This window comes from Trichosurus vulpecula, chromosome 2 (genome assembly GCF_011100635.1).
Source record: "Trichosurus vulpecula isolate mTriVul1 chromosome 2, mTriVul1.pri, whole genome shotgun sequence".
Lineage (NCBI taxonomy): Eukaryota > Metazoa > Chordata > Mammalia > Diprotodontia > Phalangeridae > Trichosurus > Trichosurus vulpecula.
The window spans coordinates 318125126-318413483 of NC_050574.1; the positions used below are offsets into that span (position 1 = coordinate 318125126).

General features: G+C 39.3%; 1 protein-coding gene across 1 annotated transcript; it reads right to left on the reverse strand.

Annotated features, from left to right (window-relative positions):
- Window positions 1–22529: 22529 nt before the first annotated feature.
- CLSTN2 (calsyntenin 2) lies at window positions 22530–239227 on the reverse strand. The gene is made up of 16 exons (XM_036744084.1): window positions 239224–239227; window positions 238193–238388; window positions 236531–236739; window positions 228866–229015; window positions 169466–169651; window positions 155810–156058; window positions 152673–152794; window positions 80382–80544; window positions 59201–59367; window positions 49049–49197; window positions 36894–37117; window positions 32764–32934; window positions 31482–31627; window positions 29315–29435; window positions 26517–26701; window positions 22530–23595 (listed from the first exon to the last, which is right to left on the reverse strand). The coding sequence occupies exons 1-16, from the start codon at window positions 239225–239227 to the stop codon at window positions 23398–23400; spliced, it is 2640 nt and encodes an 879-aa protein (XP_036599979.1). The 3' UTR covers window positions 22530–23397.
- Window positions 239228–288358: the final 49131 nt, after the last annotated feature.

Below are 288358 nucleotides of genomic sequence, written 5' to 3' on the forward strand. Positions count from 1 at the left end.
CAGTCATGCTTAAGAGGTAGGCATTTTGGAAGCAGAAAGGGATTTGTGCTAATGGATTTTTTCCCCTTGTGTATCTGAAACATTGCTTGGTTCTGTTGTTGGGTTTGTAATCATCATGATTTAACTAGGCCAGGGGCACCAGTCTCTCAATTCACATTAAACATTCCCCTGTTGCACAAAGGCTGTCATATTTTTGGGTATTTATTGTCTCTTTTTAGAGGCAAGGGGAAAAATAACTCTTGTACTTCATATGAAATAATAAAGTTCACGAAGTTTCTACACTGTCTCTTAAGACCAAGGTTAGCTCTCAGCAAAATTACGTCCAGGAAGCTTTTCTGTGACATCTTCAACCTTTCCCTTCTATTTCCCATCTTTTCCTCTACTTCTTAACCTTTCTTCTCTTATTCTCTGTCCAATGGGCTAAATGGATAATTAAGGTGTTAATGACTAATGATAGATTTCATTCAAGGAATCAACCATTCATATTAGGTATGATCAGGGGATTGGGTACCTCCCTTGGAGCTGAGAGTGTGTTAGTCCTGTGGGTAGAGATACATGCATAGACACTAAGACAGATGAGGATCAACTTGAACATCTGGTTCTTCTCTTTTGTCTTTAGGAAAAGAGCAGAGGATATGCCCTTCTGGACCCTTGAGGAATTCAATTTACATCAGCAAGCATTTATTTGACTTTTGTTTTTGTTCAGGAATTTTTCAGTTGTGTCCAACTCTTCATGACCCCATTTGCAGTTTTCTTGGCAGAGATACTGGAGTGGTTTGTCATTTCCTTCTCCAGCTCATTTTACAGATGAGAAAACTGAGGCAAACAGGGTTAAGTGACTTGCCCAGGGTCACGCAGCTAGTAAGTGTCTGAGGCCAGATTTGAACTAGGGAAGATGAGTCTTCCTGATTCCAGGCCCAGTACTCTATCCACTGCACCATCTAGCTTCCATTGCCTATTCTGTATTGGATACAATGCTAATTGTTATGATACTAAAACAAAAGGAAACTTACCCTCATGAGGCCTCAACCTCAAGAAGTGTACTTTCTTTTAGGAGAAAACAGCATATGCACAGATATGTATACAAAACATACAGAATTAATATCAAACAGCTCCTGATGTTCAGGGTCCATTATCTAGCTAGCTTGAGAGGAAGACTAGTATAGTGAACAGAGTGATGAATTTTGAATCAGAGGACTGGAGTATGAATCCTGATTTTGTCTCTTACTACTTGTGTGATCTTGGGCAATTCACTAATTTCAATAGATTTTCTTATTTGTTAAATGAGGGGATTTCCGTCAACCTACCCAGCTCTAAATCTATGATATATGCCTCTTCTTACTGAGTCTCCATTAACTTTCCCCTCTTCTATTCATGAAACCAAATGTCTCTTTCTATTAGGTCTTCCAGAGGGCAGCCATTTGTTCTGGCCTTAGTGAGGCCTCTAGAGGCAAATGGTTGTTATTTGTTCACTTAGGTCTGACTCTTTGTGACCCTCTGGACCACAGCACACCAATATTGTCCACAGGGTTTTTTTTGACAAAGATACTGTAGTGGTTTGCCATGTCCTTCTCCAGTGAATGGAGTCCAACAGAGTTAAGCACCGTGCCCAGGGTTCATACAGCTAGTAAGTATCTGAGGCTGGGTTTGAATTTAGGTCTTTTTGACTCCAGGTCCAATGCTCTATCCACTGAGCTATCTACTCTCAGAAGTTGTTAAGGGTTCTTTTGATCTATGTATGATAAAATGACAAAGTTCTTAGAGATTATTTAGTAAACTCCTTCATTTCATTGGTGAGAAAATGGAGGCTTAGAGAGATAAAGTGTTTTTTCCAAGGTCATACAGCAAGTTAGTCAAACATCTAAGATTATAACGTAGCTCTCCTGATTCTGATTCTAAGGGCTTTTCTGCACTAAAGCAGCAAACCAGCAATAGTACTAATACTCTCAGAAGCTGTCCTCCAACTATTTTTCTTTGCTCTGAGGCAAAGACACAGGTTCTCCTTGGCCAAGGGTGAATTCTTATGCTCACTTGGAGGTAAATCATCTCAAGAGATTGCCAAGCAGAACTCATCAGGTTCTCCTAGAAATAGCTAAACCTGTGTATTTAGGGGCCTTGGTAGTAACCCCAACTCCTTCTTCTTATGTTCCCTTATAGGGACAATGGCCATATTTTCCTAACTGAAAATTTGAACATGTGGTCTAACATAAAAACTTTTTTGCAAAACTTTACCCTAAAAAAATTCAGAATACATATGGTCACCCCACCAAGAGGGCACAGGTGTGTGCACAAAATGAGAGCCAGGGCAGGCTTGGATATACCAGAGATCCCCATGGGAATGCTCAAACTAGCTCTAAGAATGACTTCATCTTTCACATAGATTCATGAGTTGAGGTATTAAATATTTGGGACATGTTGTGCCAACTTTCTCCAAGGGTGACTGTTGCTGCATACTGTAGGGATTTGTTTTTACTAAATTTTTAAAAGCCATTTTCCAAGATGAGAAAGATATACCACTGTAATGCTTATTCCATTTTACTCCTAAGAATATTACTTTGGCACATGTTGGGGGTGTGTGTGAGGTATTGTTCGAAGGACAGTGGCCCAAAGTAGTCAAGGAAAAACCTATGGTCTAGGGGACTCAAAAATGTTCTCTCCCCTCTTTCCTTCCAATTAGAGATTTATATGATTTAGCAAGTTTCTCCTTTCAAATATAAATAGGGTTAAGTCTCTTTAATACTTCGGTGTGAATTACTTTAATCAGACAATAACATGATATACCTGGTATTTGATTGGATTGAGATGGAAGGAAGGGAGAGAATATCCATAGTGGGGTGGTGGTGTTAAACCCAGGTAGTTTGTGCTCTAAGACTATACTCCTGACTTCCTCTACCATGTGTTAGCTCTTCATCCTGAGGCTTCACTCCTGCCCTTTAATTCAAAATTTCAGAGTACCTTCCAGCCCTGAGGCCCCTCCCAGAACCTCCATTTTAAGGAGGGTATCCCAGGCCAGGCAGGTCTCTTTCCTCTCCAAGCTGGAGCTCCTTGCTCACCCGACTTTTTTGACCAGCACCAGGTATGTTTGTCTCTTCCCAACTCCTGCCCCTTCCAGATTCCCCCTTATGTGTCATCTTCCTCCATTTGAATGTAAACTTTGTGAGGGCAAGGTATGACTTTCTACTTTTTTTTGTATTCACAGCACTTTGCATTGTGTCAGCCATGTTGTAAGTGCTTAATAAATGCTCGGTTTTTGCTCTCCCCTGTTTTGTTGAGAAGGGATTTGGAAAACCAGAACTAACTAGGAGGAAGAGGCAAGAGGCTGGAGAGAAGCTCAGAAAGAGAGGTGGGGGTGGGAAAGTGCAAAATCTACAAACTTTTAAGATTTTACACAGGGCTCTAAAAGCAGTCAGCTGTGTTCTGAGAATTGCTGCCCTAGGATGCTGACTCCTTAGATGGCCTTCAGGGCCCTTTTGGAAGGCTGTACTATTCAGTTTCTCATGGCTCAGCTGAATAGTCCCATTCCATGATAATCTAGTTAAGCCTCTTCAGTCAACTATAGTATTCACAGGATTTCTACATTTTGCAGATCTTCACTATATGGACCCTTAAAATTGTGAGGATTTGCTGTATAAGTATGATTATAGTATGGTTATATGTGATACAAAGTTATATATGATAAAGTGTGATTATACTTTGGTTATCCACTAATTTTATCCACATAGTGCTTATTGACTGACTGACTTATTGACTTTATTATCCTTAGGACCAAAGAAAGCTGTGGCAAGTCAGTGCTGTGGAGGTGAGAGGCCATAAATCAGAAACTTTTCCTACACAGACAAGGGCCCTCATTTGATAAACTTATTATACTACCAATAGGAGCCTATAGAGAAATCCAGAGCTTTTTCCTCACATCTTCTAGTTTCTCAGAATGGTAAGAAAGCAGTCTACCTCTCTACCCAACTGAGTGCCAATGTTAAAATGACATCCTTGTGGATAAATAATTAGGGTCCTCAGCAACATGTTGAAAGTTGTTCAGATATGCTTAATGGCCCTTATGTTTGCTTCTCATTAATCACTTTAAATATATTGTTTGCATTAATAGCCCTGTAAATATTTTCCCATCCTTATTTGGAGAGATCTTGTGAAATCAGCAGCCCCTCTTGGGAAGTTGACTCAGGAAGACATTTGTATTTCTACACTGAAAAGTCATAGGTTAATAGTGAGTGAGGGGGATATAATTTGCGAAGACTTCACAGGATAAGAATATAGGGGCTATTCTCTTCTCATATTTCTGGAATGAGGAATGTCTAAAGGAGTAGGACAGGCTTGGAATTTATCTTGTAGTGACTTACCTAACTTCTGGAAAGTCATGGCCTCAACCTGTAGGTGCCCCTCCCTTCCCCATCTCTCAGTGCTAGCACAAGAATTTTTACCAAATAAGGAGATAATGGACTACCTGTGAGCTGTTTGTTCTCTGCTCCAGGAAGGTCTCCCTCTCCTTCTTCATTCCTTTTCTTTACCTTAGCCACAACATTACCACATCAGTAGCCAAATAAAGGAAGTATGTATGGATTGGCTCCATCTGGTTTCCTAGTTCCCTGTCTAGTTTTTCACACCTAGATTGTAAGCCTGCCTCCCAGGCAATGACGAGAAGGGATGGGGGCGGGGAGGGAATCTTTGCATTAGGGTATATTTACCGATGCATTTTCTTTGTACCTTGCCCTACTCTCTAGTGCAGTACTGAGAAGTGAAGTCCGCCTTGCAAGGTTGTATCCAATAAATTCACTTTGCTTCTACCTAGAGGCACCTCTCCCATTATTTGATTTTTCGTCCCACACAATAGCTGGTAGGGACCACGGAGATCATCAAATCCCACATCCTCATTTTGTAAATGAAGAAACTGAGTGTGCGATGAGTTTTGGGGTGTGTTGTATATTGAGGGACTTCTTTTTGGTCTGTAGGTAGCTTTTCATGTCCCTTATAACTCTGAAATTCTATGACTCTAAGACCTAGAGAATTTAAGTGACTTGCCTAATGTCATACAGGTGTTAAATTACAAGATCGAGAATTCAAACCTAAGGCCCCCAATTGAAATGAAGTACCTTTTGTATTTACAGGATAAATCATTTTTTCTTTTTACTTCCACCTGGACTTCTCACTCTGTTTCTTATTTTTGTTAAATATAGACAGTTGGGGCTAGTTCAGAAGCCCACCATGGATCAGTAGGAATCAGTTTCTAAGATGCCAATGGTCTATTTTCTCACTGTGTACCTCTCCGTATGAAGAAGTCTGTTTTTACATTTATGGATTTATGATGAGTGTACGCTTAATTTTGTTTAATGTATGTTGTGTCATAAAATAGTCTGGCTACTTAGCAAAAAAAAAGGCAGGTGGGTAAGCAATGTTGAGTCATGCACACAGATAATCTGAGTGGGTTCATTTAAAACAGCTGGAGCAGACACAGTACTGTCAGATGGGTACCCCAACATGTAATTCTTCTGAGTTGGAGGGCTTACCTTCTCCTCTCAGCCACCTTTTCTCGTTCAATCTTCCCTCCATGTGAATGAGTTGGGTTTAGGCTCCAAGGACGTGCTTACTTTGGTTGTTGCTGATAAAATTCTAGTGACTGAGATGTGAATGGTTTTACATGGCAACTAGAGAGAATGACATTGGAAGCAGGAGTGGGGTATCATAGGATCATAAGATCACAGGACTGAGAAAGGAACTTGCTGATAAAATCCAACTGTCTTATTTTCCAGTCAATCTGTAAATATCTATTAAGTGCCTATGGCACTGTGTTAAGCCCTGGTGATACAAAGAAAGGTAAAAGACAATCTTTACTTTCAAGGAGCTCATAGTCTAATGAGGGAGATGACATGCAAATATCCAGTTATAAGGTGCCTTGCCCAGGATCATATAGATAGAAACTGAGACCCAGAGAGACTAAATTAATACGCTCAAGGGGCCACAGATATTTAAGGTCCAGAGCTGGATTTTGGGTTCTTTGACTCTAAATTGAAAGATTTTTTCTACTGCATAGCAAGGACTGTTTTTGCCTTTCTTTGTATCCTTAACACTTAGCATAGTGCCTGGCACATAGTAAATACTTAATAAATGCTTGCCGACTGACTGATTGATTATACTGTTTTCTCGAATTTCTTTGTTTTACCTAGAACCAACTAGTAGTTGGTCCCATGGAAGTGGGGTATCAGACTGTAATGTGCAAAAGGTTATGAGAGTTGAAACAGGTTTTGGTTGCTTTATATGAAACTGAAATCTGTGCAAAGGACCTTCATGTATAGGAAATTCTTAATCAGGTTTAGGTTAGATTATATGGCCTCTAAGGCAGTCTCATTTTGAAATTCTATGGTTTACCTCTAACATTAGAAATACTCCATTTAAGGTACAGTGAGACTCTGTTCATGAATGTAACATACCTCAATTAGGGAAAACTTCTGGACTGGAGTCCCATAGAGAAATTTTTAGGCATAAAAGAGAGAAGATTTGGAGAAGAACATAAAACTCTTCTCAGAGCCCTTAAAATTGTACTGTGAAGTCAGGGCTGCCTAGCCTACATACATGTAAGCCAGTACTATTTCCCTGATAGTCCTGAAAGTCACTTGCAATCCCACCTCAACTCCACCAAACACCACAGCTCTGCCTGTTCCTTCTTTTTTCTTTTTTTAAAAACTTTTTTTTGGCAGGCAATTGGGGTTAAGTGACTTGCCCAAGGTCACACAGCTAGTACCTGTGTCAAGTGTCTGAGGCCGGATTTGCACTCAGGTCCTCCTGACTCCAGGGCCGGTGCTCTACTCACTGTGCCACCTAACTGCCCCACCCTTCTTTTTTCTTAACCATACTATATAAATAAATTTGTGAGGTCGCATGGCTCACAAGGTGGTCAGACATAGGTCAGTTGATAGAATCTTTCATCCTGTGCCACTGGAGTCCACCATGACAATATACACCCAGTTTAAACCAATCATCATCTCAGGGAATTTACCATCTCCCTTTCTGCCAGCTATTTCCCTCTTCCCTACCCTGAACTCATCAAGAAATACTGCTTGATGGATTGGCCAATAATGGGCTCTTCTCTCTTTCAGTAGGTGATAGTATGACAGAACTACTGCCACTTCCAAACATGGTTGTTGACAAGATAGTTACTCCAATGCAGAGGAAAAACAGAGTGTTTCTTATGTAGCATGATGTAAGGAATGGGAGGGAGAGGTGGAGGCCCCATCTTAACAAGCCTATTTGTAGGAGCTAAAATTCTGCCTCTGGTATCTTGCCTAATGAGTTCAGGCTTTCTCTTACTGCGTATGGATGATGCAGCTTCCATACAGTCAATAAATAGTCTACAGAATATTTAGCAGATATTCAATGAACCTGCATTAGATTACAAAATTATTTAAGCTTATAATCCTTGTTAATGCTAATGCCTTCCCTCTATCGATTATCTCCAATTTATTCTGTATATAGCTTGCTTGTACATAGTTGTTTCCACGGTATTTTCTTAATTAGATGGTACGTTCTTTGAGAGCAGGGACTGTCTTTTGCCTCTTTTTGAATTCCCAGCACTCAGCATAGTTCCTAGCACCCAGTAAGTGCTTGCTTATTGACTGACCTACTGATTATTCTCTCTCTTCAAGTTTACAAATTAATCGAAGAAAGATAAGATGCGTTTATAGTACTAGCTACCGTGTAGGAGCAATTTAGATCTTTCCCACCCATTAATAGGCCATGTGACCTGCTTACATCACAGGGAGCCTAAGTCACATGTGGTGGGAGGAGCTTCCTGACAGGAAAAGGAAGTTATGTCACAGGAAATGCAGAGAGGGAGGGAGCAGTTATGGCTGCTAATGGCTCCCATTGTGATAGTTAGAGCTGAACAGGCTGACTTAGCTGTACTGTGAGTTTGTTTTTGGGGAAGACCCCAGCAGGGGGTCGGAGAGGTTTTGGAATGGTGAAGCTCCATGTTGTGATATTGTATATTGAATGTTTTACTGCTCTGATAGATTGGATAAATGGCTTGTGGGATCTGGTTCTCTGTTGTCTGAATAAATGGTTTACTTCTTCTACCTCCTATGTGGAGAGTCTCGTTTACTTTGCCATACAGAACCACATAAGCATTTTGACAATTATCGTCTACATTGTTTATATTGCCTTTCTGATACATTATTAAATGCTAGGTTCTGAATGAGTGGTACGGGGGAGGGCAGAATCACTTTTGGCTTGGGTGATTTTTTTTAAAAAGGCATTCCAGAGGCAGTGATGTTTAAGCTAATCCTTGATGCTGGAAAGAATTTTGGTGGGAAAAGATGGGAAACTGAGGAAAGAACATTTCAGCCAGAAGGAACGTTATGAAAAATAGAATTAGAAGCAAGGAAAAGGCATGTTGGAGGAACAGCGAGCAGTTCAATTTGGCCAGCTCACAGATGTGAGGCTGGAAGCAAAGACTGGGGGCACATTGTTGATCTTTGAATCCCCAGGCTAAAGAGTCTGAACTTTCAGAAATAAGAGGAAGGCATTAAAAATTTTGGAAAGGGGGTGTGAAATGAATCTATCAGTGTCCTTACAGAATTGATTGGGAGAAAGAACCTGGAGGCTTGGAAACTGGTTAGGAGATTGACAAAAGTCTAGACACAGAGTGACAAGCACCTTTGTCCAGGGCTGGGTCTGACTCAGAGAAATCCCCTATTAGTTTGTGATAGATGTTGTAATGAAATGAGACACTTAACAATTCATAAAAAAGAAATTTATTTAGCCACAGAAGGAGAAGGGCAAATAACGAGGCTATATATTAAGGATACCCCAAGTTAATTCATTTGAGTTGTCTTTGAGTTGTCCAGTGTGGACCACCAGCCAAGCATCCCAGAGGACCTTGTACCTGTTTTGTGCTTGTGTGAATGGTAAGTGACCTAATATTGCTTGAGAGTTTAGTTCCCTGAGCCAATCAAATCTTGACAATGGTTTAAATAGTTTGGAGTGAAACAAAAACCAAAACTCACCAGACTAACTTTCAAGGGGAGGTGGTGGAGTTGAGGGAATTAAATCATTACTTATGCAGACTTGCACCACAGCCTAGAAATGAAGGAAAGGTTTAGACTAGTATCGGATTATTACATAGCTCTGCATATGGTCCTGAAGGAAGGGAACACAGATTTTAATAGGAAAAAGAGGCAATAGGGTGTTAGGAGTTTGGGAGGCACTGTCTTAAGTAAGTGCAGCCCTACATGGGGGAATCCCTGAGCATCTAGGGGCAGCATGAGGGTAGTAGGGCCACTAGATAAGAAAACATACAATTTATAAATATTGGAGGCGTAAGAAGGAATTGCTGCATCTGGGGAAAACTTAGTTTCTAGGTCTTTATTACCATGCCTAGACTTCTGTAGTTTGATAGGGGGATTAGGAGATAGTTGCGAGCTTCCTGCCCACCTTCCCCCTTGCGCCCCCTCCCCGCTCCCCCCCCCCCCAAGCAACCCCTCATCCTACCTGTGCCAGGACAGAGCTGTTCTCCGAGAGTCTGGCCAACCCTCCCATAAATGACTTAATTTCCCTGAGCTTTCCACTGGTGAGAATGATAATGGGGAAAAGTGGACCTTAAGACATTAGTCACAACAGGATAGGGTCAGCTGATAAAGTAGAAATTACCTTATTGTACACTACAGTTTGGGGTGGAGGACTAAAAGACACCGCAGTGTTGAGGGGAGGACTGCCTTAGGAAACAAATGAGTTTTGCACATTTCAGGGCCCTGGAGCAAAGCCTTAGTCTCCTCACTCTGTTAAATGGCTCTGAGGACCATCAGAATTTGGCTGGCAGATCAACACCAATCATCTAGGACTGAGTACCCCCTTTTCTTGGTCCCTAGTAAACACTGCTGTCCAGAGTCACTCTAAAGTGTAAAGTGAGCTAGGCCTAAGACAGAGCTGGATAATCCTCCTTCAGTGGGAACTTTCTTTTTAATGAGATTTGTGATGATCGTCACTCTCTTTCCCTCCCGGAATCCATGCAAACAGTATGCGTGAATGTATCTGACCAGGGAATTTGGTCTTGGGACAGATCCCAGAAATTCACACAAGATGAGAACAATCACTTTATTTTATACAATCATACAAGCAGTTAAATAAAAACTCCAGGACAAAAATCTTTATTGTGAAATTCCAAAATCATATTTATTGGCCAATTCACAGAAAGTGCCATAGTGACCACTAAAATGAATCTGTTGGTAAGACATTTACAGGCCAAAGCTGAAAATCGGGGCTATTTTGAAGAATCATGTGAAATTGCTAGAATCTCAACAATTGCAAATTAAGTGTGTTATTCAAACATGGATTGGTGTACAATATTTTAAAAGAAAAAAAAATCCCACCACACATAAAGTTGAATTTTCAATGCAAATATTCTGTGTCAATTTGGACTAGATAGGACGCTGAATAAAGCAGTGGGAAGTTAACAGGGTACAGGAAAGGGCAGGAATAGGAAAGAAGAGGGTGAATATAAGCATCTTATGTTTTACAGTCACTCTCCAATCAGGGTTACACTTTTTTAAAAAATCATATGACATTGTTTATTTCACCTGCTTCTTGGTACACATGAAATCAGATTAATTTATCCATAAATACATCTAGCACTTGTAACCTGACAGTCTTAGAATTGTTCTAAGTCTCACAGCCTCATATGAGTATATTTAGCAAAATGAACATCCTTCCTATGCTAAAGAGACTCCTTAAGACAGTTCAAGGGACTCAGAAGAGCCCTGTGTTATTCTTCATTCCTGACACACTTCCTGTCATCACAGATGGGGTGAGGAGGCTACCTAGAGATCATAAGGCCCCCACCTGGGACACTTCTGAAGAGAATTAAGTGCTATGGCTTAACTTGCAGTGAGTGAGAGGGACCAAAATTGAGTTATGAAAACCTAGGTACAAAGGTAACTTAAGTGTCTTTTCCAGCATGGAGTATGGGCCTTCTCAGCAAATATCTAAAACCATCTCTCCTCTTTTTACCTCAACGTCCTTCTAACATTTCATTTTCTACTCAATCCTGTAAGCATTTTATTAAGCACCTACAATTGTGCAAGGCACTGTGCTTGGTGATGGAGATACAAAAACAAAATGAATACCAACCTTCAAAGAGCTTATTTTCTACAAGTAGCTAAAAGGGGAAAAAACATAGTTTGTAGTTCTGGAGGGATGAGGAGAGAAAAAATTGGGGACAGGAGAAACTTCTGGGACCATCTGCATAACCTTAAGGAACACGTCATATTTTTTTAAAATATGGCTAAAATTCATAAAGCAAAGCAATTTTTCTCAGGCAAAGTCAGAGATGGTGCTTATTATAGGATGGGCTACCTAAAATGGAAGCTGGAAGTGATTATGGATTTTGTGTAGACATTTATGAGTTTCCAATTCACATGAGCCCTTTGACTACTCTCTATCAATTTACTTAATCCATCTAGCCAATCACGGCATTTGGATGGCTGAGCATTCTGTTGTCTATGTGACTTCACAAAAGAACTCTTTTCCCCTGTGTATGACACAGGGTCAGAAGGTTTCAGATGTTCTGCTCCCCTGTTATCTCATTAAAACTTTCGAGATCACTTCTACTCCAAGGATCTCTGAATATGTGGCACATTGGGTTGGGATATCAATTAATTATATACCTTCTTAATGAGGCCATATTATGTATAGCTTGTTCTAAAGTCCTCTTCTGATGCTTCATTGTGTTGTGGAGGTGACCCTGGGTTCTTGAAGCATATACCAAGTGGAGTGCAAGCTGCTGTAGGTCCCACAAAGCTGGAAAGGCTTCAAGAAACAGCTTAGGAATGAACCACATGTCCACTCTCTGAGAAACACCTAGCTCAGTTTGGTTAACCCTCCCCAAAGTGTTGACCCACCTGGTCATGAATGGCTTTGGTTGCTCTAAGAGGCATCACGGCATAAGGTATAGAGAGCTGGCCTTGGTATCTGGAAAAGCCTGGTTTCAAGCTCTTCCTTTGACATATGCTAGCTGTGCAAGCACTCAGTGCCCCAGGGAAGTCTCTATGGTTATAAGTTAAAGATAATTTGAATCAGTGGAGAGTGTTTCCACACTAGGAGCTCCCTGTGTGAACATCACAGGTTCAGACCAAACAAAATGAATAAACAAACCAACAACAAAGAAAAAAGCCTCATGAAAATCCCCTGTCAAGTGATTGTATCAGTGGAGGGAGTACAAATGCTAATTAAATCACAAATCTTTTGAACTATTGAAGTATTATGTGCAAAGACATTGCCAGATATTATAGAGAGGGAAACAGAGATTTGGAGTACATAGTCCCTCTCCTACAGTTTACAATATAGTTGGGACCATCCAAATCTTTCACACCCAACAGGTTGGCCTAATACATAAATAATCTACGTCTTCATAAACAAAGAGTTATTTATCACAACTCCATAGTTCACTCACCTCTGTTAGAGTTTCCATAATAATCCACTAATTAAACCCCCAGCACCAAAAAGCACAGCCAAAGCACTCTACTTTGTCATCAACCTATCATCTACTCTATCCTCAACCTAGTAACATTCATATAATCACCAATTTAACACTCAAACAGCTCTATGCTTACTGATTCCTCAGAAAGCCACTAATCTCTATGCTCGGCTTCATTTCTAAACCTACAGACTACTTTTCTTCATGGCTGAATCCAAGTCTATGTGTCATGTGGAAGTGACCCCATTTAGGCTGACTGGTCCAAAAACATTGGACGATGTCAGGCAATCACCTGGATTGCCAAACATCCTCTCCGGTTAAGGCTGAAACAGTTGTTCACTCAACTGTTTGCTAATGATTGACACCTGAAATGCTTGGTCTGATGCAACAGCCCACCCTATTATGGTTGAATAGATAGATTTCCCCCTCATATGGGGTCAGGTAGATACAGTTTTGAATTCAAATGTCCATTAATCATTAGCAATCCCACACCTCTGTAATCTTGACATCTAATACTCTACCTAAAGATGTGGCTTCCTAAGCCTTCTATTTCTCTCTTGTATCTTGTAAATTTAGTACTAACATCTGGGTCAATTTACCCATTCACATCCCTACCTACCCTCTTAACTTTCATTTTTATCTATCTTTTATATTTAATTTTTTCCTTTCCTCTTGCTTCAACTATTTTAGTTCTTTTTTTTTCTTCCTTTCAACTTGAAGGTTTAATAGCTGATAAATGAATATAAAACCTTTTTTAAGTCCCTCAGACTATATTCCCTGTTATAGGCTTCTGTAAATGTCCTAGCATTGAGGGTTTGGTTTTCAATGTCCAGTTGCTGATATAAGGAAGTCATTCTATAGTTACCAGGGCTAATGGGTTTTTGTTTTCCTCAAGGGGAAAGGAATGCACATTAAATTCATATACATGACATACCCAGGACAAGAAAAATGAGCATCTTGAGCAAATGCCCTAGGAATCCAGTTCACTGACAAATCCAAAACTAACCTTAGTCTTTCTGTTCACAATACTTAGTCACACAGACAAACTCTTCAGCTCTACAAATCTACCTACATTCCATGATTTTTAAACCCCAACTTATACAATATTTTCAGTTGTGAAAAAAAGGAAAAAGGCCATATTTTTTCATTTTTGCTCTTAGAGAAGTATTTATTACAGGGGAAGGAAGACATGCCTGACAAACAGGATGTCCAACTTCAGGCCTCAAGTGAGCAAGTTTCTTGGCCTCCCTTAGCTTTATTCCTTCATCTATAAAATAGGGATGGGGGTGGGGAGCAGGGAGGAAGTAAAGGATATATGCCATGATCTCTAAATCTAGCAATCTGCTGTAATTCTATGAAATAATGCCTGCAAGGAAGCATCTTAATTCTAAGATAAAGTGGGACAGGCATTTAAGCCAGCATGTTTCTGTTATCTATGATTAATATGAACTGTCTGCATTTCTACTTTTAGCATGCTCACTGTCCTTTTTTCATTTAGAAGATTTGGAATTATAATTCATCTTGATAAATCTCCTTTGCAGTAAATTTGATTATTAAAGGGGGAGGGCAAAGAGCAACTGAAAGGTCCTAGATTGTTAAAAAGGTATGGATTTCCTTCTCTCTGACAGGCAGGATGGCCCTATGTTCCCTGTAGAAACAAGAAAATAGGTCCCTCTTCATTTACGTTCCCATTTCCTTGGAATCCTCTCATTCCTCCTGTTGAGGAAGGGGACGGTCCTCCTGAGCCCATCCTACCCCACCACTCAACACATCCACAATGCTAACCCATGTTTCAACTGATTAGAGAGACTGCTGCCCTTCTGAAAGGACCCTTCATTCTCTCCCTTTGCACAGAAGGAAGCTGGCCTCAGATGTTTTTCAACCTCATAGTACACAGTGTATTGACAACAGAAGGTATGCAATGGCAAGTGGGTGAACTTTTAAGAAAATGGTGGATATGCTCAGACTATGAGCTCTAACTTGTGCTACACAAAATTGAAAAACTCACTTCAGGACACCGAACAATGGCTTTGTTGATTTAAAAATAAGATTAAGAACCAAGTACAAGCTAATGGAAGAGGTAGGGGTTATGGATCAAAAGTCCTGAATTTCATGTTTATCTAACTGACTTCTTTCATTTTGGAGTATTCTGCCTTCCCTACACACTATGGAGATGCTTTTTACTTATAACAGTGCTTTGATACTAGCAACATTATGAGAATTAACTTTAATGAGGGGTCCTTGGGGAGAGGGTTTTAAAAGAAATTTAAAATCACAGGCTACGTGTTAAAGTATTTTGACACTGAAATAGAATCTATTATGGATCTTTTTGTGAAGCAAGTATCACTCTTAATTTATCATATCTGTATATGAAAACCTGAACTTTTATACTCAATCAATTCCCACTTACATAGAATTCAAACATCTAGAGAGCTCCAACAGGTAGATTAGCTAAATTTTTTTCATAGTCCCATAAATAATATTCATAATAATGAGGCTAGGGCACTATAAGAACCTGAAGTGCCTTCTGAGTCAAGATGAAATTGTATGCAGCAGAATTTTAATGATCTCAATGTAGTTTATTGTATCTTACTTCTTTGAAAATCAGTTAATTCACATATGTTTTTGATGGAAATGTTCAGTGGACTTCAGACTACGTTCTTTCAGAAGGTCCTTCTTTACAATTATGCAGGCCAAATGCATGTTGCCAATGTCAGGTTTAGAAGGGGGCACTTGCATGTAATGATGATGATAATAACATTCTAGGAGATGATGATGTCTTTTAAGCTCATTAGTTATGGCAGAGAAGTTGCTTTCCCTTCACTTAGTACAGGTACAGAATTTTGATTCATGGGAAGGACCTGATGCACTGGGGCATTATTTGTCTCACTACCCTAGTGACTGCCTAATATGTTTCTGACACCATCAGGGCTACCATTTGTGAAACTGTGGTATTGGAAAAAATGAATCTTCAGCATCTCTTCTTCCTGTTTTCTTTGTCATCCCCTTCCTGTTCAAACATCCTCTTCCCTTCTTTCCTTGATGTCAACTTTTGATCTAATTACCAATAAGGCTAAATAGTTACCCCTTTGGGGAGGAGGTATTTACATTTTATAAGAGAGTAACCCTAAGTCAAAGGAATGGATTTCTGATTATGGAATTTCAGGCATCAGAGGGGAATAGTCGGGAGGGTTACCCATCCCTGAAATCATATAATTTTAGGTATAAAACCACCCTGGGACAGACTAAATGGACCTTGCAGTGTTTGATGTTTTTCCTCACTTGTAGTAACTACTGGAATGAATGAATGCCCTTCCAAAAGCACCCATTTATTCCCTGTCCAATTTGTTGTGTAAATTGTGACTCTGAATACCACAATGCCCATTACAAATGGCTGCCCAGGCAAGGCTCAATACACTGAATTAACAACTTCCTTAAATAAACTGCTGGAGGATTTTCTTTTCTTTCTTGGAACGTCTCTATCCTCAGTGATGTACAAAGGCTGGGTGGAATGAGCATTGAAGTAATTTTTTCTAATGATTCAGACTCTGCATTACAATTTAATTATTTTCTAATAAAGCTAGGCTTTAGCTGTTTGTTGCTCATAAACAAGGCTCAGAAGCATGAGCAGCCAAACTAAAGGCTTGGAGGGAACTGTTTCATTAGAGCCAATGCAGCATCAAAAGACCATCTCTTGCTATAAAGGGCTTTTTTTGGGGGGTGGGGGGAAGATGTGCTTGATGCTGTGCTTCAGCCACCCCCCAAATTTAAATGAGGGAAGCCTGGCATTAATGAATACCAATCCATGGAGCAAAGTGCTTGGTGTTGGGTACAGAGGATGTGCCACAGTTCAGAATCTTCTTACTGGGCAGGCCCTATTTATAGGCAAATAAATGTATATATAATTTAGTGAGTACTACACTTTGATTAGTACTGACAGGCTTTAGTTGTCTCCAAATGTTTTCACCATCTGCCTGTTAAGGCACCTGAAATTCCACCATTAGTACTGTTTGGATTTAGGCATCGGCTCCAAAAGGTCACTGTAAGAAAGGCAAAAATGATTCTTGAAAAAGAAAGAAAGACCCAAAAGTGAGACTGTGGAACAGGAAATGGTAGTATCTCCCTTCTTGTCTTACATAGTAATTATTAGTTTTATCGTATTATCTAATTATGCCCTTGAAAAGCACAGAGAACCAGGTCTCCGGGAGCTGAGATAGAGGGCAGACAAGCTACAACCGGGCTTAGGGAATGTAGAAAGTCTTTGATAGGGGGTGGGGAGACCAGAGTTGGGTGCCAGAGAAGGAGAAAAGGTATGTGGAAGATTCAAACTTTGCCTGCTTCATGATGTTGCCCAGGGTTCACCCTGCTCTGCTTCACTGATTGAACAGAAATGGTCCTGAGAGATGCCAAAGTACTGCCGCATCAGAGCTGGCTAGGCTTGCCCAGCCACCAATTTTCCCCAATCAACCAGAGGACATAAACTTTCTCCCGCTAGGTCTAGTTTTTCTCCATCATCTATCGCCTATTCTTAGAATAGATTGGATTCGTTATGAGAAACTCAACCTCCTGGGATATAGAGACCACCTAATGAGAGGTGATGGAAAGTGGCAATTTTTTCCCATTATTACTTCATAAAGGGTGTATATTTTTTGCTGTGCACACCTCCTCTTCTTTCTTCCCTTTCCCCCCATACATATATATGTGTATATATATATATATATACACACACATATGTGGATTTATTTATCCTCACACAGAACTAGTCTTGTAGACAATCTTATTTCTGAGATTCAAAACTGCAAAACAAGTGAAATGCATGCTTCAAGTACATCTACCTTTCATTTCTAGGTTTTTGTCTCCCTCCCTTTCAGGGCCTTCCAGCTTTCTTATCTTCTCTGGAGGTGACTAGGTGGTACAGTGGTTAAGATGCTGGGCCTACACGCAAATTTGGCCTTATATGTACTAGCTGTGGGACCCTGGGCAAAGTCACTTAACCTCTGTTTGCCTTAGTTTCTTCAACTGTCAAATGGGGATAATAACTACATGTAACTTGTTGAGAGGATCAAAATATTTATAAAGCATTTAGTATAGTTCTTGGCCGCTTTCTTCCCTTTCTTGATTAAAATCTTGTCTTCCAAAAAAGATCTTAAACTCATTCAGCTTTAGTTGTTAAAGGTATAACGCATCTTGGGCTGGAGGGGTGTGGAGTGGGGGGGAGGTCCTCTCATGGGGATATCCCCATGGAGAAGAGGGGATATTTTCTGAAGTCACAGGAGGACCTCTCCTCCTTCAACTACGCTTTGGGCACACATGCTAGACTCTAATATCAATGTCGTGGTGCCTGCCAATCAGAAGCAAATCCCAGAAGTACTCTGATGGCAATTTCAGGCTGAAATCCCATTAAAGTGCACCTGGAGTTTAGAGGACCATGAAAAGGGTCAGGGCTCCCTTTGGAAAAGCTAATTAGATTGAAATTTAACCAAGCATTCTTTACTGGAATGTTGGCTAGGAGACTTGGAAATGCTAATTGCATCTTTGACTTATGACAGAGGACTGGCTGGGAAGCCAAAAGCAGGTTGAATACCATGCCACAACTCCAATCTGTCCTGCTCCTAGGGAAGCTGTAGAATGCTGATGATGAAACAAGACCACTAAACATTAGCAAATAGCTAATTCCATCTGCTAATTGATCCTTCAAGATATGTGTTTAATTCTGTTGCAGCTGACCTTTTTCTCTTATCTTTGTCAGCCTAGAAAAGAGTCAAGACCAGGATCTGGGCCACTGCCCTCATATAGCTCTCTCCTTCCTTTTCAGCTGTTGCAAAATAAGGAGAATATTTAAAATAAAATTTATAAAGGTAAAACAAGTAAAGACATGGAAATGAGGGTGGTAGAGGAGATAGCCCAAGTTACATTATTTGTGTCCTTTCCCTCCAGCAAAGCTACTGGAAAATGACTATATGAAAATCAAACTGGGCCAGGAGCTTTATATCATCACCTTCAATAAATAAGTACAGTAGCAGTATCAGGGAGCACTGTACTACCCAATTCTTAGCCTGCTAGGGTATAAATCAGGAGGATTTGGAAATTTACCCAAAAGGTGTGACATTCCTCTCATCTGAAAATTATTTGTTTTCTGCTTGTGGATTCTCTTAAGTAAGTAGATCCTGTTCATCACTCCCACCTGTTTGGCTGATTTGAATAAATGCATATTTGAAAGTAAGGATTTTTTTTCTCCCCTTGCTGTTACTAATACTCTCTCAAGAAGCCAAGGAGGTTGCTAATTTTAAAGTCCACTGGGTAGCACTTTCCACTGATTATGTTGATATTGATTTAAACAGGCACAAGTCTTTAGAATCATTTTTAGAGCTCTACCATGAGCAGGGCTGAAATGAAAATAAGTCTGCACTAATGAATACTCCTACATGGAAATCGTTAAGGGCTCAGCAGTGTCTGGGGAGCTAGCTGGGCTTGGGTAGTTAATGCTGCAGCTCAATGGAAAGACGTCTTTCTGATCATTTGCTTCCCTGAATGCCAGTTTTTGCTCTTCTCACTGTGGAATGTTTGTCCTGGATTTGATTGGCTTCAATAAGAATTCATTCTGGAACTTGGTTTTAATCAAGTTCAAAGCGTACCACTTCTATACCTATTTTGAAGGGTGAAGGATAAACAATTCAACTTGCTTTATTCTGGCAAATGGAGTTTTTATGTCTTTGCACACACTGTTATGAACATCATCTTCATGACCTAGGTTTGAACCCCAGCTCTTCCTCTAGTTGTGTGACTTTGGGCCAGTCCCTATTCTCTGTTCTTTGATTTTCTCAGCTGTAAAATGAGGGAGCTGGATTACATGCTTATTGAGGTTCCTTTCATGTCTGGCATTCCCTCGTCTTTTATTCTTGGGGTGTGTATCTATGGAAAACTCGCAAACTAACTTCTTTCCAGTTAAATACTATTTTGACCATCTTAATGACTGACCAATCAATCTGATTACTGGACTAAAACAGCTGGAAACGCCAGATGGCATTTTTATTCTACTGCTTTTGGCTATAGACTTATGGTCTTGAATAAGTCTAGGCCATGTGAATGTAACGAATGGGGCAGGGTTTCACAAACCTTTTTTCCTTTCATTAAAAAAAGCCACAACAAATTTTGGTGGTATATGACATAAATAGTGCAAGTCATTGGATTTTAGAGCTGGGATTTGCTCCAGTACAATTTTAGTGAGCTAGATGTTAGTGCATGAATGGAAAACTGCTTGTTCAGAACACATGATGTTACTGGAGGGCCACTATTCATGTCATGAAACTTTTGGTGTATATGTGTATGTATGTGTACATATATATGTATATATGCATAACACACATATGTATAATATCTATACATAACTATGTATATATATATATATGTGTGTGTGTGTGTGTGTGTATATGTACAAACCTATACCTGAGTTGGGGAATCAAACTACTATCAGAAAAAAATAATAAAACAGTTTGAGCGGGCAGAAATCTAAAAATCATTTAGACTTACTGAGATCAGGGAAATGATTCCTTTGAGGAATTTGGATGAACATTACTGCAGAAGACATATCTATAGAGTTTGATTAAATCTACCAAAATGTGGTGGTTCTAGGCTTTTTGGACAGTTATAATGGCAGATTGTCTGATTGTATTAGTTGGGTGGTAGAAATATCCAGAGTAGTCTCATGTTCTGCTGATTTGGGAATGTATTAGTTATAGAATTTGGTTACTCAATCTAGTTTATTAGATGACAAAGAGCCAAAGAGGTACACTATAAAGAGGAAGTGTGAGATTGTGTCTACACACCTACAAATGTTCAGATGACGGGAAGAAAGTTGAGTTATTCATTTGTCTAGAGACTTAATCTACATGATAAGAATATGGCTCTTTGGAAACATCCAAGTGATTTTACTTTTCCCAGCATGTTTGATGGTATGTAGATTGCAAGGCCCTAATCAGACAATACATTACTCAGGGGCGGGAACTGTGGCTTCAATTCGTTTTGTATCTCTCCCTTTTTTTCCTCTTCCTGCCTCCCCTCTCCCACCCTTTCCACTGCCAATAGTACAGTATTGGGAAAATGATAAATGCTCACTGACTTAGCATGGTTGTAGCCTCTTCTGTAATTTTAAACAACAACAACAACAAAAAAACTTGGAGAGAGCACTTTCTGACCTGTTACCATTACTATCTCTTTACAAATGGGATCTATTTGCCCAATACCATACAAAATGATCCATCTTTGCTACTCCTGTAATGTGCCACTGTGACCTAATTTCCCCCCAATAACAGAAATATAAATATTTCAAAATGCTCATACATACTCATTCAACCATGAATAAGTAATATAACCATTGGAGACAACTGAAGGGCACCACAAAAACGTGCTCTCTGCAAACAAGAAATCACTGAGCAATGGAAAGAGGAAAAAAAGTCATTGTAAAAAATAAAATTGTACATGTTTTCAATCAAATTCTAATTCAGAAAGGGTTTTTAAAAATAAAGTTATTATTTATTCATTTTACTTGCTGGAAACTTCAGAATTCAGTTGTATTTGAATACATCTGTCTGCAAGTAATTCATTGGTAAGGATAGAATGACTTTTGCAATTCTCCCTTCCCCCGCCCCCATTGACTTCTTGCTAGAACAGATCTGAATATATAGTTATTTTACATTTTTCCAATAGACGGGTCTATTTCCAGTTAATGGAGATTGAAAACCAATCCTTCTGTTCTTCCAAAGGATTTTCTCTAGGAAGGGAAGGAAACAAGTAACACCTACTATGAGCCAGGTACCATATATTCAAGCACTTTTACAAATATTATCTCATCTGATCTAGGAGCTGTCAGTGGTGCCCAGTGAGATCTAGAAAGTGTGCTGTGATATAAAGAGAGCCAGGTAAGAGTCAGGAGATAGGAACTTTAGGTCTGGGTGACCTTGGGCAAGTCACCAATTTCCAAGTTTAATCTAATTTCCTGAATTGTAAAATGGCAGGAATATGGAAATACCATCTGATAATGGACATGAAAAGTGCTTTGCAAGATTTACGGTGCCATACTAGCATGGTGGTGGTGACCTTTTGTTTACAGACTTGTTCTGATAAACCTAAATTTTTGTAAGAAGCTCATAGAGATTCATTGTCAGGGGTCTTGGATCTAGAAGACCTTTGAAAAAATTTTTTTAAATTTAATTGTCCTTTAATTCAGGAAGAGTGTTGACACCATAACCAGGAAAGATCCTTGGCTAGTCCTTAAACCTAAACCTCAAAAGCTAATTCATCATTTTTCTCCCATACAGAGACTATCAGGAGATGTCTGTCTATAAGGACTAGAGGATTATGGGAAGCTTCACCTAAGATTGAGAACATAGTGGGGGAGTGAGGAAGGGAAAGAGAAAGCAGAAACTTAGTTGGAATGAACCAAAATTCAAGTTCTTAGGGAGTCTTCTAGGTTGTCAACCAGTGTTTCCACACCCACACTTGCTATTCTGTTGGTAACAAAAGATTCTAGACTAGTTACTATGGCAACAGTTGCTTCACTAGGTGTCTGTGATATGCTAGAGATCAAAAAGATTTCATTACATTAAAAAAAGAGGGAGAAAAAAACCCCAGACTTAGCAGGTTGTACTGATGTGTTTGCTTTCTTCCTAATGTTTGGAACTTTTTTGGGGGGCGATGGTGGGGAGGAACAAGCAGATGCTATTATCACCAATATGCTTCTAGTTTCTAGCTGTTATATTTCTAAGCTTTCATTTTTAATTTCAGGCATTTCAATCCATGTCCTAATATTCTTTGAGAAGCCCATTTATCAAAATAAAAGGCAGGAAGAAAGAGGGGATAAGGGGACTTGGGGACTGTGATACAAAGGAGAGTATGCTTACTAGGTCATGTTTTTCAAAATTCTGTGCCACCATTTAGCTGAAAAGATATGCCCAACCAACAGCAATCACATTTTATTGGCCACCTCCCTTACTGTTGTCCTCCCTATAAATCCTAGCTGTTGTTGTGTGTCCTGTAGCAGGCAAAATGAAATATTTTCCTTTGCCTGGATTTTGTTTTTATTCCCACCTTCCTTAAATTCTAGTCTGTAGAAACAGTGGTCTCGGCATCCATGGTTCCCAGCTGGGGTAGCATTATGCAGTCAGATTCTGTAGCAGTACAACTGTACAGATCTGAGAATGCTCATTGTAGGGTCTCACATCTATGGCTGGAGGTCAGTTCCACTGCTCGTGACCAACAATAAACAATGATAGGCCCTGGAGAGAAGGTGGTAGGTAATATTCCTTCTCCCTCCCCCTCCCCCCCAAATCCCTTTATAATAAGTGTATCTTGTCTCCTTAACAATATAATCTTGGGTTATGAAGTTCAACCAACCCTACTGCATATAACATTGACCTTTCAAAGAGGTAAGAAGAGGTAACCATGAGCATAATTTACCCACTGCCACTCACCCAGTCACAATGCTGGACTGTGATCAAAGTAGAATCTTTAGTCAGAAACACAGTGTAGTGATACCCAAGGGCAAGGGGGAGCATTTGACCTGGCAGAAATAAATAACATCAGAAGCGGAGAACCTTCCTATATGAAAAAATAGCAAAGGCAAAACTCTATGGATTGAATGACAGGAATTTGGTGAGCTCACAGGAAATGGAGAGAGGCATTTGGGGAGAAGAGATGGGCAAGCTAAGTCTAGAGATCTCACTTACAATGTGGGACTTATCTGGGTCATCTGTGCTTTCCTGGGTCTTCTCAGCCCCTAGGAGCAAAGGGTCAAGTTATTATAGGAAGCTGTGCTGAGCAAGGCTATCCAAATCCTGTCATCAAATTCATAGTCTCTGTATAACTGGACTCAGGAATACATTGTATTGGTGTTTACAAAAGGGATACACCTGGGACCATGGGCTAGTCTAGTAAGGGAGTGTTGAATCATCCCATTCCAGCTGGGCTTGCCTGGGACCATTCTGACCACTTCTGCCCTTGCCAATCTCTTCCTCCTCTTCTTCACTGTCATCTGAGTCATCACTGGAACTGTCTTCTTCTACTTCTTCCTCTTCCTCCTCCTCTTCCTCACTCTCCTCGTCCACATGACCTGGTTCTTCATATTTCTAGATGTCAATATATGGAAAAGGCACATTGAGAAACCTTTCTTTAGGAGCCTGAATTCACAGTGCTCAATAAAACCAATTTTTTTTGTCTTTATTAAAGGTTCTCCTACTGCAACACTCATGAAAATGCTTATGTAAACGAGTTTTCTGGAACTCTTTGCTCTTAATGCTAAAGACTCATGCCTTGAGAAATGTTTATCATTAGTGCTAAATGGTTGGCAATTGGTGAAAGGACATAGGCCATATTCTATGTAAAACAGCAGGGAAATTCTATGGTTTTCTGGTATTGATTTGAGTCAATGGGATGTTGGTGAAGTGTTGTCCTTGAAACACTGGGGGAAGGAATTCTATGGCAGTCCTACAAAAGTCATCATAATCATTTAATGAATCAATCTAAGAAAAGTTCCATTAATATAGCCTTAATTGCTGCAAAGGCTTCTTATTTTTTAACATTTCAAGAGCATTTATTGTTTGCAAGGAATTATGCATTCTATAAAAGTTGCAACAAATATTGGGGTTGCAATGAAACCTATTTATTTTTTGGGTTTTTTTGGCCCAGACTTATGACTTCATCCTTGTTAGAGAACTGCAGGTATGGAAACTCCTTCCACTGGTTCAAATCATCAGTTGTGTAATTTATAGTCTTAATGGATTTGCTTGGGCCAATGAGAAGTTGTGATATAGTGGTGACATATCAGAGACGTAGAGCTGAGGGCTTCTAGACTGCAAGGTTAGTACTCTCATCACCATACCATGGTGCCTCTCTTTGTTATTTACCCCTCAGAAATGCTGAAACAAATAGTTGACAATTTTGTACCCTCTTTCCAGATGGAAATATATACTAAAATTCATTGGGAGGCTATGACATCATTTGATAATACATAATATTAGACAGAAATACTACTTTTGGACAGGCACATGCACAGTGCTTTCTATTTTATCTTATGTACCTAGGGAACAAGAATGGCAAAAGTTCAATCTTCATTGTTATACCCTCATTTCCATGCCTTTCCTCTTCATCTCAATCATTGCTTCCCCTGCTTCTAGTTCCAAACCTCCAATTCACCCCCATTTCTGGTCCCCAACTAGTTAGCTATCACCTTTGGCTTTGGCTAGTTTAAAAGTGGTGCTTGCTCCAAAATGTGTTTGTATTGATTCGTGTGTTCCTTCCATATGGGCTATCCTCTCTGTTTTCTAAATCTTGCCCATTCTTCAAGGTTCAACTCAAAGAAAATTTTAAGAAACCTTCCCTCATTTTTCTGGCCCAAAGTGACCTTTCTCTTCTCTAACTCCTCCTATATCACTTAATTTCCTACTGTATACTGTAATCTAGCATCTGATTTTGTAAGGTCTTGTATTCTCTAAAAGTTTTGCCTGTTTTACTCTCCCTTCCCCCCAGATTAAGTTTCTTGGGGATGGGAAGGGAGGAATGGGGCTGGCAGGACCATGCTTTCTTCTGCTTTTACGTTGGTTTATAGTTATACGAACCTGGACACATTATATCTGCTCAACATGAATGTTGACTGTTATACTGGATAGCTAGTTTAGTGTGGCTGACAGATAGGGGCTTGTCCCAATGTGTCCTTTCTCTTTTCTATTGCTCCACAACTCTCCCCTTTTATCATCCCTTTGCTGACTTCCTAGTTACCCGACCATCTACCCAGGCTCCTCTCAAGTGTAGGCCCATATATATTGTCTGAAGAGAGTTCTTTCTGTCTGGGTTGAATCTCTTAGGGTTCTATGTAATCATTAAAATGAAGGTAGCTGATACTGATACTAGCTAGTGGGCTTTTTCAAGAGGTGGTACAGCAATTTCTTCCATGAGCGGGCAACCAGCTTAACTCTAGGTGATGTGATTAGCATTTGCTTGGGTTCTAACTTTCCTTTTATATTTTTATATTGACAAGGTTTATCTCCTCTGGGTACGTTTGCTTTCATAAATCCAGAAAGGCATAGGAATTGATGATGTGTGACTACGGAGGCTTCACAATGAAGATGGGGATTTGGCGTAGGGTACATGTAGATGTGTATAAAATGCTCACCAAATTTAGAAACTCAGTGCTTGCTGGCCAAAGAGCATAGACTTTTTGAAAGGCTTTAGGTAGAACAAGGAATAAGAGGATCATAGATTTAGAGGGATAGATTTAAAGGAATCTTGGAGTTCATTTAGTCCAACTGCCTCATTTTATAGATGAAGAAACTGATGGTCAGAGAAGTTGAGTTGTTTAAGGTCATATGGGTAGTAAGTAACAGATTTTTCCCCCAACAACTCCCATCCTCCAAAAAATAAATCCCTTAGAGGGCTCCTTATATCATAGATCAGGGCTGTCCAAAATGCGGCCCTCTGGCTGCATGCGGCCAGTGTGATTTATGCCGCAGCCTACAAGCGTAGAAACTTACATAAATTCTTTAGTAAACGAAGCCAAGCTACCGCAGAGCTCTCACTAAAATGGCAAATCAAAATATATTGTCTGTTTTTTTCAGTAAAAATCTAAGGTTGGACAGCCCTGTCACAGGTGATGTATCAAACCTCCTGTTAGAATATACTCTATCCTTGATAGCTCCCAAGTCTTTGGAGCAAGGCTCAGTCATTCATATACTCAACAAGACTTTCCTGAACAACTACTATGTTCCCAGCTCTGTATGCAAAAGAAGAAAATAGGCCTCTAGCCCTCAAGAAGTCAATATTTTGTTTGGTAACAAGACTAATATAAATAAAACAAATAGTAAACAAGCCAATGTATAAGATGATTTGTAATTAATTGGGCACTAAAGCCTCTAGTTCAAATTAGAAGTGCCAGCAGAATTCAAGGAGGACCCAGGGCTTGCACTGGCCCTTGGATAGGCGGGGTTTTGAAAGACTGAGAAGAAAGGGGAAGGGGATTCCAGGAGGGACTTTCCAGTTAAGGGATATGGTTTACCTCCATGGGATTGACAGTGATAGTAAGTGCAGAGTCATCCCAATCCATTTCACTTTCTTTGGTTGATTCACTCTCCTGTATGCAGTGCTGGTGTGCCGCTCGGATTCGGTACGCACCCATGGCTACAACAAACACCAGCATTCCAACACAGACGATTATGACCACTGTGGCAATGCTGGGAATGACTGAAAGGGGGAAAAGAGACACAAATGAATTGTGGACAGGGTTCTAGTAAGTTCTTGGTTACCTGGCATTGTAGGCATTTCTCAATGATAGCTGCTATGCATAATTATATAATGTTTGTATCATCTTTTATAATTTACAAAGTGATTTTTATCACATATATTATTTAATTCTCTCTATGAATTACACAGGTTAGGTCAGAGTGTCATAGGTTTTAGAGCTAGAAGGAACTTCAGAGATCCAACTAGGCCAACTCTTATTTTCTATGTGAAGAAACTGATGCACGCCCAGAGAGATGAGGCAAAATACCCAGAGTCACCCAGGTACTAAATACCAAAGTCAGCATTCAAACTCTTGTCCTAGGGTTCTAAATCTAGTACTTTTCCCATTATGCCAATATTCCCATGTTTTTAGATGAGGCACAGAGAAATGCTACTTGCTCAGTACCTCACAGCAAGTTGATCTAGGCCTTTATCTTGGATTCTCTGACTGGGATAGCTGCCTTCTGCATTACTATGTTTCTTCATTTTCTTATCCATGTTCAGGGGCAAACTTCCTAAAATTCTATTCCTTCCTAAGTCAGCATAATTATATGAAGTGTACATACCCAGTAAAATGTCGACTGCTTGAGGGCAGGGACTGTTAAATTTTTGTCTTTGCACACTATAGGGCCCAAGCACATAGACGCTTAATAAATGCTCTTCTATGATGAAGATGATGATGGTGGTGATGATGATGTTCATAGGCTTTAGAGCCAGACGGGCCTTGGAGATCATTTAGTCCAATTCCCTCATTTTGCAAAGGAGGAAATTGAGGCCCAAAGATGGAGAATTATTTATTCAAGATAATACAGGTGGTAGTAGCAGAAAGTGGATTCAAATCCAGATCTTTTCTGATTTTTGATACAGTGTTTGTTTTTTTTTTCCACTCATGACACTGTGATTATATTTTGTATTTATCCAGACATGAGAGCTATTAGCAGTTTTAAAGCTCACATTTATAAAGTACTTTTCAGGTTCTATAATGTCATCCACCCAGCAACTGATAGGGGAGGAAATATTTTTAAATTAGTGATGAAACTGAGGCTCAGAGGTGTGACTGCTTAATTAAGGTCACATAGCTATTAAGATGAGGTGGAGGGGCAGCTGGGTGGTGCAGTGAGTAGAGTACCAGCCCTGGAGTCAGGAAGACCTGTGTTCAAATCCGGCCTCAGACATTTGACACACTTACTAGCTGTGTGACCTTGGGCAAGTCACTTAACCCCAATTGCCCTGCCTTCTCCCTTAAAAAAAATAAAATAAGAAATTAAAAAAAATGAGGTGGAGACTTTTGACCCAGATCTTCTAATTGCAAGTGTAGTACTAGGGAGAAACTGAGGTATGGAGACTTTATTAAGCTTCTTGAAGTCACACATTGAAAGTAGAGTTAGTGGCAGAATAGAGATGAAAACTCCATTCTTTTGACCTCAATCACCAGGATCTTCTACTATTCTATGATGCTGACACAATTTATCATTTGAAATATAATGTGATTAATACATAACACAATATATAATAAGAGTGGCTTTTTGGCATAGTAGAGAAGCTGGCTTTGGAGTCATGATGATCTGAGATAGATATAGATATATACGCATGCACATATGTGTTTATATATAATGCATACATATACACACATATGTATGTATGTGTGTATATATACGTATACACACACACACGTATATGTTTATATCACTTTGGATATTTCCTAATTGTGTGTCTCTGAGTAAGGTCACTTAAGCTTTATGTATCTCACAACCTTGGAATTCCTAAGTCAGTGGAGGATTGACATCTTTATTGGCAAAGAGGCTTCTTGTCCTGGGAACTGCCTAAACTGACACCATTATAATGTTTTCAAGTTTGCTGATTGCTTTAGATTTGTTGTTTTAATTTGATCCTCATCACATTGCTATAAGTAGGTGTTATTCTTGTTTGCATTTTACAGGTGAGGAAACTGGAGCAGACTGAGGTTAAGAACTTGCCTAGAGTCACATAGCCTGTATGAAGTAGGATTTGAATTTGGGCTTTCCTGATTCAATGCAGAGTCTGTGAATTTATTACTGTTTAATACATCCTGACCACCTATGTAGCACCTCCTCCCTGTCGTCTGCATTTGGGCAAACATTTCAATTCTATCTGATCCATTTCTGAGGATAAGGGTTACACCTCTGAAATAAACACATTTTTAAAGAAAGCCAATTTATGTCTTTGGCTTTGGGTGGCTGCTTATATTCTAGGCAGGTCTTGTCAAAAGCTTTCCAGGACCCTTCTGTTTCTTTGGCAGTGGTCTTTTCCCTTAACAAGGCGGTAACTTGTGAGGCCCTGGGAAGTTAAATGATTTTATGGGGATTACACAGATAGTTACTAACAAAGCCAGGACACATGGAGGCATTTGACATTAAACAAAGCCATTGAAAAAGCTGGCTCTTCTAACTTCCTTTTTAACTCATTCACTTGCTTTCCTGAAGGGTGACCCTGGGAACTAGGAGTGATAGTAGGTTTGCCTGAGGGGAGGAGAAGATATCCTTGCTGGGGAGGCAGGGATGTCAAGATGAGGTGTACAGGTCCCAGAAGTCTTACCTGAATTACGCATGCTACTTATTTCAGGCTCTGAATGATGGATGGACTGGAGGAACTGAGGCTGCACAACCATGTCGTTGACGTGCTCTGTATCTGGGTTGATCTCATGCAGAACATTCACCTGGAAATATAAAGAAACAAGCTGGTTGTGCCTGTACCTTTAGCTAATGTGCTGGCCAGCTGCTGTGGTCTCCTTTACATGCAGATCTTCTTGGGACCAGGCAGTTCACGAAGGTGAAAAAAATTAAATTTTATTTGATATCTGTTGTTTTTATATCACTTTATTTTTGAATACAGGCCTCTCCTCTTCCCTAACAAAGAATAAAAGAGAAAGGGGGACAAAACAGTTCAGGAAAACTAACCAGCACGTCAACTGGAATATACGCAATTTTCCAAGACCACAATCCCTCAGCTCTGCAAATAAGAGGGAGGGAGGTATATTTTATCATCTCCTCTTTGGGGATGAGTATGGTCATTCTAATTACATAGCAATTAGTATTTTTGTTGTGTTCTTTCCTTATGTACTATTAGATTATTTTTTCCTTGTTCTACTTGTTTCTCTGCATCAGTTCATATAAGTCTGTCCATGCTTCTTTTATTTCTCTGTGTTTATTATTCCTTGTGGGGCAGGAATATTCCATTAGATTCATTTATCACAATTTATTTACCCCACTTGATAGGTATCTACTTTAGTTTTAGTTTATTGCTATTACAAAATGTTTTGCTGTTAACATTTTTTGTGTATTTGGGACCATTCTATTTTGTCTTTGATCTCTTTGGGGTATATGCCTAGTAGTGAGATTTGAATCTTTTTTTTTTAATTCTTTTTTCTTTTTTTTTGCAGGGAGGAAGGCAGGGCAATTAGGGTTAAGTGACTTGCCCAAGGTCACACAGCTGGTAAGTGTGTCAAGTGTCTGAGGCCAAATTTGAACTCAGGTCCTCCTGACTCCAGGACTGGTGCTCTACTCACTGCGCCACCTAGCTGCCATCTTAATCAGTACTTGTCAGAATGGAACTTGGAAACTTAGAAATGAAGTGGTTGCCCATTGACCACTTATGTGGTATGACTAAACAAAATCCATTATGTGAATGAAATGGAATATTATTGTGTTGTAAGAATCAATGATTGTGAGGAACTGAGAGAAATGTGGGAAGACCTGAATAAACAGATGCTGAGTGAGGTAAGTATTTAGAGTAGGCAGCCAGGAGAACAATATAGGTAATGACAAAGATAATGCAAACAGAAGCTATATGTATAGGTAATTGAAGTTTGATTAAGTATGATGGATGATCTTGGGCAAGGAAAACTAACTGATGATGAAATAAACTTATCTCAGTAGAGAGTTAGGGGACTATGTGAAATGTGACATAAGCTGTCCGATGTGGTTGCTGTTTATGTTGGTTTGACTTAAAATTTTTCTTATTAGGAAAGTAGAGTAAGGGAAGATGACTAGCATAAAAATAAAAGGGTTTGATTTTTTAAAAAGAAATTTTGGGGGTGGTGGTAGAATTAAAGGGGCGAACAGGATCATGATGAGGCAGAGCACAAGGCAAATGAACAGAGAACAAAGTGAGCTCCTGGGTCTCAAGTTATGCCCTAGTTCCTGTCATTGGGCTACTATGGCTACTATCAGTTTAACGCTCCTTTGATGTCAATACCTTGACATCCTCCTTTTTTTGGAGCATCCCCTAACGGTGGGCATTCTGGTTTGCTACATCTACGAAGGAGAAAGAGTATTTTCTCCTCCCTCCTGTTTCTCTTCACATTTCTCTTTTCACCACCCATGCAGATTTGTGTTTGTCCTGAATTTAGTGAAGGAGTATTAACTCTTAAGTGCTTTTGTGGTTCTGAGAGCAATTGTCACTCCAGTTTGTGAAAGTAATAGGCAAGTGACCAAGGAAAGAAGCTGGAGGGTCCATTTAGATCTCATGTCTCTTCTGTCTTTAACTAGATCTAACCTTTTTTTTTTTTTTGCAATTGAGTGAATAAGAACTTTAGAACTGTCCTTCAAGGTCATTTTTGCATCTCCTTTGTCTTTATCTCAGATTATTTTTCTTAAGGGGCCACAAAGAAGGAGAGAGGGGTAGCAGTTTCCTTTCAGGCTTATGTTAGGATCCCACTAGAGCCATGAATGTGTTTGTAAAATGAAACAATAGCAAGACTCACCTCTAAGTTAAATTCATTACTAGTATAACGTCCGTTGAGCTCGGAGCACTTGATCTGGAACTTTCGCTCATCCAGGCTGGCTGGGTGCCAGTTGCGATAGCGGACTTGGCGAAGGACCTGCTCATAGCTGGTCATTGTGCCCACACCTAGGTCAGGAAAGCCATATACTAGTCATTCTCAGGAGGGTGCCCTAAAGCCAACTTGTGGCCTATGCATTCAGTTCTCTGTATCTGCCAGGAGAGGGAATTCTGCTGGTGGAAGGGGTGAGGGGAGGAATATACATCAAATTAAGTTTAACTATTGAAATAAATTATTTCTTGAAAAGAGTTGGGTTCCAAAAACCCAACCAAATTGACCCATGACCTTTTATATATGGTGGGGATTCTAGGTAGGGTGGATTGGCTTACTGGTATTAATAATTCCTATAGTAAAAGAGTTTATAGGTGAAAGAAAATTCCTTACATCTAGGTTATCTAGATCATTGGTTCCCTCTTTTTTTGGTTCCACAAACCCCTTTCAATAAAAAAGTGTTGTGAATACCTAGGGTAATTTAATATACTATTCACAATATTATTTTTTTCTCCTTTCCCAAACTTCTTAAAAGTATTTTTATCCAATTTTCAACGTTCATTTTTGAAAGGTTTTGAGTTCCAAATTTTTCTCTTTTCCTCCCCCCAGTTCCCTCTCCTCTCCCCCAAAATGGCAAGCAATCTGATACAGCTCATACCTATGCAATCATGTAAAACATTTCCACATTAGCTTTGTACTCACAATATTCTTTTAGATTTATTCATTAAGTGCTTGCAGTAACTATAATGATAACAAATTTATAATGCTTTAAACATGCATATCCTTATTGTCAGAGAAGAAAAATGTATTTGTAACAGAATTAGGCAATTATTTACTGACTTAAGGAATTTTAGCATGAACCCCTTGGAATTGGAGGCGCAGGATCATAGTTACTGTTCTACCACTTACTGGGAGTTTGGGAACCACTAAATGGGAACCATTGATCTGGGTGATTCCCCTTGATATGAGAGGCCCAGGCTGGTCATTAAGACCTGGTGACCAAAACCATGAGTCAGAAATCAAGTACCCCCTCTGCTAATTGAGCCATGGCAGGGTGATGTGACAGCCTTGGTGGTCTTCTCTTTGATCTCTGACTAATCTATTTCATGAAGCTTATAATACTCAAGTCATGGCCCCTCCTTGCAGGAAAGCCATTGGCAACAAAGGGGTGGGGGAAACTTCCCCCTTACCACAGACAGAATAATTCCCTTACCATAGATAGAATAGCCTGATGTGGAGTTGGTGGCATCCAGATGTCTTTCCCGCAGCTCACCATAGTCTAGCTCTAGGCACTCCTGTCCAGGTTCAAGTTCTTCTCCCATCACCAAAATGTCACAGAAGTCCAGGTTGTGGAGCATTTCCTCTAAGAGCACATGCTTTGGGGCTATGGGAGGGGGGAAAAAGCAGATGCCTAAGGGTCAGCTGCGGAGCATGAGTGTGTAATATTGGAAAGAGTACTAGAGTTGGAGGCCCAGGATTATTAGAATTTTTGTTTTACTGCTTACTAGTCATCCCTCTATCTCTCTGAACTTTGGTTTACTTACCTACAAAATGGGGGTAATAATATTTGGATTGTCTATATCATAAAAGTCAACTGGAAATTATTAAGAGCCTATCATATGCCAGGCACTGTGCTAAGTGCTAGGGGTTACAAAGAGAAAGGGGAAAAAAAACCAACAACCAAAAATCCAACAACAAACAACCCTCTCCATTCTCCTCCTCACTTCTCCTCCCCCTCATCCCCCCAAAGTCCCCACTCACAAGGACCTCAAAGTCTAATGGGTGTAAACAGTGGGTGCAAATGTTAGAAACAAGATATACATGGGATAAATTGGGGGGACAATCTTGGAGGGAAAGCACTAAATTTAGAGACTTTTTTTGCAAAAGATGGGACTTTAGCTGAGACTAGAAGGAAGCCAGAAAGCATTGGTGGGGTGGGGGCAGGTTTCCAAGTAAGGAGACAAACAAGGAGAGAGGAAATGGAGTGTTACATACAAGGAAAAGCTGGGAAGCCAGCATCACTAGACTGCAGAGTACATGGAGGGCAGTAAGGAGTAAGAAGACTGGAAAGGTAAAAAGGGGCTAGGTGATGAAGGACTGTAAAAATCAGATGATTTTGTATTTGATCCTGAGAAAAGTAGGGAGCCATTGGAGTTTATACAATAGGGAGGTGACCTAGTCAGGCCTGTGCTTTAGGAAGATCCATTTGACAGATGAATGGAGGATGGATTGGAGTGGGGGAAGACATGGCAGGAAGACCTATCAGCAAGTTATTACAGTAGTTGGGGCCTGAGAAGAGAAGGGGTCCATTACAAGAGATATTAGGAAGGTAGAAACAGTAAGACTTGACAATGGTAAATCTTGAAAGTGCTACATAAATGTGACCTATCATTGTCATCATTGTTAGCCCCTGACACCATCACTGTGCTCCTCCTTTGTACATAGAGATGCTACTATCGTAGATCAGGGTTTCTTAACCTTTTTTGTATCAGACTCCTCTGGCAGTCTGAAGCGTATGGACTCTTCAGAGTAATTTTTTAAATGCATAAAATACATAGGGTTATAAAGAAAATCAATTATATTGAAATATAAGTAACAAAATGTGTTTTTAAAAGGTTCATATACCCCAGGTTACGAACTCTTATTATGATAGAATAGGAACTCTAGTCACGGAACCTTCTAGGATTCAGTTTCTCCCTCTGTAAAGGGGAAGGGTGAACCAAATTGCCTCTGAGGTCCCCGCCATCGCTAGATCTATGATCTCATGATACTAATTCCCTTCTCCCCCCAACCCACAAACCTCTGCTCTGGTCCAAATCCCAAACCCCAAACATTAGCATGACTGCTTTGTATTGATATATTGCCTCTTGAAAGTCCCCAGTAAACTGCAACTATGTTACTTAGGAGGAGAAATACATTAATACCAACATATTAGCATGGAAAACTGGGAGCAGAATTGTATGGAACCCTGTCCTGGCTTTAGGGTGTAATGTTATCATAGCTCTCCACAACTCTTCTCTTCTGCCTGCTCCCTGGCTTATTTTATGACTCAATTTTTCAAGAAAATGGTTGAATAGTTTTAAGAACCTATTAAACCTTGAAAAATGCCAGCCAGAGGGCAGTAGTTCTGGGGAAACACACACACACACACACACACACACACACGCACGCACGCACGCACGCACACACACTTCACCCCTTATCAAAGGCATTCAAGAACATATACGGAAGTATGAGCAACAAACATAATTGAAAATTGATCTTGAGAACCACTCTGCAAAGGGTTTTTATGGCTCTTCTTTCTTTCTAATGAAGGTCCAGGGAAGAGAAGGACAGCAGTTGGAGAGTGGGGACAAGGGAAAGCTCCTCAGTCTTGCACCGATTGGAGAGCCATAGGTTGAAAACATGAACCTACCTTCCTGTAGTAACTTTGATTTTCCCAGAGCCCATAAAGACTTCCTCAGAATAGTTCTCTGCAGTCTAGTCTTGGGAGCCTTGAGTGGCCAAGTCAGCATGTACTGAGCTGGTGGCTCCGGGTAATGGACCAAGGAAGACTGGCTTAATCAGTTCTTTTCCCAGTTTTGGTGATGGTGGTGGGTATTAGTTCTTTAAAATCCCTCTTGAATCTTGGCACGCACCTTTCTCATCCCTCCTCTACGCGCCCCTCCTCCCCCCAGGACATTTCAGTTTTATCTAATCTATTTATGGGGCCATGAGGATTGTACTTGTGGGAAGGCAATTTGAGTCTTTACCTCTAGATGAAATAATAAGGATGATGAATATAGTAACAGCAGCTAGCATTTATGCAGCACTTTTAAGGTTTGCAAAGGGGCTTATGTGGGTTAACTCATCTGATTCTCACAACAGCCTCTAAAAAGTAGAATTATTCTCTCCATCTTATAGATGAAGAAAATGAGGCCGGGTGACTTGCTCAGGCTCATGTAGCTAAGTAAGTGTCTGAGGCAGCATTTGAACTTGGTCTTCCTGACTCCAGGTCTAATACTTTGATCCATGGTGCCACCTGGCTGAGAAATTAACAATGAGATAGTTATAATCTCTCAGGGTAGGAAGGGACTTGATTGATTGTTTTGTCCAGCCTCCTTATTTTATTGATGAGAAAACTGAGGCCCATTGAAGACTCATCCAAGGCTTTATGGAGGAGTAAATTAAGCATGAGTAAAACCACGGCTAGGATCCATGTTTCTGACTAATAGGCTATCACTGACTTTGCCTTACTAACTCATGAAAGGTAGGGACAAACCCACTTGTCATTATTAATGTCTTACAATACAGGTGGGATGGCATTGAGGAAAGAGCACTGGCTTTGAAGTTCAAGGACCAGAGTTCAAATCCTGACTCTGTCACTTACTACCTCGTGATCTTTAGGCAGTCCTTTACCTTCCAAGGCCTCAGTTTCCTCATCTGTAAATTGAGAAGTTTGAATGAGTCTCGTCTAGCTCTAAAATCTTTCTACAAAGGTCCCATTTTTTTAAACTAACCAATTAAGTGACTTATTGGATCTGTAAACAATAGGACAATTCTGGAAATCACTAATTGCCCCTTCCTGCTGTGCCCATTAGCTGGTGCTAGAGCTTTAGGCTGACGTGTAAACCACATCTAGAGGGTATCTGTTATAGCTTCCAAAAGCTGAGGTCAAAGACTGTTTCTTGTTCTGGCTGACATTAACCACAAATGACCACAAGAGAGAAGAAAAGATCATACGGCATAATGCACATCGGCATATAACTCTGAAAAGGCACAATCTGAGACAGGTAACACAATTTATTTTTATGAGCTACAGAGTGTGCAAGGAGGGCTCGGGTTGCAATATTCTTCAGCCTTCGGGTAGCTGGGGTAGTTTAAGGCAACTGGTAATTAGGATTATTATAGAAGCAACCCTTCAGGGAATCCAGTCCACCCAAGCCTGCAGATCATTAGCAACCACTTTCCTGAAGGATGTATAGAGACTTGAAAGTTATTCTCCTTGAGAAACATAGTTGAGGACAGTTCTCAAATTAATGTTTTTTTTCTGCTATAAACTTGCACCACTGTAGAGGAAGGAAAAAAAGAAGAATTTTTCCTACAGGCATATACTTCAGCCTTCGGTGTTGCTAATATTGGTCCCTAGCTGAATAATTCAAAATACTTTATTCAGCTTTCACTGAACAACCCTACTGATAATGAAACTGGTGAAAATACGAACACTGAAAATTTCCCAATAGGTTGGAGTAATCCTGCTGAGTGAGACCTTCATTTTACTATATACATGTTAAAAAAATGTTTACACCTTGAAATACAGCCTCAGATGCTGTCTGGAAGGTAACAAAAACACTCCAAACTAACCTTGGTCTTCTTCCTTTGAGTCTCCTGGTGGCTCTGCTTTGGCAAGGGTGCTCACAATCTTGACATCAGGAAAGAGAGTCACCCCTCTAGCATTTTCAAACTGGGCAGCTGGCCTCACAAGGTGGTCTGTTCCACTAATGGTGATCCTAGGCTCTATGGCTTGCAGCACCATCACATAGGCATCTACATCTGGAACACTAATGCAGACATCTTCTCCAAAACATCTGGAAAAAACACAGGGCTCCTTCAGTGAATGGTATGGTTGGCAATTTACCAATTCAATCCAATTTGACAACATTTTTTAAGATTCCACTTACTATAAGCAGGACTATCAGCATTGGAGATAGGCAGATGAAAAATAACACAATTTCTGCCTTTGGGGGAGTACCTAACATCTAATAAGGTGATAAGATATGATCAAATACAGTTGAAATCTGTATTGATTAAGTGCCTACTATGTGCCAGGAACTATTCCAAAAACTTTAAAAATATTCTCTCATTTGGTCTTCATGACAACCTTGGAATGTAAGTGCCACTTACCAACTCTAGTCTCAGTGCTCCATCCACTGCACCACCTAGCTGTCTTAAGCATAATGCCTGTCACAAAGTAAGTGTTGTATTAAGGAGATATAGGAAGGTGGAGAGAGGCCCAGAACTTTACCCTGAAGGATATATATTTACTAAGCACCTACTTTGGGCCCTACCCAGTGTTAAGTGATGTGGATATTTCAAAAAACTTACCAGTCATGCTTTGTGCTCACCGGGGCTTCCTCTCTAGCTGAAGGGACAAGATATATACCATTCTACCCAACAAGACAGTCTATACACCCAATTTCTAACTTGGTAGGTTCAAAGGTCAGAAGTTAAGATAGCGTGCAGCCTAGGGACATGTCATAGATAAAGATCACTCATCTGGCAGTTTTCAACTTTTAAAAACATACCTGAGTGCTAGGAAGGAAGCAAAAATCATAAAAATAGCCAAAGCAAATATACTCTTTACTCAGAGTGGAACCCCTTTGACCTTCACTTAATTCAATTGAGCAACTATGTATTGAACCTAATATTCTAGATGCTGTGGGAAATACAAGGATGAATACTTTACATTTCTCTAGGATTTTAAAGTTGACCAAATATCTCCCTCACAACAACCCTGTGAAAGAAATAGTACAAGTCCTATTAGGACTACACAGGGAATGAATGTCAGAGCTGAGACTAGAACCCAGGTCTCTGTACTCAAGAAGCTTACAATCTAGTAAGTTAAGTAGTATAGAAACAGTATTGAGGGAGGAATAATAATATCTGGCATTGATATGGCACTTGAAAGTTTGCAAGATTATATTATCTAAGTTTCATAAAAAAGACATTTCTAGTCTAAACGCATATACTGTGGCCCAGGCACAGTGCAAAGTTCTGAGGATACAAAGAAAAAAAGTCCCTGATTCAGTCTAATGTTGTCTTAATGACAGCTATATGTAACTACAGTTATATTATCCCCTTTTTGTAGGAAGGAGAACTGCAGATACTTCAAATGACTTGTCCACAGTCACTAGGTCAGTAAGTGTCACATGTGAACCCAGGTGTTCTTGACCCAGATTCAGTAATGGCTCATGCTATAAGGCTATGGGGTGCTGCTAACCAGCTAGCTAAAACGAGGAGCAATTTGGATTCTCATTCTGGATGCATGTATGCCCACTCCCAGCTAACATTGATCCTTTTGTGGTCCCAGGTACACCTCACTACCTGTTGCTGACCTAACCACTCCCAGTGACTAGTGGGCTAGTATATGGATCATAATTGCAGGGATCAGAGAAAGTTTCATCGCAACTATGGCGATTGAGTTGGTCTATCAAGGATAAGTAAAGTTTAGAAAGGCATAGAAGTGAGGAGAGTACTTCAAACAGGGAGTGGCACAGCATAGTCAAAGGCATGACATTGGGAATGCACACGGCTTCTTTGGGAAATGGTGAATAAATAGTTCAGCTTGACCAGAACGTAGGGTAAGAAGAATAGGAAAAATAGGTCAGAACCATATTATGGAGGGCTTTGAATGCCAGACTAAAGAGTTTGAGCTTATTTAGTAGGGAAGATTCATAAGGAGGGTAGTTGCATAACGAATGATGAACTTTAGGAAGATTCCTCTGGCACCATGTTCAGAACGGACTAGAGATGAGAGATGAGAAGTGAGATCAGTTAGAAAGCTATTGTTATGAAAGCCTTACTCCGGGAAAGTAGGAAAGGAAAGGTGAGGACAAATGACAACTATTTTGGAAGTAAAATCAGCAGAATTTAGCAACTGACTAGATGTAAAGAGAGGAAGGGAACTGAAAGAGGATTCCCTGTTTTCTAGCTTTGGTTAATTAGGGAAGTCAGAGAAAAACTGATTTGGGGGTGACAAGGTAGAATTAATTCAGCTCTGGACATATTTGAGATGCTGGCAGGATAACCAGATGATAATTATCTAATTATCTCCAAGTTGGTTGTGAGTCTAGAGCCTGAATGATAAACTTGGGAATATTCCACTAGTGGGCAGTATATAGTTGAAGCTACAGAAGTGGTTGCCAGTGACCAGAATATTGTTAGAATAGAATGTTGTAGACAAACTGTTGTGTAGGTGGGAGATTTATTAGGTAGGAGGAGGAGGCTTAAACCAACAAAGAAAACATGAAGAGTGGTCAGAGAGATAGGAGGAAAAACTAGAAGCTTCTTTAATATCCCAGAAGCTAAGGGAAAAAAGTAATTTTATAAGAGAGGATGAGAAACATTTTAGAGAAGGTAAGGAGGATGAGACCTGAGAAAACAGACACACACACTTATACATATATATATCTACACATACACACATATATATATACATACATACATACATATACACACACATATATCTATATCTATATCTATATGAGACTTGGTAATTATGAGGTCATTGGTGACCTGCAAAAAAAACAATTTCAGGTAAGTGGAAAACCAGATTGCCAGGTGTTAAGGAATGAATGGGAAGTGAAGAAGTGGAGGCATATGAGTGTAGACAATCTTTTTGAGAAGACTCAGTGAAAACAGAAATATTGTATGGTAGCTCAAAAAAGGAAATGGGGTCTGGTGGAGAATTATTTATATTTTAGAGTAGAGGAAGTCTGAACTGTAAGGAGAGATTAAAGATGCCTAAGAGCAAATGACCGATAAAGACAGGTCCAAGAGGAAGTAGGAGGGAATGGGATCAAGGCCCAAGTGGAAAGGTGATTCTGGAAAGGAGGGGCAATCCTTCCTCTCTGAGACGGGAGGAGAGTAAGAGAGGATGGGTGAAAATATAAACATTTTGAGGTGGAGTGGAGCAAAGTTGAGAGAGCTCATGTTTCATTTTGCTCAGCAAAGTAGGCAGTGGACATGGCTTTTGAGAGTGAGTGGAAGTGGATGTAGAGTTGAAATTATTGAGGAAAGTGGTAACAGTTTGAAGTGTCCATTTCAGGGCATTTGCTGAGTAAATAAGAGATGACTAAAAGGGTCGTCGAACAGTAGTAAAGGTCCAACTAAAGTGAGCATGAATTTGTAGTGCTTTCGCAACACTTTTGAGCGATTCTTGGCAGTCTAGGGATGGTAGTGGAAAGAGCCTGTTGTTCCCTTTCTCCAAGGTTGGAAATTGGAAGGGCAGGTCACAAGCATGGTGGATGGCAGTGGCCTAGCAAAAGCGTCAGTGAAATGACTGTCTAGGCTGGATGAGGAGACCTGTGAAGCAACAAGGATCTTGAGGCAGTGGGAGAAAGGGTAGAACAGGGACAAAGAGCAGGGCAACGAGGAGTGAAGCGATGGGAGGCAGAGGATAAGAAGCTGGACACACTTCCTGTATGGACTTGGGCTTAACCTTTCTGAGGTTCAATTTCCTTATCTTATCTGTAAAATGAGAGTCTTGAACCAGATGGCCTCTATGGTCCCTTACAGCCCTGCCGTTTAAATGTTATGGGATGGGAATTTCAGAATCTTGAGAGCTTCAAGGGAATTGTGAATAGAATCCAAGGCATGGCTTATACTTTTGGAATAGAGATATAAATCACTGGTGTTAGGAAGGTCCAAGAACTGTGAAGCCATGCTGTTGAAACACTTGTCAAGATGAATAGTGTGCCTTATATAGAGTTCTAATAAAATTATTTTTAATAGTTTCAGGATAGCAAATTAGAAAGAGAAATGAAGATGGGAAGGACAACCTCCAAGCTGAGAAAGGGAGGAAAGAGAAATTTAAATTGACACAATTAGTAAAGCATTTGTTATTCTGAGGGCATTCAGTGTAGAGACAAACACTCTTCAGAAGCTCCTGAAAATATTGTATTTATATTTAGCACAGTGAAATAAAGGATGAGCATAAGGACTCCCATGAGTCATCAATAAGAATGTGATTTTTAGTATTTTCTATTAAAGGAGGCAGGGTTTAGCCTTTGATTATTTGGAAACTTCTGTTTCCTTGGTGTAATATAAATGGATGTTAATGCAATGGGAAGATCTTTCTCGCCTATTAACAACCTGCTTTGAACCTGAGTCACATGAGCCTGGGTCACAAGGGTTATGATGCCCTCTGGCAGAAGGGTATATATACTCTAAGGTTAGCATTTTGCTTTGGGGCTCACTCACTGGAAGAGCGTTCATGTGATTTAGCCAGATGAGACTCTGGGTAGCCATTAAGAAGTCCCTCCTTCCTCTTTGTAAAACCCAGATGTTGGTGCATCTCTCTCTGGTAACTATGTATGCATTGCTTTTGGTCAGACAATTGGAAGCCCTGTCTGTTGGTCTTTACTGTTTGTATTTGGTCTGTTTATATAATTTCTGCTTATAATTTCCATTTGTATTTTCTCTGGAGTTTAGGGTGCTGACTTTTCCCCTAAACTAAGGGAATGATATATATGTTTGATTAAAATAAGATTGTTGACACCTTTAAAGTTGCTTTCCTTTAGAAAAGCAGATCAAAGAACCTGTGCTAGCAGCCCTCCTGTGTGCTGGTGTTATTGGTCTTATACCCCCACAGCAGCTGCAAGTAGCATTGTTGTTACACTTAGCCAAAATATTGATATCTGGGCCTTAGTTCTAGCTTTGACGTTCTATGACTCTGTGGGGCTTCTCATTCCCAATGGTGTTGGCATTATTATATTTATAATCCTCTTTACACTGATATACTTAAATCACCTGAATCTCTCCATGGTTGCCTCTGGGTAATTCAAATGCCACCGTCTCCTTCCCCATTGCCATTTCTTTTTACTTTGATTAACCTGCAGTGTGGGCAGTTTTTCCTCTGATGTATATCAAAATCTTTCTAAGACCTCATTCTGTGCCTTAGTACTCTCTATGTCTTCTCTCTACCCCAACTCCACCAGAAATTCATGCCCATCTAAATATCTTTTCACCTGAAATGCCCCCATTTTATGGGATATTTCTTTTATTCTCAGCAGGCTGAGTTTCTGTGGTGCAGAATCCCATTTTGATAGATAGGGGCTCACAGATACTCCCTCTACAAGGGCTGAACTTTGATGACTATTTGTGGAGGGCTGCTCTAAGCTACTGAGTTCAAAGGAAAATTTATTACTAAAGCTATCAGAAGTGATTTACAGAGAACAGCCTGCCAGTAGAAACAGAAATATTCTTATATGATCAACATGCAACTCTTAAACATTTAATTAATGTTAAACTGAGTAATCAATGGCATGGTTAATTTAGTAGAAGGTAATTGTTATGAGCATTATTATTAGGTATGCAAATTGTTATCTAATAGGCTGGATAGAGCCGTCTTGCTAAATGAGACCCCAGAGCTAAACCATCCTTATTCACTGTGTGTTTTATTTCCCTTCAAGGATATCACAAGAGTGTTGTTTCTAGGTAGTACTGGTAGTTTATGAGGTTTAGAAATGTGCTCCTTTGTCTAACAATACACTGAGCCTGACTCTCCCCTGGCCAAGGGTAAGGACATACTCTGTTGTTCCTCAGCTGCTTCTCATATTCTCAGGTGAACTGAAACTGACAGCTACCAGGGTGAGCAGCTTGTCAAAAAGTTGTACTTCGGGTGGCTGAAAGTGTAAGCTTCTGAGGGGTTAGGGAATCACCATTCTGCTACTTCGAGAATGCCAGGGGAAAGTGGGACTACACAAAATCTACTGACTAATGTACCTTGATAGAAGAATATGTGCCTATGGGGGAAGCCTAATTCTCTCCTCACTCCTTATCTTGTAAATATTCAGAAGGCTCCCCTTTATTTCGAGAGAAAATCCTATCATAAGGATTGCTTGTTACTATAGTGGAAGGAGTGCTGGATTTGGAAGGGGATCTGAGTTAATATACCTCCTCTGCTACTTATCACTGGTGTGACCTTGGATAAGTCACTTAACCACTCCATACCTCAGTTTCCTATTCTGTAAAATGGGGCTGTTGTATTAGATGATTTCTATTATTTTCCCTTCCATTATAAATCCGTGATCCTCTGGAGAGGCTACATGAACCTAGCCTCTGAGTTTTTACTTAGAAGGAACTTAGTTGGAAGCCCTGTTGCACTGTCCACAATTCTCTTCAAAAAATAGGGTTTAGGACCCCTATAGGCATCTGAAGACAGAGGCCATTAATGCATGAAGTAAGAAGTACTTCCCTTCCTCTTCTAGCTGGGGCTCATCCACAACATTATATTTCACTGTTAGAACACAGGGTTGGCCTTTGGCAAAATCATGACCACTAAATCTTCCCTCTGTAGCCTCCCACATCTCACTCCATTCCTGGTGTGTCTACTTCCCCTTTTCAGGTTCTTATCTTTGGGTCCATTTTCAAGTAGCCTCTTAGCTACCTGTCATAGCTAGAAAAGCATCTTATGGACCAATAAGCTAATTCTCTGTTGCATGTGCATAAATAATAGTTTTGCTTTTTATCTAATTCACACAATTAAAAAACCAATTCAACAAACATTTAGTACCTGCTGTGGGCAAACCACTTTGCTAGGTACTAGGGATGCAGAGATGAAGAAGGACAGTCCCTTCCTTCAAGTAGTTAATCACGTAATTGGGAGGTATATAGGATATATAAAGAAATAAGCATGGCATAAGGTACATTGTGACAGGGGCAAAGAAGAAATCAATACAAAATTGATTTAGTAAAATTTTAGGAAGGAAGAGATCACTTTTAGCTGGGGGAAGAGGGGTCAGGGACAGTTTTATGTGGCATCTGCACTGTACCTTCAATAATGACAAAGAATTTAATAGGTACAGATGAGGAGAGAGCACATAGACGGCCTGTGTGAATAAACAAAGGGTGGTAGAATGGGGGGAAAATGGTCTGGGAAATATGTAAGTAACCTAGTCAGTCTAGAACAGACCTGCACAACTTGTAAACTTCTTCTGGCCACAGATAGAGTAGACTAGAGACAGACTGATGATGGTTGGTTGCCATGGGTCATGTGGCAAACAGTGGAGACCCTACATTTTTCACTGGTCACTGGAAATCCTTTGGTGGGCTGCTTGCAGACATTTGTTGTGCAGGCCTGGTCTAGAATATAGCGTATGCTAAGTGATATAATATGCAACAGGCTGGAATGGTAGGCTGAAACATCCTAGAAGGCTTTCAAAATTAGGCTAAAGAATTTGTGATTTATCCTAGAGGGGATGGGGAATCATAGGAAACTTTTGAGCAGGAGAATAATACAGCTAGTTTTAGTTGGGCAATGCTATTATTTCTTTCTTTCCTTCTTCCTCTTCCTCCTCCCCCCTTCTCTCCCTCTGTCCACATAGGGAGTTATATTCTAATATGTAGGTGCTCTGTCCAAAGAAATATAAATTTGATTGCTTATGCTTCTCAAAATATCTTGGGGTAGGGAGGGGGTAGATTTTTTCTTCCCTACTTATTTATTCTATCAATCCCCCCCCTCAAAAAAACCCCAAAAGACCTGGGACAATTAACCCTTTTGTCTCACGTCATCTTCATTTATGATTTCTTGGAATATAGCTCTGAAAAAACAAGCTTTGACGAAACTCATTGGGATTTGAATGGAGTTACCCAACCATGACTTTAAACCCAAATCACTCTGGCTCTCACTGATTGGCCAATAATGGGTCCTAGATCAAGTCTCACTTGTTCATTGTTTAGACTTGGTTGGCTCAGAGAGAACGTAAGTAGCAGTGGTTTCTATTCTGGCCAAAAACCCTGAGGGTCTTCCTCTCCCAGATTGATTCTTTTGAGAAGGCAAACTAGGCCGTATTTTGCCTCAATTCTTATCTAGCCTTTCATCACTGAGTGTATGTTGCCTCAGACAAACTGTCACCAGGGAAAGACCTTAGCTTGTAAAGGCCAAGGTCTCCCACTGTATCCAGGTGTCCTGGCCTACGTCTTGCCATTGAACTCCAAATGACTGTGGAGAAGAGAGTGAGGCTGATGACTTTACATATTTAAATTCAATTCACTCGCAAGTCAAGACATCACTCTCCTGATGTCATTGGTCCTCTTTGGGAATGAAGAGTAAACAACAATAACAACACAGCTAGACCTGTGCATTAGAACGATTTATTTTAGCAGCTGCCCAAAGGATAGTTGAAGAGGAAGGCTAGAGGCAAGGAGACCAGTTAGGAAACGTTATAATAGACTAGACAAGAGGCCCTTGAGGATAAGTCCATAGGATCATTGATATCAAGCTGGAAGGGTCTTTAAAAGTCACCTAGTTCAACCCCCTCATTTTGTAGATGAGAAAAGTTAAGATACAGAGGTGGGAATTGACTTGCTTGAGGTCATACAAATAGTGCTACACAGGGGGTAGAGCCAAGATGGAGGCTAGAAAGCAGGGACTAGCGTGAGCTCCCTGACGAGCCCCTCCAAAAACCTATACAAAATGGCTCTGAACCAATTCTAGAACTGCAGAACCCAGAAAATAGCAGAGGGAAGCAGGGCTCCAGCCCAGGACAGCCTGGATGGTCTCTGGGTGAGGTCTATCCCTCACAGAGCTGGGAGTGGAGCAGAGCCCAGCATTGGGGGCATGCACCAACCAGACCAGGAGCCGGGTGGAGCAGGCCCTAGAGCCCTGAATCAGTGAGCTGCAGCAGTTACCAGACTTCTCAACCCACAAACACCAAAGACAACAGAGAAGGTTAGTGGGAAAAGCTGCAGGAGTGGAAGGAGTTCGAGGTTTGGCTACCGCCCCAGGGGGCAGCGGAGGTGGGGCAGCTACAGAACTACAGCTGCAGTTGCTTCCAGCCCCAGGCCCACCTGGTAGGAGGAATTAAGTGGCGGATCAGAGCAGGAATGAAGAGCCTGCTGAAGATCTAAGCCCAGTCCGGGTTGGGGGTTTTTGGGGAAGGAGGAGTACTGGTGTGGCAGAGCTGGTGCATCCCCCCCAGGCTTGGAACATAGTTCTCTTAACTCTACAAACAGTCATACCCCACTGAAAAACTCAAGGGTCAAGTTAGTTGGCTGGGAATATGGCCAGGCAGCGAAAACACACCCAGATTCAGTCTCAGACTCTGGAATCTTTCTTTGGTGACAAAGAAGACCAAAACATACAGCCAGAAGAAGTCAACAAAGTCAAAGAGGCTACATCAAAAGGCTCCAAGAAAAGCATGAACTGGTCTCAGGCCATGGAAGAGCTCAAAAAGGATTTGGAAAAGCAAGTTAGAGAAGTAGAGGAAAAATTGGGAAGAGAAATGAGAAATATGCAAGAAAACCATGAAAAACAAGTCAATGACTTGCTAAAGGAGACTCAAAAAAATACTGAAAAATATACTGAAGAAAACAACACCTTAAAAAATAGACTAACTCAAATGGAAAAAGAGTTCCAAAAAGCCAATGAGGAGATGAATGCCTTGAAAGGCAGAATTAGCCAAATGGAAAAGGAGGTCCAAAACACCACTGAAGAAAATACTACCTTAAAAATTAGACTGGAGCAAATGATGAGAAATCAAGATATTATAAAACAGAACCAAAGGAATGAAAAAATGGAAGACAATGTGAAATATCTCATTGGAAAAACCACTGACCTGGAAAATAGATCCAGGAGAGATAATTTGAAAATTATTGGACTACCTGAAAGCCATGATCAAAAAAAGAGCCTAGATATTGTGTTTCAAGAAATTATCAAGGAAAACTGCCCTGATATTCTAGAGCCACAGGGCAAAATAGAAATTGAAATAATCCACCGATCACCTCCTCAAATAGATCCCAAAAAGAAATCTCCTAGGAATATTGTCGCCAAATTCCAGAGCTCCCAGATCAAGGAGAAAATATTGCAAGCAGCCAGAAAGAAACAATTGGAGTATTGTGGAAACACAATCAGAATAATCCAAGATCTAGCAGCTTCTACAATAAGAGATCGAAGGCCTTGGAATACAATATATATGTATATGTGAGTGTGTATGTATATATGTATGTGTATATATGTATATATATGTATATGTATGTGTATATATCTATATCTATATCTATCTATCTATCTATATATATATATCGAAGAGAGAGAGAGAGAGAGAGAGAGAGAGGGGGGGGGGCACAGGGTGAGTTGAAGATGAAGGGAAGATATCTAAAAGAAATAAAATGAAATTAAGGGATGAGAGAGGAATATGTTGCGAGAGGGAGATAGGGAGAGATAGAATGGGGTAAATTATCTCACATAAAAGTGGCAAGAAAAAGCAGTTCTGTAGGAAGAGAAGAGAAGGCAGGTGAGAGGGAATGAGTGAATCTTGCTCTCATCAAATTTGACCTGAGGAGGGAATACCATACATACTCATTTGGGTATCTTACACCACAGGAAAAAAGGAGGAAGAAGATAAAAAGGGGGGATGATAGAAGGGAGGGCAGATGGGGCTGGAGGTAATCAAAAACAAACACTTTCTAAAGGGGACAGGGCCAAGGGAGAAAATTCAATAAAGGGGGATAGGTTTGGAAGGAGCAAAATATAGTTAGTCTTTCATAACATGAGTATTGTGGAAGGGTTATACATAATGATACTCATGTGGCCTATGTTGAATTGCTTGACTTCTTAGGGAGGGTGGGTGGGAAGGCAAGAGGGGAGAGAATTTGGAACTCAAAGTTTTAAAAACAGATGTTCAAAAACAAAAGTTTTTGCCTGCAACTAGGAAATAAGATACACAGGCAATGGGGCATAGAAATTTATCTTGCCCTACAAGAAAGGAAGGGAAAAGGGGATGGGAGAGGAGTGGGGTGACAGAAGGGAGGGCTGACTGGGGAACAGGGCAACCAGAATATACGCCATCTTGGAGTGGGGGGGAGGGTAGAAATGGGGAGAAAATTTGTAATTCAAACTCTTGTGAAAATCAATGCTGAAAACTAAATAAAAAAAATTAAACTAAAAAAAAATAGTGTCACACAGTCTGTGACTCCTCCTTAGCCCTCATATCTTTAACAGCTCCAAAACAGGGGCCTAGTATCCAGTAGATATTCAATAAATATTTGCTGATTAAATGGTTGACATACTTTAATTCAATAAATATTTGTTAAATACTTACACTATGCTAAGCACAGGGGATACAAAAAGACTTGAAAGACAGTCCCCATGCCCTCAAGGAGCTTACAATCTGATGAGTGAGACAACATGCTAACGAATATATACTTATCCCTGCTAAGGTGTTAGATGGTAAGGTTTAACCTTCTGAGTTGTATTTACATCGGGATAAGGGACAGAGAAAATGATACACTTTTAAGTCTCCCAAGAAGTGGAGCTTTAATGGTGGAATTTCAGGTCAAACAAACTGCTACAGATCAGTGACAGAGGTAGTTTTGAGTAAGGGTACCTTCCCAGAGCTCTGTAAATTAGGTAACCCATACGTGGCTATCTATTTGGCTGTTTAGATTTAGAATGGAAACCATATTGCTATTAAAGCAGGCACAATTGACAAAATGAAGAACAGAACATCTTAAACAGTGAAACAAAAATCCTGAAAATTAAAATTAAATAATGAATTATTAAATATATTTATATAGGCCTCTTCAGATACTTAGAAAATTGGAGCAATCCCTTTCCTACAAATAGAAAAATGTGAATAACGCTGTAAGTATAGAAAAGTGAGCATTTGCTCAACGCTTAGTAGATGGTAGGGTTTTTTTTATCCTTAGGAATATTGTTTTCCCCCTTCCCAATCCCCATGGCAAGTACACTTTTTGCAGAAGGACAGACTTAATGTGTTTGATGGAGTTCAACTTACTGGACTTTTGATGACACCTTGAGCCTCCTGACTCCTGCGGTGGGGAATTGCCTGGAGTTGATGTAGGACACTTTCTGGAGAGCCTGATTTATATTCCCGATGTCTTCTCCTTCCATAACAAGAACTGACTGGGAAGGGTTGAAGTGATACTAGAGGAAATGTATATGATTAGTATAAGATAACAGGCACACAACACCTACCCAACCATAGTCAAAGAGATGTATCTTTGAGGAAAGGTCTCTGATATAACTCTTGAACCTAAATGTCTACAAAATGTCACGTACATAAATATAGTAATCTATTAATTATTTGCATGTGTGTTATCTACTCTCTGGATCTTGCCAGCAGAGCTTTAAAGCCACACTGGAATCTCTCTGCCACCTGGTAAACTAGTGCCATTTTCTCTTGGTATTCTTGCAGGGAAAATTTAAATATCAGATGTAGCCAAATGACAAGAAAAAAACCTATAAAATATCATAATGTATTTTGAAAATCCAATATTCATTGTTTTTGGAATATCCACTGCTCTGTGCTATCTGCTTTCTGTTAGCACAGGGAATTAAGTGCTGACCACGGCTTGCTGTTGGTTATTGATTTTTGTCACAATCCTTAGCTATAAATATTGCCAATAATAGTGTTATAGCAAATGTCAAGCATCAAGACTTCAAGGGATCTAAAGAAGTCATCAGGATAGGGATAGTGACTGAATTTGGGATTTCATTGGCTTAGGGAACTACCAGATGGGGAAAATTCCCTTTATCAATGCAGGCTGGCCATTTATCTTCTTAGAACATTTTATCATTTATCTGCCATTTATCATCTTCAAACACAGAGCTAGGGTCACACAGATGGTAGATGTTGGGCACAGGACTCAAACACAAGTGTTGGGGGTCAGCTGTCTCTTCTTTATGCCACATTGCCATATTCTGTCCATATTCTGTATTTTGTAATATTCTAATAATGGCTCACATTTATATAGCACTTCAAGGCTTATACAGTACTTAGTGCAAATACTCAAGGCTTAACTAAGAGGTTAAATGATTAAGTGTCAGATCCAGACTTAAAACCCAGAGCTCTTGATTAATATTTAATGTGCTTTTAAAAAATCTGATTTTCATTGATATATTTTGTCAAGCCTGCCTTCTGTCCTTGATTGTACTACTCTACTGTGTACCAGTCCTAATTCCTCACTGCCTTGGATGCCCAACCCCCATTGTGAGGTTTTCTGTCCTCACTCTAGGTCAAAATGATTATTCCTTTCCTCTGAGATCATTACAGCATTTCAGCATCAAGTTTGTACCACACAGTGTCTTGTGATTTCTTCTGTACTATCTTGACTGTACCTCTTACTGGATAATTTGTCTCCCTAACTTTTCTTTAAGACTGGGGTTAGAGATAATTTTTTAAAAAAAATTTACATTTCTCAACAGTCCCTAGCATAGTAAGCACTAAATAGATGCTGAATATATATTTGTTAAATGTAAGAATGAAAGTCTGAATTAGTGAGATATTTAAAATATTTTTTTAAATTAAATACATTTTTATTACTTTGAATGTAGTACTTTGAGGGAATCTGTGATCTCATTGATATAGGTACTTCCTCTGACCATGCAGATCACAACCTGTTGATACATACCTATCTCAGGTTCTTATCCATGTCCTTCCTTTTACTAATCCTTCATAAAGGTTCTATCCAACATATTGGACCCTTCCTCTATAGCTTTTGCTATTACATGAATACTAATGGACAAAGACTATTCTCTTGGTTATCACTTGTTCTTTCTATGTGATCAATTTGTCTTCCCCCTCCCCATTTCTCCATTGCTCTAATGACATATTTTATATTGCTTCTTCTAATAACTCTTCACTTATAATACATGGAAGCCTACCATACGCCTCTTCATGGCCCTTCCAGTGACTCTCAACTTTAATTCTTTGAAGACAGTGGTACTCCATGACTTGCAATCATTTGTCATTGAAGAACACATGGTGATATGAAGACCTTAGCAGTGTTAATGTATGGGGGACCCAGTATCTCTGGCTTAGCCATGTCCAGTCATTTCAGTCACATCTGACTCTTTTGGGTTTCTTGGCAAAGATACTGGAGTGGTTTGCTCTTTACTTCTCCAGCTCATTTTACAAATGAGGAAACTGAGGAAACAGAATTAAGTGACTTGCTTCCAAGATCACGTAGTTATTAAGTGTTCGAGATCAGATTTGAACTTAGGAAGATGTCTTCTTGATTCCAGTAAATTATTAGCAAGTTTTTTTTGTTGATATAAAGCCTATATCTACTGCTTTGTATATTCCACCAATTCCTCCTGGTTATGCCCACTGGAGCCAAGCAGAGTAAGTCTACTCTGTCTCTCACATGAGGGATTTCATGTGGATGCATGAGTAAACTTAATCTTTCAGAACTTTTTGAGATAAAACTATGGCTGTGAAATATTGCATGTGCTGTGCCATATAGCCAATAAGCTGGTTCATTTTGCCTGGTTACTCTTTTCAAAATTTTTGAATTTCAAAAAAACCTTTCAAGTACTTGGATATTTAATTGGTGTATTTTTTTCATTCTTTCCTTCCTCCTTCCTTTCTTCCTTTATTATTAATTGAATCCTTATTATGAACAAGGTATTGAATTAGGTACTATAAGTACTCCTAAGGACAGGTTCCTTTGTTTTCCAGGAGCCTATAATTCAGTTGAGATAATGGTATATACACAACTAGAAAAAAGTAAGCAGACTTTATACTGATTTTAAAGAAGAGAGATATCCCTTTCCTGGAGTGACAATGGAAGACTTTATGGAGGATATGGAACTGGATACAAACTGAAGAGAACATAGGGCAGTAGTTGGTTGGGGCATGAAGAAGGTTGGATTGAGATAGGTAAGGATAGCAGAGAAAGGTAGAGGAAGGGGAATAAACAAAGGACCAGAGTTGGGGGGGAGGTACAAGACATACTGAGGTCTTAGGATCATGGGATTCAGAGCAGGAAAGGGCCTTAGAGACCATCTAATGCACTTCCCCAACTCTCCCCCCACCATCTTCATCCTTCTTTCCCCAAGCCTAAGGTTACAGAGTTGGTATTTAAACCTAGGTCCTCTTAAATCCAGTGCTCTTTCAAGGTGATGGTGAATGGATTAGGGCTGAAACAAAGGGTTCATGTGAGAAAAAATTTGAAATGGATTACAGGAAAGGTAGATTAGTGGATCTTAAATATGGTTTGGACTTTTTTCCTAGAGGCAATAGGGAATTACTAAAGGTTTTGAGTAGAGGAATAATCTGATGAGAATGGTATTTTAGAAAGGCTTGTCTGTGAGACATGAAGGTCACATTATGAGGAGGTGGAAAGAAGACTAGAAACAGGAAAATCAGTTAGGAGACCATTATAGTCAACCAGGCTTGAGTTTGTGAGTACCTGGACTAGGGTAGGGTCCCTAGGAATGGAAAGGAAAGGACTAAAGAGTCAAGAGAAATATTGGATGGTGACAGAGGGTAGTTCTCGCCTGGGTGACTAGAATAATGGACATACTAATGGCAAAAATAGGAAAGTCAGGAGCTGAAACCTTTTGTGCATATTTCTCTCTCTCTCCCTCTCCCCCTTGGGGTGGGGGTAGGAAGGATGATTTCAATTTAAGATCCTGATGGGCCAAACCCATGAAATAACCAACAGACAGCTGGAAACGTAGGACTAAAAGCTTGAGACAGTCGGGGATTGGGGCTATAGCCTCAGGTATCCTCCAGGTGGAGGAAATAGCTGATGCAATAGGATATGTCCCCTTGCAATCCTGTTTTAACCATTAATTCACTTGGCAAACCCTCTTGTCGTAAGCAATACTTGCAAAGGTCAACTTCAGCTCAGTCCTGGGAAGGGGAAAATCATCATAAACCTCACAGATCTGGCACCTGAGTAAATGAAGTTTGCCCCAAGAAGGATCCCTAGAGGGGAGCAGTAAGGGACACAAAAAATGATCCTGTTAAAGCCTAGAGCTGATGATCCCACCAAACAGCAAAATGGACCCATGTGGGTGCCACAAGCAAATGCCCTGAAGAGGGCGGGGCAAAGGAACAAAGAGATTTTCTAGAGAGGAATGGATTGGCAACATATTTCACAGTAGCATGAATAGCATACCTTGTTAGCGAAAGCCTTCTAGCAAGAGAGAAGAGAACTAGCCAGGGAAGGCTGAGGATCCCTAGTTTACTTAGTAGCTCAGCTGCCAAATCATCTGGAGGGGCAGCTGTGGAAAACGAGGGAGGTTCTTACATGAATCATTTATATATTTTTTGAAGAAAAGAAAAAAAAACATGCACGGTGGATAAAAATAACATTAGCTTTAACTTTGCTCTCTCAATCTCACGGCAGAAATATGAAAATTAAGCCATAGTGAAGGCAAGAAAATCTCAGATTGCACCATCAGATATCAGGTGACATGGTAAAGCAGGTGGTATCTTGGCAGACAGGAGGAAGCAGCTTGAAGCAGGGGAGTCCTTAGGGGATGCGTGACAATAATCGCCACCTCGCTGTGTTTCTTGGTTTCCAGGAATATGATTTTTTTTTCTCACAGCCAATAAAGTAATATGCAAATTTTTGTTGGCTATGGGAAGCTGCTGAGGAGTTCTCCGATTGCTGTGTGGTTGGGACAGATGTTTCTGGACGTCAAGCAGGATGCATATGGATTACATCGCTGCCCAAGGTCAAGCATCCCTGGTGCCCCCTTTCACTGATGACTTGAAGTATCAGTCGGAGAGGCCTAGTGCTCTGCACACTGGTACCTACAGGAGTCTTCCATTTCCTTTGGTTTTCTTCCGTCACTCTGCCAAACCCACAGAATGGCAACAGATGAAGAGTGGCAACTAGAGAGGACCCTGTCGCTGTTGTCATTTCACTCTCCTAAGCCAGACCCTCAAGACATTAGTGCTTCTGGTCCCTTGCCTTGCACTGGGCTATTGGGAAAGTTACTTGCATAGATGAAATACCATGAAGCACAATTTCATACAGGTGCTTCCTTGTTGGGAGACAATAAGGTAACCCTGAGGGACAGCCTTGGAGACAGGAAAGCCTGGGTTCAAGTCTTACGTCTGAAACATGCTGGCTGTGCGGCCAGTTGTTTAACTTCTCAGGGCTTCAAGCAACTTTCTAGTCAGAGTGTGATAGTTCACATGTATGGACAAAAGGAGTTCCCATACTGACAGTTCCCCTACAAAGTAGAAATCACAGGTCTGAGTGCCCTTCCCCAATAAGAAGGGACTCATTTCTCTGGGTCTGCTAGGACTATGAGCTTGTATTCAACACAGAATGTGTTAAGAAAGCAAGAAGAGTTCCAAAAATCCCTATGGTGAATAAAAAAAGATTAAGGAATGTGTGGCAATATGCCAGGACACTAGGAAGGTGCCCCAGGATCAGATCGTAGTCCTTCAAACTATAGGCAAACCTTATTCATTTGGCCCATTTGAATGATCCATGAGTATGAAATATGGAATTATAGATTGCCTGAGCTTGTAGGGAGCAGGAGGATCACCTAATCCAACCCCTTCATTTGACAGGTATGTTTGACAAATTTGTATTTGACAGATGGGGAAACTGAGTCCAGAGATGTCAAATGACCTCCAGGGTACACAGCTAGTCATAGCAGGGCTGAGCCTAGAACCTAGCTCTCTTGACTCTATACACTAAATGTTATCAGCCCACAAATATTTCTCACCAGCTGGTCAAGAGCTATACTGTTGGAAAGAGCGAAGCAAATCAGTATTCAATGGATGAAAGTCAGTGTTTAACACTGGGTGTTGTGGCCCGTTTAGCTGGATAGCACATCATTTAGTAAATGATCTTCACTGAAACCCAGAATGAGGTTGGACTGATCTTAAGTTAAAAGAGAAGAAAAATTTGACCTGTCATCGGTACTCCATCAGGCAGCCAATAAACATTTATTAAATACCTACCACGTGCCAAGTACTCTGCTAAGGACTGGGGATACAAAAAAAGGTAAAAGACAGACTCTGCTCTCAGAGAACTCAGTCTAATGAGGGAGTCAACATGTAAACACCTGTACCAACAACTTATGTGCAGGATAAATTGGAAGTAAATCTTAAAGGGAAGGCATTATCACTATCATGGAGGATCAGGAAAAGCTTCCTGGGGAAGGTGAGCTTTTAGCTAGGACTTACAGCAAAGCCAGGAGGTAGAGATGAGGAGGGAGAGAATTCCAAGCCTGAAGAAACCAAGGGTTAGCTCAGCTAAAACACTTCAGAAAGTCAGTGCTGGACTGGATTTGACTTCATAGCTTCATTTGTCCCCCATTGTACATACGGCCGGATCACTACCTTGGAGTCATCTTTAGCATTTCGTGCTCCCTGTACACATATCCAATCATTTGCCAAGTTGTCAACTTTACCACCACCGTATCTCTTGAATGTCAACAGTCCTCCACTCAAAGAGCCACCTCCCCAGTTCAGGTCCTCATTACCCAACACCTGGACTATTTCAAAAATTTCCTGACTCACCTGCCTGCCTCAAGTGTTCCATTTGGCTTCCACATAGCTGCCGAAGCAATATTTCAAAAGTACAGCCCTGTCCACATTCTCCCCTTACTCAAAAAGGTCTTTGTTTGACTTTCAGAAACAAATAAAAACCCCTTGGTTTGGCATTTAAAGCCCTTTGTATAAACTATCTTTCCAGATTTACCATGCATTATGCCCCATCTCACACCCTGTCAGACAGTCAAGCCATTCTTCTTGCGTGACTTTCTTCATATGTGACATTCCATCTCTGCCTTATTAGCAGCAGCTAGGTAGTGCAGTGGATAGATTGTTGGGCTTAAAATCGGGAAGACTTGAGTTCAAACCCAGCCCCAGATACTTACTATCTTTGTGACCCTGGGTGAGTCACCTAACCATTGTTTGCCTTACTTTCCTTACTGTAAAATGGGGATAACAATAGCCCCTAATCTCCCAGGGTTGATTAAGTGAGATAATAATTGTAAAGTACCTGCTTCATAGTAAGTTCTATATAAATGTTAGCTATTATTATTTTGTGCTGGGAACGTACTTCCTCCTAACCTTCAACTCTTAGAGTCCCTTTGTTTCCTTTAAAGTTCAGATCAAGTGACGTTTCCTATACAAGGCCTTTCATGATTCCTTTCTCCCCACTTTTTCGTGTCGTTCTCCACCCCAAATATCTTGTATTTACTTTGTGTTTATATATTATGTAATGTGTGTGTGTTTGTGTGTGTGTATGTGTGTGTGTGTGACTACGTATACAATAATATCACCCAAAGAGAGCTATCAATCTAGTACATGTTGTCTTTCCTGAAAGAATGGAAGCCCCTTGAGGGCAGGGACCATCACATTTTCGTTTTTGGATCCCCGGTATCTTGCAAAGTTCCTGGCACATTTGTTGTTGTTCGGTCTGTGTCTGAAGCTGTGTCTGTCAGTTCATGACCCCCGTGGATTGTAGCCCCAATGCTATCCGTGGGGTTTTCTTTGCAAAGATACTGAAGTGGTTTGCCATTTCCTTCTCCAGTGGATTAGGGCACACAGAAGTTAAGTGACTTGCTTAAGACACAGCTATTAAGCGTCTGAGGCCCAGCTTTCTATCTACTGAGCCATCTAGCTGCCTCCTGAGCAAACAGAGGTTAAGTGACTTGCCTAGGGTCACATAGCTAGTAAGTGTCTGAGGCCAGATTTGAACTTGGGTCTTCCTGACTCCAGGCCTACCTCTCTATCCACTGAGTCATCTAGCTGCCCCTCCTCGTATGTTGATTGATCATACTTAGTACTAACATAGGCTACAACCTGAACTGGTACAAATACCTATGGATATAAATTATGGTATAAAGGAAGAAAATCCTAGACTAACATGCTAGACATTGATTCTTTATACCTCCCAGCCTGATTCAAACCCAGGACCTGACTTTAGATTCCATGGTCTTACCACTGCACTATACTCCCTCTCCATGTCATAGCAGAGGTCCTGATTAGAATAGCTGCTCCTGGCAGTGAGAAAATTTTCCAGAGGAAACTTTTCTCTCTTTTGTGAAAATTCACTACCTTCCAGCACCACACAATTACTACCTCTGGCCAGATGTGCTAATAGGAATACCAACCACCCCAAGTAGCCCCTTTCAGCCTTGTGAAAAGGCTGACGGATCCATGGTCCGTGATGGGTTGGAGACAGTGGGAGTGGAAGGGCCATTAACTTGCCTTCCCACCCTCGTCCCCCACCCCTACTTTCCACAAGTTTCCTATATCAATACCTCTTTGCCCTGATTCTGACAATTCCTGATTGTGCTCATCTTTCTTGATTTGTCTGATGTATTTGGCACTACTTCCTTCTGGATTCTCACCTCCCTGGGCTTTCATGATACTATCCACCCTTGGTTGTCCTCCTACAGTTTTAATCATTCCTTCCAAAGGAATTATTTATCACTCAGATCATGCCCCCAACTCTCCCAAGACTCTTCTAGGTCGCCTCCCCCACTCTCTTCTCTCTCTTTTTGTAACTTTGCCAGTCCCTATGGGGTGAATTATCATCTCTATGAAGATTACTCACATATCGTTGCATCTAGCCCCGTTATCTAGACCAGGGGTGGGGAACCTGCTGCCTCAAGGCCACATGTGGCCCTCTAGGTCCTCAAGTGTGGCCTTTTGACTGAATCCAAACTTCAAGTGATTTTGATTTGATCCCATGTCAAGTGAAGTTTTGATACAGTCAAAGGGCCACAACTGAGGACCTAGAGGGCCATAGGTTCCCCACCCTGATCTAGACTAATCCTCTTTACAATGTCTCTGTTACAGAAAGCTACGTGGAAACAGCAATTGTGTCTTATCTAGCACAGTGCTTTGCATAGAGCTGGTAAACCATTAGATTTATAGACTGTTAGAGACCATCTAGAAGTTCTAGGCTTTCATGTTGAAGAGTAGGGAAACTGAGACCTAGGAAGGAATCAGAGAATCTCAGAAGGAAGGACCTCAGTGATCATTTAATCCATCTCCTTTATTTTTACAAATGAGTAAACTGAGGTTCAGATTGGGGAAGCAAGTTGCCTGACAGTATAGAAGCAGAAAGGAACAGAGATATAGAATTTCAACCCGGTTCCCTTGACCCCAAATCCACGGCTCTTTCCATGGTACCACACTGCCTGGCCTCCATGGTATGCAGGGGGATGTTTATTTTCTCCTGCACCATGTATCAGTAGTGCCAGTTTGCTCTGTCTGGGATTTTGTACTTCCTAATATGGAATCCCTTGTGGAAAGTTTTCTTACTTTTGCATGTAATCTGCCTGCTTAATTAGACTTCTAGAGAACCAGCTGCTTGATGTTTCTCCTTACCTAGTTGGCAGGAAAGCTGAGAGTGAATAAAGAGGCTTTAGGCACGGGGATTGGAAAGTTCTTTGCCTAGATAACATATATGGAGCTTTGCACTATTGAGCAGAGCAACCATTCACAGCCTGGGGAGTAGAAGGCCTGGGCAAATAGAAAAAGGCACAGAAAGAAGAACGATGGTGGCTCTCTCTGGCCCCGATTCTCTGTCCTCGGATGACCCTGGACAGAGGAGAGCCTGTGCTCCGGCTAATGCCAGGATAGCCCATGGGCTACCCTGACACCACAGACTGGAGCCTTGTGTGGCTGGGCTGTTTTCCTTTCTGTTAGGCTTCTCTCTCAATGGAGGGAGCATCATGGATAGTGGGATCTTTACACAGCCTTGTTGTTTAGTGAGGGTGTTGAATCAGTGACTTCTTACAATTGGTAACACAAGGAACAACCCATACTTCCAGCCTTTATTGCATCCCAAATAACTGGTGTTCTTTTAAATGCTTCAGATTCTAATTAAGTCAGAGGCTGGCCCCACCCAGAAGCCATTGATAACTGGTCTGCTTTTGCACAAGGGACTGATGTGGACACTGAGTGTGTCTGATCTGGACATTTCCAGTGGCTATGGCGCCTCCCTTTCTAGGGTTCACCTCAGATGTCATGGGAACATTTGTCTCTGTGCTGTCACTGCTTCTCTGCTATGACACTTTATTTCCCTGGGATGTTATAGGAAATCACATAGCTTCTGGGAGCACACTTGCACTCTGTGTACTCTACCCAGTACACACCACTTCATAAATCAGTTCCAAAAGTTATCAAAAACGATGTCAGTTTATCCCTTACCTTTATTCCTTGGCCAAGACTCTCCAGGGAATTAATATCCAACCCTTCCTTGCAGGCCTGCAAGCAGGAAATCACTTTCTGACTCTCAATTTTTCCTGGGCGGATTGTGAGACTGGCCAGGCTGCCGTGGAAATACTGAGCAAACCGTGGTTTTGTGACTTCGCCTCCTACGAGAAAAGCAGCACAGGCCATTATCCACAGGGACATGAGGGGAAGGATTCATTTCAGTGCAATTTAATTCCAGCCAATTCAGCATTTGCCAAGCACCTGCTTTATTCAGAGCACCAGAATTCAGGTGCTGGGGAAGATACAAAGTTTTGAATGAGACATAGCCCTTGGACTGTGAGTCATGGAACTTTATAATGCAGTAGAAGGAGTAGGAAAGATACACAAATAACCATAGTAAATGTCTTATAGCAGAGGCATCAAAGACTTGATATTCAGTCTGCACCAGCAGATTAAAATGAAATTGGGAAATGTTTAACAAAATAAATAAAATTACAATTTGTCGTTTGTTTTGTCATTTTCAGTCACGTTGGACTCTTTGTCATCCCTTTTGGGATTTTCTTGGCAAAGATACTGGAGTGGTTTGCCATTTCCTTCTCCAGCTGATTTGGAAGATGAAGAAACTGAGGCAAACAGAGTTAAGTGACTTGCCCAGGGTCACACAGCTGTTTCCACTGTATCCCCCCCCCCCATTCCTCCCGCAAATGCGATACAACATCAATGATCTAAATTTGTAGTTTTCTGAGTCAATATGCAGCCTGCAGGGATCCATTTCCATTTGAATTTGACTCTACTGTCTTACAGGTTGGTGCAGTTGGTAGAATACTGGACTCGGAGTCAGGAGTCTTGGGTTTCATATCTCATCTCAGCTATTTACTAGCTGTATGACTGGGCAAGTCACAAATTCCCCGAGTTTCAGTTTGGTCGTTTGCAAATAGGGATGATAATAGCACTTACCTCACAGGGTTGTTGGAAGGATCAAATGAGATAATGTATGCAAAGTATTTTATAAATCTTAAAGTTACATAAATGCAGACTTTTAATATATGATCAACATCTTAAAGTGGTGCAAAGTGCTGGAAAGATCAATGGGCAGTGATAATTATCGACCGAAGGGATCAGGGAAGAGGTCGAGAGGAGATGGTGACATTGGAGTTGGGCATTAAAGGATTCCAGCAGGTTGGGGGGAAGTGAGGAAAAGAGGGGATTTCAAACAGAGAGGACAATATGACATAAGGCACGGCGTGTATGGCCGATTTGGCTCAAACGTAGAGAATGTGAATGAAAGGGGTTCAGGATAAGACTGGAAAGGTAGGGTGGTGCTAGATGGTGGAGAGTCTCGAAAGCCAGGCAGAGGGATTGGAACTTTCCTTAGGAACCACTGAAAGCTTTTAAGCCAGGTAATAAAATGACCTGATCTATATGCATAAGGAAAATCACTTTTTGGCAATGGAGGAGACAATGACATTGCACTGAAATTCATTCACTAATGCAAAAAGCTGGGGACTCAACTTCCCAGATGTTCACTGAGTGGCTAGAATCCTAACGAGGAGATGTTTTATGCATGCCAGTATGGTTGCACTCACTAGCCCGACTATATTTAAGGGTCTTGTCAAGCCTTTCCATTATAATAAACTCCTATTTTCAGGGGTGTGTAAATCAGAAACACAAATGTTCTCTGAGCTGAAAACTGCTTTAGAGGGGTGAGAGGACTTCACATTCCCCTTCCAGAATTAGCAGCCAAAAGGCATCAATTTAAACATCTGTGTTTTAATGAGATTAAAAAAGAGAGGGGAAGAAATAAAATGGCCACTTTTGGTGGCAAAAACCCATTATAAGGCAAATCAGACCCTACTCACTTCTTTGGCTTGAGTCCTGGAAACTGGACTTGCTTCAATGTGTTGCAGAAAGCTTACAGATTTTATTCTTTGGGATGATGAGTGGGTAATACTCCCAAACCCTGGGAAGCAGGTGTGTGAGAGGCTAGCTATTCTGCTTAGACCCCCAAAGAAATATTTTCCTACTAAAATGTTCCCAAATACAATGTCTTAACCAATCCTCAACAAGCACGGGAGGTAGGTAGGTAATGATTAATTTAGCCATTTAATAGATGGGGAAACTGAGGGTCGGGGAAGTTAAGAATTTACCTAAGGTCATATAGAAGAAGCAGGACTAGCTTCTAAGTCTCCTGGTTCTTTGCGTAGTGTTCTCCCTAGCATATATATAGGTAATAATCTGGGCTTATTGGACAGATCACTGAACTTAGGAAAACCTGAATTCAAAACCTGCCTCAGGCACTGACTGTCTTTTGTAACCCTGGGCAAGTCAACCTCTCTCAGCCTCAACTTTCTCATCTGTAAAATGGGAATCATAAAAAAGTTCCTATTTCGTAGGGCTGCTGTGAGGATTGAATATATGTAAAGCAATTTGAAAAATTTAAAGCACTATATAAATGTTATGACTAGTACTCAGAGTCATACTTTTCATTTTACTGTGGGTTGTCCGGGGATGTAATTCATCTGGATTCTTGATTGTATCTGTGAAATCATCTGTGTGGATGTTCCACCTCACCATGGCTCCCTTTCCTGAGTGATTCTCTTCTACTTCTACCGCACCTGGCTGTTTTGAACAAAGTTTCCTTATTCGTAAAATGCATTGCATGACCTCTAAGGTTTCTACTGGTCAGCTAGGTGGCACAGTGGATATTAGCCCAGACCTAGAGTCAGGAAAACTCATCTTCCTGAGTTCAGATCTGGCCTCAGACACTTACTAGCTGTGCGATGCTGGGCAAGTCACTTAACACTGTTTGCCTCACTTTCCTCATCTATAAAATGAACTGGAGGAGGAAATGGCAAACCACTCCAGTATCTTTGCCAAGAAAACTTCAAATGAGGTCACAAAGAATTGGACACAACTGAAAAAATGACTGAACAACAGTGAGGTTTCTATCAGCTCTAAACCTAAGATCCTATGATCTCGGGATCCTGTTAGAGTACTTTGTGCCATAAAGTAATATACAAATGTGAGTTTTTATTCTTTTTCCCAATTTATTAGTTTATTTTTAGTTTTCAACATTTACTTCCATAAGTTTTAAATTTTCTCCCCTCTCTCCTCCCTCTTCCCCAAGATGGCATGCAATCTGATATGGGTTCTACTTATACATTCCTATTAAACACTAAGTTTTTATTCTTGGACATCAGGGTTGGGGAAGGAAGAGTTAGAGAAATCCCTTCTGATTGGGTAAGATGCTACATGATAGAAACTGGAAGGTAAAGGGGGAATCAGTTTTGGGGGAGAAGATGGGGAGCTTAATTTGGGGCATATTGAATTTGAAGTCTTTGACGGCTATGATGTGTAAATGAGCTCCTACTCATTCTTGTACATCCAGCCAAGATCACCTGCGTGGATGTCAGTTTGGGACCCAAAGCAGCATCATCTGAAGGTGGTGGTGGGGTGATAAGACTTAGAGAAGTCTCCTTTCCCCTCTTTTTTTAGACTGGAGGCTTCAGAATAAAACTTGTTGGTTGCTGTCTATTAATGGGACTTTGTTCACTCCATGACCTCTACCAACATCCTCATCCAAGGATTCCATTCCATTCCTTTCCAATGAATTTGGTAAATTTCTCCTATGTGCTTAGGTCTTGTGTTAGATGACCATAACCTCTTCTCCTATTTGTCAGTTTGACTTCATGTGCTCCTTAGCACCTTCTATCAGTGTGTGCTCTATGAGATGGAATGGTTTGGTGGAAAGGCTGTAGAGACAGAATTTATGAAACCTGAGCTCTAGACCAGATGAGCTACTTTAAATTAGCTTTGGTTATTGGTAAAAATGTTACCTGCCCTACTTCTAGGGTTAGGATGAAGACCAAATAAAACAAAGGATGTGAAAATAAATAAAACCTAAAAATGGCATGGCACACAAACATTTATTTTTCACCTTAATGTGGATTAAATTTGATGTTATTTTGAGAATTTTGTGATACCCCTTAAGAAAGGTCACTGGGAGGAATTCAATCATTGCCCTATAGTTCCAGGTGTGCTCCATTCCAATTCGTTTGACAGCTAGTTCATCTTCAAGACTGGAAGCTATAACCAACAGATCACACAATATAATGATTTCCTTTGCTGCTTTCAAAACAAAATTCACAAGAAACTTATATACTGATTAAATAAATAGCCCATTTCTGGTGTGTTATAGGTTAGCAGCATTGACCTGTGAAATTAGCCTGATGTGCATGTATCATGACATTCCCCATACAGCTAATCACAGTATTATTTCAGCTCTGCAGATGAATGATTAAGGATTCAGCATGCTATAGTGGAAAGAATGCTGGGTTTGAGGTCAGACAGCCTGGGTTCAAATCTCAGCTCTGTCATTGCCAACCTCTGTGGCCTTGGGCAAGTCTAAATCTCATTTGTAAAATGAGAGGATTGGACTAGTGTACCATTAAGGTCATTTCTAGCTCTAAATCTGTGCTCCAATAAATGATTAAAAGCTACAGTAATAAACAATATTGAGGAGGCTTAACAGCTCCTGGGAGAGCACACCTTTAGGAAGGTGTGTGGATGTAGCGTTAACAGAATAGAACATTTGTTAGCCAGCCTTATTTAAAGGCAGAGTGTATGGCTGGCTAGATAGTGTGGTTTGAAGTTTTCTGCCTCTTTCCCCCACCATGCCCCAATTTCTCCTTCTCTTATACACCTGAAATTCTAGTATTAGTGTTCTGCCTTCCCATCCCATCCAGTCGTGCACTCAGGCCATCTTGCTATCTTCCTACCAAAGTTTGAGTGAGGCCCAGAGTCAGATCTTTCACAGAATCTCTTACTAAAATTAAACCTTTGAAGGTTTAAGCTTTACCCCATGACCTTTGGCTCCTTGACTCGTTCATGTTGTCTCTGTTGCCTTCCCCACTCTGGTTTTATTTTCCTTGATCTTTAATCTGCTACTTTAATATTTCACTTGGTACAGCCCTAGAATCCCTTAACACCCCATCACCTGTCATTCCTGATCAATGACTCCTGTTCCCTGGGTAACCCCTACTATCCGATTTTCTACACTTCTCTTCTACAGCTGCCAGGTTTTGATGGAGAAAGTCACAAATCAAGCAGATTTCACCCATTACAAATTCACAGGACTGTCTACTGTACTCTTATTGATTCCTTATCTCATTTCCCACAGCTGCTTCCAAACCTGTTATTCTCTCTTCTCCCCTACAACCCGCCACAGTTACATTGGATGACCTAGTTTCCTATTTCACTGAGAAGATTTAGGTCATTCAATATGAACTTCCTCAGCTTCCCCTCCTCTGTTCCTCAAATCTCCTCAGTATCAATCATTACCTTCTCTCTCCTTCCTGCCTGTCACTGAATGAGAGCTGCCCCTACTCAGTACAGTAGCTCGTTCCTTATCCGAGTCCTTGATTCCATTCTCTGATGACCTCTCCAGGATGCTGCTTCAGCACCGATCCCTTCTAGTATGCTCTGACTTTTTCTTCTCAACTCTCTCCTTTCCATCTAAAAAAGCCCTTCCTTGACCCATCTGGCTCATCGAGTTACTGTCTTATATCCATCCTTTCTTTTATCACTAAACTTTTGAAAAGTAGCTTATACCCAATGTCTTCTCTCCCTCCTTCCTCACTCTCTCCTCAAGTCTTAGCTTGGGCTTTTGCTCCAATTCCTCAGTGTGAGCTGCTCTCTAAAGTCAGCAATGACCTCTGAACCCTCCAAAGTAATCATTCCCTTTTTCAGCCTGTGTTCCCCTTGACCTGTCTTCAGCTTTTTAAAACTGTTGACTAATCTTTCTTGCTCTTTTTTTCTTTTGGCTTCAGTGGTACCACCCTCCCCTGAACTTTATCCTAGTTTTCTAATCACACCTCTATCTCTTTGGCTGGCTCCCTATTCTTTTCCTGATACTTACTGTGGATATTCCTAAGGATTTGTCCTTGGCTTTCTTCTCTTTTTTATTTCAACAGAACTTTTTATCTACTCTCACTGCTTCAACTACTATTCCTTTGCAGATGGGTACCATATCTCCATCTTGGGTATTTCTGACACCATAATCTCTTTATGATGGAAATCTTTTTTTAAACTCATTTTTCTAGCTTTCCATCCCCAAATTGGGACTTTTTTGTTAGAGCCAGGCCCTAAGCCATTCTGGAGGAAAAACTGTGGATCAGTATGGTTCTTTTCTTTATTATCTGGGGTCCTGGAGCTCTAGAGTGCTGTGTCCTTCAAAGATCATGAGAGTGGGCTAAGGTCAAGAGCTGCAGACTTTCAGGACCTTATGTAGTCTGATCTGTGGTGGGGTCTGATGCTTGTCCAGCTGGACTTTCTAGGTTCCATACTCGGGCTGTATGATTGCAGATATATTCCTGATTAGGTGTCCAGTAGAGAATTGCTGACTCCACCCTTTGTCTTCTAGCTGGAAAGTTCTGAAGATTCAGACCTTCAGCTCTGCTGCTCTAACACAGTTCTGAGTCTGAGAACTGAATCCTCAATCCCAGTCAGTCACTGAGGGTCATGGTGACAAAACTGCCAGCCTATCCTTGTTCCACAGTTTGTGCCCTGGATACCTGTTTGTGGATCAAAATTGTGATCTGTGGCCAGAAAAATGATTGTCTATATATTATACTTAATCAACAAATATTAAGCACCTACTATGTGCCAGGCACTGAGAACTGAGGATACAAAGAAAGGCAAAAGATAGTCCCTGCCCTTAAGGAGCTCACATAGCCCTTAAGGAGTCTAATGGGGAAGACAACATAAAAACAATTATGTACAAATGAGCTACATATAGGATAAATAGAAAATAATCAACAGAGGGAAAAATCTTGAAGCAAGAGAGATTTGGAAAGGCTTCCTATTGGATTTAAGCTAGAACTTGAAGACAGGGAAACTAGAAGGAGGCAATGAGGAGGGAAAGCATTCGTTCTCAGTGTGGGAGACAGCCAGTGAAAATGCCCAGAATTATGAGATTGAGCATCTTGTATGAGGAACAAGAAGGAGGCCAATGTTGCAGGGCATATATATATATATATATATATATATATATATATATATATATATATATCAGAGTTTAAGGTATAAGAAGACTAGAAAGGTGGGGGGAGGGGAGAGTTAGGTTATGAAAGGTTTTGAATGATAGGGGATTTTGTATTTTTTCTTGGAGGTGATATGGAGCCTTTGGGGTTTATTAAGTAGGGTGGTGATATACTTGGACCCGTGTTTCAGAAAAATTACTTTGGAAGATGAATTCAGGGTGGATGAACTATGGTAGGAAGGGACTTGTGGCAAGCTAAGCAACCAGCAGACTATTGCAATAGACCAGTCAAGAGGAGAGGAGGGCCTGTACCAAGATGGTGGCAGTATCACAGGAGAGAAGGGGATATATTCAAAAGATGTTACAAAAATGAAATTGATGGGCCTTGGCAGTAGATATAGGGAGTGAAAGATAGTGAGGAGTTGAGGATAGTTGATGGCCAGGGCACTGGGAGGATGGTAGTACCTTCAACAGTAAAAAGGAAAGTCAGGAAGAGGGGAAGGTTTTAGAAGGGGAAATAATTAGCTCAATTTTGAACGTGTTGAGTTGAAGATATCTATGGGACATTGAGTTTGAGATATCCAAGAAGCAGTTGAAGATGTAAGACTGGAGGCCAACAAAGAGGTTAGGTTTGGATAAATAGATCTGAGTATCATCATCGTATAGATAACAACTGAGTCCATGGGAGCTGATGAAATTCTCAAGTATATATTTGCTTGTATATTGCCTCCTCCTATTGGATAGTGAGATCCCTAATAAATAGAAGTCTGTATAGAAGGATTTTACATAGACAAGCACACATTTGTGTCTAATGGAAGCCAGCTCTAGGGCTGGAGAGGGAAGGAAAAAACAACAAAGAAAAGAAAGTTACATGATGACTTTATTATATATTTAAAAGGAATAGCAAGTTGTCCATAATAAATTTGCAGTTTTGTGTGCAATTATCTTTTTATGCTACTATGTTATGGAAATGTTTGTTTTATTTCTTAAATTCAGAATAAAATAAATTTTTAAAATATCTAGTTAGGTGCTAGAATTTCTTTAAAAAGATTATAAGCTTCTTGTTGGCAGGGACTGGTTTGCTTGGGGGGGGGTTTGCTTCTTTTTGTATCCTTAGCATTTAGCACACTGCCTGGAACATAGTAAGTGCTTAATAAATATTGATTGATTGATCCATCCTTCATAATACTGTTTGCTCTATTCCGGGATGTGTTGGTATATATTTAACAACAGGCTCTCCAAAAATATATGAATGACACTTTTAAGTTTAATCCTCATTCATCAGTTTCTTAAGTCTAGAAAGTAACAAAACAATAAATCAAGCCAATTGGTAGCATTTGCTGATTTTTCAAGGTGTAAATGCTCATATTGAAAATTTAACAACTGGATTTTATGAGCATACCCCTGACTCTATTGTACTGAACTGGTCTTTGCATGATGGACAGGAATTATAAGGCAAAAAAAGAGAAAACAATCTTTTTTGATGTTGTAATAAAATGATGTCCCCAAAGATTGGTGAGGTATGAAGGGATCTCATATGTCATCTGATTGTCTTCTGCTCCACCTCCAGCAAATAGCCACCTTGTCTCTTGAAGAATTCCAATAATGTAGAAGCTACTTTTCTACCAAGACAATGCATTGCACTTTTGGACAGCTTGAACTATTAAGGTTAAGGAGGTTTCCCTTCTACCATACTCAATAGGGGTTCAATAGGGCATTTATGAAGACCAAATGAGATCTATGGTGATCCCTAGAAATGGGAAGTTAGTTAATAAAGGGGGTAATTAGGAGACAAAGAGCTGAAATCAAAGCTCAGGAAAATACTGGCAGAAGAACACTGAGATTGGGAGTAAGAGAAATGACCTCTGTCATATGCGGGAGGAGACCGAAGAACTATAGAAGTGCCATTTTGTTTAAATGGATCCCTTCAGATCTCCTAAAGGGCATCATTATACTAGAGCATTTAAAGTAGCTTCTGCATGCAGAGGGACATGAAAAAAATTAAAGCTATGGTCTTTGTTAGAAGAGAAAAAACCAAAGAATCGTTAGGAGAAACATGACCAATTCCTGTTTATTCAGATGTGAGATCCATGTTATCTCTACCCTTTTTTCATGTCCTTCCCCTTACCTGGAATGCTCTACCCTTTCTTATGACAATATCTGACATTTATATTGTCCTTCAAAGTTTGCAAAGCACTTTACATACATTTTCTTTTTCATTTTATCATCACAACAAACTTGCTAAAGTACAAATTACAGGTGTTATTACCTCTATTTTTCAAAAATTGAGTGGTTAAGTGACTTGCCCAAGGTCATATGGTTAATAAGGATCAGAGAGTAGATTTGAAACTACATCTTCTGGATTCCAAATCAGCATTCTTTCTATTATCACCCTTTCCATCTATATCCTGTGCATCATTCCAGGACCTGGTCAAGTTTCTTCTTCTCTGTGAAATTTTCCTTGAGGATCCCCAGCCCATAATGATCTCTGTCTTTCTTCTCTGGACTCCTACAGCCTTTATCATTGCATATGTTCTTGTCTCATTATGTGTCTATCTCCCTTTACCAACAAAATTATAAGTTCCTTAAGGACCATGTTTTAAATTTTTTTAACATTGCTGTATTGCCTATAGTGCCTTTCAACAGTGCTAAGCCTGACATTTTGAGGAAATTTGCAGTACTAGAAAATCCAAAGAATTTAATAGAACAGGCATGTTAAACATGTGGCTACCTGCTGCCTGGACCAGATTAAAATGTAACTGGGACATATTTAACAAAATAAATAAAAAAATATAATAAAATACAGATAGTGTTAATGTGTAGTGTTGAGGTCAATACACAGCCCTCAGGGCTCCTTATGTATGGCTGAGTGGCCCCCATTTCTAATGGAGTTTGACAACATTGACATCACTCATGCTGGCCTATGGTCAGGTATCACTGGGCACAAAATTGACTGGGACTCAGAAGAACTGGTATGGGACTTGTCAATCTGTGCCCTTAAAGACATGGGGGTAATTTGTTCTGTTGCCATGAGTCCATTCTTTCTCCTATCTCAGATCCCCTGTCAACAGAAAGTGTCCATTCTCCTTTAGGAAATGGGAGATAAGACATAGCACAAAAGCCAGCATTTTCACTCTCTAGGAGTACCTGGTCCCAGTTCCTATAGCTACCTATGTGGCCATGACCTCTTTTGGAGGTGCTGAGTCAATGTAACATTAGAATACTATTGAGACACAACACCTTGATAGGGATACGGGTTTTGGTGATGGTGGTGATGGTGATGGTGGTGTGGTGGTGATGGTGATGGTGATGGTGATGGTGATGGTGGTGGTGGTGTGTGTGTGGTTGTGTTTGGTGTGTGTGTGTGTGTGGTGTGTGTGTGTGTGTAGTACTTTGATGGTTCAAGGCTTCCCGATAATGGGTCACAGTTAGGAAGACCAATTGTTTTTACTCACAGTTATGTTCTTGATTCATTTCCTGGCTTGGTGTCTGACCCTTAAGAGTCTATTCTGGGTGATAATGTAATACCTTTTGGATAATCTACAACCAATTGATGCTCTTAGCTAAATGCTTTCATTCAGCTGTCAGTTGTCCCAGAGAAATTTTTTTGTTCATAAGATGTAAAGACTTTTGGGCCAGAAACACAGCTCTGGAATGCACTCTATTCATTATTGACCCAGAGTTGGGAAATCAATTAAATTAGCATTTCTCACTAGGCAGTTGGGCATGTTATTTGGATTGTATGGGGCAGAAATGATGTAGGCTTAAAATAATGAAAGACACTAAAAATCTTTATTTTCAAAAAAAATTAGGGTATCTCTCTCTATATATATCAAACTGTTTATATTTTAAAAATTTAGAAATAAACATGGTCATGAATCATCTTCAGGGATTAACTAATTTTTTCACCAAAATATTTTCCAAATGTTCTAGTAGTAGTGTGTGTGTATGCACATGTGCATACACAGGCATATATATGTACATATACATATATACACAAATATATATTTTATATATATGCATATATATATTTGGGGTTTTTTTTGCATTATTGATTCCTAGGATCACATCAACCATTTTTTTGAGCACTCATAGTGTGCCCCTGCTTGTGGCAGACCAAGAAATTTGGATTTTATTAAATAATAGGGCACAATTAAAGAGTTTTGAGCAGAGGAGTCAAAACTATAAAAAACAGAAAGTGAGGACAGAGCAGTGGTGGTGGACTGAGAGAACACAGAGCAATAAAGAGACTGGAAATTATTTTAACGATGAAGAACAGAATTAGAAGAGAATTGTTTGTAATGAGAGAGGGAAATTTCAGAGATCAGGACAAAAGACATATAACAATATTGGCTAATGATGAGATCTCAGTTGCAACTGCCATTCTGCATTGTTGAGGTGGAGTGGAGACGAAAGTACTTGGTTTGAAGAAGTCAATTATGAGGGCAGGGTGTTGAAAGCAACATGGCCAAAGATAAAGGCAAAGGATAGAGCACAAAGGAAGACAGTGAGACAGCTACTATACTCCTTGAGAAAATAGAGAGAATGACACCACCTGGTAAACAAGGATCTGGAAAGGGCAGCATAGATGGATTCCACTAGGATGCAAGGAGTTCATTCATTCTCCCCTTGACTTAATGTGTATGTATGTGTAGGAGAGGAGGGAAGGAACAGAGAAAGGATGAGAAAAGGCACGGCCAACACTGCTGAATAGTGATCAGAAAAAAAGTCTTTAGGATTTTACCAGGTTTTTATGAGTGCCAGAAGATGGAAAAAGTACGGAAGAGATCCAAGGTGAATGGGAATTTCTTTACAATAGAGACAGGTTTCCAGAGGACAGAGGGCAAAAGGAGGGAAGAAATGGATTGGGACTTTGGAAGGACTAGGGCTAAGCAGGATAGGGAAAAGAATCATGAGTTGAGAAAGCAGGAGATAAGAAGTTCTGCTTCAACAGATGGTAATTGAATTACAGGGAGAATTAGGGGATCAAAAGGTAGGAACTTGTTAAGTAAAGGCCTAATTATAGAAAAGGTTAAGTGAGCCACAGGGATCTAATTAGATATCTGACTTGAAGGTGCCTTTGTCTCCCTATAGATCCCTCTTCAGTGGATTGGATGGGGGACAGGAGAATTGACAGTGTTGATGGCTGAGGAGCTAATATAGTAATGAAGGCCTTTAGTCCTGGGCAGAACAAAATAGTGCCAGGCATCTCATGCTTTCAATTTAACAAATGTTTATTAAGCACATGCCAGGTACTGAGAATAAAAAGGCCAAGACAGTCCTTGTCCTTAAGAAGCTTATGTATCAGTTTATAACATGAACACTAATAAGCAAAAATAAGGAATCTGGGATTGGAGAGAACATTACCAACTAGGGGAATCAGAGAAGGCTTCACAGAGGAGGTGGCTTTTGAGCTGAACCTTGATGGAAGAGGATTCTGCAAGGTGGCAATGAGGATGAAGTGCATCCTATGCATAGGGGATGGCTTGTGCGAACACAGAAGCAGCTGATGGGTCGTCTGGTTGAAAGCACAGCCTGCAGGCCAGTTTGGTAAGGCTACAGAGTATGTAGATTACAAAGTGAGAGCCTGCATTGTTGATAGGAAGACCTAAACAAGTCTCACCTCTGACACATATTAGTTGTGTGATGCTGGGCAAGTAACTGAGCCTCTCAGTATTTTAGGCAATTCTTTAAGATGATAAAATTCAGAGAAGATAAGGACCTGCCTTGGTAGAGGGAGTATTGTCTCTTGGGAGTCCCTTAAACCATTGAAATCAGTAGAGGTCCAGTCCCTACAGATTGTATAAAGGGGAGGGGGCAAGACTTTGTGTGAAATATGTGGCAATAAGTCACAAATGGAAGGTTTAAGAAGGTTACATTTATCTTAGCAGCAATAGGGAGTTGCTTAAGGTTTTCAAGTCTGGGGAGTGGAGGGTCAGATCTATGCCTTAAGAAGATGATGTTAGCTGGGTAGAGGATGAACTAGATAAGGCAGGTACTATAGAAATGGAAAACTATTATAAAAGTTCTGGTGAGAGGTGATGAGGGTATGAGCTAGGATAGTAGCTGTTTGAGGGGAGAAAAGGGGGAAGATGTGAGAAATGTTATAGAGATAGAATCTTAATAGGAGACTGGATATGGAGGGTGAGAGACAGGGAAAGGGGAAGGGAAGGGAACAAATATTAAGTATTAACAATCTGTCAGGCACTATGCTAAATGGTTACTGTTGTTTTTACAAACTTTATCTGATGTGATTCTCATAATAACCCTAGAAGGTAGATATTATCTCTGTTTTACAACTGAAGAAACCAAGGTAGACAAAAGTTAAGTCACCTGCTCAATGTCACACAGTTAGAAAGTGTCTGAGGCAGGATTTGAATTCAAGTCTTCCTGATTCCTAGGTGACTATAAGAATGGTAGTACTACTACAGAAACAGGTGGAATGATGGCTACTATTTTCAATCCAAATGCCTGGACTCAATAAAGATTGTCCCTAATGCCAACATAACTATAGATCAGAAATGTTCACATTCTTCAAAGTAGAGTTAGTGGTGAGATTTCATTGTAGCAGGAAGATTTCTGCCCCCTGCCCCCAAATACATATAGTGACAACCTCCCTATGTCGGCTTAGGTATTTATGTTGAGAAACAAATGGAAGTGTTTTCATGTTTTCTTCATTTCTATTTGATTTAAATAATATAGCAGGTTCCACCTGTAAATGGAATTTTCTTCTAATGAGCAGACTTTCATGGATAGCTGGGTACCATTTTTGTGCTGTTAAAGGATAGGGCAGTGTTAAAAAAATACACTGTCCTCCCATATTTATATAATAAAACAATGACATAATGAATAAGTAGTGTGGGAAGAGTATTAAATTTGGAATCAGAAGAACTGAGTTGGAATCCTGTCTCTGCCAGGATTACTGTCTGTATGACCTTGAACTTCATGTCTCTGAATATTAGTGTCCAAATCTGCAAAACAAGAGGGTTGGATCACATGATCTATATGGCCCTTCCTAGCTCTAAATCCTATGATCAGATGCCTAAACAACATATGTGACATGTGCTTATGAGCTGTCTCTGCATAACCATGTCCATCATGCTGTGGAGGAATGAAAGTTCTTCAGGACTAGTGGATATAGAGATTGCCAGGATGGTATACCCTATGGCAAAATGGTACAGTATGTGAGGTCAAAATGGCAGCCTTCTCATGCCCATCTCCATTCACTATCTCTCTTTATGTCTACCTTGTGATGTCCCTCCTGCCCTGACTCCAGGCACCAGATGTCCTCATTCTACCTTCCTGGATGCCAAAGGTCCCCTGCCCTGGCTGCCCCAGCAGTAGTATTCTATCAAAGTCTTAGCAGATGCCACAAAGCTTTGAGAGGAAAACAACATATGCATTACAGTCTCAAAGGAATGGGCTGATTTAACAGCTATGTCTAAAAGAACTTTCAATCTGATTTTTAAAGCAGTCATGCAAAATAGAGATTCCAAGACACCCACATGTCTGTCATATGGTAACTTACTCTTTCTAGAGTTGGTATTGAATATAGTCTCCTCAGAATAAATAACCACGAGAAACTCATAGCCAGACACATATAGAGGCAACCCAAAAGATCTCTTTGGTCAGGAGCTCCACAAACACAGATTTACTAGGCTGAAACAGTCTGATGGCATCTTCCTTCAATCAGGGCAATGGGCACAGTCTGAAAAGAAGACAGCTGTCTGAGTCTTGCCTAAGCTTAGGAATGGTAGGGTTGTCAAAGTAAATGATCCATTAAGGTCACTTTTTATTATCCTATGGCACCTGGAAAAATCCTTTCTTTAGCCAGCCTATCAGACATATATTTGATCAAAGATTCAAAAGTGAAGATTAGTACTTGAGAGTTGACCTAGGAATTCACAGAAATGGAATCAAGGTGAGACACCGTTGCGTAGTTGTAAATCCAGTCTTTGTGCTTTAGTAGCTGGATATAGCATGGTTCCGACAGATAGCTCTCAAAGTCTATCCTGTCCTATCCACTCCTTTTCCCCTTAATCCACTGCTGTCTCTTTCACTTTCCTTCCCTTTTTGTCTATCTCACTAAAATAGCAATGCCATGGAACCAGAATAGACCCTTTCTTATTTATTTTATTTTGTGGAATTTATATTTTTTTGTTTTTTAGAATGGATGAGAGTTTCTGTTTCTTTTTCTTAAAGAAAACCAACCCTATATTTACTCAACTTGCTTTTTTTCTTATAAAATCATTGAATAATAAGCCTGAAAGGGAGAAATGAAGTAATATACTTAAGGTCACTGGCTAGTAAAAGGCAAAGCTAAGAGATTTGAACTCAGGTCTTCGTACTTCTAGCCCAGTGCTATTTAGACTTTAAAGCTAATTTTTTTTCCTCCTAGGAGTCAGCCCCAAAAGAAAATAAAAGTTTCTCACATTTTGATCTAAAAGAAATGGTTTGGAACTCAACATAGAACCAAAGAATATTTGAGAAGGAAAGGACCTTGGAAGTCATTGGTAAATAGATGAGGCACAGATGGAAAGCCCATAGATTTGTTGTTTTGTTCATGATGGTGCCTAGAACATTCCTGGTAATCACTAAGTATCAAAATGATGGCAATGTTATTGGAAACAGGGGTTGGGGTTGCATTTTTTGGTATGAAGTATATCTTAAATGTAAATGAATTCTCTTATAGTTAATATATTATGCAACATAGGTAAGCTCTGCACTCAAAACATTCCTTAAGTATAAAGAAAGTTTCAATCTTTCTTTAATTACTGGGAAAATATCAACAGAAAATGGGAGAAAATGGGATCCTTTCAAAATTTTAGCTCTCAGATTAGCTAATAGGACACAGTAAGTAAATTAAAATGACATATTATTGTCTTGTAATATTGCTGGGGCAAATTCCCAGAAGAAGAAATTAACAAGTTGCTATTACATCATCCCTGATTCTCATTGGTCAAGTATAGACTCAATTCCCCACGCATGGGAGCAGCAACCTTGACTAGACACGTCACTGTGTTCTCAGTTTGGAAGGATATTTTAAATTAGAGCATCAACTTGCTCTTAGGCTAGAAATAGATGCAGGCTCAAGGAGAGTTTAGATAAATTTACGCATGTGTTGATCTCTAGACTACTAAGTGATTTTATCCTTGACTTTTGAGGGATAATGCCACAGGGAATAACTATATCCTCCCCAAAATGTTCCTTGGTGTCCACACCTGGGATAGGACAGTGAGCTGGTGGTATTATGTTGGGAAAAAGCATTTGCTGTTATTAGTATTTTTTTTCTTTTTTATTCTCTAAACATCCTTTTTGTATTTTTTAGCTCATTATTAGGTTCTAGAATTTGAGGCAGGAAGAGATCTTAAAGACCATCTAATTTTAAAAGAGAAGAAGTGACAGATTCAGGGTTAAGTTTTGACCTGGTAAGAGAGAAAAGACAAGGATCCAGGTCTTATGCTTTTTCACTATAATGCTTCTTTTTAAGGTGTTACAAAACAAAAAATATATTCCTGCAATATTGGCATTGACCGTCCCTCACTGCACCTACTCGCTTTTAGATTTGGCTTTGACTTGGAGTTAAGGTTGAGGTTAGGAAATTTGAATGGGTCTTAAAAAAAGGAGAGGGACTTGAGGTTTTTTTTTTCCTTAAAAAAAGAAGCCTCAGCCTTCAGGAAGGAGAGTTCCAAAAGTACTAAATACAGGGAAGTTGTTAATATAAGTAACATTTAGCAGGGTTTTATTTAATCCAGGATGAAAAATTGAGGCTTCACCCTTATTTCTGATACTTCATAGCCTTAGAACCATGAGCAGGTCACTTACCCTTTCTGAAACTAAGTTTCTTCATCTGCAAAATGGGAAAAGTAAAACCGTCACAGGATTTTTGTGAGGCTCAAGTGGGATAACACCTACAGATGCAAATCTTAGAATATATACATATATATGCCAGCAATTATTATGTATATTATTAATAATCTTGTTCTTTATGTTTTTAATGGAGTTTAGATAGAAGTGGTCCTGGGATAAGTTAATATCTTGCTACCATTCTTTTATGTTTAATGTTCTGCAGACTATTACACAGGTGAATAAAATATCTTCTTGATGTAGTTGCTAAAAGGTATTAGGATGTAAGGTCTTCTTCTGCAGACTTATTGAAAGCCTCCTAACTAACTACAATAGTAAACAAAATGATGGGAATGATTTGTATCTCATCTTGTTCCAGATGAGGTTGATCTTTTTTTTTTTTGGCTAGGTCTCTATATTTTGAAAGTTTTTTTTATTCCATGCAACTTGGGGATTATGATCCTTTGGTAGGTCAACATCTCTTAAAAATGTTGTTCTTTCTTGGTGTGACGGTGCACACCTATAATCCCTGCTATGGGAGAGTTATAGAGAGGCTAGTAGATTGCTTGAGCTCAGGATTTCTGAGTTGTAATAGGGCTGAACAAATTGAGTGTCCTCACTCAGTCTGGCACCAATATAGTAGCCCTTGGAAGTGGGTAGGGTGCCAAGAGAAGGAGTTAAATGGCCCAGGTCAGAAACAAAGCTGGTCAAAGCTCCAGTGCTGATCAGTAATGGGATTGGAACTGTGAGTGGCCTCTGCACTTCCAGCATGGGTGAGATATGAAGACCCAGTCTCAAAAACAAAATGAAATAACAGAAAACATTTTTACATTTTCAAGGACTGATACTATATCTGGATGATTATGGGCATCAGTTTGAACTAGGATAATTCTCTGGTTCCAGTATAGTTTTCTAATTGAGATCTCCAGGATATTTTGGGATCTGTATTTGTACTATGAATATTTATCACTTGTTCATGAAAGATTGCAAGTTTCTGATGCATAATTTTAGCCAATAGGCGACGTCTTCTGAGATATTTTTGGTAAGTGCTTAATTTTTACAGGCTGCAGTAATTTGTTCCATAGAATCTTCATTTATTTTTGGTTGCATACTCTGCATTATCATTAAGTCTAGGCTCTTTAAGAATATCTCTTTTGTAATTCCTGATGGTGTTTTCTTGTTCCTGAATTGCTATCATGCTATTGTTTAGTTGTTTTAGTCATGTCTGACTCTTTGTGACCCCATTTGGGGTTTTCTTGGCAAAGGTAACTGGAGTCGTTTGCGATTTCCTTCTCCAGCTCATTTTACAGAGGAGGAAACTAAGGCAAACAGGATTAAGTGACTTACCCAGGGTCACACAGGTAGTAAGTGTCTGAGGTCAGAGTTGATCTCAGGAAGAGGCATCTTCCTGATTCCAGTCCCAATCTATGTGGCATAGCCACTTGATGTTTCCTTGTGGATAAATTGTTGGCTGAGTTCATATAGATGTCACCTTTGGAGAGTCTTTGAATTCCACTCTCAAACATAGAAGAAATACATTGATAAGCTGAAGAGTACCCAGAGGAGGGCACCCAGTACAGTGAAAGGCCATAAGTCTATCTCATACGAGCACTACTTGAAAGAGATGGGCATATTGAACCTGGGGGGAGAGAAGACTTTGGGGACAACATGATAGCTATCTTCCAATATTTGAAAGTCTGTCCAGTGGAGGAGGGATTTGACATATTCTATTTTACCCCAGGGGCCAGAACCAGGAGCAATGGAAGGAAGTTGTTAAATGGCCAACTTAGACTTGATGTCAGGAAAAACTTGTGAATGATTAGAACTGTCCAAAAGTGGAGTGGGTGGTCTTGGTCAGGGATGGGGACTTCAGGTGGAGGCTGGGCAAACACTCGTGTATATTATAGTGGTTATTCCTTTCACATATTGGTTGGACTACATGGCCACTGAGACCCCTTCAAACACTCATGTGATCTCATCTCTTTCATAGACACTTTCTAGAGGGAAACCTCCCTTAGTTCAATAAATCTGATGGTAGGTACCTATTATCAGCCTTTACTGTTACTTAGTCAAGTGAGGTCTGCTTGTTCCAAAAATATTTCTATAGGTTTTTTTTACATATCTATTGTGTGTTCTGAGAACGTCTGTTAATTCTCTTCCCTCATCTAGATGATAATTCCTTTTATAGCTGCCTTAGGTGGAAGGGCCCGTGTTTCATTAATATTATACAGGAGACAGCACTTAATATCAATACAATTAATATTATATTGGAGAGAGTCATGTGGCACAGTGGATAGAGCTCTAGGCCTTGAATGAAGAAGACCTGAGTTCAAATCCAGCCTAAGACACATACTGTCTGTGTGACCTTGGGCAAGTCACTTAACCTCTGTTTGCCTCAGTTTCCTCAACTATAAAATGGGGATCATAGTAGCCCCTACTTCCTAAGGTTGTCATGCACATTAAATGAGATAATATTTGTAAAGTGCTTAGCCTGGTGTCTGGTATACAGTAGGTATTATATAAATGCCAGTTATCATCATTAGTATTATTACTGCAGGTTTTGTTAGGGTACTTTCCAAATCTGTTATGGCCCATTTAATGACCACCACTATTACTATTATTGCTATTGCAACCATGGCCATATCGGATAAATTGGTAGTTTAACACCTTTCTGTTTATAGAGTTAGTGATAACTACATGTATTATAAAATAAATATTTGTACATAGATACAAAGAGGCAAAATTCAAAGGAATAATTATACCTTTGGGCTCAACGATACTACAATTAGGTCTGTATCCCAAAGAGATCAAAGAAAAAGAAATAAAACCAATATTTACAAGAATATTTATAGTAGTTCTTTTTGTGGTGGCAAAGAATTGGACCCTGAGGTGGTAGATGGATGGCTGAAAAGTCATTTTAGATTATGTGTGTATGTGTGTACACACACACACACACACACACACGCACACACTATTGTCCTAAGAAATGGAGAAGGGGATGCTTTCAGACAAACTTGAGAAGACTTGTGTGAACAGATGCAAAGAAAAGTGAATAGAACCAGGAGAAAGAATTTATACAATAACAACAACATTGTAAAGACACACAACTTTGAAAGACTTAGGAACTTGGATCATCACAATGATCAACCATGATTTCAGAGGACTCATGATAAAACACACTACCCATCTCCTGAGAGAGAGGTGATGGACTCAGGGCAGACAGATTGAGACTGTTCTTTTCGGACATGACCAATGATTGAGTTTGGTTTACTTGACTTTGCTTGACTAAGTTTGTTTTTTCTTGGTTTTTCAGTGGGGGTGGAGTGGAAAGGAAAGAAGGAAGATTTTTAATGATTAAAACAATTTTTTAAAAATAATTCAAAGGAATAAGAAAAATTGGTGAAAATAGATGGAATCCAAGGAAAGACAAACAATCATAAGATTGAGGAACTTGACTTTAATTATATTGAGAAATTTCCTGTCATCATCAAGATACAGAAGGTTCTATTTTGTTTTCCTTTTTCACTCAATACTGTTCAGGAGACTGAGAACTGGGATAGGGGGAAGAGTAAGTTCTAGAAAACTCAAAAACATGAAAGCTTTTTAAATATAACAGTCACAAGTAGGACTTCTGCCTTTTTCTAAATAGTTTTTGAGGATCCCAAAAGAGAGAAATCACACCACTTATCTTAATTCATTCTGGTTTGAGTTTATATTTAAACAATTAATTAGAGCAGATTGCTATTTGTTGAAGAACTATTTTGAAATAATATTGCATAAAATAGAGTGGCAAAGTTAAAAACAATGCACATTTTGAAGTTTATAAGATGACTGTAAAACAATCTGCTATCTTCTCCAAAGAGGCATGGGGGAGGGTAAGGGAGAGGTAGGAAGGTGGCCATTTCATGGCATTCGTAGGAGAATCAGAAGCCTTTCTTTTTTCAATTTCCAGTTTGGAATTATCAGAGGGTAGGTAACAAGAAAAATCACTAGCAACATGCAGTCAATGGGTATAGTTCTTTTTGATCTAAAATCAACATCTGGCTCAACCCAGGCAATTTATTGTCTCAAAAGCTTACTGTCTGGATTAGTCTGTAGTTTCCATAATCTCTATTTCATCAGGAAAGGATTAGTAAAATTAACCAGGCCAATATCTACAATTTTTAATTACTCTCCTCTAAAAACTTCTTTTAATTCAACTTAGCATTCAGTGCCTACTGTTTGCCATTCCGCACAGGAATGGTCTGATATTTGGACTTTTAGGGTCCTTTTAGGTTTCAAGAGGGTTACCTTGCCAGCATGCGCCAACAGTGAGTTGCATGGCTATATGTGATGGGTGAATGGGCCAATCATTTGTCACGAGGTAAGGCTCATATGTCGTGCCATCCATGTATAAGGTGACCACAGGAAACTCCACATTGACGACGTAGTAATGCCACTCCTTGTCACAAATCTAAGCAATAACAAGAAAGAGAGAACTTTTTAAAATTGGATGTTCCCCATAATGATCAAATAGTTTCTTATTTCAGTTATGCAGGAAGACAGTTGCACCCAACCTAGGAGCTAAGGAAAACCATAAATACTTATGGAAATGATTTTTCTTTGTGTAGCTCTTTTATGTAGAACAGTGGTGTCAAACTCAAATAGAAACATACTAACCCATATATTAGCATTATCTATATTTATTGTATTTGTTTTGTTAAACATTTCCCAAATACATTTTAATCTGGTTCTCAGCCTGAGTGTTTGACACCTCTGAAGAACTCAGAGACCTCCACCCATGTTCTTTATCTGAACACTTCAGCTTTTATCCCAGGTGCTAACTCAGCAAGCCCTCTATCTCCTGAATTACATCTTCCAGGAAGACTTTCCTAAGTAATTTGTGGAGCAAATGATGCTTTTTTCTTCAGCATGCAACATTTCCAATGCCCTCTTCAGTCACTGTGAAATATCTTTACCCTTTGGCTTGTATAGAGCCTGAACAGAGATACATGTTATACCATATTATAGTTCCTTGCACGTTACATGTGCTCAACAAACTTTTTAATTTGTTGGAAGAATGAGTGATGCAAACATTTGATTCATTTGTTGACTATTTCTGTCCATAAAATTATTGGTTGTCTTGGATGGCTGTGAGGTTAGTTGAGACTCAATTTAGATAATGCCTAGCAGAGTGTCATGTTGGAAAAAAATTTTGTTTCATAAATGATTTTCATTACAGAGGAGATGGATAAGAATGAAAGAGGGGAAAGGGAAAAAGGTAGAAGAAAGGAGAATAAAAAGTAGAAGTGAAGAAGTATGAGAAGATAGATAAGAGGCAAGGACATTGAATTGACTAGATTTGGAACTGAAAGATTTGACTCTAAATCCTGGCTTGGTCACTTATTAGTCACATGATTTGGATATGTCATTTAGCCTCCCTAACTCTGGGTTTCCTTAAATAAGATAAATATCTGCTCTATGTATATTAAAGGTAGCTAGGTGGTGCAGGGATTAGAAAGCAGGGCCTGAAGTCAGGAAGACTTGAGTTCAAATCCAGTCTCAGATACACACTAGCTGTGTGACCCTGGGCAAAGCACTTAACCTGTTTGCTTCAGTTCACTCAACCATAAAATAGGGAGGATAATAGTATCTACTGAGAGGATAAAATGAGATAAATATTTATAAAATGCTTAGCACAGTTATTGGTACCTCATAGGCACTGAATAAATAAATATTGGTTTCTTTCCTTCTGTTTACTCATAGCATTGTTGTGAATATCAATATGGAAAGAATTTAACCTTTTTATATCATCCAGCTAATGCCCCATCTTGCTCTGTGACCCCCTCCCCAATCCCCTTTACTTTGACATCGGTATAGTATTTGTTACTCCTAGGTGGTGCAGAAGATAGAGCTCTGGACCTACAATCAGGAATGAGGTGGAGAAGTGCTTCAGTACCTTTGCCAAGAAATCCCCACATGGGGTCACAAAGAGTCAAACAAGACTGAAACAACTGAATATCATCACCGTCATCATCATCATCATCGTCATCATCATCATCATCATCTTCGTCATCATCATCATCATCAACCATAACATCATTGTGAATACTGGTGCCTCCTTTGGCTTCAGAAACATCACCACTTTCCCATTTCCTTTCTACCTCTCTAATCTTTCCTTTTTCTTTCACAGATTCATATCCCTATTTCCAACCCCTGAAGGTTGGTGTTCCCCAACATTCTGCACTCAACCCTGTTGTCTCCCTCCATTCTCTCCCTTTGTGATCTCAGCCATTTATGTTTGTTGAACTACCCCGTCATAATCTACCTCACAAGCATTATCTCACATTATACACCTCCATGTACTCTAGCGAAACCAGACAATTTGCTCTTCTTCCCTGTGTAGTTCTGCAGTTTCATGCTTTCTTGCTTTCGCTTGAGTTTTTCCTTTTGCCTGCAACCTCACTCCTCTCCTTATCCTGTTGGAACTCTACCTGGCCTCAACTGACACTTCTGCCATGAAGTCTTGCATATAGCAGGGTCTTAAAAGGGATTTTTTAATTATATTGAAACCTTCTTCTATCCCTGCCCCCATTTAATAATAATCCTTCTCTCCCCAGCATCAAATAGCACTTCATTCCTACCCTTTTAACCCCATATAATATATATACACATACGCACATGTATATATACATATGCATATATTATTTTGTATTACAGTATTTGTTCATGTGAGGAAATATGTATAAACAAGAAATATTTTGATTTTATGTTTTCAGCACTTAACACAGTGCTTCACACATATAAAGCATTCAATAAGTGCTTTGTCATTCATTCATATGTCATATCCTCTTTACTGGACTGTGAGTTTCTAAAGTGCAAAGGCCAGGTCTTCTTTAAACTTTGTGTCTCCCAAGAACCTAGCATTGTGCTCTGAATGTAATAAGGGCTTAATAAATGTTTATTTAAATGAAAAATGATAGGCTTCTACTGGAACCTTTGTGTTCCCCATCACTACCAATATTTTCTGAAGGTGTAAAGAAATTAGAATCATGAAAGAAAGTAAATTAATTGGAACCTGGATAAACAAACTTTAAAAATGGATGGGTTTATTTCAGCCCCATTTCTGGAGAAGGTATTTTTTGACTTATTGGGAGCTTAACTCTAGTAAGTTACTACTAGTCATACCCTATAAGGTTGCATATTTGCTTTCAAAGTAGAATGAAAAGAAATTCATAAGAAACAAACAGAGATATGGGATACAGCCCTGGAAAAAAGTATTTATATTCATTGAAGAATCTAGTGGGAAAGGTGAGTTTGTTTTCATTTGATTTAGATAAATACATATTAATATTCATTTTTACAAAAAAAATCCTTACTTTTGAAACTTAAGTCCTTGACCAGACATGTTGATGTAGTAATCTATGAAATGCCTTGGGATGCTCTAGACAACTTGATAAGAAGTTGTTGCTAAATGAGAGCATGGAAATATCATGGTATAGAGAGCAATAAAAAAAAAATACCAAAACAGTTTTCAGCAGAAAATCTGTAGCTATGAGGCCAATTTCTTTAATGTATTTGGTGGGTAGTTTGGTTTTCATATTAAAATGCATTTATACATATATATGTGTGTATAATATATGTATACATACGTTATATATATTATACATAACATATGTATATATAATATATATGTGTGTAGATATTGCCATGCATTCAATTGATATGCTCATAAAGTAATCCAAATCCATCAGCCTGTCTTCTATTACTCCCTGTTTGATAAGGGGCAGATTTCAGAGAAGTTCAGAATTGGAAAGAACTTTGGAGGCCATCTAATCAATCTATAACTGAACTATAACATCTGTAACAAATAGTCATTCAATCTTCACTTCAAAACCTCTAGTAAGGAGAGATCCTTAATCTCTCTAGTCCTCAGTTTCTTCTGGTATAAAATGAGGGGGTTAGACTAGATGAGTAGTAAGGTCTCTTTCTGCTTGACATCCTACTGTGTGATCTGCAACAATGGAAAAATCATTTCACCTTTGTGGCCATTAGTTTACCTTCTTTGTGAAATGAAAAATTAGGCTAGATAATCTCTAAATTCCCTTCTATGTTGGCCATTCTGTTCTCTAAATAAACTAAAAAAACTGAATGGATCATTTCAAGGTGGAGGCATAGTCTCTGGGGTCCAGTTTGTAGGATGGAGTGGCAATGGCATTAGCCTCAGAAGAGAGGAAAATGTTTTGGGTGATCAGATTAGCAAAGATGACAAAACCAGAAAATTACCAGTGTTGGGAAGGGGGTTTTGGACAACAAGATCACTAAGGAACTATAGGGAGCTGTGAATTCGTACAGCCATTCTGGAAATCATTTTGGACCTATGCCCCTAAAGTCATTAAACTGTGGATACTACTTCACCCAGCAATTCAGGAAGTAGGTCCATAGCCCAAAGAGATCAAAGAAAGTGAAAAAAAAACCCATTCATATAAAGATATTTATAGCAGCTTTTTTTTTTCATTCTAGCATCTTTTTTTTTTAAAAAAAAAAATACTCAGTTCCGCATGAACCTGAGTTCCAGATTTTCTTCCCCCCCGTCTCCTCCCTCCCCAATATGGCATGGAATCCAATATATCTTCTACATATAACTTCACATTGAACTTATTTACACAACAGTCAAGTTGTAAAGAAGAATTATTACCAATGGAATGAATCATGAGAAAGAAGAAACAAAACCGAAAAAAAAAAGCAAAAACAAAAACAAAAGAGAGGAAAAAAAACAAAAGAAAAGAAAAGGAGAACGAACAGTTTGCTTCAATTTGTATTCAGTCTCCATAGTTCTCTCTCTGGATGTAGATATCTCTCTCCCTCATGAGTACTTTGGAGTTGTCTTTGAACCTTGTATTGCTGAGGAGAGCTACCACAACTTGTTTAGCCATTCCCCAATTGAAGGGCATCGCCTTGATTTCCAAATCTTTGCTACTACAAAAAGAGTTGTATAGCAGCTCTTTTTCATAGCGATAAAGAATCACAAACTAAGGGGTTGCTAATCATTTGGGGAATGGCTGAATAAATTATGACATATGAATGTAATATAATATTATTTTGCCATAAGAAATGATAACAGGAATGATTTCAAAAAAACTAAGACTTGTATGAACTGATGTAGAATGAAGTGGGAACCAGGACAATAATTTACATAATAACAATAATATAAGGACAAACTACTATGAAAGTCTTAAGAATTCTAAACAATGGCCCAATTGACAAATGGCCAAAGGATATGAACAGGCAGTTTTCAGAGGAAGAAATTAAAGATATCTATAGGCATATGAAAAAATGCTCAAAATCACTACTGATTAGAGAAATGCAAATCAAAACAACTCTTAGGTACCACATCTCTCCTGTCAGATTGGCTAACATAACAAAACAGGAAAATGATAAGTGCTGGAGCAGATGTGGGAAAATTGGAATACTGTTACATTGCTGGTGGAGTTGTGAACTGATCCAGCCATTCTCAGAGCAATTTGGAACTATGCCCAAAGGGCTATAAAAATGTGCATACCCTTTGACCCAGCAATACCACTTCTAGGGCTGTATCACAAAGAGATCACACAAGTGGGAAAGGGACCTGTATGTATAAAAATATTTATAGCAGCTCTTTTTGTGGTAGCAAAAATTTGGAAATAAAGGGGACGCCCATAAATTAGGGAATGGCTAAACAAGTTGTGATATATGAATGTAATGGAATACTATTGTGCTATAAGAAATAGGGAAGATACGGACTTCATAATAACCTGGAAAGACCTACATGATATAATGCTGAGTGAGGGGAGCAGAACCAGGAGAAGGTTATACACAACCACAGATATATGGATTCTGTGATGACTAACCTTGATAGACTTAGCTCTCCTCAGTAACACAAGGTTTAAAGACAACTCCAAAGGACTCACGATGGAGAGAGCTATCTACATCCAGAGAAAGAACTATGGAGTCTGAATGCAGATTGAGGCAAACTATTTGCTCTCCTTTTTTTGTTTTTTTGGTTTTCTTTCTCTTTTGTTTTTGTTTTTTTGGTTTTGTTTCTTCTTTCTCATGATTCATTTCATTGGTCATAATTCTTCTTTACAACTTGACTATTATGTAAATAAGTTTAATGTGAAGTTATATAGGAGATATAGAAGATATATCGGATTCCATGCCACCTTGGGGAGGGTGCCGGGGAGGGGGGGAAGAAAATCTGGAACTCAAAATCATGCAGAACTGAGCATTGTAAACTAAAAATAAAAAATCTTAATTAAAAAAAAAGAATTCTGAGCGATGCAATAACCAACCACAATTCCAAAGGATGGATGATAAAGTAGGCTCTCCTCCTTCTGATAGAGAAGTGATGAACTCAAGATGAAGAATGAGACCTGTTTTTCTGGATGTGTCCAATATAGAAATTTGTTTTCTTCGACTACGTATCTTTGCTACGGGGTTTTTATATTTTCCTTTTTCTTTTCTAGTTGGGTAGGGGATATGAGAGGGAGGGAAAATAAATGTTGTTTATTAAAAATGAATTAAATTTTTTTAAAAAATGAAATGGCCAGGGAGGAGATAACAACTTATGGTCCTAAGGAGTGCAGAGCTGAGGGACATAGCACCTCCTAGGCACATCTCCGGTTGTTTGCTTCAGTGGGTGGGGTGGCATCAGCATCATATTCTGATCTTTTGAATGTGCTATAATGTACTGAGGATATTGAAAACAAACATTAGAAGTTCCTTAACTGTGGAAAGTTTAGTGGAAAAAGTTTGCAATTAGGAGACGAGTTCTATAGAGTTTTAGCATTGCCTCTGACTGGTTTTATTAAAAGTCACTGGCTTTCTCTGGACTTCATTTTCTTCCTCTGTAAACAGGGGACAATAAAACCCAGCCTACCTAGGAATAGTGGGAAGAACAAATGAGATGATAATGTAAAAATGCTTTATAAAGCGTTATGCAAATGCAACTCATTATTTATTGATATTAAATTGTAGGTGGTACAATGGATAGAGCGCTGGATTTGGAGTCAGGAAGACTAGAGTTTAAATCCAGCCTTAGATACTTGCTAGTTCTCTGACTTTTGGCAAATAACTTACCCAGTGCTATGCATATTCAACTCATTAGTTATTGATCTTATATTGCTGGTGATACAATGGATAGAGTGCTGGACTTGGAGTCAAGAAGACTTTAGTTCAAATTCAGCCTCAGATACTTACTAGTTCTCTGACCTTGGGCAAATCACTTAACTGCTGTCTGCCTCAGTTTCCTCAACTATAAAATGAGAATAATAATATTAACAGCCTCTACCTCACAGAGTTTTTGTGAGGAGAAAATAAGATATCTGAAAAGTGCTATGAAAATCTACAAGTTGACTATAAATTCTAGCTATTACTCTTACTAATAATTATTCATATTTTTAAAAAATATATAATGCTTATATAGAAAAGCTGTCCTAAGTCATCCTTGGGACATTAAAGACTAAAATGGAATGCATTTAGTCAATAAGAAAGAGGTACAACTTAGCTTCTATTTAGACCACAAAACAGATTTTCAATTAAATCATTTCTATTCTGTGAGCAGAGGAGACTGTTGGGGGTTGATTTTGTTTCAACTATCATTACAGCTGAACACTGAGTAATGGACTACTGGTGGGCTCATCCAGGACAGTTGTCAATCTGTCTGGTTATTTATATTGTTAGGGAACAGGGTCAGATCAGCCATTCAATTGGTTCATTTAATCAACCAACCAGTTTTCATTGAATGCCTCCTCTGTGCATTCCCTCATCGAGGTGCTTTGTTGGACACAATAAAAAAAGAAGACCCTATCCTTGCCCTTGAGGAGCATCCACCTGGTCTAGTTGCAGAGGCAAAATAAATACATATGAAAAAATTCCAGTCTTAGAATCACAGGATGCTGGAGCTGGGAGGGAGCATAGGGGATCACTAAATTCAACCTTTTCATTTCATAGATGAGGAAATTGAGGGCCAAAGAAGGTTAGTGCCCAAGGAAAAAACTAGTTTTTCAGTCAATTGACAAGGATTTATTAAGAGCTTCCTATGTGCCAAATGGGTAGCTAGGTGATGCAGTGGATAGAGTGCCAAGCCTGGAATCAGGAAGATTCATCTTCATGAGTTCAAATCTAGCCTCAGACACTTATTAGCTGTGTGGCCCTGGGCAAGTCACTTGACCCCGTTTACCTCAGTTCCTCATCTGTAAAATGACCTGGAGAAAGAAATGGCAAACCATTCCAGTATCCTTGCTAAGAAAACTCCAAAATGGAGTCATGAAGAGTTGGATACAACTGATATACCTGAACAACAACAAAATGTGCCAATCACTGTACTAAGCACTGGAGATTCAAAGAAAGACAAAAAAAAACCCAGACCTTGCTTTCAAGGAGCTTGTATTCTAATTGGTAAAACAACACATATGTAACTATATGGCAGAAAGGAACCCAAAGTAGCAGTTGGATGGACTGGGAAAGACCTACTGTAGAAGTTAGGTGTTTGAGCTAAGTCTTGAAGAAAGCCAGGGAAGTTAAGAGGTAGAAGTGAGAGAAGAGAGCCAGGTCTCCTGAATCCCAGTCCACTGTCTTTCAACTGCTATTGAAAACAGCTAGTATACTTCTATATTGCGATCAATCTGTGTTCTCTCTTGTGTAGATAATCCCTCCATAGATGGAGATAACTACCCATCAATGTCTTCTTGCCCATATCTTCCCATTATATCCTCCATAGAAGTCTACCTGATGCACTAGAGATCTTCCTCTGTCTGTGTCTTTTAATATTTCACAAGCATCTATTCAAGGAATCGTGTTTGATCCCTTGCTTATGCGCATAGGAGATGCTTTGCTGGAGAGGCTGCATTCAGATGTGACCTATAATACAGAATTGCTTGCAAAAGTCTGCTTGTTTCTTCCCTCATATTTTCATCAAAGATACCCTCAATATATACATAGACTACTCTTAATTTTTTTTGAGATGAGAAAGTAAACATATGGATGTCTTCTTAGTCATTTTTTGGGTAGGGGGAGAGACTAGACCTTCACTGGTTCCATAAGTTTGCAATGAGGAACTTCTACCAGTGCATTATGGTGCCTTTTCTAGAACTTACAGTTATAGAGAGTTGACTGGCTCACGAAGAGTTTGGGTCATTTGCCAAGGGTCAGAGGCTGGCCAGAGGCTGCTTACTTGACTCTGAGACCAGCTCTCTTTCTACTATATCAAGTTGTCTCTCTAGTTGACTTGCTTCAACAGTAATGCCACTGGAGAGATTTTCCATTCTTTAGAAATCTTCTCTTCAAGATATCTTGAAAACATATTATTGAATTCCTTTAAAACTGTGTTACATGCTGCATGGATTTTCTAGTACGTACCTGGCCAGGTGCTCCTGGCTGCAGGTCCAGGCCTCTATGTATAGCACTTTATACTTTACAAAGCACTTTTACATCTATCATCTCATTTGATCCTCATAGTATTTTATGAGCCTCCTAGGCTCCTTTACAGAGGAAGAAAGTGAGGATCAAGTAGGAAACCAAGGACATTTTGGAGAGGATATAGTCACCCTCTGTGGCATCATCCCTGAAGGACCAAGGATGAAATCCTTTAGTTGTCCATCAGGGATCAACACATTATGAATTTATCTAAATTCTCCCAGGGTTTCTATCTATTTCTAACCTAAAACAGCCAGTTAAAGCTCTAACTTAAAATTTCCTTCCAAACTGGGAACACAGCACTTATATTTTGGGCCAAGGGTGCTGTTCACACTTGTGGAGAATTAATTTTGGTTGACCAATTGGAATCAGGGACGATTTAATAGCAACTTATTATTTCCTCGCTTCTGGGAATTCGCTCAGCATTGTTACATGATAATAATATGCAAGTTTAATTAGTTTACTGTGTCCTGTTATCTAATCCAAGAGCTAAAATTTCAAAAGAGTCCCAAACTCAATTTTCTGTTGAAGTTTTTCCAGTAACTAAAGAAGATTGAAACTTCGATTACACTTAAATGTTTCAGGCACAGAGTAGGCTACTTAGCTGCCTCTTTCTCAGGAAAAGATCTGATGTCAATATCAATTGTGGAATAAAACACTTGATTCAGAGTTAGAAAACCTAGGTTCTAATACTGGATCTGACTTCTCTTTCTCATCTATAAAATAGTAATGGTGGTGCATAGACTACCACTTCAAAGGGCTACTGTGACTCATTGGGTCTGCCACTTAGTTCCTAGGTGTGTGACCTAGAATGGGCCAGTCATCCAACTTCTCAGAATCCTCATTTGCAAAATAGGGATGGCAATCTTTGCACTACTTCTGTCATGTTGCTGTTGTGAGGGAAATGTGTTATAGATCTTAAAATGCTATATAAATGTGAAGTACTAGCATGTAAATGTAAGCTGCTACTCTCCATCATTTCCATGTTGGTTTGAATTTCAGACCCCATTTTCTATCTCCTACTCATGTAAAATTTAAAATAATTTTTTTCCCAATAGAATCAAAGGCCTTGTCCCTCAGTAAGGAAAGTTTAGGAACCATGGAGAGCTTGGCAAGTGAGTTTTTTTTTTAAAACAATGCTCCTGAAATCACTCTCTGTAGCTGATACCTACTTGGCATACACATTCAGTTGGTCATGAGTCTTAGCATTTCTTCATGCTTATAATAGACATAAGACATAAGACTCAGACACTTAACTAAGTTTAAGATAATTCTTCAACTAGGATCCCGTGGAAGCCAAATGCTTACCACCTACCGAGAAGTACCTCAAAATTAATAAACTCTGAAAGTTCCAGAACTTAGTTCTAGATTTGTATCCAGGTTATGCTCCTTCTTCTCTGAGCCTGGTATTTACAGAGTAGTATACAACAACTTATCTATGCATGTCAATTGGCTTTTCTAGCTAGAATAAAATATTATTTCTCTCCCTTAGACAAATAATATCTATTTGCTGAGTATCAGTTCCTTATCCGTAAAATGAAGAGAATTGAGCTAGATGGCACCTCTGGTTGGTTCCAGATCTGACATTCAAGGGTTGTACTTATGACTTAGATGTCACAAGTGACAGTAATGGTACGATTTTCTTGGGGGGGGGGGCGGTGAAAAGCAGTGGGATGTGGAGTGAAATTGATTGAGTTTTGCATGAAGGTAATCTGAAGGTGAGGACATAAAAGCTCTCCCTGTGCCCTCCTTTGGATTAAATGCACAGTTATTCATGAATAGATAACACCATGAGAGAAGCTAAATGATCTTTTTTCTCTTTCATTTTGGAATAAGATATTTTTCTTAATGTTCTTTTTCATATTGTCCTGTCTCATGTATCAGAAAATTGCTCCTTCAGAAGCATATTAGCCTGATAAGACCTGATGAATATTTTAGTGAACCTTGCAAGGTAAGCAGGAAGGGGGCCAGTTGAATAACCCCATATCCTATTATGATTCATCAAATGGTTTGCTGCTACCATCTTTGACTCTTGGGGGAAGGATTTTCTACCTAGCCAATATATGCCACCTCAAATGACACTCTACCCCTGCCTGACATGAATCATGATATTCAAGTTCAGTCCTGGTAAGTTTGTTCCCCATATCAAGCATGTTTAATGCAAAGACATGTGTACCATCTAAACATTGGTGTTAATACCAGGGTCACAGGCCTGCTACATTTGCATTAAGAGTTCTGCAAACCTTTAATGAAATGAGACAAGGCATGATCTACCACAGCAGCATTATGTCATTTAAGGAAAAGGACACTTTTCCTGGGCACTAGGGAGGATAGACCAAAATAGTTCACAGGGAGCTAAAACTAGGCATGTCGTTTTATGCTAATGGACAAAATGGAGAGGAGTGAGCCAGATAATGGAATAGTTAGGTGGATTTGGAACTGGTTGAACAAATATCAGGAATATTCACAATGACTAAAATAATGTAAGTGAAAAGGATATTAAATGCAGCTGAAATCAGATTAACTGTATTGAAATCAGATTAATACAGATTAACTGTATTAATCTTGATCCCGAATTAAAAAAAAATCTATGGAAGATCCTTCTTTTCCTATGTGTTCTGTCTTTCCCAATCAGATTGTGAGCTCTTTGGGAGCAGGACTGTTTCACTATTCTGTTTGTATCCTGAGAACACAGCATAGTGCTTGTCATACAGTAAGTGCTTAATGAATGCTTTTCTGCTCTATTTCTCTCCGTGGAGAGGAGGGCGATAACCCATGAGAAATATCACATACACTGGCAGATGTGGCAGGAGCTTAATAAGTGTTTGTTGAAATGAATTATCTTTGAAGGAAGATGGTTTCATTAGCAATCTTATGTGCTATTTCAGAAATACATGTATGAAAACAGGTACCAGTGACCCAAAGGAGAAAACAGAAGGAAGGAGAAGCCCAAAGTTGCCTTTCGGGAAGGTCAGAAAGAGCAAAACTCTCTTCCATAACAAAAACTTAGGGAAAATAAAATTCAATCAACCTCAAACTGAGCAGCTTCTTGGAACTCTCTCAGTCCTGTACAGGGCACCATGGGAGAGCAAAAGAGAAAGAAAAGACTCAGTCCCTGCCCTTGCTGTTGTTCTTCCTTCATTCTCAAAGAGAACCAATGACATCATGAGGGAGATGTCTTGCCTTACAAGTGGATTGGATTCAAGTGAGGCAGAGCTGAGCAAAGTCATCAGCCTCACTCTCTCCTCTACAGTCATCAGAGTCCAGTCACAAGACATAGGTCAGGAGGTCTGGTGATGGCCCCAGATATATTGCTTGAACCTAAGGTCTTTCCCAGGTCTCAGTTTTTCTGAGGCAACACCCATTCAGCAGTTAAAGGCTAGGTGGGAATTGAGATAAAAAATAGACTACTTTGCCTTCACAAAAAGTCTCTGCCCAACACATATGATATCAATCTATCTATCTATCTATCTATCTATAGATCGTTTCTGTAATAAACTCTGTACTGACTATAAATAGAAAAAGTTTTGAGATAAAGAAGATAACCGTGGGTTGGAGACATGAAGGAAGGAGGAGGCAGGGCTTATGCTGGGCCTTGAAGCATACATATCATTCAAGTAAACAGCAGGAGGAAGGCAGGCATGTCAGGCAAAGGGACTAGAGTGAACCCGGTGTGACCAAGGGGCAGTAAAGAGTTAGGCATGTTTTTGATGGAGGGTGTGTATATGCAGTACTGGGAGATAAGGCTTAAAACTAAGAACCATATAGGGTATCTGAAAAGCTTGGTGCAATTTTAAAGCTTTAATAGCTAAAAAAAAAACCCGAATACATTTTGGTCAGGATTTCATAGTTCGAAGGAATCTCAACAAAGGCTCTCTGGTTCAATCCATGACTGAATAAAGAATCCCTTCTATATTATTTCCGACAAATGCTCATCCCATTTTACCTCTGGATGGCCCTGTTAGGAAGTTGTGTTTTTTTTTTCTGTGCATCAAATTAAATTTGTCTCTTTGCCACTTCTACTCATTGCTTCCCAGTTCTGTCTGCTATGGACAAGCAGAACACTTGTTATGGTAATTAGGGTGAGACTTTTTTTAAACTCTTTTCTCTTTTGGAATGCTGAGGTGATCAAATACCTTTGATGGGTTTTGCCTTTCAAATGTAATGGCAAGCAAAGGGGACTTTTTGTTGTCTTTGTTTTGGAGTGCTTCTCAGCACTAAGGAATCTTTGGTTGAATTGGGAGTCTTTGATGACCTGCTTATGTCAAGGGAAGGCCTAGTTCACTTGGGTTTGAGTCGCATGGTTGTGACACCCTTTGACCTTGAGTAAGCATTTAAGTCACTTGGGTTTGAGTCGCATGGTTGTGACACCCTTTGACCTTGAAGAAGTGTATATAAACTCAGAGGCATTTTGCCTTTGGGGGTACACTCATTGAAAGAGTGTTGGTGATGAGACTCTGAGTAGCCACTGAAGCAGCCTCCCTGGCTTTGAAAAACCCAGATATTGTTGCTTCTCTCTGTGGTAACTATGCATGTATTGCTATGGATAGATTGGTTTGTGTTATTTGCTCTGTTTATATAATTTCTGCTTATAATTTCTATTCGTTTTCTCTCTGAAGTTCAGGGTGCTGGCTTTTCCCCCTGAACTAAGTGAATGATATATGTATGTTTAATTAAAGTGAGATTGTTAACACCTTAAAGTTGCTTTCCTTAGAAAAGCAGATCAAAGAACCTGTGCTAGCAGCCCTTCTGTGTGCTGGTGTTATTGGCCTTATACCTCCACAGCAGCTACAAGCAACATCGCTGTTACAAAAGGTCTAGTCTCTGACAGCCATTGAAATACTTGATGGTCCCCCAAATTCTCCCCTTCTGCAAGTAAAAGATCCCCCAGATTATTTTTTCTCTTTTAAAAAAATTATTTTAAACTTAAGTGCACAATAAGAAAGAAAAAGAAGCATATTATAAACTTAAATACAAATAAGAAGAGAAAAAAATAGCATTGACATGTGTACAGCAAAATGTAAGAGAGGATTCAAAATATACAGCCCCCAGATTCTTTTAATGAGCTTTCATGGCATGGTCTCTAGGCCCTTAACTAGCTTGACCACTCCCCTCTAGACATGGTCCAGCTTATCACGCCAGGACCAAAGAATGTAGGACCCAGAACTAGACATAACATGTTAGATGTGATCTGGCCAGGGGAACAACTGCCTCCCTTCTTCTAGACTCTTGACCCCCTCCTGATACCTAAAATGCCTAAAATGGTTGTAGTGTCATGCTGGGATAAGTGATTTACATTTGATGTTTTGGACCTTTTGACAAATGGAACCATTTGGTACCTGGATACTCTAAGGGCATGTAATTCTCCAACCCCCTGGGTACCTGCCACAGATACTGTCTGACACAGACTGAAGCTCTCGTAAAACTTAAGGCTATGGCTGACACTCTGGGGTAGGGCCTCTCTGAGTGGTCCTTTCACTGCAGGTTTGGCCCCAGAGCCTTTGGGGCTGGGAGGTATCCTCTAGTTAGTGCTTCTTTGGCTTAGGTTTTGAGAAGAACAGGTCATCTGCAAGTCACAGGGAGGTACAGTAGTGGGGCATTTGAGGAGGTAGTAGCATACAATCTCCCCAAATAAAAACAGCAAGCTCCTGAGTAGTGAGAACAATGAACCCCACAAAGTGGCCTCATGTATTCAAATTCACGTATTTGAACTTATAATGATGTGAACTGTGGTGATTGGTTCCAGCCCAAGGGAAATAGGCAGCATGAATTCGAATAATGCGACTACTTCACAAGATCTGTTATTTGAGTTAATCTGGAAGCTCACTATATTCTCAGTCACTCAATCAAAAAGCAATTACTGAATGCATATTCTGTGCCATGGATTGTGTGAGGTACCAGGGCACTGTCCTGGAACCCAGAATTCTTATTCTTTCTGACTTCCGGCCAAAAGCTTAAGGAAAACTGATGAAAAAAGTGGTCATCTGGGTGTCCTTAACAAAGTATGGAGGATCCTAGCTTCTTTCCCAAACAACTCATGTTATAGAACAGTCAGCTCTCTGTCTCTGCCCCCTTACCTTCAAATTTCAAAGTTAGCTGCCAAAGGGGTCACTAATGCCCATAGCACCCATCTCATAGGGTTGTTGAGAGACACAAGATAGTATATAAAAAGCACTTTGCAATCTTGAAACTGCTATGTAAATGTCCTTTATTTCATTGTAATTTTTCACATTCCATGTAGCTCAGTCCTGGGGCAATTCACTGTCATCTTCTTATTCTTTCATGGTTAGTGTTTAATTGGATGAAAGTATTGGGATACAAGCTCATCTTCTGCTGATAGTTGGGACAACTCCAGGAGTAGAGAGAACAATGGGAATGTTAAGGGCTTCTCATTCCCAAATGGTTTCGCTTTATTCTCTTTCTCCTCCCAGCCTCTACATCAGCCCATTTCAGAGTCTCTCTTCTTTTTGGGCTTTGACTTCTGTATGAATAATATTTTTTATTCCAAATAGTTCAGTGTTTATGTGTACTTAGTATGACTACAGCTATTAATTTTTTAATTACTAATTAATTTTTTTGGAGTCAATATTATACCTGGAAGATTCTGGTTTTATCTTTAGTGATGGTCTAGTTCCGTAATTATTATCATTAGTCATTGTAGTAGTATTATCTCATTCCTCTCATTTTATTCAATGAAGTTAAGATATAAAGAGTCCTGGGACAAGTTCTATCCTGTTATCATTCTTTTGTGCTTAATATTCTACAGACTATTGGATAGGTAGATAGAATAACTGCTTTTGGTGATTGAGTAAGATAATTAGGAATGAGCTCATCTTTTCTTGTCTTACTGGAAGCATCTCTTAGATAACTCCAGGAGCATAGAGGAGATGATATATAATTTATTTTGTTCCCATGTACTTTGAATCCTCTCCATTCTTCCTAAATTCCTCCCTTTGTCTTTGGCTATAGCTGCTATGTCTACATTAGCTCATTAGTACTAATAAGAGTGGGACAGAGAATCAGGGCTCTGAACTTTTAGAGGAGAGAGATAGATCCCTGTGAGCTGAGATCCTTGGGTAAGGCTTCCCAAAGGCAGCTATACCTTTATTAGGGCAGGAATGAAAGGGGGCAAAAATGACGAGGGCTAGGAATTGGTATGAACAGAACCTAAGATAGGATGGAGGAATTATTTCCCTACATATAAACTCAATGAAGACCAATGCTGACTTTAACCTCATAGATGTACCTGTAGTCACAGTCTCTTCTTCAGATCAAAGAATCTTTGGAGGCATAGAAATGGAATGCTTAATTAGTATTTTATACACAGGGAGCCATACTCATTTAAAGACCCAGATTAGCCTCTGCTGTGACTGCAAGTACAAACAGTAATTGAAAAATGATAAACCTGAGAACCAGGAACAAAATAAATATGCTAGACATATAATTCAGCCAAGTGAGGAAGGATACTTGGGAAAGTGACATTTTAGAGGTTATAGAAGAACTTGAATTCCAGGGCTGTTTGTTTGTGAATAGATAGCTCAGATAAAACTTGGTCAAAAAAAAAGGAGGACTGTTTCATTCCCTTGAGAAGATCACCAAGGTCTTATCTCCCACTGGAGTTTCTTTTCCTCAAGTATATGGCTGAGTTAAAGGCCCTTTAATTTGGAGATTTGTAAACATAATTTTCTAGCTCTATGAATGCTTAGGAGGGGACCATCAGTGTCATTGGTGACATTGTTCAGGAGGAGGCATAAGGAAGAGAATTGAGGACCCTAAAGAGAAACCTATAAGCAGAGCTGGCATTATGGTGTGACCGTGCATACAATTTGGGGGAGGTGCTCCATTGTTTATCCTTGAATTTGTCCCAGGGTATGAAGATAAATTGAGAGATAATGTTTGAAAAGTGCTTCACAAACCTTAAAGTCCTAGATAAATCCTACTTATCACTAATCATTACTTTCGCTGTTTTATAGATATTCTATGATAAGACATATATGTAGCACCCTCAGCTACTTGTCTAGTGAAATCCCATAGAACAATGTGAATGGAAAGAAGTAGAAGTTTCTGAGATTCCATTCATGACATTTCCCACCACAGCCTTTTCTTCTTTATGTAAGGGAACTTTCCCAACAGGATCTTAGAAAGCTGGAGGTGGAAGGGATCTTAGAGATCACCTAACCCAACACTTTCATTTTATATTCAATCAAACTGAGAGGGGAAGTTAACTGCCTTACCTAAGGTCATCCAAGTAGTCAGCAGCAGAGGTGGGGTTTGAAACCAAGTTCTTTGACTTCAGAACCAATGTTCTTTCCCTTGTATCATGCCCATGCCTAGGAGTCCTACCCCAAACTCATCTTGCTATTTGAAATAATAGATCCTTTAGAATCATAAATGCATGTTGCATTTATGGTATGAACAAGAAGAAAAGACTTTGGTTCATTTCCAGCCAACCCTGCCCTTTATTTCTTAGGAGTTATCTCATTTATCTACCTTTCCAAAGCAACCCTTATAATCCTAGTTTTGTCCCACATGGTTTTATATCATGATGTTCCCCCTTAATTGTTAACAGGGTGCAAAAGTAAGCTTACTGTGGTCCCAGTCTGCCAAGTGGTGAAATATTTAATCACTAGGACTAAGATTAAGTCAGATTTATCGACTGTTCTGGAATTACAAGCTCCAAAAAGAGATTTTAAGAAAAGTTTTTCGAGAATGTTTCAGAGCTTTGTTAAAACTTTTCTTTACCAAAGCTTCAGTGAGGCCTGCTGTTAAAAGTGTGGTTGCAATAACATATAGTAATATGCCTTTCATCTTCTCTGGCTCTGGCATTCTGGGCTTTTTAAGTCAGCAACTACTTTCTGACCAGAGTCCCCATTAGCTGGGCTGTCAGAATTTCCTTTGCATTACACTTCTTTTTGACCACTTGAAATTAGGGTGCATACCAAGAGAGGAGAAAATGGACCTCTCTCAATTCATTTCTTTGCAAAGGTAAAGGACTATAAGTATAGAATACAGATACAGACACACACACACACACACACACACACACACACACACCCCTGCCAGTCTTGGTGGATGTGTTGTTTAGTTTTGCTTCTCTCTCTCTCTCTCTTTCTCTCTCTCTCTCCCCCCCTCTCCCTGTCTCCTTCCCTCCTTCCTTCATTCCCCCCCTCTTTCTCTCTCTTTATTCTTTGTTACAAAGGATGGCAGATTAAATGAGAGGTATGTATTTGGAAATTAAGATGGTGTTAAAACAAAAAAATATTAATAATTTTAAAAAATTCAATGGCACATAATATAAAGAAAATCCTAAACACTGGTAAATGGATTTTCATTTCTTTGGTGTGAGATTAAACATAAGTCTTATCTTTCTAATATTCTAAAAGTTTATCCCTGAGGCTGAAAGTCTTTCAAGGCATTTCCTGGTGTGTTTGGCTTTGCCTGTCTTATAAAACATATTCCTTGTTTCAGAGAGTCATCTTCGGTGGAGTTCACTTTTGTCCTACGTAACATTTTTCTTATACACTGCTAACCTAGTGTCAGAGGAAAAACAATCCTTTATATTCTGAGAACAAATTATATTATGAAGGGAAATCAAGAATTCCACAACTGCCTAGAGTTTTTTTTTAAATAGCCATTTAATTCAATTCATCAACCATTTATTAAGGACATGTCATGTGCAAAGCACTATACTAGTAACTGGATAAACAAACAAAGAAATAAAAATGGTTCCTGCCATCAGTGGGTTTACATTCTTTAGGAAGATAACATGTGCACAGATGAATACAGGGTGATTCAAGGAGGGGTGGCAGTACTAAGAATGGGAGAGAAAAGTTTCCCGCCTTTTCATAGGATTGTAAATCTAGAGCTGGAAGACCTTTGGAAGTCATTTAGTCCAACTCCCTCATTCATTTTATGTCTAAGGAAACTGAGGCACAGAGAGGTTGAGACTTTCAGAATCATGAAACAAATGATAGATCTGAAACTTGAACTTTGGTCCTCGGATTTGAGTCCAGTGCTCCCTCAACTCTTAACTAGGAATTCTGAGGCTTGGGGAAAATTCAGTTTGGGATGAGGAAACGGTCAGTGACCAAGATTTGAGCATCTTGAGCAAGGTTCAGAAAGTGTGAGGACAAGTGGAGAGGCAGGGAATTGGGAGGCTAGGGCCTTCAAAGAAGGAAGAGGTTGGGATGGAGAAGACTGTGATCCAGGTATTGAACCTATTGTGGCAAAGAATCTCTGCAAATGTGGGGAAGTAAGAGAATGAATTCTGAGTTTGACTAGAATGTGGAGTGCACATAGGAAAAAATCTAGAAAGGTCAGATTGTAGGGAGGACAAAGGAGGGGAGAAAAGGGTTAAAATGCTAGCCTGAGGCATTTGTACTTTGTTCTAAAGCCACTAGGGCTTTTTTGTTTTGTTTTGTTTTAGGGAGGGACAAGATCTGGCCCGTGACTTAGGAATTTTTTTTTCAAAAATGTATGGAAGGTTGATTGGTAGTGAGGAGAAATTAGAAACTGGGAGACACATCAGACAGTTGTAGCAGTAGTCCAGGCAAGAGGTAATGAATCTGGGGCAGCGAGGTGGTGCAGTGAATAGAGCACTGGCCCTGGAGTCAGGAGGACCTGAGTTCAAATTCAGCCTCAGACACTAGACACTTACTAGCTGTGTGACCTTGGGGAAGTCACTTAACCCCAATTGCCTTGCCTTTCCCCCTCAAAAAAAAAAAAGATGAGGTAATGAATCTGAACTCCTGCAATAGCTCATGCAAGTGGTGAAATGGTGGCATGTGCCAGAGATGTTGTGGAGGTAAATTAGAACTATCAGGTCGTTAAGATCTCTGCTGATGGAATAAAAGAAACTGCTGCCACTGGAAATGATTAGATGGAAGAGTCACAATGATAGTAGTTACTGGAAAATAGGGCATTGGGTTGGCAATCAAAATGGGCTCTTAGCACTCAGTTCAACCAAGTGCCCTTGAAGAGTTTGGCCTTTGTTTTCTTGATTAGATTGGGAGTCCTTGGTGACCTCCTTGCCTCAGGGGAGGGCCTAGTTTGCATGGGTTTGAGGGGCATGTTTGGGACATCAGAGGCTTTTAGACCACATACGTTTAAGTCTCATCTTCGTGATGATTTTGGGTCACATGGGTGAGTTGCATTTGTGACTCACCCTTGACCCTGAAAAAGATATAAAACCAGGGGTTGGCTTTCTCTTCTTTGGAGCTCTTACCCACAGCAGTGATGGCGCACGTGACTCTGGGCCAGCCCTTGTTATGAGCTCCTGGGCTGAACTTAGATGTTGGTAACTATGAATTGTATTTGGTCAGTCTGTCGATGTTTGTAATTTGTTTGTATTTGCTCTGAAGTTCAGGATGCTGGCTTTTTGCCCTGAACAAAGTGAATGGTATTTGTATGATGAATTAAAGTAAGCTTGTTAACCCCTTAATGTTGCTTTCCTTAGTAAAGCAGATCAAAAGAACTTGGGCTTTGGTAGTATTCTTTCACAGCTGCTAGCCAAATTGTTGAAACAGGCATGGAATCCTAACATCCCAATCTTGGAAGGGACATACTTGAAGCTATGGGAAGAAAGATTAGAAATAAAATTTTGGCATTTGGTACTATAGATTGTGCTAGAATTAGGATAGGAGGGGAAGTTGAAAAGTTAAAAATAGTTTGGTGATGGGCAGCAGAAAAAATCCAAGCTATCAATAGCCACATGAAAAATACTCAAAATAACTAATAATTAAAGAAATCAAAATCAACACAACTCTGATGTTCCACTTTACATCCCTCAGATTTACGAAATGGACAAAAAAGGAAAATGACAAATTGTGGATGGGGTGTGGTTACATTAATCCACTGTTGGCAGAGCTGGGAACTGGTCTCGTCATTCTGGAAAGTGATTTGGAATTATATCCAATAGGTTATAAAGCTGTGCATACTTTCTGACTCAGTGATACCATTGGTAGGTCTATACCCCAAAGAGATCAAAGAAAGGAAAAAGGAGTCACGTGTATAAAAGTACAAAAGCTAGGTAGTGCAGTGAATACAGTACTGGCCCTGAAGTGAGGAAGATTCATGCTTCTGAGTTCAAAGTGACTACAGGCAAGTCACTTAACCCTGTCTGCCTCAGTTCCTCATGTGTAAAATGAGCTGGAGAAGGAAATGGCAAAGGACTCGAGTATTTAAACCAAGAAAACCTCAAATAGGGCCATGAAGAGTTGGACACTACTGAAATGACTGAACAACCAAGTGCAAAAGTATATCAGCTGTATTTGTAGTGGCAAAGGATTGGAAACTGAGGGAGTGCCCGTTAATTAGAGAAAATCAGAGAAATCTAGGAAGACTTGTACAAACTGGTTCAGAGTGAAGTAAGCAGAACCAGGAAAATAATTTATATAATAATAACATATTGTAAAAATGAACAACTTTCAAAGATTTAGGAACTCTAATCATCACAGTGACCAACTGTGACTCCAGAGGGCTCATGATGAAATAGGTTACTCCTCCTGATAGAGAGGTAATAGAATCAGAGTGCAGATTGAGACATTATTTTTTTTAATGTGGCTAATAAAGGAAGTTGTTTTGTTGAGTATATATATTTGTAATAATTTTGTTTTTCTTTCTCAATGGGTGGGGGGAGAGGGAAGGGAAGTGGGAAATAGAGTAGGCAGATCTTTGTTTGATAAAAACATAATAACAATAAAAAAAATAGTCTGGTGGCAGTGGATCCAAAAGAAAACTTAGACATTAATAAAGAACTCTTTTTAGGGTGGCTTAAAGAACCAGCAATCAGAAGGTGTTGCATCAATCTCCAAGTCAGTATTAACAGAAGAAGAAACTGAAATTCTGGGGAAATGTGACACTCAATGGAGGTATTGTACATCAGAGGTGTCAAAATGCAGTAATGTTAATTTGTAGTTTTCTAAGTCAATATACATCCTGCAGGGATCCATGTCTATTTGAGTTTGACACCACTGTGGTACGTTATTATTTACCCCTCAGCCCCCATATTCTCACCAATCCCTATTTCAGCCTTGTCAGTTTTTGTTTCTAATTCATTTACTTGCCTCACACAGTATCCATTTGTGTATGTTTTTCCCTCTACATTTTTCTGAATTGGCTGACATCTGTCAGGGCCTTGGGGCAAAGAACCAGTGATACAATAGCATAGTTCACTTGTAAGGTTATAAGGTATCTGATACAGAGCTAGCTTCGTATTTTAATGGTACCAAACAATCTGTCTCAGGTTTTGCTATTTAGGACAAGCTATTTCAAAGATTATACATTCCTTGACAGAGTTTACTAGTTCCATCAAAGAGGAGCAAATTGATTCCTGCAAAGGACCTTGAAATGCAGGTGATGTGGAATGGGTGATGGCATACAAAACTTGTTATCGCAAAGCAAATTTTTAGGATGATAATTATAGGATTACAAAGCTATCACCCTTGTGAGGGAGATAGGACAAATAATATTATTCCTTTTTTACAGATGAGGAAACTGAGTCTCAGAAGCTAAGTAATTTGTCTATTTCACACAGCTAGTAAATGGTAGAATCAGAATTCAAACTCAGATCTATCTGGATTCCAAGTGTAGTACTCTGTCAACTATATCACATGACCTCACTTACTGAGCAGGGAACTGGGACCATACAACAGCTGAACACGGGCATGATTGCTAATGCTGGGACAGGTGTTACCAACCCTATGCCCTAGTTTTGACAAACATTCTTGATGCAATGTGTGCTCAATTCACTCACCAAACATTTATTAATTACCTTACATGCACAGATGTCTGTTCATTTTCCCCACCCACTTTTGGATCCAACTGACATCTTTTGAGAACTCAGGGTAAAGAACTCAGGGTAAAAAATCATAAGGTAAAGTACCTTATGCAGAGCCAACTAGCTTAATACTGTAACATCAATGACAGATTTTTGCCCACGTGGGTAAGGTACTGTGTTAGATGCTTGGGATATGAGGATAAGAAGTGACACCTGCCCCCAGAGTATTTATATGCTAATAGTAGAATGTTACTTCCCAGAAGGAGACCATAATCTGTAGGGATTTAAGGTTAATGATCACCACATGGCCATAGGATTACTAAAGAGCCCTTGCAATTCTAATAATTCGAATTGAGTTTGATAAATTCTTTCTGCACCCAATCTCATTCCTCCATCAGCGTCTCATCAATATATACAGGGCTGACTTTGTGGCATAGGGGAACACGACACTTGCATGCATCACTCTCCATTTGCACACTGGTTCCAGATTTATGGCAGCAGTGGGAATGGGAAGAGATCAGGAAAGGCCTCATGGTGCTTGGGCTGAGTTCTGAAGTGAAGGTGAGACAATTGATTAGGATTGAGTGGATCTGAGGAGGCAAGTATGTCTCTGTTCCTTGCAGCTGTAGACCTCAAAGGAAGGAATGGGGAACAATATTTCAACTAATGTATTCTAGAAAGAACCTGGACTCATGGCAATTGATTCATTCCTAGTAGTTCTAGTTTAGACTGTTCCACATGGAACCGCTTAAGAATAGGAAGCTGCGGGGGTGGAGCCAAGATGGCGGCTGGAAAGCAGGGACTAGCGTGAGCTCCCCACCAAGTCCCTCCAAAACCTATAAAAATGGCTCTGAACCAATTCTAGAACTGCAGAACCCATAGAACAGCAGAGGGAAGCAGAACTCTAGCCCAGGACAGCCTGGATGGTCTCTGGGTGAAGTCTATCCCACATGGAGATGGGAGCTGGGAGTGGAGCAGAGCCCAGCATGAGCGGCGAGGACCAACCAGACCAGGAGCTGGGCGGAGCAGGCCCTAGCACCCTGAATCAGTGAGCTGTGGCAGTTATCAGACTTCTCAACCCACAAACACCAAAGACAGCAGAGAAGGTTAGTGGGAAAAGTGGGAAGGAGATTGAAGTTCAGCCACTGCCCCCGGGGCAGCGGAGGTGGGGCAGCTACAGGTGCAGTTGCTTCCAGCCCCAGGCCCACCTGGTGGGAGAAATTAAGTGGCAGATCAGAGCAGGAGTGCATAGCCTGCTGAAGACCTAAGCCCAGTCTGGGTTGGGGGTTCTTGGGGAAGAAGCAGTGCTGGTATGGCAGAGCTGGCGCATCCCCCCAGGCTTGGAACATAGTTCTATTAACTCTACAAACAGTCATACCCCACTGAAAAACTCAAGGGTCAAGTTAGTTGGCTGGGAATATGGCCAGGCAGTAAAAACTCACCCAGATTCAGTCTCAGACTTTGGATTCTTTCTTTGGTGACAAAGAAGACCAAAACATACAGCCTAAAGAAGTCAACAAAGTGCAAGAGCCTACAACAAAAGCCTCCAAGAAAAACATGAACTGGTCCCAGGCCATGGAAGAGCTCAAAAAGGATTTGGAAAAGCAAGTTAGAGAAGTAGAGGAAAAATTGGGAAGTGAAATGAGAAGGATGCGAGAAAACCATGAAAAACAAGTCAATGACTTGCTAAAGGAGACCCAAAAAAATACTGAAAAATACACTGAAGTAAACAACACCTTAAAAAATAGACTAACTTAAATGGCAAAAGAGCTCCAAAAAGCCAGTGAGGAGAAGAATGCCTTGAAAGGCAGAATTAGCCAAATGGAAAAGGAGGTCCAATGGACCACTGAAGAAAATACTACCTTAAAAATTAGATTGGAGCAAGTGGAAGCTAGTGACTTTATGAGAAATCAGGATATTATAAAACAGAACCAAAGGAATGAAAAAGTGGAAGACAATGTGAAATATCTCATTGGAAAAACCACTGACCTGGAAAATAGATCCAGGAGAGATAATTTAAAAATTATTGGACTACCTGAAAGCCATGGTCAAAAAAAGAGCCTAGATATCATCTTTCAAGAAATTATCAAGGAGAACTGCCTGATATTCTAGAGCCACAGGGCAAAATAGAAATTGAAAGAATCCATCGATCGCCTCCTCAAATAGATCCCAAAAAGAAATCTCCTAGGAATATTGTCGCCAAATTCCAGAGCTCCCAGATCAAGGAGAAAATACTGCAAGCAGCCAGAAAGAAACAATTTGAGTATTGTGGAAACCCAATCAGAATAATCCAAGATCTGGCAGCTTCTACATTAAGAGATCGAAGGGCTTGGAATACAATATTCCGGAGGTCAATGGAGCTAGGATTAAAACCTAGAATCACCTACCCAGCAAAACTGAGTATCATGCTCCAAGGCAAAATATGGATTTTCAATAAAATAGAGGACTTTCAAGCTTTCTCAGTGAAAAGACCAGAGCTGAATAGAAAATTTGACTTTCAAACACAAGAATCAAGAGAAGCATGAAAAGGTAATCAAGAAAAAGAACAAGAAAAAGAAATTGCAAGGGACTTACTAAAGTTGAACTGTTTAGTTTACATTCCTACATGGAAAGATGACGTGTATGATTCATGAGACCTCAGTATTAGGGTAGCTGAAGGGAATATGCATAAATATATGTGTTTATGTGTATATATATATGTATATATATATACATATAAGTGAATGTGTATGTATGTATATACGTATGTGTATATATATATATATATATAAAGAGAGAGAAAGAGCAGACACAGGGTGAGTTGAAGATGAAGGGAAGATATCTAAAAGAAATAAAATCAAATTAAGAGATGAGAGAGGAATATATTGAGAGAGGGAGATAGGGAGAGATAGAATGGGGTGGATAATCTTGCATAAAGTTGGCAAGAGGAAGCAGTTCTGTGGGAGGAGAGGAGAGGGCAGGTGAGGGGGGAATGAGTGAATCTTGCTCTCATCAAATTTGGCCTGAGGAGGGAATACCATACATACTCAATTGGGGTATCTTACCCCACAGGAAAGAAGAGGGAAGAAGATAAAAAAGGGGGGGATGATGGAGGGGAGGACAGATGAGGGTGAAGGTAATCAAAAACAAACACTTTGGAAAGGGGACAGGGCCAAGGGAGAAAATTCAATAAAGGGGGATGGGTTGGGAAGGAGCAAAATATAGTTAGTCTTTCACAACATGAGTATTGTGGAAGGGTTATACATAATGATACACATGTGGCCTATGTTGAATTGCTTGACTTCTTAGGGAGGGTGGGTGGGAAGGGAAGAGGGGAGAGAATTTGGAACTCAAAGTTTTAAAAACAGATGTTCAAAAACAAAAAAAAAAGTTTTTGCATGCATACACAGGCAATGGGGCGTAGAAATTTATCTTGCCCTACAAGAAAGGAAGGGAAAAAGGGATGGGAGGGGAGTGGGGTGACAGAAGGGAGGGCTGATTGGGGAACAGGGCAACCAGAATATATGCCATTTTGGAGTGGGGGGGGAGGGTAGAAATGGGGAGAAAATTTGTAATTCAAACTCTTGTGAAAATCAATGCTGAAAACTAAATATGTTAAATAAATTAAAAAAAAAAAGAATAGGAAGCTGCAAGGGTTTTATCACACCAGCTCCAACTGGAACCTTGGGGCTGATTTCTCTTACTTTCTTTTCCTTACTAGGCACTCACTCAGCACTCTTCTCCCCACTCCTGCTTATGGCTAGCAGACCCCAACCTTCTTCTGGGCAGCTAGGTGGCACAGTGAATAGAGCACAGGGCCTGAAGTCGGGAAGACCTAAGTCTAAATCCAGCCTCATGCCGTTTATTAGCTATTTGACCTGGGGCAAGTCACTTAAGCTCTGTTTGCCTCAGTTTCCTAACTGCAAAATGGGGATAATAACATCACCTACCTCACAGGGTTGTGGTGAATATCAAATAGGATAAATTTTTAAGTACTTAACACAGTGACTGGTGCATAGTAAGTGCTTATTCCCTTCCTCTTTGTTTTCCTTCCCTCATCTCTGTCATTTAGAACCATCTGCCAAACTATTCCCCTTCCCAACCCCAAACTCTAAAATTGCCCTGTGCTCAAAGCCTCCTGACAGACTTGACCTCTCTCAATGCCTCACTCCTACTGACCTTTGCCTTTACCCTCATTATCCCTTCCCACTCCTGTTCTCTCAGTCCATCACTACTCTAGTCTGATTTTTCTCCCTTTGTAGTTTGGACCCTTTAGTCAACCCAGTAGTACTTAAGCTCCAGAAGGGCAGGGATTGTTTTGTTTTTGGCTTTGTGTCTGCAAAGTCCAGCATAGTCTGGCACATAGCAAGAGCTTAGTGTATGCTTGATGAAATGAACTAAATTTCAGTGGGATACTCTTTCGCACCCTGGAATCCCCTTGTGTACCCACTGCTCTTACTCTGCTAAACCTAAACCTTGGGTCACCCCCATCCTTTGCTTTTTTTACTCTAAGCCCTGAGCTGCTAATTTTTGCTGAAAGAAGTTCCAATACTATCCTAACTGGGTCTCTTATAAATTTATGCTATTTAAACTCAACCAGACCCTTATCATTGCACAGTGATCCCTTCAACTGCCATTTTTCCCCTCCTGAGGTGGAAAGGATAATGATTTTTTTTTTATATTCTGGATGCTTATCACAGTGCCTTGCACAGACCAGGCCCTTAATGAATGCTTTAATTGAACTGAATCTCTGTAGATGGTGCCAAATATATTGTGTTCTTTGGCCATGTTCTTGTTGGGGCTGGCCTGAGAGTGCTATGGACATGCTCTTTCGTGTCAGGAGATTCTAATGTTATCACCCATGCCATTATGCCACCACACACCCTCCTCCCTCCAAAAAAGGTTTTTTTCTTCTAGGTCATCTAATCCTAAATTACAGTGACCTCCATTTCTTGGTTCTGCTTCTGGTTCTCTGGACTTAGCCACCATATTTCAGCTGCCTTCATAAACTGAAATTTCCCCTAGTGCCTGTGCCCTTCTCACTCTGGAACATCCCTCTGTCTGTATGGCCCCCTCTCCCATTGGTGAGTTCCTCTTGGGCCTGCATTTTGAGGAGGGGCTTAGGTTGCCCATATTTCATCTTTCACTTGGCTCTCCCTTTAACTGTGTAGACTTTGCTTATATGCTGGTATCACCACCCCCCTTTTGGTTAATTGTCTTCCTTCTTTAGAATGTAAGCTCCTTGAGGACAGGAGCTATCTTTCTTTTTGCTTGTGTTTGCATCCTCAATAGCACTGTGCCTGGTACATAGTAAATGCATGTTAAATGTTGACTGACTCCATCTTCACTCAACTTCAGCCATACAAAGGGAGAATCACACCTTTCATTTGCCCATCACTCATAATTGTTTAACCACCATGGTCCAGAATAATGGAATTTTTCTCTGTGATCACAACCTCTTATCATGGGAGCTACAGAGTCAGAGCAGAGTTGGCAGGGACCTTAGAGGTCATCTAGTTCACTACTTCTTAGACCATTTAAGAAGTGCTGACAGGGTCTCGAGTGGAAAAAGTTTAAGAAGCCTTGAATTCTAGTTCAATCATCTCATTTTACAGATGAAGAAACTGAGGCATATAGAGCTTGACCGGCTAAGGTCATAAAGGCAGTAAATGACTGAGCCAGGTCCTGAACTCGAGTTGTCTGACTCCAAACCCATCATTCTTTCTACTGTACCATGCTATCCTGCAGTTCCTTCTTTCTCTTCACCCTTCTAAACCCCATTCCTTCCCCATCACCTTGAACTCCAGTTCCTCTCATCCTCCCTGTTGATTCATTTTATCACCCTTACTCTGTTCTCCACTTCCTTCCTTCATAGCTTTGGCCCTAAAGTCATCTAGTGCAATCATATCTGTGTGAGGTAAATAAAATGTGAAGACTTCACAAGGAAGATATGTATCTATCTATCTATCTATCTATCTATCTATCTATCTATCTATCTATATATATATATAGACACACACACACACACACACACACACATATATATATATACACTAAGAAGTGTTTAAAAATCAAGAAATAGGAACTTGAAAAAAAAAATTCTGAGGCCATGAGAGTCTGATGGCTCAGCCTCTGAGAAAGTTTACCCTGAAACTTTTTGTTCTTTCTTCTGGTTCTGGCTTAAAGGTTTGCTCAGTAAGAATAGGGTCACTGTGACCTGTTTTCCTTTACTGTAAAAGTACTGTAGAAGAATGGAGAGGGTGTCCCCCTCCCCTTATCCTATTCTCCTTCTTTAGATTTATAGATGTCACTTCAGTTGTAATCATTAACTAAGAGAATGGGAATTGGAGTTTCTGTGCCTCAATTTCCTGGTTCTTTGTCTAGCTTTCATGCTCAGATTGTAAGTCCACCTCCCAGTCAATGGTGAGAAGGGTCAGAGGTGGGTGGGAATTCTCTTGTGTTAGGTATAATTATGGGTGCCTAGCTCCTTGTAAAGCACCTCCCTAGCTGGATTTGTTCTAGTGGGGGATGCCCAATTCTGGAGAATTGAATAAAATTTATTTCTGTTCCCATCCTGAGATGGCTCCTTATTAACTTTTAATTGGTGAGGGTCTTTCATCCCACACATATCTTATGAGCTCCTTTTGAATTCCTTTTCCTTTTGTCCTATTGTCAGTACCCTTAATTTCTCTCTTTTTCTCCTTATGTTAACTTGCTACTTCCTCACTGCTTGCAAATATTCCTTCCCCTCCCCTAGTCTTTTAAAAATGCATTTCCTTGGCCCTGACAGTCCCTCAAGCTATGATCCTGTATCTCTTCCTTTCACAACCAAGCTCTTAGAAAGATTTGCCTGTACTCGCTTCCTCTATTTCCTCAAATCCCACTCAAGCCTCAGTCTAGTATTACAGCTTTGGATTCTATCACTAGACTAGACTGAATGTGTCCTTTCCAAGGTCACCAGCAACCTCCTACCTGTTCAATTCAATGGTCTTTTCCCAGTTCTCATCCTTCTTGACCTCTCTGCAACTTCCGAGACTGTCTGCTTCCTCTTTCCTCCTGTGGCTTCTATTACACTGCTCTCTCCTGGTTCTCCTACTTGTCTAACTTCTTACTCAGTTTCCCCTGACCACTAAGTATAGGAACCCAAGGCTCTGTCTTGGGTCCTTTCTCTCCTTCCCTCTCCCCTGTCTATACTCTCTTCTTCAGTGATCTCATCTGCCTCTCCGGGGTACCAGTATCTCTATGTAGATGACTACCGATTTTAAATAACAACAAAAAACTACAACTACCATTTAGCATTTCCGATGTGCCTGATACTTTGCTGAATGTTTTCCAATTATTATGTCATTTGATCCTCACAACAATGCTGGGAAGGAGGTGCTATTATTGTCCCCATTTTACACATGAGGAAACTAAGGCAAAGAGCTATTAAATGACTTACCCAGGGTCACACAGCCAGTAACTGTCTGAAGTTGTGTCTAAAGTCAGGTGTTCCTCACTCCAGGCCCCCTACTCTATCCATAGTACCACCTAAATCCAGACCTAATTACTCCCTTGAATCCTAGTTTCATGTTACTCATTGTCTACTGAATATCTTCACCTAAATAGGCATCTAAAACTCAATATATTCAAAATGGCACTCATATTTTTCTTCCAAATGCCACATTTCTATGGACAGAATTACCATTACTCACAGAACTACTAGTCATCCAGATTCACAACCTTGAAGTTATCCTTGACCCTTCACTATTTTTCAGTCTTATACCTAATTAGTTAGTATTTATTGATCCCACCTTCCAAATGTCTCTTCATTCTCTCTACTTACCCAGCCTCTAACTCAGTTCTTATAGACTCTTATCATTTCTCACCTGTGCTACAGCAATAACTTCCTAACTGATCTCTCCCTATGATGAGGGTACAGTCTCTGGGAACCCCCTTGAACCTGGAGAACAGTCTCTGGGAACCCCCTTGAACTCTCCTTGAGTCTTCCAACTGGATCTGGCCTTCCCCTAAGGCCATGGGCCTTGCATTATCATTAGGCCCAAATCTCTACCTAGCCTTGCCCTTTGTTGTCCAGCTACTTCCCACCTTTGATACTATGGATATCCATGGCTTCAGCTGCTTCCCACCCTTAATCCCATTCTCTTGGTTGCTGGAGTCTGACCTCATCCAGGTCCCATCCAGCTCCTCCTTAGACTCCTCCTCAAGTCCCTCCCTAAACCCCTCCTCTAGTCACCCCAGACCACCCCTCGATCCCTCCCACAATCTTTGTGTATATAGTCTCCATCTTGCCTCCATGAAGGTGCTCAGATTCAATCTAGCTCAGTAGATTGAATCTGGCCCACTTGTGAAAATAGGCATCACAAAGGGTGGGATTTCTTAAGACAACCCATTATGGCAAACCCTTTATAAACTTTGTCTTTTTCCTTGGCTGAGAAGGCTTGAGTCGAATTCTTTCAGCAGGACCCGGCGTGTAGGTATTTTGGAGTCTCGAGCACCCCTAGAAACATGGTTCCCTACCTATCATCATTTTTCCCTTTAACCTCATCACCTATACCGCCATCCCCAATCTACCCTCCAAACAAATGCAAAGTTGATACTCTTAAAACACAGCTCTAAGTAAGTCATTGATCCCACCCCACCCCCCTCCCACCCCTGCCTCTGTGCCATCAGCTCAAAAATCAAGGTCTTATTGCTTAAAATGCAAAATCTTCAATTTGACACTTAAATCACTTTGTCATTTAGCTTGCCCCTATATTTCCAGTCATTTAATATCTTTCTCTTTCCTAAATTCCTTGTTGCAGTCAAACTGGCCTTCTAGCTTTCCAGATGTTCCCCATATATGACACTGCATCTTCTGCGTCTGTCCTTTGGAACAAATGGTTCCCCGTGCCTGGAATGTTCTTCCTCCTCACCTCTTTGTCATAGAATCCCTAGCTTCCTTCAAAACTCAGCTCAGGTGTCACTTCCTACGTGAAGCCTTTCTTTATTCCCCAGTTATTACCCCTCTTTGTCTCTTGAATTTTCGGTGCTCAGAAATCGGCAAATGCTACAAATCAGAACTTTGTTTCTTGTTTTGATGATTGTTTAGACTTAAGAAAGTGATGGAAAAAGATGTTAATAATGAAGATTAAGCATAAAAGTGTGTTATGCATTTTTGGAGAGCCAACTGTTAAATATTTTATTAGCACACCCTGGGAGTACCTCTGGTAGAATTTGAATTCCTCAAAGACAGCAACTGTTTTGTTTTGTCTTTGTATACCAAGAACCCAGTACATGGCTTTGCATGCAGAAGATATTTAATAAATATTTGCTGAATTTAAGCCAGACAACAATTCCATAACATAGGTTCTGTAGACATGATCATCCCCTTTTATAGATGAGGAAACTGAGGTTCAGAGAGTTAAATTACTTGCCTATGGATACATAGTCAGTCATTGTCAAAGACAGTATTTCAACTTAGCTCTTGCTCTTCTGAGTTCAGCACTCTCTCTGCTATATTATGCTGAGGCCCAGAGAAGGCCAAGGATTCAGGCAGTCAAGGAGAGAAGTGGGATTAGTCTAGAACCTGCATTTCCTGACTCTTGGCCCAGTATTCTTTAGGACTTCTCTCTTTCCAGAATAAGAGATAGCTATGAGCACAGAAATTCTCTGTAGAGTATCATCCACTCCAGTATATTAAACAAATAGATTACACAGATAAAGTTAAATATTCAGTAAATGTATTTGAAGAAAATTAATTTTTCATCCTGCCTCTCAGAATACTGAGGCTGGCTGTCCATAAATAAAAATAGTTTCTTGCAAATAATCATGTGGGAATGGGCTCCTCCTCTCATAAAAACAAAGAAATCTCGATGGAGATCTTGAGAGAAACATAATTATAATTTAGTTGACATATCACATATCTCTGTGCCTGTATATAAACCTCCCCTGAATAATTCAAATAATAAATTCTTGCCCCCACCACCCCTCTGGAAAATTGAGCTACTTTTATGGAATTTGTTAAGTGTTTCCACTTCCAGAGACACGTGCCTGGAAACCATGCCACGCATTTTAAAAGACCCTGAAATCTCCGTGAGCTATTAGCTCTATAAATCCTCCTGCTGTGCTAACAGGCACAGCCTGAGCATATCTGTTTGTTCTCTTGTAGGGCAACTCCAAAGAGATGTTTGAATTTAATGCTGGATTTGGAAACTTTGTACGAAATAAGCTTACCAAATTGAGCTCACTTTCTAGGCATTTTGAAAATCCATACTTTAAATGAAAAGACTTTGATTGGCAATGGCCATAAACATCATATGACTGTTCTCTAGGAGATAAAACATTTGGACTACATCTGATTGCTTTGGGTCTTTTTTTTTTTTTTGCTTCTATTGGGATTTTATGGGATGAGGCCAACTTGTATTTTACCAGAACGTCAGGAAAGAACTAGTGAAAAGTTTTACTTTACTTGGAATACAAAGGCAATGGGATTAGGTATCTTGTTTGGATTATAAGCACATTACATTTGTGGGGATTTGGGGAAATCTTTTGGGATTTGCTTATAAAACATTACAATATCAGATCTCAACACTGGGCTATTAGGGAAAGGTGCCAGAGTGACTATTATAGCCTGGGCTCTTATCTGGAGAACTTGCCTCAAAAATTTGAAAACAAGAAGAAAGAACTCAAAGAAGGAATTTGAATATTTGTTTGAAACCTTTTTTTTTGAGATTTTTTTATTTTAAGTTTACAACACTCTGTTCCACAAGTTTTTGAGTTGCAAAATTTCTCTCCTTCCCTCTTCTCCCCCCACCCAAGATGGCATGTAATCTGATATATCCTCTACATATACCTTCGCATTAAACTTATTTACACAATAGTCAAGTTGTAAAGAAGAATTACGACCAATGCAATAAATCATGAGAAAGAAGAAAGAAAACCAAAAAAGAAGGAAAAAAAAAGAGAGAGCAAACAGTTTGCCTCAATCTGCATTCAGCCTCCATAGTTCTTTCTCTGGATGTAGATAGCTCTTTATGAGTCCTTTGGAGCTGTCTTTGAACCTTGTATTGCTGATTAGAGCCAAGTCTATCAAAGTTAGTCATCACAGAATCAATATGTCTGTGGTTGTGTACAATGTTCTCCTGGTTCTGTTTCCCTTACTCAGCATCATATCATGTAGGTCTTTCCAGGTTATTATGAAGTTCATATGTTCCCTATTTCTTATAGCACAATAGTGTTCCATCACATTCATATACCACAACTTGTTCAGCCATTCCCCAATGGATGGGCATCCCCTTGATTTCTAATTCTTAGCTACCACAAAAAGAGCTGCTATAAATATTTTTGTACCTACAGGTCCATTTCCCACTTGTGTGATCTCTTTGGGATACAGCCCTAGAAGTGGTATTGCTGGGTCAAAGGGTATGCACATTTTTATAGCCCTTTAGGCATAGTTCCAAATTGCTCCCCAGAGTGGCTGGATCCATTTTGAAAGCTTTCTTACAGGTGGATAGATACCCCTAATAATCCAGGTTATTGCAATGCCCACATTCTGATTGGTTTATCCGCGAATACTCACTGCACACCTACTATTTATCGATCTAGCTCTGGAAGAGACCTCAGTGGTCATCTAGGTCAATCTCCTAATTATATAAATGAGAAAATTGAAGCCCAAAGAAAGTAAATGACTTTCCCAGGGTCACAAAGGAGGTGAGTGAGTATGTGTGAGTCTGAGTGTGTGTAAATTAAACAGACATTTATTAATCATCTACTGAGAGGCAGCATGGTACAAGGGTACAGGAGAGAGAAAATCTGGATTTAAATCAAAGTTCTGCCACTTACTACCTGTGTGACATTGGGCAAATCATTTAACCTCTCTGAGCCTCAGGTTCTCCACCTGTAGAACAAGGGGTCTGGACTAGATGACTTCTGAGATCCATTCCAACTCTATGATCATATATCATATTAGGTGCTGGGGTAGAAAGATGAAAAACAACTTTCCTTCCCTTAAGGAGTGTATCATCTAATTGACACTAAGACATTTCTGCAAACTAGTATGATATAGGGTAGATCATGATCTGAACAAAAGAGAGGTCTATGCAAAGTCCTATGAGAAATTTTGGAAGGAGTTTGCTTTCAACTAAGGGGGGATTCTTCATTGTGAAAGTGGCACCGAGGCTGGGCCTCAGTGGGAAAGACATGGAGGGAATGCATGCTAGGATTAAGAGGACGACTTATACAAATACACAGTCAAAACCACCACCACAACAACAAAACCACAAGAGGAGATGGGGAGAAAAGCTACTCTAGTAATCTGATTTCATTAGAACATATATGTAGATGGAAAGATGATATTTGTAACTCATGAGACATTTCTCAATATTAGGGTAGTTGAAGGGAATATACATACACATATATATTATATATAGAGACAGAGGGCACAGGGTGAGTTGAATATGAAGGGATGATACCTAAAAAATAAAATTAAGGGGTGAGAGAGGAATATATTGGGAGAAGGAGAAAGGGAGAGCTAAAATGGGATAAATTATCTCACATAAAAGTGGCAAGAAAAAGCAGTTATAATGGAAGGGAAGAGGGGTCAGGTGAAGGGGAATAAATGAATCTTGCTCTCATGGGATTTGACTTAAGGAGGGAATAACACACTCAGTTTGGTATCTTACCCTACAGGAAAGTAGGGGGGAAGGGGATAAGGAGGGAGTGGGATGATAGAAGGGAGGGCAGATTTGGGGAGGAGGTAATCAAAAGCAAACACTTTTGAAAAGGGACAGCGTCAAGGGAGAAAATTGAATAAAGGGGGACAGGATAGGATGCAGGGAAATAATAGTTAGTCTTTCACAACATGACTATTATGGAAGTGTTTTGCATAATGATACATGTGTGGCCTATGTTGAATTGCTTGTCTTCTTGGGGAAGGAAGAGGGGAGAGAATTTGGAATTCAAAGTTCTAAAAACAAATGTTCGAAAAAAAGTTATTTTTACATGAAGTGGGAAATAAGATAAATAGGCAATGGGGTACAGAAATCTATCTTGTCCTACAAGAAAGTAAGGGGATGGGGAGGGGAGTGGGGTGACAGAAAGGAGGGCAGACTGGGAAAAGGGGCAATCAGAATATATGCCATCTTGGGGTGGGGGGATGTTAGAAATGGGGAGAAAATTTGTAACTCAAAATCTTATGGAAATCAATGTTGAAAACTAAAAATATTAAGTAATAAAAAATAAATTTTGAAAAAAAGAACATATATGCAGCATGTTGTAGCGGCAATTAGATTTGAAGATCTTTCCCACCCATTAATAGGCCATGTGACCTGCTGTCACAGGAAGCTTAAGACACATGTTGTAGGAGGAGCTTCCTGACAGGAAAAGGAAATTATGTCTCAGGAAATGCTAAGAGAGAGAAAGATGTTATGGCTACTAATCTCTGCTAATGGCTGCCCTTGTGATTGTTAGAACTGAACAAGCTGACTTAGCTGTACTGTGAGTTTGCTTTGGGGAAGACCCCAGCAGTGGGTCAGAGAGGTTTGGGGATGGCCAGGCTCCAGGTTGTTGTATTGTGATATGGTGTTTTAAGTTCCTTGCTGTTATGATGAAGTGGACTGATTGACTGTGGGAGCTGACCATTTGGTTATGGGATATGGTTCTCTGATGTCTGAATAGATGGTTTACTTCTTCTACCTTCTATGTGGAGAGTCTCATATACTTTGTGATACAGAACTACATAGGCATTTTGACAATTATCATCTATGTTGTTATTATCGCCTTATTGTTACACATGTAAAGAGAAGAAGAATGAAATAAGGCTGGAAATGTAGGTAGGAGTGAGATGGTGGAGGGAGCTAAACACTAGTCTGAGGCATTTGTAGAGAGAACCATTGAAGGCTATTGGATGGCAGCTGTGATATGGTGAGGCCTTTGCATTGGGGAGATTCTCTTAGCAGAACAACGGAGAGTCTGGGGAGAACAGTTAGGAGGCTTTTATTAGAGTCCAAGGACAAGTTTTTTTGTTTTTGTTTATTAAAGGCCTGAAATAGTGTGGTGATGGAAAGGAGGGGGATGAACACAAGAGATATTGTCAAGTTATATCAACAGGCCTTGGATATAGGGGTAAAAAAGAAGGAAAAGTCAAGATGACTCAGGTTTTGCACCTAAGTGATTGGGCAGATGGTGTCTTTAATAGGAATAAATGAAAAGCACATTCAATTTCAAAATTAAATAGCTTCTCAAGTTTTCAGGATAAAGAAAGAATAGCATGGAAATTTCTATCAATAACCAGACCTCTCCCTTTCCTGGTCATTTCTTTTGATTGTCACTTAATCATATCTTGCTTTGTGCTATTCTCTAATTATAATAGTTGACATTTATAAAGTATTTTGCTAGGCACTTTAGGTATTATCTCATTTGGTCTACAAAGAACCCTCCCTTGGCTCAAAGAAAAAAAAAATAAAAAAATCTGTGTTTGTTGGTGATGGTGAAATTCATAATAAAAAAGAAAAATTATAGATATGCTATCTATAGTTTATGAAAGGGACTTTTAAAGCTACTGATGCATAAAAATGCAGTCATGTAAAGCTGACCCACAGCGATTGCATCTGATATGTTGCTACATTTTAGGAGGTGGGGGTGAGGGGAGAAAACAAGCATTTATTAAGTGCCTACTACGTGCCAGGCACTGTGCTAAGCACTTACAAATATCTCATAACAACCCTGTGAGATGGGCACTATTGTTATCCCCGTCTTACAGTTGAGAAAATAGAGGCAAACAAAGGTTAAGTGACTTGTCTGGGGTCATATGACTAGTGAGTGTCTGAGTCTGAATTTGAACTCAGATCTTCTTGACTCCAGACCCAGCACTACATCCACCAGGTCTCCAAGCTGCCTCCCATAGTCCTCCACTTCTTTACTCAGAAGAGGGGAATGAACAAAACTCTTAGGCAGGAGGTTTGAGCATTTTTATACCTATTTCATTATTGGAATATTAGCACCCAGAGAGATGATATCAGTTTTCCCAAGGTCAAACAACCGTTAAGTGACAGAAGTGGGAGTTACCCACAGATTTTGTGATTTTTGGCCTGTTCTATGAGTGGTTGGTGCTCTTTGTGCTCTCTGATCTCTATAACCCTCCTGAAGGACCCTGCCTTTTCTAGGATACTTGTATTTTCATGGTACCTAACATAGGGCACCTAATAAAAGCTCAATATATATGTGCTGAATTGAATGGAATTAAAGTGATGACAAAAGCTGTGTCTTAAAATCACAAGGGAACTAGAAAACCCCACCACTGTACATCCTTGTAAGTCCTTTCTCTAGTGGGCTGGCAGAAGCAGGGGAAATTTCATGCTCAGACTTAAGACCACTTTAGAGGAGTTTATTATTATGCCTGAGGATAAAGAGGAGCTTACGGGTTTATCTGCAAAAGAGAGAAAGACAGAAATGGAAAGAGGGAAGGGAATGAGTTCTCACTTTCCAAGCAGTGACAGCATCAGGAATAAAAGCCATCAGGGTTCCTTTGCTGTGATGGTGTCGGGATTGTCCCCTGAGGATAGGCCCCGGTCTGAGGAATTTCTGTGATGAGGCCCTATAATTAAGCCTCTGGTACCACCCCATACACAGTGTTCAATCAATAAAATTTTTATGGAGGCAATCTCCTCATGAAATAGCACTGTAATGGAGTTAAAAAGAGACTTTAAAAAAATCAATGTACCCACTTGGGCAAGGAATTTGTCCTTGGAAGAAATCATGTTGGTTGTTAATTCCTCATTTAGGACAAAGAGATAAAATCATCATTCTGGCATTCAAGGTTCTTTATAAACTAGCCCCACCTTATTTATCTTATTTATCTTCTCCAACTCTCTGACACAGACTCTGTTCTAGCCACACCATTTTCTTCTGGGTCCTTAAATACCCTTCTTCTTCCTTGCTGCATTAGTGGAGGGAGTTTCCTTACTGGGAGTTCCCCTACAACAGAAGTATCAAACACTCAGCCTTAACAGGAGGCAAGAACCAGATTAAAATGTAATTGGGGAATATTTAACAAAATAAATAAAAATACAATAGAACATAAAGTTAATATGTGATTTTCTAAGTCAATATGTGGCTAACACAGATCTTTACGTACAGTTTAGTCCCCCCCCTTTCTATCTGAGTTTGACGCCATTTCCCTACACTAATAAAGTCAGTGTTGATGTCACCCCGATTCCCATCCCCCAACTACCCATTTTTCCTTAGGGATGCCTTGACAAAAGCAACTATGCATTAGTTGCTCCATTATGCTGTTCAAAGAAGGATTTAATTAGCTGTTATTTCAGGTAACTGTCTTTCCAGTACAAGGATATGCACATAGTAGGAGATCAATAATCATAAAAACAGAAAAGCTATTAGATCAGGTACATGCCTCAGAGATTCTCGGGCCTGCTGTTTAGCAAACTGAATTTGATCCTGGAACATTTTGAGGCTTGAAGTATGGACCTGATGGAACACAAATACTTTTCTTGAAGGTTTTGAGCCAGGCAATTAAGAAAAAGAGGGGAGTAATTAAGCCTATTTTCATACCTAAATTGTGAGAGCTAATAACCATATATATATATATATATATTCATAATTAATATTTTAGGTTATTTGGATATTTAGAAAAATTGCATCAATATTTTCTCACAGAATCCCTATTCACATCACATGGAACACCAGGGTTCCTAAGAAAACAATGCTGTACTTCATTTCACTTATTTTACAGATGATGAACTAAACTCCTGGGCCTCAGTTTCCTCATCTATAAAAATAGGGGGTTGGATTAGATGACCCCAATGATTCCAAAATTTATGATCCTATAATCCTGAGTAAACACAAGTAATTTGCCTCAAGGATACACAGCTAGTAAGTGCAGGAATCTGTACTTAATCCTAGGCTTTCAGAGAATTGTTTATTTTTAAAACTGTAACAATCTAAGATTATTTTGGAAGCTCTATGGAGAATGGATAGAAAGGGGAAAAGACTCTAAGCTGAAAGACTTCCTGGGAGTCTATGCAATATAATCCAAGTGATGAGGTTCTGAATTTGTGCCTTGAGAGCATAGATTCATTTTAACCTTACAGTATCCCTGGGATCTCCAGTTATTTACCCTCATTTGGTAGCTAAGGTAACGTAACTTTCCCCAAGTCTCAGTGCTCTGAACAGAGCCAGGACTAGAGCCCAGATGTCTTGACTGAAGGCCAGACTGCTTTCTTTAGCTCAAAATTGGCATGATGGGGAAAAAATGCAGGTAAAAGTAAGAAAAACATAGACATTCTGAACGTTTATTCCTTCTTATCTTTAAGAAGTATCATTATTTGGGAAACATGTCTTTATAGCCTGGTCCGTTGTTACCTATCAGGTCACTGATAAAGGTGTATGCATTAGCTTGGAAGTTTTTACAGAATTTCTCCCCTCCATTTAGGCATTGCCTGAGCTTTTAGAAGTATGATCTGCTGTCACATTTTAGATATAGTCTTTGATGTTAAAGGGAGGAGTGTAACGTCATATGATACAGAGAGCGAGAAGGAGGCATAATTGTGAAAAAGAGTGTTATTTTCCAGATCTGGCCTCCACTTACATTCCCCCCAGTGCTTTCATGCTGCCCCTGCTGACCAGAGCCTTCCTGGCATTACTCTATGTTGGCCCATCCTCCATAGGCACTATCTTAAAACTCTGTACTGTTCTTTCTCTTCCAATCCCACATCAAAACTTATTCTCCTCTGTCCCATCTCCTCAGGTCTATTCCCTGTGGGGGCCAATATCATAGAAGATTATAATTTTAAGGAAGATATTTTCCTTACAGATAGTAAGAGTCCAACCCCCTCTTTTGCAGGCCCAAGAGGACTTGCTGATGAGACTAGAACCCAGGTCTCCTGACTCCCAGTCCAAGGCACTACAACACAATGCTCCCTGACGAAGTATATTTCACTGTTCAGTGTTAATGGATTATGAAGCTGTAATGCATTACTTTTCTCATCTTAGCACAGATGCATTTTAATGAGATCTTTTCATACCTTAGCCTAATATATCAATTGATTCAAGAATCTGTATTTCATGCATGCTCCATCCACCAATTAGATTACAACTACTCTACAATTTATTATACAGTTTAAGAGTTTCCATGGCCTGAAAAAGCCATCATTTGGTGGCCAGTCTAGTGATGTGCTTCTCTAAACTTAGCTAGACTGTTCCTCAGATGATGGACATACAGTCTGTCACCAGCCTATCCTCGAAGCTCAACAGCTTAGTAAGATCTATCATAGCTTGGCTCCTATCTTTCCTCTTATTGTAGAAGCTAATACCATCCTTCCAGTCCCTCAGGCTCTCAACCCAGGAGTCATCCGATGTTCCTCATTGTCTCTCACCCCTCATATTCAAGCTGTTGCCAAGGCCTGTCTATCGCATCTTTGCAATATCTCTCCAATATGCCCTCTTCTCTCTTCTGACACTGCCACCAATCTAATGCAGGCCCTCATCACCTCACACCTCAATTCCTGCAGTAACTCACCATTGGGTCTGCTTCAGGTGTCTCCCTAATCCCATGCGTTCTCCATTCAGCTACTAAAATGATTTTCCTAAAATGCAAATCTCAGTGTGTCACACCCACTCCCCCCACTCAGTAAACTCCAGTGGCTTCCTATTACCTTCAGGAGCAAATACAAAATGCTCTGGTATTCAAAGTCCTTCATAACCTAACTCCCTCCTAACTTTCCAGTCTTCTTACACCTCACTCCCCAAAATGTACTTATCAATCCAGCAACACTGGTGTACAGGTTGTTTCATGAACAACACACTGATCTCTTGGCATTTTCTCTGGCTGTCCCCCATTCCTGGAATGTGCTCCTTCCTCTGCTCTAACTACTGACCTCCCAAGCTTCCTTTAAGTCCCAACTACAATCTCATCTTCAGAGAGCTCATAGATGGGACCACAATAGGTCCCTGTCCAAACTCCACTTGATGGCTGCTATTTTGGGCCCTCCTGGCTTAGAGTGAATGTCAATAGTTACTGATTGTCTTTGGAACAGCAACTCTGAGGGTCTTCCCCTCCTGGATTGATTTTTTTTCTTCTTTTTTCTAATTAAAGGGGCCATCCCTTAAGAGGCCTATTCACTGAGTGGGTGTTACCTCATTCTAAGTGAGTACATGTAAAGCCCTTAGCCTAAAAGGGCCAGGGTCTCCCTTTGCATCCTGGGTCATCTCCAGTCATCCTGATGAATATCAGGCCACTGGACCCAGATGGCTCTGGAGGAGAAAGTGAGGCTGGTGACCTTGCACAGCACTCCTTCACTCAAATCAAAGTCAACTGCAAGTCATATAATCATTTCCCTGATGATGGCAAGGTCCGCTTTGAAAATGAAGGACAAATACAACAAAATCTCACCTTCTATAGGAAGCCTTCCCCAACCTCTCTTAATTCCAGTGCTTCCCCTCTTTTAATTATTTCCTATTTATCCTGTATATAGCTTGCCTTTTATCTTCCCCATTAGATTTTTAGCTCCTTGAGGGCAGAGACTATCTTTTGCCTTTTTTTTTTGTATCCTCAGCGCAATCCTTGGCAATGTAGTGGTACTTAATAAATATTTGTTGAATTGAATACAACCCAGAGAACCTCTGTGACACATCAGGAAACTGTATGAGGGCTCTCACGAGCAGGTTTTAATTCAATAGAGTGACTGATAATAGAGCATTGGACGCTCACTATGGAAGGAAGAGTTCTTCCACAAAAGAAGATTTCCTTTTTTGGCAGTGAGTGAGATGGTGAAGTCCTCTCACAGAATATTTGATCTTGGCCTTTCTGTGAGCTGAGTGGACAGTGTGGCTCAGGGCTTCTGATTGACAGCTAGGCCTAAGTCTTGGGGGAATTACTAAGAAATCACCTGACCTATAGGAATCCGGAACTTAGAGAAGTCGGACCCACTTCCTCCCCACTACCACCTCAGCAGAAGCCTTGCCAAATAAGGATAAAAGTGTTCTTAAGAATTGTCATTGGTTCAATTAGCGTTTCCTTGTTCCTTGTACCTGGGTTAGAGTTCTTGTGAGACTGTGAGCCTGGACTCCAACAATGAGAGTAAGGCCAATGGTGATGTGGGGGGGTTGTTTACCTTAGGGTATAAAGCTCAAGTTCTGCCCTGTGGACCCTGCCTCTCCCTACCAATTTCCTATATGTTCGGAGACTGCCCTTAACCCATGGGATCATAGTAAAAATTACTTTCTGCTTTCTACTTGAGTAGCCTCTGAGTTTAATTTAATTTGGGGGGTTTAGTTTTTGTCCCATACAGCAGGGAGGTCTCTTTTTCCGCACAAGTCATTCCAAAAGCTTACTGCTTTGTAAGGTTGACCTAGTCTTAGAGTACCACCCCTATCATTTTTATTAGATGCAGACTATGAACAGACCAGGTAAAAACAGTACATAGAGTGTAGTGGATAGAGTGTTGGCCTGTGTTCAAATTCCACCTCGGATACTTATTAGCTGTTTTATCCTGTGCAAGTCACCTTAAGTTTTCTGGGCCTTAGTTTTTCAATGACTTGTATGTTTCCTTCCGTCTCTATATCTTTGATCTTGGAGCCAATCATTCTCTTTGGCTTCTGAATAACAACAATACCACAATTCTAACTGCCTCAGTATGTTAGAACAATGAGTCAGCCAGTCACAGGCAACCATCTGAAGGGTGAGTGCTTACCATTTAATGATGAGATCCAATCAAGCTAGATGCATACTGTGCAGTTAAAGAGATTAAGTAATTAAGGCCTAGTTCCCTTGCTTGGCTCTGGAATGGTGTTTTCTAATCAGTAGATGGAGCTGTGAGTTGCAATGTGAAAAGACAAACATTTCTTCACTTCTGGAGACAAAGTAGGTTAGGATACCATTTAGAGACCTACAATTCTCTTAAGGGCATGAAAACTGAGGCAGAGACATAAACAGTGTGTTCAGAGAATTATGAATTAATCTATCCATGCCTGCAATCTTTCCAAAGCAGGTTTTTCCCAGGAGATTTCTGCCATTGAGTAAGGATTTCTGAGGTGATCCTGTCCTTGAGTAATCTCAAGGTTTCCAAAACTAAAACCCAGCCACTGAAAACAAATACCTGTGAAAACACAATAACATTTCCTAAAGTTGATGACAGATTTTGTGAAATCTCTCAGATCTCTAGGATCTGGGTAAGCTGAATTCAAGTTAATCTCATCGTAGATGGAAAGGTACCATACTATAGTGGCTGAGAGTTGTATTAATCAGGGAAAGATTTATAGAAGAACTTTTATAAACCCATAACTGCTGGGCATTGTTGGAAATGTAATAGAATATCTAGAAACTTAGAATTTGGCTGAAGGGTTAAGACCAACATTCATGATTTCACATTTGTTTCCCTCCGGTTCCTACTTCTATCACTTGTTGGTTATTGTTCAGCCATGTCCATCTCTTCATGACCCCATGGAATATAGCTTGCTAATATTGTCCATGGTTTTTTGTTTGTTTGTTTTGTTTATTTTTGGCAAAGATGCCAGAGTGGTTTGCCATTTCCTTCTTCAGTAGACTAAGGCAAGCAGTAGCTAAGTGACTTGCCCAGGGTCACATAGCTAGCAAGTGTCTTAGGTCAAATTTGAATTCATGTCTTCCTGACTCCAGGCCCAGTGCTCTATCCACTGAGCCACCTAGCTGCCTCTATCATTCTAGCGAGGTGCTAATTATCATCCACCTGGATTATTGCACATAGATTCCTTACAGATCTTTCTACCTCCATTTTAGCCCCATTCAAATACATGCTTCACGGCACTGGCACATTGACCTGTTTTATGCACGGCTCTGGTCACATTACTCTTCTACTCAAAAATCTTTAGTGGCTCCCTAGTACCCAATCAGTAAAGTCCATGTTGCTCTTTGTGGCATTCAAGGCCCTCCATACTTTGAAACTACCCTCACTTTTTTTAACTGTATATTCCTCCTTTCCACCTTAGTATGAGGGAGGGGCTGTTTGATTAAGGGAGTCACTGATCAGTTAACCTGACAGGATTCCAAGGCATAGTCATTTGTTTGGGACATCTTTTACAAGAAGCCTTTTCCAATCTTCCTTAATTCTGGTGCCTTCCCTTTGCTAACAATTTCCTATTTATCCTGTATATTGCTTGCTTTGTTAATGTTTATTTGTATGTTGTCTTCCTCATTGGATTGTAAGCTTCTTAAGGGCAGGGTCCATCTCTTGCCATTTTTTGTATTGTTAGTGCTTAGCTCAGTGCCTAGCACATAGTAGGTGCTTAATAATTGTTTAATGATTGAGTGTCCCCATGGAGTATAGGCATACCCATTGATGCCTTGCTAATAAGATTCAGAGAGCTCCAAGATGATTGGGACTTAGGCAGACGAATTCTTGTTGAAGAAGCCTCTCTGCTCTGTGTTCTACAACATTGAAGAATGAGGTCAATACATGTTACTCTCCCCACCTCAAGGTAGAAAATTCTCTTGGATTTTGAGAAAGCAGAACATCATGCAGCAAAGAGTACCAACATGAGGGATGGTGGGTAGTGGCAGGTAGAACATGTGGTCGTATGCAGTTTTCTCTTCCCAGAAGCTGTCTGATTGCAATCTGTGGTAATAGCACATGGTAGAGGCTGACACATGCTTATATGTGGACTAAGAGGATCATTCATGAACAATGTTCATGAATTCCAACTCCTACATGAAAAAAGAAAGACTCTGAATTTCCTAAGGAGCATGATCTCAGAATTAAGCTAGAAAAGGTAGATTTTCTATACAGTGTCTCATTGGTCATCCCACATTCAAAAAAATCCCAAGTTCAAGAGTTCAGGGAATGGGCCGCCTGGAGGTGGGGCAGAATATCTTGATTCAATATACTATTTGGAAAAAGAGGATCAGTTACTTAGTTCTGGCCAGTGCTCTATTTGCAGTTCAAAGCCAGTGAGTTACCTGGACAGTGTAGATCTGATGGGAAGGGAATAACTTGTTTAGCAGTCCCAAAACAGGTTTGTTTTCCAGGGGGACTCAAAATCACATGGTGGAACTATAAGTCTTAGGAATACCCCGTGGGACTCTGGGAGTGAAAGCTGCATTAAATGTCAAAGCATTGAACCTATGGCAATACCAAGTTTATTTCCCTTCCAGAGGGAGCTAATGTGCCATTTGAGTTTCTTATCTGTATCCTGCATCTGTTCATGGGCTCCTGTGAGTCCTCTATGTCTTCTACATTGTCTGTGGAATGAAATAAAGGTTGTCCTCTACCCATATGCGTTGCCACCTTGAGTGCCTCTATGGGATCTGGGGAACCTGGTGAACCTAGACATAAGTTCTACCATGAATATATTAGAATATTTTCCTGGAGAAACTCCAGTCAGGGGACATGAACCAAAGAAAGAGGAAACGACATTTTGGCGTACATTCCCAGCATGGAACTCAGTTTGAATGAACAAATGTCTTTGTCCCCACAGAGTCTCATGGGGACCAAGGCCACAGGTTAAATCTTTTGGCTTTCTCTGGGATTATGCTCCCCCTCTGAAGAGGTTGTTTCATATCTCATTTTCTTCAAGATAGTTTTATTATGGTTAGTTGTTTCATTTACTTTTCTTTTTCTTTCCTAGCCTTTTTTGGGAGGTGGGGGAGATGGGGTTGCGACAGACATTTGCAAGCACCAAGGCAGAGAAGGAAACCTTTCATAATTTTGTTATTCCCTTCCTTGAGTACAAACTCCAAGAGGAGCAGGGCTATGTTATACCTCAACTTTTTACCTCTCCCAGTACCCAGCAAGAGTGTGCATTGTTGAGAAAGCCTGTAATGTATAAACAGAAAGAGACTATGTTTTGAGAACTTTGGATAACCAGTGTATGTTCACACTCTAGATCAGATGGGAGCAAACTATACCAACCTAGAGCTGAAGAATGGTTTTTATGTTTTTAAGTAAAGTTTCATTGTATTTAAAAATGAAAAACCATTCTTAGTTCACCAGCAACAGGATTTGGCTTCTGGGCAGTAGCTTCTCCAGCTCTGCTCTAGATAAGTTGGACTGATCTCTGCTCCACACACCCTCTATGTTTTTTGCTCATTCTTCCATATGCTTGGAATATCCTTTCCCCCCTTTTCATCTGCTGAAGCCATATCCATTCTTTATTTTTTGTTGTTCAGTCTTTTTTTTTATTTGTGTCTGACTCTTCTTCAACCCGTTTGGAGTTTTCTTGGCAAAGACACTGTAGTGGTTTGCCATTTCCTTCTCCAGCTCATTTGACAGATGAAGAAATTGAGGTAAACAGTGTTAAGTGACTTACCCATGGTCACAGAGCTACAAAGTGTTTGAGGCTGGATTTGAACTCAGGTCTTCCTGACTTCAGACTCAGCCCTTTTTCTACTATACCACCTAGCCACCCTCAATTCTTTATGCCCAACTTAAAAGCTACCTCTTCCAAGGAGCCTCTGCTGAACCTGTCAGTTGGGGGTGGGGCGGGGAAAGACTTTTCACTCTCAGATGTCACATGATACTCTGTTTCATAACTAATGTACTTTTCATGTGAAATCATATCTTTTCATGTTATATTAATGTCTCATCTTCCCTTAATAGAGTCTAAGTTCCTTGAGGGCAGGGACCATGTATCTGTCTCAGTGCCTAGAACAAGGCTCTGAACACAGTAGGAACTTATTAAATATTTGTTATCCTTACTGAAGCAATTAGAAAAGAATTAAATTGTGTATTATGGATCCTATGAGAAACAAGAGATCAGAATTCAGTCCAGTCAAGAGTAATTGCATCATAGATCCTTAGGTGCCATCTAGTCCAATCCTTTCATTTAACAGAAGAGAAAAACCAAGGTCTACAGATGTTATTAACAGAAGTAGGATTTGAACCCAGGCCCTCTGAATTCAGAGCAACTATCCACATTACCATGGGCAGGTGGGTCCCAAAGTGGATAGAGAGCTGAGCCTGGAGTTTGGAAGACCTATCTTAGTGAGTTCAAATCTGGTCTCACACACTAGCTTTGACCCCATTTGCCTCAGTTTCTTCATCTACAAATTGAGCTGGAGAAGGAAATGGCAAATCACTCCAGTATCTTTTCCAAGAAGACCCCAAATGGGGTCATGAAGAGTTTGGACATGACTGAAAAATGACTCAACAATAACAACAAAATCCACTTTGCCCTGTTATTTCAAAGAGAGAAGTAAAGGCTGAACTTCCCAGGATGACTTTCCCTGGAAGCCAAACCAGCAATTAAATCCTTCTGAGGATGATCTTTGGCTTCACACATCCCTGGGAATGAATCTCTACCTGATTCCTCTGTCCTATTCTCTTAGGGCCTTAATCTGGTCGGGGGAATCTGTCCTCTTCATGAAGATTAGGGCTGGCTAGCAAGAATCCTTTCCAGCCAGGGTTGTCTGCCTTCCATCATCTTTTTAAATTATCTATCTATCTATCTATCTATCTCTCTATTGATCTATTTTCTGATAACTGTATTTCATTATAATCGCTTTCCTTTGCAATCCTATGTATTTTATGCATTAAAAATCATTATTCTGAGAAGAGGTTCATAGGTTTCCCCAAACACAGGTGTCCACGACACATTCTGGAGAGAATCTTCTCACTCATCTTATTTTTGTTGTTTAACTTATGAGTAATTGATAAAATCCTCACTATATAAAAATTTCAAGCCAAGTCAGAGGTTAAAGGCCACTCCACAGAAGACTTGTGAGGTGTCTAGCAAATATTGGTGTGTGTATGAATGAATTTGTCATGTTGTCTTTTCTTCGCGACCACAGTCCCTAGCAATGGTGCATGACAGAAGAAGGCTTTGTAGTTCTGAAGCAAGAAAACAGCCCTTTGGCTGCATGGGGACAAATCTGTAATCCTAAATAATAACCCCAATTTGAATGTACAGCTTTATAAAGCTGCTTTGCTTTATTCCTTTGTTGCAGCCTGAAGTTCTCCTGCTGACTAAAATGAGATTTTTTTTCACCCCTCTAATCTGAATGGCAAATTACACTCATCCTTGTATGTCAGATAGCGCCCATGCAGTGGAAGGGAAAAAAATAAAGGACATAAAGCTAAACCAAGCCAGCAATCTTCTTGGAAGTGATTTTCGTTGACACTTTTTCCTTATTAAAGGTGATTTGCTGGTTGTGAACTATAATTTTTTTTGAGAAGCTTTCACCAACGTCACGTGTAAGATGTTTTCTGTCTTTTCAATCTTCCCTGTAGCTGCAGAAGCCTCTGGTCTTAGAGTCGGGAAGGCCCAGGTGTAAGTTCTGCTTCTGACATTTACTGATTATAGGACCATAGGCAAGTTGTTCAGTCTTTTAATGCCTCTTTGATGCTCTAAGTTACACATGAGTTGCTGAGTTGTATCAGTGGAGGGACTTTCCCCGTCAGAAATTTCCTATATTAATGAAATCATAGATCTGAACAAAGAAAATTCAGACCACAGGCAGATTTTTGAAAGGTGTTCCTGGTGACTCCTCACATGAAATCTTCTTCCAGCTCTGTTTCTGACTTCTTCTGGACTTCAAAACCATGCCCACTCTACTGCTGACTTATTGTGGAACTTCCTTTGGCACTTGGGGCCTCCATCCTGGAACAGTCTTCCTTGTTCATTCACTATGAAATATCCATCCACAAGGCCCACCCCACCTTCTGCCATTGGTGAGTTCCTCCTGGAGCTTCCATTTTGTGGAGGAACCGTGGCTGGCCTGTGTTCTTTCATCTTCCAGCTCTGTTCCTGACTTCCTCTGACTTTACCCTCCCCTTTTGTCTGCTCTCTTTTGTATACTGCCTTCCTCTATTGGAATGTTTCCTTGTTTCCTTCCTTCCTTCCTTCCCTCCCTCCCTCTGTGGTTCATTAGTTCTTAGCTGCTTTGAGATGATTTCAAAAACTACAAGATTCAGGCCCATATGTACTTAGACAAGCGTAGCTGAATGAGAGAAGAGGGAAAAGTTGAGTTGGTGATACAACTTCCTTAGAGACCTTAAAGATCATCTACTCCAACTCCCTCATTTTGCAGTTGAAGAAACTGAGGCTCAAAGGGATGTAGTAATTTGCCCAAGCTGATGCAGGTGGGTGGGTGGGTAGGGTACCATGATTAGAACTCTGGTCTCATGACTCCAATTTCAGGAACTTCTTCCTGATTCCTTCTAATTGTGAAGCCGGAAGTCCATCCTGGCTTTCATACCTTTCAAAACAGTAGCTAAAGGCAAGTAAGTGGAAGGTGTAAGCACAGGTAGTTCTGTCACAATGTGCCACAAATATTCCTCAAAAGCACTGAGCTTGGCAAAATCACACAATAAGAACTACGGAGCTTATGGGGAAAATGAAGTTAAGAAAACAATGCTCAAAAACTTCATTAGTGACACATGACAGATTGTTGTTGTTCACTCATGTCTGACCATGTGAACTATAGCATGCTAATGCCATCCATGGGGTTTTCTCAGCAAAGATACTGGAGTGGTTTGCCATTTCTTTCTCCAGTGAATTAAGGCAAACCGCTTAAGTGACAAACCAAGGTCACATAGATAGTGTCTGAGGCTGGATTTGAACTCAGGTCTTCTTGACTGCAGGCTCAGCACTCTATCCACTGAGCCACCTAACTGCCTACATAAAAGATAGGAACCTAATTAAAAAAGTAACAGTTTTATATTTGTGACATAAATACTCTGACATATAGTGGCCATGTCTATGGCCTCAGTCTGCCCCTGGGCTGCAGCAGTAGGTTTGACAGGCTGCAAATCTATCAGGTCAGAGATCATAGGGAGTAGGGGAGGAAGCAGTATGGACCAGCTCTTTTCCACTCACAGCTCCTACTATAACATAAGATATAGAATAAATAAATAAATAAAATTGACAAAGACCCAGAATTTGCTTGTGGAAAGGGCTGCTGGGAAGGTTCCAGTTTCTGAATTATTATGAAAGGGGGCATTTTTCTGAATTCTCATTGTTTCTCACTGACATCAGACAGAAGCAAATTTGAAATTTGTATTATGCTCAAAATATTCCCTAATATATCAAGGAAGTAAGAAATGTATTTTCAAAACATGTGTTTTAGCAGATTTGACTATATAAGACACACCTTGAGAAGAGCCTCATTCTTACTGAAACTATCTCAGTGCAAATTACTGTTGAGAGCTTGACTAATTTATTTTCCAGGAACAGGGAGTATCTTGGGGCATTCTGCTCTCAAAGTGAACTCCTAATCTCATCAAATGCCAGTGAAATTTGTTTTTTCTTCTCAAGGAAAAGCAGACTGGTAAGCCTAGACATTCCTACATGGAAACAGTTCACTTGTACACAGGAAATCCTAACTTCATCAAGATTAGCATATGACAGTGAGAAATTGAGCAAGACCAATGAATAAGTTACTCTGGTTTTAATGTTAGGCATATATTTCATGTTCCTAAAGAACCAATTACACTTTATTTCACAGATAAAAGGCATTAAGTGTATCCGGAACACACTATATTAGCAAGGGTTAAGATTGTGCCCAAATCTTATTAAATGAACAGCCTTTTTAAATGCTTGGATGCTCTCCATATAGATAAGTCACCGTTGGACATGTAATAATGTATTAGCTGCATCACAGGGGGGTCCAAGTAATAAAGGGTAATGGGAAGTCCTTGCAAATTTTCTAAATTGATCATTAACATGAACCTAGTCCAGCAGAGTCTGAGCACTACACTGAATGTAACTTCTGGTTACTCTGTTAAGTAGAGTATAATTTCTTGAAGACAGGGTTGAATTGTTGGTGGAGTTGTGAACCTATCTAACCATAACCATTCTGGAGAGCAATTTGGAACTATACCCAAAGGGCTATAAGCCTGTGCGTATACCTTTTGACTCAGTAACACCCCTACTAGGTCTATATCCCAAAGAGATTAAAAAAAAAGAAAATGAAAAAGACCTATTTGTACAAAAATATTTATAGCAGTTCTTTTTGTAGTGACAAAGAATTGGAAAATGAGGGTCTGTCCACCAATTGGGAAATGGCTGAACAAGTTGTGGTATATGATTGTAATGGAATACTACTGTGCTGTAAGAAATGATGAACAGGCTGATTTCAGAAAAACCTTGCAAGTCTTATATGAACTGATGCAAAGTGAAGTGAGCAGAACCAGGAGAGCATTATACACAGTAAAAGCAATATTGTAAGATGATCAACTGTAAGTGACTTAGCTCTTCTCAGCAATACAATGATCCACTCATTGATGACTCATGATGAGAAATCCAGCTCCTGAGAAAGAACTGATATGAGTGTGAATGCAGATTGAAGCACACTGTTTTTCACTTTCTGTATTTTTTTCATGTTTTCCCCCCTTTGAGTCTGTCTTCTTTTACAACATGACTAACATGATAATATGTTTTGCATGATTGAATGTGTATAACCCGTGATGCCTCTTTTTTTGTGGGGGGGGGCGTGTTTCTAGACCTGCAATTTCATTGGTGTAGGACAGAAGTATCATACTTGCTGCCTCAGCCCCCAAAATTCCCCAGTGCTACTGAATCAAACTAAAATGTAATTGGGAAATGTTTAACAAAATAAATAAAAATACAATACAACATGGATAATGTTAATTTGTGGTTTTCTAAGTCAGTTTGTGGCCATCAGGGATCCTTTTCTATTTGAGTTTGACATCGCTGGTATAGAGGACTTACAGTGAAAAAAACGACCTCAAACAAAGCAGGCTGGCCATTCTTCAGTGCCTTAAAGAGTTATGTATAGAACCTAGAAACCCGAGAGCCACCTGGGGGCATGACAGGTTAAATGACTCACTCAGGGTCCATAGCTGGGATGTGTCACAGGCAAGACTTGACACCAGATCTTTCTGACTCCAAGGCCAGCTCTGTAGATACCATGCCACTCTGTCCCAACAATAAGATCCACGAATGGAGAGGAGCCATTGGAGCAGCTGTTTTGTGGTTAATTTATCTGTGTAAAGTTTTATTAATAGTTATTTTATCTATGGGATCAATTGGATCATCTTCATGAGGATCTGAATCAGTTGTTAAGCCAGCAGACATAACTGTACCTTCTATGGTGCTCCCTGGTTGTTTAATAATAGCTCACAATAGTCACAACAACTTTAGGAGGCAGGTGCTCTTAATTTTACAATTAAGCAAACATACAAACAGGTTAAGATTGACTTGCTCAACACCACAGAGTTATTAAGCATCTGAGATGGGATTTGAACTTGGGTCTTCCTGACTCCAGGTCCAGCACTTTATCTACTTGCTGCCTGATTTTCATTACATTATCTCATGCATGTTCATAGACATTATTGCCAAGTGGCATTGGATATAACCAAAATATGTGGCCAGCCAGATTCCCTAGGATTCTTGAAGATGGGCTACATATATGTGAAAAAAGTAATTTTCTTCTTTTCCTACTTTTCTTCCTCTATGAAAGAATAGGAGCTTCCCACCAATCAGAGCAGTGGCATCTTTGCAGTGTATTCGGTTCTTCCATATGATAAAGCCACAGGTCATCCCCATGATAACAAGTTGCTATCATAAATATCATTGGCTAATTGTGTGCCTTTCTTGAAATTTGGAGATGAGGAGCAAAACATGAGGTTTTTATGTCTAATTTTCTATGTACGATTTCAATTTCCCCAGTAAAGCTGCCTTTTTCTGAGCGACGCAGTAATGCAGTAGCTTCCACAATGAGGTCTTACCTCTCCCTAAATATGCATTGATTGTCAAAGTGATGAAGGAGGTTTCATTATTTAAAGACATAATTAAATGGCATTTCCTTTAGCTAAAGTAATGAGCAGTAAGTGTGACAATATTTGCATGTTATAACATTAAGGATGGAAATAGATGACTCAGAGGAGATTGGGAGAACTAGTGAAGATGGGAAAAAAACAAACAAACAAAATATTTCACCTGCTGGGACTCCATAGTCATCTCTTTTGAAGCCATGCCCACCCAATCAGCCCCAAGAGGGCTGTTTTATCATGAACGACACTTGCTTTCTCTAAGCTATTTTAATAGTTTCTGAGAAGCAGGCCTGCTTGTCTTAACCCACAGAGATGATCTGCACTTGGCAAGAAGAGGATATAGATGAAATTACTGACCAGGGGAAAGAGGACTGCTATTTATAATAGAGAGAAAATCCTCCTTCTCCTAGCTTAAATGACCTCTGCCTTCCATGGTTCTTTTATTCCACTTAACCATCTATATTGCATATATTGGCACTTAATTGTTCCCAGATTGTTTCATGGGAGTCAGTCTCATCTCCCCAATGAAAACATAACCTCCCGGAGGGGGAGGGCTCCTGTGTTTCTTGGACGTAGGCAATACTTACATAATGTACCCTTTGACTAATTAATAATGATAAGAACAACTCAAATTTGTAGAGCCGTTTAGAGTAAGAAAAGCGCTTTCCTCATAATGACCCTTAAAGGAGGGTAAGTGACCTATTTAAGGCCATACAATAAGACTCAGTTGGGCTCTGAAAGTAGGACTCTTCTGACTCCAGCAGTGTGGGTCAAAACCGAGGATATCAGCTGTGTTTGTGTATAGAGGGTCTTTCTGTCTCTGAAGGAGAAAAGCTGTTTATGTAATCACCATCAAGAAATTCTTTTGCTCCAGTAAGTGCTTTTGACCAATTTCACCTAAGTAATGGGTGTTAGACTTAGAATTTCCCTTTTGTATTATTTTTCCTGTTCACCAATTTCCTTTCTGTCCAACATGAGAAAGAGGGGTGCTGTCTTGATGATTTGTATCATCCTAATGATACAGAACTGCTCAAAAGTCTCACAGGGCCACAATTAGAATAGTTCACATTGATAGAAAGCTTAACAGTTTTTTAAATGCTATCCTCACAACAGCTAGGTTGTGGGATAGCTAGATTGTGGGGTAGCTACGTGACACAACGGATAGAGTGCCAGGCATGAAGTCAAGAAGACTCATTTTCCTGAATTCAAATCTGGTCTCGGATACTTGCTAGCTTTGTGACCCTGGGCAAGTCACTTAACCCTGTTTGCCTCAGTTTCTTCATCTGTAAAATGAGCTGGAGAAGGAAATGTTAAAACACTCCAGTATCTTTGCCAAGAAAACTCCAAAATGGGGTCATGAAGAGTTGGACACAACTGAACAACAATAACAAATCCTCACAACAACTTTGTATTGCAAGTATTTATATCTCAATTTTTAGATGAAACTACCAATGTCTAGTGAAGGTAAGTGACTTGTCCAAGGTGATATAGTTAATGAGAGAAAGAGGAAAGATTACAATCCAGTTCTTCTGACCCTAAATCTAGTGTTTTGCCATTATACTGCCATGGGTTCCCCATCACTGGAGGTGTCTTTAAAAAAAGACTGGATAACCAAACCTGTGATTTTATGTTTCAAAGAAAATTATTAGGATAACCTCATCAGCCTGCAAGATTTCATCACTACTCTCTTGGTCCTCTATCTCAAAACTACTCAGCTTCTCTGATTGGAGGGTGGGGCCACATACTCCAAACTTCCATTTAAGGAGAGAGCCCAGCTCAGACATTTCATTTCTCACTTGGCTGCCCTACTTTGGGACTTCTTTGATTGACTGCTCCACCATGTCCCTTCATCAGATACCTCTTGTACTCTTCCCCTCCCCCACCCCTTTCAGTTTTTTCCTTTGGTGTGTTGTCTTCCCCTATTAAATTATAATCTCCTTTTGGGTAGGGACCGTCTTTTTCTTTCTTTCTTTCTTTCTTTCTTTCTTTCTTTCTTTCTTTCTTTCTTTCTTTCTTTCTTTCTTTCTTTCTTTCTTTCTTTCTTTCCTTCCTTCTTTCCTTCTTTCCTTCTTTCCTTCCTTCTTTCCTTCCTTCCTTCCTTCGTTCCGTCCTTCCTTCCTTCCTTCCTTCCTTCCTTCCTTCCTTCCTTCCTCTTCTTCTTCTTCTTCTTCCTCTTCTTCTTCTTCTTTCTTCTTTTTTTTTGTAAATTTCTCTAGCACTTATCACTGGTTCCTGGTACTTAGTAGGTGCTTAACAAATGTTTATTGATTGAGAAGAGATGAAACAAATCCCTTTCCATACAAACTACCATTCATTCATTCAAATAAATTTGAATTCAAAGAGCATTTATTAATCCTCTAACTTGTGTTGTGTGCTAAAAACCAAAGACTAATTGAGAGAGAGGAAACAAACCCTTTTCCATACAAAATATCATTCATTCATTCAAATGAATTTGAATTCAAAAAACATTTTTTAATCCCTTATTTTGTGTTGAGCACTGTGCTAAATGCTATGGGAAATCTAAAAACCAAAGAAAGGCTGGCCAAGATGCATATAATTTTTGTTCAATTCAACTTAACAAACATTTTTAAGTGCTTATTATATGCTAGGCACTATGCTAGGTGCTATAAGAAGGAAACAATTCCTGTCCGCATGGAGCTTACATTCTATTTATACTCATACTTAACTAAAACTAAAACTGAGTCCACTATGGACGTTGCAAAGACTACTCAGGTACTTAGTGTTTGCTATTTGCCTCACAGTCGTTAAAAGGCTCTGACATTTTAGTTCATTACTGAAAATGTTATTTGACTTTAATAAGCAATTTTAATTATGTTGAAATGATTTTCTTTTTTTTTTAGCAGTAAAATGAGCAATGCCCATTTAAAATATGTATTAGATTGTTTTTACTGACAAAACACATTCCCTTCAATCCCCTTAGGGCAGCTGTACAGACAAAAATACAAATAATGATTTTACAGGAATGGCAGGAGCTACTGAGTATGTACAATGGAAGGGAGAGGGAGGAGGTAGGGTGAGAGAGAGATTAGGAAGAAGGCCAGTCTACTGACAAAAGAAGAGAAGGATTTGAAATGATAAACATTTGGGAGTTGTGTAACTGGGGGCTGGTTGTTCACCATACTTACTGCCTAATAAAGTTAGTGAGATAAATGGCATGGCCAGAGGAGCTGGCAACATTTAAGAGGTATGAAGATAATGACAACCCTAAAGACACTGACATGTTAGACTTGTTTTTAAAATAGGCTACACACAGGGAAAATGAAAGAAAATCATATAATTAGTTAATAATGGTTAACACAATGGAGACTGAAGAGAAAATTGCTCTCTAAGAATACGGTCATGGATGCTTGTGAAAAATAAGAGTATAAAAGGAATTCAGCAAATTCAAATAGGACACATGAAGTAATTTAACAAAGATTGAAGAAAAAAAGAAGCATTGTCAGACTTTACCACTTTCTAGTCCTCTCCTTGGTGAAGCTAAATTAAATCTTCATTAGTGCACAATTAAGGCCCGAATTTCAATCCAATTCGGCAAATGCTGAACATGCCCCTATTATGTGCTGGTCATTGTGTTAGGGGCTGAAAATAAAAAAGACAAAAACTAAAAAGTCTCTGCCCTCGAGGAACTTAAATTTTGCCAGTGTTATATAGCATGTATGCATAGGGAAATGCCAAAGTACATAGATAGTTATAGAAAGCAATTTCAGCATGGACAGAGCCTGAATAGAACAGCTGGGGCGTAGGGGTGGAGGGTTGGAAAGGCATTGTGTAGGAGGGAGCAAGAATCATGTAGGAGGTTCAGATCCTGCCTCTGACACTAACTAGCTATGTGACCCAGGCCAAGCCATTCAACCTTTGTCTGCCTCAGTCTCCTTATCTATAAGAATGGGAATAAAAGTAGTACCTACCTCCAAGGGTAGTTATGAGGAAAAAATGAGATACTCTTTGTAAAGTGCTTTGCAAAACTTAAAGCACTATATAGATGTGAGTTGTTGTTGTTGAAAGCTAGGGATTCTACAAGGTGAAGGGGAAGAGGGAGTGATTTCCAGACAGGATAGAAAACTTTGCTGAAGTCACAGAGATGGGCAAATGTAGTGCTGCATACAGGAAACATCTAAGAAGCCCATCTGACTGGACTGCACAGTGCAGGAAAAGGAGTAATGTGAAATAATGTTGCTGTCTAGGGGCCTTGGGAACCCTGAAATGCAAGGCCAAAGAGCACAAGTCTGCTTTGAAAAAATTTGACCACTTGAGCCTTCTTTCAGTCCACCGATTGGGGTGGGTGAGATTCCTAGTGAGTCTATATATTTGGTAGAGACAAAGCTGACTTTTTTTTTTAATAGAGAAAAAAGATTGTGGGAAGATTTGGATGGGATCAAGACATGCAAATGGGTGATCCAGAGATAACAGACAATGAAGAGCTGGGCTGGGTTAGGGGTAACAAGGAATGAAGGGTTGGGGGAGGCTAGGTGGCTTAGTGAGTAGAGCACCTGCCCTGAATTCAGGAGGACCTGAGTTCAAATGTGACCTCAGACACTTGACACACTTACTAGCTGTGTGACCTTGAGCAAGTCACTTAACCCCAATTGCACTGCCTTCTCCCCCTCCAAAAAAAAAAAAGGAATGAAGGGTTGGCCTGTGTTGGGGCCACAATGAAAGGATAGTTGAAAGGATTATTGAGTAGGTGGGGATGTGTGGGAAGGTTCAGGAGCTGGGTCGCATTTTTTGGGGGTACAAAAGACTACAAAGATGAATGGAAACAATATTGGGGAGGCATTAAATTCAAGGCTGAGGATTTTGTATTTTATCCTAAGAGCAATAAGGAATTGAGTAGCATGCTGCAAAAATAGCTAGATCTGGAGACAGAGGACCTAGCCTTGAATCTTAGGTTCTATTAATTACTAACTCTGTGACTTTGGTCTAGTCATTTCAACTCTCTGAGCCTCATTTTCCTCATCTATAACATACAATCACTTGTTGGAGTAGATGATCTCTAAAGGGTCTTCTGGCTCAAAAATCTATGGTTATAAAATTTTTGAGTAGAGGAATCACATGGCCAGAGCTCTGTTTTGGAAATACCAATTTGACCATGATGTGGAAGAGGGATTGGAGAAGGATGAGTCTAGAAGCAGAAACACCAATTAAAAGGTCATTTAAAATAGTCCAGGCAAGAGGTGATGAGGTTCTGCACTAGAAAGCCCATCACACAAATAATAAAGTTGGAGATTGTATTTAGGGGTTGGGAATACAAAGGAAAGGAAGATATAATCCTCGTCTCTAAGAGTCTATAGTGCAGCTGGGCAGATTATGGTTAGATAGAAGGTAGGATGGGGAGAGTTGCTGTAGAAAGTGTCTCACAATTACCCCAAGATAGATACTATATGTATGTTAACATAAACATTTTAAAAATGGGGGAACTGAGTTTCTCTGGAGCATTTTAAAGATAATTTTTATCTCCAAATCTTTGATTTATAAGCAACTTTTCAGGAACATATCTTTTGGGTAAAGGAACTGTGTCTGGCCTCCCAGCAGGAAGCTAGTATTTTCACCTAAGAAACTGTACATTTTGAGGAGGAATAAGAGGATGGAAGGTGGTGGCAGCAGGTGTGGACACACTGAGAGCATTATTAATCCACTGTTTGGAATCATTAGAATTCATGGCATTATTTAATCATACCCATTTAGCATAAAAGCCATTATCAGGGAATTAATTAATAAGCAGTCCCTTTGTTGGTTTTGGCTCTCCGTTCTGCCTTTACCTTGGTTTTGATGTGACTAACTGAAAGTTTGCCGGAATGCGCATTAGTAGATTTTAAGCAAAAATCCCATCATAATACCATCACTACAATCAAATTACTGAGATGCAGTGGCTTGTAAAGGAGTCATTTCCCAGAGCTGCCTGGCAGTGGATATTCTACCTGGCTGCTCATGCCTCCTAATATGCGAGAAGAAGGATTCTGACTTTCGGAATCATAATAGTGTTGGCGCTTCTTGCTTGACTAAATGTATGTATTTGTGATAAGTCTGATGTAAACAGAATTTCTATAAACACAATCCTATTTTAAATGCACTAAGTGATCTGGCAACCAAGAGGAAGCATGAAATAAGGGGAGGAACACACTGAATTTAGTGTCAGGAGAGGCTGGTTTCAATTTCCTAACCTATAAAATAAAGAGGTTGGTTTAGATCAGGAGTGCTTAACCTGAGGTCTATGAACTTTGTGTGTGTGTGTGTGTGTGTGTGTGTGTGTGTGTGTAGAAACTAGTTACATTATAATACAGTTAACCACACACATGACATATGTGTGTATATAGGTATATATGTACGTGTATATGTATGTACATATATATGTATATATATGCACATATATACAGGTACACAGATATATGTATATGTATACATGCACATATACATATATAAACACAACACACATATGCTATATGTATGTATATATGGTTAACTGTATTATAATGTAACTAGTTTCCTTTTAAATACCATGTATTTTGTATATGCATTCAAAAACATTATTCTGAGAAGTCCATGGGCTTCCCCAGACCCAGAGGGGTCTGTGAAATGAAAAAGGCTAAGTACTTCTTCTCTAGGTAATTTCTAAGGTCCCTTTCAGGTAAAAAGTCTATGAGCTTAGAATTAAAAGAATCTTGTGGCATTTTATAAAGTGAAGGATCTTTCTATGAAGTGAATACTCATCCACACCAACCAACAAACCAACAGGAACAGTGCTGCGGGGAATGCAGAAGAAGAATGTGGCATAATCTCTGCCCTCAAGGATTTAGCTGGAGACAGAAAATCAGTATGTAAGATCTAGATAGGTGTTGGGCTACTTTGTACTGATTTTATAGGCAGTAATAGTTTGAGTCATCCATCACTCTATAAGCATTTATTAACTCCTACTACGTGCCAGACACTATTCAGACAAGAGGGAAATTACTGTGAGTCACTCCTCTATAGAGTTCATGCTCTGTTTGGTAGGTCCCAAGCCCTCTTTTGCTTTGCCCTTCCAAGGGTTTCTCTGTAAGTCTAAATCACATAAGCTCCCTGTGACGTGGGATATTTTTGCTGTTCTGTAAGCTTCACTGTTCTTTTATATGATCCCCCTTAGTGAACAGTTTGAAGGGAAACTACTGCAAAATCAATCAGATGACAAATAGTATATTTAATACAATTATATTAATGAGAGAAATAACTTGGCCATGTCTAGTGATTTTGGTAAGCGTGATCCAGCCCAGGGCAATGTGACTATTTTTGATTCAGGGGAAGGGAAGGAAATAAACATTTGTATAATTCCTATTATGTGCCAGGCACTGGCCTGAGCACTTTGCAAATATTATTTCATTTGATTTGATCATCATAATAGCGTTGCAAAGTAGGTGCTACTGTTATCCCCATTTTACAGTTTAGGAAACTGAGACAAACAGGTTAGGTGACTTGCTCAGGGTTATATAACTACTAAGTGTCTGAGGAAGGATTTGAACTAAGGTCTTTTTGATTCCAGGCTGGGTATTCTATCCACTGTGTCACCTAGCCACCTCATCACATTATCTTATTTGATCCAACAAGGGGTAAATGAGATTCTATTTGTAAACACTTAGCACAGTGCCTAGCACATAGTAAGAGCTTAATAAATGTTTATTTCCTTCTTCTCACCCCTTCCCTTCATCAATCAAGCCATCACCTGCCACTCAACTATGATAATTTCAGAATGACCCATTCTGACTAAGAATAGTGGCCCTATGTAGATTCCTAGGATCACAAGTTTGACTGAAAAATTTTCTAGTGACTTAGAAATAGCTCTCCTTCATTATGTGAAGTGATAAAATCTAGCTCTATGAAGCCTTCCTTAACCATCTGAGCCCACGGTATTCTTTCTCTTCCCTGAACTTACATACTGTTGGTCACCGGCCATGTCACGTCCCTGACACTTAATAAATTCGTTTGGACTGTTACTGCTCTTTTTATGTGTCTCATCTCCTGTGATTTGGAAGTCTTTAAAGGCGGCATCACACGCATATTTGTAGTCCCCCATGCTCCCTACCATAGGGCTGGTGAAGAGTAGATGCAATAAATATTCATTGATAGAACAATTGATCGGAGTGGCAATGAGATATAATTGCTCTGCTATCTAACCTATTACATTTATGTCTCTCTCTCCAACATCTTCCTAATGAGAGTTTTTTAAAGAAGTAAAAATATATGATCTCTCTCCAGAGGCACAATTCAGGGTATAATTGTGGCTGATCATTTATTCACTTATTTCCTGTCTTAAAAAAAAAAGAAAATCAAATGGTGAATACTTATAATCAAAATACTGCTATAAATGAATCTCTTAGGATGCTCCTGGCTTAAATTACAAGGAAAGAACAATTTATTATTTCACCGTTAATCCCTAAGTACCACTTGCTTCTTGATAATTTCCATTCTCTAAACTTTTATTTAACAAAATAGGTTAAAGTTGTTATTTTTCTCAGCATAGAGCTGTGGTATGGTGGATAGAATGCTAGACTTGGAATCAGGAAGACATGAGTTCAAATCTGGCCTCTAACACTTACCTGGGCAAGTCACTTAAACTCTCTGAGCTTCAGTTTCCTCATCTGTAAAATGAGGCTCATAATAGCATCTACCTCCCAGGGTTGCTGTGAGGATCACATGAGATAATGTAGTGTTTTGCAAACTGTAAAGTGCTATATAGACATTAGCAACATTATCATTATTAACTCTACCATGGCAGATTGTGCAAACCTTTGTGCTTGGAACACAGTAAGTACTTCTCAAAGACTCGACTTGCCTACGTGATTCTTATTTGATCTGAACCTACTTCTTCTCGATTCTAAGTAAGCACAGTTTCCATTATTCATTAACTTCCATTTAGCATCATGTATTAGTGGGATGTGTAGGCACAGATCTTAGTAAATATGAAAAGGGTGTCTACCACTTCCTGCTGCTACCTCATGGCCAGCCACTCCAGGTGAAAAGACCTCAGACCTCTGGAGGGCCAGTGCCCTGAGCCTTCCATCTCCTGCCAATGGCAGTGTGCCCCCCAAGGAAGGCTCCTTGAGGCCAGGCTGGGTATCTACCCCAAAGAAACCACTTCTATCTGTATGAGCTCAGGGTATTCTCTACTTCCTGCTGCCAGCTTAATCTCCAAACTCTTTGACTCTTTGACTTCAGGCCTTTGATGCCTGCATCTGTCATTTGAGAGTAGAAACACTCCTGGTCAAACCCTTTATATCTCAGTGACCCTGAACTTCTGTAGATCATCATCCAAACCCCCTTCCTCACCCCCTACCATCCAATTCCTCATTCCCATCTCACTTGACCCTCTCACATCAAAGTTTAATCCTAATGCCATTCAGCCCTTCTATTGTGCCCTCTACAATGCTTGTTCCATAAGCAACAAACTTCCCTTCATCTTAAATCTATTCCTCTCCCACTTTTTCCATCTACTAGCTCTTACTGAAACCCTCTCTACTGTCTCATTTCCTATTGTCCACAAACACGCCTGTCTCTCCCCCAGTCCGAAAAATAAAACTTCACTTGATCCTTCCAACTCTACTATCATCCTATATCTTTTCTGCCCTTTGTAGCTAAACTCCTTGAAAAGACTATCTACAATGGGTATTTCCATTTTCTCTCCTTATACTCTCTGCTTAACATTTTACAATCTGGCTTCTGACCTTATCATTCCACTGATGCTGCTCACTTCATAGTTATTAATGATCTCTCAGTTGCTAAATCCCCTCAGGGTTCTCTCCTAGTTCTTCTTTTCTTCTCCCTCTAAACTACTTCACTTGGTGATCTCATCAGTTCCCCTGGAATTAATTACCATCTCTATGCCAGTGATTTGAAAATCCACCTTTCTATCCCAATCTCTCTTCTCCAACTGCCTTTCAGACATCTTCAACTGGATGTTTAGTAGACATCTTAAACTCCAAAGGTCCAAAATAGAATTCATCATCTTTCTCCCAAACCCTTTTCCATCCCTGTTACTGTAGAGGACAATATCATCCTCCCAGTCCTTCAAGCTCATAACCAAGAAGTCATCCCAGATTCTTCACTATCTCTCACTCCCTCCCACATCCATTCTGTTGCCAATGTCCATTGATTTTAGCTTTGCAAAATCTCTCATACACCTTCTTCTCTCTTCTGACACTCTAGCACAGGCCCTCATCTCCTCACATCTTGATTACTACAATTGACTGCTGGTGGGTATGCCTCAAGTCTCTCTCCACTCCGTTTTCCATTCAGTCACTAAAGTGGTTTTCCTAAAAAAACAGATCTGATCATGTCACACCCCCTCCAACCCTACCCCTCCACCCATTCCCCACTCAATAAACTCTAGTGGCTTCTTATTGCCTCTAGGAGCAAATACAACATGCTCTGTTTGGCACTCAAAGTCCTTTATAACCTAGCCCCCTCCTACTGTTTCAGCTTTCTTACTCCTTTCTGCACAACAGGTACTCTGATCCAGCGACATTGGCTTCCTGGCTGTCCCATAAATAAGACATTCCTCTCAGCACTGGGCATTTTCTGTCTGTCCCCCATGCATGGAACTCTCCCTCCTTCTCTCTGACCTTCCTGGCTTCCTTTAAGTCTCAACTAAAATCCCCATCTTCTATAGGAAGTCTTCTCCAACCTTTCTAAATTCCAGTGTTTTCCCTCTTTTAATTATTTCCTATTCCTATTCCTATTCATATTGCTTGCTTTGTGTACATTTGTTTCATGTTGTCCCCTCCCCTCTATTAGCTTGTAAACTCATTGAGGGTAGGAACAGTCTTTCCCCTCTTTTTGTATCCCCAAAACTTAGCATATTGCCTAGCAAATTCTTTTTGATTGATTAAACAAAAGATGGTGGTAGTAACAGCATGGAATAGAACTGGGAAAAGAGAAACGTTAAATCATTTATAAAACTAGGACATTTGTATTACATCATGGTGGGGGGGGTGGTAATGGGGCAAGATTGGCTAACAAGGGAGATCCAGGAAGTCTAGCAAAGTGGAATGGTTCAGGGAATCATCATAGACTAGGCAAGGCAGAGATCAAATCCAGGGAAATAAGTAAGTGAGGGAGGGAGGGACAAAGAGGTCCACATACAATATCAGTAATCTGGGGTGTAGGGGATGTCAGCAAGTTAGTGGGCAGCACTAATAAGCAGGGCTGGTCAGTTGTGGTCATAAGGCTGAGGCTGTTGATTATCAGCAGCCCAAGATCTATAAGTAATGATTTTAGGCTAAATGATTTCATAATCCTGCAGGTAAATCCTGCTCATGAATGAGACAGAGATAGAGATGCTCGGGTATCTGACAGCTTGACTATTTTTGCCATTAGCAGAGAGAGTAACATGAAAGGCAGAAATGCAAGCTTTCTGTGGGCCCCTCGATGAGTCTGTCATTTCTACACACTCAGGATGTATGTTCCATTCAGAAAAGCACAGCCAATGCAACCATCTGATCTTCTTCAGCTCTTGATATAGATTTTAGCCACATGATTGATTGCATGTGGATACTAGGTACAGAAGAGGAAGTTGTCTAGTATGGATGGGCCTGCTATGTTGCTGTTTGCTTCACTCATCACATGCAGGTGTAGATTTTATCTTTCTCACCAACTAATATGAATAAGTGGTTCATTAGTCCATCTAAGTAACACCTGAAGGATTCTACTAGGTTGTGTGTGTCTTGAGAGCCATCCATATTGTTTCCTCATCTGTATCTGAACAAATTCATACATGATAGATCAAAAATAGTATTTATTATGGAATCTGCTCAGGTCATCATTTTATTGACCTTGGTAAAAATTCACTGTAAACTTTACAATGTGATATTCAGACTAATTTATAAATATCAAAATAGAACAAATCTCTAGTAAGTTTCTGAGCATGAGAAGAGATAACATTTTAGCACTGACTTCATAAAAGGAACTGTTAGACCAATATATTACCTCAACATTTTTACTGTAGTGTTTAAGGAAGCTTTATCTCTAATTTTTCTCTTCTGAGTGTTCAGAACAAACAGAAAATATTTGACTGAGTAATTGTCAGATATTCACTGAATCAAGGAATCAGAGACACTGAGAGCGGGGAAGGATAATATGTAGCCCAATTTGAAGAAAAGGAATCTCCCTTACTATTTCAATAGTTTCTCCTTGACAGCTTCCAGTGATGGAGAGCTTACTACCTATCAGGAAGTCTAAACATACTCTGCTAATTTTATATTATTCATTAATTTAAATTTAAATTATCTTGGGAAACTACTGATACAGTTCTAGTTACATGGGAAGAGTGGAGGGGAAAATAGTTCTCTATATTAGGAGCCCACAGATACAGGTTAGAGAAGTTCAGTGGTCTCTATCATGACAGGGGTATGGTTTGTCCAACATCCTTCACCACTATAGAATAACATTATAGTAATATATAACCATGCTCTCCCATTACCTATCTCTTGGTGTTCTCGTCAAAGACAAAACCTTGATCCAGAGTCAATTCAATTAAAAAAAAAGATTTACCGTGTAAAAAGCACTGTACTAAATGTTGAAGGAAATATAAATCAAAATGAGATGTGGTCCCCGACTCCTAGGAGCCTATAACCTAACAGGAGAGGCAAGACAGGTTAAAAAAAAAACAAACCTCTGACACAAAATGGAACATGATGGGTACAAGAGAGGCACAAAGTATTGTGGGAGTAGGTCTAATGTTCTGGTTGTTTTTGAGGAAATTTTTGTTTTGAAATTAAGTTTTGCCTGTCATGGAGAAAAATGACCCAACATGATAGTTCCATAATGAAAATAAAACTTTTTTTTGCCTCATCAACAACTCCTGGTTTCCAATTATGCAAATAAGTATGTGTGTGTATATGTATATATCTAATACACATACATATATATGTAAAACAGGCAAGGGAAGTGATAGTGATACAAAAGAAAAAAAACATTATTAAACATGATTATTTTGAATAGGACATCAAAGATCATCAGAGAGGCCTCATTTACTCAGATCATCTTTGTGCACAATTCAAAAACATGAACCGATTTAAGGTTTGGCAGTTCCTTGTGAATTTCTCATCAAAAATTGGCTTTCTTCTCTCACCTAATTTGAATTCCAAACCCAATGACTTGATATGATTATATCAGTCATTCTCATCATTTGGAAATAACCCAGGGCATTTCTAGCTGCCTAGTACAGTAACAGTAACAGTACAGTAACAATCTCAAAAAAATTATCACTATCAATTAAGTTTTAATTCACTGTATTTCTTTCATAAATATCTATATGTGTGCATATATTCACACAATGTATACCCATCTATTAATATATATGAGCATATATATATATTTGTTGAATTGATTTAAATCTCTCTCTCTCTCTCTCTCTCTCCCCCCCACCCTCTCCCTCCCTCCCTCCTTCCCTCTCTTTCTCATTATATTTGTGGTAGAGGGGAAACTGCCATCTGTGTCTACATATTTACCAGTCCCTCTAGACAAAAAATTAAGTCCTTTGGAAGAAGACTACACTTAGTTGAATGTGCTTTGTGGGTCTACATACCTAAAAATTTAACTTGCCAGCCCCCTGCTAATGAATTTGCTTGCAGTAGTCAGCCTCTTGACAGTTAACTCAAAGCAAAGGCATTTACTTTAACTGACAGAGCATAAACAATAGCAAAAAGAACCAACCTCCCCCACCCCCATTCCATCCTGCCACCTCCCCGCCTCCCCTTCACCCTCCAGCCATAGACATACTAAATTCTGGGTGAAGTAGAAAAGTAGGCAAAGAGAAATTCTCTCTCCAGAGGTGGGTTTTTCTTCCATAGCTATCTTTTTCTCTTGACATCCAAGGAGGACTCCCCTTGACTCCAGAGGCTGTTTCTGTCTGCAGTGCTGGATAGCTTTTTAAGGTCAACCAAGGGTATGGATAATCTTTTAATCAACCAATGGCTAGACATTATTATTTCATCAAATTATTCATTAATGGAGGAGCTTCTTCGTATCTCCTAGTGGAACAAAGAAATCTAAACTTTCCATTACACTTCCCTTAAGACATTGATATCTTATTGTCTTTGTTTCCTGTCCCTTAAATCCTTAATTTCATCAAGTGGGCTGGGGGAAACTCAACTGATCAGGGATCACTTGATCAATTCTTTGATTCCATTCTCCCCTCAGTTAAAAATTTGCTGTTCCTAGCAAGTCAACTGATGGGCTTTTGGCACATTTGTCACTATTCCTAATTCTAGAAGCTTTCTAATGACTTTGAAAGGCTTAGGCCAATTTTGGGAACCTTGCTCTTGTGTCTTGTACATAAGAGTACTAAAAGTCTATATGGTATAGTTCTTGGACAATCCAGAAGCTAGAATTTTTTCATTGTTGTCCAGGTCTACCACGGCTATTACAGAGAGTCACTGTTCTAAAACTTACAGGCTTAGAGCATTGCCTGGGGGCACACTGAAGTATGATACAATAGAGATTTGATCTTGAAGTTGGGAAGATCACCCTCCAAATCCTGCCTTTCTCCTCACTCTCCCCTCCTCACCTCCCCAAAACACAATATACACTGCTCCATGGAGCACTTTTAGGAGGAGGGATTAGGTTACAAGGGAAGCATATAAACATTTAAAAATAACTTGACAAACATTTATCAAGCATTATGTGCAAGGTGCTATGCTAGGAATTTTAGGGATGCAAAGATTGCCCTCAAAAAACTCTTATTCTATTGAAATTCGATTCTAACTGCTAAGAGAATGGGCATCACTAGCACATGGTCGCATACAGTTAAGACAGTATCAATGTAAATAGTATCTTCCATAGAGTCATAGGACCACAGAATGGCCAATACTACCTGTAGATAAAGGACAGGTAGGTGGCGCAGTGGATAGAGTGCTGGGCCTGGAGTCAGAAAGACCTGAGTTCAAACCTGAGCTCAGTAATTAACTGTGTGACCCTGGGCCAGTCACTTAACCCTATTTGCCTCAGTTTCCTCATCTGTAAAATGAGCTAGTGAAGGAAACTGCAAACCACTCCAGTATCTTTGCCTAGAAAACACCAAATGAGGTCACAAAGGAAGAGTTGGACATGACTGAACAATAACAATCTTCCCTGGGCCATGCAATTCTTTACCAATGTTTCTCCATTAATTAAAGAGGTACTGAGGTTAAGGGAGTAGCTTTTCCTCTAAAATGCAAATGCTACTAGAAATAGTTAGGAGCCTTGCTGTCTTTTACATTTTACTGATGTGCTTTTCTCTTAACCTTTAGCTAAAACCTCAGTTCAGAGGAAATGGGGACTTTGATGTGAAGGAACTAATTTTGGAACATAAGGCACTAAAGACAGAAGGGAGGGAATACAGGGAGGGCAGACCTTAAGAGAGAGGGCAAGGAAATGAAGACACTTTGGTCATTCACAGGGCAGCATGAAGATACAGGAGACTGGAGGGAGGTGGGAGGCAGCAGGGAAGGGACTGAAGGGGAAAGGGATAATAACAGGAAGTTAGGGGGATTCCTAAAAACTACTTTACTGACTTCTTAATTTCCTGAGAACTGTTACTGGGTGATGGGGCTGAGATTTGAGTAAATTCATGTATGAGAGATCTGAAATAATGTTGCAAACTTTAGGGTGTCTACTTGGATTTAAAAGGTTTTCTTTGGAAGGAAAGAAACAAGAATTTATTAAGTGCCTACGGTTCTAGACATTGTGCTAAGCACTTTACAAACAGTATCTTATTTGTTCTTCACCACAACCCTAAGAGGTATGTGCTGTTGTTATCTACATTTTACAAGTGAGGAAATGGAAGCAGCCAGATGTTAAGTGACTTGTCCAGGGTCACACAGCTAAGGGTTTGAAGCTGCGTTTGAACTCAGGTCTTCTTGACTTCAGGCCCAATTCTGTTCCCTTCTGTGCCTCCCTTTTTTTTGCTGGAATTCTTAAAATGCCTTTTTGATATTCAAGGCTACAGAAAAGAATAGTTCTATTCCTCCTCCCCTCCCCCAAATAAAAATCAATCACCACTGTGATAATAGCTTCAAGTCAGATCTTTCCACCAGTAACTCAGGCACCTGGGGAGCAGGGTGATACACAGCTACAACCTAGAGAGGGTGAAGCAGTGAGGAAAACACATTTCAAAGCTTCTGATTCCAACAAGCCACTTCAGTTCTCTTTGAAAACTCTAATGCAATGGTCCTTGTGATAAAAAATCAGGAAACAGGAATGAGTCACAGATTTTCTTTTTCAGAGAGGAGCACTCAGCACTCCTCCTCCATGTTAATGTTTTCATCAAAGACCTGAAGTTATTGCTCTGAGCCTCCTGTCACCAAAACTAACACGGTACCATCATATGAGGAATGACAGCAAAGCTTGAAAGAAATGATGACTGGGATGTAAAAATGCATTCTCTCTGTACACTGTCATTTGGATGGAAGATAAGCTTATGTAACCTGCTGGAAGAGAAAGAAATGCCTAACTTCCCTTCAGTATAATGTCTGCTGTACCCCCAAATCTTTTAGGGTCATAAGATTCTTGGGCTCTTTTAAGCCCTGGTCACAGAACCCTCATGTGGCTTTGCCTTGTGAAATAATGATCCTATGTTGTTCTAGAGATAGAAGAATTGATTGAAGATCATGTGCATATAAATGCTAGGAGAATTCCTATTGCAGGAATATACAGGCCAGTCTATTAAGAATGATTCTTATAAAATGAAAATAGAATCTAGCAGTTATGCTAACTGTAGAAAACATACAATTATTTAAAAATTTTTATTATTTCAATTGAAAAAAAAATTGTTTTCAGTTCTGAATTCTCTTTCTCCTTTCAGTTACTCCCCTACCCACTGAGAGGCAAGAAACATTATACCCATTATACATATGAAGGGAAGATATATAATTTATTAATATTTATCCTGATCCCAGTGGGGCCTGCCAGAATTCAAAAGCACAAGGACTTCCTAACTCTTAGCACTGGGAGAGAAGGTGAATGAGGGAAGAATGGAAAGAGGAGAGGAAGAGGAAGGAGAGCAGGAAATAGGTTCCTGATCATTTTCCTGCTCACCAGAAGAGCAGCCTTTTATCCGACTCTGACCAGAGAGGTTAGGAGGGTTGCTTTTAGAATTCCTATCTGGTTCACCCTTAGAAGAAGGGAGACCTAGACTAGAGAGACCAGTGCCAGCTGCTTCTGACTTATGGCTCACCGGAAAGGGAACAGAGGTAGTACAGGTCAAGTACAAACATTCCAGGAATGACTCAAACTGTACCTGCTATTTCTAGTCAAACTAAGTCACATGCTTCCAGGTACCAGGCTTCTTGCTAGAGCCTGGGGTTGTGTCTCAGCCCCAGCTCCATCTCCAAGCACGGCAATGCTTCCTATGGCTACTTCTGCGGGTTTAGAATGAGTAGATTCTGATCCTAAAGCTACCTTTTCAAATCAGTCTATGTGACTATTTGAGTTTGAATCAAGAGGGTCCTTTCTCATTCAATATTGGAAAGCTGCCCCTCAATCCTGTGACCCATTTGGGGACCATTCCTCTGTTAGTAAGCTAGGTAGAAAAGTTCTTCTATAGATCTTTCTTTGTTTAAATGTGTTTGATATCAACCATGATATTTTAAAGAAGAGAGAGGCTGGCAATACAGCTATGAGGTATCAATGAACCTTGATTAACATGATGGGTTATGGGAAATGCCATAACAACATCCATCTTAACAATTCGTAATGCAGTTAATGTTAGTCCAGCCATTCTAGAAGCAATTTATAACTATGCCCCCAAAATTATTAAATTGTGTATATCCTTTGACCCAGTGACCCCCCTACTAGGTCTATGACCCAAAGAGATCAAAGAAAGTAGAAAAGGACCTATGTGTGTAAAAACAATTATAGCAGCACTTTTTGTGGTTGCAAAGAACTAGAAACCAAGAGGGCTGCCAATCAATTAGAGACTGGCTTAGTAAGTTATAGTATATGAATATGACGGAATACCATTGTACTGTAAGGAATGATGAAAGGTACAGTTCCAAAGATACCTAAGGAAGATTTGTCTGAATTGATACTAAAAAAGTGAGGAGAATCAAGAAAACCATACAATTACAACAGGATTGTAAAGACAAACAATTCCGAAAAACTTTAGAGCTATGATCAACACAATCACTGATCACCATTGTAACATACATATGATAAAGAATACTGTCCATTTCGTGACAGACAGATGATGAACTAAGGGTACAGACTGAGACATATATTTTTTGGCTAATACAGGGATTTATTTTATTTGACTACATATTTGTTACAATGGTTTCATTTTTCTTTTTCAACAAGGTGGTAGGAGATGGGATGGACAGAAGGTGGATTTTTGTTAATTGAAAAAAAACACTAATGCAGTTAAACCACTGACACCAAAATGTTCTCTGTACCTAGGGGCTACCAACATGTGAGCCTAAGAAATTCCATGCCTTGTCTAGTTTTAACAATGTGACTTTTACAGACTATGTACTTTAAGTTGCTATTTTCTATCCCCAACAATAATTTTTGCTGCTACAAGAGAGACCTGACATTTTAAAACCTTTTCTAAAACCTTAGAAAAAGGCCGGAAACCTGGGATCCTGCTGTTAATGGCCACTGGTGAAAACTAGACCAATCTCAGAACTCTAGCAGAGTCAGGAGATCAACAAAGTAGAGGGTAGTAAATACCTGATCCAGCTTCCAGTGGAATTCTGCTGGTCGAAAAGTATCTGCTTGGTCAAAGTCCTTCCGCAAAAGGAAGACGAGGCGGCAGTTATGCACATAGAGGGCATAGTGATGTCGGTTCATTTCTGGGGGGTAAAATAAAAAATAAGAAGGAAAGACAGAAGCTAGTATCTTTAGGTCCATCAAAGAAGAAGCTTCTAATTGGCTTGCTGAACATAATTCAACTAACTAAAGAAACATATTTTGTATTTTTCTCCCCTCTAATGTACATTCCAGGACATTCAAGGGTCATATGATCTTTTCCTATGTTGAGTATAATTTACATAATATACTTTCTAACATAACTCTGGGTATTTCTAAATCTGGAGGAATTACTAATTTAGAGATCAGCCCTCTTCAACTTTCTAACAAGGACAGAGTGAACTATCTTCTCTAATAATTCTTCTGTTGATTATTTTCATGTATCACTTGACTAGCCTTATTTGAATTCCAGTATAGACATTTTTAAGGGCAACAGTATGAAACCTACATGCCTTATCACTGTTTGCTGTGGCTCAGCCCACAGTAATCCAGCCAAATGGGCTATACTTGAAAGATTCCACCATTTGCAGTTCTCCACAGTGGGAATCCTGAATCCCATATTGTCATCCTCATTATTCATGAGGGTCCTTTTAATTAATAAAATTCTGCCTATCATTCAGGCCTTGTTATAACCTGGCTCCATTCTGCTTTCCTACTGATCTCCTATACCTATCCTTGGCTTCCAGTTTACTCATTATCATTACACAGGCCGTACTCATTTATTCATTCTCGTCTTTTAAGCCTTTTTAAAATGCCATTCTTCTGTTAGAAATGCCCTCCCCATCCCTTCTCCCTCATGACCACTATCAAAATCCTATGCATCTTTCAGTCCTTAACTTATATTTCCCAATACTCCATCTAACCACTTTAGCTCACCCTGGTGCCTTCTTTTGCTGAACTCCTGCTGCATTTAAAGTTAGCCCTTATTTTCTAATTGCCTCATGCTATGTTCACTTTATCTAGTGAATAAAATCATAAGCTGTTTAAAAGTAGACACCTTGACTTAACCTTCTTTTTATGGCCAACAGCTCCTAGCACAGTGTCAGGTACCAGATGCCTGAGTGAGAATGCCTTAACTTCTAGATCAGTGATATCTTTTCAGTGCTATCTTATATCTGAGGATCTACATCAAACACAGGGACATGGATTTTTCAGTCTGTTAGATTTTGGTCTTTGGTCAGAGTACTCTGCTAATTGCTAAGGCTCCAGTTCAGTGTGCTCAAGTAATCACAGCCTAAATGGTGCATTTTCCCTGTACCACACTGTTAGTGCTAGGCTTTGAAGCAGCAAGAATGATATTCCAATCCTGCTTCCAGTAGTTACCATCAAATTTGTTGTTGGTGTTCAGTCATGTCCAACTCTTACTGACCCTGTTTACCATACTATTCATGAGGTTTCTTTGGCAAAGATACTGGATATGGTTTGCTACTTTCTTCTCCAGTGGCTTAAGGAAGACAGAGGTTAAGTGGCTTACAGTTAGTAAGTTTCTGAGGCCACATTTGAACTCAGATCTTCCTGACTCCAGGCCCAGGGCTCTATCCACTGAGCCACTTAGCTGCCTCCTAACTATTAAATTACCAGGTAATCTAACCTCTCTGAACATCAGTTTCCTCATATATTAAGATTGTAGTTCCTGCATTAAAGGGCTGTTGTGAGGCTCAATTGAAATAATTTATGGTAAGCACTCTGCCAACTTTAAAGCCTTTATGAATGCCAATCCAGGGGCAGCATAGGGCAGTGGATAGAGGGGTAGGTAGTCTGTGAGGTAGAAGGTATGGATGGGTTCAAGTCCTAACTACCTAACATACGTTGTTTGGGTCACCATGGGTTGGTCATTTAACTTTTTAGTATCCTCGCTAACTCCATAAGACTATAAATTACAGATAGTATCCTTATAGAGAGAATTTAGACACTAAATAATACTGATTATTATCACACATTATTTCTGATGCCGTTTGTATAGAACAAGTCTTTACTTTTGGAATTGTAGGGAGAGAGTTAAAGGAAGGGATGGTCACATCTCAAGGCTTAGAGAGACCTTGGATCTATCTAAGGGGTAATTTAGAGCTAAAGAATTTTTGGATGGAACAGAGCAATTTCCACCTAAACACAAATTGCTCGGAAATTCAACTACAAACAACTAAACTTTTGGCAGCTGATGTCAGGTATTAATTCCAATCAGTACAATTAGCTTTGGTTCTCTTTATCAATGCTTAAAAATTCACCAGCAAAAAGGCGGGACTATGTTTCATCTTAGTCAGGGACTAGATATAAGGAGATTTTTTTTTAAAAATAAGTGTCAAAGGAGGAAAATAAATGTTTGTGTCAGCCCTAAGCTAACTTTAACGAGTTTATTCTATCTATATCAATCCCTAAAAATCAAGAAAATTGTTCCTTACCATTTCTTAATGGTATTATTTTTTTCCTTGTGCTTACTTGTGTGATTATCTTTTTCCATTGTCTACACTGAACAAATATAGATAACACGGCCTAGTGAAGAGAACCTGGAGCTTCAGAGTTCTGGCTCTGACAGTAATTAACTATATGACTTTGGGCATGTCACTTATCTTTTAAATCTTTGTCTGGATGACCTCATCTGCAAAATAGGAATGATAGTAACAGCTCAGAAAGAGGAGTCCTGCAATATCAAATTAGATGGAAGATGGGAAAACACTTTGTAAAAATAAATGCAGGATACCAACTTTAAATTACACCCTGTAGGACTTTATGCTGTGTAGCTAGACCTAAGGCCTATAGCTTTCATGTTGCATGGTACTGGTTCACGGATTATTACTTTGTTATCTCGGATGATAAGAAGTTGGTGCTGATGAGACTGAGATAACGGGCTCAGTCTCTTGATGGGTCAGGGAGCATCTCCTTTGATGTCACTGTACCCGTGGGCACGTAAGCGTATTGAAGAGCACATCACTGTCATTGTTCTCTCTTGTCTCTCTACTCTCCCTTTCACTAATCGCTTACACTGGGGGTCCTTCTCACCCACCTCAGAACTTATAGAGCAGAACTCTTGAGGGAGGTCACACAAAATGAAAAGGACTCACCGGTTTTATCTGAATTGCAGAGAACGGTTTCTTTTTCTGCTCTCACTCCAGGGCTCGGGCCGTGTTTCATCCACATGGTGATCGTGAACTGGTCTGTTAAATTCTTGGGGACAATCCCATCTGGAATCTTGGCACCCTGCTTGCCGTCGAATCTGAAGATCATGTCATTATTATCCACCAGAAGTCCGACTGTCCAGTTGGTGGCCGCACTGGGAGAAGGCAAGAGGTCTATGGCTCCTGAGGAAGCTCCTGTAGGGGATACAAAATCAAGAGAGCCCAAGGTTGTATCTGAGATATCTGCCCTGGTATCTTTGATCATAGGGACGGAATCACTCAAACAACACGGAGATCCCTGTACCTCTCACTTCTTTGTCTCCTTATACTAAAGGAGATGAATTATACTTCAGGGAGGGCTACAAGGCAAGAAACAAAGGATTATTTGACTTAAAGACCACTGGTGCTCCATCTGAAAGCTGACTCAAAAACTTTTACCACTTAGAATAGAGGTGTCAAACACATGGTCTGCAACATTCCAAGAGCATGTGTGAGGATAGATTAAACTGGATTAAAACATAATTGGAAAATACTTAACAAAATAAAAAAATAACATAAACAAAATTAATGTTAACATGTGGTTTTTTTAAAGTCAATATGCAGCCCTTGGGGATCCTCATGCTACCTCCCTCCCCCTTTCTGCCCTCCCCCTGCCTAGTTTCTCTTTGAGCTTGATATCACTGCTTCGCAACACCTAGTACTGTTATGGAAGTGTTTTGCATGAGTACACATGTATAACCTATATCGAATTGCTTGCCTTCTCAATGAGGTTGGGCGGGGAGGGATAAATGTAAAGTCTGATGCAGGTTCCAAAGTCAAGTTCCCAAGTGTAAGAAGGGGAGATATGGCTAGGCAGCAGTTCATCTGAAAAAAGATCTGGGATTTTTAGTAGATTTAGGGTGACAACTAGGCGCAGCCCTGGATAGAGCACCAGGTTTGGAATCAGGAAGACCTGAGTTCAAATCCAGCCTCAGACAGTTTCTAGGTATGTCACTTAACCTCTGCCTGCCTCGGTTTACTCATCTGTAAAATGCAAATAATAATAACATCTACCATGAGAATAAAGTGAGATACCATTTGTAATGTGTCTTGTAAACAAAGTACTATATAATGCTGCTGCTACTACCATCACTACTACTCCTACTACTACACTACTACTTCTCCTCCTTCTTCTTCTACTTCTTCTAGTACTACTACCACCTCTTCTACTATGGTTTTGTCCTTTATCCTTGAAGAGGATCAAAATGACATCACTCTGTCAGGGTCAAGGTACAGTGTGTCCAACTGTGGCAGATGAGCTTGGAAGACTCTACCACAGGTTGGGCACAAATAGTCCATGTGAACATTGGAGTGGAGATGTCTCTAAATTTGCTCTTCTCGTGTTTCTTTTAAGCTACTACATTTTTGCTTTGCTTGTAGAGCACAGTGCCTTCTCTGGTGAGGGCGGGCCATGCTGGGTGGTCCTGTGCCAGTGTCTCCCATGTCTCTCAATCCATTCCAAAGCTCTTCAGAGAGACCTTGAGAGTGTCTTTTTATCACTTCTGACCGGCACGTGAATGCTTGCCTACTAACACAACTACTACTATTACTACTATTACTACCACCAGTACCATCACCACCATCGCTACTACCACCATCACTACTACCACTCCTTCTCCTTCTCTTCCTTTTCCTACCACTTTTACTCTTGCTACTACTCCCACAATTTCAACATAAGCCCAATTATGATTGAGAATGCAGTCTTAGGCTTTGTTAAAATGTTATTTATTCCTAGGTCTATCTAGAGCGATTACTGGATAGCAGCCAAAGTACCTTATTGAATTTTAGGTGTCCCATCTTAGGAAAGACTGAGAATTTAGAGAACAACCAGAGAAGGTGACCAGGATGGTGAAGGGCCTAAATATACAATTCAGTTTAAGGGATTTGGGGTGTTTAACTTGGAGAAAGAACTTGAACAGGGAAGCATGATAGCTGCCTTTACAAACCTGAAGGGCTATCATGCGGAAATGTGATGTGATTTGTTTAGTGTCACTTCTCAGTACAGACCTGGAAGCAACAGCTGGAAGCTGAAATTTTCTAATAATTAGAAACTCATTCTAATTAGTTTCTAATTTCTAAGGCTAGAATGGGATGTCTCAGGAGACAGTAGTTTGCTCTCCACTCAAGATCTTCATGCCTTTTGATGCGTTGTAGAGGGGATTCCCTTTTGGATGTAGGTCGGACTACATGGTTGCACGAGTGGTTTTCGACTCTGACACTTGGGGATCCTGAATTTGGACTTTTCTCAGTAGGTGATACTGTAGGAGCCAGCATGATTATAGTTGTGATTTAGGACAATTTGTCTGGCAATGAATGAGGTAAGTACACACACACCCACACCCACAACACCACCAAATACATGCTTGTTGGATGGATTTAGGAGGCTGTTTCAGTAGACCAGAGAGGTCAAGAGTAGCAAGAGGGATGGAAAGAAGGGAATAGACACAAGGAATATGTCAAAGCTAGAATAGACAGGATTTTAAAGAAGTGAATCAAATATCATACCCCATAACTGTGAGTATTTCCTAAGACTTTATCTTGGGCTGCCTTCTTTTTCTTCTCTAGACGCTCTAAACTGCTAGATTGTTAAAAAATGAGCCTGGGTGACTGGAAAGATGGTGACACTTTCCTAGGGGTATTTGTACCCTAAACATTAATTCTAATTTGAAATGAAAAGCTTTACCCCTCACTGAAGGAGTTTTAAGCCTCGAGGAGCAGATGAGGTGGGATTGGGATGACAAAGATTATTTCTGTATCCTATAATCGCACCACTCCAGAAGCAGTCACCTCCTTTTCTTACATATAAGGCTAGCTAGAGCTATGGAATCATACCTTGCAATCCCTCAGAATCCCTTTTGTTGTTCCATTATTTCAGTCATATTTGACTCTTTGTGACCTGATATAGAACAGATATTGTTGCTGTTCAGTCATGTCTGACTCTTTGTGACACCATTTGGGGTTTTCTTGGCAAAGATACTGGTTTACCATTTCCTTCTCCAGCTCATTTTACAGATGAGGAAACTGAGGCACACCAGGTTAGGTGACTTGCCCAAGGTCACAGAGCTAGTAAGTGTCTGAGGCCATATTTCAACTCAGAAATAGGAGTCTTCCTGACTCCAGGCCCAGGACTCTATCCACTGTGCCACCTACCTGCCCCTCAGAAACCCTAGTTTTCTTCAAAAGTAAGCTCACATCACCTCCTGCATGAGGCTGTTCCAGATCCCTCTAGCTGTACATACCTCCCCACAAATGAGATTTGGGGATGTTAGGGGAAACACAGTCCTGAAACATGATCTTCAATTCTAGCCTCAAAAACAGTCTCTTATGAGCAACATTTAAAGATAATAACAGAGCTTTAATTGTGGTTATGATTATCTTGCTTTGATACATCCTCCAGAAAGAGTTAGAATAATTAGCAGCATCACAAAGATATATTTCAGTGGTCACAGGGTCAGATCGGGGCAAGGTCTCCAGGTAGCTCCTGCAGCTACAGTAGTATCAGGTTTCTATTCCTTCATTACATTATATGTGCGATGCATATGTTAGTTTGTGTGGTTCCCTATGGGATTCAACCATAGGCAGCTAGTCTTATCTATGTTATCCTTAAGAGTGGTTATCTCTGAGAAGAGATTCCAGCAGTTTCTTTCTACTACCATAATCATATTTGCTTTTACTTGAACTTCTACCCTTAGAGTTTCATTTCACTGGCTTGAAACTTTGTCCTTTTTTGAAATATAAACACCCCCAAAGGGCAGCAACATTTTGGGCCTTCTACCTCATTATGAGCTCAGCCTAAGTGTATTTATATTTTTCTGAAGAGTAGATTTGAATAGGAAGGAAGGTACAGGGGCATTGGGTGCCTGAGGATAGAAGAAGACAGCACCTTGAAAGGAAAGAAAAGGGCAGAGAAGGGACCCTGGGCCTGATGAAGATGCACTTCAATAACTGCCTTGTTTTTCTCCCCCCAAGCTGGCACTTTGCAAGTGCCATTCCAACCAGACATTAGTCTCTTCTCGCTCTTCATTTAGCATGCAGCTCCACCGTTTCCAACTCGCTACCAGGGCAAGTCCAACCTCATTACTGAATGTTTTCTGCTCCAGGTGCTCCGTGTTTCAATAGAACTTATTCTTCATATCAGATTCTTATTGAAACTTGGAGTGTTAACTTGGCAGGGTACTCCCATTAGCAACTCTCTCTTTAGACTCCCCTGCACAAGGACAGTCTCTGCTTGCTAAGGTATCTCTAATTGTGGGTAGAACAGCAGGTTGCACTACCTCACACACAGATGTTACCTATTTGAAAACATCAAACTCAATTTACCCAGATGGTGCAGACGATCATAAACTTCAAAAATGTGTTTTCATTTCTTGGTGCACTAAAATGAAAAATAATGGGCTGTGCTCTCTCAAGATTTTTGCGTCAGCTTCTGTCCTCCCCAACCCAGACTCAAGGGAATGCAGTTTATAAACATGAGTTGTCATTTTGCAAAGTCTGAATCACATCATCTGCTCATCAGTGTGTATTTAAGAAGCTCATTTGAAAATGATAAAGAATCATACATGGCGGTCCCTCTGGGGCCAGCCAGACTATGTTAACTTAAGTCAAAGTGGCACAGTTGGAAAGAACACTGGATTCGGAATCAGGAGACCTGGGTTTGAATTCTTGGCCCTGCTCCTTGTTCCCTGTACAGCTATGGGCAACCCCCTTCATCTCGGAGATTCTTGATTTCCCCATCTGTAAGACTGTTTTAAATCCTATGATACTATGACTAGAGACTTTTAGTTTCTCCCCTCTCCAAACTATCTTTTACACGGTTGCAAAGTGAGGATTCTTAAGAACAGATTGGACCCTGTTACTGTCTTACTCATGAAACATCATTGGCTCTCCATGACTTCTAGGATTAAAATAAAAACTCTTCAGATTGTCATGTAAAGCCCTCCATGTCTGGCTCCCAACTACTTTCGAGGCTTATTGCACAGTATTCCATTTTATGCACTCTCCATTTCAGTCAAACTGATTTATTAGCTGTTTCTCATACATGGCATATCATCCCCCATCTCTGTGTTTTTGCAAAGGTGTCCTTATGCCTTCTGTAGGAGGCCTTAATCAGTCTTTTCCCTCTTCCCCCTCCACAAGGCATGACTAATGCCTTCCCTCTGGGATTGCTTCACATTTATACTGGATTTTTTTTTCATGTTCTCACTTTCATTAGAATGTGAGTTCCTTGAGGGCAGCATGCCCTTGAGGGCATGCTTTTGCCTTTCTCTATATTCCCAGCACTTAACACAATACCTGGCATATAGTAAGTACTTAATAAGTGGTAGTCATCAAAAATGCTTGTTGATTGACTAGAATATACTCCCTCTTCATCCCACCCCTTAGAATCTTTAGCTTCCTTTATGATTCTCCTACAGTAAGCCTTTCCAGATGCCCTTAATTGTTAGCACTATATATAATATACATACACATATACACACACATACATATATATACATATATACACACATGCATGTATATATACATATACACACACATATATCTGTGTGTGTGTGTGTGTGTGTGTGTATGTCTATTTTCATGTTGTACCCTCCTAGTAAAATGTAAATCCTTTGAGGGCAGGGACTATTTATCATTTTGTCATTGTATCCTTAGGGCTAGAATAGTTCCTTGCCCATAGTAGACATTTAATAAATGTTCATTAGATTGAATGATATAGAAGGTCTTTCTAAATGTTATCAGATGTTTATAGGTTTTATGAGTATGTGACTACGGTAGCCCTGGAGGAAGCCAACAATTGCCCAAGGGAAGGAATTTTAGAACCAAATGGAGTCGTGATTCTTCTGAGTCCATTGGTCTTAAAATTCAAATTACAAGACCACTTTGTGTTCATCTGGAACTAGTCCAGGGCAGGTTGCTGTTGTTGTTGTGTTTGTCCTGCATTTTTGAAGAGGACCATGACATCAGGAAAATGATGGCATGACTTGCAGGTGACTTTGATTTGAGTGAGGGAGGGCTGTGCAAGGTCACCAGCCTCACTTTCTCCTCTAGAGCCATCTGGAGCCAGTGACCAGATATTCATCAGGACAATTGGAGATGGCCCAAGATGCAATGGGAGACATTGGCTCTTTTAGGCTAAGGCCTTTTCTGGTTCTCACTTTGAGTGAGGTAAGGCTCATTCAGGGAATAGACCTCTTTAAGGAGTCAAGGGATGGCCCCTTTAATTAGAAAAAAAAGGGTGGGACTTTAGGTGGGAAGAGAGAAATAGAAAGACAAGTGAAAGGAATTAGAATGGTCCTCCCAGACTGTTCATGTGAGCGTGAGCTACATCCCTACTTGTATGCTATGTTAGAGTTAGCAAGACATGAATTAGGAGAGGGAAAAGTAGGGAATATCCAAGAGTACCTGAGTTCCATAGAGTCTTTTAGTAACTTCTCATGTATGGCCAAGGATATAGCTTCTCAATCAACTAACACAGATTCAGCAAATGCCTGCTGCATTCTTTGACATGTTGCTCTTTGCTAGATGTTGTGGGGGATACAGAATAATCAATTGTGATCCTTGCCCTGAAGGGACTTGTAGTCTCCCTGGATTGACAAGATTAGTACATATTCAAAAATTGAGTATGATGTAAAACAGCTTAATTTATTACAAAAAAAGAGTATTCTCCTGGCAGGTATTATTATCCCATTTTACATAAGAAGAAACTGGTACAGAAAGGTAAAGAACCCATGGCTACAGCCTGGAGTAACTGGTAACTGTTTAACAATTGGCTCTCTGGGAGAGGGGAGGGGGAACAAATGTATACATGATTTATTTTTAAGTTTAATCTGCATTGTTGGGGCAACTAGGTGGCGCTGTGGATAGAGCATCAGCCCTGGAGTCAGGAGAACTTAAGTTAAAATCAGGTGTTGGACTAACTCTGTGACCCTGGGTAAGTCACTTAGCCCCGATTGCCTCCAAACAAAATAAATAAAATAAAAATATGAATCTGCATTATTAACATTTTCTCCATCACTTTCTTAAGTCTAGAAAAGCAACCAAACAATAAATTAAGCCTTGATTTGTAGCATTTGCCAGTTTTGGAGGTGTAAATGCTTACAATGAAAATTCAACAAGTGTTTCTCTTTAGCTGGTTCAAGCTGGCTCCATCATACCCTTGGGTCATCCACAGCTAAGAAATGTTGGAGTCAGGGCATAAACGCAGGTCTCCTTACTTCAAATCTAGTGCTCTTTCCATTGTACCAGAGGGAGAAGGAAGACTTCTCTGACTAGAATGAAAGTTATAGGCTAAAGAGCTTTGGGAAATGAGATTGGAGAGATAGGTTGGGCTGTGATTGTAAAAGGACTTAAGAATTATGTGAAGGAATTAAGATTTGATGTGGTAGGAAATGGGGAGCCTTTGAACAAGGGAGTGGCATGGTTAAAATTGTACTTCAGGATGATTATCATAGAGGTCAGCATAGATTAAAGCCCAGAAAATACTTATTGAACTGAATCAAAGTGACTTAAGCTGTTAAAATAAGAATATGACTGCTACTCACATTTCCAGGGCTCTCTGCATTCCCACCATGACCAGACATGAATTTCATTTGGGTTAAGTCCCTAGTTTTGGCTTCAATTATCCATTATCTATGCCCCTATTCAGTTTGCATATTTAGTCAGACTTTATAAGTGTTGCACATTTATAATATTTCCCATTGTTAGCACGGGCTATTCAACAGAAGGCAGTATCCCATGTGGGGATGTTGTATAAGAAGCCAGCCTAAGCAAAAGATCATCGATGAGCCCATTTCTCTGATCAGTAAATCAGTGAGTTCCTTTGTTCCATTGGACACCTCCTGAGTAGGAGTCTGTCTAAGACAGAGCAACTTCTCTTGGGGTAATTCCAGGCACATGAATCTGCCCTTTCAGTTTGTCATAGATGCTGAAATACAAGTCAAGGGGTTTCAAGATCCCAGAGAGATGAACTACATCCCATATTCATCTCAGTCAACAAGTACTTATTAAGCATCTACCATGTGCTTGGCATTGTGCTAAGTGCTAGGGATACAAAAAAAATGGCAAAAACATAGTCCTTGCCCTCAAGGAACTCACATTCTAGTGATGAAGGCAACATACTAACAATTATGTACATAGAAACCATACATATATATAAATATATACATGCATGTGTGTATACACATGTACCCACCCACATACATACATAGAGTATAAATGGGAGTTAATTCCAGAGGGGAAACACTGGAAGTTGGGGAAATTGGGGAAAAGCCATTTGTTCAAGATAGGATTTAAATAGATTTTTCAATATGGAACAAATCAAAAACAAAAATCCTCAGGAAAGTTATCACTGTGTCCATGTTTATGCTTTACTAAAGACTGCTTGTCAATATATGTAAAGCAACCAAAAGTATTATCTGAGGAATTCAAGAGAATTTTCTAGTCCTATACCATGAGGCCTCATTGTGGCATAGTATTTCTATGTCAGTAAAGCACAAACCCAGTCAGGTCCTACTTAGCATCTGGGCTTAGTCATGGACTGTGTATACCTGCTCTCTGAAGACTAGGCTAGTTAAGTTTGGAAAGGCTCATCACCAGAGGGTTGACCATCAGGTGATCAAATGTTTTTCAGTCATAGCAACTCATGAAGAATGTCCTCTCAGTTGTGAATAGGTTGTGATCTGCAAAGATTATAGGAGTACCCCACAAACGAAATCACAGATCCTTGAAGAAAAGAGAAAAATGAACAAAAAACCAAACACCCAGCCACCAATGATGCTTTGAGCTCACTCTCCTGGATGTTTCAGGAAATGATGTTTAAGCATTTAATATCTCACACCAAAGCTAAATTGTAAACCACATATCAGAATGAACTATACTACTCTGCTGAAGTCCAAACTGAATCCAAATACGAAATATGAATTTTTCCTAACATACAATCCAAGCTAAAGTGGTCTATTCCTTCAACCCCTGAATCCGAATTCTTGGTGAACAGGGTTTATTAATAACTTTAATAAAACTTCTAGGCTAGAACCTGAAAAATTAAAATAATTTCCCAAACTAGTTCCAACAGGCATTTCATTTAGTAAAATCTGGTTTGTTCTTGAATTATCTAGATAACTTCTTAAATGCTTCAATTCAGTTTGCATATTCAGGTCTACCTTCTGAGCCTTGCCCATTTTTAACAAGCCCCATTGTCTTAGGGTAGGACATTCAATTCAATTCAGTAAATATTTATTCAGTGTTTACTACGTGCTAGGCCCTGTGCTAAAAGTGGAAGATACAAAAAGGGGGCACTTAGCAGAAACGTTGCATGTGGGGAAGGGATGTGAGGAGCCACCCCAAGTAACAGATCATTATCTGTTACATCTATTAACAGATGCACCCATTTCTCCATTCAAGAAATCAGTTGGCACATTTTAGCCTAGCACCTATTGTCTGCCTAACACTGTAACCCTAGAGCAATATCTTTGAAGGCAGGAACTATTATGTTTGCTTGCATATGTGCACTCAATACTTAGCACAATGCCCAGCCCACAGATTTATTTGATAAATACTTTTCTGTTCATTTTCTGACTCTCATGAGCCAATGCTGCAACTGTATTTTTTTGACAAAAGGAAATCTCAGAATAGCTTGTTCTGAATACGTTTGGATAGCTATGAAGTATTTGGAGAATGAATGTTATCATAGGATCAGAGGACTTAGAGCTGAAAGGAATGAAAGAGATTACTGAGTCTGGATTGCCTAGTTTACAAATAAGGAAACTGAGGACCATAGAGGGTAATAGACTTGCTCAAGGTAATACAGGTAGCAAGATCCAGGATTTGAACCCAAGTCCTCTGAATTCAAATCTAGAACTACGTACTGTGGTTTTCCTTTATGGAATGTAACTTCCTTGAGAGAACTACTTAATTTTTTTTGTCTTTGTATGACCAGTGACTATCACAATTCTTTTTCAAATAAAAATCCTTTACAAATGCTTGTTGATTGATTGACGTTACACTGCCTCCATCATCATCATGTATGTTGTTAGAACTTAAAGAGACTTCACAGAATTAGATGAGCTTGTCGGTACTAAATGCACCAGCCCCATTAACTTGACATTGAGGAGAAGGCACATAACTTAATTGGAGATGTCGAAGAGAGTGAAAAAGGGAGTAATTGTGGGGCAGCATCTTCCCCCAAACTAGGGCAACAAACCGCCAAAATGGGATGGAGAAAGGATAAAATCAGGGACTTCACCACAGAACCTCAGACTTTTGGCTATGACAAGAATGAGTAGTTCGTGATAGAGAGGCAGCTTCCAGCACTTGACAACTTTACAGACGGCTATCTCCATTTAGATGAATGGGACTTCATAGTCTATCTTCACTCCATGTATTAGGGCAGCTTGGGGACACTGAAGAGGGCCAAGCATTTTATAAGAAAGGGCAGAATTTCACTTAAGAACAGATGAGTAGTTTCTCATCTCTGTTGTCATAGGCAGGAAGGTGCCAATTATCTGGGAAGCTTAATGGTTCTAGTTCAGAAGGTCCAAGGCATACAAGATTATAGCTACAGGAGGTTCAAGAAAAGGGGGCACAGGCAGGAATCAGGGGATGACTCTAGAACAGACATAGGCTATCACCAGAAAGGCTAAAAACCCAGAGATTTTTTTTTCCAGACTACAATACTCGTTAGAGATGGCCCAAAATAAGGATTTTCGCAAATTTTCCAGTCTGAAATATATCAGTGAGCTTAGAAAATGATGGGAAAAGAGGAATATAGAGCTACAAAGGGATACTGACTCTTTCTTGCTAACTTGTCCACTCATACCCCACATCTAGCAACATTATACTTACATAAAGATAAACATATATACATAACATACGTATACTCCAAAACACACCAAGACAAATATATTCAGACGTACTCGGATGCATGCAAGACATGCAATACACAAGTTACCCTTTTTCCTCTTATTACGACGAAATGTATGAGAAAAGACCTTACAAATCATCATGTCTATTCCCCTCCTTTTATGGTAGAAGAAACTGAGGACAACATAACTAGGTCACATAAACTAGAAAGCACCTGGACAGGTACTTAAACCTGTCTTCTGACCCCAGTCCTGCTCTCCTTCCATCACACCACACTGATTCCAATGACATGTTCCCTCTTACTATGGATCTCACCACACGAATTTAAAACATCCCATCAAAAATTGGCCAAGGGAAGCTTGGAAACCCGGGACTCCATGATCTATCAGAGGCATCTTCTCAAGGTTCCCATGGGTCACAGAAGTGTCCTGATTGGAAGCCTTTCCCGTGGATTGCCTTCCCATCTATATAAAGCAAGGAAATGTTTTTAACTTGAGTCAAACATATTCCTTTGAGGTTAATAGCCATTAGAATGACCCAGTTTTGAATGTGATATAGTGTACCTTCTATCCTCAATGTAGCATATGCTACATCCTCAATGTAGCATAAGCTACATCTATGAAAACAAAGTCTAGAGGAAGCAAAACAGAAACCCTGCATTTTTAATACGTTTCTCACCTGCCTTCTCTAGCCTCCCAAGCCACCTCATTCTGTAATTCATAAATTAGATTCCTAATTAGAAGATGCAAAAGGGTACTTCAAGGCACATCAGACACATACACAATCCCCTTTCCCCCAATTAGTTCTCCATAATTGATCAAGGTAGCACTGCTGTCCGTGTCACTGGGAGAGAAATGCAAGTTTCTTTCTTTCTTTTTTTTCAAAGAGTTTCTTCCTATGACTGTTTGAATAAGGTCATTCCTTGAGGAAACTTTTCCAGAGTGAATTAAGCAGCCTTCATATGAGGATAAAGAGGTTGGCAACAAAGATTAAATGTAGCTGTGTTAACATGCCCTGATACAATTTTAGCATCTTTTCCCCGATAATCCTTCTCAACCCCCATATCTCCTCATCTCCCTCCAAGAACATTCAAAATCAAAGCACAGGCTTATGTCTGAGGACTCATCTGATCTGTGACAAGCTGATTTCATCATTTCCTTCTTAGCCAGAGCAGGTTTGAAAATAACTATAACTCGTGGTGGTGTGTGGGCTCTTTTCCCCAAGAGACATTTCAGGTCAAGAGGGACTGAAATAGGATAGTTGTTTGAAGTAAAACAAAGATTTTAAAGCTGCATCTCTGCCAGCAAAGGGAAGTGGAGAATTTGAGGCAATTTTCCCAATAATTTAGTGCCTCCCATCCTTTTTTTTCTTGAAACATGCAGATAATTGAAAGAGATATATTCCTTTTGATTTATTTTGTGAAAGCATTGTTTTCTTCACATGTCATTTATGGAGAGTATAAATAGATGGAGCCTCAGAGTCACAACCTCAGACAAAAGCCTGATAAAACCAGTTTGAGATCAATTCTTAGCAGTGTCTGCCATTGCTAGCAATTTAACTAGCTCAGACCAGCATCCTGATGTCTTCTTGCTACCTACAGTTGGAACTGAGTGGGGCAGAGAATTCCATTGTTCTCTATTCCTGATCCAGATTTTGGCAAGGTAAATACACGGAATTTCTATTCTTCAATAACTGATCTCTGCTACGTTGTGGCAAGAAGACAGATAAGGTCAATAGTATCAAAAAAGGTCTCCAATGCTGATTCTCACCAGCTAAGCCTAATGGCTTCAAAGAAGGTAGCAGTCATAAGTAAATGCCTTGCTTTCACAGCCCAGGTAGTTATTCTCCCTCCTCCATGTGCCTGGGACTCCACACTCTAAGTATCTGTGTTAGACAGTTTGCTCTCCTGACTTTGGCTGTGAAAGTGAAGGACGTGGTTCTCACCAAATGCATATGGCTTTGGAACTGCTTAAATTGTGGATACAGGACTGGACTTGGTGTCAGGGAAACCTGAATTTGAATTTTACCTCAGATCCTTATTAGTTGTGATTTAATTAACATTTAATTAACTTCTCTCAGCCTCAGTTTTCTTATTTGGAAAATGGGGATAATAATAACATTTACCTCACAGGGTTGTTATGAGAATTAAGTGAAGTGGTATGTACAAAGTCCTTCACAGACCTTAAAACACTATATGATTTTCATCATTAACATCACCATCCTACATTGGGGAGGTGCATTCCAGAGCTTTAGGGAATTCCCCTATTGTCAGTTGTGAGGAACCAGAACTAATGAGTTAGTCCTTGCCTCAGTTTCCTGCTTTCACTTTCATAGGATCATAGAATGTTAAAGCAGCAAAAGTCCTTAAAGGTTATTTAGACCACCATCTTCATTTCCCAAGGGAAGAAACTGGTGCCCGCAGATATGACTTGTCCAAAGTCAGACATTATGCTAGTGATGCAGCTGGGACTAAAATCGAAATTTTTGGCTTCCTGGTCGTAATTCTCTTCCTACTATGACCACATTGCCTTTCTGTCTCTGCATCTGTAGTCATCTTCAAAGATGGCTTTCACCATCCTACTTGTTTCTCTAAGTGAAACACAAGGGATGTAATAGAATACACTTGAAAAGTCTGATCAAGTATTTTGATTAGCGTACGTATTTTTTAGAAAAGTTATTTATGGGAAAAATAAAGGAAGAACATACCACATAACTTCTGAAGAGATTTCTCTGAGTATGTCTCTCTGTCACAGCCCTTTCCAATGGAATTAGTCTGTAGTTCTGTGGTTATCTGGATGGAGGAAACGGGCCCATCACAAGTTTCCAGGTGGATGCTGGGAAACAAGGGCATACTCCCTGAACCAGGCTTGTACTCGATTCTCTTGGCCCAGTCTGAATTAAAAAAAAGGAAAAGGAAGGGGGAAAATGATTAGAATCTGAGTTAAGATTTCTACCTTGTTTCTACATTAGTTCATTCAACTAAATCACCACTTCATAAAACACAATTCAAATCACATGATCTGTAAGGGGAACGGGGCACATTTAGTTCACACACACCAAAATTGTACCTGGGTTGAAATGAGAAAGAAGCAACCAAGATGATCTGCAACTTTTCGGATAACCTCTGATTCCAGGGACTTAACCACTAAACTTATACATTAACTTGGTTCTCACTCCATTGGTGTGAAAACCACCAGGCACCTCATGTGTGAGTTTTAGTACTTGTCTTGTCGCTAGAATTCAGCTGTGAGCTTTATCACCAGGGTGCCCGCTAGTTTAGTATTTTTAGCTAATTTTGACTGTAGGTTAAAGAGATAGTGTCCTAATCCCTTCATCAGAGATAGTGAGATACATTCTGGCATGCCTGTATCATATCTTTTTGTTTTCATACAGGTATCAGGATCTTAAAAATGAATGCTTAGAATACTTCAGAATAAGAGACCACACAGATGTTACAGCTTGGTCTCATGTTCTTTGATGTTCAAAGTTCAGACAAAGGAATGGGGAAGACCAATAATCAGCATTCTCTGATTTGTTATTTTTGAAGGAAAACCAGCTTTCCTATACAAAGAAGACAAGGCAATAAGTGAATTCTTTTCTCTTTTCCCTCCTTTCTCCTTAGTTGCCAATGATGTCTGCAACTGGGGTCAGAAGAAAAGAAGAAACTGACTTCCTCTTCCCATAGTTGTGTGCAAAGGATGCAGTATGGCCCCAGAAGACTCTGTCCCTGGGTGGTGACACATATACATAATAAAGCTTCATTTTAGTCAGTTTTCAAATGTCTCTTGTTCTCTTTCTTCTCCTCCTCTAAGATTTTTGTAGCAGGTTTCTTCTGAGAAGCTCAAAGATTTCCAGAGGCATTAACTAGTTCATGTTCATTCCCATCCTATGAGGTAGGTGGGTCATGTATTAGAATATCTGTTTTATATATCATGAAACTTAGGTCTCTCCTGTTAATAAAAAAGCACACTAAGATGCAGGATTGAATACATGGCCACATTTGGCCAAATATATAAAACCTGGCCACCAAAGTGCTTTTAAAAAACCAGATGAAAAATCAGAATAAAAGACATGGATTTGGGGAAAAGTTTTTCATTAAATTTATCTGATAAAAGTCTGTCATCCAAAATCTACAAGGAACTGACATCAAGTTTTAAGATTCCCAGCCCACACCAAGAGACAAGTGGTCAAAAGTTACAAATATCTAGCTGTTAAAAAAAAGACATATAAGCTATCAACAACAATTAAAATTTGCTCGATTATTAGGAAGAAGAAAATGCAAATTAAAACAATCCTGAGATATCATCTTGCCCATATCAAGTTAGCAAGGACAATAAAAGATGGGGGTACTCCTTTTTAAAGCACTGGCAGGGCCTGCTGTGAAAGAGTGCAACCAAAAGTTACTCAATTGTTCATATTAGAGATTCCACTTCTGGGACTATATCACAAGGAAGCTATTGACTACAAGAAAAGACTGATACGTAGATAAATATTCATATTTATGCTATATTAATGTAACATAACATTATTGCATTGTAAAGAAAGACAAATATGGAGAACTTGGAAAAATGGGTTAAGACGTGATATTGAGTGAAGAAAAGAGGCAAAAGAAATTTTTCTTTATTCTTTGTAAAGTAAACTAGATGACATTCAAAATGGCTTCAGTGTAAAAAAGAAGGCAATATTGAGAGGTAACAGAATTCTGGTCAAATATACTGGTTAATGGTAATAACATACCATCAAAGTTAAAAGATAAAACCTTCCTTTCTGTTAACAATCTGTAAACTGTTTTGGGGGAGTGTACCATGTAGGGGGCTTTGTAAGGTATCTGTTATGTGAAAACAAAATTGTCAATCAATTTTTAAAAATTGTATAGGCAATAATTTCAGTAGCTTTGCATAGCAATATACCTTGAGCAGCTTGATTTTAACCAGTAGGCAAAAAAATAGAAGAAAATCTTAATATTTTAATAAAACAAATTGTGTATGATTTCTAGTGTTCTTTCACAGTATCCAGAAGCTATCTTTTCAAGAATAGTTTAAAAAAACAACAACAAAGGCTTGTTGAATATGAATTTTACCTATAGAAGTCATTTTCTGGGTTCTTGTTATTAGCAGTTATTTCTGTTTCTTATGATGACTATCATTATTATTTTTATAATTCACTCATTCACATTTACTGGAAACAACCCATGTGACAGGCCTCTGTGATAAACACTGTCGGGAACATAAAGACATATAATGCAAAGTCCTGTCCTCAAGTAGCTTTCAATTTAGTACAGTAGAATAGACACATTGGGGCAGCTTGGTGGCACAGTGAGTAGAGCACCGGCCCTGGAGTCAGGAGGACCTGAGTTCAAATCCAACCTTAGACACTTGACACATGTACTAGCTGTGTGACCTTGGGCAAGTCACTTAACCCCAATTGCCCTGCCCTGCCCCAAAAGAATAGACACATGGACAGTTAACTATTTATAATACAAAGCAGAATGTGATAAGTACCATAGGAAAGATAAGGACACAGTGCTTTCCCAGGGGTAGGAGCTCACTTCTGGGATAATCAGGAAAAGCATCATGTAAGAGGAAATATTATGAACTGAGTCTCAAAAGATATAACTTTGAAAAGGTGGTGATATGGTAAAGGACATTCCAGAAGGAAAAAAAGGACTGAGCTAAGGTATAGAGGCAGTAGAGAATATAGTATATTTAATGAATGACAAACACTCCAGTTGAGCTAAAGCATAGAAGAACAGTAGGATATAGCTGAAAATACAAAGTTAATTTATATTGAGACAAGTTTCTTTACTCTTTAATATATTAATTTATTTCTTGATTTGGGGTCAATATTTTCATTTTTTCTTTTATTTATATATTTTTTATAATTAAGATTTTTTATTTTTAGTTTACAACACTCAGTTTCACATAATTTTGAGTTCCCCCCCACCCTTCCCAAGACGGCATGGAATCCAATATATCTTTGGGGTCCATATTTTCAAATGAAGACTTTTGTTAAAGATAATATAGAAGATGAAGAAATTTGAAGCAGAGGAGAAGCAAATAGAGGGAGAGACTGAATCATGAACAGGCCTCACTATCATTCTGCAGGAAGGATATTTTTGGCAGAGACTCAAACAGCATTCTTGACCCAAACAAATATTTGTGTCTTTCCAGTGTCAAGTCATAAGTTCTTTGTTTTATAATACAATCAAATAAAGAAATTCTTTGAATCTTGGATTCAAGAGATTTATAGCAACACTGGTTCACAAAATTCTTACTATTTCTTAATAAAGTTTTTCACTTGACTTTCTTCCATTGTTGTAAAGAGAGGTTACCCAACTATAGTCTCAAAACTACTTCCTTTTTAATCTAGATTACTTGACAAAGACAGAAGGACAGATTGGGATCATGAAAAGAACATTGGCTCTGGAGACAGAGGACTCAGGTTCATATTATGCCTCTAATGCATACCTGTGTGGCTGTGGGTATTCCCCAAGGTTCTGTCCTGGCTTCTCTTCTCTTCCCTCTCGACAGAGTACATCTACTTGCTGATCTCATTAGCTCCCATGGATTCAATTATCATTGTTATACTGATTATTCTCAGATCTATTTATCCAGTAAGACCTCTAGTCTTATGTGTCTAACTGCCTAATGGATACTTTGAACTGAATGGCCCGTAGACCACTTAAACACAACATGTCTAAAATGGAATTCATTATATATTTTCCCCAAGCCCTCCCCTCTTCCTAACTTCCCTATTACTGTTGAGGGTTACCACCATCCTCCCGGTCACCTAGGCTCACAATCTAGATGTCATCCTCCACTCCTCACCCTCTCTCACCTCCTTATATCCAACCAGTTACCAAGTCCTGCTGATTCTACCTTTATAACCTTTCTTGTGTACTCTCTCTTCTCTCCTCTGATAATATCACCCCCCCCCCCAATGCAGTCCATTATCACCTCATCCCAGGACTATTGCAGTACTCCTCTGCTTGGACTCCCTGCCTCAAGTCTTTCTCCACTCAAATCCACCCTCTATTCAGCTGTCAAGTTGATTTGATAGATATGACTGTGCAGATGCAGGTCTAACCATGTCACCCTTTCTCTTCCTCAACTCTAGTGGCTTCGTATTGTCTTAAGGATCAAATATAAACTCCTCTGTATTTTGTTTATTCAGTTAGTCAGTAAGCATTCATCCAGTGCTTACTGCATGCCAGGCACTATACTAAATACATTGGGATACAATGAAGGCACATACGTGGTCCTTGTCTTCATGGAGCTTACAGTATAGGAGAGAGACAACACGTAAACAACTATGTGTGATCAAGATGTATTGAGCAGATGAAGGTATCTGAAAGGGGAGGCATTAGCAGCTTTGGGGGAGGGGGGACTGGGAAAGGCCTACTGTAGAAACTGAGCTTGGAGCTGCCTTGAAGGAAGTTGAGGAAACCAAGAGAAAGACAGAGGCAAGGGGACAGAGTATTCCAAAAATGGGGGCCAGCCAGTGAAAAGGCACCAGATTGTGAGAGGCAGTGCCACACTGAAGCACATGAAGAAGCGCAATGCCCCTAGGTAGTGAGAGTAACCTCGATGATGATTCAGCAAAGGAAGCTGAGGAGCAGTCAGACAACCAGATACTTATTTTAATTGAATTTGATGGCATTTTGGAAGCACAGTTGACCTTGGCAGAATTTTAAACTGTCAGAAATTATGTTCAAATTCTGTCTCCCCTTTCTTCACTCTGGTGTCCTCTTTCTTCCTTCCTTTTGTACTCTTGTGTTCTTACTAAGATACTCTATTTTCTGATTGGATGTTTTCACTGGCTGTGACATATGCCTGGATTTCTCTCCTTCTTCATATCTATCTCCTGGCTTCCTTCAAACCCCGGATAAAATCTTACTTTCTACAAAAAGCCTTTCCCAGTCTCTCTTAATGGTAGTGCCTTCCTCCCCTCTTCATTATGTCCATTCTATCCTGTGTATGTCTTATTTATATAGTTGCATGTCGTCTCCCCGTCAGACTGTGAGCTCCTTGAGAGCAGGGATTATTTTTTGCCTTTTTAGAATCCTCAAACTTAGCACAGTTCCTACCTAGACCATAGCAGACACTTAACAAATGTTTTTTGATTGATTGATTGGTCTCAGGCAAGTTATTTAACCTTCCAAAGCCTCCATTTCCTCATCTGTAAAATAAGGGGACTAGAATAGATGGCTGCTGATAATCCCTTCTCGCTTTGGATCTAAGACTTTTCAGCAGTATTTAATTCAGATGCAGTGATGCTGAAGAAATGGACTTTACCTCTACATCTATTTCGGTGTTTTACTAGAGACTTAACATCACTCTTTTAGTCTTTGCATCTATTTGTTGCTTCCCTTTCTGACAAAAAAGCACTGAATTGGGAATCTGACAATTGGATTCTAGTCCAGCCCCTGGCACGGAGTAGCTATGTGACTAGCACCTCTTTGAGCATAATCTCCTTCATATGTAAAATGAGATGGATGCTGTTTTTATATTATATGATTCTTGAATTCTAAGACTTACTCATAATTTGCTTGATTTTATATATACATGTAATACATATATATACATGTAATACATATATACATATGTATGTGTATACATATGTGCATGTATGTATATATATGTCTATATATATATTTGGAGGCAAGTGGGGTTAAGTGACTTGCCTATGGTCACACAGCTAGTAAGTATCTGGGGTCAGATTTGAACTCAGGTCCTCTTGACTCCAAGACTAGTGCTCTTTCTAATGTGCCACCTAACTGACTCTTTCTCTATATGTAATAGGGATTTTGTTTTTCTTTCTTTCTCAATGGGGAGTGGAGAAGCCAGAGGGAGAAAAGATAGATATATGTTGATTGAAAAAAGTTTAATTTTAAAAATACAATATTCACTAGAGGAATTATCAGAAATAAAGGCTAAAGTTCTTTTCTGTCTCTATTATTCTCATCAGGTTTCAGAGTTCCTCATGTATATTCATTATGAGAATGTCCATTGGAAATCACTAAGCAATGCTAGTCATTTTAAGTAGTTCCCTTCTCCTCAGGTAGAAGTGGTCATTGAAGTAGCCTTTAATTGATTTCCTTTTCTTAGGAAAACTTAATTTTCCAGAACACCATAATGCCTAGGATAATTATGTATAGAAATTTTCCCCAATCACCTTTGTAAAACTACTTTTACTCTTTTATTCAGGCCCTTTGGGAAAAACAGAGAAGATTTGAAATTACAGGGTCCTATTACTTCTTTCACAACCCCAACAAGACTGAGAAATGTAACAGAGCTGGAATTCGCCCATGGGATCATGCAATCTTCAGATAAACCCTGGCATTCAGTAACCTACATAGGCCACGTCTCATGAGTAAGCAGCATCTATGGTGACTGTCTTCTCAAAGAAACAGTGCTCCTTCTCCTCACCTCAGTTATTCAATGACTGACATTCAGCATTTTGGAGTTCATTCTTTTGCTCCTCTTAGAAAAACCTTGAAATAAGTAATAGGAATAATGGGGCTTCTGAGAATGTGGCTTGATGAGGACAGGGGAAAAGGTATATGGAACACAGGAATGCAAAGCATAGCCTGAGTGGAAGGAGAAAAGAGGATGCCAGAGTGGAGAAAGGGGAGATAGAATTTGAACATCATTTCTGACAGTTTAAAGTTCTGCCAGGGTCAACCCTGCTTCCAAAATGCCATCAAATTCAATTAAAATATTTATTAAGTATCTAGTTGTCTGACTGTTCCTCAGCTTCCTTTGCTGAATCATCATCGAGGTTACTCTCACTACCTAGGGGCATTGGGCTTCTTCATGCGCTTCAACATGGCACTGCCTCTCACAATCTGGTGCCTTTTCACTGGCTGGCCCCCATTTTTGGAATACTCTGTCCTCTTGCCTCTGTCTGTCTCTTGGTTTCCTCAACTTCCTTCAAGGCAGCTCCAAGCCCAGTTTCTATAGTAGGCCTTTCCCAGTCCCCCCTCCCCCAAAGCTGCTAATGCCTACTCTTTCAGATACCTTCATCTGCTCTATATATCTTCATTGCACATAGTTGTTTATGTGTTGTCTCCCTCCTACACTGTAAGCTCCATGAGGACAGGGACCATGTGTGTGCCTTTTTTTTATATCCCAAGTACTTAGTACAGTGCCTGGCATGCAGTAAGCACTGGGTGAATGCTTACTGACTAACTGAATGAACAGAGTACAGAACTGGGTGAGATACAAAAAAGTATGTAACAAAACCAAAAAAACCCCCACATAATATATAATCCCTACCCCCAGGGATCTTAGAAATCTAGTAGAAGATCAAAATATCACTGACATAGAGAGGGAAGGGACTTTAAAGGTGATTTAGACTAACCTTTATTTTACAGGTGAGGAAGTGAAGGTGTAGAGAGGTTAAGTGACCTGACCAAGGTAATACAGGTAGTAAGTAGAGAGCCAGCTCCTCTGTTTCCAAATTCAGTTTTATCTCTACTACACCACACTGTCTCCCATAGGTAAAAGGCTAGCATACAGACAACCATAGCTCAGAAGAGGACATGGTGAATACAAAAGAAATTGGATAATATATTTGGAAGGAGAAAAGAATATTTCCAACTCAAAGGTCTCAGGAAAAATTTGCATGCAAGAGCTGGGTCTTGTAAAATGGAGAGAACAAGAGGTCATAAGGTAGTAGAGTTAGAGGTGGAAGGGAGTTCATAGGTCATACAGCCTATTCGCACATAAGGAGCAAGAGGCAGAGCCAGTTTTCAAACACGGGTTGCTGGTCTTTTGACTGAAAATGGAGGGCTCTTTCTTCCATACTCTAGCATCTCTCTGGAGATGGTGGGGGAAGGCATCTATGGCAGAGTGAAGAACATGAACAAAGAAAATTACAATCAGGAAACAACGACCCAAAGCTTCGATGGCAGCGGTGAAAGTCTTCTGCTCTGTTACAGTCTATGTGGTTAGTGTGAGTGTGTGAGTGTGTGTGTGTGTGTGTGTGTGTGTGTATGTGCAGGCATGTAGTGAATTACAGGTGAGGGCAAAAAGAGCAAGGACTGAAGAGATATCCAAGAGGCAGGAATATGGGTTGTTCTGTGCACCTTACCTAATTCCCCGACCTTGTGGAAGATTCCTTTATTTTCTGAATAGTTTGGGATTTTGATTCTTTGAACAGACCATTACCCATGGTAAATGACAGGGGCAGCACAGAGCTGCAGAACTAGCCTAGGGGCCAGAGGACAGAGAACGAATGTATATTTTCCACTTAGAGCTTATGTGACCTTGAATAAGTTATTTCACCTCTGTGGATCTCAGGTTCCTCATCTGTAAACTGAAAGGGTTAGATTAGATGATGTTTATTGTTTAAAATCCTATTATCTGTCTTCTGATTTTATAGCTTTTAATCATGTTCCCCTGAACCTTCGTCGTTTCCAGATGGGAGAAAATGATGGCCTTGATCAGTGTACTATTCACCTTGAGCACTTCAGATGCCCTTCGCAGGGGGTAACTCTAGCTCATTGATGTCCATTGATAACCAGGACAGGATACAATATTCCAGGTATTATTGGCTCTTTTTTTGTGCAGAGAGATGAGGGCGTTTCTTGTTTTGTTCTCAATGCTTTTCCAGAGGATGCCTATAATTTTGTTGACCATAGAGCTACAGTTGTGTGCAAATACCTGGGACAAGCACTAATTTTGATGTGATTTCATTTTTGTGATACTCTCCCTCTTTTCTCTCTTTTTGCATTGATCAATGAGGCCATAAGCGTGGAGTAATAGAGTAAGTGTACCACTGGAAGTGCCAAATCATGGAAGTTGTAAAGATCAAAGTGAAATGGATGGTGGCTCTCCTTGCCAAGCTCTGTCACTATGTTCACTATCTCTATTCCACAAATGAGCTAGTTTTGATGAGATGAAGTCAGAGATCCCTGCCTATAATACAACATTGAATGGAAAACAAACAAAAAACTTTCTATCCCAAGTCAGGCATACTGTGAAAAGGAATAGCTGACTTCTAGGTCCAGAGATCCCAGTCCCAAAGACCACTGGTATGGGGCTCTCTCTTCATTGGTGGAGATGAATGTCCTGCTGTGAGTGAAGGGTTGGGTAGAGTTGGGGAGAACAGGAGAGCTCTAGTCTTCTTTGATTTTTCTTTGGGTCATTTCCAGCATTTCTAGCTTTCAGCCTTGAAAGATAAGAGCCAACCCCACTTCACATTGCTGAAGGAAAAAGATCTGGCAGGAAGTTGGCATGAGAAGCTGGCTGTCTCCATCATGTCTCTATCCCCAGCTTGCTACACTAGAGACTTCAGGAAACTTCCTCTTTGCTGAGATAAGTTACCTTCTTGCCACTTTGTATGGTCTGGCATGTATTATCATATGTATATTTTTTGATTTCTCTTTTGTTACTGACTTGGATAATCATATTTTGGTAATTGCTATGTGTGTTCATTATGGAACTGGTATTTGGAGGGAAAAGAGTCAAACCTCAGATACAGAGCTTGGGATCCTCTTTCCCCCAATACCAAAACAGTAATAAGAAATCAGCTTGAAACTAAAGCATCACCTAGACTAGTAATATTTAAGTGAGCAGATAGATAAAATTCTAGCTTGGTACCCCTTCTCTCTGAAGAGAATAGAGTAGTAGTCTCTGATCCCTAGCTACCTGCTTTTCTTCCTGGCAGGAATTAACGTCTCCTTTGGAGAAGTGTGGGGAGAGAAGAGGCTAGTGATATCTATTCTGCCTTCCTTTGAACCACATGACACCCCCATACTACAAATGGGGAATAGCACTTCACAACATATAGGCCTTGCCAGAATCCTGTCTTTACCTAATGAGTGACCCAATTGTACATTATCTATCAGTTGTGAACTGTGTTGTATTGTCTAAACTCCTTTTCCTTTGTGCTGTACTGAGCACTGTTACCCTCTCATTACGCCGGTTACAGCTCACTGAGTATTTCTTTGTCTAGCCACTGCTCTATGTATCAAGGCTTGGCCTTGCTGAAATGGGTCTGCTCAATATTAGAGTAGACCTTAGCATGCATGTCTAATTTCTGTGATGTATAAAAAGTTCAAGACATGGTTTCTAGGTAATTAATTATGCTAGTAATTAATAAAAGGATGATCATTTAACCATCTCTCCCAAACCAAAGACCCTTCATGGAATGTGCTCAAAACCAATATGCCCTCAGAAAAATGGGTGTTCCTGAGGGTAGATATCAACTCTGATTGGCTAACAATTTATGACAATGAATATTATAATGAGAACTGGGATTGTTCTAATGAGGGGCTGGGGGATTTAACTGATCATCACTCAGTCTTGGACAAAGAGACTTATCTCTTATCCAGACTACCCCCACTTAGGGAGATCTAGACAAAAGGGGGGGCACTTCTACCTAGAACTGGCTGACTATAACACAGTGGGTTAGATTTCACTAGAATCTCTTTACCTTTTGATCAGATCTAAGTTCTGATCAAATCTAAGACATATCCGGTAGGGTCTGTGTCTGTCTATGATTTCATTTCTTTATCAGTCCTGCCCTTCAAAGGCTGACTGAATAGTCTACAGGGAATGAGGAAATAGAAGGGGATAACATTAGACCTAATTCAATAATTGGTTATTAATTTAAGAGAGAAATAATAATTTCTCTCATTTCCCTCCTCCAATGGAATAAAAAAGACTTCTTGTCTGTAACCTCCGTGAGCAATTTGGTCATTTATTTTCAAAATTGACATCACTCTTTGAGAACCAAAGAGCTTAGAACTACCTCTCAGGAATTCTGCTAGCATGATAGTGTCAAAACTCCTAGTTAGTATGAGTATGTAAACCACCCAGAACCTAATCATTACCATTACACAGGCTCAGGTTAGAGGCTAACAGTGCTATCTCGTGGTGACATAGAATCAGAGAACTTTTAAGGCAGTAGGGACTTTAAATTGGGTAAACTTTTATTTTACAGATGAAGAAAATGGGGCACAGGAGTACTTAAATGACTTGTATAAGGTCTCACAAGTTGTTAGTGGATGAGTCAGAATCAGAAACCATGTCGCTTGCTTATCTCACTGAATTATGCTACCTTGGTTTTAAAGTTGGCCAATGAATTAAGAGCTGACTGATCATTTCACATAGAAGTCTTGTGCTTTTGGAATTCCCCTCATTTATTTTACAACGTATCATTGTTCTGACCACCCAGGTTTATTTTGAGAATGTTCTACTCACTGGTTTGTATGATTTGGTAAATCATTCACCTAGCTGACTTGTGCTCTTGAGAAAGTGTTTAGATTTTATAAAGATGGCTGGAGGTAAACTGATCATTGTGGCTGGAATTTCAAGAAATGAAAGAGAAAAAGAAAGAAAAAGAACAACCATCGTTGGGTTAATTCCATCCACAAATATTTTATTTCTAAAATTGAGAACACTGACCAGCTGTATAAGATCTGGAGCCAATCTCTGCAGATCAAGGATTTAGAACTGTGATTATTTTATTATAACCCTTGTGAAATTTAGAAATAGGTGTTTTCTTATCAGGAAAATATTAATCAACTGATATTTTCACATTATCTTCCTGGAGCTAGAGTAAAATCGAATCTGTGACTGCTGGAAATCTAAGCCTTCAGGGGGCCCTTGTAATCCAAAGATTGAGAGTTATTATTACATTGTTCTGATCGGAAATGATAAAATGATAAAAACAAATTGGGACAGGCTGACTGAAAGACACACTCTTTTTTTCTCCTGAAAAGTGAATGTGCCTGAGCCTTCACCTCTTCCTGATCTTAGCAGTTCTAAGTCTCTGTATTGCTAGAAAAAAGGATATTGGCAGAACTTGAATAAAAAGATTGGTATAAGGATATGTTAAGATAAGGGGGAGCTATCAAATGAAGGCATTGCATCAGATGACACCTATGGCTCCTTCTAGATCAAATATTAAATGGAGATTTGAACCTTGTGCCCTGTTTACTCATATTATAGAGTTCCAAGACTTAAAGTTTCCATTGAGTTGGAATGATCTACTCAATAGATAATAATTAATAAATAAAACATTTGTATACCAGTATATAGTTTTAAAAGTACATTGTATAGTCTTAACAGCAAGGTGGAATGAGGATACTGAGGGTCAGAATGGTTAAATAATTTGTCTAAGTTCATACAACTAACCAGTAAGTGCCTGAAGAAAGATTCAAACAAAGTTCTTCCTGATTCTAAGTCTAGTTCTATCTATTATGCATCTTGGCCTCTAAACCAGCAGTTCCCAAATTTTTTAGACTCAGGATTCCTCTACACTCTTAAAAATTATTGAGGACTCCAAAAAGCTTCTGTTAACATGGGCTATGTCTATCAATATTTGCCATATTAAAATTTATTTATTCATTTAAAATTATAATAATAAAACTATTACATGTTAACACAAATAACATTATAAAATGGGAAAATTGCTATATTTTTGAAAACAAAAAATTAATGAGAAGAGTGACATTGTTTTACATATATATGTATATGTATATGTATATATTTCAAATCTCTTTAATGTCTAGCTTAATAGGAGACAGCTAGATTTCCACATCTGCTTCTGTATTCGATCTGTTAACATATGACATTTTAATTGAAGTCTACTAAGAAAATCTGGCCTTACAAAGAAGTGTAGCTGCAAAAGGAAGGAGCATTTTAATAGACAGATGATGTCAATATTATTATGAAAATAACTTTTTCCTTGCAGACCCTCTGAAATGTGTTGGAGACCTCCAGGGATTGACAGACTACCCTTTTTGAATAGCTGACTTAAACAAAGCAGCAGGCAATCTGAAAACAGAAGTTACTCTGAGCTCAAAGTAGCTCAAGTATGCAAAGGTACTCTGAGCCTTTGTGAAGAAAAATCAGACCCTAGGGAATGATGAGTATTAAAAAAAATGGAATAAATAGGTGGGATATTAGGGATGGGGGAATATAGAAACTTATTTTAAAGTAGTTCCATCATAAGCATACCAGAAATATCCTATGCATGAGCCCTGCACTCCATCTAGCCCAGACTTAAGTTTTTAACAAAGCACATATTGACTATAGGCTCAAGGACTCAGAATTTTAAGAAAATCAGAAGATCCTTTGGTCCAACCTTTTCGTGCTGCAGATGAGGAAACCTAGGGCCAAAGAGGAAGTCCAAAGTCACACAGCTAGTAAATTACAGAGCTGGGTTTCAAATCCAAGTCTCTTAATTCTATATACAGGTCTAATTCTATATACAGGTCTAATATTCTTTCTGCTTTACTATGTTCCTGAAATACCCTAACTTCTCTGACCATGAAAGCCTATTTATAGGTGGGCAGACCAGCTATGGCTTTATCTCAAAGTTCATTGAAGCAATTTTTTTTCTAACCTGTACCCCTCTTGGGGTAATAAATGCGTTCTGTAAATTGTTTTCCTAATGTGACAAGTAAGATATTCATTTACCTTTATTTTTTTTAACAAAATGTTATTGATGGCTTTTGTTTCTTAAGCCATAGTCATATTCCCCAATGAATTACTCCCTCACGACAATGAAAATCGGTTGAGTAAAACCTGCTGATAAAATAATCATATTTAATGAAGTAAACACCATTCTACACCCATAGTTCCTCTCTTTACTGAGAGAAAGAATATTTTACCATCCATTTTATGATATGCCTGAAGCATTTGCCTTTAAAGTTTAAATATATGTGTGCTAGTGCTAGGACAGCAGAGGCTGAGAAGTGGGGACAAGTTCCAGACTACTAGGATTTGGATGAACAAATTCCTCTTTTTCCTTTCAAGCCTGTCAGGATTTTATCAACTTCTAGCATATGCCCTCCCAGCCTTTATCCTTCCAGGCCGAAGACACTGAACTCCTTTTAGTTCATCTACCCCAACCCCATAAATATATTCAAATAGACTTTTTGAATTTAAACAGTGTACTTTTTAAAATCAAAAATAATTGTGGAATTCTTAGCCCAGACCTTCCATTGCAGCCAGTCATAATATATTAGAATATCATTAAACATATTTGGATTCCACTAATATCCTGTTTTCTCCAGGTTTACTAAGAGACCTGGAGAGGAATGAGGTTACAAAATTAGATGTGCTAAAGAAAAAAAACCACAGAGCCCTGAAAGGTTCATGTTCTGCTCCTATTCATGGGCTTCATTAACTGGTGTTGCCCTGGGTTATACACAGCAGACTGGTATAAATTTAGACACTCAGCAAAGAAAACAAGAATTTCTCGTGTTAAATTTAAGACTTTATTCATACTATGAAATAAAATACTATTGCTAGGTGATTAATGTATTCTAATTCAATTGAAGTGTCATACCTTGTTTTTGTGTTTTTCACATTCTCACCACTTGGACTTATGCGTACATGCCAAATTCAGCAATTACCTTATAATGCATCTAGTGGATTAACTGTAATTGCCACTAATATAAAGTGATTAGAATCTATGGAACTATCAAAAATGATTGGGGAATCCCTTGTCCCCAAAGGAGGGAGAATTAGCATACTCTATGCTCCAGTCAATTGAAATTTGAACAGAATGTTTCTGCTAAAATTGGACATTGACTAAGGCATTTCATCCAATGGGTATTTACTTTTACAAGTGAAAATAGTGAAAGAAAAGATCATAAGAAAAACTTCTACCAACAACTCCCTTGATTAATTTTAACTAATAATTTTTATTATTAGCAACTATAAAGTCATATTCATATTGCGACACTTTACAAATTTAGTAATTTAAGCATTATTTGCTTCCATTTCTCAAATGAGGAAACTGAGGCACATGATGACTGATCAGGGACATACAGCTAGTAATTGGGAAAGCTAGCATTCAAATTCAAGTCTTCTGAATCTCAGACTGGTGCCCTAAACGACACTTGTGAAATATCTCTGGAGAATTGCTCAGAAGTGGCCAAAATAGCATATCGGTGTTTTATAATTTTTTTAAAGAAAAATAACTTATTGATACTTTTTGTTTTTATATCTCAGTTTCAGTTCTTTCTGGATATGTGTATTTAATTCCCCTGTCCTGTCAAGTTGAATTTTCCTCTGTAACAAAGAAAAATAGTTAAGGCGAAAGAAGAGATACCTTGTGTCTGATGATGCATGTAACATTTTTACTCCAGCAGTCCCCATCTCTTTCCCAAGGAGAAAGAAGTATGTTTCATTATCTGTTCTCTGGGACAGCTATTGGTTTTTCATTTGCTCAGAGTTCTGCTCCCTTTGAATGATCTTTTCAGTGAAACAGTTGTAGTCATTATGTATCTTGCTTTTATGGTTCTGATGATTTCATTCTTCACCAGTTCACTTACAGCACCCCTTTGACGGCTCTTCATCCACCATGCTGAACAAAGTGATAGAGATTTCAATGGCGATTGCTGACAGGCTAAAGTAATAGCTGTGAGAATAGGGTGGGGGTGGGGAGAACGTTCAACATGGAGAGGCCTATCAGGGTGGAAAGATGGTGGTCAGTGGCTCTTTGCCAGGGCTGTTTGACCATAAGTGATGAAATAGCTGTGGCTGAAGGAAGTTGAAGGTCCCTGTGAAGTCCAAGATAACCCAGACCAAGAAGGGCTTGTTTGTTTCCTCCCAAATCCTCTCAGATCTGAAGTCTAATGTCTATGTCTTGACAAGATCCACAGTTTCTTCTGCATTTCTGTATCTGATGACCCCCTTCACTAGATGCATGAATCCAACATCAAGTTATGAATGTTGTATACAGTTGTATGCTGGCTCAAGTGACTATTTTATAGTGAATGTCTTGTTTTTGCAGCAGCAACTGTTATTTTTGGGGGGTCTAGAAGAGCAGTAGACTCACAGCTTATTGGTAGCTATATTGATATGCTCCCCCCTTTAGTTTTTTGATTCGTACACACACAAAACAAAACCAACAACCAAAAAACAGTCTACAGTATCTAAACATGTTTGCTTCTGTGGTATCTCCACTTCATTATGACAAGGTATTGGATAAAGGCTAGCAGGGTTTGGCAGAGACAGGGATCAGACCTGATTTCTAATTGGGTAAATTCACAACTTCACATACTCCATAAAAATGAGTCAAGAATAAATTGCAGACTGTCTAAGAACCATAGAGGTCTTGGCATTAACTTATCACTTTGGTCTAATGGCTGCATGTGCAAACTTTCAGGGTCAGTGTGGAACTTACTAAGACCAAGATCCTTCATTCTAAACACATGGGAATACATGGCTATCAATGCTACCTAGTGGTTAAACATACAAATCTCCCCATGTTTTTCAGAATTCCTTATATCATTTCATACTATATAGTAATATTCATACTACATGTCATATCATTTCACACTACATAGCAATATTCACTATATCCATAGACCACAGATTATTCATTCTTTCCCTAATTAACAGATGGTCATTGTAGTTACACATTTTTGGTACCCTCCCAAAATGTTTCCTGGAATATATTGGTAATATGTGGGACTTTTATTTTTGTCATTGACCTCTTTGAGGTCTATACTCAGTAATGGGATCACTGGGACAAAGAGTGTGAACAGTTTGGCACTTTTCTTGCACAATTCCAAATTATTATTCAGAATATCATGATACGATAATAAGAACATTCAACTTAGAGTTATAGGATCTGAGTTCAAATGCTGCCTGTGTGACATTAGGCATGTCACTTCTTAACCCTGTGCCTCAATTTTCTCACCTGTAAAATCCAGAAGTAGACTAGATGGCCTTTAAGGTATTTCCCAGCTCTAACTCTCATAATCCTATGAACAATTATTAACAGTTGGCACTAATGACACTAACAGTGCATTAGTGTGCCTATTTTCTCATAACATTGCCAGTGTTGGCTTTTCTCCTTTTTTGTAATCTTTTCTCGTTGGAAAGGTAGATGAAAAACCAAGTTTGTTTTAATTTGTGTTTTTCTAAAGTTATTTGGAACATATTTCATATGGTCATTTATAGTTTTCAATTCTTATTTTGTTTACATCCTTTGACTACTTATCTATTGGGGTTTTTTCTCGGACTTTTATATTTGCATTAACTCATTGCACATCTTGAATATCAGATATTTATCAATGATATTTCGTGAAAATATTTTCCAGATTCAACCATTTCTTTTTTTCATTTTATCTGCTTTTCTTTTGTTTGTGCAAAAGCTTTCTTAGTTTTATGTAACTGAAATGTTTAGCTCTGTATTTATAACAATTTCTATCCTTTGTTTAGTCTAGAATTTTTCCCCTAACCATAATGGTAAAAGGTATTCTCTTCTCTTCTAATTAAAAAGTGATCTTTCATGCTTAAGTCATATTCATTTGGTGCTTATCACTGTATGTGGTATAAGATGCTGATATGAATCTAATTTCTGGCAAACTGCTTTCCAAATTTCCCAGCAGATTCCATTAAATAGGTAGTCATTTTCACTGGTAACTTAAAGACTGGACTACTGTTTTCATTTTCTTTAAGTTCTTGCTTATGTAATATGTTCCACTCATCTTTTTTCCACCCTATTTTTTAAACTAATACCAATTTTTTTTTATGATTACAGCTTGGATTCTGGAAATGCTATTTTCCTTTCATTCCTATAATTTTTCATTATTTCCCTTAAGATTCTAGATCCCTCCAAGTGAATTTTATTATTTTGCCTAGTGCTAAAAGCTATCATTTTAGTAATTTTGTTGGCATGGCATTAAATCTGTATATTATTTGTTTAGTATATATAGTCTTATTATGTCAGTATGGCTTAACCATGAGCATTGAATAGCTCTACAGTTTTTTAAGTCTTTTATTTCTACAAACAATGTTTTGCAATTGTATTCATATAAACCTTATGAGTGACTTGATAGATAAGCTCTCCAATATTTTATATAATTTAGAGTTGTTTTTTGAAAGGGATTTCTTTTTTTTTTTTAACGAACTTCTGCTTTTTTTAGTACTATATAGAAATGTGATAATTTTGTGGGTCTATTTTGTCTCTTTCTTCTTTGCTAAAACTTTTTTTTATAATTCCAATTCATTTCTTCATTAATTCTCTGAAGTTTTTTTTAAGTATTAACCATCATGTTGTACATAAATGAGGAAACCTTTAATTTCTTTTTTGTTGACGTTTACATCTTTAATTTTGCTTTTTTGCTTATTTCCATAGCATTTCTAGAATTATGCCAAATGAAAATGAGGAAAGGGGATATTGATGCTTTATTTATTTTATACTAGGAAAGCTGTTGTTGTAAATAATTCTAATTCTTGTTTTTAAATACTTACTTTTGATCATATTTAAAAAGAAGCCTCATCTGTCTACGATTTTTAGGGATTTTAATGTATATGAGTGCTATATTTAGCCAAAGGCTTTTCTTGCGTCTATTGAAATAATCATCTGTTTTATTGTTGTCATGGTAGCTAAAATTTATATAATCTTTTAAGGATCACAAATCACTTCATATATATTATCTTGTTTCATCTTCACAGTAACCCTGTGAGATAGGTGCTATTATTATCCCAGTTTTGCTAATTGGGATATGACAAATAACAAAGCTAATGCTGAGAAAAATTATTTGATTTAACAAAGTTATGCATCTAGTAGGTGTTTGAGGCAGTATTTGAAGTTAAGTCTTCTTAACTCCTTAGTCCAGCACTCTCTCCACCATTCTATCTATCTGCCTCACTATTTGTTGTTATTATGTTTCATTATGATAATAGTTTTCTTAATGTCCTGTCTTTCTATTTCCTATTGGTGGTCCAAAAGGTAGCAATGGAAAAAAAAAAGCACAAAAACACAAGTCCAAGGTATCTTTGAGGAAACGAATAATGGGCTCCTCCAATTTGGAACTATGCCCAAAGGGATATAAAACTATGCATACCCTTTGATCCAGACCACTTCTAGGTTCTGTATGCCAAAGGGATCATAAAAATGGGAAAAAGACCCACATGTACAAAAATATTTAAAGCAGCTCTTTTTGTTGTGGCAAAGAAGTGGAAATTGAAGGGATGCCCATCAATTGGGGAATGGCTGAACAAATTATGATATATGAATGTAGTGGAATACTATTGTGCTATAAGAAATGACAAACAGGGGGACTTTGGAAAAATCTGGAAAGACTTATATGAAGTGATGCTGAGTGAAGGGAGCAGAATCGGGAGAACATTGTACACAGTTACAGCCATATTGTGCAATGATTAACTTTGATAGACTTGGCTCTTCTCAGCAATGCAAGGTTCTAAGACAACTCCAAAAGGCTCATGATGAAAATGCTATCCACATCCAGAGAAAGAATTAGAGAGTCTGAATGCATGTCAAAGCATACTATTTGTTCTCTCTCTTTTTTGTTTTGTTTTGTTTCTTCTTTCTCATGGTTCATTCCATTGGTTATAATTCTTCTTTACAACATGACTAATGTGAAAATGTTTAATATGAACGAATATGCAGAGCCCAGGGTCACACAGCTATTAAGTGTCTGAGGTAAGATTTGAACTCAAGAAGAGGAGTCTTCCTGATCTCAAACCTGGCACCCTATCCACTGTCCACCCAGATGCCCCAGCATCCAGTTAACCCCCATTCAAATGTCTTTAGTGGCTCCTCACTAAAGGTCTGAGAAGTAACACAGAATAATGGCTAGAATATAGGACCTGTAGACCCTAGGTTTAAATCCTGTCTCAGAAAGAAGGCATCCTACCAAACTCTTTCTACAAGACAAATAGGGAGCTAATAACTAAACCAACAAAAGATAAAGGAAAGAGAGAAAATTATACTTGAATATCTCTAATGAATATCTATTTAAAATATTTAAAAGATTAACAAAGGTGCTACAGTAACACATTAAGAAGACTTATACCAGGAATGTAGGATTGCTTCAATATTTAGGAAAACTATAAACATAATGGACCATATTGAATGCAAAAGCAATAAAAATCACATTATGATAGATATAGGCATTTTTTGATATGTAACACCCATTTATGTTTAAAGAAATTAAAATGCTTAGAAGTGAAAAAAAATCTTTTTCTTTATATAGTTAATACTACTTAAAGCCAAGATCTAGCATTATTTGGAATGAAAAAATAGCAAAAGTCTTTCAAAAAACTTTGAGATAAAAAAAGATGTGTACTTTTACCACCGTTATTTGATATAACTCTAGAAATGCTAGGTATCTCATACAAGATGCAGAAATTGAAAGAATAAGCATAGACAAAGAAGAAACAAAATTATTGCTTTTTGCTTATAGTATGACAGTTTGCTTAGAGAACCTTAAGGAGTCAACTATAGTTGAATTAATAACTTCAGTAAAGAATCAGGATATAAAATAGCCCATAAAATCATGAGCTTTTCTGTATGTTACCAACAAAGTCCAGTAAGAAGAGGGAATAAACAAATTTCATTAAAAATTACTACAGAACATATAAAGTATCTAGGAGTTCACACACACACACACACACACACATGCGCGGACACACATGTGCACACACACATTCACGCACAGACACTCACTCAGGAATTCTATGAGTACAACTACAAAATGCTCTACAGAAGTAAAGGAAGAATTAAGAATTGAAATAACTTTAATTACTCATAGTTGTGCCACGATAATAAAAATGACAATACTACCTAAATTAATCCATAGATTTAATGTCATACCAATCAAATTACCAAAGGCTTGTTTTATAAAACTAGACAAAATAATAAAAAATTCATGTGAAGGAACAAAAGGTCAAGAATCTTAATGGAAATAATGAAAAAAGTGGGAAGGAAAGGAACCTTGCAGTACTGGATCTCAAATTATCCTCCAAAGCAGTAATCATTCACACTATTTGGTACAGATTAAAACAAATAGCAAAGATGACTAGTGGGTCAGAAAAGTTAACAAGACCCGAAGTGATAATGATATTAAGGTAAAGAAGAAAAGAAATAAAAGAACATTGAAGAAATATTTAAATAATACATGAAGAGAACAGAAGGAAGTTCAGAATGGGACAGAAACAAAGAAGACAGTTTTGTTATAGGCAAATAAGAGCTTTGTTACCATCATATAAAATTTAATATGTACTTGAAAAAATCCCAAACTCTACATTACAGAAGTTCACAGTTTCAAAGATAATTTTCTTTTGTAACTTTTCACTGTATATTCAAATGCTCATGTTTGTTGGTGCTTAAATTCATAATAAAAAGGAATTAAAAAGGTAAAAATATGCCTCACACACTTATGTGTGTCACCATGAGCAGGCCACTTAACCTCTAAGAGCTGGAGTTTTTTCAACTATTAAACACTGATAATGATAGATAGGTCCACTACGTACCTAACAACCCTTACAGTGCCTTACACACATGAGTTATTATTATAAGATAACATTTTCATTTCTCAGCTTCATGTCCAAGGGCTTCAATATTCTGGACCCTACTTACCTCTCCAAATTTACCTTGCTCTTCTCCCCAACACATTTGCTCAATTTCAATCAGATCAATTTTATTCTCTAGCATCTAAATAATGTCTTACCCATGGCAGGCATCAAATAAATGCTTGTTAATTTGAAACTTAATTGCCACCTAGTTGTACCTTGTTTTTCCTCTGAACTTCAGCTCATTCTGTTCTCCCGGTGCCCTCCAAAAGCCTTTCCCCATTATTTCCACCTACAGAAATCCTTCTAGACTTGAGTCCCTACCTCTCCCATGAAGCATTTGTTAGCTATCATAGCCTAAAATGACCACTCTCTTTTCTGAATTGTACTAGTTTTCAAGGTCTTCTTGCATTTTCCTCAGCTTTTAGTAGAGTACCTTGTACGTAGTAGGTGTTTATTTGTTTGTAGGATGAGAATTCCTTTTTCCATTTAATCATAAAAGTTGCAGAGATTGTAGAGTTGGACGGGACCATAGTGGTCATCTAGTTAAGCTCTCTCATCTTACAGATAGGGAAACATAGGCTCAGAAAGGTAAGTGATTTGCCCAATATATGTGTCCAGTCAGGTCAACAATTATTTATTATGTGCCTACTGTGTGGCAGGTGTTATGCTAATAGCTGGGAATACAAAGAAAGCCAAAAACAGTCCCTGCTCATAAGGTGCTCATAGTCTAATGGGGGAGACAACATGTAAACAACTCTACAAACAAGATTTAGAAAAGATAAATAGGAGAGAATCAATAAAAGGAAGGCATAGAGAATAAGGAACACCAAGAAAGCATTCTTATAGAAGGTCGGAATTTAACTGATACCTTAAGGAAGCTTGGGAATCTAATTTGTATATTTTGTCTTGCCAGCTCTTTTGTAATCTTCTTGAAGCTAGGGCTCTACCATCCATTAATTTTATATCACCTGCAATGTCTAACACATTACCCTGCAATGTAATAGTACCTTGTACACAGTGTCCTAATAGTGCTCTAATAAGAGACTATAATTCTTAGCAGATAGAACACTGGACTTAAAGTCAAGAAGACTCTGGTTTTAATTCACCTTCAATCATTTATTAGCTATGTCACCATGAGCCAGCAGAACCAACCTCATTAGGTTGTTATGAAGATTAGCACATGACCCGAGGTAAACCATTTAACCTCTATTTGCTTGTGTCTCCTCATCTGTAAAATGGGGATAATAATAGCACCTATCTTCCAGGGTTATTGTGAGGATTGAATAAGATAATATCTATAAGGCACTTTGCAAACCTTAAAGGGCTACATAAACGGCTACTAGTATCAGTGTTACAGTGATTTGGAAACATTCAAGCACTATGTAAATGCCAGCTATTATTATTAATCAAGCCTTGGCTGAATGAAGATATGAATGAGCTATTCCCAAATATTTCTGTTAACGTGAGCTTTTCTCTGCTTTTCAATTATTCCACTGATTTTTATGGATCTCCAATAATGTGCCAAACACTACTGAAACCAAATTCTCTTTTGATTGCCTTAGGCTACCTGGAACTGCTTCAAAATATCCATCACTGCATGAGTGGTATATGGATAGGCCAGAAATCATGACATGACTTACCGGAGATTCTATGCGCCTTAAAGTTCAATGAGAACTGGTGGATAAAATATGCCACATACAAGGTTAAACTGTATGCCATAGAATGATGGAAAATTTCCTCTGTGGGTTCTTTTCCCTTTCTCTAAAAAGAATCCCTTCAGGCCACTTTGGGATTTAATGGACACTGCTTTATTTCTCACCTTAACCCATAATGAAACTTTAGTTATTTATGACTCTATACACAGAAACCCTCTTATTATTTCAACTCTTCAAGCTTCCTCTAAGCCTGTAGTTTAATATTGAGCTCAGCACTACCTCTCATTTGTTACTCCTACATGTTACTCTTTATCATTGGTGCTCTGCCTAATTAGGAAGAGGAGACACTCAACTCATTGCCTGTAAAACTTCAATTCTTCATGGCAAGTGCCATGGAGAAAGGAAGTTTAATCTAGTCTCAAAGCTATTCTGAAGTGATACTGTTCAGTCTCTGGAAAGGCCATTAAATTTTATCTATGTAGACTTAGAAGCTCTAAAAGTTAAATAGATACTTTCATAGTATTTTCTGTTTGGTACCCAAGGAAATGTGATTCCTTTCTGATGGCTCTATATACAGAGAAACAAGGGTTTCCTATCCCTCTTAGACTGTAAGCTTCTTGAAGACAGTAATAGTGCCTTATTCATCTTTGCATATCCCTTAGCATACAGCATAGGGACTTGAATATAGTAAGGTCAAACTCAAGTTAATAGTTATGACTGAGCTTAAGCTTGTAGGTTTAGAGCTATAAGGGGCCTTAGAACCCAATTGCATCAACTCCCTTATTTTATAACTGATGAAACTCACACAGCTAATATTTCTCTGAGGTGGGATTTGAATCCAAGTCTTTTTGACTCTGAGTCACATAACTAGCAAGTAATGGAGCCACAATTTAAATCTAGGTCCTCGACCTCTAAATCCAGACCTATCTCATGCCTTCCTTCATTAGAATGTAAGCTCCTTGAATGTAGGAATTATCTATTTTGCTTACATATGCATGGACAGTACTTAGCCTTCCTTCCTTCCTTCCTTTTCTTTCTTTCCATTGAATCTTTTTAAGTTCTTTGAACTTAGCATGACCTGGCCAAAGAAAGATTCAAACTATTTGTCTTGCAACCAGGAACACTCATGGTCTTGAAATAAAGAACATACAGGTTTAGGGCTTTTGTGTGTTTTGTCTGGACTCATGACTTCATCTTTCTGAATAACTCCTTGGTGACTTTACCACTAATACACATTGGCAGCTTATTTATATTTTATAGTCATAGAGTGTTACCTGGGGCACTGTAACTTGCCCAGGGGCACATAGCTAATATTTCTCTGAGGTAGGATTTGAATCCAAGTCTTTCTGACTCTAAGGCCTGCTTTTTTAATTGATGGATAAATCAAATCCATCAAGTTAAACTGGAAAAAGAAAGATAATCCCCAAATCTAAAGATCTTGAGATTTTGAGGACAGTGACTAGAAAAAGAAACTGGAAAGATAAGCTTTCATATTCAACAATTTTTCATAACTATTTTCCAGTGATTCAAATCTAAAAGAAGATGGAGAATCAGTGTGGAATAATGGAAAGACTTGGATTTAGAGTCAGGGCACCTGAGAGTTCAGATGGTATCCTGCCCCTTATGGCCTGTCTGGTCTTTGGCATCTCTGTGCCTCAGTTACTTATCTGCAAAATGAGGAAGTTAGACTAGATGATTTTTAAGGCCCACCTTCAGTTCTAAATACGTGACCCTATACATCAGAAATTTAAGTACTTTCAATAGCTTCGTCCTTACCTCTCATCTCTTTTGAGTTGTTTAGAATATTCCTTTGAGCTCTTTCAGATTTAACTGTTCTTTCCCACTCCAATTCCCCGTTCCATTCTTAGGGGTGCTTCCATTACCTCATTGATGGATTGCTGTAATTGACTATAGCTCACATCCCTTCTTCCAGTCTCACTGGCAGTCTCCAGCCTACCTTATCTACTTCTGCAAGATTAATTTTGCTAAAACACCAGTGTCCTTTTGCTTGTAGCATCACATTCAAACTCCTCAGCCTGGCATTCAAATTTCTCTAGAATCTAGACCCAGACTTCTAATAAACCTCTTTATGAAGGTGATTATGTCTTCAATGGCTACTCTCTTGATGAGTCAGAGATATATGTGTGGTTGGTCCCCAGAGCTACATTCTCCGAAAAAAGGCAAACCAACTTTGTCTGGGATAATTCTCATCCATAATGACTTCCTCTCCTAACCTAGGTGACTGAAAGTGAGTACCCAGTTCACTCTACTCACAGACAGACAGACACGAAGTGTCCTGATTCAGGATTCCCTCTTCTCTTGGGAAACACAAAAATGAAATACTGCTCCTGGACTTGGAAAAAATAGGTTCCATTGGCTTGCTACTGATTCATATGAAATGTATGCTAGGTGCTGGTGAGGTAGAGAAAATAGCTAATATGACAGTTTCCTAATGTAAGCAATCTTTCAAGTTTTTTTCTTGAGATGTCCACCATATTTTTCCACAGTAGTGTATAAAGGAGAACAATTTCACAGAATCGTGGAATTTTAGCATTCACAGAGACCCCAACAGTCATCTAGTTCAATTTATACTTGAAAGGAATCTTTCCAGATAAATGATCATTCAGCCTCTGCTTGAAGACCTCTAGTGAGGAAGATCCCACAAGCTCCTGGGGTCCCCCATTCCACTTTGGGGCTCTAATTGTTAGGAAGTTTTTCTGGACATCAAGCCTAAATCTGCCTCTTTGTAACTTTCAACCACTGGTCTTGGTTTAGCTATTCTGGCCCAAGCAGACCAATTCTAACCTTTCCTCCATATGACAGAATATCATTGAATATCATCATATAGTTTGCAAGTCTTAAATGTGTTTTAGTCTTATCTCCCCAAAGAAATTGAAAGCCTCTTATAGGCAAGAACTATTTCTTTAAATTTATTTGTGCATATATAGTGCATAAATGTAGTTCTTTTCTTTTTTGAAATTTAATTGATGCTTTTTTCTTTTACATAGCTATCAATTCTCAACAACTTCTTTAAATAAAACACTCAGAACACTCATTTATATCAAAGAAGTATGGTTAGGCATGAACTGACCCATTGACTTTATGTGACAGCATATGTAATACTCTTCATCTACATTTCTATATTCCAGTCACCTTTATACGAAGACAGGGGAGGGACATTTTGCCATCAGTCCTTTGGGGTAAAAATTGATGTTTGCTTTTAATTTGAATTCTGGAATTAGAGTTTGTCTTTCTTCATACTATTGTTGTCAATCAACAGTTACTTTTCTTATTTGAATTAAACTGATTTCATTTGTGTAAATGCTATAAATGAAAAAGAACTGAGCCTTTCATTTCATTAGTGTAGGGAATTCCCAGTTGGATATTTCTTTTACCAAAGCACATTTTCTTTAACTTATAGTCTTAAACAGTTGCCTAGAGATGCAGAGAAGTTAAATGATTTACCAGGCTCACTCAACCAGCATATGTAACAGACAGTCATTAAACTCACATATTTCTGACTCCAAGGTCAGCTTTCTATTCACTCCACTACAGTATTTTTGTAATTTTCTGTAATCATGATGGACTATTTTGTCTTTAAAATCATTTGTCTTCTTCCTTGACCTACACACTGGGGAGCACCTGGTACAGTGACATCCACATGGTCAAGACTCCATTGTACCTGTTGCATAGAATTATAAAGGCTGTTTAGAGCCAAAAAGCTCTCCAAACCCAATCCTTGCTTTTTCACTTCTGTCCATCATTCCCTGATTCCCATGGACACTCAGTTTACTTATTCTCCAGTTTCTGAATTGATGCCCAGTGGAAACAGGATGGAAAGGATACGGATAGCAAACAATTAAAAAGCAACTCATATTGAAGTCTTTTCCCTAAAGTAGAATATATTAAATCAGTCTTAGGATAACTATAACCAGGGCTATTTCTATTGGGTTTATTGAAACTTTTCTCTCTCTCACTCAATAAAGATGAATACTTGGCTAGGCAACTTTCTTATCTTAGGATGTATGCATTATCTGTGACTGATAGAGCAGCTGTTCAACAAGCATCTACATTTTTATGGTTTTAAAAAGCATTTCCAATTTAAGAAGACATTTTTCATGCATGTTTATGCTTAGTTTAAAAAGATGGCTTATGTACTCATATCATATATTGAGTATCTGAATCCCTTCAATATTTATTAAATAGAAACAGGTTCCAAGCTCCTCTTTTTAAAAAAATGAGTAAGAATAGAATTTTCAGGACTTCTGGGTTTTCCATTGCATAATGTCTTACACCAAAATCATCATCTCTTAGGGAAATCTGGTCCCAATTTTTAGGTTGGCAATATTTGCTATTCAGTGTAGCTGTGAGTTGCCAAGGATTAGCTCTAGTTCCACAAAAGAATACTAAACTCACAAATCTTTCATGCTTGAAATAAATCTTGTTCATCTGAAAATACTGGTGTGGTAGGCAGAGGATCTGTCAGGTTCACTTGGTCACCATGGCAAGGCTCATGTGCATAAGTAACCACTGCCCATGTATTATACATTGAGCCCTTCCTCCTACATGCTGGGATGGGGTCCAAAACAATTCCAATAAGAGTGTGAGTTCAACGAGGGAAAAGTGTTTCAGGGAGGGTGGAGAAGCTGCCATAAATATTTATTCCCTCCACCCCAGGAATGTGGGAGAAGGTCAATCTTCCTGAAAGCCCTTGACAACATGAGGCTCAGAGTGTCTAGGTCAATTGTTTGTAGGGTGGGAAGTAGCCAAAACTCTTGACAGGAAGAAACTGAGCCTACCCTGCTTCATTCTTAACATCAATATCAGCCAGTTTCAAGGCCCCATTGAACATGCAAGAGGTTTGTACTATGACTAGAGGCTAAATGGGGGAGGGGAGAGCAAGGGGTGAATGGAGGGAGAAGGCATGCATGGCTCTTGAGGGCTAAGTCAAATATTTATTAAATATCTACCATATGCCCAGCACTGTAGGAGACCTAAGAAAAGAAGAGCCCCTCCCCTAGTTGAGAGTACAATTTAGTTGTTAAAATAAGAGTAATATGATTAAAATTGAGGAAGCATACTATTGTGGGAAAAGTCCTCAGTTTGAAGTCAGATGACCTAGGTTCTGATTCCTAGGTTAGCTATGCTATTTGATATCTGTGCAACCTAGGGCAAGTCACTAAACCTCTCTGTGCCTGTTTTCTTATCTGCAAAAGAAAAAAAAAGAGATGGACTAGATGACCTCTAAGGTCTCTTCCAAATCTGTATCTATGATCCTACTATCTACCATCCTGTGAAATAGAAAGAGAAGAGCATAAACTGGGATATATTCAAATACTAAGGTTCCTGGTACTGACTACCATTGGCCTTAAGATTACTAGGAAGCCTATGTGGTACAGTGAAAAGAATGTGAGATTTGGAGTCATAAGACTTGGGTTTGAATCTCAGCTCTTCAGGTTACTAGCTCTATGTGATCTTGAGGCCAAATTACTGAACCCCTTTGGATCTCACTTTCCTTCAACAATAAAATTAAGGAGTTGGATTAATCCTCCTCTAACTCAAAATCCTATGACCCAATAAGTGCTACAAGAAGGTAAGATGGTGTGGGACAGTTGAGGATGTCTTCATAAAAGAGGTAGGTCTTTAGGTGGGTCATGAAGAACGGATAGGATTAAGGCAGGAAAGGAACAGGGTAAAGAGGGTATTTCCAGTGAAATGAACAGAATGAGCAAAAGAAGGGAGCTGGGAATAAGTACGTTGTTCTAAGGTGACAGTAAGGGGACCACTGGAGGTAAAAACTACAAGACACAATGGAACTCAAGGCTAGAGAGGTTGGATAATGCTGGAAAGAACTTTCATCAAAGCACAGAATCCCAGAATTGGAAAAGATGTCAGAGGTCATCTAGTCCAGTCTCCCACTATTGGACCCTGGTTATCCAATCTCCATCTGACCACCTCTAATGGAAAAAAATTGCCTTATATCTTTCTGTTCCTATGAATAAGAGCATGGTACAGTAGCAAGAGTCTTGGAAAAAGAATCAAGTCACATTAAAATCCTGGCCCTCCAATTAACTGGCTATACGACACTGGGAAAACCATTAAATTTCATTGGGCCTCTTCTGTCAAATGGAGATAATACCATTCACTGTGGTTAATTTACAGGGCTGCTATAAGTATCCAATGAAATGTATGTGAAAAGGTCATAAAAGTTCAAAATGGCAGAGAAATGTGAGGGGGATTTTTCAGTGCCTAGAACAGTTTGGGGCATAAAGCAGTCACACAATAAAGGTATTCCCTTCCTCCTCACTCCTGCTTCATAGAATCCCTGGTTTCATTCAATGTTCCATTCAGGCACTACCTTGTATATGGAGCCAATCAAACTATCCCTGTTTGTTAGCATCTCTTTCTTCCCCTGAAATTATGATGGATGTATTTTGTATTTATTTTTCAGTGCACATGTTATTTTCCTTCAAAAAATGTAAACTCCTTAAAGGTGGGGAAATTTATTCTTCTTCATATGTCTAGCATCTCTCACAGTACTTGATACACAGTAATCGCTTAATAAATGTTTATTGAATTGAGTTGCTGAGTTGCATAGAATTGGTTTCTGGAGGCACTGACTCATAGCGATCCCAGAACATAGAGTAGGGGATAGCCCTATCAAAGCTTTTCTGAGATTCATTGGCAGATCAAGTGGAAGCAAATTAGAAAAGCCCACCACCACTGTTTGGGAGAACCAATCCAAGACCCACATAATTCTTGTGTATTTGGACCTCTGCTTGTTCAACTAGTTATACTAATAATAGCTCACATATATAGAAAGCTTTAAGACTTAAGAAGCACTTTCTCCATCACTACCCTATGAGGTAGGAAGTTCAAAGTACCCCTCCTTATATATGAGGAAACAGGCTCAGAAAGTTTGTGACTTCCCAAGGTAACATAGATCATAAATGTTGACAAGATTTGAACCCATGCCTTTTGACTGCCAAGTCCAGAGCTTTTTCTCTTTTTGCCACATTGGCTTCCATTATACTCTTAATTCATTGTACGTCACATCTTAGGCAACTCAATTGAAAGATGAGTTTAAACAGATGATCTCTAAAGTTACTTCAGCTCTAAGATTCTGTGACTCCAGATAATAGAAGCTCTGGACAGGCATATGGTGTGATGATAGGAAATGGACTTCAACCATTTCCTCAACACAGGCCTCCCAGCAGGTTATGTGACCATGATGCCTACTTGATAGTTCCTTAGAGTAATTAAGATAAGTTTTCTAATCAGTAACACTTTGTTCCAAGTATATTTTTCTCCAAAGGTTTCCAAAATGCTCCCACTTCGAAACTATCAGAGTCCAGGGGTGGGGAACCTGTAGCCTCAAGGCTGTAGGTTCCCTAAACCTGTTAGAGGTAAGAAGAGCCCTTCGAGAGCATTGTGAGTTATGAGACCAGGAGAAATCAAAGTCACCATTTTTGCAATATTGCATAAAAGCTGTAATAAAACTGGCTCCAATTCTGTGCATTTATTTAATAGATTTTTACGCACATTAATACTCAACTGAGTAAGTAAATCAACATCCTGTAAATAGCAATTTGTTGCAACTTAATGATCTGCAAGGTTCATAAGTCTGATATGTCAAAACAGCTCGTTAGTCATGGAAAATATGCCCCCAAAGACACTTTTACCAGGAAATCAGCATTCTTTCCAAAATGGATCAGAATATTATGGAGCATATGCCAGGGCAAAGCATAGCTATGCCAGGCTATACATCCATCTACCCTGGGGATCACAGCAGATGTAGTCAATAACCAGTTTATTATTTCCTAGGTCAGGTACTGGTTTTCTACTTGTTGGTAGAGAGTCTAGCAATTACCATTAGAATATAGACTATAAAACAAAACTGAAAACTAACTAGGAGGAGGTAAGGAAAGGGGGAGTTAATGTCTCATTCTTAACTCATCCAGCAGGCTTTTTTTCTTGAAAATTTTAGAAAACAAATTTTTCTCTATTTTTTTCTGGATGGAGTCATAATGCCTTAAATGCTTGTTTTTATACTCAGTTTGGGATTTGATGTGTGTAGGGGAAAATGGGAGAAAGTAAAGGAGAGAAATATTGCTCTTAAACTCTGTCTGCACTGTTGGGAGAATTGGGTAAGATTTACCTTACTTTTTCACTTTTGCTTCGCTTTGTTGCTGTTCTCCTGTCAGCCCTGATCAGAACATAGGTGGAACAATGTAGACTAAGCTCTAGAAGGGAAGGTGCTGCTATGGCCCTGTGTGCCCCTGCTACTAATCCCTCTGGCTCCTCTAGGTACATATCCAAACTCTTTTTCTCCCATCTTCAATCTTTTCCAATTTACTGGCTCCTTTTCTTTGACTTAAAACACTCTGCTTCATTCTATTCTTTCTAAAAAACAAACAACCAAACAAAAACCTTCTCTTACATCTTTGTTTGAGCTTTTTCCTCATTAATTGCTAAACTCTTAGAAGTGACTATATTCACTACCTCACCAACCCATTTGCTCTTCAATTCTTTTTAATCTGGGGTCTGACCTCCTCAAATACTTAAATGACTTTCTCATAGGTCACTGATAACCACTATAACTATTATGTCAGCCTTCTCTCAGTCCACATCTTTTCTCTTTCTACAGCATCTGATAGTATTTATCATCCCACACTCCTAAATACCTTGATAAGGCTTTCTCTTGGTTCTCCTCTTACCTCTCTAAATTGTTCTTCAGCTGATTCCCTCTGATGGTTTGTCCTCCTCCTCTTTATACTCCCCTTTGGTAATTTCATTTATTTCCATGACTTCAATTATCATCTCTCTGCCTCCCAAATTCAGATGCTCTCCTGAACTCTGATCTTGCATCTCCAAGGCACTTGCTGCATATCTTTCCCTCTATGTACTGTAGAAAACTCAAACTCAACATACTCTAAGTGAAACTCATTATCTTCCTCCCAACTTTCCTTTTTTTACTGCTCATACTGACATCTTCCCACTTTTTCACATTCAAAACCTCTTTTATAACTTCTTCTTTTTCCCAACCCCCTACATCTAATTACTCACTGGATTATGTCCACTTTAATATATGCTATCTCTTGTACCTAAACCTCTCTTTTCCAATTTTACCTATGCAACTCTAGTTCCAGTGCTCATTACCCCTATCCCCTGGATTATTACCCTAACTTGTTCCTGTGACTTCATTCTCTCTAGTTCACCTGATATCCAGTTGCCCAAATAACCTTCCCAATGCACAGCTCTAACCATGTCATTCAGCTGCTCAAAAGCCTTCTCTTGCTGCTCCATTACTCCCTTAGAAGGTATGGTTCATTCTAATATTCGCAGCCCTCTATTATCTGGCTCCAACTTGCATTTCCAACAATATTTGATATCTCTTCCTTCCTGTATTCTACATGCCAGCCAAAACCCCATCTCATTCTGTGATAACCTGCTTCTGCATTCATACCATCTGTCTCTGATTCCTGGAACACACAATCTCTTTATCACTACCTGTTGACGGATTTCCTTTAAAGCTCAGGCCAGGAAGCATCTCCTCTGTGAAAGCTTCTAGGATCCTCAGATGACTTAAAATATTCTTTTCCCTCACAGATTTTCCTGTAGTACTTGATTTGGCCTTCTCTGTTGCCCTGATCCCACTCTATCTCATACTATATTTTTTTCTGTCCCTAATATATTGCCTCCAGTAAAATCCTTGAAGGCATTTTTTTTCTTCCTTGAGCCCAGCACACTACCTTGCAAATAGTAGGTATTTAACTAATGCTTGTTGAACTGAACTGAATTGTATGACTGCTACCTGTTTTATATTGTCAGCTAGCAAAGTCTCAAGATCTCTGCTTACTCCTTGACCTGGTCCTGGAAATTATAAACGCTAGTCAACAAGAGTAGCTTAATGTAAAGTTGGAGAGGACGATCACCCTTCATTGTTAGTTGTGTATATGTCATGCTTCCTTTATTTAGAATGTAATCCTTGAGACTGGAGACCGCACTCTTTTTCATCTGTCTCTTCAGTACCTAGTACAGTGCCTGGCACATAGTTGACACTCAATACATGCTTGTTGAATATATAGTATGATTTGAGGAGCACTGAAACTGGGAAGACACTTCCCAATCTCTGGTCTACAATGATTTATTTGGTCAGCTTTTCACTGATGGCTGAAATCCCACCATTAGAGTTTCATTCATTCGGGTTAAGTATTGCCCTCTCTCAGCTCTTATTTGAAAATTCCAATCTTCCTAGGTTGATGTCAATAAATTCCTGCATCTCCATTATCTTGTAAAAGTGTTTGGTGTGTTCTTTATGTTTGGAAAATATTATTACATTAAAAGATGAAATTGCACACTTTAGAAACCTTCGTTAAGAAACTAGTTTTGTTAACAAAATTAAATTGTGGAGAGCTGATACCTGTTCTATGAAAAAAAACAAACAAAACCTTAAAGCAACCCTGAGCTGCTCCAAAAAAAAAGGAGAGGGCAAATTATCATATTAAGTAAACCCCTATCCTCAAGAGGAAGCACTATCTAGGTGACCTTGAGCAAATCATCTAAAATTTCTGGGCCTCAATTTCCTCATCTTAAAGTGAAGCTCTTGGGCTAGTTGATATATTAAAGCTCTCTTTTAGCTCTAAACCCTGTAGTACCATAAATATACATGACAAGGCAGATGGATACATTCATTACTTATAGAATCACAGGATTTCAGAGTTGGAAGCGACCTTAGTAGGTATCTAATCCAACCCATATCCATCAAAAGAATCTTCTTTATAATTTCCCATATGAGTGATCATCCAGGCTTTTCTTAAAGGCCTTCAGAGTGGAAGAACCCATTACCTTCAAGACAACTCAACCCTCTCTTGCATGTGGCTCTCTATTTTGGTAAGCTTATCATAACACATCTAAATTTGCCTTTGTGTAATCTCTACCAATTCCTCTAGTAGTATTCTACCCTCTTGGGCAAAACAGAACGAATGTCATTCCACTTTCAAGAAATTGAAGACCACCATCAAGTCCCTCCAAACCTTTTCTTATCCAAGTTGAATATCCCTAGTTCCTTCAATCATATGACATGGACTTAAGATCTTTCATCATTCCAGTTGCTTGTCTCTGAATGCTCTCCAGCTTAGGAACACTCTTTTTGTAATGTGGTTCCTGGAACTGAACATAACAAGCAAGATGTAATCTTATGATCAGTGCATAGTATAGCAGTACGTTCACATTCATTTTCCAGGAGACTGCCTCTCAATGCAACTCAAGATTGCATTATTTTTGCTGAACATCTGTCAAATACATTTGTCATAGAGTACTATTTTAGTAAGGAGAAAGAAGTGACCAAACCCCCACCCACATAAAAAGGGAAAAACTCCTCAACTGACCACATCTAAAGAACCTTGGAAATATATAGATTTTTTTAAAAATAGATGGCTATTATTTGTAAGTTTGAAAAACTGTAGATATTGCATAATCACTGAAAGATCTCATTCACAGATGTGTCTGTTGTAAATTCTTTGAAACCATTTGGAGATTGTTGGACTGAAAAATGTGAACAGTCTTTCAAAGACACTGCCAACTATGTCAGACATGCATAAGTGCTGGCCTATGCAGATCTAACAAGTCCTTTGTCCTGCATGTGCCTTCTACTCTGGATACTTTGGGACCAGTCCCGTTCCTGGAGAGGAATGGTCAATGAAAGCCAATTGCATTTGCCAGCAGAGGTCTTGCTGACAATTTGATGTGGTATCCTATCCACAAACTGGAAATCTTGACTTTTAAGTGCGGTGTAATTTAGAAGCTCAAAGCCTCTGCTTAGGGAGCTAAATTTTAAGGGTGAACAGATAACAGACCGTTTACCTATATTTCAGTCAGTACCAAAATGGATGCTGTTTGTAGAGATGGGCACTTGCTACTTATGCGTTCAGCATATTTCTACAGTCTCTTCCACATGTTTATCTATTATCCTATGATTATCTAGAGAAGACATATATATGCATATATACACATATATACACACATATGTACATATACATAAACACATATATGCACACATACATATGTACACGCACACATATATGTATATATATATATAATTTTGTGGACTTCAGGACAGAGAATGTATGTATACATATATACATATACATTTGTACAGATACCAAATACCAAAGATATGATGATACCTAGGAAAGGAATAAAAGCTATCAGCAATACACAGGAAGTTGGACCACTTCATTAGAAGTACAACTGAGCATTTGAGAGGGACTTCTATCGGACAGTATGCCAGTAGCACATGTGAACCTTATTTCATTGAACCAAACCTCTTTGTCTCAGTTATCCTTGACTAGTGGTGAGAGTGAACAGCTGATGAAGGCACACAAGAAGTGATAGAAACTGAGAAGTGAGCAAGGAAATTTAAGGAGCCTGCAATGTTAATGGATATGAAGATCTTCCCCACCCATTAATAGACCTCATGTGGAGCCCATTATGGGAAACCTGTTTAGGGGAGGCTTGCTTGTAGGAAGGCTTTCACACCTTTTGGTACTAAGTTGATCAAGCACTGAGTCATGAGGGTTGTGATGCCTTCTGGCTCTGAGAAGTGTGTATACATATATATATATATATATATATATATATATATGTATATATGTATATATATATACTCCGAGTTGCTTATATTGCTTTGGGGGCTCGCTTATGAGAAGGATTTTTTGATTTCAAGACTCTGAGAAACAACATGTTCAGAGCTCCCTGACTGCTCAGATGTACAGGCTTTCTCAGTCCGGTGATATATGTAAAGTATATAGCAATATTACTTTGATCAGGCAGTTAGAACCCTGTCTGTTGGTCTTTATGCTAATTTCTCTGCTTGTATTTTCTCTGTATTGTTTCTACTTGTATTTTCTCTGACATTCAGGGTGTTGATCCTTCCCCTGAACTAATGAATCTAATTAAAAGTAGGATTGTCAACACCTTTTTGAGCAGTCTTTCCTAGAAAAGCAGATTAAAGAACCTGTGCTAACCGGTCATCCTGGGTGTGTCAGGGTGCTAGCTGCTACAGAGCCCTATTCCATTCTTTATAATGTACTCATGTTCATTCCTGTTGGGACAATGGCATGGAAAAACTGGAGCTGTGCAATGGAATGCTATACCAGATTATAACTAGCATCACACACGGTACCAGGACATAGTAGTACCCAAGGCATATTGCCCTCTGATCATGAAGCATTACATAATTACACACACACATTCATGTAATGCATGCACGTAATTTAGACACACACACAGACACAGACACAGACACACATACACTTGGGCCAAGGGAAGTCCTTAGAGCAAACAAGAAACTATTTTTGCTGGCCCAAGATGGCGGCAGATGTCAGTAAGAAGAATGGGACCTGAATTCAATATATAGAGAAAAGTGCTACCTACTTATGCTGCATATTTAGAGAATAAAATTATGGGCAAACCTTTGGATCTTGTGCATTGACATTTTAATTCTGGAAGGAGACAGTACATAAGCCATATCTTAATGTTGCCTGAGCATTTCACCAGGTAAGCACAAGCATCTCTAGCCAAGAATCAGAAAGTTTCTACTCTTGCTAAGATATTGTGGGTGAGACATTTCTCTATATAGATTCCTTGCCCAGGATTCATTCCAATCAAGGTAAAGACTTTTACAGGAAATTACTCAAGAAATTGTTGGGTTTGGCAGGAATCCAGAAGTCTAGAACTATACCTTACAACCCTTGAGGTTTGTACCAGGAAGAGTGTTTTAATCACACTTTGATGAACGTGCTAGGGATATGGAGAGCTGTACAGAAATCTCAATGGAGTCAACATGTGGTACTTCAGGGGGGACCTCTGTTCAGATATGGGTCACAGGGAGAGCAAAACCTAGAGGCACATGCTTCCTTGTCAAACACTGCAGCTGTGGAGGAGACAATCTGTTTTGTTTGAAAATACTAACAGCTCTATAAAGTCAGGTTTGGGAATACAGGCTTGAAGGTGTGCAGAGGCTGATAATTAGGCTATATCATCAACCAGTACAGGAAGATCAGCAGGTCCAAAGGAACTAAAACCATCTGATCTATAGTGAGAATAGGTTGTGATGTGGCAGGAGACACAGAAGTGGTCACGCATATCACCAGATGATAACATTAATGCCATACATAGCTATCATATGTGCTTTGGATGGAACTTCATATATTTGATATAGAAATGATTTTGTTTTATTTTTCTGCACATTCTTGTTCAAGTTTATATGTTAACATTATGCCTCTATTATTGTTATGCAAGCCCATTAACATTGTTTTCTATTAGTTACTATCACTGTTTCCTAGTAGCTAAGCATTATTTCATATTAGACATTCATTTTTGCTCTTTTATGCTCATTTGTTTATTTTGCATATAACATTGCATTTAACATTGCCATGCGTGCATGTAATTTAGACATCTAGTCATTGCAACAGCTTTTCAAGTGTTTTTGCATGTTTATTGAATGCAATGTTAATGTGGATGTGGTATAAATGTACTGTAATTACTGTAATGTTGAGATAATCATCCCAGATGAATTAACTGTTAATGCTTATGATGTATATATGCAGATGTTCAAATGTATTTCAAATAAATTTCCTGGGATTGGAAAATCTTCAGCTGCAGAGAGAAATGTCACTAGTGTGCCCCTGCCAGGCTCCCTTATCTGCTCTCCAACTATTTATCCTAGGGCCAGAGAGTGGGACCTAAAGGAGATTGGCAGAACATTTCTAAAAATGGTCCATCACCTCTCTCATTGAGATTCTGATCTCTGTCTACATTTTTCTGCTCCCCAGGAATGAGTCTGGGATAAGTCGTGTGAGAGGACAGAGCCATAACTTATTCAAAAAACATTTATTAATCTCTTACTATGTGCCAGGTACTGAACTAAGTGCTAGGGATATAAAGAAGAGCAAAAGTAGTTTCTGCTGTCAAGTAGCTCACACTCTAATAGGGAGACAACACATACATAACTAGGCATGCTAGATACAGAGTAGATGGAAAATGGGGTAGCTGTGTGGCACAGTGCATAGAATGCCCAGCCTGAAGATTTATCTTCCTGAGTTCAAATCTGGCCTAAGACACTTATTAGCTGTGTCTTAACTCTGTTTGCCTTAGTTTCCCTATCTGTAAAATGAAAAGGAAATGGCAAATCATTCCAGTATCTTTGCCAAGAAAAACCCAAAGGGAGTCACAAAAAATTTGGACGTGACTGGAAAAAAAACTGAACAACAGATGGAAAATAGGAAAATACCTTCCCTCAGAAGGAAGGTACTAGTAACTGGGAAAACAGGAAAAGGCATCGTGAAGTGCTACGGGCCAAGTTAGAGCTGAGCCCTGCCCTCCTTGAACCTCCACACCCAGGGGCCTGCTGAGATATGGGTGGAGCCAGGAGGAGGGGTCTCCCTTTTGTTGCCTCCTTAGCAATTCTAGGTCTTTGCCCGGACCTGCTTGAGCACATGGAACTTCCGGCTCTCTGTCTGGGCTTGCCAGGGCACATGGAACTTCCGGTTCTTTGCCTGGATCGCTTGCCCGCAGGGAACTCCGGGTTAGCTCGGGAAGAGAAGGGGAGGAGAGTAGGCAGAGTGGGGGTGGTCCTAGTAACCAGGTGTCTTGATTTTACTTGTTCTTTATCCCACGTAACCAAAGAATGTACCTACGTCACTAAAGATATAAAAATGCTGCTTGCTGAAATAAAATTTGGCTCCTGCCCCATTCATTGTCCGCGAGATCAGGCTCTTTGCTAGGCAAAGGCCTGGGTCTTGGGGGGATCCCCGAGTTGGTTGCGAGGCCGGGGACTTGCAACAGTGAAGAAAGTGGGAGTTGAGCTGAATCTTGGAGGAAACCAAGAAAGTCTGGAGTCAGAGACGAGGAAGCAGTACCTTCTGGGGCTGCAGTACAGCCAATGAAAAAGGAGGGAGTTGAGAGAGAAGGGAGTAAATCATAAGAAGACTGGAGAAGCAGGGAAGGGTCAGATGTGAAGGGCTTTAAATGCCAAATCGAGGACTTTTTATTGATCCTGTAGTTCAGAGCTGTCAAACACATAGGCAGACCAGAACCAGGTTAAAATGTAATTGAGAAGTATTTTAAAAAATAAATAAAAAAATAAAATAAGATAGAGAAGTCATTACATCTTAAGTCAATATATGGTTTTCAGGAATCTTTGTGTATGGATTAGTGTCCCCTGCCCTCTATTTGAGTCTGACAACACTGCTATAGGTAATAGGAGACCATTAGAATTTACTGAGTAGAGGGATGAAGTGGGTCAATAAATCAACATTTATTAAGCATTACTATGTGCTAAGAACTGGGGATACAAAAAAGAGGCAAAAGAAAGCGCTGCCCTCAAGGAGCTTGCTAGCTAACAAATGGTTCATCGCAAAGTAAAGCTGGTTCACGAATACACAGAATTGATTGTCCTCTGTAATCAAAGGGCCTTGATTTAAATTCCAGATCCACCACTTACTCCCAACATACTACTACTGGACAAATTGCTTGCTTCACTTCTCTCCCTTCAATTTCCTCATCTATAAAATGAGGGGGTTGGTCACTTATAGTTCTCAATTCATGCTCCTATGATCCTTCCTACTCTTTTCCCCTGTAGTTCAAAGCTTTTCCTTTATCATACTATTGCAGCTTGAGGAACAGAGAAAGACCTTTCCAGTTTTTGTTCTTTAGTAAATGAAATGGAAACTTCTGGAATAGTCATTGTGGCTGCTGCTGTTCTTGCTGTTTGTACTAGGAGCCCAGGAGAGAGAGCAGAGATGGACTGGAGGGAAGTGCTATGGTCTTGGGTCAGAGAAGGGATTGAAGTGAAGACAGAGTAGGATTAGACAGGCCATTTCTTTGAAGTCTAGCACTCTGTCCATGGCTTTTTTTGCTCTCATCCAGGACCCAGAGCCTGGCCTAGGACAATAGCACAGAGTCCCTGTCTCCCACAATCCTCTTATCACACACACATGACCTTAGAGTGTAGGAGAGGAAGGGAATAAGCACTTATGTAGAACTTACCTTGCCCCGGGCAATGTGCTAAGTACTTTACAAATATTATATCATTTAATCTTCGCAACAACCCAGTGAGGTAGATGCTATTCTTATGCTCATTTTCCATTTGAAGAAACTGAGGTAGACAGAGGTTCAATGACTTGACTTCAGACAGTGTCTGAAGCTGGATTTGAAGTCGTGTATCCCAAACTCCAGACATAGTACTCTATCCTATCTAGGACATGGTTAGATGAAATCCTCCTGAAAGGGGAACATTTACTTGATGGTTTCTTTGCAATTTTACTATGCACAACAAACCATGTGGTCATGGGAAATTTGACCACTTCTGTAATACCCATATACAGGGGTCAACACTGAGCTAGGTTAAGGACCTGAGTCATGGTTTTATGTCCCCCAATAATTCTGAGATATATTTTACCATATTTTTGTCTAGAACTCAGAACTCTGTTATCAAATATACCACTTTTCATAGCTGTTGCACTCTAGTGGCTTGAAAGGATTGGGCTAGCTGTGCGTGTATACAGACAGAATTTTTTGCACAAGAGTCAAAAAGACTAGGATGGGACCTTTAGGCTGGCAAAGAGTGTCACCTGGTGTTCAAAACTGTATGCTACATTCCTGTGCTAATGTGGACCGCTGAGGCTACTGGAAAATTAAAGATTAGACCTCTGTGACCTTTCCTGTTTTCTTAATACATTGGGATGATGATATCACTGCTCTACTCAAATCCTTCAGTGACTCACTATCTGTGAATGTAACATTAAACCTTTAGGTCTGGGCTCCCGCCACAGTCTGGGTCCAGCCTAGTTTCATATAACTCTTGTTCTGTCCCAGTTCTTTCCTGTCTTTGTGCCTCTGCTCACACTGTTGTTCATGCCCATTATGTATTTTTTTTCTCTCTCTTTTTCTCGCTTTTTCTGCACGTTGAATTTCTCTCTTTTCTTCAAGGCTCAACTTAATTACAGCCTCTTTTTAAAGCCTTCCTTAAACACAATAACTGAAAGTCATCTCTCCCTCTTCAGATTTCTCATGCCAATTTGCCAGGTTCTCTCCTTTGTCCCTATCAACTTTCTCTTGTTAAGATTTTACAGGATTTAGAGCCAGATGGAAATCTTATCTAACTCACTCATTTTATAGATGAGAAAAATCAAAGTCAGACCAGACATATTAAGGAACTTTCCTGAGGTTACAAAGGTGATAAATAGCAGGGGGAAGATTTGAATCCAAGTTGCAATTACTCTAAAGGAGAAGCTGCAGCCTCAAGGTCACATGTGGCCCTCTAAGTCCTCAAGTGCCTGCCCTTTGACTGAATTCAAACTTCACAGAACAAATCCCCTTAATAAAAGGATTTGTTCTGTAAAACTTGGATTCAGTCAAAAAGCTGCACCTGAGGACCTAGAAGGCCACATGTGGCCTCAAGACCACAGGTTTCTTGCCCCCCCAACCCTGCCTTGCAAACCCAATGCTATATTGTTTGTCCTTTATTTGTATGTGTCTTTCCCCTGCTATTAAACATCAAGCTTCTTGAAGGAAGTGTCTACATTATTTTTATCTTTATAAAATTCATAGGAACTTTACTTTCATCAGAAATTTTCCATAAACATTTGTTTAACTGTTTCATTCTACCTAGCCCAGCCCAAGGCTGGTGCCTGGTGCAAGGCCCATGCTAAGTCATAGTCAAGGATTCTCTGTAATGATAGGAGGCTTTGGAGTAGGCTAGGCTTGGAACAATGGTTTAGGGCAGGGGTGGGGAATTTGCCCCTGAGGGCACATGTGGCCCTCTAGGTCCTTAAGTGCAGCCTTTTGACAGAATCCAAACTTAATTTAGTCAAAGGGCTGCACTTGAGGACCTAGAGGGCCCCATGTGGCTTCGAGGCAGAAGGTTCCTCACCGCTGATTTAGGGCCATGATCTAGCTCAAGGGTTATTAACTTGAAACTTGGTATAGCCTATTGTAATGTTAATGTAATGGGAAAATCTTTCCCATCCATTAACAGGCCTATGTGACCTGCTTGAGTCACATGGAAGCTTGAGTCACATGAGTATGAGTCACATGAAAGCCTGAGTCACATGAGCCTGTGGCAAACAGGTGGCACAAGAAGGGATAGAACAGGAAGTTGGAGCTTGGAGAGAGAGAGAGAGAGAGAGAGAGACAGAGAGAGAGAGAGAGAGACACACACACACAGAGAGACAGAGAGAAGAGACAGAGAGAGACAGAGAGAAGGCAGAGGGAGCAGAGCAGCTGCCAGCTGTGTGAGGGAGAGAGGGAGGCATTTTGCCTAAGGGATCCTGTTTGTGAGGAGGCCTGACAGAGGGAAGGCTTGGGGACGGTGGTGTTCCTTGCATTGGGAATTTATACACACTTCTTTATTACCATGGTGGATTTGGCTTTCTGGAATCTGAATAAATATCTTGGTTTCCTCTTCAATGAAGAGAGTCTGTTATATCTCGTGATTCAAACCTTGGAATACACGGCACATTCATAGGAGCCGCTGTAGGTATCACATTGGCCATATACCTATGGACCCCTTCTCTGAATAATGTTATTTTAAAAAAAAAACTATGATTGAAAGAAATAGTAAATTTTAGTTAAAAGTTAGTGAAAATAAGGTTGTATTTTTTCCCCATTCAAGTTCACAGATCCCCTGAAATCTCTCCAGGGACTGACCTGGTTAAGTATTTTGGTTTAGCTTTACAACCCTCTGAGTAGTACAGGCTATTCTTTTTTTCCCATTTATAACACCTTAAATTAAGGAGTAGATGAATGATGAAGGTTAAGGAAAAGGAGGATGAGGCTTGCCCGAATCGAACTAAAAAGGACAGTACCATGTTAGTAAAACAGTCTGAGGAGTCTGAAGCAAATGATGTCTTCATGAAACATAAGCAACAGGTCAAAGAAATGAGGCAGTAACTGTATCCAGAAGACAAAGACAAAAATCAAGATTTAGGACCAAACGGGGAAGTCATCAAGGGGAGAGACCAGGTCAGAAGCAGTGCCAGAGAGTCAAGGACCATTTGCCTCATTCAAATGGCTCAAATGTCTCCTGGCTTTTAAGGTATTGGCCTTTCGTTTTTCTTCATTCCCATTAAAATCCACAGGTCTAGTGCCTGAAATATTCCGCATCCTACCAGTTAACTTGATAAAAATTATCCAACCCCATAAACATAGGTTTCAACAAGATTGAAGGGACCTTGAAGATCATCCAATCCAACCCTCTGATTTCATACATGAGGATCACTCATGATCATGGGATCATAAATTTAGAGCCAAAAGATAATCTAGTTCAAACCTGTCATTTTACAGTTGAGAAAACTGAGACCCAGGGAAATAAATTAGGTTAATTGCCAAAATCCTAAAGCCAATGGGCAGGTGGCACAGTGGATAGAGCTCCAGGGCTGGAGTCAGGAAGATTCATCAAATCTGGCCTCAGACACCTATTAGCTGTGTGACCCTAGGCAAGTCACTTAACCCTGTTTGCCTCAGTGTTGTGGTATATGAATGTAAAGGAATACTATTGTGCTATAAGAAATGGGGAAGATACGGACTTCATAATAACCTGGAAAGACCTACATGATATGATGCTGAGTGAGCAGAGCAGAACCAGGAGAACATTATACACAACCACAGACATATTGCTTCTGTGATGACTCACTTTTATAGACTTGGCTCTCCTCAGCAATACAAGACACAAAGATAGCTCCAAAGGACTCATGATGGAAAAAGGGAGTTACATCCTGAGAAAGAACTGTGGAGTCTGAATGCAGACTGAGACAAACTATTTGCTCTCTTTTTTTCCTCTTTTTTTTTGGTTTTATTTCTTCTCTCTCATGATTTATTCCATTGGTCATAATTCTTCTTTGCAACTTGACTATTGTGTAAATAAATTTAATGAGAGGGTCTATGTAGAATCTATATCAGACTGCATGCTGTCTTGGGGGGCAGGGGGAAGGGGAGGGAAGGGAAGAAAATTTGAAACTCAAGAACATGTAAAACTAAGTGTTGTAAACTAATAATGATAAATGTAATCTAAAAAAAATGAGCTGGAGAAGGAAATGGCAAAGCACTCTAGTATCTTTGCCAAGAAAATCTCAGATGGGGTCATGAAGAATAGGACACAACTGAAATGACTGAACAATAGATAGGCCCCTTAAAAGGATTTTTTCTGTAAAACTTGAACTCAGTTAAAAGGTCGCTCCTGAGGACCTAGAAGGCCACATGTGGTCTCGAGACTGCAGATTCCCCACCCCTGGAAGATTCCCCACCCATTAACTTGCTATACTCTTTCATCCTTCACATCCAATCATTTGCCAAGGTCTGTCATTTCTACCTTCATATCATTTTCCATGTATGCTCCCTTCTCTCCTCTGACATTATGATTATCTTGGTGCAGGCCCTCATCATCTCTCACCTAGATTGTTACAATAGCCAAAGGTGGGTCTCCTTGTGTCAAGGGTCTATCCATTCCAGGCCATCCTCCAATACATTGTCAAATTGGACTACCTAAAGCATAAGTTTGATCCATGTTGCCCCTCCCCTCCTACTCAATAAACACTACTGGCTGCCTAGAACCTCCAGAATAAAATATAAAATCTCCTGTTAGACTTTTAAAGCCCTTCACAACTTCACTCTTTCCTATCTTTTCAAGTCTTCTTACACCTTACTTCCTTCTGTGTACTCTATGATCATCTCTTGACTTTGCATTTTCAATGATCATCCACCATACCTAGAATGCAGTCCTTCCTCATTGCTACCTCATGGCTTCCTTCAAGTCTCAGCTAAAATGCCCACTTATGCATGAAGCCTTTCTTGGTCCTTCTCTCTGAGACCTGTAGTTATCTTGCTGTACATAGTTGTTTATATGTTGTCTCCCCCATTAGAATGTGAGTTCCTTGAGAACAGAGATTGACTTTTGCCTTTCTTTGTATCCCCAGCATAATGACTGGCACATAGTAGGTGCTTAATAGATACTTGTGACTAACTGGCTCCTTACATCCCAAAGGAATGGCTTTCTAATGGTGAAACCTACCATCATTATGGAAGATCAATGGGATTGATAAAGCCTCAGATTGCACCATGAAGGCTCTCATATACTCTGTCTATGAATAAAGCTAATGCAATGAAACCTATGTGCATCATCATTCAACAGGGACCAACTGCATTGCCCTTGCATTCTCACAGGCATGGTTTAACATTTGAAAATCTCCTGGGTTCTCATTTTTTATCAAGTGAATGGCTACAGCTCCCTAAGCTTATCACCTCCATGATTTGAAATCAATCCCCTCTCATGTAGGAAAACCAGAGTCTGCTCTTTAGTTTACTTGGTCAATAATTGATCAGACTTTTGCCTATGGGAGGGCAAGTCTGTGGGACTCCTGGGACATAGGCTATTTTCTACGTCTCTAGCAAGTGACTAAGAACATAATACAGTACACCTCCTTCACTTAGCAGTCCTGGAAGCAGCAAAAAGACTCACTTGGGCTCTGACCTTTTCAACTTTTTATGTTGGGTCTCACATCACTTTGCTGAAATTTAACTTCTCTTGGTTTACAATATTTTTATTAACCCTATATTCTAAAAATGACTTTGGGTACTTAAAGAGAATGTAGCACTTAAAATTAACAGTACAAATGCCAGCTTAATAAGTAATTTCTTTGGGATGGGAAATGCACACAACCATTTCAATTCTATTCTGCAATAATCTGGCAAGCCAGGGACCAACTATATCTTCTTTACCTCCAATTCCCTGTCTAGAACAGGGCTGGGTACATAGTAGGTACTCAATAATTCTTTGTTGAACGACTTTTTAAAAAGATTTTCTTCTTCCTCCAGAAATGATGCAATTTGTAGGATGACAGATGTGTTTGCATGAAAAAAAAGACTAATGCTACCTTGGGATTGGTTTGAAACCCAATGAACAGAGATGGAATAACATAGCAAAGGGACCTTCTCTTTTCTCAATTTCCATTTTAAACAGATCACCTCACTATGAAGATAACAAAGAAGAAGGATCTGACTAGTGGGACCAGATCTGAAAATAAGAGCATGTTGTAACTGTAGCTGTATTTCCCAATTTTAAGTGTTTGACAGAATACCCCTGGGGGATTTATAATTGGTTTCTCTTTGATAATGTTCAGTGATGAGACAAAGAGGATGTGGACGCATGGTGAGAATGTGATTTGTGAGACAAGCTGATATTTGAACAACCATGTTACACAATCATCCACATCTGCCTGTCTGAAACTAGGCTATATACCAGACTCCCTCACACACCAGAATGACTGGATTATGAGAGCATCAAAGATACAGGAAGTATGCTACAAATACGAGTGATGATTTCAGAAGTCTTCATGGAGAAGTTCTTCATTAAGTAAATGAAATGTTTTACTCTGATCCAATGGACCACTGTCTATGAGTATTAATTAATGAGTTCCTTCCTTCCCTTCCCTTGGTCTACACATCAAACTTATAAAGGCGTAGGAAAAACTAAGTAAATAGGTTCCCAGAGTCACACAGACACTATGGAAGACAGAATTCTGAATAACAAATGTAGGTGTATAAAAACTAAGAAATGAGGTAGAGAGAAGCTAGAGTAAAAGGGAGAGAAGCTCCATTCCCAGTTTAAAACTCTTCCTCAAAATTAATTTCTTCTCATCTAAAAATCATTCTGCAGACATTGTTCTCTGGGACAAATGACAATGAATAACTCGGGCAAATTCACGAATACCCTAATTTTCTCGTAGGTATGAAATATATCTTTCAGAACTCCATGTAAATGGTGCCTGTGTCTCATGTAAATGATTCAGAAGCAGAGCTTTGTATGATACTGGTCTCCATGGGACTTAATGAGACACTGGCTTTCAATGAGTTCTGTCTGGCACAGACCAGAAGTTCGGGCCTCCTCAATTTTGAACATTATAGATCCAATTTCATGTGTGGATAGGACCTAAATTTCAGTGTGGTATCAGAAATCTAGGGATGAATCTGGGTATGGGAAGACTGTTTACTTCTTGTACAACAAAAATATGGCTATGATACTGTAGATAATTGTGATCTTAATGGCTCCATCAAGGCCTAAATGGGTGGGGATTCAGAGAGAGCCCATCACTAAGAATTTTTGTAGCTGGGGTAGACACAGGTAATAATGCCCTGGGCAAATGACTCCAAAATACTCTTATTTGGGGTTTGTATGTTTTCCTCATTCCCCTTCCCAACATTTTGTATCCACAGAGACCCTAAGATACCATGTCTGTCCTGTAAGCCAGTGATTCAAAAAAAAAACAAAACAATTTTTTTGCTCACAACACAGTATTCTTTACATAAGGAATCATGGCACACTGAAAGATTTAAGCTGGCAACAAAGAAAAGTTCCTAGGCATTTGGGCCTCTAGAGCCCTTAGGATTCCTCTGCCTCTCTTTCCTCTTCCCCCTTTTCCTTCTTTACTTCCCTAGGATTTGCAGTCTAGGAGGTGGCTTTGAACTTCCTTAAGAAGATACTATTGTGACCTTCCCTGCACCAGGAAGGCAGCAAATTATAGCAGAGGATGGGGATTGGGGAATGTAACAGTGTTGATTTTCATGGCACATCCAGCAAGGCATGATGTTGCATCACCCACATGCCATGACATACCATTTGAGAGATGTTTTGGGGGAAAGGGACTGAAAGAGTGCTTGAAAGAGTACACCTACCCACCCACACCCTACAAACCTTCAAAGTGCCATATTAGAAGTGGGAGGGATCCTAGGGGTCACCTAGACAGTCCTCGATTTTAAAGAGGAGGAAATGCCCATAGAAAACTGACTTGCTCAAAGTCTTAGGGAAAAGCTCATTCAATTCTCACTGAAACTGAATTGAGGTAGAGTCAAATGGAACCCAAATCTCATGCTCGTGGAACTGGAATGGGAAGGAATCTGAAAAAACACTTGGTCCAATCCTCTCATTTTAGAGAGGAAGAAACAGAAATCCGGAGAGATTCAGAGCAGGGACGCTAGGATGCTCTTCTGTAACCCCTAACTAATATGGTGCTTCCAGTCTGTGCCAGCCTTGGGTCTGCCAAAGGAACCCTGTGAGAAGATTACAATCATTGATCCCCCCAGAAGATGTTTGCTCTCACTGGCTCCATCTTCTTCCTGCCCCTTTCTCCCCTTTTTCTTTAGAGGAATATAATTTTTTTTATCTGCCTTTTAAGCCCCACAGTGGCTGGGGAGGGCCAAATGTGCCTGCTACCTGTTTTTGTACAGCCCAAAAGCTAAGAATGGTTTTCACATTTTTAAATGGCAATAAAACTTTATTTTAAAATGTAAAAGCCGTTCTTAGCTCACTGACTATACAAAACCATGCAGGCACTCCTCTGGTCTGGTTGATTTCCTGTCCCTTAGAAATTTTTCCATCTTGGGACAAAGTTTGGGTCACTCTACCCAGGTATTGCTCTAACTACAAAGTAACTTTGCTCCCACACTCTGAAGTTTGCCCCGCTCAGACTTAATGGAAACGTGGATCTCTTATTCATTTTCTTGCAATCCTTCGGAGACAGGGTTTGTAACATAGTATAAGTACTGTTGGTTAGGCTCCCAATGACAATAAAAGAGATGCCTTAGTTTGGGGAAGTAGGAATTAGGTCTGAAGTGGTGGGGTGGGGGGGAGATTGAAATGGGGGTGAAGAGAAAAGTAAATCCCACAAAGACAGGAACTATGTCTTATTCCTCTTTTGCCTCTCTGATAATATTTAATACATTGCTCTGCACATAGAAGTCACTTAATGAATACTGATTGAAATAGTATCGATCACTGACCTAAGCAGGTTCTTCTGAGCTGGGTGAAGCATCAGACATACATAGCTTACATTCTTAGAGTACTTTAAAGGTATGAAAAAAGCTTTCCTTCACAACATTACAGTGAAGCAGATCATGTAAACATCACCTTCTTTTTGAAGGTGGTGATATGGTGAAGTAGTGTTGGATTGGAAGTCTGGAAGATCTGAGCTCAATCTTAGCTCAAGGCACTTACAGGCTGTGACACCCCAGACAAGTCATCTAAAGCCTCTCTTCGCTCCCGCATCTACAGAATGGGGGTAATGATAGCAGCTACCTCCCAGGGCTGTTATGATTAACATGAGGTGATATTTGGGAAATGCTTTGCAAACCTTAAAGTGCTGTCTAAATTCAATCTATTATTATTAACAAAGAGGAAGGAACTGAGGATCAGGTAATTAAGTGATTGGTCGGGAGTCATCCAGTTACTAAATGTGAGAGGCAGTTTTGGAACTCTGCCAGGCTAGCCGTCATTTCAGAGATATGAGAGAGAATATTCCTGTTCAGGTACGGGTTAAATTAGATGACCTGAAGTCTGATACAACTCTGAGATTCTGTGATATTTGCTAGGTTTGTACCGCATGGCCTTTGCCCTGGTTCCTTCCCTTTTATCTTCAACCATGAACGATTTGCCCTTTCCCCCAACAACCTTGCCTTGACCCTTCTCCTTCCTTGGCTCTGATTCAATTTTGTCATTTCTTTTACTTGCAAATTTATCAAGTGAGTCTTTTATGCCCACTGATCCTATTTCCCTTGCCACCCACTTCCTTGTTACAACCTACTGCAAAACTGGTTCCCAATCTTACAATTGACAAAAATCATGCTCTGTAAGGTCACTAATGACAACCTAACTTCCAATTCACTGGGCCTTTCTCAGTTCTCATTCTCCTTGACCTCTTAGCTTCAGTGAACACTATTGATAGCATTACCATCTCCGTCCCCATTCTTAGAGGCTTTTTCTCCGTTGCTTTCCAGGATGCTATGTTATCCTTATTATCTTCTAATTAACCCTCCCTCTATTTCATTTTCTCTGCTTAATTCAACAGATCCTCTGATCCCTTAGCTGTGGGAATTCCTTCAGGCTCAGTCCTCGATCCACTGATCTTCCTTTTATGTACTATACTCTCTGTTTGAGAAAACTAGTTCCCTTTCATGGATTCAACTTTTGCTAATCCTAAATCTCTATCACCACTAGTGTCTTCTAACCTGAAGGCCAATAGGCCATACCTCCAACAGCTTAATGTACATTTTTATTTGAATGTTCTGTCATCTTTTAAACTCAGTATACTCAAAACACAACTTACCCTCTTCCCCAACACACTAGTCTCCTTTTTCAACTTCTCTACCTCTGTCATTGGCACTACCTATTTCTTATGCTCAAAATTTTGGGTCTTTTTTGAGTCATCCCTCTCCTTTGTCCCTGATCCTGTGTCATTAAGTCTTGTCGACTTTTTCTTGGAGCCTTACCACTGCCAGACTAAGCTTCCTTCCACAGCCACAGAATTTTAGAGCTGGAAGAGACCCTAGAGTAGAATGTGATTCCTTCCATAAGAATATAAGCTTCTTTAGAGATGGAACTGCTCCTTTTTTCTCTTTACTTGTGCCTAGCACAAGTCTCTGAACACATTGATGGCTAATAAATATTTGTAAAAAACCTCCTCAATTAGAAATATGATCAAATCATAGGATTTAGAGCTGGAAGGCACCTAAAAGATTACTGTCCAGATGAGGATGCTATAGTGCAGAGTTGAAGTACAAGCAGAGTCTTGAACTCAAGTCTTCTAACTCCAAGTCCAGGCTTCTTTCAACTCCAGCATCTTTCCCCTTACTTCTGTCATATCCCTTTTGTTGCTCAGAAATTTCCAATGGTGCCTTATTTCCTAGTATGTTAAAGGCCGTCCATTATTTAGATGGACAGATCCAAGTGATACTATCCTAACCTCATTTTTATTGCTCCCCAACACGGATCCCCAGCTTAAGTCAGGTCAGCTTCCTTAAGGTTTCCTGAATGTGCCGTGATCATTTCCACAAATGGGCCTTTGTTCACCACCATTCCTGGGAATGTCTGTCTAAACCCTACCTGTCTAATAACATTCATCAGAAACTCCTCATCCTCCATGAAGTTTTCCTAGACTTTTCTAGCCCTTGGTGATTTCATCCTCTTCTCCCAGACCAAAACTCCCACAGATCCTACTGCCAGAACCGTAAAAGCTGAGATTTTTTAAAACATGGCATTTGCAATCACTTCATGTCTATAACTATAATCTAGATCAGTTCTTCTTAAACTTTTTCCACTTGTAACCCCTTCCAGACTTCTTAAATTTAAAATAACCACAGTTTAAGAAGCACTGATAGACTTATCCTCTCATAGTCAGAGTGGCAGAGGATGGGGCAGGGGTTAGATCAGCTGGGTCTGAAGTCAGGAAGAATTCATAGATTTCATGGAATTTCATAGAATTCATGGAATTGAAATCTGGTCTCATATACTTAATAGCTGTGTGACCCTTAGCAAATCATTTAACCACGTTCTGCCTTAGTTTCCTCAACTGCAAACTGGGGATAATAATACAACTACCTCTCAGGGTTGGTGTGTCAAATGAAATCATATTTGTAAAGCACTTAGTAGAGTGCTGGGTACATAGTAGGTGCTATATAAAAGGTAATTTCCTTTCCCCTTTCCCTAGAGTATCAGACTTAGAATCAGGAACACTTTTATTGAACTCATACTTCAGACAATGCCTAGCTATGTGACCTGGGCAAGTCATCTAACCTATCTGAGCTTCATTTTTCTTATCTCTAAAATGAGGGCTTGACAACCTCTAAAGGTCTGTCCCAGGTCTAAATCTATGATCCGATGAATATCTTTTCTTCTAAAGTTGCTGTCTGATGTCCCCATACAGGTTATGTTTTGAAGATAACAGATGAAAAGACTTAGTGCTGGTGGTTAGCCAGAGAACAATATGGATCAGAGACCAGTATAAAATGTAAGGAGCAAGAGTTTGGGAGAGAAGAGGAAAGAGAGTCTCCCAGTGATACCTAAAATTTACCAAGGGCGTTTGAGAACCTTAGCTGCCAAGTCCCGTCAAGATGGGATACATGAGCAAAATTGTGTGGGAAGAGGATTGAGGATAGCATAAAAGACAATGAAAGACTTGGATAAATTGAGGAAAGACTCAATCCATAACACTCCTGATATGTTTGCCCATTCATATTCTTAAACCAGAGTCTGAATTGTGAATCTGGAATGTAAATGACCAATTTTGCTAAGGAAGTCACAGCAGAGGAAGGAAGGGAGTGTGGGAGGATGTACATTGGCATAATTGCTGGGGAATTCACAGCGGTCCTAAAGTCTGTGAAGACTTTGGTTGATTAAAATGTATGCCTGGCTGAGAAATGAAGAGTAGCACCACTAATCACAGTCCCATTCTCCAGGTAGATTTCCTATGGCCCCCTCACTTTGCAAGAGGATAGCACCTTTAGGGAAAGGACTGAACAAACAATAACAACCTTGCTGCCAAATAAATAGATCTATAAAGCCACATGTCCTACTGACTTACCCTCTTGCTCTCCCAGGATAAAACTCAATAGGGATGCCAAGAACAAGAGAGGGAAGAAAGCAAACTGCACTAACACCTGGTGAGGAAGGCAGAATTTTGCATATGAGAAGCTGAAAAATACCCCAAGCTTGCTTAGTTCCCAACATTGGGCTCGGAGATTCCTTGAAGGTCTCAATAGAGACAGGGTCAGATGGTGCCAAGGATTAAGTAGGTGATTAATGGTATGAGTCTCAGACCCAGTTATAAGTTCATCAACAAGACTTAGGAGGAATGGAGAGGGAGCATTCTGGGTATAATGCAATGCCAAATTCTGCAAAACAACAGAGCAAATGGTAGCCCCAGGCATTGAGATACTAGATGAGTGAGGCTAGGCTGGAAAATATGGATCAAAGAGAGATCCAAAAAGATCAATCGGGAAGCTGTGAGGCATAATGGGAAAACACTGATGCTGGAATCTAAGGACTTATGTTCAATCCTACCTTTGATGCTTATTATTTCTGTGGCAGATCATTTGCCATCCCTGGGCCTCAGTTTCCTCATTAGTGAAATGATGGGATTGGACTAGCTGGTTTTTGAAGTCCCTTCTGGGTTTAAATCTATGATCCTACAAGCATCTTGAGAGGAACAAAGAGGGAGATAATAATGAATTGCTTAATGTAATGAATCACCCATTGGGTGACAGTCCTGTCCTATCTTTTTACCTGGGGCTGGCCCATCTTGGCTCCACCTCTCCATCTTCTTAGGTTTAAGTGAGACCAGGATAATCTTACAATTCATTTTCTAGGGAAGTGGTGGATATGGGTATTCCAAATGGCAGCAGTCTGAACAAAAAGCCCTAGGGAGTTCTGGACCATAGATTCCTGGACTAGACAGGACTGACCTCAACAAGCCATCACAATGGCATGTTTTTGTCCTGGCATTTTCCCCTAGTCTCTGGTCAAAGCCTGCTTCTGACCCAAACTCTAGTCATTCAACACCATGGATTGCGCACCTACTGTTCTGCAGAGTCCAGTGCTAGGTGAAAGAGAAGACAGGGTCATTGCCTTTGGGAAGATGAAGAGAGTTAAGAAACATATTAAGTGAGGTATAGTGGAGAGAGTACTAGACATGGAACTAGGAGAAAAGAGTTCAAGTCTTGATTCTATCACTAAAGTTCTATATGTTCATCAAGCAGGGACTGAATTGAATTCACAAACATTTATTAAGTCCCTACTATATGCTAATGATAAAGCTATTATGCACTTCTCTTTGGGTCATCATGAGCATTAAATTGGATAAGATGCTGTAACAACAAGGTGGCTAGCAGCTGCTGTAGGGGTGTAAGACCCAACAAGACCAGCAACAAGAGCTGCTAGCACAGGTTCTTTGATCTGCTTTTCTAAGGAAAGCAACTTTAAGGGGTTAACAATCTCCCTTTAATCAAATATATATATATATATATATATATATATCCTTCACTTAGTTCAGGAGGAAAAGCCAGCACCCCGAACTTCAGAGCAAATACAAATAGAAATTACAAACAGAAAATATCAACAGATCAAATAACACAGTTCAACAGACAGGTTTTGTCTAATCAAGACATCACATACATAGTTACCAAAAAGAGAAGTACCAACATCTGGATTTTCTTCAAAGCCAGGGGACTCCAGTAGCTACCCAAGGTCTCCACATCAACACTCTTCTGGTGAGTGAGAGCCCCCAGACAGAATGCTAACCTCTGAGTTTATATACCCTTTTTAGGGCCTGAAGGTTTCACATCTATTCAACAAAAGTGTGTGGCCCTGGGGCTTTGCACCTAGTAAGACTTAATTAAAGGCACTTGAGTACTTTAGCATTCTCAAAGAGAAAACAGTAAAAAAGTCCCACCCTGCTTAACATTACATATGTGAAAAACTTTTGGATGAGAATAAAGTATTGTAAATATTTGACTTTTGATTAGAACTTGTGATTTCATCAGAGTGAGGAATTCTCCAGGTATAAACTCCATTCACCAACACAGATGGGCAACTCAAATGACCCCAAGCTTTAATCTTAAAGACTTGCCTGGGTCATTAAGTCAATCAGTCAAAAAGCTTTAATTAAGTGCTTACTGTATGCTAGGTACTGTGTACCAAGTGTTGGGGATACAAAGAAAGGTTACCCTCAAAGAGGTCACGATTAGATGTAATGGGGTAGACAATAGGCAAACAACTATGTACATACAAGATCTCCATAGGTTAAATGTGAGGCGATCTTGGGGGTAAAGGCTGAGACTCCAGAGTGGCTGGGGAGGGGGACAGAAAGGCCTCTTGCAGAAGGTAAGATTTGTATTGGGTCTTGAAGGAAGCAATGGAAGCCAAGAGGCTGAGGTGAAGAGAAACAGAACATTCTAGGCATGGAGGGCAACCAATGAAAAGGGACAGAGTCAGGAGACAGTGTCATAGCTGAAGAAGAGCAAGGAAGCTAATGCTACTGGATCATAGAGTGGAGTAAAATGAGTAAGTGTGGAAAAGTAGGAAGGGGCCAATCTCTGAAGTACTTTAAAAGCCAAACAGTACTTTTTATTTGATTTGGAGGTAATAGGGAGCCACTAGAACTTGTTAATAGGGTAGTGACATGGTTGAACTTGCCCCATTAGACTGTGTCAGAGGCAGGTCCTGACCCCAGTTACTCCTGCCTTCAAGACTTGCCATTATGCTGCAATGCTTCTCACCTTACAAAAATAAGGAATTATTATTGATTAAAGCTGATGAACCTAAAACAAACAACCTTAACCATGAGGCTAGCCCAGAACAACAAAATGCACCTCCTAGTCATGTGTGCTCCCTTCATAGGAACAAGGTGACAGGTCTCTGTGATGTGAGCCAAACCTGGGAGCTGGGTCTTTTATTTCCTTCTGGGAAGATATCAGCCGGAGACAGGGAGGTTTATTTTTCTCCTGAAGGGGAGGGATAGATAAGGCAAGGGCTGGATGATTGTGCTGTACAAGTGCAGAGTGTTCCCAGAGACTTTGGAAGCAGCTTCTGAGCGTGATGGATCACTTTAACGGCACTATAATTCCTTCCTGCCTAAAGGGAAATTACTTAGAACAGGAGCTAGTTCTAGCGAGCCATATTTTATTTGTTTTTCTTGCCCATCATGTGGACTTAGCCCTGGGAAGAAGATCGATTTTATTCAGGAATTACTCTGGGCACATGCATGTGGACTTCTCAGGGCTACACTTGGAGAACTTGGGGGCTCCATAAGGTCGCATCCTAGCATTGAAGCCTTTCCACCATCTGGGCCCACTCAATACATCCAATTTAAATCTCTAACCTCTCAAACTTGAACCCTCTGCTTTGGACAGTATCTTCATTGCTCCCCATCTATGTCATGGCCATCCCTATATCTCAGGATTTGCTAATGCTGTTCCCCATCCCAGAAATGCCCCAAGTGACCTGTCCTTTGTGGCCCTCCTCCAGTTCTACCACCCCCAAGAAGCTTTCTCTCCTCATTCCAGACCACAACCATCTCTCCTTGTTCTGAGGTTTCCCCGCCTTACAATCTATAGCCTTTACTGTGGCATTTATTTATTTAATCACATGTCTTCATGTACTGTTATATTGTTCCCTAATTGTCTCTTGTGTGTTTGTCTCATCTCCCTAATGAAAGCAAGGCTCATAACTTAGACTTATCCTCCTCCCAATGTGCCTCCCAGTTATTAGAATTACTCAGTAGAATGTAAACTCCTTGAAGGCAGGGGCTCTTTCTTTTTTGTATTTGTAACCCTAGTTCATATCACAGTGCCTGACAAACAGTAAGTGCTTAATTAATGCTAATTGACTTGACAGTGCCTCATATAGTAGGAACTCAACAAATGTTTATTGGATTGAAAAACAAATGAAATCAACCAAGTGAGCCCTGGTGTACGTTAGAAATCACTGAGCATAGTTCTGTGGAGGTTGGGAAAAAGCAGCGTAGGTCCTATTCATAGATGGAAATAGATGGTCACCCATACAGATTTGCCTCAAAGGCACTGGGAATATACTAACCCTACATGTTTCTGTGACTTTCCTATAAGAAGGTAGAGACAAAGTAACTTAATCTTTAGTTATGGATAAGGACTTAACTACAAATACTCCTAATTGTAAAATAGACTATTTTGTTCATAATTCCTTAAAGGAATTTGTATTACTTATTATCCCGTTTGAGAAAATATTAATTAGATCAAATGAGATAACGTACTTAAAATACTTTGTAAACCTTGAAAGACATGTAAATGCTATTATTATTATCATTATTACTATTAGTAGTAGTTGTTGTAGTAATAGTCATAGTAGTATTTCATGGGAGGGGTAGAATGGTATACAAATGTACGTCTTAAAGCATAACTTCTGGTCAAGTCCACTAGCAGGTAAGGAACTATGGACCGGGTTCCAAGAGATCTAGGTTTTGGGCTTAGCTCTGCCATCAATTCATTGAGTGACTTTCAGGAAATTATCTCACCTCTCTGGATCTCAGTTTTCTCTTCTCTAAACTGAAGTTCTTGGGTTACATGGCTTCTAAGGGCCCTTCTAGCTCTAACATTTTAAGAGTCTATGACACCTAGCAAATACCAATGACTAACAGATTATTCTTGTCTACCAATCACAGATGAAAGAAGCTGAGAAAATGTACCTTACAGACTATGGGGCCAAAAAGGCAGGGCCTACAAAGTGAGAACCCTATTAGAAGTAGCTCAACTTGCATATTTGAAGGATATTCTCCAAACAGATACTTCATGGTGCTCATTGCCAATCCCACATCAAAATTTCCAACTGTGGCCTTAACTAAGGAAGAACTCTGATAGCAACATGATCTCCAAACAACTCTGAAATCACATTTGTTCGTTGTACTATTCAGAGTTTTTTTTTTAAGTCTGTCAAAGTTGTTTGCTCTTGCAATGTTTTTATTGTGTAAATTGTTCTCCTGGTTCTGTTCATTTCACTCTACATCAATTTATACAAATCTTCCCAAGTATCTCTGAAATCACCCCTTTTATTATCCCATTACATTCATATACCATAATTTGTTCAGCCATTTCCCATTTGGAACCCCTTTAGTTTTCAGTTCTTTGCTATAATAAAAAGAATTGCTATAAATACTTTTTTATGCACAAGAGTCCTTTTCTTTTTTCTTTACTATCTTTGCAATACAGACAGTTCTCGATTTATGCAAATTCAACTTTATATAAAGAATTCTGAAAGAAATCCATGTTCCGAAAAGAGTCTATGTTAACTTTACTGGACAGTACTGTGCTTTCCCTCTTAATTCCTGCCTTTTGGTTTAGGGTTCTGTAGCCTCCCTCTACCTCCCCCTCAAAAAACCCAAAAACCAAACCCTGTAAGTGAAAGCAGAAGTATAGACCACTTGGAAAGACTGCCACCATTGTGCTGCTGCCAGATATGAGGACTTGGCTTGAGACTTCCCGCACTTAGAGGGGAGACCTTTGCCCCTCTCCACCCAAATGTTCTGCCTCAGGTGTCTTCTGTCCATCAGGTACATGTGTCTCTGCCAGCCTAGCCTCTCCCTCCTGTCCTTTCCTGTCTGTGTCCATGTCCATCCCACAGGTATCCCCCCTCCCCTTCCACCCACGTGTGTTCCACATCCTGCTCTTGTTTCTCTGTCTGGGCCCTTGCATGTCCTTGAATCATGTGCTGGCCTCCTCCCTCCACAGGAGTAGTCCCCTGCCTGCTTTTCTTCTTTCCTCCTTGCACATGGCAAATTCACATGGTGTAAAAATCAACTTAATTGAGATCTTTTCAAAATGTACCACTTTATATTAGAGGTCTGCAGAAGGGACCACTTAGATAAAGTGAGAGCTGTCTGTATAGGTTTAATATGGTCTTCAAAGGAATGTATGACTTACGGAGCACCTTATTTAGAGGGCTTTGACACTACTTGCAAGTCTTCAGCAGCTAGAAACAAAAGAGCTTAGACTACAGCAAGAAAAATTAGCTATAGTAGAAAGCTACCACCAGATGTCTGGGGCTCGGGTGAGATCATTTCCTGCCCCATTCTTCTTCCACCTCTACTCAAGTGAAGGAACTTTTTTCATGTTTCCCTTGGGCACAAAAATTCCTAGTTACAATTCTGGTGAAAAACATAATTTCTTCTCTCTAGAAAGGGGAGGGAGGCAAGCTGAATTTCTTCTCTCTTTATTAGCCTACCTGCTGACATAGCTTGGAGTTTAAATTACAATTTCTCCCTACTTCTCAGCAGTTTAAATGTAAATAAGTATAAATTCCACTCCCTCCTTGATCCCCATTTTCTATGACTGTTGGTCTCCATTCCCTAAGCCACATCTTTAAAAACATTCCAAGCAACAATTTCCATTTACTAAGCTCTGCTGATCACAGTACCAAGAGGGGGAAGGTGCAGAATAAATTAAAATTTCTAATAGGAATGATAATAGTAACTAACATTTATGTAGTACTTACTATGGCTCCAGTTGCTGTGCTTCACAAGTATTATTTCATTTGATCCTCACAACAACCCCTGGGAGGTAGAAGCTGTTGTCATCCCCATTTTACAGATAAAGAAACTTAGACAGACAGGTTTTAAGTGATTTGCCTTGGGTCACACAGCTAGTAAATATCAGGCCATATTTGAACTTAAATCTTTCTGACTCCAGGTCCAGTGCTCTATCCACAACATTATGCAGGTGCCCTGAGTAAAACCTAGGACTTTCTGTACACCAGACCAGCCTTCCTTTGAGGGGAGAATTTTTTTTCAAAGTCCTACCTTGCCAGCCGGGTTTACAGACAGGTTTCACATCCACTTGCACCATGACATTTTCTGTTGCATGTTTTTGGCCACAGTCAAAGGCGGTGACCATGATCTCATACTGGTGTTGTCTATCATAGCTGAGTTTCTCTGTGTTTCTGATATTACCTGAAGAGGTTAAGAAAACAAAAAGAAAGAAGACATGTACCAAAACTGAAAATCACTTCAATATCCATAACATTCAAATCTCTCCCCCACCACGCACACCCAAAAAACAGAAGGAAACCATTCTGGGCCCTTTTCTCCAGAAATTAAAATGGCGAATGAGTGTGTCTTCTCTAATTAGCATCTGCTTAAAAATCCCAATAATTGCCTTGTGGTCATTGCTGGCCTGAGGTTCCCCAACTATACAGTGTTGGTAAACTGAATAGTGCTAAAATAGAAGTGCACGAGTCAGTGTTTTTATTTCTTTTGCTCCCAGAAAAAAAACCTACCTCTGGAACATGTGCACATGTGATTAGAATTCCTATCAAATCCAGCACTGAGCTCACCTGCAGCAGACTCTTTGGAAATGTATTTAAACATGTGGAGACAGGAAATACCACTTTATCTCTGAGCACATTTCTCAGGCCCTGTTCCCAGGAAAGTTCACTGCCATTTTCTGATATCATTTTGCTACCCAAATGGGAAATTAAATCAGCAAGAAAAATGCCCTCTCCCTTCTGACAGCTACATAAGATAACAGATTCCCTGCCCTGATGACAGTCATTACATCTCTCTTAGGGAGAATGAGAAATCTTTTTCAAGTCATTTCTGGTGGTGGGTTCATTTTTATGTTCTGAAAAATGTTCTGTGACCAATAGGTATAATTTTAATTTTTTTTTTATTATTGTTGCTGTTGTAATGTGGCTCTTGCTTTCAAGGGTCCCTAGGTAATGCCTGATGTGCATTTCTCTATTATTTACCCATTATTTTTATTCTGAGATAAAATCTTCTGCAGACAAGAATAGCCTCATTATTGGTTTCTTCAGAAAAATGGAACCTAGTCCAACCTTCTCATTTTACAGATGAAGAAACTGAGGACCAGAGAGGCTAAGTAATTTGACCAATGTCATTCAAGTAGAAAGTGGTAGAGAGGGGTTTTGAACTTAGCTCCTCTGACTCCAAATTCACCATTGTACTATTTGTTTATAAAGGGATTGGATTAATCTTATAGAAGAAAAATGGTCAAGAAAATAGCTACTATTCAGTCATGTCCAATTCTTTGTGACCTCATTTGGTGTTTTCTTGGCAAAGATACTGGAGTGGTTTGCCATTTCCTTCTCCAGCTCATTTTGTAGATGAGGAAACTGAGGTAAAGAGGGTTAAGTGATTTGCCCGGGGTCACATAGCTAGCAAGTGCCCAAGGCCAGAAACAAATTCAGGAAGATGAGCTCCCTAAAATCATGGTTGCTCTCGTAGAAGCCACATTTCTTAAGCCTCTCCCAAAGAGGTTGAGCTAGCTTTTCCTAAGGTCCTACTCTACTCAGGCTAGGTTAATTTTTCCTTAAAAGGTATTAAAAGTCATCCTTGAGAATTATTTGGTCCATAGGACCAATAGGTCTTGAACCACTGATTTGGCTTCCTGTTAGCTTAGGTACAAGAGCCAGGAGGCAGGGGTTTGTTCCTCTCTTAGACTTCTAATCAGTAGACCAGCTTAACCAACACAGAGAAATAGACATTATCCTCAAATATTTTCCATTTTATGGTTAAGCAAAGTTCCTTTTTGGAAATTGTTAAATTATCTATGAGGGTCTCATTTTATTCTGATCCCAAATTGGGATCACCAGATCGGCCTGAGTCTGTCCTAGCAATGTCAATTAAACAAATAAAAACATATTCAGTATGTTTCAATTGTATTTCATCTGAATTGTATTGCTCTTTCAAGTGGGAGAGTACAGCTTATGTATTAAGACAGCTTAGGAAAGTTGACTCATTGTCTTATGTGACCCAAGAAAAGAAAGTTATCACCTTTCCAGATCTCATTTCCATCATATGTAAAATGAAGATAAAGATTCGTGGACTATGTAACTCAGAGTTGTGAAGAAAGTATTCTGTAAACTGTCTTTTTTAAAAAAATCTACATTAATCTGAACTATAGTGAAAAAGTGCTGGATTTGGAGGACTGAGTTCAAATTCCATCTCTGCTACTTCCTAACTGTATAGCCTTGGGTTTTGTTGTTGTTCGGTTCTTTCAGTCGTGTCTGACTCTTCATGACTGGCAAAGATACTGGAACTATTTACCATTTCCTTCTCCAGCTCATCTTACAGATGAAGAAACTGAGGCAAACAGAGATAAGTGACTTGCCCAAGGCCATACAGCTAGTAAGTGTCTTGAGGCTGGATTTGAACTCAGGAAGATGAGTCTTCCTGACTCTAGGCCCATAACTCTGTGCACTCTGATGCCACCTAGCTGCCCCATGATCTTGGGTAAATCACTTCACAGAATTGCTGCTTTGGAGTTTAGAGGGACTATAGAGGTCATTTAATCCAAATTCCTCATCTTACAGATGAAGGAACTGAGGGCCTGACAGTATCTTGATCAAAGTACCTGAGGTAGTAAGTGGAAGAGAAGGGATTTGAATTCAGGTCCTTTGACTCAAAGTCCAGCACTGTACCATACATATATAAAGTGAAGGGATTGGATGAAATTACCTCTAAGGTCTCTTCCAGCTGTAAATCTCTTTGGGCCTCAGTTTCCTTATCTGACAAATGAGGGAGTTAGGCTAGAGATGACACAAATTCCTTCCAACTCTGAATCTGTGGTTCAAGTGTAAAAAAAATATTCACTGCTTGCATGGTATTATGCTAAATGGGGTAGGAGATAGAAAGAACCATGAAATAGCCTAGAGCTAGGAACTCTTCCTGTCACTACTACTTACTTACTCACAGCAATTCGGATTGATTCTGTGCTTTCAGAAGTTGCCTGGTTTTAGTTTAAGAACTTTGAGAAGCTGTGTCCTCTTCTTTGTGCCGTTTGGGCATCATTCAGTGTGTGGGAAGCCAAGATTTACTGATCGGTGTCTGAGGACTGGCTACTGGGTGCTGCCAACCAGATGGTATAAAGAAAGCATTGAGTGCTGGCCTTGTGATCAGAAAAAAATAGGTTCAAATCTAACCTCGGATAATTCCTATTGTGTGTCCTAGGCAAGTGTGTTTACTTCTCTAAGGCCTCAACATCCCTATCTGAAAAATAAGAATGACAATCTTTGGGATGCTCAAATGACATAATGTAGGGAAAGCCCTCTTACATTCTTAAAGTGGCATATAAATGTCAGATTTTTTTTTAATTCAGTTTCCTTGTTCCAAATAACATAGGCTATGTTCAAATATAAAAACCATTTCAGTTGTTTTAAAATATAGTTGGCTTTTTTTTAAGATAGTTGGAGATGCAGCTAGAACTGAAGTCAGGAGTCAGGACGACCTGAATTCAAATCCACTCTCAGATACTTTCATTTTCAGATACTTGACATTTGTTAGCTGTATGAACCTGGGCAAGTCACTTAACCTCAATTGCCTTGCCAAAAAAAAAAAAGACAGCTGGCTCAGTTGAAAGTGATTTAAGATATTTTGGGCTTCCTGGCTGAGTTTTATAAATCCTTTTAATATTTCAAAAAGGTTTTTAGGACTTCTTCTGAGGTTATGTCTGAGTCTATATTAAAGGTGAAAAATTCAATAGGATTCAAAATGCTGTTACTGAATATGATAAGCAAAAACAAATGACTCCTAACACTCACTAGAAAAATGAATTATAAAAAGAAAGTTTGACTCTCTGCTTTCTAAAGTTAAATTTCTTACGAGATACTCATCTTGAAGGAAAAAAACTCTATATCTAAACCGTGTGACATAAGCAGACCACAGATTGTTGAATATGGTACAGAGATAATTATACCAACTGAATCCTTGGTCTCAATTTGTTGCAGCTACAGTTCCATAACAAGTCCAAATGAAACTGTCTGAAAAACTAATTTAGTTCCTCCTACAACAAAAACTTAACGTATGGGAAAGTGATCTTTTATTATTTTTGTTTAAATGCTGTATTTTTGCCATAGTGAAGAATAACCAGAATATCCAATATCGTGATCAACCAAGGGTTTGGAACTTGTGTGAAGTCCAAATGCACACTTTGTTTTATGAAGCAAAGTAAATCTGTCGGTGTTGCTTAAATTAAATGATGGCTTTTCAAACTGGTGCTGTTTCTCATGACAGTGCCTTTCAAAGGTGCACCCAGACAAAATGTATGACCTCCTCTTTGGTCAGGATTGGCTCCTGTGGCCTTCTATGAGCAGCAGGCCTACAGCCTGCTCTTTGACTTAGTGAGGTTGGGGATGTAGGAATGGGGAAATGGCCCAGATCTACTACATATATATATCTTTTTCTAGAAGGGTAGGCAGACTATTCATTTATCATTAAACCATCAGTTACTGAATGCTTATGATGTGTATGAAGCACTATGGAGTTTAAAGGGATTTGTAAGACAGGTTCTCTAGAATGCAAAACACATAGGCCTGTTCTTATCCCATGAATGGGTTGGTTTAATGACAAAGCTCTTTAGAAATGAAGAAAAAGTGGGGGGAAGGGGTTGGAAATGTGGTGTCATGCAAACCCAAAAAATGAAGAAGGAAGGAAGGAGGGAAAGAAAAAGAATAAAGGAAAAATTAAAAAACCCCACAATTATGGTAGAGATCTTATAATCCAACGGAGAAATTACACGACTAGAAGATAGGGATTCTGGTCTCTGTTCTATTTCTGACTTTAGACATATTTCTTAACTTTTCTGTGCTTCAGATGCTGCTTCTCTAAAATGAATGTATAGAAGGGAATAATCATCTCTACCTGGCCTATGTGATGTGGTTGGTGTTATATTAGATTTCATTTCTTGCCTCTTGGTCTTTGCACGGGTTATCCTCCAAGTCTAAAATATTCTCCCGCCTCATGCCTTCTCCCCATCAAGTACCATCTCATTCAAGAGGTCTTTTCTGATTGTCTCTGTTGTTAGTACCCTTTCTACAAGCTATTTTGTATACATCTTTGATTTACCTATAAGGATTGTAGCTCTCCACTAGAATGTAAGCTCCTTGTGGGCAAGACCTGTTTTGCTTTTTTTTTTTTATCCACAGTAATTACCACAGGACATACTATGGTACTTAATCAATATTTGATGACCTATTATAGCCAGTGCCTTTAGCCTTTGATGGGAAGCCTAGAGGCCAAGGAAATGTGTCCAGGAATCCATAGGTGAAAATTCTGTCCAATTTTTTTCTTGGCCAAATGGTGAGACCCCATGAGATCAGCTATTTATGGAGAATTAATATCTAAATCAATTAACTGGGTATGCTAGTTGTTTTAGCTGTGGTCTGTTACTAAAGCCTTACTTTCCTTATTCCAAACAGCTCTAGGAATCATCACTGAATTTTGTGCACAACAGGAAATGAGGCCTAGTCATGATTCTGAAACATCCTGAAGTTGGAGTTAAAATAAAATTTCCTATCTGAAGTCACTAAGGATTTTTAGCCTGCAAACAGGTGGCTCCCAAGGTGGACCCCAAGTTTGTCAGGATCATCCACTGCTAGATTCTTTGCTTCATAAATACTGCCTGTGATTTTTCAAGGTGCATAGGAAAGTCAACTGTGAAAGTAGTGAATGAAGGCTAATTTGGATGTTCATTAAGATGGGAGGATCTTCCATCTCTTTCCACACATTCTTCCTTCATTAGCTTGAGGACCACAGTCGGAACATCACTACGGTCAGCAGATGCTTCCCGAGTGTGCCAGTAATCTATTTCAACTCAAGTTATAAACCAAAGATGAAGGCAGAGGCCTAGAAAAAGACCATTATTCACTTTTAATGAGACAGCCAGGGAAATAAATTGGCATATGTTACTTAAGTAGCTCATCAAAGGTGAGTAATTATCTTTCTCAGCTGGGACAGTTAGCCCCTCTGATAAAGGAATTTGCATATCAGCTCTGATTGGTCTGTAATTATCCAGCACTGATTTGTGCAGGGGGGAGGAACTTGGTCAACAGTAGAATCTTGAAGACTCATCACAAATGCAGTCTTGGGCCACTTATCTTCAGAGGAGCTAGGCTGAGATGAGTCTTTCCATTTTGGGCCACTCAGCCAAGCAAATGGCACCAGCAGCTCAGAGGTGAAAAATCCAGTCCAATTTTTTTCTGGCCAGACTTTGGGCCCCCATGAAACAAGCTGCTTATGAGAAGTTAAGGTGTTAGTCAGCTAATTGGATACCCTAATTATTTTAGCCTGAATCTACTCATTACCAATGCCTGGCTTTCCCTTCTCTAACTTTTGAACTTATTATCTACATTACATCATACCGTTTTCTGTTTTATGAGTATTAGATTTGCCTCCTTCAGATGATAAGCTCCCTGAAGACAAGGATAACATCTCATATCCTTCAGAGAGCATAGGGCAGCAAGCCAGTTGGAGTAGTGGATAAGAGTGCTAGAACTGACATCAGGAAGACATGAGTTTGAATCCTGCTTCAGACATTCATTTGATGCATGACCCTGGGTGAATTATTTTGCCTCTCTCGGCCTGTTTCCCCCTACGTAGAATGGAAATAATAGCACCTAATTCACAGGGTTGTGGTGAAGATCATAGATGATTTGTAAGGTGCTTTGCAGACCTTAAAATAACAGACGAATGTTATTTATCATTATTGGCACATAGTAGGTTCCCTATAAATAGATGCTGGTGAAATATTAAGATATCTATATTGGCATCTGGGTCAAACCAAATTGTGTGAGAGTCTGCTATGTTTTCTAAAAGTGAGTATTTTTAAAATTAGAAGTGGAAGGAAATATCTCCAATGACTTACTATCCCCTAACTAAAACTGCTTTCCAAATCTTGTCATTTAGAACTGGTAGTGGGATTTGTACTGGACTCCAGAAAGAACTTTAAGGAAACTTTCTTGATTTAGAAGGCAGGGTTTTGTTTGTTTGCCAAGAGCAAGGGGTGTGTATACACCGAAAGGATCATAGATTTAGAGCTAGAAGGAAACCAGAGACCATTTGGTCCAGCCCCTCATGTTATAGATGAGAAAAATGAGGTCAAGATGGGTTACATGACTTGCCCAAGGTCACATAGTGGCAGAGCCTGGATTCAAACCCTGGTCCTTTAATTCTAAATCCAGATTTTCCATTATATCCTATTGCCTCCGGAAACCACCACCAGCAGTTAGTTAAGGTACATTTGACATTTACCAGAATTAACTCCCATGGGAAAGTTCTTTGATTGTTACAGATCTGTATAAAAGTTGATGAAGACTTCTTGTCAAAAATCTGGTGAGTTTTAAATGTCTAAATCTTTGCAAGCACCAACATGTTCAGTATTGTATGAATAAAGTATCCCTATATGATTTTACTTTTCAGCCTTCTTTATTTTTAGTACCAAGAGTATACTGAGTTTAAAATCATCTTTGAGACATTGCTAACAACATGGATGTAATTCTTCTCTTGTGCAACTTAATGGGATATTAGGAACTCAGCATGAGGAAGGGAAAAGCCTTGGCATCACAGAGCACATTTTAGGCACATAAACTGTATTTTAGAATTCTGGTTCTACTTTCAGAATAAGGAATTTGTTTTGGTTTTGTCTACATTTTTTCACTGAAACGCACTCACCATTTCTGTCAATGGCAAAAGGCACATCACTTGTGACGATTTCATAATTGCATATCTGGCTATACTGGGGAGAACAGTCTTCATCTATGGCTTCCACTTGCAAAATGCTGTCGTAGATCTTCCCCTCAGTCACCACAGCCTTATATATGGTCTCCTTAAAAGTTGGTGCAAACTCATTCACATCCTTCACCTGAATGTGGACCACTGCCCTAAAAACATATAAAAAGAAGAGATGAAGGGAATGGGCCAAAAACAACAGTTAAATCTGAAAATTTTCAGGTCCAACCTTTAGTTTACCAAGAATCCCCTCTCTAACATCTCAAATATGTGATCATTCAGCCCTTGCTTGAACACTTTTATGAAAGGATATTCACTATCATTGAGGGTAGCCCATACTACTTTTGGATAGCTCATATCAATCTAAAATCTACCTTTCTTTGACCTCTACCCACAGTTCTTAGGGCTGCCCTTTGGAGGCAAGCAGGGTAAGTCTAAGCCTTTTGCCACATGACAACACTTCAAAGTCAGAATCTGAGAGGGGGAGGTGGAGAGTCTACTAGGTAGTTCCAACTATGGATCATCAGCTTGGTCATTTCCAGCAGAGCTATGCATTTTGCTTGGTCAGTTGCTGTAGTCATTTTTTTCAGGTCAGGGCTATCATAGTCTCAATGTGTCCTAAGCACTGAGTGTTATTGGTAGGTTCTGGGGGTCTACATGCACTTTGGGGGGGAATCAGAGACTGGCCCTGGGTTTAGTACAACCACAAGCAGGGGGAGGAAGTGATGCAGTATTAAAGTTGGATCACCAGGTAATTGATTTATAGAGTCTTGTCTAAACCTGAGCCCTTACATTTCCCACCAAGAGAAGGAGTACAAAATTGGGGTTGGGAAACTGGGAGGAGGACTCAGCAGACATGACACTATGGAACACTGATATGTCCTCCTCATTTTCCACTTGGCTGTACTACTTTGGGACTTTTCCATCATTCCCCTCCCCTCCAAGTTGAATACCTTCCCAGACTCTCCACTAACCCAACTTTTCAGCTATTTTTGTGTGTTGTCTTCTTTCATTAGGTTGTAAGCTTCTTAAGGGCAGAGACTATTTTTTTTTCATATTTGTATCCCTAGCACTTAGCACGGTGCCTGGCATATCTTAGTACTTAATAAATGTTTATTCACTGACTGACTGTGAGGTGATTTTTAGAAAGAACTACCCAATATGAAAGGGGAAATGAGACACAAACTATTTCTTTATATTTCTGTCTTATTATTTTCATCAATTCATTTTTAAAGCAATAGTTTCTACTGAGTTTTAATGACATTTTTTAGCATGTATTTTCCAGTAGGTGAACCAAGAAGGAAATCTCTATAGAATAGGAAGGTTTCCTCTACTTCATCAGTAAGAAACATTACCAAAACCTTTGGAAAAAATGCCAAAGACTAAGTGAAACTGGGAAGCTCTGGGTATACATAGGGTCTTTGTAAGTAAAGTCATTCTTCTAAAATGAAAGATACTTTCAAATAAGTTATCATTTTTAGAGGCTATAGCATTCTGTATTCATTTCCTTACTATTCACTAAGCATTAAAACAACCCCTCAACCTGAACACCTGCAATAGCCACAGCTTTGATTCAGGGAGTGGGGAATTGTTTTTGTGACTCACTTGTGAGATTTCTTCCAGTTGGTTTCATGAGGTCCCGCCCCACAGTCGTAGGCCTGGATGATGAATGTGTACTCCTTCTGGAGTTCACAGTCAATTGGGCTTTTTGCTCGGAGCCGACCTTCTCCGGATGTCTTGTTTAGCACTACAGCTTCAAAGGGCATTTCTTGACCATGGATTTTAAAAGCACAAATTTCACCTGTGAGGTAAAAAAAAGAAAAAAAGAAAACACTGAGTAGAATCAGCTGAGGATCTCCTGACAGATGACTGTGTTTGGAAACTGACCATATTTGTAAACTCAAAACACATTCAGAATTTTTAATGAGTATGTACAAATGGATGAATTCTTTTAAAAATAGTATTATTTTAATTAAGAGCATAGAATCTTGGCTGGATCTTAAAAAAATCTTATCTAGTTCACTGATTTTATAGAAACCAAGGAAACTGAGCCCCAGAGAGTGTCAGAAACTTGACGCCTACAATGAGAGGCACTGTAGGAAGAAATATGAAGAATGAATTTGGCTTTTAAATTCATCTTTATAGAGGACACTTTTGTTTGTCAGCCTTCAAGCAGGCAGAATTTTTCCTAGCTGTGAACATAAGCCCCAGTCCCCTAGTTTTACCTCCCTTTCCTTACTTCCTTTTCTCCCTAAAGTATTTTACTTCATCTATCCTTCCATTTCCTGATTTTGAGTCAGACAGTAGTTGTGCATTTTCTCCTTTGGGCCACTAAGGTAAGGCAATGAGCTCCTGTCCCTCTGTACTAACCAGTTCTCTAGTATCCTAGAAAATGTAGAATCACAGATTTATAGATGGAAGAGACCTAGGGGACCATCTGTTTCAATCCCTTCATTTTACAGCTGAGCAAAGCGAAGGCCAAAGATATCAAATGACTTTCCCAAGGTCAGGAGCAGTAGAGGCAAGATCTGAGCCCAGATCCTTTGTTTCTTATATCAGGCTTCTTTCCTCCATACCATAGTGCCTCCTTAGCTTTTTCAGTCCCAGTGCTCTGTTTCATTAAGAACTTTACACACGCATTGTTGCTAAATAGGTGCATTCCTCCTTCTCGGCATGATTTATGTTTAGCTTAAGTAATTTTCCCCATGGAAATACTAAAGTGGTGAGAACGTTTTTTTCATTATACATCAATCAATCAGACAACAGATCTTTCTTGAGCACCTTTAACAGGGAAGGCACTAAAATTAGAGTACTTCCCTATGCCTTGAGGTAGTTCTTGCAAGTATCATCCCAAAGAAATGGAGGCACAGGGAAGATAAGTGGGTTATTCATGGTCATATATCTAGTATGTAGCTGAAGTAAGAATGGCAACTAGGTGGCAAAGCAGATAGAGTGTTGGGCAAGGAAGATTCATCTTCCTGAGTTCAAATCCAGCTTCAGACACTTACTAGCTGTGTGACCCTGGGCAAGTCACTTAACACTATTTGCCTCAGTTTCTTCATCAGTACAATGGACTAGAGAAGGAAATGCCAAACCACTCCAGTATCTTTCCAAGAAAACCCAAATGGAGTCATGACGAGTCAGACATGACTGAAAAAAAATGACTGAATAAGAGCAAGCTGAAGCAAGAACTCTCATCTCCTGTCTCAAGGTACAACACATGTTCCATTATGCCACACTGCCCCTCCCTGAAAAGAAAGAAATCAATATGATATACAGTCTCTATCCACATGTAGTTGACAATCTAAAAGCATGGAGTTTTAGAGCTGGTACAGGCCTTAGAGATCATCTAGTCCAACCCTTCATTCTTCAAATCCAAAGATTACCTAGTGAGTTGTGGCATCATGGCAGGAGCGCAGATTTCCTGATTCTTAGGTAGGTGCCTACCTACCTAACGTAAGCAGTTTTATTTTCATCCATTCTTCTTCCAGCTTCTGGTAGTAGGTTCTGGATTTGGAGTAATTTGGGGTAAATCCTGCCTCTAACACTTGCTACCTGTGTTATCTTGGGAAAATCATTTAGTTTTGTTTGTAAGTAAGGGAATTTAACTAGGCTGACCTCAAAAATCCGTTCCAGTTCTTCATCTGTAACCATACAATTGCCATAATATATGGACCTGACAACAGCCCTCCTTTTGCAGTCAGATTTCCTCTGTTCCACTAAAATTAGAAGAGATCTGGGATTACTGAAAGAGTGGGATGCCAGCCATGGGAATGGCCTCCTCCACCCTTGATAGGACACTTCTCTAAGTGGACGAAATATAGACCTTCAAAGACCGTGAACTGCAAGAATATTCTCTAAACAGACCCATTATCTGCAAGTACGCAGAACAGATGTTCAACAACAACAGAACCCCACATCTGGGATGGCCTATTCTGATTCACCACTTTCAGACGGAAATAATTCCCCACTTAACATAACAGCAGTTTTCCTGTGGTCTTCAGCAACAATGTTTCCAAAGACAGGCAATCAATAGCAATCTTAACTCCAGGCTTTTGTTTTTATTATTTCATTGATCCACAATTTGATTATGAGCAATATGCTTTTACACCATCAGACTCTGGTATTTTTTCGAAGGTACTTCATTGCGAAATGGACAAGACAGAATGATTATAAGACAGGCCCAAATGAGAAGGCTGTTTTCAATTAAGTCTCTTATCCCTCCAGACTATTCTACATTTCTCTATTATCGTCTTAGTACAACAATATCTTTAGGGGTTCAGAAAAAAATATGTATTCAGGGAGATAAAAGAGTTTAATCTGATCCACAAGTTTAATTTCTGCTGTGAATTAGTTTAGGATGAAGTAATGAACTTCTAAAGTACTTGACTTGTGCTTCCCTTCCTAGGATCAATGGTAGCTTGTGAATATGACTAATGAATGTGTCCATACTGATTTTGTGGTATTCTTAGAAATGCAAAAGTCGCAATGATTCCCAGATCAATCACTCCATTTCTCTTTCATGAGCTAAATTAAAATTAAAAAGATATGGGTAATTTTCAGATGGAACCATCAAGTCAATTAAAGTATTCTCAATTCTTAAATAGGAAGAAAGGAAAATGAGAGGGAGGAAGAGAGAGAAAGAGGAAGGAGAGAGGAGGTGAAGAAAGCATGAGAGGAGGGGGAAGAAGAGAGACTAGAAGGAAGGCATTTATAAGGAATTTTTACCCACTCAGAAGTGGATCAGAGTACTGCCTTTAAGAATCAGAATCATAAAGTCTGGGACTTGGAAGGGATGTCAGAGATCAGAGACCAACCTGTGAAACCCAGAGTTTTATTGACCTTCTTTATTCCTACCTTATCCCTATCATGGAGATAGAGTTCCCAGGTATCAGGTTTATCACCCTTAATACAGAGAGTTGGACCCTTCTGTACCTAGCTCAGAAATTTTAAAATTGAGTGTAGGGGCTGGCAGCAGGCTGATGATAAGCTGGGTGGTAGGCATGGGACCAAAGCACCAACCTTCAAAATATGCAGCACTTCACAAATGTGAAGTGGCATTGAAGCAGTAACGATGAAAACCCATTAGCAGATAATTGAAAGTTTATTATATTCTTGTTCCTGTGGAACAGAAATATTTGTAATTATATCCCTTTCATTGTCTGAAACATATTTTATGTGGGTCAGTAGCATTTCCAAGCTTTAATCACTAATAATTATGCTCCCACTCAAGGACCAAGCACCCATACAAAGGAGTTTGCGCATAAACAGTTTTTCTTGTGCACCAAGTTTTTCCTGTATGTTGAGGACTGGTGATTGCATCTTCTCCATTTACATAATACATATCTGCAGGTGTTGAGGAAGTAAGAATTCATGTCAGCTGGTCATATTACAGAAGGTACCTGAGCCTAGTCAATGACTATTCCTCATGCAAGAATTTCTTCTCAAGATTAGTGAGGTCAGCCTGGATGATAGTGGATGATCCCTTTTCTGCTCCATGCCTGGTCTTATGAGACACAGACTGGGAAATAGGGAAACTTTTCTCTGGTTACAGACGCATAGGACTCAGTAAATGAGATTTTAAAACTCTACTCAGATGGCTCTACTTATAAGCCTGTAAGCTGTAGTCACTTTAAGTATCATGAAATGGGGAAGGGCAAATGCTAATCCTGTATATAAAAGTATCTTATTAGAAAGGAAACTATGCCTAGAAACACAAATTGGAACTAAAATTCAGAATTAAAATCAATGTTGAATAATGTACTGTATTTTCAAAAAATATATATAGAAAAATAAAGTAAAAACACTGATTTTCAAGCCCCACTTTAAACAAACCTTAAACTCTTTGAAAGTAGAAAGCTGAACCTAAACACTATCTAGTTCCTTCAAATATTTAACTTACTCCTAGCAACATAGCTGCATCTATAATATCTCCTGTTTTGATTAGAAACCTACAGCAGTGAGTAGTGTCTGACTGCTTGTTAGCCAATGATCAAAGCAAAATATGGAGTTCTTTTTGAATGAAAGGCATTTCCCCAGTGCCCCACCCCAGGACCAAAATAACCCTCTTGTGGGCCTATTATATCCCTCTGAACTCATTACATTGTTTTCTTTTTAAAGCAATAGGAAAAATGCAATTCCCCCCCCCAAGGGAAATTGCATAATTTTGGAAGTAGTATGCTTAGATATACTACCACTCAATACTAGTATTTCTATGAAAGAGATTTATCTACATATCATTCAGTATTTATTGAACCTACTATGTGCAAGGCACTGTACTAATTGCTATGGAAGAGAAAAAGATAAATAAGACATGGTCTGTGCTTACAAAGAGGTTATGATCTAATTCACACATATATACGATACAGAATCATCATTAGGATTTAGTTTGCATATGTGCCTTGGGGGAATATGGCATATGTAGCATGACTCTTGGAAATTTAAATTGTTAGGTGTCCTTTGGAGACATAAGAATTTCATGGCTTTTTTTGGCTGTCTCCTTGATTCCTGAGTTTATATGTTCCAAGGAGATAGTAATTGGCCCCACACTTCAGCTCCATGGAGGGTCCTTTATTGGGGGAATACAAATAAGGGATCATAGCATTATAACCTTAGAGCTAGAAGGGTCCTTAGAGATAATGTAGTTCACCCCCTTCATTTTACCAATGAGGAAACTGAGTCTTGGCTTGCCTAAAATCATACACAATATAGAGCAGGTGAAATTTGAACTGAATCTAAATCTGGGGAGAATCAGTGGACCTGGGCCTTGCCTCTGCGGAGGTGGGGCATAAAGAAGCAGTCTTATAGGCTCCGTCTCCCTAATATAATTTTGAAGTTTTCATAAAATTAAAAATAGGAGCCTTCAGAGGCCAAAGCAAGGAGCCTGGCAGGAGCACTTTCATAGGTGGTGCACAGAAGACATGGAGCTGTCCAAACACTGAAGAACCAAGCAGATTTTCATGGAGGTGAGAAAAAACTAAGAAATGGGTTCATGAACCACTTTGACAACCTGGTTTTACCTACTAACCTCTTCTCAGGGTAGCACTTTGTTGACTAAATTCATAATGAAAGAAATTGCTAACTTTCAGTTAGAGGTTAGTGAAAATAAAGATTTTTTTCCCCCCACGCATGTTCACAGACCTGAAATCTGTCTACAGACCTCATCCAACATCTGCTTTAATAGGATAGTGTCTGCTGTCACTTTTGCTTCTATTGGGAGTAACTTATAGAAGCCAATGTCTCTGACTAGAGCATGCAAGAGTGTTAGGCGAGCTGAAAGTTGATATCAGCTGGGGAGACACTGCAGATTTATTTCTGTCATCCCAAGTTGACTAGCCCTTGGGAGAGTTTGTGTTTTAGAGGTGGAGGGAAGGAAGTACCCTTATTGTCTACTTTAACATTATGGGTAGGGGTAGAAATTATTTTCTTTCATCAAACTCATTAATGAGGAGGAAGAATAATATTTCCACATTTAAAAAATCTGGTGGGGGGAGGTGAACCAAGATGGCTGCTGGAAAGCAGGGACTTGCGTGAGCTCCCCACCAAGGTCCCTCCAAACACCTATGAAAAATGGCTCTGAACAAATTCTAGAACTGCAGAACCCACAAAATAGCAGAGGGAAGCAGGGCTCCAGCCCAAGACAGCCTGGATGGTCGAGGGGTAAGGTTTATCACTTGGAGCTGGGAGCGGAGCGGAGCCCAGTGTGGGCTGCATCTGGACCAACCAGTCCGGGAGCTGGGAGGAACAGGGCCTAGCCCCCTGAATCAGTGAGCTGTGGCAATTATCAGACTTCTCAACCCACAAACACCAAAGACAACAGATAAGGTTAGTGGGAAAAGCTGCAGGGGACAGAGTGAAAGGAGTTTGCAGTTTGGCCACTGCCCCAGGGGCAGCAGAGGTGATGCAGCTCTGAGGCTGCTTACAGAACAATAGATGGAGTTGCTTCTGGCCTCAGGCCCACCTGGTAGGAGGAATTAAGTGGCGGATCAGAGGAGGAGTGCAGAGCCTGCTGAAGATTTGTATCAGATCCAGGTTGGCGGTGCTTGGGGAAGGAGTAGTGCTGGTGTGGCAGAGCTTGCTGTGTAGAAATAGCTCTGAAAACAACAGTGCAGCCCCTCAAGCTTGGGACAAAGTACTCTACCTGACGAAAAACTCAAGGGTCAAGTAAATTGCCTGGGAACATGGCCAGGCAATGAACACAGTCTCAGATTCAGACTCAGACTTTGAAATCTTTTTTGGTGACAAAGAAAACCAAAATATACAACCAGAAGAAGTCAACAAAGTCAAAGAGCCTACATCAAAAGCCTCCAAGAAAAAATGAACTGGTCTCAGGCCATGGAAGAGCTCAAAAAGGATTTGGAAAAGCAAGTTAGAGGAGTAGAGGAAAACTTGGGAAGAGAAATGAGAGTGATGCAAGAAAACCATGAAAAACAAGTCAATGACTGGCTAAAGGAGACCCAAAAAATACTGAAGAAAATAACATCTTAAAAATAGACTAACTCAAATGGAAAAAGAGCTCCAAAAAGCCAATGAGGAGAAAGATGCCTTAAAAGGCAAAATTAGCCAAATAGAAAAGGAGGTCCAAAAGACCACTGAAGAAAATATTACCTTAAAAACTAGATTGGAGCAAGTAGAAGCTACTGACTTTATGAGAAATCAAGATATTATAAAACAGAACCAAAGGAATGAAAAAATGGAAGACAATGTGAAATATCTCATTGGAAAAACCACTGACCTGGAAAATAGATCCAGGAGAGAGAATTTAAAAATTATTGGACTACCTGAAAGCCATGATCAATAAAAGAACCTAGATATCATCTTTCAAGAAATTATCAAGGAGAACTGCCCTGATATTCTAGAGCCAGAGGGTAAAATAGAAATTGAAAGAATCCACAGATTGCCTCCTCAAATAGATCCCAAAAAGAAAACTCCTAGGAATATTGATACCAAATTCCAGAGCTCCCAGATCAAGGAGAAAATACTGCAAGCAGCCAGATAGAAACAATTTGAGTATTGTGGAAACACAATCAGAATAACCCAAGATCGAGCAGCTTCTACATTAAGGGATTGAAGGATTAAGGGATTGGAGGGCTTGGAATATGATATTCCAGAGGTCAGTGGAGCTAGGACTAAAACCAATAATCACCTACCCAGCAAAATTGAGTATCATGCTCCAAGGCAAAATATAGATTTTCAATACAATAGAGGACTTTCAAGCTTTCTCAGTGAAAAGACCAGAGCTGAATAGAAAGTTTGACTTTCAAACACAAGAATCAAAAGAAGCATGAAAAGGTAAACAAGAAAGAGAAGTCATAAGGGACTTGCTAAAGTTGAACTGTCTTGTTTCCATTCCTACTTGGAAAGATGATGTGTATAATTCATGAGACCTCAGTATTAGGGTAGCTGTAGGGAATATACGTATATGTACACATATATAGACAGACAGAGGGCACAAGGTGAGTTGAATATGAAGGGATGATATCTAAAAAAATAAAATCCAATTAAGGGATAAGAGAGGAATATATTGAGAGAGAGAGAAAGGGAGAGATAGAATGGGGTAAATTATCTCACATAAAAGTGGCAAGAAAAAGCAGTCCTGTAGGAAGGGAAGAGGGGGCACGTGAAGGGGAATGAGTGAATCTTGCTCTCATCAGATTTGACCTGAGGAGAGAATACCATACACACTCAATTGGGTGTCTTACCCCTACCGGAAAGAAGGAGGAAGGAGATAAAAAGGGGGGATGATAGATGGGAGGGCAGATGGGGGAGGAGATAATCAAAAACAAACTTTCTTGAAAAGGGACAGGGTCAAGGGAGAAAACTGGATAAAGGGGAATAGGATAGGAAGGAGCAAAATATAGTTAGTCTTTCACAACATGAGTATTGTGGAAGGGCTTTACATAATGATACACATGTGGTCTATGTTGAATTGCTTGCCTTCTTAGGGAGGGTGAGTGGAGAGGGAAGAGAGGAGAGAATTTAGAATTCAAAGTTTTAAAAACAAATGTTCAAAAAAAAGTTTTTGCATGTAACTAGGAAATAAGATATACAGGCAATGGAGCGTAGAAATTTATCTTGCCCTATAAGAAAGTAAGGGAAAATGGGATGGGGGGGAGTGGGGTGACAGCAGGGAGGGCTGACTGGGGAACGGGGCAACCAGAATACATGCCATCTTGGAGTGGGGGGGAGGGTAGAAATGAGGAGAAAATTTGTAATTCAAAATCTTGTGAAAATCAATGCTGAAAACTAAAAATATTGAATAAATTAAAAAAATCTGGGATGAAGAGGACCAGAGAAATTCTGGATAGAGATTCAAGCCAGCTATAATGACAGAATTCTAAATTGGCTCTTTGATTCCCATGAGCTATTAGTGGTCTCAGAAGAGTGGTTACAAAACTTTTTCAAAACAGATGACCATTAACGATACAGTGCAATGTACGTCAGGAACAAAAAAATGAGTGGTATAGTCAGTGTTAGAGGAGATCAAGGGAGGAAGGAATCAGTGTGTTTTGGGTGATCAAGGATGGCTTCAGGGAATAGATATGATTTGAATTGAGCTTTGAAAAAGAATTACATATGCTGGGTGGTAATACAATCTACTAGAAACTAGGTTAGGAGATATATGGCTTGACATCAAATCTAGGCTCTTTTTATGAGCTTGAAGAAGACATTCTCTTCTTTAGTTTTCCTAGTTATAGAAAGGGCATGAAAATTTTCATCCATTTTCTCCCACTGTAGAAGGCCTTTCCAGGTTTGAAATTAGACATTTAGTAGGTTACCATACACTATCCTTAGCATGACTTAAACCTAGTACTGTAGTTGGTGATGGAATCCTCTTCTTGGGAATGGAATTGGGAAGGCCCCTTCCTTCCTACTTATTGCAATTCAGACAAATGAATCTAACTACAAGTCTTATCATTATTTATTTTTTTAGGTCTAGTACCTGCAGAATCTGGTCACTAGACCAACACAAGTCATGGGTCTAGATTGAAAGGAATACTTATAAATGTCATCTATGCAGTAATATCTTATCACCAAAAGAGAGGGGAGCTTTGATCAAACACAATGGTTGCTATACCATGCAACCTAGTGGCAATCAGCCCCTCCCTTGCACATAATTAGAGAACCACTCTGAAGAGACTTCAGAGGCTATCTAGTCCCATGCATAACTATTAAAAATCTTCTTCACAATACTACTGACAAGTAGTCATTTAGAGTCTACCTGAAGACCCTTAGTGAGAAGGAAGGCACTCCTTTCAAGGGAGGCTCGTCCTACTTTTGAACACCTCTCATTGTTAAGTATTTTACTATAACAAACCACAAATCTGTGCCTCTCTGCAACTTTCAAACATTCTTCCACATTTTGCCTTCTCTTCCACATGACCGCCATTCGAATATGCAAAGATGTCCTCCTTAAGTCTTATTCTCATGGATAAACAACCAGAGTTCCTTCAATTAGTCCTCTTATTTCCCATTTTTCAATCTTCCCATCTTCCTGTTTACCCTTCCATTGACATACTCTGGCTGCTCTATATCCTTTTGAAAATAAGATTCCCATAAGTGAGCACAATCCTTCAGATATGGTTTAATCAAGACAGAAGATAGAAAATAGGTTATGTCCTTCATTCTAAATAGTATGCCTTTAATAGTGCAGCCCAAGATTAAGATTTTTTTTTGGAGCTGGTTTTATAAAAAAAAAAGCAAGAACAATAAAATAAATAAATCTTTGGTTAATTTGATTTAAAAAAAGAAAGAGGAAAACCAAATTACCAGTATCAAAAATGAAAAGGGTGAATTTGTCACCAATGAAGAAGAAATTAAAGCAATAATTAGGAGTATTTTGCCCAACTATATGCCAATAATCTGACTAAGTGAAATGGATGAATGTTTACTAAAATATAAATTGCCCAGATTAATAGAAGAAGAAATAAAATACCTAAATAACTCCATCTTAGAAAAAGAAATTGAACAAGCCATCAGTAATCTTCTTAAGAAAAAATCTCCAGGGCCAGGTTGATTTACAAGTGAATTCTACTAAACATTTAAAGAACAATTAGTTCCAATAACATATAAACTATTTGGAAAAATAGGCAAAGAAGGAGTCCTACCAAATTATTTTTATCACACAAATATGGTGCTAATACCTAAATCAGGAAAAGCCAAAATAGAGAAAGAAAATTATATGCCAATTTCCCTGATGAATATTAATGCAACAATTTTAAATAAAATATTAACAAAGAGATTATAGCAATTTATCACCAGGATAATACACTATGATAAGGTAGGATTTATACCAGGAATAGAGGGCTATTTCAACATTAGGAAAAAATTATGAATAATAAATAATATGCATAATAAATAAATGCTCAATAAATGCAGAAAAATCTTTTGACAAAATATAGCACCCACTCCTATTAAAAATACTAGAGAGGATATGAATAAATGGGGTTTTCCTTAAAAGCATAAGTAGTATCTTTCTAAAACCATCAACAAGCATTATCTGTAATGGGGATAAGCTAGAAGCCTTCCCAATAAGGTCAAGGGTGAAACAATGATGTCCATTATCACCACTATTATTCAATATTGTACTAGAAATGTTAGCTTTAGCAATAAAAAAGAAAAAGTCATTGAAAGAATTAGAGTAGGCAGTAAAGAGACAAAACTATCACTCTTTGCAGATGATAAGATGGTATACTTAGAGAATCCTAAAGAATCAACTAAAAAACTACTAGAAATTATCAACTTTAGAAAAGCTGCAAGATATAAAAGAAACTGACACAAATCATTGGCATTTCTATATACTACCAACAAAGCCCAGAAGCAAGAGATAGAAAGAGAAATTCCATTTAAAATAACTTTAGATGATATAAAATATTTGGGTGTCTACCTGATAAGACAAATCCAGGAACTATGTGAAAATAATTACAAAACACTTTTCACATGAATAAAGTCAGATCTAAACAACTGGAAAAATATAAATTGTTCATGGGTTGGCTGAGCTAATATCATAAAATGACAATTCTACCTACATTAATTTATGTATTTAGTGCCATACCAATCAAAATACCAAAAAATCATTTTGTAGAGTTAGAAAAAAATAATAACAAAATTCATCTGGAAGAACAAATGGTCAAGAATATCAAGGCAAAAGAAGGTGGCCTGGCTGTACCAGATCTAAAACTATATTATAAAGCAACAATCATCAAAACTATTTGGTACTGGCTAAGAAATAGAGTGATGGATCAGGGAAATAGATTAGGTACATAGGACACAGTAATAAATGACTATAATAATCTACTGTTTGATAAACCCAAAGACTTGAGTTTCTGGGATAACAAATCACTATTTGAAAAAAGAGCTGGGAAAAATGGAAAATAATACAGCAGAAACTAGGCATAGATCAATATTTCATATCATATACAAGATAAGCCTGAAATGGGTACACGATTTACACAAAAAGGGTGCAGAAGGAAAACTGGAGAGCAGGAAATAGTTTGCCTGTCAGATCCATGGAGAAGGGAAGAATTTATGACCAATCAAGAGATAAAGAACATTATGAAATGCAAAATGGATAATTTTGATTACATTAAATTAAAGTTTTTGTACAAACAAAACCAATGCAACCAAGATTAGAAGGGAAGCAGAAAGCTGGGAAACAATTTTTACACCAAATATTTCTGATGAAGGCCTCATTTCTAAAATATATAGAGAACTAAGTAAAATTTATAAGAATATAAGTCATTCCCCCAATTGATACGTGGTCAAAAGATATGAATACGCAGTTTCAGATGAAGAAATTAAAGCTATCTATAATCATATGAAAAAAGTGCTCTAAATAATTATTGATTAGAGAAATGAGAATTAAAACAACTCTGAGATGCCACCTCACATCTACCAGACTGGCTAATATGAGAGAAAAGGAAAATGATAAATGTTAGAGAAGATGTCAGAAAACTGGGGATACTAACACATTGTTGGTAGAGTTGTGAACTGATCCAACCATTCTGGAGAAGAATTTGGAACTATGCCCTAAGGGTAATCAAACTGTACATACCTTTTGATCCAGAATTACTACTAGGATAGGATATAGACTAGTAGGTCTGTATCCCAAGGATATCATAAAAAAGGGAAAAGGACCTACATGTACCAGGAAAACTATGATAGACTTAGTTCTTTTCAGTAATACAATCATCTAAGACAATTCCAAAAGACTGGTGATGGAAAAATGCTATTTACATCCACATCCACATAAAGAACTACAGAGTCTGAATGCAGGTCAAAGCATATTACTTTCACTCTTTTTTCTGTTTTGTTTTTTGTGGCTTTTCCTTTTGTTCTGTTTCTTCTTTCACAACATAATTAATGTGAAAATATGTTCACATGATCGCACATCTATAAACTATATCAAATTGCTTGCCATTTTGGGGAGGAGGGATGGGAGGGAGAAAAAATTTGGAATTCAAAATTTTATAAAAAATAAAAGTTAGAAACTATTTTTACATGTAATTGGAAAAAAATGCTATTTCCAAAAAAAAAGAGAGAAGTTCACATGATAAATTTGTATATTTGAAAGGAATAGCAAGTTGTGTATAGTAGATTTGCAGTTTCATGTGCAATCATCTTTTTTTATTGTACTATGTTATGGAAATGCTTGTGCTGTTCCATGGACTAAATTAAAATTTAATAATTAAAAAAAGATTTTTTGGTGTGTCACACCCCACTGTTGATTCATATTGACCTTTCAGTCTACTAAATCTCCCAGATTTTTCCCATTGTTGTATAGTTATATCTGCACCATTTCATATCTATTTTTAGTTCAATTGTAGAACTTTACACACATACCCACACACACACACACACACACACACACACACACACACCCTAAAGGACATCATAACAGTTTTAGTCCATTGTTCTGGCCTGTTGTGATCAACTTATTTTCATCATACGTTCTTTCCTACTACCATATTGCCTTGCATCCAAGGATAGGTTAGTTTGTACATATCAAATTACTCTACACCATTCTCCTTTCTATTCTCTGGAATAAATATCCTGGTGAAAATATTAGTGCAATCAATTGTTTTCTCACAGTGGTTGAATCATCCCCATGTTGTACATGGTGCCACCCACACTCTTAGACCAATATTTAGTCTATAAATACAATCAAAATATTTGTAAATTCATACAATATTTAACTTAAAGGGACCTTGTTGATAATGTTTGGCTCCCCTCATTTTACAGATAAGGAAAGTCAGGATCAGAGTGGTTAAGGGATTTGAGTTAAAGTAAGTTTAATTCTCTTTTGGTAATCCACAAGCCCATGCCACATAACAGGATAAAGAAAATATAGATCCCAACACTTTCAGGGCCATCTAAATGAAATGCATGGAATCACACTGGCTGAATCCTTGGGCCATGTTGATTCTCCTGGGATCTTTGAGACATGCATGCCTTAGAGTACCAGATTCAGCTGGACAGAGATTGTGCCTAGGAGATATGGCATTCAAATATGGACTTTGGGTGGATGTTTATAATTCTGAAGCTGTCTATTGGAGTTAGTGTACTAAGAAGGCTAATAAATCCCAAGGGAGTAGCTTATAGATTTAGAATTAGAGTTTCAATGAGTACCCATTCAATTCAACTTGAAATTTTGAAGAATCCACTGTATGTAAGATCCATAGCCACCTCACTATCAGTTGTCTTATAACTCTAGCCTTGAAGGGACAAAGTTATTATGCACTGTCTTGTTCCAGATCTGAGTGATTGCCTTATGAGTGGACAGAAGGGAGACAGGTATAAAAAACCTGCATAAATAGGGGTGAGAATAATAATTATAACTAACATTTATGTGGCACCTTAAGGTTTGCAAAGAGTTTTACAAATATTATCTCCTCTTATCCTCAAAACAACACTAGGAGGTAAGTGCTATTATTATCCCTATTTTGGAAATAAGGAAACTGAGGCAGACAGAGGTAAAGTGACTTGCACAAGGTGACATAGCCAATAAGTGTCTGAGACTTGATTTGAACTCAAGGTCTTCCTGACTTTAGGTCTAGTACTCTATTCACTGTGCCACTTAACTTCCTATACAAATTAGATTTAGAGCTTGAAGGGACCTAGAAATTAATTAAAGGGTCCAGTGCCTTAGTTTTATAAATGAGGAAAGTAAGGCTAAGACTAGTTAGGTGGCTTTCCCAGGGTCGCCACTAGGACCCAAGGTTGTACTATAGTAACCCAGGGTTAAAACTAGTAAATGTCAGAGGTGGGAATTCAAACCTGTCTTCCTGAATTCAAGTAGAGCAATCCATCCCCTGCACCATGCTGCCTTTCATTATGGGAGGAAAACAAATAGATATTTCTTGATTTAATAAGATACCAGTGAAATTATATTTATAACCTACTTGGTCCCTAAGCAACCTATAAAGGGAAAGTAGACCCTTGAGGAAATATTAAAGACTTCCTGAAAGATGAAGCTTCTGGGGCTGGATGATGAACAGCATTGATGTGGGGTCAAAGATTACCATTCATAGTCATCTCCAATTCTCAAAACAAATAAATTGTAGTCAGTACCTTTCCTTCCTCTGTCCTCAAAGAACAATTTGTTTATACCTTCCCAATGTACTTCCCATGCTTCATTTTGAGTTATGGACACTTGTGTATCTGTTCTAGAGTCCTACTTTATAGTAATCAAAAAGACTATATCTGATGCTCTTTCACATAATAGGCACTTTACACCTAATAGGCCTTTAATAAATTTTTTTAATCAATTTGTTTCCTAATGGGAAGAACCCATTTCAAGGCATAGCAAATTTAGTTGAAGGGAAGCCTAATATTTGGGAGATGATAATAATTTATATTTCATAGTGCCCCGCCTCCCCTCTTAAAATTTCAGAGGAAGTAGTGTTAGAGATACAGGACAGAACAAGCTGAGGTGGAAGACACATTGATGTTACTTGTTATTATTAATTTCTAGTAGACTGAGTATCTATATACACATACAGGCACACTCCTCCATTCCCCCTTATCCCAAACTCAGCACAGCCAAGTAAGAAATGGGAAGAGGAGTTTATCCTAAAGTAAGCTGGTGTTTAAGCCTTGATTTGTTTGGATAACCCATAGTAGTCCCTAAACCAGGGGTTCTTAACCTGGAGTCCAAGAATAGATTTCAAGGGGTCCAAGAACTAATTTTTAAGAATATTTTGATAACTATTTCAACATAATTTGTTTCCTATGTACTTAATTTTATGCATTTAAAAACCTCATTGTGAAAGTTCTTAGACTTTATTAAACTGGCAAAGGGTCCCATGACATAAAAAAGGTTAAGAACCACTGGACTAGACTAAGGAGACAAAAAGTAGTAATAGCTCACATAAGATGTAATCAAGAAGTGAGCAGCACACAGCTCGCTGAGAGCTGGAGAGGGGTTCTGGAGTTTGCCAGTTATACAGAGATGCCCTGTGCCTGGGTCATCTACAAGGAAGGTGGGGCTGAGAACTTGATTGAAACACATATTCTAGTCCTTACTGTTAAGTAAGCCTAGATGGTGGGGAAAGTACCCCCTCCTGTCACAATAAACACTTCAAGGTTTATAAAACAATAACCCTGTGGAGATGAGGAAATAAAGGCAGAGAAAGGGAGAGTAATTAGTCCATGGCTACACAAAGTTAGTAAATGTCAGAGTCTGGATACAAATATAGGTCTTCTGGCTCTAAGTTCAGTCTTTCCACTATATCATGGTACAGTATGGGTGAAGACAAATATTTACCACTGAAATTTTAATATGTCCCCCATTAAAGAACAGCTCTGGGGTAATGCAGCCAGGGCTGGCATTAAAATGTAAAGAAAGAGCTCCATACCAGTTGGTAATGGTGAAAATGAGGCTCTGGCTGTTGGATGTGTTCCACAGACAGATTCCAAAAGTGGTTTCAGCTGCCAAAATCCCTTCACGTAGTGATTTATAAACTTTATCTGACAAAGGAGTAATTTCTCTTGACCCTCTATTTTGGATGTGAAGGTGCAGAGTATATTTTACAGGGGTCAGCTCATCTTGAGGACAAGTTTCTCCCTCTGAGCCACTCTGGAAACATGAGTAGGGAGAGGTTGGTTGATGCCCGTTAGAAGAGCCAGAGATCTGCCCAACATGAACTTAATTCTTTATTGTTAAAAGGTAGATTTATCAGATGCATCCATGGAGGGTATCATCAGACATAAGCCAACTTAATTTATGAAATCCTATATTTACAAAATAGATAAATTAAGGAATTATTTTAATTCAGTCTAATCAATTTGATGTCCATTTATTGTGTGACTACTGAATATATAGTTTTATTTCAGGGGCTGGAATAAAGAAAAAAATGGAACCATTGGCCCTGTTCTTAAGGAATGTATTTCCAAGATAAAGAAACCAAAATACACTCATGAAACAAATGAAATTCTAGATGAACAAGGCTTTATTTTATTAAGAATGCAGAGCATGGGCTCAGATTCTTTAAGAGTCTAGCCAATGGTTCAGATTCAGTCTCGAATATTGTAGCCAAAATTGCAGATTTTTAGAATCATACCCACCCTCTATCCATGTTCTAATAAACCTTGCCTTTGGTTGAAAAAAAAAAGAATGTAGAGCATGGAATAAGATCTTAGAGAATAATTAGTCTAATGTCTTCATTTCACAGAACAGCAAACTGAAGCCCAGGGTGAGAAAATGATGACATAAGGACATACAATCAGTCTATGGCAGAGCTTGGATGACAGCCCTGGTCTTATGATTCCCAGCTGAGTGTTCGATCTACTATACCATGCAATCTCAGAGGACAATGAGGGGGCTGTACTGAATGGATCAGAAAGCAAATTTTAGGAGCTGATGCAGGAAATATAATTGGGTAGGTAGAGTAGTACCAGAGTACAAAGTGAAACTTGGGATGAGATTTTGGTGTTTGATCTGACAGCAATAACAAAGAACATCAGTGTAATAGCAACAAAATGAAGCAAAAGAAGACGAGTTTGAGGTTCAAGATGGACTAGAAGGGGCAAATGATATATCAGAAGGACCTAGGAATGACTGGGCTGTGGAAATTATTTGTGCAGGCTAGGTGTGCCAAAATGCGCTCTTACAGCCTCTGGTGAATACCATTGGCTCTTCATGCTCGCCTCCTCTCCTTTGTAATGGCATGGAATAACAGGGGAAAGGGACAGAAGGATGCCATGTAGGGCTGAGTGCCAGAGATGCCTCCAGCAGCTTCCACCTTTACATTAGCTGAGACAAAGAGAATATTTAGGTAGGAAAAGCATTGATTCTTGAACCAATCGGCACATGGCAACTGATAGTTTTATGGGGAAGATGCAGGTATAGAAGCTAAGTGAGACTCATGGGAGTTACACAATGGCACAGTTAGGATGTCCTGGGGTCTCTGGACATTTTCTATTTGTCTACGTTTATGTGTATGTGTACGTATGTGTATGTTTGTGTATGTATGTGTGTAATGTTAATCATATATGAAGATCTTCCCTGCCCATTAATAGGCCTTATGTGGAGCCCATTAAGGGAACTTGCTTAGGGGAGGCTTGCTCATAGGAAGGCTTTCACACCTCTCAGTACTAAGTTGATTCGGCACTGAATCACGAGGGTTGTGATGCCTTCTGGCTCTGAGAAGCATATATATACTCTGAGTTGCTATTTTGCTTTGGGAGTTCACTTATGAGAAGGATATTTTGATTCCCTGGTCAAGACTCTGAGTAGCCACATGTTCAGAGCTCCCTGACTGCTCAGATGTAAAGGCTCTCTCAGTCCAGTGGTATATGTAAAGTGTATATCAATATTGCTTTGGTTCAGGCAGTTAAGAGTCCTATCTGTTGGTTTTTATTCTAATTTCTTTGCTTGTATTTTCTCTGATGTTCACTGTGCTGCCTTTTCCACTGAACTAGTGAATGTAATTAAAGAAGATTGTTGACCCATTGTAATGGTAATCAGGGCAGGATTTTTTGCAGTTCTCTTTTGGGATGCTAAGGCAACCAAGTGACTTTAATGAATCTGTCCTTTGAATGGGGCAGGTAAAGTGGAATCTTTTGTCTTGGAATGCTTCTCAGCACTGGGGCAGTGGAGAGTCATTGATTTGTATATGATGTGGTACTGGTGGTTGTGGAGCTTTCCCATACCATGGTTTCCCACACCCTAAATACTAAGTTGGCTCCAGCCGTCAGGGTCCTGAATAGGGTATATGTACTGGAAGGTTAGCATTTGACTTTTAGGGGTACACTCATTGAAAGAGTGACAAAACTCTAGGCAAGCCACTGAAAAAGCCCCCCACCCCTCACCCCCACTCTGATAACCCAGACAGATGTTGGTGCTTCTTTGGTAACTATGTATTGCTATGGACAGACTGGTTTGTGTTATTTGCTCTGTTTATAATGTGTGCTTGTAATTTCTGTTTGTATTTGCCCTGAAGTTCAGGAGGGTGATCTTTTTCCCCTGAACTAAGTGAATGATAGATGTATGTTTAATTAAACTGAGGTAGTTAACCCCTTAAAGTTGCATTCCTTAGAAAAACAGTTCAAAGAACCTGTGTTAGCAGCCCTTCTGTGTTCTGGTATTGTTGGGTTTTTCACCCCCACAATAGCTGCTAGAAGCATTGTTGTTACACCCCTTTAAAGTTGCTTTCCTTTAAAAGCAGATTAAAGAACCTCTGCTAGCAGGCCATCCTGGGTATGCTAGGGTGCTTGCTGCTACTCTGTGTGTGTGTGTGTGTGTGTGTGTGCTGCCAGCCATCAGTCCCCTGGTATGGTCAGCTGGGAACACAGGGGGCATGAATGTATCCCTTTCCGTTGCTGTCTGTATGGCTCTGCCATCATGAGACTGTGCTGATAGAGAGGGCAGGCACAGGTCACATGATAAGAGAGAGAGATAAGCAATAATGAGCTATGTCTTAGATTGAGTTTCTGAGTTGCTTATTTGACTGTGCTAACTAGGCTCATTCCTAGATCCCTGGGGGAGAGGCTTTCTTTACCTCAGACACTGGGATGTGGTGACCCAGCAAATAAGGAAGAGGCGACACAAAGAGAGCAGCTTTTGCAGCTTTCTCCACTCTTCCTTCAACACCGTCTCTGATTGGTGCAGGCATGGTTTAATAGACCCATCCTTTACCCTGCTATAACTGATGCCTAAAAGCGTCCTTCACAGAGTCCACAAGAACAGACTTAAATTTGGGGGTATTTGATCAGATAACTCCAAATATATACATTGGTCCTTGGGTAATACTGACAGCCACAGGTAGACTTAAAAAAAAAGAACCCTCTGATATTGCAATTATGTGTGTATATACATGCATATGTATAATATGTACACATGTGTGTATATACGCACAAATAAACATACATAAAGCTATACCCTTCTGTAAGTCACTTCCTCTTTCTCATCTTGAATTGTTTCATATTTATTTATTTGTTTGTTTGTTTTTGGCAGGGCAATTTGGGTTAAGTGACTTGCCCAAGGTCACGCAACTAGTACGTGTGTCAAGTATCTGAGGCCGGATTTGAACTCAGGTCCTCCTGACTCCATGGCTGGTGCTCTACTCACTGTGCCACCTAGCTGCCCCTTGAATTCTTTCATATTTAAAAAGAGATGATAATATTTATACAACCTAACTTGAAATTTTAAATGAGACAATAGGCTCTGGATTCTAAACTCCTGACTCTATTACTTATAAACTATATTTCCTTGGGCAAATCACTTAACTTCTCTGTGATTCAGTATCCTTATCTGTAAAATGATGAACTAAATATTTTCAGAGGTTTTATATATATATATATATATATATATATATATATATATATATATATATATATATATATATAGCATGTATATATATATTTATACACACACAGATATATATCTGTGTGTTTGTTCACCCACATAAGATAAAAGCAGAATTATAAACCAATTACATTAGGGGGGGAGTCTTCCTTAACAAAAAGTATTTCCCCTCAGCTCCTTTAAAATACCAAGCTCTTAGAATTTAATTGAAATTGGATGTGACTTTCCAAAAATATGACTTGAAGAGGACTTTTCACCAGCCAGAGATACTCCATCAAACACTGTTCTTGGCGGCATAATAACAGGGCCACCCTTTGCTGACCTTTGGGTCTAGTTTTCTCATTGTTACCTCACCATACCCAGAAATTCCAGGAGGAAGGAGAATTATTAGCACAGTTTGGCCCTGTAGGTGGCAAACAATGTCCTGAAAGGTCTGGAACTAGAGAGCTGATTTTGAAGATCAACAAGGGCTTAACCAAACAAAGTCACCTGCAGGAAGAGATTTCTTAAGCCAAGGAGAAAATGCCTGGCTTGGTGAGGAATAAAAAGGATAAAAAAGAATAACTATGACTGCCTAGAAAGTGTACTCAATAGCCAACCTCTGAATGACCTAGTGAAACCTAAGCTCTAAAGCCAAGGTGATGTGATTACAGCAAAACTTGTAAGTAGGCTGTATTTCCTTCCTAAGGAAGAAATCCAGGCTAGATAGTACGGTCTATGCAGCCACCCCCTTCTCTGCTCAGTAGTAAGGACAACCAGACCATAAAGGTAGCCTTTTCAGTTATATCTCTCTTTGTTTCCTGGTGACTAAAAGCTATCAGCTTTGTGACCTGAGGGGATGCTGCCTATTCCAGGTTAACCCAAATGTGGCTCTGAAGAAATTAAATGGGAAAAAATGTTAGTTACATCATGGTCAGACTATCCTAAGCACACCATTGTCACCAATAGTGAGTTCCTTTGTAATGGCTTTACATTTTTATTTCTACTTCCTAGCTAAGCCATCCAAATCAAAAATGGCAGAAAGAGGGAGAAAGGAGAGAGGAAAGAGAAAAGGAGAGTGGGAGGAAGAAACAGAAAGAGAGAATATTCAAGAGTGAGTACACAAGGGACATCTCCATGAATACATGAACAAGTTGGATGTTTGCTTGCAGGTACTATTTAGAATTCTGAACACAGGAGAAAAATCAGGGCCTTCCATTAATTCTCATATTGCAGTGCTAGATCACCAAGATGCCTAGCAAGTTCATCTTAGCACCCAGGACTTTAAAATTTTTATATCCATGATCATTGTACTTGCTTCTGATTAATATCTAACAGAGTATTAAAGCTAAGTTGGATATTAAATCTATCATAACATATCTCTCTTCTGCCCTAATTTATGAAAGTACATTTTCTATACTGTATGTAAACTATATTGCTGAGCCAAAAAGATTGTATTTGGGCTGCCTAGGATTTTCAGATTGGAAAAGCAAAATTACAAATGGTAACAGGTTATAGTGGAAAGAACACTGGTTTGGAATGAAAAGAACTGGATTCAAGTCTCATTGTCAATACTTAACTTTAAAAGAAATCCTTCAGCCTTTCTCAGCCTTACTTTCCTCATCTTGAAAACTAGAATAGTAACAACACTCTTACTACCTACCTCACAGGATGGTCGTAAGGAGAGCATTTCATAAAATTTGAAGTATTTATATACACATGACTTACTACTTTAAAAGTTTCATGGATACCCTTTATTTTGACATCAGAATCATTTCTGGATTTCACCCCTTCTCTTTCAATCTAGTTTTTCCTCATGTGAAACAGAAAAGAAGTAAACAAAATCATCTGACAGCATATACAATATTGCACATCCTCAGTCTTTCATCTTTCCAAGGGGGTACAATTCCTTTTTTTTCCTCCGCTAAAGCCAATATTGTATGAAAGGGACAAGATTAGTTATTATAATTGCACACCAGTGGGTTTCATTTTATTGTTCTTTTAATTTACATGTCATAGCCAGGGTATATACTGTCTTCCTGGTTTTGCTTAATTCCCTCTGCATCAGTTCATACAAGTCTTCCCTTGTTTATCTGAATTCCTTGTTTCTTATAAGGCAATGATATTCCATCACATTAATAGTGTGTTATTCCTATAAATTGCCTTACAATGCAGGGGAGGAAGAATAATTAGTCCTTTGTCCTCCAGAGCTTATCATCCAGTTTTGGGAAATGCAGTTTAACATGAATGAAGTTGTTAAGAGAACGATTAGAGAAAACATGAACTAAAGACAGTGTGAGCTATGGGAGGACTTGACAGAGCATTTTCACAATGGCCTCTCATAGTCCAGGAAGGCTTCACAGAAGTGAGAGATGGGTCTGGTTTCTTGTAAGCACAGTGGCATGCAGCACTTTTGGTTTTAAAACATGCCATGAAAATCCAGATGTGATGCAAATGTTGGCTTGTTTTCTAAACAGCTCAATAGTGGTTTTCTTTCCATTACTGACTTTACCTAAGGGTAATAATACAAAGGTATGTAAAGCTAATGTATACAATTATTAGATTTGTGTTGGTTAATTTCTGCCTCAAGATCTTTCCTATACTTTTTTGAGAAAAGACATTTCCTTCTGAGGAAAAGAAGTTATACTTTATTTTTTTCTCTAGAAATCACTCACATTAATTTTATGTGTAAAGTTAAATCAACTATACTAAAGAGGGAATGTAGTCCATGTTGAAACCAGTGAGCTTCATGAGGGCAGTTGGAGTTCTATTTAATCTTACCATCCACTTCTCCAGGAGAGTAGGTATTTAATACATGTTAACTGATTTAGATTTTGAAACATATATAATAATGAAAATAATAGCAGCTCAAACATATATCACTTTAACTTTTACAAAGTAATTTTATCACAAATCTGTGAGCTTATTATTATACAGGAATTATTATTCCTATTTAATAGATGAAGAAATTGAGCAATAGAGTAGTGAAGAAACTTCCTCCCAAGTCTCCAATCTAATTAAGAATTAGAACTAGGACTAGAACCTAGACCTTTTTATTTTCCAAAAACATTTAAAATGCAAAATGCCCTGAATTTCCTAGAGGAGGCATCAGTGCTTTAGAATTTTGAGGTCTTCAAAGTAGATGGTAATAGGTAACATTTTTATCTACCTTTCCTTATAACAAATAAATGAAAAGGCATTTATTTGGTGCTTATTCTGTGTAAAGTGCTAGAGATACAAAGAGAATAGCAAGACAGTCCCTGCTGTCAAGAAGCTCACATTCTAATAGAGGAACACAACACATGAGACATTTTAGCTCCAACTTGGAAGAAAAGTTCCTGTGGTTCTTAGGGCCTAGTGGCAAAGAGAATGGTAACACATTTTTATTAATGTATTTCCACTGATAAAAACCATATCCACTTCTGATGTTAAAACATTTGACAGTACCAAAAACGATGGTAGCATGAACTTTCTTTTCCAGGTCTCTGGCTGTAGAGGAAGAAAGGACCCTTGCAGAAGTAATTGCCAGGTCACATAAATGATTTTCTAGATGATGGTTGTGAGTTGTGATTGGAAAAAAAAACCAGGGGTGTGGGTTATGGGAGGGGAATGATGCTGTGGCTCTGGTCTCAAGGTTATGGGCTAAATACATTGGGGTATGAGGTGAGGTGGTGCTTGAGGTGTTTGTGGTGGTTTGACTAGCTCTACACATGCCTCCTCCAATCTCTCTTCAGGAGAGATTACATCCAATAATCAAGAACTACTTTTTGGTCCCGATGAAAAGAGAAGAGTGTGTGTCTAAAGAAATGACTGCTCTTTCAGAGGTATAACCAGCAAATCTAGCAACCAGGGCAAATATCTAAGAAAGATGCACAAACTTCTACCACAAATCAAATAAAAATTTAAAGATAAATTCAACTGGGGATAGAGGGAGGCCTCAGGGAAAGAATTTGGACCTAAAGATACAAAGAAGCCCCTTGAAGCTCTCCCTTCCAAAAAATTCTCAAGGATTTGGCTGAGAAGGTCACTAGTTGCACTAGGTCACTGTGTAGCACCCTGGGATAAGGCTGCAGTTGCCCTGTGCCAGTGGCCATTCTGATTGTATGTGCTGGTGAAAATAGGCAGGGCATTCCATGCTGAAGTCACACTACAGACCTTGGCAACCAATACCAAGAAATCCCTAGTAATCAATTCTTGGCAAAAAAAATGGAGTATGCAGCTTGCCATCCTCTTAACTCTTTCTATGCTTCCTCAGGATACCTGGTTCCCTCTGTTGTCCCATTATTTACCAGGTACCATCCTCAGTAGCACTACCCATAATAATAATGGCAGCTCATATTTATCTATAGCTTTATAGCTTTCCTTTCAAAGACCCTGTGAAATTCTGGTGATTTCACATTTTATGAAAGGTATATCTATGATTCTATTATGCCAATCTCACAGATGAGGAAACAGGTTCATAGACGTTAAGAACTAGTCAACATTCACAGTCAAGGCTTGAAACCAGATCTTCTGATACTCTTTAATTACACCATTGTGGTCTCAGGAATTCAGGTCCTCCAATCTCAACCACCCCACTTGACAGATCAAAATTATGCAGCATTCTCAGGGTCTTCTCACACAACCCACTTCACAGGTTAAGGTGTTAATGGATTTTAATATATTATAGCTCCCAGGGGCATTTATAGTCTAAATGGTAGTTCTTAGAAATTGGAAAGCCTCAATACAAATGCAAAGTTGAAAAGTCAAGCATTAAAGACAGACCAACTGAGACGCTAAGTATAGAGGGTGAACACTCCTGTTACCTTTCAAATTATATCCTGAAGGCCCCTGCCTACTATGCAGAAGTCCCATCTGGACAAATCAGCTGTACCCCAGGGCCAGCTGATATATCATTCACAATGAGTTACCATGTTTGGATACCTTAGGGAAAGAAAATGTTATTTTAAGAGATGGTGAGGTTGATTCTTCTGGAAAATTGAAGAGTTGCCCCCAGAAAAGGTTTTTTTTACCAGTAGAATTTTTAAAATGGACCCAAGTTCCTAGATTCTCTTCTCCCAATTGTTACACACATATAGCAGAGTTAAAGTGGCATGAAATAAAAACAGTCCACAGAAGTCTCTGAGGAAAAGAGGAGCTATGGAAAGCAACAGAGCATGAAGAGAATTTTCTTACATTTCAAGAAAGTCACCACTACCTTTAGCACCCTTAATTCTGCTTCTTAGCCAAGATTTCTAACTTTAAGCAGAGATGGTAAAAGAGGGAGGACTGAATCTGTGAATGATGGTACAAGTTGGAGCTTATGGCTCAAGACATCACATGCAGAGCCACCAATAAGCCCCTCCCTTTTCCAGTGGTCTGTATGCTCACAGGATCTAGGGCACCTACTATCCAGAGGGCTCCACAATTTCGTCAAGGTGTCTAGTATTCACAGATCAATCTGTTGTTGTTTAGTCGTTTCAGTTATATCTGACTCTTCATGACCCCATTTGAGGTTTTCTTGGCAAAGATATTGGAGGGGTTTGACATTTCCTTCATTAACTCATTTTACACGTGAAGAACTGAGGTAAACAAGGTTAAATGACTTGCCCACAGTCACATAGCTAGTAAATATCTAAGGCTGTATTTGAACTCATGAAGATGAGTCTTCCTGATTCCAAGCCCAGTGCTCTCCATCCATGGGCCACCAAGCTGCCCACAGAGCAGTCAGTGCACCACACAAATCGAACTTTCTTGTTTCAGTTTAATTATGTTTGAGGTACATCATCAAAATTACTTTTCCCATAGTTTTTACTCTATCTCCTCCAGCCAAAAGATGAGAAGGGGGACAGACTGAAGCAAAAGGAAAGGTCACTCCTTCCCTAGGACTTCTACCCCACTAGAGTTCCAGCAATACACTGACTATATATAAGCTCAGATGCCTTTTCAGAACATACTTAGAGACCCTTCTGTAGATCCTCAGGGGCCTTAATTTAGGTTATGACCTTGATTATAAGGAACAAATGCCCTATAGCAACGAATTATATTTACTTTTTCTTTCCTGGAAAACTGAAAAGAAAAAAAAAACTATCTGCCTGTTAAATTATGAGACTGACAACCAATTTACCTAGCCTTGGGGCTGCCAATGTATAATTTGAGGTCACTGCCTTTGGAGCTCAGGGACCTTGAATTTGAGTAATAGTGTCTGGATTCAGGACCCAGGGAGACTTAGGTACTTACTCAGGTACTTACTATCTGTGTGACCCTGGTCAAATCATTTATCTGTTCTCTGCCTCAGTTTTCCAATATGTAAAAGAAGGTTGGACTTGATGACCTTTAACATCCTTTCCAGCTCTAAATCTAAAATTAAAAAAATCTATCCTATTATAAGGTAGGTCAAAATCCGTACCTGTTATTTGCTAACTGTGTGACCCTGGGGATGCTCCTTCATTCTTTCTCTGGGCTTCAGCTTCCCCCTTTGTGAAATGAGACAGTTGGACTAGAAGATCTTCACAATCCCTTCCTACAATGCATTAGAATGTAAAGGAAATAGACAAGGTGGAAGTAAGATTATGACCAATCAGTATCCATTCAAAGCTCAGGTACAGAGGAGGAAACATTAGCTTCACTTCACGGTATTTATCGTGTAACCGTTATATGCCCAGAAGTGTTAGAGTGGGTGGTTCAGAATATAATAAGGAATTAGAGAAAAGGGAGAATGATAAGTGACCTGAATGCTGAAGAGCAATTCTGAATCACCAAGGCATTCATAATGAGGATGCTTACATTAGCCGCTATTATCAGCGGTGGCAGTTGGGGTGGAGTACAAGCTCCAAAAAGGATATATGCCCTAAATTTGGGGACTTTTTTCCCCGAGATCATTTACAAATATGTTGCTGATGAAATTAGTGTGTATAATGGAGCTTCCTCCCAGGGTGCTTCCCAAAACTCATCAAGGAGATTAAAATGTAACTAATGTAAAATAAACTGTGATCCAATTAACTGTGTCAAAAATGATGTCACTGTAATAGAAGATTTGTGGTCCTTATGAAATCTAGCAAAAAAGGAATCAAAGAGACAGGATTTGTTCATTTTTATCTAACACTGTCCCAGGAAGGCCCTGTTTTGTCTTGTTTTGTTTTGCAGATTTATTTTATGATAGGTCAGGGATAATTATCTATACTCTCCCACTGGCTAAAGAAATTTCTCTTAAGACCATTCACTTCTCTTTGCTGTAATTCTAGACTCACCAAACAAACTTCAGCAACCTTGTAATGAGAAGACCTCCAGGACATATGTGTTTTGGTCACTGGATAATGATATAGAAAAGTACTGAGAACTGGAAATGATCTCATGGACCATCTAATTCAACCTCCTCATTTTAGAGATTAGGAAACCGATGTAGGAAGGGGATGAAGCTTTCATGAAGCAGAACTAGGACTTCAATCTGGGACTTCTGAAACCAAATTCAATGCTTTCCCAGTATATATTGCCCCACCACAAATAATGCACTGGCTTTTTGATGAATAAACCAGCATTCTATGAATTTGGCTAAAAGGAATCCGTCACTCAGAACCTGATCATTTCCTGGATAATGCTTTGTTTTCGAATGTTTAAAGTAAAGACTAGACCTGGATCACCCGTAGTGAGCCTGCCAATGTAGTAATATCATGTAAAATGCTGCTTGACAAATCAGTCTACCTCTTTCTGCCACCTCAATTGTGACAGCTCTATCTGATGAGGAAACTACACACGATTTAAATCATGGCACAAAAATAAAAAGTTCCTAATCAGAAATATCCATTTGTCCTTTTCCTTTAGACTGTAAGTTTGTTGAGGGCAGGGACTTTATTTTTATTAGTTGTATCCCCAGTGCTCAACACAATAACTGGCACATCATAGGTGCTTAATGAATGCTTATTGGATTTGATTTATTGGATTAGATTGCTTCAAGTACCCATATTGCTTATTTCCATGCACTCTTCCTAAATAAGACAGACTCTATAATAGATGGAGCAGCCATGAAGTGATTGGAGGGTGCTAGCAAAGACCGAGGTGAAATAATAATTGTCATTCATTTGGCGTTTCTACGTTTGCAAAATATCTTGAATATATCATTTAATTTGAAGCACATGGAAACATTGTGAGGCGCAAGTTACTATAAATATTATTGCCCCATCTCCCCATTTTTCAGATCAGGAAATCGAAGCTCAAGAAAGTTGAATAACCTGTCTAGGATCACAAAACGACTATGTGATGCCAAGTCTGGCAGCAAGGGAAACTTTGAGATGAACTACTGAGGGGATCTGGGGAACCAGGGGAACAACATGTGGCACTGGGCAACTGGGGGTGGGGTGAGAAAAGAGCACAGAAGAGAGAGATGGGAAGAAGTTAACAATAAACATCACTCAAGGTGCCGTTGTGCAAAGAAGTCATTGGCCCTACCTTAAGATCATTGTAGTCTCCCCTCCTACAAGAATTTGAAACCCAAGAAACATCTGTTGAGGGTTGGGACATGATGTGTTGTGGTGGAGCCATCTCAAAGAGTTAGACCACCTCTAATCCAAATATAGGCATTTATTGAGATCGACGCCTCTCATGAAGCAGGCTAAGTTCCAAGAGGAACCAGCAACTTCAGAGAAAGCAAGATGGGTCTTTATAGAGTAAAGATGCAATTACATAACAGAAATTTACAAAAAGTACAGGAATATGATTAATATTAAAAAGGCAGAAGGAGTTTGTTAAGGGATTAGGTAATGGAGGAGGGGTCCTAGCCTCAGTAGAACTGCACAGGTGCTATCATAGGGTGGTTGCTTTCTACGGTTTGGTGGTCAAGCATTCTGGTCATGCTGCCCTCCAACTGGCTAGCTATTGTACTTCTGTCTGGTCAAGATAGACAGTTAGGTATTGTGGTCTTGTCTTGGGCTAGATGGACGACGTGATTGTGGTTGCGACTGAACACTGGTTTCAGTGGGACAGGGTCTGGGGACAGTAGCTAGCTAGAGGTGGTGGCTGGGTTCCCATCATATGGACCTGCCTGTTGTTTCTGTGGGAACAAAGAGTTCAGGGACACACCTGTTGTTCTAGTGAGCAGTGAGGCATAAATTAGGACATTAATGGGGGGGGGCAGGTAGATAGAGTGGGCTATAATAAAGTCAGAATATTGGGGTTGGGGGCTCTATTAGGACTCCGTCACAACCTTATCATTTATAAAAGGCTTAAATCTCTAAAATGAGAAGACTTCTACCTACAAGCAAATCTATACCCTTGTATACATTCCATTGCTGTCCCCTCTCTGCAAAGATGAGCACAGAGCAGTTTGTTGCTTATGCTCCATGCACTGGCATTGAATCCTCATTGCAATTTAATGTTTCATCTGAAATTAAAGGAATAGGGGATGCAACTATAAAATCCCCAACACGCACCCTATAAAGCCATAAAACTGTAATGCTGAGACAATATAGCAATGATAAATCATGGGTGGTAGGGAGAGGGGAAAAACATGTCTATGGAGGTTTTAATTAACTGCCTCTCAATAATGTAAAGAAGCAAATGAGCCTTCTACTTTGAGAAGCAAGATGCCTTTGCAACTTGAATAGTCTTCCCTTTTGAAATATTGCAGATCCTGTTCACACAATGACTTTCAGCATTTTCACCAAAAAAATCACATTCACCAGCATTTCTATTTGTTTTGTTACTGGTAAGCTAACAAGGCATATGGTCGTGATATTTTCCTCTTCCTTTAGGAGGAGGGAGGAAGGTACCTCTCTCACCAAAAGATTCCACAGTGATTTCTTCCTTCTTCAAACTAGCCCAGCACTTATCTATGCCTCTCAATTATCACTTAGCATATGCTGCCAAGATTCCTTAGCTATATTTCCATATGTGTATGTTCTATTTCTGTGATATTATTAAAGAGGAGGATTATGTATCATACACCTTTAGGATATTCAGTGCTTTGCACTTTGTTCCACACATATCAGTTGCTGATATTTCTTCTCCTTTTCCTATTCATCCTCTTCCTCTACTTCCTTTGCCTTCTTAGTAGTAGTAGTGGTAGTGATAATGGTAGTAACAGTGCCTTCTAATACTCTAGGTTCATGTCATTTCCCTTCACATATTCTCTGTTCTAGTTAATCTGGCCTTTTAGCTTTTTCTTCTATGACACTCTAATTCCACATCTATGCCATTGCAGAATTGATCACTCAGGTCCAGAATGTGCTTCATGCTCACCCCTGCCTGGCAGATTCCTTTATCTCTTTCAAAGTTTAGCTCATGTGCTAATTCCTACACGAGGCCTTCCTTAATCCCCACCCCTGATCCTCGTCCCCCTGCCCTGACTTCATGCTCCCTCCTTACCTGTTGTTTCCTTCAGCATTATCCTTGTTTACATTTTTATGTTTTGTTTGGGTTGTCTTTATACCAAATATTGTTTTTACTTTTGATTTTGGTTTTTTTCTTTTTGGGCTGCCTCAAAGGATTCTCTTTTGTTGAATATCCCTTTCTATTGGTAAATAAGGATTAAAGGATATTTTATTTTTGGTTTGCAGCTTGATGAGTTCCTTTACTTTTTGGAATATAGTATTGTACTGTTTTTATTTCTTTTCCTTCACATTTGAAAGGCTTCCTCCTCTCTGCTTGCAAAATTTCTTGTCACTGAAATTGTTAAACTTAGTCACTATGCATGATTTCATGGCCTGTACTCAGACTGTATTCCATCCTCATCTCGACTCATACTACAATCCTATAAATGCTAGCACCTTCATGAAGACTTTCCTGATATCTACGGCTAAAAGTATTCTCTCCCTTATCTGCCCACATAGTATATTGTCCACTTCATCTGCATTTAACTCCGCTGTTTTCCCAGAGCATGCACTTACTAAATGTTTATGGAAGGCTGAATGAATAATTGAGCTCATAGAAGGCTAAGATCATATTTTTTCCTTTTCTTGAACTTTCCACAAGGCCTACCATATGGCTGGCACAGAGTAGGCACTTAATAAATATTTTTGAATGAATACAGTATTGAATGAATGAATATTATAGGAAAATTGGTCTTCTGCTGTTAGAAAAATTGTTTTACATGATCACTTCAGTAGGTTGCCTTCCAATACAGACATAGTGGGCTCACGATTAAATAATAATTAAGAACTCTCCCATGGCACCATATCTAGTCTCCTCATCCTGCTTGCTCTTCTATAGGTAAGATTTAGCTTATTAATGTCCTCTGTAAAATATAGTGTACAGAACTGAATGCAATGCCCGACCAGTGCAGATAGGACTATCATCTCCCTCATTCTGGAAATCACGCTTCTATTATTGGACATGGGATTGAATAATCTTTTTTTTTTTACTGTGTCATACTGTTGACTGATGCTGAGTTTGCATTCCACTAAAACCTCCAGACATTTTTTATATGAATTACTGTCTAGCCATGCTTGCTCCATACTGTGCTACTGATTTTTTTTTAAATGAAAGTATAAGACTTTACATTTGTCTCTATTAAATTGTCTTTCTTATTACAATTGGTCCATTGATCTCGCCTGTCAAGATATTTCTGGATCCCAATTTTGTCATCTAACATACTTGCTAGCCCCCGTAGCTTCATGTCATCTCCAAATTTTACAAGTAGGCCATCTATGTCTATACCCAAATCATTAATAAAATGTTGACCAGGACAGGACCAAGGACAGATCCCTGGAGCATTCCCTGAGGGATCTCAATCCAGACTGATAGTTATCTATTGATCAATGCTTTTTGTCTTAGGTCATTATGAGTGTTCACTTAATTGTAGTATCATTTAGACCATATCTCTCCATGTTGTCTGTAAGAATAACAGATTAAACAGAAAGCTCATCAAATTTTCCAGCTTTCCCATCAGCTTTATTCTTGGGCCACACTGGGAAGGAAACTAGCAGCTGATGCTTTTACAACTTACTGTTTCTTCCCTAGGTCTGGCTACACAGTTGAATTAATGGAGAAGAGGGGGGACACTCTACATACGAGAGTAAATTCTAGTTTGAATTCTGATTCAATGGAAAGCAAGTAAGTCCCTCAAACACTATCTCTCACAATTTTTAAAAAAATCATTGACTTTTGCATAATACTTCAAGGCACACACTTGATTTTCACAGTAACTCTGTGAGGTAAATGCTTTTATTACTTTTATTTTTTGGATGAAGAAACTGGGGACAGTAGAGGTTGAAGTAATTTGCCCATAGTCACAGCAAATGTCTGAAGGAAGATTCAAACCTAGTTCTCTTCTGATTTCAAGTGAAGTACCTTTCCACTATATCATGCTGGCTCTCAGAGTGGGACGAGCTACCGATTTTTCATGTTTCCAAAATTTTAGATGTGAGGCTATTTTTTTACCCTACAAAGAGCAATCTAACAGAGGAAGTAAGCATGCTATTTCCAAGGGGTGTTCTATAATGAGCTACATATTACTTGATCATTATGTTTTCCAAGTTCTTACTACATTTTGTATTGGGCCTGATTCCATGAAGATGAGAGAATACAAGGTCCTTTTGCTCAACTTGGGTCCAGGAAGCAATGGTATCACCATTTGATTGCTTCCTGTTTTGTTCCTGGAAATGGTAGAAGAAAAGTGATGGATGTGTTATACTCTGGAAAGAAGACTCAAATGTGGAAAGAGCTTCAAATGCCCTCTGATGCTTGCTATCTATTTGACCTTTAGCAGGTTAGTCAGTCTTCCTGTGCCTCAAAGCTCAGAGGAGGAGATCTATCCCATGAAAGGATAGAGAGCTATGGTGGGGGGAAGAAAGTACACAGAGGGACTGAACTGCACCTAAATTTTTTCTCTATTTCAGTCACCTCACTCCTGTGATCCTTCCAGAATTCTTTCCATCTCTAAATCTGTGATTCTATGATCTCAACTGGCCCACATAAAACACACTATGGCAACATAAAATAAATTTTCAAAAATCATCACTATTGTTAGATGCAGCAATATTTTCTTCGTGTGAAATAAGCTTGTTTAAAAAAGCCCTATGCCTTTAGCGTCAAACACTTTGCTTTCTTAGCTTTTCAGTCAAAAAAAAAAAAAGATCTGGTTGAAGAGAGATGCTACCAGTCTCTGCTGTGGTTTATTAGCACCACCACATTCCTTACTAGGAGAGAATGCATTGGAAGCCTCGTACTATGAATGCTCATTACTCTGCTCAGACACACAATGAACTCAGCAGTATACTAGGTTGTAAAAGTGGACCAAGATATTCCCCATTTGCTCTTTTCTTCATGAAAATACATAGTTGGCTGGGCTTTCCATTCTTTGCATATCATTGCTGTTCTGCTATTCCTCTTAGTAGGCACCAAAATGCCCCTTAATCCAGTACAAGGGAGTCCCAATTAAGTTGTTGAACTTTTGCAACCTGGACAACACTTTTCTTCAGAGTAATGGACCGGAGGAGCTGAAAACAGCCACACAGTAAAATTGCTGGCTAAAGGTTAGACCTTCAGGGATCCAATTTACAATTCACCTTGTAAGAGTCTTCCATGGGAAGCAGGGGAAACAAACAAACAAACAAAAATCCCCAATCCATAGCTGAGCTTTTTTTCAGGTGCTCTAAAATTTTATTCCCATGGAAGCAGAAACATTTTCAAAGTGTAGTCACATGCTCATTAAGTAGTCAGGAACTTCCAGCAATCCAAATCCCTTACTGCCAAGAAAAAAACAAACTACCTACTCCGGCTGTTTTTAATCAACTCTCATGAAACCCTTCTTTATGTCTGACCCAATTCCTTCATGCTGCACCTTAAGCTCATTGCTTCTTGTGCTAAAATCAGAAAGGAGAATCCCAGTTTTTCTTCTTCAAAGTTTAGAATTCCAACAGCCCTTCCTTTCACAGTTTTTCTGGTCTCATATTCCTGTCCTGATTCTCTGTTTCTAGACCAGAAGCAGATGCTTTATATGGACTAATCTTTATGTTTTGCTCCTTGGATCGTTTTAGAGGCATGATACTGACTGGAATAAATGTAAGTGTAAGAGGAGGCAGACAGGCTGACAAAGGCAACCACTTAATTTGGTCTACTTCTGCATGGTCCCTGCCCTAAGCCTGCTCCATCACTCCTAAATATATGTGGCAGTGTTTGGAGAGAAGAATACCCCATGGAATATGGGTAGGGTTGGATCTATAGGACCCAGTCCATGGAGTGTGTGTGAAGCTAAGCTCACTCCTTCTCCCCAGACACTAGTAGGGACATGTGCTCAGTGCTTAACAACTATGGAATGACACAGAAATCACTTGGTTGACAGGATGGTGGAGGAAGGTGGAGGATCAAACATGTATTCAATAGACTTTAAAGGGAAAGACAACTTTTGTTCTCACTTTTTTCTTTTGTTAAAATGTATGGTGTGGAACTCTGAGACTTCTTATGAAAGGAAAATTGGGTCTTTTCTCCCTTAACAGCTATGGTTGCTACTCAAATACAGCAATGAGACCTAAGTGAGCTTTAGCTCACCTAGGATTCCTCTTTGGCTTGGTATTTCCCTGCACATGGGTGACCAAATAAAAACCCTGAGATAAATATTTTTATCTGTGAAGGCAACATTCTAAGTTCTAGAACTTTTGGGTTCCTCACTAAGAGCTGATTGGCAGCAACAGTTTTCTCCAACTATACATCTCAGAAAATATGATCACCATTGGATATTCAACATTGCATGTTTCTACAAATGTTCACCTGTAGCTGTTTTTCATCTTTGTTAATATGACAGAATGTTTGTCCTGGACCTGTTATGATGCCTCCATGGTGATAAACTGAAGCCACACTTTGGCTTGCCCAGAAAACATAATTGCTCAGGGAGATATGTGGAGATCTAAGATGAAGGTGAAATTCCTGTTCAGTGTTCTCACCAAAATGTTTCCTGTTCTATCTACTTCATGGAAGAGTGTAAAAGGAGTTATGGGTTAGTTTCGTATTTTAAGTCATTGAAAATAGACACTTACGAATCTTTTATGTTTCATGCATTTCTTTTGCGTGGAAGAAATAAATATCTGTCCTAGAACTGATTTACATTATACATTACATACTTCTGTATTATCTTTGTGGGAGATTGTAAATATAAGCCCAATCTAAGATTTCTTTGAGGGACTTTCCCTAGCACTCCAGGGTGAGGAGGAGGCATAAAAGAAAGAACCATATCCTTCTCTTTAGAGGTCAGGCTCCCCCAGAATTGACCTTATTAGGAGAGGATTGACTTATCTAGGAAAGGTTGCTCTCAGGCCCTTGGGCCCAGAAACAAAGGATTATATCCACAATCAAATGATTCTGCTTACAGTAGGTTCTATGACTTCTGGTATTTAGTACTAACAACTTCTTGTCATAGATACTGCTTTGTCACTTGCTTTCCAAAGGAAGGTTTTTAGTAGTTTGTCAGCAGACTATGACTCTACCCCAAAGTTGGGCTGAGACACCTTGCCTTCTGACTGCTCTTTGGCTTCCTACTGGGCTTATCAATGTTAATTCTTAGAGCTTGGGAGCAGAGTATAAGCAGAAGCATATTGAGTTTGGAGTAGTAACAGCAGCTGGTGGGGCATGTGTGTGTGTGTGTGTTTGTGTGTGTTACATATGGTAGAGTATAGAAGTACCTGCCCCAATCCCAGGAAAGAAATCATAGATAGGGATGATAATGATGTTGCTTGATGATGAAAATAATAATAAATGGCATAAAAAAGTTTGCAATGTACCTTTTTCAAACATTATTTCATTTGATTTTTTTGCTTCTCACAACAACCCTATGAGGTAAGTACTATAGCTCTGTGATAGGGAATACACAGATACCGCATAAATCTTTTGAATAACTTCTTTTGCAAATGCATCTCTCTTCTATATAGTCTTTTAGGATGATTGAGGACAAGACAGTTGGAAATTATTTTCCTTCTTTTTTCTAGTTTTCTTATTGATGCCACTATATTTGCTTAGTCCTTCAGATTCCCAGATGAACTGACACACACACACACACACACACATACACATACACACACACATATATACTTATATATGTATACACACACAAATACATATGCACATACATACTTACAAATATGTGTGTGTTTGTGCATCTCACCTCATATTTAACAAATTGTAGAGTTCCCATGTAATTCCAATAACAACACAGGATTGCCGAGAGTTCTACCAGCACCTGGATGGGAAACCCCAAAGGATCATTGGATCTGAGGATTTAGAGCTGAGAGCAAGGGCACATTTTAAATGTTTAATTCAAATTAAGGAAAGTATCAGGGAAATCCATAGTTTCTGTAGCAGAAGAAAGAGAAATGGCATTGAGATCAATACTACAAAAGTATATGGACTCTTTTACTGTTCTATCAATTTCAGTACCTAATAAATCATTACCACATGGGATCACTTCAGTTTAAAAAAAATAAGTGATTTTGCAGCTCTGTGTCCCTCCTTTTACTTTCACTATGAGCCTGACATCTTGACACTGGAGTTCTATGATTGACCCTCTTCACTTATATCATATCTCCATGACACCCATACATCTAACTCACTTTGGACTGAATGACAACAGGGACATATTTAAGTGATAACAAGCATGCCTTTTATGGCTGAGTAACATTTCATTTCCTCCTCATCAAAAACTCTGAAAAGGCCCTCAACAGAAGGAACAAAGAGAGATTAAAATGTTAAAATCAGACTCCAAACAAAGCTCTGAAAATCATTTCCCAGGTCCTTGAAGAAAATGCATAGGAGGATAATTAAGATCCATCATTTTCAACCTCTTCTGCTTTTCTCTCCAATTCCATAGCAAAATAAATGAATATTTCTATGGGTCACTGGGCAGAGGTGAGATGCTACACTGCCAAGTGTTATTCCTGGGCCTGTCTCCATTATTGCTAAGGTATTCACTGACATATACTCATCGTGCCCAAAACCACAAGCCAATTGGCACTAAACAACTTTTCAATTTACTTTTCATGTTCCATTTTTTCGCTGGCACCGAAAAAACCAATGCAAATGTGGCAGCAGAGTTTCTGGTAAATAACTTCAAAGAGCTGTGTGTTATGTATGGCCTTGTGTGTCAGGCGCTAATGTGTTTTAAATGTAACCTATTTCCAGGGGAGCCAAACTGTACTTCGACATTTCCCTCCAATGATCACAGATATTTTTATTTGTGGTGCATTGCTTAGGCACTAATTTGCCTATTGTTATTCACACAGCCTGACTGGACTAATAGAAAGCTTCCTTTTCCACCCGGGGTAATGGAAGATAAATTATAGCCTCATGATACATCTCACTGTACAGTAAATACCTCTGCTTCCTCCCTCATGTTTTAAATGCAAACTACACTTGGATGTGATTCAACATTTATGCCTCCTGGGGAAAAAAAAACAACAAAAACAGCATCTCCTCAAAGCAGGGGAGAGTTTGCTACATATCCTTTGGATGGGATTGTATATTTGGGGAATTGAGTTACAGGGATCCTACCAGTGGAAACAAGATCTTGTATCTGATCTCAAGCCCCTCCTAAAAAGCCTTCCTTTGGGGTGGGATACAAACTTCCCAAAGAAATGGATGAGGAGAAACATCTTAGTAGCCTCCTAGAAATATTCGCATATCTATTGACTGAAAATTCCACATTGCTTGTTACAGTACAAATTTCCCTCAACTGTTTTTCGTCTCTGTTAATATGACAGAATGTTTGGCCTGGCCCTTTTACGATGACTCAAAACATGAGATCATTAATTTTTATTTCTTTCTCCCACTTGCCCCTTTCTCAACAAAGGTAGATTAACTATAAGGACTTTAGAGCAATTCCATTCATTCTTTCACCATTCACTCAACAATTATTTACTGAATATCTCTTAGCCTTGTGATAGGACCTGTGAGTAGTCAGAAAATAAATTTAAGACATGACCTTTGCCTTCCATGAATTTATAATCACAATGGGCTTCAAATGAAACCATAGACTATCCAGAAGTTCCCAAACTTATTTGACCTACTGCCCCCTTTAACAAAAATTACTCAGCATCCCCCTCCAAAATTTTACAAACTAGCAAAGAAGTCTCAGATTAAGTATACAATTGCACCAGAGGTTACTACCACTCCCTGGATTGTTCCAGAGCCCTCGAGGGGGCAGTATCATCCCTTTGGGAACCACTAGGAATCTTAGAAATCATCTACTCCAACCCACAGGTGATGAAACTGGGACCCAGAAAGATTAAGTAGTTTTTCAAAGAACTACTGAAACCAGGACTAGTATGCAATGCTTCTAACTTATAGTCCAGTGTCCATGTCTCTATGTCACACAGATTTATTTGGCATGTGATATAGAGCCAAAGTGAAGATAACAAATTATATAAGCTATCAGATAATAGAGAAAGGAGCAATTCCTATCACTACTTCATATGTAATAGATAAAGTAGGGCTTGGGCTGTACTTTGTAGTCTAGATAGGATTTAGGTATTCTGAAAATAAGGAGAATATTCATGATAAATATGATGGTGGGGGGAACTAACTGGGAGAATAAAATATTAATGTATCTTTCTTGTGATGTGTGTATAAAAGCAAACCCAAGCCATGAGGGATCTGAGGTGTCAGGGACCTACTGGCAAGACAGAATAAAAGGAAGTCTTCAATAAGTACTAGTTGACCATGAACTTTTGATGCCATCCCTCACTTATGAAATTCTTCATGAGGACCTACAAACCCCTTGGTCATCTCAGTTCTTAGAACAGTGGTCCATGATTTGAGCCACCCTGAATATGAAAACAATCCACATCAAAATCCCAGTAACAGAAAGCATGTCATCCAACTTCATGCTTAGATATAGAGAACTGCTATACCTATAGAAGATATGCTTAATATTGGTTCACATTTCAATGGCACTTTATGGTTTATGAGACATTTTCTTCACAATAACCTGGTAAAATAAGTTGTCTAAGTATTATTATTCCCACTTTATAGATGAAGCAACTGAGAAGCTCAGAGAGGGCAAATGGCTTGCCATTAGTCAATGGAAATAGTCAATAGAAAATGTCAGAGATGAGATTTAAACCCAGGCCTCTTGATTTTAAATTCATCATACTATTCACTATTTTATGCTGCCTTCCTTGCTGGCCTAATAAATTACTGAAATCTTATCTATCAATCAGCAGTATTTATTGAGTCCCTACTGTGTGTTAGGTACTGTATGTAATGGTAAGAAGGGTGGGACTTTTTTTTTTACTGTTTTATCTTTTGGAATGCTAAGGCAATCAAGTGCCTTTAATGAGTCTTGCCTTTGTATCGGGTATGTAAAGTGGGACCTTTTGGTTTTTTTTGTTTTGGAGTGTTTCTTAGTACTGAGGCCATCAGGTGTCTTTGAGTCTTGTCTTTGCTTGAATCCAGAGGTATTGATGGGAAACAATGTATATGATATAGTACTAGTGATTAAAGATCTTTCCCACACCCCTTTTTGCTAAGTAGGCTCTGAACCCTCAGGGCCCTGAACAGGGTATATGAGCTCTGAGTTTGGCATTTTGCTTTTGGGGGCACACTCATTGGAAGAGTGTTGGTGTAGAGACTCTGGGTAGCCATCAAGGAGCCCCCCCCTCCCCAGCTTTGAAAACCCAGATGTTGGTGCCTCTCTTTCTGGTAACTATGTATGTGATGCATTGATCAGACAAAAGCCTGTCTGTTGATCTGTTTGTAATTTCTGTTTGTATTTTCTCTGAAGTTCAGGTTGCTGACTTTTTTTCCCCTGAACTAAGTGAGTAATACATGTATGTTTGATTAAAGCCTGATTGTAAACCCCTTAAAGTTGTTTTCCTTAGAAAAGCAGATCAAAAAACAAGTGCTAGAAGCCCTCCTGTTCTGGTGTTACTGGCCTTACATGACCACAGTAGCAGCGAGTAGCATTTTTGTTTTTCTGTGTTAGGCACTGGAATGCAAAGACAAAAATGCAGTGGGCAAAGAGCTTGTATCCTATTGTTATTAATTTCTTATATTTACATAACCCTTTATACCTTCATGCCATTTTCATATCTATTCTCTTTTGTAATCCTTCCAATAGTTTCTTCATTTCCCACCAGAGCTCAACTTTAACACGAAGTTCAAAATCAAGAAATAACAGAGAAATATGAGCGAACAACAATAAAAAAGACTCTGACCACAAAAAGCTACCATGGCAACAGGGAAGATCAAGACACAAACTCAGAAGACAATAAAGTCAAAACAGTTATAAACAAAAGTCTCAAAGAAAAAAAAAGTGATTATATGAAGAATAGTAATATAAGGCAAAGAAGGTAAATAAGCCAAATCTTGGGGGTCAATGGATGCCAGGATTAGGAGTACATGCCTTATTTGTAGGTGATGAGGAGCCACCAAAGGTTTTGAGTAAAACAGTGATATGGTCAGAGTGGTAAGCTGGAAAAATAACTAGGGATATGATTTAACAAATGGAGTTGACTGAAAGCTGGAAATTCAGCTAAGAGACTATTATACTACTTCACAAACGAGAAGAAACACCCATCTCCTGTATCTTTCCAGTTCACTGCAGCTTGATTGCACTCATACTGCCCAACTCATAATCATTTACCCTAACTGGCAACTCATCAACACAGGCAAAGACCAAATACTCTGGATTTTTAGAATAATCACCAACCAGAATTCTAGGAACAGAGAATAGAACAATAATCACTTTCAACCAATTCCATACCTCGAAATGGAGAAATAATATATCCCTGCAACCAGGAGTGAGCTGGACCCAGGTCTAACTGGCTCAGAAAGGTGATTGTGAAATTTTCAGTCTGAACATTTACACCTTGGAAATTAGCAAATACTACAAATCAAAGCTTGTTCATGGTTTCTTTGACTGATTACACTTAAGAAAGTGATAGAGAAAACAATAGTAATACAGATTAAACTTAAAAGTGTTACCTGCATACATTTTTCCAGAGCTGATTGTTAAATATTTACTAGCACATACTTGCTTACACCAAAATTAATATTGTAAAAGAGTTATTACTAGCAACCAGCTTGTGGTCGGTGCCTTTCCAAGGCCATTGGGTCCCTGTCTTATATGGAATCTGGAGAAGGTGAAGGGTTGTTGTAAGTGTGCTCTGGGGCAGGGCTGTCCAACCTTAGGTTTTTATTGAAACAATAGACAATATATTTTGATTTGCCATTTTAGTGAGAGCTCTGCGGTAGCTTGGCTTCCTTTACTATAAGCATTTATGTAAATTTCTATGCTTGTAGGCAGGCTGCATAAATTGCATTGCAGGCCACATGCACTTGTGGGCTATATTTTGGAGAACCCTGCTCTTGGAAATCCTGGGTCTTGACATGATTCTGATCTGTACCAAAGTTAGTTTATGAGACCGCCACCATCAATTCATTAGCCCAAATTCCTGGAGAAAAGGTGTGGAACTGGGAGGATACAATGATTACAAATCTAGAAACTGTATAAAACATTTTTTTCAAAAGGTAATGAAAACCCAAACTCATAAAGCTCTTATGTTTGTCTCCTATCTTCCCCAATCCCAGGTTCCTCCTCTCTGATCAAAGAAGAGGTTGGACTTTTCTCAATTAAAGTCTGTCCATGTGATCCAAACCAGATCCCTAAAAAAGCTAAAAGTTTTTTTTTTTCCTAGTGACTCTCTATCTAAAATTAGTTATACCCAGCTACGGAGTGGTAAGGACTACGCATAAAAATGTCATAGAATGTTCCAAGTCTATTCTACCCTGCAGATTTACATATCATTTCTCAACTGAGCACTAAACAATCAGATTGGCTCTTCAATGAAATTCCTGTGTCTTACTCATTAGGTAATCTGGATACAGATTCTCCAGATGGTAAAGGACAATTAAAAAGAGACCATAGATTATTCTACATAATGGTTAAGCTTTATAGCAACTTGCTTTCAAACCATTGCCCTTTCTGGTGTGGATCCACTGGACTCCCCAGCTCAATAAATCCATATTACTATGAAATCACTGAGCTAAAGGAAAATATTAACCTTTTATTTCTGCCCTGTGTACTGGAAGCTTGCTAATAGTTTCCAAACTTTCACTCTGACACAATACCAGAGCACTGCAGTTCCTGTGACACTTTTGTGATTTATTTGCGTTAACCATTTGAAAATTAGAGCTTAAGCTGCTTTGGACATGACAGGTAAAGTGACTTGGATTAATTTGATTATTTCTTCTGGGAAAAATGTTTTAAAATGTTACTAACTGTACTCAGAAATTCTACTTATCTGAGCTGATACGATTAGGAGGTGAAGATACTCCAGAAAATGTCTGGCTACAGATTAGACTCAGTTGGCTCTTTTCAAAAAGGCTAGCTTGAATGTATCTCTTCCCTAGACTTCACCTACAATTCCTGGGGAAGAAGAAACAGCCTTAATCATTGGCCTTGGAGCAGCCACTGACCTGGGAAATGGCAAACTGTAGCCCAAGAAGCTACCACCCATCCCCACATCATCTCCACTGTAAGGAAGCCATTCTTCACAAAAGGAAACAACTATGTGGAAGTAACTACAAAACTCATCATGTTGGTTATAGGATCTGGCAACTTTCTAAACCTGCTGAAGTTTTTCAAGGGCATGCTTCTTGATGGAGCACTCTGTGCATACAACAAGTTGGCCAATTTTATAATTTTTTTCTCTAAAACTTCTCTTGTATATGTGCCTTTCTCTCCACTCACACAACTGCCATCCTAGTTCAGTTCCTCCCCCACCCCTTATTGGGCTTTTTAGTAGCCTTCTAATTAGACTTCTTGCTTCAGGTGTCTCCCCACCCTAATCTGTCCTTTTAACAGTAGCCAGTGATTTCCCTAAAGTGCAGTGCAAGTCTGATAGCCCTCCCCTCCTCTCAATAAATTCCAGTGGACTCTCTAACACCTATAGGACAAAATATGAGGTGCTCTGGCATTTAAAATTCTTTACAACCTGGCCCCTTTCTAATTTCTAAGTCTTTTAACACACCATTCCCCTCCAGGGAGTCGACATTTGAGCCACACTGAACTACTTGATTCTCAATTTCATGTCTCTATGCCTTTGTATTAGCTATTTCCCACACCTAGAACATTCCTTTCTCCTGCCCTCCATCTCTTACAATCCCTGATTTCCATTAAAGACTTGGCTCAAATGTCATCTCCTGCAGGAAGCAGCTGCAGGATCCCCAGCTGTTAGTGCCTTCTTCTCTGAAGACTACCTTTCATATACTCTGTATTTCTCTTGTATATACAGGTTTATCTGTTATCTCCATCATTAGAATGTAAGATCCTTGAGGCCAGTGCCTATTTTTGCGTTTTCTTTGAATCCTCTGCATTTAGCCCATTGCCTGGTACTTAGGAAGTACTTAATAAATGCCTCTTGATTAATTAAGAGAGAGCTCATATTTGGATCTGTTCTACTGTAGACTCCTGGTCTGGTAGCATCCAGTGGAATACTTTTCTTTGTATTATGAATTTTTGTCCTGGGAAAATAGTCCTTAAATTTTATGTCCCCTGGGGAGAAGAAATATCCCTGACAGGTCTCTTCCTTTTACCTGTATGCTGCTAGAAGGACGTGAAGGGGGCTTCTGAGCTTACTAACGTAAGTAACCTCACTGCAATGGTATTTGCGTGCAAGAAATACAATTCTGATCTCACCAACTGTGTCATTGGATCATAGAATTTGGAGCTGTAAGGGACCTTAGAGATCAAACTAGCCCAATATTCTCATTTTACAGATGAAAGAAGTGACATCGATTAAGCTTTATTATTTTTTTTCAGAATATTAAATAACAATAGAAGACTTGGATATTAGTTCTATCATCCCAAGATGAAGATTCCTTTTCAAATTGCCTTCATGTTTTACAGGAGATAATTCCAAGCTTTTCCTTTCCTTTTTGCTTCAGATTCCTATCTCCCCCCTCAGAATAAGAGTTACCTTATTGTACAAGTGTAGTAGAACCAGCTCCAATGGTACATTTTCAGTGTGAGATTTTACAACTTGGAAATCCTCCTTGATTTATTGTCTAGACTTAAGAAAATTTTGGAGAAAATATCAATAATAAAAATTAAACTTAAAAATGTGTCCTGGTACATTTTTTAGTTTTTCAGACGACTGCTTGTGAAACATTTACCATCAACCTTCTGCCACAGTTATCAGAAGAGTATTTAGTATCATAAGATTTTAGGTCAGGGAAAGAACCTCAAAATCAATAGTCTACTTGGAGTGGGTAACCTGAGGTCTCAAGGCCACATGTGGCCCTCTAGGTCCTCAAGTACAGCCCTTTGACTGGATTCAAACTTTACAGAAAAATCCCCATAATAAAAGGATTTTTTCTGTAAAACTTGGACTCTGTCAAAAGGCCGCACTCAAGGACCTAGAAAACCACATGTGACCTTGAGGTCCCAGGCTCCCCACCCGACCCTCATTTTATGGACACGGAAACAAACCCAGGGAAGTTAAGTAACTTGCCCAAGGTTACACAGATGGGAGACCCAGGATTCAAATTCAGGGCCTTGGACTTCAGAATCAGTGTTCTTTCCACTCTACCACACACTTTCTATGTGCTCCAAATTTCCAGTAGGAAAACTGGGCCAAAGAGTCACTGTGACCATTTGGACCAAGGACACTTTTCAGATCAGATAGTGTTGGTTTATTATCTTATTAGAATGAAAACACAGAAGCAAAATTCTCTCCACATAAGGTAGGCTATGCTATGCAAATGAAAACAAAAATGAAGCCAGCTATAGCAGGCATGTCAATTAGTGTGAAAATTAATTATACCATTTATAACCACATTGATTAAATCTGATTTTAAGAGCATGTTAGACAACATGAATCATTAATTTTCCCACGAATGTCAACCTTGTGTGGCAAATGAAGATTTGGGGGTGGTAATCGTGCTTGGCATGGTTAGATGTCTTCTTTGTTGCAGTGCTTTCTAGTTTGTTTGGAATTTCTATTCTCTGATATGCCCCTCTCCATAGTTCAGCAGGCCTCTTGGGAAGATGGCATGCTGTTATTGAGTTTATTTCAAAGGAGGACTGCTTGGAAACTCTTAATTTATTTATTATGTATTAATTTAATTTTTTGGTAGGAAGAGTCTGGATTTTATCAATCTGGGAAGCTTCCAGTAGAGGACATCCCCACCCACACAAATTAGCAACTCCTCTATAATGGATAGACCTAGAGATTTGCTTGGAGGATAGAAAGGATAAATGATTTGCTCAGTTTCGCATAGTCAGTCTGTATCAAAGGTAGGATAGGAACCTAGGGCTTTGTTCTTGCCATTAAGCCATGGTGTCTCTCATCCACTTGATGATAGGAAAAAAGTTGGGGAAGTATAGTATATTAGAAAGAGTATTCCCATTTAAATTTAAATTGGAAACATCTGGATGTTTCTGAATTCAACTACTACATTATATTGACTTTTATTTACTTAATGATACAAAAGAAAGAAACATTCTCAAGGTGAAACATGGCATATTAGAAAGAATGCCCTTTGCATTTAAGTTGGAATCTTGGGTTCAAATCCCAACTCTTCTACTTACTGCCTATTACTTCATCTTTCTGGGATTTGGTTTGCTAATCTGCAGAATGAGAGGATTTGACTACATGAATGGCATAGTTCAGTGGAAAGAGAGCTGCATTTGAAGTCAGATAACCTGGGTTCAGAGGCTAGTTCTGCCATTTATTTCTTATGTATCTTGTGCAAATCACTCAACCTTTCCAGGCTTCAGTTTCTTCATCAGTGAAGTTAGAGGGCTGGATTAGATGGCCTCTTGTGCATCTTCCATAGGATCTTTGATTCTGTAATCTTTAAGATCCTTGCCCTAAAACCCTATTATTCCACATTAATAAGACTAAATCTTTAATACTTCAGAGTATATCTAATCTCATCAATATCGATTTGCATCCAGTAATGCAGATCTTATCCCAGTCACAACTTGTCATGCTACCCTTGTCCATGTCCTCCGTTAATTCCTTTGTAGATGGCTCACATAATACACTTGGTGGGGTTCTTTCTTTAGTTCCCTTGATATTATGTGAATACTAATGCACCTGTTCAGCACATATCCCCTGTTCTCTCTATGTGCTCAGCTGACACCATTTTCAGGTCAAATATTTCTTTGATGATACTCTTACATTGGTTTTACATGTAATTACTTCATTGTTGGTAATATGCTATATAGCCTAGTTATCCCTGCCACCTATACCTGTCCCTCCTCAGCCCCTTGGGTTACTTGTACTTACAATTTCTTGGAGTCCAAAGCTATAGAAACAAGTATAGACAGCAGAAGGGATCTGGGAACCCAAACTGAGATTTAGCAAAGCTTGGCATACTTGGTGCTGCCCATCCATCTCCCTACTGCTGTTCTATCTGTTATCATTTGATCCACAACAAGCACTCTAGGTTTCCCTCCTATCACTCTCACCTCAGTCAATCTTCTCTCTTTCATGATATCTTTTTTCTAATGCATCCTGGTAAATTCCTCATACTTGACCCTCTATTTCTCATTTGAGCCTCCCACCTTTGCCAACCCTTATACTAAAGTTACAAACCTCTTATTCTACTACAAGAAGCCATTCTTTTCATATATCTATACACATAAATACCTAAATATAAAAAGTTATATATATAAATATATGTGTGTATGTTTGTCATTATTACTATTTTTATTGTTATTAATTATCCCCCAGGCACAGGAACAAGAACAAAAGAAGCCAACAAATAAATAAAACTTTTGATTCAGATGATGTCTACATAAGACATCTAGTCAAGTCACTGTAGAATTCAAGAGAAATCACTATTTACTGACACACATAATCAAAAGAAGGAAGACCGAAGGAATGGTTTTGCTTGACTGAGTTCATGCTAAGTGGCAGAATGGATAGAGGGCTAGGTCTTGAGTCCGGAACATCTGAGTTCAAATCCTGCCTCCGAACTTACTAACTAGGTCACATTGAGCAACTCATTTAACTTCTTTTTGCCTGAGTTTCCCCAACTGTAAAATAGAGATATTAATAGCTCCTGCCTCCCAGGGTTGCTGTGAAGATCAAATGAGATGATATTTATAAAGCACTTAGCAGAGTGCTTGGCACATATTTGTTATTGTTCAGTTGTTTCGATTGGGTCTGACTCTTCATGACCTCATTTGGGGTTTTCTTGGCAAAGATACTAGGGTGGCTTGCCATTTCCTTCTCTAGCTCCTTTTATAGATGGGGAATTGAGGAAGATAGAATTAAAGGACTTGCCCAGGGTTATGTGGCTAGTCCATATCTGAGGCTGTATTTGAACACAGGAAGATGAGTCTTCCTGATTCCAAGCCCAGTGCTAGGTAGTTCTAACTGTGCCACCTAGAATAGGAGTAGTAATGCTAGCCATTATCATTACTATTATTATTTATATCTACATGACACTAGATAACATGACTGAACTACACATACATATAGTAAATCTTGCAAACATCAAACTCATGTCACCTCTCATGGACAAAGTCACCAATTATAGCTTGTTTTTTTTTTTTTTAAATTTTCAACCCACCATTTTGGTGTCATGGAGACATAGTCTAAGAGAACCGAAAAGAACTTTATGAAATGATGTAAAAATGTTTCCATCTAGCAAATGTCAAGGAAAATGCCAGTTTCAAAAATGGCATCAAATATACAACATCGACACATCTGAATAGGACTCAAAGAATCTGAGTAATCCTTCAAGTGTTTTGTTTCTCTAACAGGTCTAGCTTTGTGCAAAATTTGGATTTAAATGAAGTTTGTCTTTACAGAGCAAGTGATCAAGGTGTTCGTAGCACTGAATTAAACTGAATTGAATTTTGCATCCTCTTTCCACCTCACCTTTCAAAGTATACTTTTCCCAAAGGAACTAACAAGAGCTTTGTAGCTATTCTGCTCTTGAATTCATGGCAGAAATCAATTTGATTATTTCATTCACACTGGAGAGTTAAGGACAGCTTCATAATAACTGATTTTTTAAGCTTTCCATACACTATCTTTTTGATCCCCATTTAAAAAACAAGCAATGGAAAGACACTGTTTAACACAAAGGAATAGAGGTCTAATGACAGAATTTAATACAATAACAGGGGATAGTTTTGGAAGTAGTTGCATCTTTCTGGATCCCTGAAGTCACATCATATAGGTGATGATTTACTCTATTCTGCCTAAATGTAAGGTCATCTCTGAGGGCTGCAATATTTAGAAACATCTGGATATTTTCACTAAACATAATACATACCTGTCACAGAGGCTGTCTCTCCCACATTCTCCTACTATGTTACCTCTGCAACAGTGTTAGAGAGTTACCGATCTTAAATGCTTAGTGTGGTGTCAAGGCCAATAGCGTGAAAAACCAAACCATTTCTAAATACCACGGGTGTCTCAAATGTTGGAAACGTGACCCTGAGCTGACTAAGAAAAATGATGGCTCAACCTTTCAGGAAGATAGGTGTCTTTGTTATGGCAGGAACTGGAATGATAATTAAACCTGTCATGTTAAGGGGCTGATGTGAAATAATGAAATGATGAGGGGGTTTATTTGTAGCCTTTTATCTAAAAGTACTTGAGAAACTAAAAAAGAAAAAAATACCAATAATTAATAACTTTGCATTTTTTAAGCTTTGGGGGACATCACAAACAGGATCATTTTGGTCAGGTCTGTAAAGAAGAAATCCATTTAGTCAGAAATGTGGAGTACATGCATAAACCCCCATCAAAGATTCCATCAGCGGCTAGGGAGATACCCCAAAAGGAATCATTGCTCTGGAGTCAAGAGCTTGGAATTCAAATACCATTTCTGACGCTATCTGAGTGACTCATGGTAAATCACTTCATCTCTCCATACTCTAGGCCAGTGGTGCCAAACTCAGATAGAAACTGATCATATTGACATGGGAAATCATAAATTAATATTATCTATGTTGTATTGAATACTGGAGCAGCTCAGTGGCACAGTGGAAAGAACAATGGGTTTGGGATCAGGAAGACTCATCTTCCTAGCTGTGTGACCCTGGGCAAGTCACTTAACCCTTTTTGCCTTAGTTGCTTCAGCTAGAAAATGAACTGGAGAAGCAAATGGCAAACCACTGCAGTATCTTTGACAAGAAAACTCCAAATGGAGTCACAAAAAGTCAGGCACAACTGAAATAACTGAATAATAATAATGTTGTATTGTATTTTTTATTATTTTTATTTATTTATTCATTTGCTAAACATTACCCAATTACATTTTAAACTGGATCCTAGCACTCAAGAATTTTGCCCTGAGTTTGCCAACTGTTCTAGGCAATTCTCTAAAACAATAAATGGTTGAGAATGTGCCAATCTGCACTGGTAAATGATATTTCCTCAGCTTGGAGCTGCCCTTTCTAATGAAATCACAGGTCCATTCCCTATCCCTATGCTTGCTTTTACTATTAGGGAAGACTCTTTACTACCATTAGAGATATCCTTGAATAGAGAGGTAAAGCCTTCTCTGACTCACCATCCTACCACATTCTTATGGCCTTTTCATTGTGCATCTCCTCAACATTTGTCAACTCAAATTGTACTTTAAAAATGTTTTTAAGTAATAAAGAGAACCCTGCAGGACAGAGGATGAAGGTGGAAAAAAGAAAAAGAAGACGGAAAAGGAGGAACAAAGAAGAGGAGAGAAGATAAATTCTTAATGAATTCTATAAACAGAATATGTTTCTGAGTTCAGAAGAGGAACTCAGGGACTTAAAGAGTCGCGATTCTTTCAGGATGGAATTTATATGGGTTGTAAGGGTATTATGAGCAACCTTTTCTGACTAGTAAGTTATATGACTGCTGCTATAGACCCTACAATTTGAGATGCAACTATGTATGAATTTCTATTCACAGAAGTAAGGACAAGTGGTGAATCAAACCCATCTACTGATCCCACTATCTTGAGAGATTAGTGTAAGAAGTTATTTGTAATTAAAATATTTTATTGCTACCTCTTTTACGGCCTGTTAAAATTATTCTTTTTTAAAAGTATATTAAAACCTCTTGTAATCTCTTAGCTTG

Excerpts from the sequence above, each read along its gene's own strand:
- CLSTN2 (XM_036744084.1), bottom strand. Across the intron at positions 152,795-155,809 it reads CTGCAATTCAGATAAAACCG|AAATGAACCGACATCACTAT; the intron begins GTGAGTCCTTTT and ends TTTACCCCCCAG. Across the intron at positions 37,118-49,048 it reads AAGGTGTCATCAAAAGTCCA|ATGTTTTGGAGAAGATGTCT; the intron begins GTAAGTTGAACT and ends TGTTTTTTCCAG.